A 255,391-nucleotide genomic window follows, 5' to 3' on the forward strand; every position below is an offset into this window, starting at 1 on the left:
TGAAATCTTTTACTCCAATTCTCCAGACACAAATTCTCACAAGCTCTAATGCACGCGATTTCGCGGGTGTGTTTTAGTAAACTATGAAGAGAATAGAATAGAATATTTTAAATTCACCGAGTTATGTGTGTGAACTGGGCCCTGAACTGTTTATTCTTTATTTTAAAGAAACATTGACAGTGGCTGCTTATTATATATATCATTCTTGTTTAATTTATTTTGAAGATACTGAAATAGCATTTTCATAAAATAAACACCCGATTCCATACACCAGAGACATATAATACAAATTGTATTATATGTCTCTGCTACACGCAGTCAATTCATAATGAAAGATGAAACAGCAAGATGTGATGTCACATCTTATATTTTCTTGATATCAAATTAAAATACAGACAGACAGCTCGAAATTAAGGATATATAATTATATAATGACAAAATTGATTCCATCGATTTTCAAATTGCCAATTTCTATCAACTAGTCTATTGCCTTATAAATTGGATACAAAATAGTCTGATAAATATTGTAATGTGAGAACAGTTTGTGCCAAATTGACTTGACGGGACAGTCTGCACCTCTAACAATTTTATAGTTTGTCAAACCTGTTAACATGTTTGGCAGATTCTGATCAAGTTATAAAAGATAAGATGTAATCCTATTCCAGTCTTTTCTTGATGTAAGTTTGATTTTCAAAGAGAAAGTTTTAGCTGGAAAAGAAAGTTTGTAAAAGTCTATAGATTTGTTTCTGTTGTCATAAAAAGTTAAATTATATATAAAAAAAAATGAAAGACCAGTCGCAATTTGTCTAAAACTTTTGTGTTTGTTTTTTATTAATTAAAATTAAGAAAATAAAGCTTTTAAATATAGAGTTTATAAGATAAAATTATTTCCTGTGGAACCCCTCCTTTTGCTCCCTCCATTTTCACCCCTTGTATGAGGCTTTCCAATTTAAGTAAAATGAAAACCTTGCTTCCTAACCGATCAATTCATGAACAGGACCGGTAACTCTCTTTATTTAAAAAGAAAATCTACAGTGTAGTTTTGTACATGCATATTGTCTGCCTGGAATCTCTGCCATGAAAAGAAAGAAATAGCCTCACTCCAAGATAATATATTCCTGCATCCCGTGTTTTTTTTTTTTTTTTTACCCCGTGGGGCTTTCATTAGAATAAATACCAAATATAGAAAGTGAAACTACAATTCAAAACATAAAGTCTGCGGAAAGCACATAGGGAAAAAAAGATGAGTTTGTTTTTGGCCAAAGGGTGTCGGGCTCTTCTCGCTGCGTCGAAGACCAATTGGTGGCATTGGGCTGTTTTCTGCTCTTTGGTTGGGTTGTTGTCTCTCCGTTACCATTTTCAATCTTAACTAATACCTAACGATTTAGTTTAGCATGATAGAGTGGAATTTGACCATAAAATTGTAAAGTTGTCTTCTTTTAAATACACATCTCCTCTGTTCTACCTTTAATGTTTTCTGTAAGAGTACATCATTTTAGTTGCCTTTAAGTTAGCAGTATGTATTAGGATACATCTTGGCAGACTGTTTTTACATTTAATTGTTTCCACTTTTTCAAAATTTGCGTATTAGCGGATGTGATGTAAAAGATACTAGGATGGGCCGTTTATTTCCTTAAGTCGAGTTACTCCATTTGTTCCTGACACAAGACTATTCGTATGTTTTCTTTGTCATCAGGGGCGGATGCAGGAATTTTCGAAAGGGGGGGTGCTAACCCAGGCTAACCCAGGGCAAAGGGGGGGGGGGGTGCAAAACATATGTCCCGATACAAATGCATTGATCGGCAAAAATAAAGGGGGGGTGCGCACCCCCGGAACCCCCCCCCCCCCTGGATCCGCCACTGGTCATTTTAATGAAAAATCATCTTCTCTTGCGTTGAAAAGTGAAGACAATAGATTCCTTTTTCATCAATTCAGATAATTGTAATTATTACATTTATAACTAATTATTAAAACTTCCAACCAATAAAAACGTCGACGTGTTATTTTACGCCCTTATGGTATGTAATATGTATTGTAATCATAATTGTGTATTATGACGGATATATGATTCATTCATTTCAACAATAATGAAACTATTTGCTCATCGTGGATAAACTTTACAGAGGTAAGTTAGCACTTTTTCAAAAGTTTAATTTGTATACTTTTACTATTTTCATACTTTCATGTGGTTGATTGTAATATATATACATTTGATCTAGATCAAAGTTTAAAACATATATACTAACGAGATGATAATAGCTGTTTGTCGATCTTTACCTGTATTTGTATACTTTTATAGGTGTAGTACATTCTTTTGCGTTGTTTTCGTATTAAGGACACGTACTGATGAAAGCATACTATCCTATAGACAATTAAATCCAGTAAAACCATCATACTTATTCCTTCATACTTTTTCATTTGAATTGACATGTCTACTACTAGAAAGGGGTTTCAGTCAGGGCTATCCAATGCATGCTTGTGTGTTTACAATTAAAGTTTCCATCTGACATCTTGTTTTAATGTTGTTTTTTTTTTTTATTGTAGATCTTTAAAATGGCATATGTTGTACCATCAGCGCCACCAGCCCATGATAATCTAGCGTTACAAATAGAAGAAGATCTACTTTTAGATTTCGATGTTTACAATCAAAGCATCTATAATGACACTGATTCAGCAAAAATGGCATTACGCCATCCGGAATATTACAATCCTTTTTACCATGACGATTCGGTTGTTCCAGGATCACCGTTTTCTGAAAAATCTTTTCAAAGGACATTTTCAATACGATCAAAACAATCTGCTGGCTCTCACTATACTCGACAGATAAATATGTCTATCGGCGAAGAATGGGAAAATATTCACCAGACATATGATACCCCCCGCCGATCAATCACGTGTCCTCCTACACCCAATAGACATTTTGTGTTCACTCAGCCGTTAAGTCCTTGGTCAGAGAAACAAGAATGTATGGCACAAGAAGAAGTGGCAGATGAACCTTTAAGATATTTTTTCAATCGTTTATCAGAAGAAGAACGAGTAGCTCCGAAGGACTACGTAATTCAACCAAATCCTCATAATAGGTGTAACCATAAGATACATGCCGTGTTACATTGTCCATGTTTCTTCTTCTTCTGCTTGTTGTGTTGCTTACCGGGCGTTCACTTCATGGAGAGATCTGACGAGGAGTACAAGTCTGGACATGACGAAAGAGCAAAGCATGATGGGAGATGGTCGTCTGCTCTGTATACACTCGGAGTAATTGCTGCTGTGGTTTTTCTATCAGGATTAATATATTTTTCTGTATCTTTTGTACATGGCGATGTGTCTTAATATTGTTTAATGATAATGCCAAGTCTTCAAAAAATGAAACGAATTATTGTTTAGGAGATACAGTAAAACGTCCATGAGACAGCAACCCGAAACGATGCATATACCTATTAAGAATTTTTACTGTATCCTGGGAACAGTATATCTAACTTCAATACATATGTTCCTGATATATCTAACAAAAAGGCAATTTGTAAAATACGGTTTGTATTTTTCTGTACAGTGTACAATGACTACAGTCTTGGCGGTACTCCTTAAGGCAGCAACCATTTGATTTTCTGGGGGGGGGGGGGGGGCTATGGTTTTTTTTTCTGGACAAATTATTTTTTTCGCCTACGGCGAAAAACAATCTATTTTTTTCGCGACAAGTATAAAACAATTTTTTTCTTTCAATTTTAGCATAACATCGAGTGGCAGCTGAGGGTGAAACAAACAATTTTTTTTTCTCAGAATCAAAAACAAATTATTTTTTTCTCCAAAAACTGGAAACAAACTTTTTTTTCCAAAAAAACCATAGCCCCCCCCCCCCCCCCCCCCCCCCCCCCCAGAAAATCAAATGGTTGCTGCCTAACTAGGCGGGACACCAGTCAACCTTTTTCTAGATTTGCTGATATGTTTCACTCATTGTTACAAGTAAGGTGTAGATAATGGCAGAATCAAACATATGCGTGTCTGAATAGTGAGTGTACTTTATATTACATCACAAATAGATCATTTTTTTATTTTACGTAGACATATCATTTGAATGAATTGCAATGGTAGACACTATTTCCTTCTTGTCTCGGTTGTTGTGTTTTGGAGTAGCCATATTTTTGCGATTTATTTTTTTGTAATTATAACATGCTTGTATTGTTAATGTTATGTCATCTTTGTTTGGATCTTAATAAATTAATAAAATATGTTTAGTGCAGCAGTATCGTCTTTTTATCTGTGTAACCATTGACAGCAGAGGTAAGTAGGGTTTGTCAACTTTATGTATATATGGAACTAATAAGTTACGATGTACACAATATAGACAGAAGAAAATGTGTCTAGATTGATTGGTTGCTGTTTTCTTTATGTCCGGTGGCAAATATTTCATGTAAAATTTTTACGAAAAACAAATTAACAATCAAAACAACAGGTAAGTCCTGCAATACAGGTCAAGTGTCAAGATTCCTGATTTGAAGTCAACTGGGACTTTTCTTTCCTGTAAGATTTTATTGAAAAAAATTGTCAGCACTGGTACAACAGTATGTTGAGCATATTTTAGATGTTCTGCACAGATTCCATGTTCGTCCGCTGATTTTCCTGTGTTTAAGTTCTCAATTGCTTGTTTTACTTCCTTTTCTGTGTATGGGTCCTATTTTCTGTCTTATTTGGCAGAGTTCCAGATATGCGTTGTCATATGAGTTCTCTTTTGGAAGGTTAAGATCTTCGTAGTAGTTTGCGAAAGCTCGGCTTGATTGAGATTTTAATATCTAAGGAGATTAGATGACCCACATCAAGTCTCATATCTTTGTTTTAAGCGGTTGAATCCGCAGTCAAAACACAAACACGCTACCTTGATACCGACGATTCTCTTTCTGTGTTATAGGGAATTCTTACAATACATTTTCCTATAACTGAACAGTAAAATAAATTTCAAATACAGAAAAGACGACTCAAAACTCTGTAAAAAAAAATTGTATAGATTTTGAGCAAACTGAGAATAGATAAACGGACATTCTTCTTTTCGTCGTACCAATTGTGTTACAAGATTGGTCATCAGGGCCAGAACAAGTTATTGTACTATGAACATTTACCCTGCTTTGAAGTAGGTGGGATCTGCTGAGCTGGATTTAAACGTGCTCGTTCACAAGGTATCAGTATGCAGGAAGACAAGTAACCTTACCAAGACACACTATACCCGACCACTTTTTGCTCTTACTCCTTAATGCCATGTTCTACGCAGAGAATCAGCAAATACCAATTTTGAAGTCTTTGAATTGACCTGGCCCATGTTTGAGTTCATCAGACCAGAGAAAGAGCATGTTTAAAACTCATGCAGCTCACAAGTCTAGACAATTTCACATGAAAACTCTTTCGACTTAAGTCGATTGTATTTTATTAGTACTCAGTGTAGATGGTTTTTTTTGTCCTTCACTTGATGTTTTTGGATTCCCATCTATACCTGCCCTTTAAAAACAATCATTTCCAAACTGTTCAACTTTCAAAAAACAGATTTAAGCATACGGATAGCGTTTGACATCTCTAGCCGAACAGATTTATCATTTTTACATAACTTAATTCATTGTATGCTGGTTCATATTCTGGACACCAGTCTTTGCTCCTTTCTAATATAATTCACAAACAAATGAAGGATGCCTCTGGGTGCGAGAATTTCTCATTGCATTGAAGACCTGTTGGTGACCTTCTGCTGTTGTCTGCTCTATGGTCGGGTTGTTGTCTCTTTGGCACATTCCCCATTTCCATTCTCAATTTTACAATTTAAAATAGATGCTTCATATAAACATGTACAAATGCTATGGTATTCATCAATGGGGCAGGAACTATCCAACAAAAGTTTACCAAACTTAATCTTAAAGAGGTCTGCAGACTGTTTTCATTCTTAAATGAAGATGGAAGTTTTTAACAACCTTAATTGGCTGTACAGCCCTTTCACAGTCCGCAATTCTTAAATGAACATGAATGTGCCTGTAATTCAATGGTTGTCATTTGTTTATGTGTTACATATTTGTTTTTCTTTCAATTTTTTCGCGTTTAATTGTTTTACATTGTCATTTCAGGGCCATAATTTAATAGCTGACTATGTGGTATGGGATTGGCTCATTGTTGAAGGTCGTACAGTGACCTATTGTTGTTATTTTCTGTCATTTTGGTCTCTTGTGGAGAGTTGTCTCATTGGCAATCATACCAGATCTTTTCTTTATATATATATATATATCTTCTACAACTATCATCTATTCTGTGATCATAATAAAAAGCCAACAAATTATTGATAAATTTTGTAATTTTATTTGAGACATTTCATATAAAACAATCATAGCAGTCACTTCATTCATAACAGTCCATTCAAATGTCTTAATAAACCAAATGATCACAGGATCAAAACAATAAGGTCAAAATGGTTTTACAAAAAATGTTACATAGAAATATATCAAGATGTACAAATCAACTTAAACGAGTCAATCATACCCACAAATATTCCTCTATAAATACAGTTATATCATGTACTCAGTTGTTACTACCACAGTTTTGTTCCTCTATAAATACACACATGTACTCTTGAGTTCCCCCGACAGTTATACACAAATATACCATGATTCCGATTACAGCCTATTGTGATTCAGGTTACAGATATAACACTGTTATATAGGCTTTAAATTCAAGGCTTCATTATTCCACTATTTTTATTAACCCACCGTTCCTGCAGGCATGTCAATGTTTTATATGTTTTCTAAAAGTCATGTGATGGCATTACTGTCATAAAAGATAAAAACATGAAGAAAATAACCCTGAATATATAAAATGTTTTATACTACAAAATCGTCCAAGATAGGTTAATGAATACAAAAACAATCAATGGTCTAACTAGACATTTTCTTTCAATTTTATCAAAATCTTGTTATTCCTAAAACCTATTTTGCTTTTTTCCTCAAAAATACATAAGCACTACTTTAAATATGTTATTAAGTAAATGAAGGGGTGAAAGGATAAAGAATACAGTCATGGACGTTGCTATTTATAAGAAAATTAAAACATCAGGTCATTGTTGTCTGCCAATCAAAATGTTGGAATCATTATGAAAGATCTATGTTATTATATATAAATCAAGTTTATGAGAGAGAGGTATATGGCAATAAAAAATCCCACAGCATATATAACAAAATTCTTTTCTCAAATATAAAAAGCATAGGTTTTGGCTATTCTGCATGTACAAGATAGGTTGTAATACTATAAAATCTGTGTAAATATGAATGAAATAGCTAGCACTATAAACTTTGTAAGTTTTTTGGATACTCATTTAAAAAATACTCTGTCAATAGGAAAAAAGAATAGGTAAACTTTTGTACAATTATCAAAATCCTCATTAACAATACAGACTGAAATTCTTTTCTTTTATTTTGAGACATTCAACCTCTAATTCTTAACATATGTTACCCATATAAACTTCATAGTCCACATAATTAAGTGATCTTTTTATAATGTCAATCAACTTGTCTCCATATAAGATGAAAATATTAAGAGGATGTACAGTAAATGGTAACTGAAATAGGTTAAAATTCAAACACAAAAAGTAGCACTAGAGATGTTCAAACCAAATATTTACTGAAGGTTTTAAATATGGTTTATGTAAAACAACAATTATCTTACAACTTTTAAAAATCCTGTTAATTCTACTAATGTTAATTAAACTATAATAGATTTTCTTTATAACTTTTTTCCTTTAATGTTTAATTTATGTCAATTTAATACAAACTATCAATCTTAATTGACCATAAATAAGAAAAGATATCCTTAATCTACAGCTTTGATATTAGAATTTAGTAAAATAACTATGAAGTTCGCTCATGCCTTACTGTCAAAGCAAGTTACACAATTTATATAACACAAAAACCATGACAACCCTCAATAAAATGCAAAAAGTGTCAACAAATGCCACAAATAAATTTTTCTATGACTACATTGTATTTGAACATTTATACAAATCATTACAATTCATTCATTTTCTATATCACCAAACACAAAAAAAAACAAATGTTTAACCACAATATGAAAACAACCAAAGGAGTTGATGATACCTCGTATGTAAATGTATCCTAAATCACAATGGGAATGATGTTGTCATATGTCTACCGTAAAATATGATAGATGTTTGCTTTGTCCAGTGGCAAATATTTCATGCATGTTTAGGACGACTAGATAATGTTTACATGAACTACTGTAAAGGGTTCTTTTTATTTTTGTGCTGAAATCATTTTCAAAGATTTCTAGGATTTTGGAGCTTATAAAAAATCACATTGAAGTGGGGGGCATATTTTCACAATTTTATCTCGTCACAAAATAAGCACAACACAAAATTCCTTGAGCAAATTTGTAACTTTTACAGTATTATAGATGATAAGATGACTATTCCACTACTTTGAAAGACTGTAGGATTGTTTTATTATTGCTTGTCCAATATTATCTCTTGCTCATTTTATTCTTGGCTTGTTTTAACAAGGCATCAAAATCAAAAGGATCAGATGATGTGGGGTATGGATTGAATTCTTCCTCCATTTCTGCATTCCCATCTACAAAAAAAAATATTCATAACATTATTTGGTATCTTTATTACCCATAGGATTTCAGGCAATGTCAAAAGGTCAAACATTAACGCCTTCAAGGTGTATTTAATACTTACAGGTGATCAAGTCCTTGCAAGTTTCAAAGGTAATTTAGAAAAAAGATCAAAGTGCTGCTCCTAAGCATTGGAGATCAGTGGAGGATAAAGATTGCAATTATTTTGCAGTGGGAACTAAAAATTCAATATAGCTTAATACAAAACTGTTTTAAGCATTGGAAGGCACAACTATGAATAGATTACTACAATTGTGGACAAAGGAAGATAACTCCAATATTTTATATTTTTTTGACATTATCAATATTTTCACAACAGACTCTAGATCCATGTACATATGTTACTTTCTTGACAGGTGTGGTAACTCACATACACATCATTTTCTAATTTAAATAAAATCATATATTTCAATGATTAATTTCTTTAAATGTTCATGAATAGAATCTACAATGCTCTATGTATTGTTCATCTCAAAAACAGTGATATAGTCTGGAAAATTGATAATATCAAGCCAGTTAAATAAGGGCTTTAATTGCATTATTGCAATCTGTACCTCCAAAAAACTTTTTTCTTGAATATTTAAAACATACAAAACAACTTAAATTACTGTAGTTATATTTCTATATCCCTGGATTTTATAGTGAAAATTGGTGCAAAGGTGCCATGTGTAATCCTTATGACATGAATTACATGTATATATTAAGTGTTATTTCTACAATCCAAAGGTGCCAGGTGTAATCCTTATGACATGAATTACATGTATATATTAAGTGTTATTTCTACAATCCAAAGGTGCCATGTGTAATCCTTATGACATGAATTACATGTATATATTAAGTGTTATTTCTACAATCCAAAGGTGCCAGGTGTAATCCTTATGACATGAATTACATGTATATATTAAGTGTTATTTCTACAATCCAAAGGTGCCAGGTGTAATCCTTATGACATGAATTCCATGTATATATTAAGTGTTATTTCTACAATCCAAAGGTGCCAGGTGTAATCCTTATGACATGAATTCCATGTATATATATATTAAGTGTTATTTCTACAATCCAAAGGTGCCAGGTGTAATCCTTATGACATGAATTACATGTATATATTAAGTGTTATTTCTACAATCCAAAGGTGCCAGGTGTAATCCTTATGACATGAATTACATGTATATATTAAGTGTTATTTCTACAATCCAAAGGTGCCAGGTGTAATCCTTATGACATGAATTACATGTATATATTAAGTGTTATTTCTACAATCCAAAGGTGCCAGGTGTAATCCTTATGACATGAATTACATGTATATATTAAGTGTTATTTCTACAATCCATGTTAACCATGTTTTATAAATGTCCAAAATGGATTAGTAAGTTAGTACATACCTAGGTCAGCATATTCTGTTTCACAAAACTGTCTTCTGCCACCAAAACAAAGATCAAACCGTTCTTCACCAGGTATAGTATTGCCCTCTGAAAATATCAGTATTTAATTTATTATTTTTTTAAAATATGCCCAGTCATGACTTTTTTCCAAAATAATTATATATTTGCTACTTCCTAAAATTTATGCAACACTTTTTCATACATGTGTCCAATCTTATAGGTTCATGTGCTCTTTCAAAACCCTATCTACCACTGGACATATTTCTATAAAAGTTTTTAAACACTTTTCATCCTAAATCTTCCCTACGTGTTACTTGATGAAGAGTTGACTTTATTTAAGGAACTCTGAGTAGGAACAAGAGCTTCCTTTCTATTAAACCTACTACATATTTTGTGAACTTACTTTCTATGGCAGCGTAAGCATCACAGGTGTAGAGAAAAGTCACAAATCCATAGTTATCGCTGTAAATAAATAGATACAATCAGATATAGGGAACAGTAAAATAATGATGAACTTTATCACAACAATGTATCTATTTATTGAATTTAAGGGGGTAGACCTTGATTCAGGGAGATACCTCTTTAAATTAGTTATGCGTTTGTAAAAGTCAAGTTTTGTCAGTGAATTTTAAGCATTTACCTGAAACTGATTTGAAATAATCTATGTATCCAAGAAGTTTAGAACATATTTATGAAAATGGCTGACCCAAACGTAATTTCAAGAGTTATTTCCCTTAACCTAGGTCTACCTCCTTAAAGAGTCTTATTTTGATAACCTGATTTGTCAGGAATACCAAATTCTAATTCTTCACGCTTAGTATCTTTAATGTGTAATTCTTTAAATGCTCAAAAAAGAACACTACGTTGTGCTAAGCAAACCCCACTGTAAAATCAATAAATATAAAAACAGCCGCACATGACAACTCATCACCATCAACCTGCTGAAGTCATTTTGTTAAAAAGTATCTGAGAAAAGTGTTGTATAAACACCTGTTAATATTAAAAATGCCCTGCATACAAATTTCATTATTTTTGTCCTTGTGGGTTGCTGTCTGATTAATGGACACACCACATCTCCCTTTAACTGATACAATGTATTCCTATTACCTTTGTGAGTTATATTTAAATGAACTTTGAATACATTAACCATGTTAACATTACTTATAAATTTGTAATTTAATTTTTGAACCCTCCATTTGTTATTTTCTATACCTACCCATGTTCTCTGAAATGTAGACTAACTTCCTCTATTTCTCCAAATCTTTGGAACCGGGTGTGAAGTTTCTTTCTCGTGTAATCATTTGGAACTTTTCCCACATAGATAATTCTTCTCTCTTCCTGTATCAAAAATAATACATAATATGTGAAATAAGTTATAGATTATATGTGAAATAAGTGTGATTGAACATGTTGAATGTTTAGTATCATTAATACAAGGCAAGTGTTAAAATAACCTCAGATTCAGAGGATGTATTATTGTTGTGATAGTTGAGTAATTAGATCTACAAATTGTTGAGTAATTAGATATACAAATTGTTGAGTAATTAGATATACAAATTGGCAAGAAATGGTACTTTTGTCATCATAGAACTGTGATAGTTGAGTAATTAGATATACAAATTTGTAAGAAATGGTACTATTGTCATCATAGAACTGTGATAGTTGAGTAATTAGATATACAAATTTGTAAGAAATGGTACTTTTGTCATCATAGAACTGTGATAGTTGAGTAATAAGATATACAAATTTGCAAGAAATAGTACTATTGTCATCATAGAACTGTGATAGTTGAGTAATAAGATATACAAATTTGTAAGAAATGGTACTTTTGTCATCATAGAACTGTGATAGTTGAGTAATTAGATATACAAATGTGCAAGAAATAGTACTCTTGTCATCATAGAACTGTGATAGTTGAGTAATTAGATATACAAATTTGTAAGAAATGGTACTTTTGTCATCATAGAACTGTGATAGTTGAGTAATAAGATATACAAATTTGTAAGAAATGGTACTTTTGTCATCATAGAACTGTGATAGTTGAGTAATTAGATATACAAATTTCCAAGAAATAGTACTATTGTCATCATAGAACTGTGATAGTTGAGTAATTAGATATACAAATTTGTAAGAAATGGTACTTTTGTCATCATAGAACTGTGATAGTTGAGTAATAAGATATACAAATTTCCAAGAAATAGTACTATTGTCATCATAGAACTGTGATAGTTGAGTAATTAGATATACAAATTTGTAAGAAATGGTACTTTTGTCATCATAGAACTGTGATAGTTGAGTAATTAGATATACAAATTTGTAAGAAATGGTACTCTTGTCATCATAGAACTGTGATAGTTGAGTAATAAGATATACAAATTTGTAAGAAATAGTACTTTTGTCATCATAGAACTGTGATAGTTGAGTAATAAGATATACAAATCTGCAAGAAATGGTACTTTTGTCATCATAGAACTGTGATAGTTGAGTAATTAGATATACACATTTGTGAAATGGTACTATTGTCATCATAGAACTGTGATAGTTGAGTAATTAGATATACAAATTTCCAAGAAATGGTACTCTTGTCATCATAGAACTGTGATAGTTGAGTAATAAGATATACAAATTTCCAAGAAATGGTACTTTTGTCATCATAGAATTGTGATAGTTGAGTAATAAGATATACAAATTTCCAAGAAATGGTACTTTTGTCATCATAGAATTGTGATAGTTGAGTAATTAGATATACAAATTTGTAAGAAATGGTACTATTGTCATCATAGAATTGTGATAGTTGAGTAATTAGATATACAAATTTGTAAGAAATGGTACTTTTGTCATCATAGAACTGTGATAGTTGAGTAATAAGATATACAAATTTCCAAGAAATGGTACTTTTGTCATCATAGAACTGTGATAGTTGAGTAATTAGATATACAAATTTGTAAGAAATGGTACTTTTGTCATCATAGAACTGTGATAGTTGAGTAATTAGATATACAAATTTCCAAGAAATGGTACTCTTGTCATCATAGAATTGTGATAGTTGAGTAATTAGATATACAAATTTGTAAGAAATGGTACTTTTGTCATCATAGAACTGTGATAGTTGAGTAATTAGATATACAAATTTCCAAGAAATGGTACTTTTGTCATCATAGAACTGTGATAGTTGAGTAATTAGATATACAAATTTCCAAGAAATGGTACTTTTGTCATCATAGAACTGTGATAGTTGAGTAATTAGATATACAAATTTCCAAGAAATGGTACTCTTGTCATCATAGAACTGTGATAGTTGAGTAATTAGATATACAAATTTCCAAGAAATGGTACTTTTGTCATCATAGAACTGTGATAGTTGAGTAATTAGATATACAAATTTCCAAGAAATGGTACTTTTGTCATCATAGAACTGTGATAGTTGAGTAATTAGATATACAAATTTCCAAGAAATGGTACTCTTGTCATCATAGAATTGTGATAGTTGAGTAATTAGATATACAAATTTGTAAGAAATGGTACTTTTGTCATCATAGAACTGTGATAGTTGAGTAATTAGATATACAAATTTGTAAGAAATGGTACTTTTGTCATCATAGAACTGTGATAGTTGAGTAATTAGATATACAAATTTGTAAGAAATGGTACTTTTGTCATCATAGAACTGTGATAGTTGAGTAATTAGATATACAAATTTCCAAGAAATGGTACTTTTGTCATCATAGAACTGTGATAGTTGAGTAATTAGATATACAAATTTCCAAGAAATGGTACTCTTGTCATCATAGAACTGTGATAGTTGAGTAATTAGATATACAAATTTGTAAGAAATGGTACTTTTGTCATCATAGAACTGTGATAGTTGAGTAATTAGATATACAAATTTCCAAGAAATGGTACTTTTGTCATCATAGAACTGTGATAGTTGAGAGTAATAAGATATACAAATTTCCAAGAAATGGTACTATTGTCATCATAGAACTGTGATAGTTGAGTAATAAGATATACAAATTTCCAAGAAATGTTACTTTTGTCATCATAGAACTGTGATAGTTGAGTAATTAGATATACAAATTTCCAAGAAATGGTACTTTTGTCATCATAGAACTGTGATAGTTGAGTAATAAGATATACAAATTTGTAAGAAATGGTACTCTTGTCATCATAGAACTGTGATAGTTGAGTAATTAGATATACAAATTTGTAAGAAATAGTACTTTTGTCATCATAGAACTGTGATAGTTGAGTAATTAGATATACAAATTTCCAAGAAATGGTACTCTTGTCATCATAGAACTGTGATAGTTGAGTAATTAGATATACAAATTTCCAAGAAATGGTACTCTTGTCATCATAGAACTGTGATAGTTGAGTAATTAGATATACAAATTTGTAAGAAATGGTACTTTTGTCATCATAGAACTGTGATAGTTGAGTAATTAGATATACAAATTTCCAAGAAATGGTACTCTTGTCATCATAGAACTGTGATAGTTGAGTAATTAGATATACAAATTTCCAAGAAATGGTACTTTTGTCATCATAGAACTGTGATAGTTGAGTAATAAGATATACAAATTTGTAAGAAATGGTACTTTTGTCATCATAGAACTGTGATAGTTGAGTAATTAGATATACAAATTTGTAAGAAATGGTACTTTTGTCATCATAGAACTGTGATAGTTGAGTAATTAGATATACAAATTTGTAAGAAATGGTACTCTTGTCATCATAGAACTATGATAGTTGAGTAATTAGATATACAAATTTGTAAGAAATGGTACTTTTGTCATCATAGAACTGTGATAGTTGAGTAATTAGATATACAAATTTCCAAGAAATGGTACTCTTGTCATCATAGAACTGTGATAGTTGAGTAATTAGATATACAAATTTCCAAGAAATGGTACTTTTGTCATCATAGAACTGTGATAGTTGAGTAATTAGATATACAAATTTGTAAGAAATGGTACTCTTGTCATCATAGAACTATGATAGTTGAGTAATTAGATATACAAATTTGTAAGAAATGGTACTTTTGTCATCATAGAACTGTGATAGTTGAGTAATTAGATATACACATTTGTGAAATGGTACTCTTGTCATCATAGAACTGTGATAGTTGAGTAATTAGATATACAAATTTCCAAGAAATGGTACTTTTGTCATCATAGAACTGTGATAGTTGAGTAATTAGATATACAAATTTGTAAGAAATGGTACTATTGTCATCATAGAACTGTGATAGTTGAGAGTAATAAGATATACAAATTTCCAAGAAATGGTACTTTTGTCATCATAGAACTGTGATAGTTGAGTAATTAGATATACAAATTTCCAAGAAATGGTACTTTTGTCATCATAGAACTGTGATAGTTGAGTAATAAGATATACAAATTTGTAAGAAATGGTACTATTGTCATCATAGAACTGTGATAGTTGAGAGTAATAAGATATACAAATTTCCAAGAAATGGTACTTTTGTCATCATAGAACTGTGATAGTTGAGTAATTAGATATACAAATTTCCAAGAAATGGTACTTTTGTCATCATAGAACTGTGATAGTTGAGTAATAAGATATACAAATTTCCAAGAAATGGTACTTTTGTCATCATAGAACTGTGATAGTTGAGTAATTAGATATACAAATTTCCAAGAAATGGTACTCTTGTCATCATAGAACTGTGATAGTTGAGTAATTAGATATACAAATTTGTAAGAAATGGTACTTTTGTCATCATAGAACTGTGATAGTTGAGTAATTAGATATACAAATCTGCAAGAAATGGTACTTTTGTCATCATAGAACTGTGATAGTTGAGTAATTAGATATACAAATTTCCAAGAAATGGTACTATTGTCATCATAGAACTGTGATAGTTGAGTAATAAGATATACAAATTTCCAAGAAATGGTACTTTTGTCATCATAGAACTGTGATAGTTGAGTAATTAGATATACAAATTTGTAAGAAATGGTACTTTTGTCATCATAGAACTATGATAGTTGAGTAATTAGATATACAAATTTGTAAGAAATGGTACTTTTGTCATCATAGAACTGTGATAGTTGAGTAATTAGATATACAAATTGGCAAGAAATGGTACTTTTGTCATCATAGAACTGTGATAGTTGAGTAATTAGATATACAAATTTGTAAGAAATGGTACTTTTGTCATCATAGAACTGTGATAGTTGAGTAATAAGATATACAAATTTCCAAGAAATGGTACTTTTGTCATCATAGAACTGTGATAGTTGAGTAATTAGATATACAAATTTGTAAGAAATGGTACTTTTGTCATCATAGAACTGTGATAGTTGAGTAATAAGATATACAAATTTCCAAGAAATGGTACTTTTGTCATCATAGAACTATGATAGTTGAGTAATAAGATATACAAATTTGTAAGAAATGGTACTCTTGTCATCATAGAACTATGATAGTTGAGTAATAAGATATACAAATTTGTAAGAAATGGTACTTTTGTCATCATAGAACTGTGATAGTTGAGTAATTAGATATACAAATTTCCAAGAAATGGTACTCTTGTCATCATAGAACTGTGATAGTTGAGTAATTAGATATACAAATTTGTAAGAAATGGTACTTTTGTCATCATAGAACTGTGATAGTTGAGTAATTAGATATACAAATCTGCAAGAAATGGTACTTTTGTCATCATAGAACTGTGATAGTTGAGTAATTAGATATACAAATTTCCAAGAAATGGTACTATTGTCATCATAGAACTGTGATAGTTGAGTAATAAGATATACAAATTTCCAAGAAATGGTACTTTTGTCATCATAGAACTGTGATAGTTGAGTAATTAGATATACAAATTTCCAAGAAATGGTACTATTGTCATCATAGAACTGTGATAGTTGAGTAATAAGATATACAAATTTCCAAGAAATGGTACTTTTGTCATCATAGAACTGTGATAGTTGAGTAATTAGATATACAAATTTGTAAGAAATGGTACTTTTGTCATCATAGAACTGTGATAGTTGAGTAATTAGATATACAAATTTGCAAGAAATGGTACTTTTGTCATCATAGAACTGTGATAGTTGAGTAATTAGATATACAAATTTCCAAGAAATGGTACTATTGTCATCATAGAACTGTGATAGTTGAGTAATAAGATATACAAATTTCCAAGAAATGGTACTTTTGTCATCATAGAACTGTGATAGTTGAGTAATTAGATATACAAATTTCCAAGAAATGGTACTATTGTCATCATAGAACTGTGATAGTTGAGTAATAAGATATACAAATTTCCAAGAAATGGTACTTTTGTCATCATAGAACTGTGATAGTTGAGTAATTAGATATACAAATTTGTAAGAAATGGTACTCTTGTCATCATAGAATTGTGATAGTTGAGTAATAAGATATACAAATTTCCAAGAAATGGTACTTTTGTCATCATAGAACTGTGATAGTTGAGTAATTAGATATACAAATTTGTAAGAAATGGTACTCTTGTCATCATAGAACTGTGATAGTTGAGTAATTAGATATACAAATTTGTAAGAAATGGTACTTTTGTCATCATAGAACTGTGATAGTTGAGTAATTAGATATACAAATCTGCAAGAAATGGTACTTTTGTCATCATAGAACTGTGATAGTTGAGTAATTAGATATACAAATTTCCAAGAAATGGTACTATTGTCATCATAGAACTGTGATAGTTGAGTAATAAGATATACAAATTTCCAAGAAATGGTACTTTTGTCATCATAGAACTGTGATAGTTGAGTAATTAGATATACAAATTTCCAAGAAATGGTACTCTTGTCATCATAGAACTGTGATAGTTGAGTAATTAGATATACAAATTTGTAAGAAATGGTACTTTTGTCATCATAGAACTGTGATAGTTGAGTAATTAGATATACAAATCTGCAAGAAATAGTACTTTTGTCATCATAGAACTGTGATAGTTGAGTAATTAGATATACAAATTTGTAAGAAATGGTACTTTTGTCATCATAGAACTGTGATAGTTGAGTAATTAGATATACAAATCTGCAAGAAATAGTACTCTTGTCATCATAGAACTGTGATAGTTGAGTAATAAGATATACAAATTTGTAAGAAATGGTACTTTTGTCATCATAGAACTGTGATAGTTGAGTAATAAGATATACAAATTTGTAAGAAATGGTACTTTTGTCATCATAGAACTGTGATAGTTGAGTAATTAGATATACAAATTTCCAAGAAATGGTACTCTTGTCATCATAGAACTGTGATAGTTGAGTAATTAGATATACAAATTTGTAAGAAATGGTACTTTTGTCATCATAGAACTGTGATAGTTGAGTAATTAGATATACAAATCTGCAAGAAATAGTACTCTTGTCATCATAGAACTGTGATAGTTGAGTAATAAGATATACAAATTTGTAAGAAATGGTACTATTGTCATCATAGAACTGTGATAGTTGAGTAATTAGATATACAAATTTGTAAGAAATGGTACTTTTGTCATCATAGAACTGTGATAGTTGAGTAATTAGATATACAAATTTGTAAGAAATGGTACTTTTGTCATCATAGAACTGTGATAGTTGAGTAATAAGATATACAAATTTGTAAGAAATGGTACTCTTGTCATCATAGAACTGTGATAGTTGAGTAATTAGATATACAAATTTGTAAGAAATGGTACTTTTGTCATCATAGAACTGTGATAGTTGAGTAATTAGATATACAAATTTGTAAGAAATGGTACTTTTGTCATCATAGAACTGTGATAGTTGAGTAATTAGATATACAAATTTGTAAGAAATGGTACTTTTGTCATCATAGAACTGTGATAGTTGAGTAATAAGATATACAAATTTGTAAGAAATGGTACTCTTGTCATCATAGAACTGTGATAGTTGAGTAATTAGATATACAAATTTGTAAGAAATGGTACTTTTGTCATCATAGAACTGTGATAGTTGAGTAATTAGATATACAAATTTGTAAGAAATGGTACTTTTGTCATCATAGAACTATGATAGTTGAGTAATTAGATATACAAATTTGTAAGATATGTCATCATAGAACTGTGATAGCTGAGTAATTAGATATACAAATTTGTAAGAAATGGTACTTTTGTCATCATAGAACTGTGATAGTTGAGTAATAAGATATACAAATTTGTAAGAAATGGTACTTTTGTCATCATAGAACTGTGATAGCTGAGTAATTAGATATACAAATTTGTAAGAAATGGTACTCTTGTCATCATAGAACTGTGATAGTTGAGTAATTAGATATACAAATTTGTAAGAAATGGTACTTTTGTCATCATAGAACTGTGATAGTTGAGTAATTAGATATACAAATTTCCAAGAAATGGTACTCTTGTCATCATAGAACTGTGATAGTTGAGTAATTAGATATACAAATTTGTAAGAAATGGTACTTTTGTCATCATAGAACTGTGATAGTTGAGTAATTAGATATACAAATCTGCAAGAAATAGTACTCTTGTCATCATAGAACTGTGATAGTTGAGTAATAAGATATACAAATTTGTAAGAAATGGTACTATTGTCATCATAGAACTGTGATAGTTGAGTAATTAGATATACAAATTTGTAAGAAATGGTACTTTTGTCATCATAGAACTGTGATAGTTGAGTAATTAGATATACAAATTTCCAAGAAATGGTACTCTTGTCATCATAGAACTGTGATAGTTGAGTAATTAGATATACAAATTTGTAAGAAATGGTACTTTTGTCATCATAGAACTGTGATAGTTGAGTAATTAGATATACAAATCTGCAAGAAATAGTACTCTTGTCATCATAGAACTGTGATAGTTGAGTAATAAGATATACAAATTTGTAAGAAATGGTACTATTGTCATCATAGAACTGTGATAGTTGAGTAATTAGATATACAAATTTGTAAGAAATGGTACTTTTGTCATCATAGAACTGTGATAGTTGAGTAATAAGATATACAAATTTCCAAGAAATGGTACTTTTGTCATCATAGAACTGTGATAGTTGAGTAATTAGATATACAAATTTGTAAGAAATGGTACTTTTGTCATCATAGAACTGTGATAGTTGAGTAATTAGATATACAAATTTGTGAAATGGTACTATTGTCATCATAGAACTGTGATAGTTGAGTAATTAGATATACAAATTTCCAAGAAATGGTACTCTTGTCATCATAGAACTGTGATAGTTGAGTAATTAGATATACAAATTTGTAAGAAATGGTACTTTTGTCATCATAGAACTGTGATAGTTGAGTAATTAGATATACAAATTTGTAAGAAATGGTACTATTGTCATCATAGAACTGTGATAGTTGAGAGTAATAAGATATACAAATTTCCAAGAAATGGTACTATTGTCATCATAGAACTGTGATAGTTGAGTAATAAGATATACAAATTTCCAAGAAATGGTACTTTTGTCATCATAGAACTGTGATAGTTGAGTAATAAGATATACAAATTTGTAAGAAATGGTACTCTTGTCATCATAGAACTGTGATAGTTGAGTAATTAGATATACAAATTTCCAAGAAATGGTACTTTTGTCATCATAGAACTGTGATAGTTGAGTAATTAGATATACAAATTTGTAAGAAATGGTACTTTTGTCATCATAGAACTGTGATAGTTGAGTAATTAGATATACAAATGTCCAAGAAATGGTACTCTTGTCATCATAGAACTGTGATAGTTGAGTAATAAGATATACAAATCTGCAAGAAATGGTACTTTTGTCATCATAGAACTGTGATAGTTGAGTAATTAGATATACAAATCTGCAAGAAATGGTACTTTTGTCATCATAGAACTGTGATAGTTGAGTAATTAGATATACAAATTTGTAAGAAATGGTACTTTTGTCATCATAGAACTGTGATAGTTGAGTAATTAGATATACAAATTTCCAAGAAATGGTACTTTTGTCATCATAGAACTGTGATAGTTGAGTAATTAGATATACAAATGTCCAAGAAATGGTACTCTTGTCATCATAGAACTGTGATAGTTGAGTAATTAGATATACAAATTTGCAAGAAATGGTACTTTTGTCATCATAGAACTGTGATAGTTGAGTAATTAGATATACAAATCTGCAAGAAATGGTACTTTTGTCATCATAGAACTGTGATAGTTGAGTAATAAGATATACAAATTTCCAAGAAATGGTACCTTTGTCATCATAGAACTGTGATAGGTGAGTAATAAGATATACACATTTGTGAAATGGTACTCTTGTCATCATAGAACTGTGATAGTTGAGTAATTAGATATACAAATTTCCAAGAAATGGTACTCTTGTCATCATAGAACTGTGATAGTTGAGTAATTAGATATACAAATTTGTAAGAAATGGTACTCTTGTCATCATAGAACTGTGATAGTTGAGTAATTAGATATACAAATTTGTAAGAAATGGTACTTTTGTCATCATAGAACTGTGATAGTTGAGTAATAAGATATACAAATTTCCAAGAAATGGTACCTTTGTCATCATAGAACTGTGATAGGTGAGTAATTAGATATACAAATTTCCAAGAAATGGTACTCTTGTCATCATAGAACTGTGATAGTTGAGTAATAAGATATACAAATTTCCAAGAAATGGTACTTTTGTCATCATAGAACTGTGATAGTTGAGTAATTAGATATACAAATTTGTAAGAAATGGTACTTTTGTCATCATAGAACTGTGATAGTTGAGTAATTAGATATACAAATTTGTAAGAAATGGTACTCTTGTCATCATAGAACTGTGATAGTTGAGTAATAAGATATACAAATGTGCAAGAAATAGTACTTTTGTCATCATAGAACTGTGATAGTTGAGTAATTAGATATACAAATTTGTAAGAAATGGTACTTTTGTCATCATAGAACTGTGATAGTTGAGTAATTAGATATACAAATGTGCAAGAAATGGTACTTTTGTCATCATAGAACTGTGATAGTTGAGTAATTAGATATACAAATTGGCAAGAAATGGTACTTTTGTCATCATAGAATTGTGATAGTTGAGTAATTAGATATACAAATTGGCAAGAAATGGTACTTTTGTCATCATAGAATTGTGATAGTTGAGTAATTAGATATACAAATTTGTAAGAAATGGTACTTTTGTCATCATAGAACTGTGATAGTTGAGTAATAAGATATACAAATTTCCAAGAAATGGTACCTTTGTCATCATAGAACTGTGATAGTTGAGTAATTAGATATACAAATTGGCAAGAAATGGTACTTTTGTCATCATAGAATTGTGATAGTTGAGTAATTAGATATACACATTTGTAAGAAATGGTACTTTTGTCATCATAGAACTATGATAGTTGAGTAATTAGATATACAAATTTGTAAGAAATGGTACTATTGTCATCATAGAACTGTGATAGTTGAGTAATTAGATATACAAATTTCCAAGAAATGGTACTATTGTCATCATAGAACTGTGATAGTTGAGTAATTAGATATACAAATTTGTAAGAAATGGTACTTTTGTCATCATAGAACTATGATAGTTGAGTAATAAGATATACAAATTTGTAAGAAATGGTACTTTTGTCATCATAGAACTGTGATAGTTGAGTAATTAGATATACACATTTGTGAAATGGTACTCTTGTCATCATAGAACTGTGATAGTTGAGTAATTAGATATAGAAATTTGTAAGAAATGGTACTTTTGTCATCATAGAACTGTGATAGTTGAGTAATAAGATATACAAATTTGTAAGAAATGGTACTTTTGTCATCATAGAACTGTGATAGTTGAGTAATTAGATATACAAATTTGTAAGAAATGGTACTATTGTCATCATAGAACTGTGATAGTTGAGAGTAATAAGATATACAAATTTCCAAGAAATGGTACTATTGTCATCATAGAACTGTGATAGTTGAGTAATAAGATATACAAATTTCCAAGAAATGGTACTTTTGTCATCATAGAACTGTGATAGTTGAGTAATAAGATATACAAATTTGTAAGAAATGGTACTCTTGTCATCATAGAACTGTGATAGTTGAGTAATTAGATATACAAATTTCCAAGAAATGGTACTTTTGTCATCATAGAACTGTGATAGTTGAGTAATTAGATATACAAATTTGTAAGAAATGGTACTTTTGTCATCATAGAACTGTGATAGTTGAGTAATTAGATATACAAATGTCCAAGAAATGGTACTCTTGTCATCATAGAACTGTGATAGTTGAGTAATAAGATATACAAATCTGCAAGAAATGGTACTTTTGTCATCATAGAACTGTGATAGTTGAGTAATTAGATATACAAATTTGTAAGAAATGGTACTTTTGTCATCATAGAACTATGATAGTTGAGTAATTAGATATACAAATTGGCAAGAAATGGTACTTTTGTCATCATAGAATTGTGATAGTTGAGTAATTAGATATACAAATTGGCAAGAAATGGTACTTTTGTCATCATAGAATTGTGATAGTTGAGTAATTAGATATACACATTTGTAAGAAATGGTACTTTTGTCATCATAGAACTATGATAGTTGAGTAATTAGATATACAAATTTGTAAGAAATGGTACTATTGTCATCATAGAACTGTGATAGTTGAGTAATTAGATATACAAATTTCCAAGAAATGGTACTATTGTCATCATAGAACTGTGATAGTTGAGTAATAAGATATACAAATTTCCAAGAAATGGTACTCTTGTCATCATAGAATTGTGATAGTTGAGTAATTAGATATACAAATTTGTAAGAAATGGTACTTTTGTCATCATAGAACTATGATAGTTGAGTAATAAGATATACAAATTTGTAAGAAATGGTACTTTTGTCATCATAGAACTGTGATAGTTGAGTAATTAGATATACAAATTTGTAAGAAATGGTACTTTTGTCATCATAGAACTGTGATAGTTGAGTAATTAGATATACACATTTGTGAAATGGTACTCTTGTCATCATAGAACTGTGATAGTTGAGTAATTAGATATAGAAATTTGCAAGAAATAGTACTCTTGTCATCATAGAACTGTGATAGTTGAGTAATAAGATATACAAATTTGTAAGAAATGGTACTTTTGTCATCATAGAACTGTGATAGTTGAGTAATTAGATATACACATTTGTGAAATGGTACTATTGTCATCATAGAACTGTGATAGTTGAGTAATTAGATATACACATTTGTGAAATGGTACTATTGTCATCATAGAATTGTGATAGTTGAGTAATTAGATATACAAATTTGTAAGAAATGGTACTTTTGTCATCATAGAACTGTGATAGTTGAGTAATTAGATATACAAATTTGTAAGAAATGGTACTCTTGTCATCATAGAACTGTGATAGTTGAGTAATAAGATATACAAATGTGCAAGAAATAGTACTTTTGTCATCATAGAACTGTGATAGTTGAGTAATTAGATATACAAATTTGTAAGAAATGGTACTTTTGTCATCATAGAACTATGATAGTTGAGTAATTAGATATACAAATTGGCAAGAAATGGTACTTTTGTCATCATAGAATTGTGATAGTTGAGTAATTAGATATACAAATTGGCAAGAAATGGTACTTTTGTCATCATAGAATTGTGATAGTTGAGTAATTAGATATACAAATTGGCAAGAAATGGTACTTTTGTCATCATAGAACTGTGATAGTTGAGTAATTAGATATACAAATTTGTAAGAAATGGTACTCTTGTCATCATAGAACTGTGATAGTTGAGTAATTAGATATACAAATTTGTAAGAAATGGTACTTTTGTCATCATAGAACTATGATAGTTGAGTAATAAGATATACAAATTTGTAAGAAATGGTACTTTTGTCATCATAGAACTGTGATAGTTGAGTAATTAGATATACAAATTTGTAAGAAATGGTACTTTTGTCATCATAGAACTGTGATAGTTGAGTAATTAGATATACAAATTTCCAAGAAATGGTACTCTTGTCATCATAGAACTGTGATAGTTGAGTAATTAGATATACAAATTTCCAAGAAATGGTACTCTTGTCATCATAGAACTGTGATAGTTGAGTAATTAGATATACAAATTGGCAAGAAATGGTACTTTTGTCATCATAGAACTGTGATAGTTGAGTAATTAGATATACAAATTTGTAAGAAATGGTACTCTTGTCATCATAGAACTGTGATAGTTGAGTAATTAGATATACAAATTTCCAAGAAATGGTACTCTTGTCATCATAGAACTGTGATAGTTGAGTAATTAGATATACACATTTGTAAGAAATGGTACTTTTGTCATCATAGAATTGTATATGAGCAAGTTTGAAAAAGGACAATTTATAATTTAAACGCATTGGTGAAAACTATGTACGACATTTCAGTGTTCTCCCCAGGCCGTTTTAGCGTCGCGGTACCGCAGAAGAAACAAACATTTTTTCTCTTTTTAAAAGAGATTGAGTCTTATCTTTTTATGACTTTCAAAATATTAGTATTACTTTCTTTCTCTTCCTATTACTAGTTGTAAGTCGAGAGTGAAAATTTTGATTTTGAACTATATAAGTTTTGTACTTTCTTCAGAAAGTGATCATAATTGGCTTAAGTTTGTGTTTCATCCATTTAATGCATTAAAAACGCCATATTCATTCCCAATCTCTTGTCAAACATTGTTTTATTTTCGTATTTTTCATTGCTTTCGGCAGCCATTTAATATTTTAGTGTAAACTACTGATCGGAATCGGACCAGATATGACAAAAATCCGCATTTTAAGATAACTACATATCCACAAATGGCACAGTAGACAGAAAACAATACCTAAAGAGAAAACTAAGCATTAACAGACTATTAATTAGATAACTTTGTTAAAAATATATATCATTTTGATAAAAGAAAACAACTGGGACCATGAACCAATATATTTGATAGACATGATAGAGAAAGTTTTTTAATTTAAATTTTATTGCTATATGATACTTTTCCTTTTTTTTTTATTATAAAAACCAGTGTTTTTTCCTACACATTTAGTGCAATTGTATCTATACACATATATTTTTATTTGGCCCAAGAGGAAAAAAAAATTTTCTGGAACTATAAATGAATATAGAAAACATAAACTGAAAATACTGTTATCATGGTTTTAGTTTAATTGTATTCTCAGTTATGAATTCAACAATATAGATACAAAGAATAGGGTGGAATAGAATATTTTATTCACCAAAAAAGGGCCTATAGCATACAAACAATATAATACATTTTGTAATAAACAATAACGTATATAACATAAAGGAAATAGAGCATTACCACGACGCGACAAATTACATTGAAAAAAATACAATTTATTTTTTACGCCAAATGTGATGCTATCAAAAATTTCTGGGGAGAACACTGCATTTCTGTTTCAACCAGATTTGGTTGCTGTGAATGTGTAACAGAAAACTAAGTTTTAGAATATTCTTGTATAATTATTGATATCTATTTTATTCTATACTTCAATTTAGGATGTTAATTATCATTGATTTTGTAAAGTAAACATTTATTTTGACGATCTAGTGACACCTTTATCCAACTTACAATTTGTTGTTGTTTTCTTTCTTCTCTTTCCTTTTGTCGTCTTTGTCTTCGCTTTTCACGTGATCTGCTTCTACTGGTCCTATTGATAAAATAGATATCTATGCATATTAATCATAATATAAGAAAGTTTATGAACATGGCAGTTTGAAGATCCTTTGGAGTCTTGTATATTTGAATTGACATTCTGAAACCTCAAGTCTTGCAATCTGTTTGTATTGACATTCTGAAACATCAAGTCTTGCAATCTGTTTGTATTGACATTCTGAAACATCAAGTCTTGCAATCTGTTTGTATTGACATTCTGAAACATCAAGTCTTGCAATCTGTTTGTATTGACATTCTGAAACATCAAGTCTTGCAATCTGTTTGTATTGACATTCTGAAACATCAAGTCTTGCAATCTGTTTGTATTGACATTCTGAAACATCAAGTCTTGCAATCTGTTTGAATTGACATTCTGAAACATCAAGTCTTGCAATCTGTTTGTATTGACATTCTGAAACATCAAGTCTTGCAATCTGTTTGTATTGACATTCTGAAACATCAAGTCTTGCAATCTGTTTGAATTGACATTCTGAAACATCAAGTCTTGCAATCTGTTTGTATTGACATTCTGAAACATCAAGTCTTGCAATCTGTTTGTATTGACATTCTGAAACATCAAGTCTTGCAATCTGTTTGTATTGACATTCTGAAACATCAAGTCTTGCAATCTGTTTGAATTGACATTCTAAACATCAAGTCTTGCAATCTGTTTGAATTGACATTCTGAAACATCAAGTCTTGCAATCTGTTTGTATTACAAAGTACTAAGAATCAACAACATGTACCAAAATTGTACGTATTACAACAGTAGTATCTGTAACAATAGCAATTTTACTTTTATAAAGGGCAAGTAAATGTTTTATTCATTATTATTTCCCAGGATTCTATACTGAATGTTAGGTAAACCGATTTAATGATTTCTCAACATATTGTTTAATATATCTAATTGTAGAAGCGAACTACCAGTCAATAATAATATTTATATGCGTTTCTGATGAAAATTACACGTGATGTCATATTCTTTTTTTTTATTATTCAATAACTTGCACACTTATGTTTTATATCTTACCGTCTGTAATTTGGTGACCTTGATCTTGACCTTGAGTAGGAAGAATCACTTGAGTAAGAATCTCTTGAAATACATCTTGTCCTTGAAACTGATCTCGTCCTGAAGAAAAAAAGTGTTTATATCATCATTCTGTAAAACACACATCCATTAATGCTGTGGTTAACATATACATAAAACTAAGGTAAGAACCAAATCATTATTACTTTTTATGAATACATATATTTTTTTAAAAATAAATGGAGAATGTATCTATTGGCCACAGATGCCCCCATTCATGATCATGCTCTTTTTTTTGTGGTAATAAACATTGCATATTAAGTTTAATAACATCTGGTTGAGATAAACTTAAGAACGAAGAAAAGAAACAGAATTGTTTTTATGTCTATAAAGGGGCATAACTCATGAAACACAATAGTGACCACACCAAATTTTGAACTTGATCTGTGTTTTGTGTTAAAAGCATTGAATACAAGTTTTATGATATTTGGTTCAGGCAAACTCAAGTTAGAGAAGGGAAAACCATCTTTTAGGAATGGACTGTCAGGCATGGGCAACACTCACCTAATGGCAGCGACATAATCAAAGAGCTGAATAGCTCTGAGGGGAAAGACGGCCCTTGTCTCTTTTTTTTTTTTTTTTTTTTGGGGGGGGGGGTATCTTTTGATAGTCTTCATATAAAGAATGAAAAAAAGAACAGCTAGAACATGTAGAAAGGTTGACAATATTGAAGTCAATTGTTGTTGTTTAATCTAATTTTGTTTCCTTAGTTTAGGACTCAATTTGGACCAAGAGATCTGCATCTTCTAAGTCAAACATTCGATTAAAGTTGATAGTTAATTATGTAAAATTCAACTGATTTCTGTCATTTAACAACAACTACAATGTTTTCTGAAATCTTAACTGTGTACCACTGAACTGCAGGCTAGGCCATTTTCCATTTTTTGTGACAGTACTCCAAGATTTTTAATTTTTTTCTCAAGAAAGTTAGGACTGAAAAATCCATTTAATTTTAAATTTCCATTGATAAAGTTCCCAGTTACAACTCTCATCACAGGGATACAGGTACTAATAAAAAATAATATGATTGATGTAAACTGTGTAAAGCTTGTTTCCAGATCCTACATTTTGAAATATTTGTAAATTTCATGAATAAAAGGGTTTAAACTATAAAATGCAACTTTTTATTTATTTATTTTATTTTACCATTAAAATGATTTATTTGTTGTTACACACAATTTAGTTTTAATGGAAGTCTACTAATCATATACAAATGTCACATTTTCAAGTTTTATTTTAGTGGATAATTACTCATCAATTGAGGTGCTCCTGATTTGGAGGAAGATTCACAAAACAGAATTTTGCAGAAAAAATGAAAAAAAAAAAATTTCTCTCCCCAATCTCGTGTAGCTCCATGAACTTTGTTTACTGTGAAAGTTGTTGACCTACAAATTAAACTATTGCATGATGATGTTTGAATCATCTACAGCAAACATAATTATGTTTAAATTTAACAAATAACAATTTATAATTAGTGCATGAACTCTGAGAATGATTTAAATAACCAGTGAAGGATATCCGGCCTGCTTCTGCATAGTGTGGCATTCCAACAATGACGTCATTATGAAATCTATAATGTAGGTTGGTTATATTACGAATATCTTTTCATACTGATTTTTCCGGATTGTAAAAGAAACGTAAATAGTGTAAAAGAGAGCTCAAAATACGATAATTTTGCTAGAAACAGAATGGAAATGTGTAGAAAAGTGTTTAAAGTCTATCTATTCATTTGTGTGTTTCCTTCTCATCAATCTCAGTAAGATTTGTTGGGGGGTTTTCCACACTATAAAAACAAAATGAATGATGTGAGAGAATGTCACTCTGGTCAACCCCATAGCGGATTCCCGAAAATTGACCTGTCTTTAATGTGCAAGTCATTTTTCTTTCAATTAAAATCTTCCAATTTTTTTTTAAAATAAAATTATGTTGTGAAAAACTCAAAAATTATTGCACCACTAAAGACAGCCTTTGAACTTCTTAAAATACTACCAATATTGAAAATGTACTTGATAATATTAACAAAAATAACAATAAATCATTGAAGTGTTAATAAAAACAAACCTTGAACACATTGAACACTTTGATGATGATCTTGAACTTGACCTAGAATCAGCACTGGAGTATGAAGAACGTCTATCTACTCTTGTTCGCCTCCTCCCACGACTAACACTGTTGTAACGAGATCTTGATCTTGATGGTGACCTTTCATAGGATGGAGATGGTGACCTTGACCTATATGATGATGGTATGCTAGAATAACCACTACTTCTACTATCCTGAGAACTGTCAAAGCCTTTAGAGTTATCTACATCATATTTTGTACTGTTTGTAAAACAACTGTAATATGCAGGTAGTTTACTGTAAGCTGAAGAATCCATGTGGGGTGTAGGGTTGTTAGATTGTAAAGTATCCTCAAATGATGAATTACCCAGCGGTTTATCTGAACCTGATGTTTTACTTTTCTTTTGACTGTGTTTTCTTGACAAGGCAGTGTAATAGGATGGAATTTTATCAAAATAATTTCCCGACTCAATCTCCGGACTTTCTTCACGATCTCTTTTCCTGTAGTTTCTCTTGTTATTTTGTTGCTTCTTAGCACTAGAGTTTGAAACGTAAGATTCATTGATACCTGAATCATTCTCATCGTTTTCCTTATCACTCCATGTTTCAGTATCTTGAAGGTCAAGGATATCGTCTTCATTATAATCTATTGACACATTTGTTTCCTTCTCAGATTTCGGTACATTCTGACAGTAATCATGTTCTGGTATAGGTGTATAATAATTAGCACAAACATCAGTAGTTTTTTCAGCATTTGATAATGAAGGTTTTCTTGGAGTGTATGTGTCTAACTTTATAACTGAATTCTCATTTAGATTAGATGCCATTATTTTTTGTAGTTTCTGCGATGCAGAACTTGAATGCATGGCTATAGCACTACCTCTTCCACGTTTTGATGGCATGCCCATGGGTAACATGATTGTTGATTTTTTCTTCTCCTTGAGAGCTCGGATCTTTCTAATGACATCATCAGACAACTTTATACTTGCTGGATCAGCAATCTCTGTAAAAGTATTAGTTAACAATGAAACAAGAACTATACATGCAAGTTATATCAATTTGTGGCATATGACATGTTTGAGAAAATACTTTTGAGGGCAGTTCCATTAGAACATACACCTTACCAAAAGAAAGCCAAAATGTCATAAACACCTATTTAGAATTTCACTTCAATTTTTACTATACCAAAAGAAACTTACACCTTCCATAGTTGACAATTTCAAAGTGTGTGTGTGTCCAACTTTTCTGTAATGGAACAGTCCTTAGCTAGAAATCTCACTATTTTATTATTTTTAAGTCGATTTTATTTTCAGATTTGTTAACCCTATGCAGTGTATGTTAGTAGGATTTATTTCTTGGTGGCTTCTTGTAAATATACTTTCCTCAAGGTGCAAATATGTGTTAAATCATGTATATATGCTTTGATCATGATGAATAAGAATTTGTTGCCAACGATATTTCAAATGTTTTCTGTATAGCAAATGTACAAATACAACTTTTATAAAAGATTACTTGGAGGATAATAGGTCTCCAACAATAGACATGCGTCTATAATACATCCATTTTTTGAACACCCAATCTATAAAGTTATGTATGTACCTGGAGCTGGAGTTTCTGTCTTTACATCAAACATTTTTCTGAAAAGTTAAGAAATCAACTTGCAGTCAGGTCTTGTAAGATTGTTGCACATTTTGTGTGATAATATAAGAAAATGTCTCTATCAAGTCAGGAATATGACAGTTGTTATCGATTCATTTGATGTGTTTGGGTTTCTGATTTTGCCATTTGATAACAGACTTTCGGTTTTGAATTTCCTAGGCATTCTGTATGTTTTTCATTTTACTTTTAGTACAGTTTCCTAAAGGGATTTTTATAACAAATAGGTTTTGTTCATTGTTGAAAGCCGTACAGTAACCTTTAGATTATTGTATCATCATCATTTGGACTTTAATGGGAACTTGTCAAATTGACATTCATGCCACATCTCCTTATCTATATATTACAGATACTCTTACAAAGGATAACACTGAAGACTTTGTATGAAGAATTCAAATGATTCAATGACACATAACTTTTTAATGTTATTACTTTCAAGTTATTTTAGTGTATTTGAAAAGAACTGAGGTCTGTCTTTTCAAATTAAAGAACAAGCATGTAGAAATGCATATAATCATTGCAAAACAATATTTTTTCTCCTTTTGGGTGCTTTTTTTAAAAACAAAACTAAATGATTGGTTCTATTTATTTGTACACCAAGCTGAAGGTCATGAGGATGGTAAAGGTGTTTATAAAACTTACTGTATATCTTTTGCTGAATCAGCTGCCTCTTCAAACTGAGCCAACAAACTGCTTACATCTGTTGCTTCAATACCTATTGAAAATCAATATAACACTCAATAGGTTAATTCTCATGTCTTCTTCATTAGTTCAAGAATCTTCTCATGAATATATATATATTTATTTATTTAGCTAGCTTTTATAAAATAATATGGATTTTATTTATGACAAATGATCATTATAACAGGGATATCTCTAAGATTTGAAGTAGCAGGTTAATTATAAAAAGTAGGAGGGGATGTAATGCGGACGTCAAAGCTGTTCGCGGCAACGAGCTTGCTCGTCGTGCTACGGCTGGGGATATGGGGCCCGCTTAAGGGCCCCAGAAAATTTTGAAAAAATTGTGCAAAATCCTGCACTTTGGGGGTTTCCTGGACCCTCATTCACTCCTCTCAAAACATCATTTTTTACTGATGATAATGTAAATTGTTTATTAAAATTTGTAACATGGGTCAACTTTTCTGTAATTTGATCACATTTATTTGAATATCCAGACTTTCAACTTGGAGCTATATACATGTATTTGAAGATGTTTGAGAATAGCAATATCATGGTTAAATTTTATTTATTATAGTAATACATCGACCCAAGTGTGACAGGATTAAACTATCCCCTTTTTGTGAGAATGAATGTCCAACTTTTTCTAATTTCAACAAGGTTTGGCAGAAATTAAAATCCCTTTATTCTGTAATCTTGATTTACTTGCATATATTCTGCAAATTTTCATACCTCTGGATATAAAGTTGGACAAACTGATCAGACAGGGTCAATTAACGGTGGGCACAAAACTATGGGGTGATTGATCCCCTTTAGCGTTTATCTATAGTCCTATTTATTGAATCGTCATTTCTTTTTTAAGTATTCATGAGGCCAGGCAGGCTTTGGACTTGTTGAGAGAGAGAAAGATAGGATACTTGGGCAAACAACATTTATAGAAGATGTTGTCATTTATCCTATCTTAAAAGATGTTGGCCTTCAGCTATATTTAGTATTTGTTTTGAATACCAATGTTCTGATTGAAGCACTGAAACACCCGACAGGTGACACTGTCACTGGTTGTAGACATCGTCATCGATCTTCTTTTTGTGTGATACATTTGGTTGAAAACTTATGCAGCCTGTCCAACGTATGTTAAAATAATCGTTGACCATCCTCAGTTCTGAATTTAAATACTTAAAACGCCTGATAAACAAATAAATTACTTATTAAATCCAAAGAAATCCAACCGTCACTGCATAGTGAAAAGATCGGTCAAATTTTAGAACGGAATATAACAAAATCATCCGAGCGCTTTAAAAACTCGCAGCGTCGTAGAAAAGCTTTAACCTGTAAAAATGGCCTAAACACTCGGATTTACTTGGATTACTCGATGTATCTCTTGTTCACAATTAAAATCACGTAACAAAAACTTGTAACGGAGAAATATTGATCTCTGTATGTTTTTTTCTCGAAAAGTCAGGTCATACTTGCCGCTACAGTAGCCGGGTCCACAAGCGGAAGTTGCCGGGGGAAATCCCCGGCCCCGGGCCTTAAAGACAACCCTGTTATAAAAGGATAATTGCAACAAGGCCACCCTTAAAAAATTGTTTGTTTGGCATTGCCGACCCACACTATCAGCAGGTGAGTAGGTAGGTAGGGATTTTTTTTTTTTTTACATTTAAAAGCCTTATACATGTAAATCATGAAGTCTCCAGATTAATGCTGTCTAAAGCATTGCAGCATTGTTGTGTGTACATGCTGGTGGTTTCTTTGAAAGGGGTCAACCATCAATGTTACATTCTACATCATATGGATAATTTCACGTAAGACAGTCAGTTTTATTGGCAAAGTTAACCAAAGTACCCAGAAAAAAACACAGAATTGAGGCAGGAAACTGACAAATTTACCATATAAAATGTATGACGTGAAAATTGAACTTTTTTTTGTGGGACTGCCCATTGAACAGAGGCCTGATGTCACATCTTGAAGTTGTGGTCACAGTTTGGTAAAATTCCCACAAGTTAAATGGCTCAACCACTACGGCTACTTGTACAAATGGATAAAGATTTAAAACTTTGCTTTGGTTTTATAAACATCACTTTCTACACCATATGGGTAATTTCATGGCAGTCAGTTTTAGTGCCGTACTAAACCGTAGTACTTGAAGGAAAATGGCAACCTGTGGGAGGAAACTGACTAACCTTATCACATCTGACATGAAAATCAAACCTTAATTTTGCAACTGTCCAACTAGGGCTCAAACCAATACCTGGAGGCTAGTAATCATACATGTAAGGTGTGACGAACTACCATACAAACATGCCTGATAAGTTTTGAGGATAAAGGATCTGTTCAAAATTAGGATAGCAAAATATTAAAAATTCGGAAGGTTGGCACAAATAGACATGGTGTTTATACTAATATTATCCAAGTGCAAGGTTTTTCAGGGATAGGTTTAAAACGTATGATAAATTCAAAATGGAAATATGCAGCAGGACAGACAATTTTTGCAGATAAAAAAATTATTGGTTGTAATGCTTGTTTGATTAACAGAAATCTGGACATGCATTACATGAATACAGATAAATTAATGATCCCTTAGAATTGTGGAAAAGGAGGGGATTTTATTCATCACTAGTACACTGGATTCATTTATAAATATGTTTCTGTCAGTATCTTTTATATTTTAAGAATTATCTTATTCATGTTAAGAAGAAAGGCAAGAAAAGGGGGAAGTACTTCAATTGACACAAGATGCTAGTCTTTAAAATATGTATGTGTTGTTCCAGGCTAGCATCTACTGGTACAAAACTACTATAAACCTGTAAATCATTATGGTCATTAAGCTTTGGTGCTTACAGCCATAATTATCTTGAATGCATCATTGTGGTTCTGACTATAGTAGATACTTTGTTCTCTGGTTCAAGGGAAAATTTGTCAATGATAAATTTCAAATATTTAATAAGTTCATCAAATGTAAGAGCCACGCATATTTGTTCTGTGATGTCCCGGTGAAAAACTTCTATCTCATGAAGCGACAAAGTCAAGCAGAAATCATCTGTTTCTGCTTTACAAAAGATAAAATTGAGTCCTCTACAAGGTCTCTCAGAACGTTTCTTTCAAAGAATAGCTGAAATTTGATTTTTGATAAAATCCATCTCCCTTAACCAATGCATTGCAGCATAGGGAGATGCCTTCCCCTGCCGGCCTCTTTGACATTACTTTTGGCAGACTTTTTCTATTCCATGTAATTTAAATGTTTGCTCCCAATACAGTAAGGCAAGCGCTTTTAAGATCATGATTTGAAATAAGTAAAGCCAGGAACAAACTCGGTGGATACGATCAATTTCCGGCACAATTTCGATATTTTTAAATAAAAAAAAATAAATTTCTGAAACGCAAATAAAATTATTTGGGCGGCAAGTTTTTCAGTGGGTCGGGCGGCAATGCCAAACAAATGAAATTTTATTTTAGGCCCAATGTATAAAATGACAAGTTGAGAGGCAGATGGTCTTACATGTATTGTATATACAGTCGATTCCACTTAATTGCATACCGCTTAATAGCATAATTCGGTTAATTGCATAGTTTTCTCCTGCACAAAACCATTTCCCATTCATCTAATGTTAAATTGTCCGGTTATATGCATAGCTCTACAAGTGGCCTTTCGGTTTATTGCATAGAAAATTATTGCCGTCTAGATATGCTTAGTTAAAACTGACGATATTTTTGACCGGAAACGGTCATTTGGTAAGTATATTTTTCTTGAATGCATCCTTATTTTCGTTATTATTTCATATTTAATTTTGTGTTATTGAAATAAAGTTTTAAAACAGTTTCTTTCGTGTTTATATTATGGAATTTGATTTAAAAATAAACCTCGATGTCTACACAGGTGAAGTTTCCCATGTTCTATTTTAAGCCTCGAGGTCATAAAAATGTCAAACAGATAATTGTTGTTAAAACACTGACCATTCTACTTCAAAGGGTGTTAATAATTGATTGGATTTAAACAATTGTCCATAGATTACATTTGGGGTTAATTTTGGTAAAACAAAAACTCCTGCTAATTATCGATCATAACCAATGTGAACTCTATTGGGCTTGGGGTGATCTGTATTAATGTTAATATTATAGGGCATTTACATATGGTTAAAGAATTTTTTACATCAATCATTTGTTTTTAATATTTTATGAAAATAGCATTTACTTTTAATTATTATATTTTCTCACTTTCAACACTTGTGTCCAGCAATTAACCCGTACAGGGCCCCACCATTACTGCTTTGCATATACGAAACTAACAAGTTGTTACTTCAGTGCCCAACTGCATATCAACAGCAATTCATTACACATATATTGTTAAAATAATTATAAACTGTGAAGTATTGTTTAAAAGTTTATTTTAATCAAATCCTAACAATGTACATTGTACATATGGGTCATAGAAACAAATCTATTTTTAGAACAGTTTATTTTCGTATCCCAGGTAAAGGAAAGACTGAATGCAAATAAACTAAAACTAAATGTGTTTATAATCTTTATTTAAAGAAACAAAATAAAATAACACATATGACACTAGAGTAGACATAAAAATTTTATTAGAATATAGATTTCTTGCTGAAGTGTATAAAGTAGATAGAGGACTTTTCAAAGAGGGGTCAAAATCATGGTATTCATTTATTGATTATAGTTGCAAAAAATTTAAATTGGATGTAAAGAATTTGGAAAATGAAAATCTAGAATTGAAAATACACGATCAAACCATCCAACTAATTAAAGAACAGCTTCAAAATTATTCTAATTACAATTCTGACTCAAAGCTTAAATATTTTTCATTTTGTTACACAAATTTTTCTCTTCAAAAATATCTTGACTTTAATATTCCAAAAGCACTATGTAAAAATTTGACTAAGTTAAGAATTAGTGCACATTCTCTTTTAATAGAAAAAGGTCGTTATCATAGACCAAAAATTCCGCATAACTCAAGACTTTGTCAGACTTGTGATTTATTAGATGATGAAAAACACTTCATTTTATACTGTAAAAGTTTTCAATTTTAAGACAAGATCTCTTCAAAAAATTAAATATCGACCCCTCGGATTTAAATAAAAGGGAAAAGGAATCTACTATTCTACATAACATTATGTATCCTTTAAATAAAATTGATACAAAAGCTATCTGTACTTTTATTGAAAAAGCTTTTGAACTATATTAATGTTTTACAACTTATATTAGCTCTGTCCAGATATTATTTCTAATGTATATGCATTTATTTTGTATTAATTGTTTTAATATCTGTTCATTGTGTGGAAGACATCAATTGTGCACTGTACATATATATTGATTATCCAATAAATATTTGATTTGATGATTTGATTTGAAATCAACATTCAGTATATTGTATGTGGATTACAGACGTTCATCTTTCTTCAGGGATTTCTTTTACTGATCTGTTCTATCGATGTTATTTGACTCTGTCATTTGGCATTTCGGATATAAGCATACTCCGCTTTATTGCATAATTTTGTCTGACAAATAGGCTATGCAAATAACCGGAATCTACTGTATAAACATCTGTATACATGTAAAATATAACAAGAACTCAGGTCTATTTCTGTTAAAAAGAAAATTTAACTGTGACTGCTTCCATCTTTATAAAAAGAATTTACTACATTTTAACATTACCTCCTTCTCCCCCATTATTACTGGCTGTGTCTAATATCTCAAATAATGATTCATTGTGTAGGGTATCACTTTGTAACTTTAGTGTATAGTCTTCATCATCCAAAAACAGAACTGGGTTACTGGAAGGATCCAGCTCATTAAAACAAGCCTCACCACCCAACATGTTCTACAAACACAAAGATGTAAACATATATTTCCTGCTTAATAATATGTTAAATGTTTCAACAAACATTCATTTCATTTAATCTAAAAACATCTTTTCTACAATGTATAATAATAAATCAAGTCAGGATTGTTTAAATTATGAAGTCAACATGCTTTTAGGTCACATTATTTCCTAATGCCTTTTCGAAACAATATCCTTCACACAGCATTTCTTGCTATAAACTCAGATCTTTCTTCCTTTTCAACAATGGCAACTATATCCAATATCAAAGACTGAAATATAAGACTTATACAAGTTTTTCATCCAGATTATGCAATTATTCAACAAGATACCTCAACTGTGATAGGACATTCTGGTACTCAGTCATGTAACAGCAACCAAAAGAAGTGAAATCACACTTACAATACTACTGTACCATGTACAACTTACTATAAATGTACATGTATGTCAAACAGTGGATTATGCTTAAATATAGGTACAGTACAATTTTCGCGAAAGCCATCCCAAACTCCATACACCGAGTTTTTTCCTGGTGTGACACCAGGAAACTCCGACATCACTCCCTAAATTCTCGGAGAAATTTGGGAGTATTCCCTCCGACTTCCGCATAAATCCGTTACCTTTTGTTTATTGAATTAGCGACATCTCTCCCAGTCTGGAGTGACGTGGTGTCACACCAGGTAATTTATTGCCCTAATCCTTCTGATCTATGCCGGCACGCGACAGTCAAGGTATGCGAGATTTCTAATGTAATTAAACAATTGTATTTCCTGTCTATTGATTATCAGTTTATATCTGATTGCTTGAAACAAATGAAAGATTAAAATAAAAATCAAAACGTTGTTGTTAATTCTTTTAATTTCTCTGTACATTTAAATCAATTTTTAAAAACAACTATATTTGATTTTGACTTCCGTTTTTTATCAGTAAATAAATATTTAATTTACTAAAAGAGATATAACTGTGTAACAATAAACGGAGACTAACGCTGAATAAATTAGGGTAGTTTAAAGAAAAGTGACACGTCTCAAAGTTTTTTATACAAGTAAAAAAGAAAATATTATTCACTATCTGTTATGCTAATTATAAGTCTACGCCATTTCCATTTTACGATTACAAAATAAAAGTTTTAAAAAGCAAAAGGTTGTTGTTAATGCTTTCAATTGCATTAAAGTTTTATAAAAAAAAAATCTATACTTGATTATGACCTCGTTTTTTTTTTTTTATCGGTAATTTATATAACTTACGAAAAGAGACATACTTGCGTGAAAATAAACGGAAATTAACGCTGAAGGTATAAAATGTGAGAAAGAAAGAAAATTATGTTTCTTAAAACTTGTATATGCAAGAAAAAAAGAAAATACTTTTCACCATTCCTTATGCTTAATAAGTCTACGGCATTTTCTCTTCACGATTTGTTAGCATTACTTTAGGATAAATAATACATTTCGGCTACAACAGGAATACTTCTATAGCTGCATCAACTCGTCGTTGCATAATATTCATTTACGCACAATGAATGTAAACTTTTGTGTTGTATTTAGAACAGTGATCTTTAAATATTTTTAAAGCAATTAATTGCCGTGGGAAGACGATACGCATCTCAGTGATCAACAGTGCGTAGTTGAACTTGAACTTGACTTTGCTCACAATATTGAATGCTAAAAATAGTGACATCAATTTTGTCCACAAGATTTTTATTTGGCGGGAAATAGTATCATGTAACAGTAAACTCAGGTGACCTTTCTGGATAACCGTGGGAAAATTTTATTTATACGTCCATAGTCAACACTATATATTAATGGTAGATGAAAACAGGATGCATGTCATTCAGTTCCTGATGGGCGTTGGTAGAGATCCTCTGTGAAAATTTGCTGATCGTAAAAATCCGATCCACATTTTGTTTTACATATTTCTTTCTTGTAGAACACGATTTAATTTCATTTAAATATTCTATTTTATAATTGTTGAAATACTTCTTTTTATATTTCGCCGAGGACTTTTAACGAGCAGTAATAAGACATAAGACTCATCAGTGACGCTCATATCGAAATATTTATTAAGACAAAAAAGTAAAATACGGATTGCGCCAATCCAATTTTATTTTAAATAATTAAAGATCAATAACAGATCATAACGGATAAAAAACACATGATTTTTTTTTCTCCATATAATTAAATATTTAAAGGTTGTGATTCTTGTGTTGTGTCTGGGCGGCGAATGTATCTCAGTATTTATGAATATAGGGCTGCCACATTGCATACAAAACTATTTGTCACTTTACAGTTTCTTTTTTAAATTCAAATATTTCAAGTCGGTAATCTACCGAGGTAGTGAAACATAATATTTTACATTTCAAAATAAATTGAAAGTAACAGAGTTCACTTGTTGATCCGATAAATTAACTCTTGGGTTTAATTTAGATTGGACATATTACCGTAAAAACATCATTTTGTTTTAAGCCAGTTGATATTAATTATATAATATTGAACTATTAATGAACCGAATATTGCTCACTGAGTAGGTCATAAAAGGTTCTAATTGTGGTAAAATCGTCTTTGTTGAAAAAACAAAAATTATGACCTGATCGGACTATAATGAAAATACAAAATAAGTGTTTTATTCGTATTTTTATACGTTTGTACGTTGTATGTCATATGACAATGACATGGGCATATACATACAAGAATAATTATCTTATTTTAAATAAAAATGTCACACTTTTATCTGACAATGAAAGGACATTTAAATAACGTATTTTAAAGCACACAGGTGCATCAAGATCGATTAAATGTACAAAGGTAATAAATCTGGCTAATCCGATGATGTTGTCACGCGTCATTAATTTTCAGTACATCCGATGGGCAATAAACCAATAAACAGCCACGCGGTGTTGGGAGAGAATCTTTGGAGGAAATTGGGAGTATAATCCGTGATTCGCGGTGTCACACCGCTACACTCGGAAATCGGTGATTAGAGTTCGCGATTACATACTCTCTGGGCATACTGTATGATCCACCAATTAATTACAATGTACTATTACTGACCCGTTTAAATTAATCAACCCCATCCCTTTCTTGTTTAATTTTGGTCTTTTAGTAAGTGTAGATACAATGATACATTACAAGGTGTTAATAGATAATAGGAAAAAAAATGTGTCCATAATCACCATAGTACACACCATTATTTTCTATGTTTAGTGACATTTGGAGTCGAAACTCTAGGCTGGTATTAAAATTAGAAAAATCATATCATAGGGATGTATATTTCCCCAATTCCTTAATGATACAGAATTCAAAGATTTTACAGAACTGTTTTATTGGTAAGAGTTGACATTGGCACGAGATACATTTGTAAATATAATTCCAATGCTGATATACTCCAGTATTGAATACTTATGATGAAGAAAAAACACGGTTACACCCATCATCAATACTTTCCTTTTATTGGTATTGAGATTACCCGATTGATATAAAAACAGTCTTAGGTATTTTAATTTAAATAGATGGTGCATAAAAAAAGAACAGATGTCAACAATGTGAACAAATTGTAAAAATGCGTTTACATTAATTTATTTAATTCCTCATGGTCTATGGCTTTCTTAAGTGAATAAACATTTCTATTTTAAAACAAATATAGAAAACATATAAACTATTGGTAATACTTCAAAGACAAGTGTATATTTTTACAATTTCGAGAACACGTGGTCGTCGTGCAAGACAATCAACATCTCAATCGTGCAAAACTGTTGTGTTGTATTTTCCTAAACCATGACACTCAATTATATGATTAGAAATATAATCTGACAACCAAGTTAACGTAAATGTAATCACCTATTTTCTCTAAAAGTCTATGTCAAGTTGGCTTCCAAGTATTCTTTAGGGAACTCGCACCTTGCAGCTGAACACTACCGGAAATTGTGATGATGACACATTCTCGCGAGATATCGTGCTAATTCTCATTGAAAAAATAGTACGCTTAGCAACAATCGACGCATTGTGTTTATACACAATTATCTTTTTTTCCAGGCAAATTACAATAACTGTTAACCAAAGTTGTCAGATATCATTTGAATTTTTTCTTTAAATAATTTGAAAAATTATATCGTGCAATTTTTTCATAAGAAAATATATTTTTTATGTACTACATTTTTGTGTACCTATTTCCGTAAAATTGTAGTTGGGTTCAAAGGAAAAGTAAAAAAAAATGCTGTTTTTATAAACTTCAAAAATAACTTAGATCTATGATTAGGGGAAAGAGCGATATGGCTACTGCAGAGCCATCACGATCACTGCTGCCTGCAATAACACCAAGAATTGCAACAGCTCCTCTTGGATCAAGCAGATTACAAACAGTTCCTAAACGGTATGAGGAAACCAAACCAGTTGTCATTCAGGGCCATGCTCATCGCATGATTATAGGTAAATATACAAGACCTACGGTATACAAACGTGTGCAATTAAAAATATAATTATTTAAATGTAATCGTAATAACATGTAACTAATTAAATGTAATTGTAATACCAAGTAATTAATTTAATTGTAATGACATGCAATCGATTGAATTTAATTGTCAGGCGTCAAACGGTCATTTTCAGCTACTGTTAGCGTCAAATTGGTTAAAATTTTATGTAATCATCAAAATATCCTTATTGTGATTCGTCAAAGGTGTCAAATAATTATTATACTATCATTTTCAGAAAAAAATTACCGTGATTGGTCAAAATCAGTCTATTTTTTTTATTGTCTAAAAGAAAGTGTACATTTAAATTCATGCACCAAAAATTACCGTTAACGTTATTCGGCTAGAATTTCTACCATTATTCATCTTGAAGGTACCCCCATTATAAAATGTACCTCCCTTTTGTAATGATGTGCAATTAATTAAAATATTAATTGTAATAATATGTAATTAATTTTAAATGTTATTGTAATACCAAGTAATTGATTAAATTTAATTGTAATAAAATGTAATTAATTAAAATGTTAATTGTAATAACATTCATGACATGTAAATAATTAAATTTAATTGTAAAAACATGTAATTAATTCAAAATTTGATTGTAATGATATGTTATTAATTAACAATTTGAAAGCAATTTTATGAATTTAAAGTGTAAAGTGTAATGAGCATATTTTCAAAAAAAATATTAACAAGAGGCTGCCAGACCGATAGAAAACTGGATTTATTAACATTTATTTGTGTCCTGGCATTTCAATATCATAAGAACCATAACTGATGAACGGTGAAAGTGAAAATCGTCAATATCAGATGTGACTTCCATTTTGTCATCAGTAACAACATATTAAGATTTGAAAAGCTTTGGTTGAATGGTTCATGAGTAAATGCGACAACATGACTGGAAACACAATTTTTTAATCTTTCAAGAACCATAACTCCTGAACAGAAAAAGCGAAAATCGCCATTATTGAACATGACCTCAATATTGTCATCATTAACAACATATTTAAATTTGAAAAGCTGTGGTTGAATAGTTCATTAGTAAATACATGGACATGACTGGAAACACTATTTTTCAATCTTTCAAGAACCATAACTCCTGAACGGTAAAAGTCAAAATCGTCATTATTGAACTTGACTTCCATTTTGTCATCAGTAACAACATATTAAAATTTTATAAGCTTTGTTGAACAGTTCATGAGTAAATGCATAGACATGACTGGAAACACCATTTTTCAATCTTTCAAGAACCATAACTCCTGAACAGTAAAAGTCAAAATCGTCATTATTGAACTTGACTTCCATTTTGTCATCAGTAACAACATATTAAAATTTGAAAAGCTTTGGTTGAAGAGTTCATGAGTAAGTGCACGGACAAGACTGGAAACAACATTTTTCAATCTTTCAAGAACCATAACTCCTGAAAGGTTAAAGTCAAAATCGTCATTATTGAACTTGACTTCCATTTTGTCATCAGTAACAACATATTAAAATATTTAAAGCTTTGGGTGAACAATTCATGAGTAAATGAACAGACAACATTTGGCTGCCGCCCGCCTGGCTATCCGGCTGCCCGACTGCCGTACATCCCCAAATCAATAACCGACATTTTTGTCACAAAAATCTGGTTAAAAATTAATAGACCACTTTCAAGTTATTTTAATCATCAAATTTTTTTTGTCAATTTTGTGGGCCTTTGTAATTTCATTTACAAGATAGATGGGATTTCCTGTATCCCAGCTCGAGTAACCATTAAGGGTCTTTGTGATCATCATAAACTAGAAATAATATTTGTTCTGTAAGTACTTAATCACAATTCCCTAATGACAGTAGTGCTGAATATCAGTATATGTATTTATAAGAATTTGATTTACAGAATGATTCGTGTAATTTTGCATTTTATTTTTTAACCACTTGTTAAACATATGAAAAGAAGTGATAAGAACCCTAAACCCTCTAATAATATTCACTAAAACCATATTGTTTTATGGAAACGCAATAAACTGGAAATTTGTCTGTTGCATACATGTACATTTGTTTTGGATAACTTTACAGAAGAAATTTTTAAAAGTTTTTTAAAATTTAACCGGAGTTAAAAATGTAAACCCCTTTTTAATATATATTATTTACATTACAGGTATTGGTCATGAACTGCAGAGACGTTCAATGGAAATGTCTGAGGTGGAAAGGTTGAGAGGTATCCGTGAAGCAGAACAAGCGGTTTGGGCACAGGCTGAACAGATCAAAGCTGAAGCTGTACAGAGAGCTAAAGAAGAATCTAGGTTAGATCAAGAAAAACTGCTGAAAAAGGTCTCAAAAGCACAGGAAAAAGCATTAAAGGTATGATTACCTTCTATATTTCTTGCATAAAGCAATACACATACAATTAAAATGTCATCACTTTTATAGAACTTCAGATAAATTTCATATCAGTGCAATCAAATTTACAAGAAATATTTTGAAAGATGGATATGCAATTGTACATGAATTCAGAACTCCTTCTAGAAAGAAAATGACAATGATATCACTGCTGAATTTGTGCAGGCATCTGATACATTCTGGTGTTTCACATCTGATCTTTTATGGTAATATTTTATACAAAGCTCAACAATGTTGTCTTTTACCTTAAAAGCTAACCAAACCTTTATACAGACTTATTCAGAAGTAATGTAGTAACCATACTGTTTTCAGGTCATTAAAGATGGTAATTTTTTGAAGTTGATATTGCTTCAATCATAGGGTTTTTGTATTGGAAATATACACATTTAATAGTTAACTCCTAACTGGATGGATTGTGCCTAATATTCATATGATGAAAACATAATCTTTCACTCAGTTTAATTAAGGTCTGGAGCTGGCATGTCAGTAACTGCTAGTAGTCCTTTGTAAATTTAAGTATCAATTTGCTTAGTTTCTTTGTTTTCTTTTCCGAGTTTGGACTCAGCCCGTTTTGGGGATAGACGGCTTCAAGCCGTCAATTCCCTAATGGGGTTGGCCAGAGTATCATTCCCTCACGTCAATCATTTTGTTTTGATAGTTTGGAAACCCCCTCAAAATGTCATACTGAAATTGATGACAAGGAGAACAGATTGACTTTAAATACATTTTTTACACATTTCCCTTCTGGATCTCGTGAAATTATCGTATATTGAGCTTTCCCTTACACTATATACGTTTCTTTTACAGTCCAGAAAAATCAGTATTACGAAATATTCTAAATATATCTAACCTAGTGACGTCATTGTTGGAATGCCGACCTACACAGGGATATCCTTTATTCATTATAAAAATCATTCACAGTATTTGTATACTAATTTAAAATCCGTATTTGTTAAATGTAAACCTAATGATGTTTGCTTTAGTGTAGATGATTCACACACCAACATGCAATACTTTAATCTGAGGCTATAATCAGATAATTTGTAGGTCAACTTTCGCGGTAAACAATGTCAATGGGGATACATGAGATAGGGGAGAGAAACGGCAGTTTTCATTGTTTCTGTACAGTTCTGTTTATAGAATCTTCCTCCAATTCAGGAGCACCTCAATTGATGAGTAATTATACACTAAAATCAAAGTAAATGTTTCTGAACACTTAAAATGTGACATTTAGTATATGATAAGTAGTCTTCTATATCAAAAAAATTTTGTGTACCAACATAATTATTGAAATGGTTAAAAAAAAAATTAAAAAAAATAAAATGTTGCTTTTTGTAGTTTATACCTATTGAGATTTGGGAGAGCAACTGCAGTTTTCATTCTTTCTGTAAAGTTATGTTTTTAGAATCTTTCTCCAATTAAGGGGCACCTCAATTGATGAGTAATTACCCACTAAAATGAAAGTTAATGTATCTGAACACTAAAAATGTCACATTAAGTATATATATGATAAGTAGTCATCAATTAAAAAATAATTTTGCGTACCAACATAATTATTGTAGTGGTCATTTTTTTTTTTTTTTTTCATTTTTTTAAATTATTGCTTTTAAAGCTATTTATTCATGAATTTTACAGATATATCAAAATGTGGGATCTGGAAACAAACACAAGCTTATATCAATCATATTTGATTTTATAAGTACATGTATCCCTGTGATGAGAGTTGTAACTGGGAAATTTATCAATGGAAAATTAAAACTGAATAGATTTTTCAGTCCTCACTTTCTTGAGAATACTGTCACAAAAAAATGAGAATGGTCTTAGCCTGCCGTTCAGTTGTACATAATTAAAATTCTAAAATATATTGTAGTAGTTGTTAAGTTCAATTGAATTTTAGATAATTAACTCCCAACTTTAATTAAATGTTTTGATTTAGAAGGTGCAGATCTCATTGGTCCAAATTGTCTCTATGATGAATTCTTGACTAAGGAAATGAAATAACAATAAACAACAATTAGTTTCATTATTGTCAGCCTTTCTATATGTTCTAGCTGTTCTTTTGCTCATTCTTTGTATGTAGACTATCAAAAGATACCCCCCTAAAAATTGAAACAATGGCCGTCTTTTCCCTCAGAGCTCTTCAGCTCTTTGATTATGTAATGAGTCTTACTGTGTGTTTGTTTATTCTACATTGGCTAGAGGTATAGGTGGAGGGTTGAGATCTTACAAAACATGTTGGGCCTAAATTAATATTTTGTTTGTTTCCCCAATCCCGACCCTTCCAAGCCAGGTGTGGGTCGGAAGGTAGGGAAATAATTTTATTTTTTCCAAAAAGTTTGAACAACATTGGACCATCCTGCAAGCCTGAAAATTGGAAATGAATAAAATGATATTTGACTTAAATTTGACAATAAAATTTTATGAGTAGCACTGTTTTTGCAGGGTCGGTCGGGATTGGGGAAACAAACAATATTTTATTTTAGGCCTTGAACCCAGCCACATTTTTGTCCAAAGTCATGAGCCTCTGGCCTTTGGCATGTTTTTTTTTTAAATTTTAGTTCATTTATATGTTTCAGAGTTAAGTGTGTGGCTCATTTTTACTGAATTTATATATACAAATTTTTGTTGAGGGGCCAGCTGAAGCATACGGTTGCAGGATTTTACTGCTCTTTGGTTGGGTTGTTGTCTCTTTGACACATTCCCCCTGTCCATTTAAGTGGCAGCCCTTTCTGGCTAAATTAAATAACACTTGAAAAATGAATAGGTGTCACCAAGTTTCTATTTTTGAAAAATGAATGTACTAGTCATAAAATGCAATAGAAGGTGTATTTCAAGTGGGAACTGTATTTAAAAAAATAAAATAGACTGGAGTTCTATATACTCATGATCTTTGCCAATTGGTCCGGAGGTTTGTTGGGGGAATATTGTAGGATTATAAATAGGTAATATGTAATCCACTATAGCCTTGTAGAGTGTAGTATATTACTGTAACAATCATCTGAAATATTGCAGATTTTGAAGAACATCTAGATAAAACAAAAATACTGACCTTATTCATTTCCTAGGTTACTTAGTGTCCTTTATAGAAACACTGTAAAATATTTATGTTGACTTGTTTTCTGTCTGCTTTAGACCTGCATAAGAATTTTTGTTCAATTTTAATACCCATGTTAAGCTCTTGATGGAAATATTAAATTGAAAGTAAACAAAGAAGAACAAAATTAAATGTTACAATTTTATATCATTACATTAGAATTTAAATACTAGAAATAACTATACCAGCACTATGATTATTTAATCCTCATTTTACTTTTATAGATCTGGTGAAGCTAATATAAATTAAATGACTGATCATGCACACAGTGACATGTTTTAGGACAGTTTATTTGACCATGTTTTAGGACAGTTTATTTGACCATGTTTCAGGACAGTTAATTTGACCATGTTTCAAGACGGTTTATCTGACCATGTTGACCTTGTTTGGACAGACTAATCTGACCACAGACTGATTTTGATAATCTGTACTGGTACAAGTATCATAATTTATTCTGGTTTTCAAAATACTGTTTTCAAAATATCTATATATGAATATGTAGATGAGCATGTATATTTTAGGACAACTATGTCAGATGAAATTATTTTATTATTATTTTAATATATTTTTCAAAAAGTAGTTCTGTAATGGTCATATAAAGCTTGGAAAAGGAGATATCTTTCTTATTGAAAAACATAGTGAAAAGTTTTACCTTCATTTTAAGAAAAAATAAAAAAATTGAATTGTGCAAATTACTTGCACAATGTTGATATATCAAGAGAGATGTCCAAAATAAATGATTACAGATATGTACTTAATCACATTTATATGAAAGGAGACCTAGTTAGCCTTGACCAAATATGTACTTTTGCATTATCAGCTTTTCTATGTATAACATTAAGCTACTGGTAATTTTCCATTGCAGGTTTATCATGAAACAATAGTATCGTACAGATGTACTTATACCAAATATTTTAGATTATTATCTCGGATGACTTCATTATTTTATTTTTATCACTTCTGTTGCTGATTTTTTTAAATTTATATCACCACAAAAAAAAGTGAAGTGCTTTATAATTTTAACCAACACATGATCAAATATTTTATGGAATGAGTTTGTTATAAGTGTATACTACCCATCACTCCTTCTACTTCATGGTGGTCATACATGTACATGTATCTTGCCAATCTCCATAAGAACATTTGATTTTTTATGATTGAGGTTTGAAAGGTTGAGCTCTATGATATATATTTATTTCACAAAAATGAAAATTAAGAATTCTAGAAATCAAATTGCTTCAGTGTGTAAAACTAAAATATTCAAAATTAATAATCCATATTATAGAAAGATCCTTGACCTATACAAAATTAAATTATATTTTAATGAAATAATCTTATCTTACATTAAAATTAATTTTGCACAAATTCCTTATGAAGTGTGAAATAAAGATAAATTACACACCCAAAATATGAATCCTGAGGAACAATGAACGAAAAATTTGTATAGGTAGGTGAAATCTGGATCTGATTCACACGGAGCGTAATTCCTCTGAAAATTCACACGGAGCATAATTCCTCTTAAAATCTGGTGGTTTTAGGTAAACAAAAATTATTGACACAAAATTACTGAACTTTGTAAATTGTGTAAATATCAGTGTATTAAAGTATCCTCAGTGTCCTATTTGAAAATATTTCATCCTATCAAGTTGTTTATTTGAAGGAGGAGGCATTACGAGTTGAGATGGCGATGCAGAAACTTGCAATAGAACAGGTAAAACAGGAAAGACTGGAGGCTGAACAGAGACTCAAGGATGCTTTAACAGAAAAGGAGAAAGAGTTTACAAAACGTTTATCTGAAGCTGTTTCTGGGGCTAGGAAAGAAGAACAGAATGCTGCAGCAAAGAAAGCATCAGACATTGAAAAGTACGTCAAATATTGAAAAATATAATATGAATTTTTAACACAAATTTTTCAAAGTAATAATATGTCTTTCCTAATCTTTCTTTAATCTCAATATTGATTTCACAAAGGTAGATTTCAGAAGATGTATTTGTTATCTTTGGACTAATTATTTTTGTCCTGTTCCTCTATTTATGCATGTTTTATACAAAAGCAGGTCACAGCAAAATTTTCTACATTTTACATCGGAATGGAAAGTTATATTTTTTATAAATTATTAAAGTCATCTGTAGTTTTTATGTGCAACATCTAGTATTGAGATTAGAACGACATGATATTTATTTGACAAGATTCTATTGAAATTTCTATATTGTTTTCTTCTATATATGTTCGAAAGATTGGTCCATATCTTACATTGAAATGGAAGAAAGTTGACAGAATTACTTTATACCATTGTTATTTTGTAACCAATAATTTGCTGTTTGGTGTATATGTATTTTTAAGATTTCACAAAGCAAATAATTAGATAATTTTTTTAATACAAATAAAGTGTACATGTTCTTTGGAATAGACTGACAGAAATTCTTCATACTATGTATGTATAGTGTTGCTAAATATATATTTGAATTTTTTATCATTTGATTTTTGTTTCCACTAACACATTGACTTTTCATTTCTACACTTCATGTTTACATTTCAATGTAACAAACATTGACACAAAAGTTCAATGACTTATGAGGTTGTCCATTCTGAAGTGCAGATAAATTATTTGATAAATTTTATGATAAAATTTACTGTCCTTTACAAATTGATAAGGGGACAGACATACATTTATCGTGTCCAAAACAAGCTTATATTTTTATTCAACCCCTGTTAGTTATACAAGAAAAAATTAACAGGGGTCATATTGTTAATGTGGTCTGATTTGACATCCTTTTGAGAAGATCTTTTAGAATATCAACTTATATCAACTTTAAAGATCAAAACTTTATTCATACCTTTAATTATAAAAAAAATATATGAATAATACAGAGTACATGAAACATTTATTTCTTATTATTCTTGTAAAAATATAATAAATTCCTCCTACCTTAGTGTTGTTCAAATTTAAACATTCTAATGCATGTGTGTCCATGATGACAAAATATATAATCTGTGGAAAGATTATAGTGAATAGATAATGTAATCCTCTTACAACATAACAATGACATCCTTGTCACCAATTAATACTAAGACATGTAAGATATGGCTTCATTTAATGTAGATCAGAGTACAATTAGATGGAAACTCACAGATGGTAGCTTACCATTCTTTCCTAAATTTGAGCTTTCCTGATGTAATTTACAAATAAACTTGTTTTTTTTCCAAAGAACAAAACTTGGCTTGTACATGTCAAGTTTATGTATTGGTGCCTGTCTGCTGCTGTGACCTAGTGAAAAAAATTAGCCCCAGAAACAGATTTTTAAACTCAAACTTTAATACTGTAATCTAGACTTTATTATTAACTGCAAGTTAATAAGTAAACAAGACGTCAAGAGTGGAAAAGAAATAACTTTGAAACATTTATTAAATCTGCTTGAATTATTAAATATAGATTCCACATCTGCAACAAGTGTATTATGATATTTCTCCACTCGAGACAGTTAGATTTTAATATTTAAAGAGTGAGGCTTGCCGAGCTTTTTAAATAATTAAAATTTAACTGTTGAGAGTGGAGAAATATTGTAATACACGAGTTACAGTGGTGGAATCTGTTTCTCTTATGATTTATCCTTCCTTTTAAAGATTTGAGGAAAGCTGTGTACTTTTGATGTGATGTCATCAGACATGGTCGCCTTTTTTCATGACATCACAATAAGAAAATTCAGAAGAAAACAAGAAAACCTAAGGTCACAATTAAATTTCAACCAATCATTTGCCGAGAACAGATTTTTCTCCCACTGGTCAGAAAATGTGAAAATAGCACAAAAATTAGAGAAATAAGATTTGTACTTCACCAACAAAGTTTGTTTACAAGAAGAAAAAAAACTATCTTACCGGTACTTTGGGAAATTTGACAAATTGAATACAGGGAAAGGACTTTTTAATGTTCTAGTGAACAAACAGCTGTTATATGTCATAATAATATCTGCTGTGTAACATATAAAATATTTATAGAGATAACTATTTTATCTTTCAGAAGTCACAAAGACAAACTAGCTGTAGCACTGAAGAAAGCTGAAACAGAGAAAACTAAAGCAGTGACAGATCTTGAAGCTTCTAAAAATAAAGAAATGACAGAAAAAATCAGTAAAACTGAAGAAAATGAGAGGAAGAAGGCTGATAATACATTACAAGCTACAAAACAAAAATATGAGGCAGAAATTACACAATTAAAAGGAGATATACAGAAACAAAAAGCAGAAATTAACAAATATTTGAAGAATATCCAAGCATTAGAACTGGCTAAATTAAATGTGGAAACGAAATTACATGAAGTATATACTGGATATCAGGACTTTATAAACAGAAGCCAACCATTTGAACCAGGCATGTCAGACTATTTGTTACAACCAGTTTATATTGACGAGGTTGGCAAAGTGCCAGAACTTTAGATATACAGTGGGATTGTAAAAAACTTATAATAAGCTACAAAAAAATGTGTACATAGTATCTGTCTGAAGTCATCTTTCAGGGGGTTGTTTGAAGAGAGTGTAAAGGTTTCTTTAGGCCAAGTAAACAAAACTAAGTTTTACTGGTTTTCTGTAAAAAGACCAATTCTCTAAAGTTATTTAAGCTTTTTATAGCTTACTGTTTCTGAATGTACTAAATATGGTGAATTAGAATTTTATATGTGGACCATGAAATCAGTACAAGCTTGTGTACTGTCTAGAGGAGTTGTGTCTGTCACTATCAGTTAAACAGAGCATGGCACAGGCACACAGAACAAGTTAATATTTTCATTTTTACTGGGGAATCTTTTTATTAACAACACATTTGTTTATTGTATTGAATGTTGAAATTCTATTTCTGGATCTTTTTGCATTATGGTTGTCAAATTTTATTTACATGCTAATTTAAATTTTTATATATATGCTTTATAAGTTGTTAATGAGTCAAAACAGTTAGACTAAAAAAATAGTGTATTGTAAATCAGAAGTACAAGATACAGAGTAGAGTACATATGTATGATGGAAATCTGTTATTTTTTTTATCAAGAAAAAAGGTTAGACATCATGTATAAAAATCTTACTGCTGAATGCTTTAAATATTTTTTGTTTTGTATAGTGCCAATATTTATGCCTTGAAAGTGTTTACTTTTGAAAGCCAAATGACTTGTTAATTGTGCCTTAGATGTATTTCTATAAAATGTTGTTGCCAAATTATTATTTTTCTTATCGATACTGCATCCTTAAAACTTTTCTATTTATAAATGTAGTAGCTTTTGTTTTCTTGAAACATAAAAATCTATGTCACAGTGATATTAGTGTCTGTGCTTGTGAATGTACAAATATTCTATTGATTTAGAAGCTTTAATATTTGATTTTGTCAGGGACTCTTCAGGGATAAACATTTCTGTGTTTTCACGTACAGCTTTCTTCTAAGCACTTTCACATGCATACCATCAAATTATGAGTGGTTACATTAACTATTTGTCAAAAGATTATATTTCTATTCATTGATAACATTGTCAATATCAGTAGTTATGCTGGGTAATTTTCACAAAAGTTACTTAGCATTATATAGTAGTTATGATAATTAGTATTTTAAATGGTGTTTATGTGTTCAGCTGATATTCAAAAAAATTTAATATATAATGTTTCAAGAAATTTCATGCTTTCTGAAATTGTTATCTAGAAAACCATGTTACACGCTTAATCTTTTGCTTTTGGAATAAGTAATTATTATCTTATCTTGTGACACAGATGTTATTTCCACTATTTTATAATATATTTTTTATCTTTTTATCTTATTGTCATAAAAGATTGCTCATTCTACAGGCAATCAAACTAATTGTGATTTTGTAATGTTATTTTTTATATTTTTGTATTAACCTGTTAAAGTTTCCAAATTGCTTAGATTTGATTCAGGTGATTTTTGGATAGAAAGTTTGAGCAATTTTGATTAACCTGAAAAAAGTGAGTTTTATAATGAATAGTTCTTGGTGAAATTCTAATTGGAATAAGAAGTTGCAATGAAATGAGTTTATGTCTGTATATAAAGTTTGGGTTTTTAATGGGAACCAGAGCATAAATCAGATATGTATTGAATGTATAAATGTAAATTTTAGAGTAGCAATAGTTCTACCCAATGATTGTTGAGGATGTTATTAGCTTTGTTATAGGGTTATGGTTTCTTATCAGTTGTTCAAGAGCATAATTCATTTGTAGATTTTTTCAAAAGGCTAAAAAACGTAGTACAAAACCTTGGACCAAAATAGATTTGTTATAAATAGAAATAAATTTGTGTGAGTTACACTGTCACATCCTAACAAAAATTAATGTTGATCCATGCATGTGACCGATGTCAACTACAGCCAAAACTATCAGAAGTTTTCCAAAATTTAGTCAAAACTAAGATTTCCAACATGTGAATGTACAATAGGATGTAATGCAATCTAATTAAAATTAAATCTCCGCACTTGCTCCTCGTTGTTTATATGTCGCAAGTGCAGAAATTGAATTTTAACTAGATTGAGTGTAATGTTTCTCAGATGGTTCTACACATGTTTTCATCAAATGTGTATTAACCTAAAGTTCATCAAATGTTAGGGCTGATGTTGACTCTTTGTTAACCTTCTTTGATGAAGGCATTGGCTGCCAAACAACATGGATTTATTTTTGACATTATGATTAAGAATTCTTCTCTATAAAAATTGAGATTGTAGAATAACTAGACTTCAGTAAGAATTTGATTATAGAGTATTTTTTTTATTTAGCAGGAAAATGTCTGCATCAGAATATTTGTACCAAATTGTTTTATGTAATCTATAGTTCTAAATCTTATATATTTTGTTTTTGTCTTGCCTTTTGTTTTATTCAGCTGCTGCTCTGTATTGTTGAAGATTATATTTGAGATTCTGTGATAAAAAGATATACTTGTTTTGAATTATTTTTTTTATTTCACTTTAAAAGAGAGACGAAAGATACCAAAGGGACAGTCAAACTCATAAATCTAAAACAAACTGACAACGCCATGGCTAAAAATGAAAAAGACAAACAAACAACAACACACACGACACAACATAGAAAACTAAAGAATAAACAACACGAACCCCACCAAAAAACTAGGGGTGATCTCAGGTGCTCCGGAAGGGTAAGCAGATCCTGCTCCACATGTGGCACCCGTCGTGTTGCTTATGTGATAACAAATCTGGTAAATAGTCTAATTCGGTAGGTCTTTAAGTTTTTTGTATACCAATATTTTATATTTCCCCTGACTTTTTTCTTATTCTCCTCCTGGAGTTATCTTCTCCTGACCTGTTGGTTATTTAATAGGTATTTTATATTTCCCCTGACTTTTTTCTTATTCTCCCCCTGGAGTTATCTTCTTCCTGACCTGTTGGTTATTTAATAGGTATTTTATATTTCCCCTGACTTTTTTCTTATTCTCCCCCTGGAGTTATCTTCTCCTGACCTGTTGGTTATTTAATAGGTATTTTATATTTCCCCTGACTTTTTTCTTATTCTCCCCCTGGAGTTATCTTCTCCTGACCTGTTGGTTATTTAATAGGTATTTTATATTTCCCCTGACTTTTTTCTTATTCTCCCCCAGGAGTTATCTTCTCCTGACCTGTTGGTTATTTAATAGGTATTTTATATTTCCCCTGACTTTTTTCTTATTCTCCTCCTGGAGTTATCTTCTCCTGACCTGTTGGTTATTTAATAGGTATTTTATATTTCCCCTGACTTTTTTCTTATTCTCCCCCTGGAGTTATCTTCTCCTGACCTGTTGGTTATTTAATAGGTATTTTATATTTCCCCTGACTTTTTTCTTATTCTCCCCCTGGAGTTATCTTCTCCTGACCTGTTGGTTATTTAATAGGTATTTTATATTTCCCCCGACTTTTTTCTTATTCTCCCCCTGGAGTTATCTTCTCCTGACCTGTTGGTTATTTAATAGGTATTTTATATTTCCCCTGACTTTTGTCTTATTCTCCCCCTGGAGTTATCTTCTCCTGACCTGTTGGTTATTTAATAGGTATTTTATATTTTCCCTGACTTTTTTCTTATTCTCCCCCTGGAGTTATCTTCTCCTGACCTGTTGGTTATTTAATAGGTATTTTATATTTCCCCTGACTTTTTTCTTATTCTCCTCCTGGAGTTATCTTCCTCCTGACCTGTTGGTTATTTAATAGGTATTTTATATTTCCCCTGACTTGTTTCTTATTCTCCTCCTGGAGTTATCTTCTCCTGACCTGTTGGTTATTCTCCTCCTGGAGTTATCTTCTTCCTGACCTGTTGGTTATTTAATCAACGTTTGTTGAGTATGATCTCAGTTTTTCATTGGTCAAATTGATAATGACATCCAATTTTCTTGTTTTCCTCTGGATTTTCTGTTGTGACTTTCAGCAAAAAGTGACCATGTCTGATGATGTCTCATAGAAAGAACACATCTTTCACCGATCATTACAGATTAAAATTGTCTGTAAATCTTCTAAAAATCATATGAGAAACAACAGATTCCACTACTGAATCTCTGTAACTTTTATTGCTGTTCTTCTTTCTGATGTTCACTGGAAAACTTATATTATATCATGGATTAGAGAGTTTAAAGAATATTTTACTTCTCAGAAGGTAATTGAGTATGGCAATTCTAAGATATATCTTTGGCACTATTCATGAGACATCAGCAAAAGATAAAACTTAACTATCACCTGCAAATTATGGTATAGCATTACAAATGTTGTCTAATTACTTTTGTCACTTTATAGAATTGGTTTAACAACATGAGTATCTAATGAAATAGTGTCCTTCAATTTCTGTCAACTTATGCATTTTGTATACTTAGCACTGTGACCATCTATGCAAACCATGCCATACAATTTTGGTCACCTTATAAATTTGGTATTGCAGTCTTGACATCTATGCAAATGGTGTCCAACAACTTCTGTCAATTATAAATTTGGTATTGCAGTCTTAGCATCTCTTCAAATAATGTTATACAACCTCTGAAAATTATAAATTTGGTATAGTAGTCCAAGCATCTAAATGGTGTCATGCAACTTCTGTCACCTGATACATTTCGCATAGCAGTCCAAGCATCTATGCAAAAGGTATTGTGCAACTTCTGTCACCTTATAGAATTTTGTATAGCAGTCCAAGCATCTATGCAAAAGGTATCGTGCAACTTCTGTCACCTGATAAATTTGGTATAGCAGTCTTGGCATATATGCAAATGGTGTCATACATCTTCTGTCACCTCAAGATTTTATATAGCAATATGAGCATCTATGCAAATGATGTCATACAACTTTTATCACCTTATCAATCTAATATAGCAATACGATCACCTATGCAAATGGTGTCATACAACTTCTGTCACCTTATTAATCTAATATAGCAATACAAGCATCTATGCAAATGATGTCGTACAACTTTTGTCACCTTATTAATCTAATATAGCAATACACGAGCATCTATGCAAATGATGTCATACAACTTTTGTCACCTTATTGATCTAATATAGCAATACACGAGCATCTATGCAAATGATGTCGTACAACTTTTGTCACCTTATCAATCTAATATAGTAATTCACAAGAATCTATGCAAATGGTGTCATACAACTTCTGTCACCTTATTGACCTAATATAGCAATACGAGCATCTATGCAAATGATGTCGTACAACTTTTGTCACCTTATCAATCTAATATAGCAATACACGAGAATCTATGCAAGTGATGTCATACAACTTCTGTCACCTTATTGACCTAATATAGCAATACAAGCATCTATGCAAATGATGTCATACAACTTCTGTCTCCTAATCAATCTAATATAGCAATACACGAGCATCTATGCAAATGATGTCATACAACTTTTGTCACCTTATCAATCTAATATAGCAATACGAGCATCTATGCAAATGATGTCATACAACTTCTGTCACCTTATAAATTTAATATAGCAATACACGAGCATCTATGCAAATGGTGTCATACAACTTTTGTCACCTTATTAATCTAATATAGCAATACACAAGCATCTATGCAAATGATGTCATACAACTTTTGTCACCTTATTAATCTAATATAGCAATACACGAGCATCTATGCAAATGATGTCGTACAACTTTTGTCACCTTATCAATCTAATATAGCAATACGAGCATCTATGCAAATGATGTCATACAACTTTTGTCACCTTATCAATCTTATATAGCAATACAAGCATCTATGCAAATGATGTCATACAACTTTTGTCACCTTATCAATCTAATATGGCTATATGAGCATCTATGCAAATGATGTTGTACAACTTCTATTACACTATAAAATTAATATAGCAATACGAGCATCTATGCAACTTCTGTCACCTTATAAATTCAATAGAGCAATAAGAGCATCTATGCAAATGTAGTCATACAACTTTGGTCACTTTATTAATCTAATATAGCAATACACAAGCATCTATGCAAATGATGTCATACAACTTTTGTCACCTTATTAATCTAATATAGCAATACACGAGCATCTATGCAAATGATGTCGTACAACTTTTGTCACCTTATCAATCTAATATGGCTATATGAGCATCTATGCAAATGATGTTGTACAACTTCTATTACACTATAAAATTAATATAGCAATACGAGTATCTATGCAACTTCTGTCACCTTATAAATTCAATAGAGCAATAAGAGCATCTATGCAAATGTAGTCCTACAACTTTGGTCACTTTATTAATCTAATATAGCAATACACGAGCATCTATGCAAATGATGTCATACAACTTTTGTCACCTTATTAATCTAATATAGCAATACACGAGCATCTATGCAAATGATGTCATGCAACTTTTGTTCACCTTATCAATCTAATATATCAATATGAGCATCTATGCAAATGATGTCATACAATGCAAATGATGTCATACAACTTCTGTCACCTTATCAATCTAATATAGCAATATGAGCATCTATGCAAATGATGTCATACAACTTTTGTCACCTTATCAATCTAATATAGCAATACGAGCATCTATGCAAATGATGTCATACAACTTCTATCACTGTCATACAACTTCTATCACCTTATCAATCTAATATAGCAATATGAGCATTTATGCAAATGATGTCAAACAACTTCTGTCACCTTATAAATTCAATAGAGCAATACGAGCATCTATGCAAATGGTGTCATACAACTTCTGTCACCTTATCAATCTAATATAGCAATATGATCATCTATGCAAATGATGTCATACAACTTCTATCACACTATAAAATTAATATAGCAATACAAGCATCTATGCAAATGATGTCATACAACTTCTGTCACCTTATAAATTCAATAGAGCAATACGAGCATCTATGCAAATGGTGTCATACAACTTCTGTCACATTATCAATCTAATATAGCAATATGATCATCTATGCAAATGATGTCATACAACTTCTATCACACTATAAAATTAATATAGCAATACAAGCATCTATGCAAATGATGTCATACAACTTCTGTCACCTTATAAATTCAATATAGCAATAAGAGCATCTATGCAAATGGTGTCATACAACTTCTGTCACCTTATGAATTTAATATAGCAATACACGAGCATCTATGCAAATGATGTCATCCAACTTTGCCACCTTGTTAGTCTAATATAGCAGTACTAGCATCTATGCAAATGATATACAACTTCTGTCACCTTATAAATTCAATATAGCAATACGAGCATCTATGCAAATGATGTCATACAACTTCTATCACACTGTATTTTTTGTAGCAATATGAGCTTCTATGCAAATGATGTCACACATCTTCTGCACCTTATCAATCTAATATAGCAATACAAGCATCTATGCAAATGATGTCATACAACTTCTATCACACTATAATTTTTTTAAGCATTTGCATAGATGCTCATATTGCTACAAAAAAATTATATTGTGATAGAGTTGTATAACATCATTTGCCTAGATGTTCATATTGCTACAAGAATTTAAAAATAGTAAAAGTAAAAGTATAATTATAAATAAGTAAAACAAACATGCAAAAATAACCGTCTCGTCGTGCAGTACCTGTTGTGAGTTCTGGAGCTATCATATTGGACCAATAAATTTTGTTAAACATTTCATTCTTTGTATCGATCGTTATCATGCTGTGGTATATTGTCTAGCATTGGTGGTAATTAGCTACATCGAAAAATCGATTTCCGATAACAATCGAACAGTCACTTCCGGGTAGCTCGTCAATTTCCGGCATAATAATAAAGATGTCTATTGACATTATGCATCTGGAAAGACGTCAGTATTTCTTAATTTGTGTGTGTACGTTTATTTTAATTCTTATAATACCGGACTCATCTTGTACAACACATTGTGATGAAATAAATTGCAGAGAAGGAGAATGTATTAATGATTCCTGTATTTGTGATAAAGGTTGGAAAGGCCCAGCTTGTCAGCACTGCACAGGAAGAGTAAGGTGAGAAAACTAAAATAAAATTAATGAGGTATCAGGCAGGTGTGACCTGTGGAATAGAATGGAGTCAGTTTGAGCAGATTTTCAAAACAGCAGTACTTTTTTCAGAATTAAAAACTTAATTCAGGGTTCTCGCTAAGGCGAGTCCATGAGTCCTGGACTCATCAAAATCTGTCTGGACTCACCATTTTCAAAACTGGTGAGTCCACAGATGCATTAAGATTGAAATATTTTGTATAAACTGAACACAAATAAACATAAATATCATCATTTTATAGCAAAAGTTTAAAAGCAATCTTAATTTAATGTCATTTCATTGATCTGTTAGGCCCTGGAGACTAAAATATTACATTATATTGTAATAAAATATCTTCTACTTGCTATTGGACTCACCATGGCAAAAAATGACGAGTCCCTGGACTCGCCTTCAGAAATCCTTAGCGAGAACCCTGACTTATAATACTTATAAGCAGGTGTGTATAAAATATATGAATTTGAAAGGAGAATAATCTTCAATAATTGAAGGATCGCTAGAAACTTAAAGAAGAAGGAAAGGACCTTACTTGGCTTAGCCTTAGGACGTAAATTAGGGTAAAAATGTGGCTACCTGTAAATTGGACTGCCATTCCATCTCAAGCTTCACGCAGGTCAGAAGTAACATGTTTTAGTCTACGTCACCTTGGCATTGATTGGACGAGCCTTTCAAATTCAACATTTCGCTATTAAATCTACCAATTATATTGACAAGAACTTCAGTTAACTTGACCTCAAGCTTTAATACTGCTGTTTTGAACGTATAGATATTAAACATGTTAAAGGCAAGTAATGGCTATAAATTCAGAGGTGTTTACTTGTACAGATTGTCCGTAGATTACACAGATTATTTTATAAAAACGGATTCATCATGAAAAAGTATGAATTTTCTAACAATCCGGAAAAAAATCATAGTTGCTTCTGTTTATGGTGATTGGTGTCTAAAAGGCGATTTTTTTTTACTAGGAATATCTGCTCTTTAAAGCGCAAAATGATAGCGATTAAGTATAATTCATGGACAGCATGAATCAGGATGCCAGCATTTGGAAATATGAAAATTCCCCACAGTAGCGCACATTGTGAAAAGTCTTTTCTTGCTTTAGAAAAAACCAAACTGAACAAAGATCCTGCGAACTATGAACTGTGAATTGAATACGATCTACATAGTACCTTGTTGAACTCTTAAACTTTTGGCAACTTTGAAAATAACTTGATAATATTTATAGTCATTCAATGGCAATTAAATTTATAGTCATAACTTAGTATTGAAATCTTGTCCCTATTGAGTTTATTATTTTGAGGTTTTGAATTTTTAACATGTTTAATGTGTTGTACAAGATTAAATAAATAATAAAATTTTAAATGTACAAATCATATTTCTTTATAAGTACACAGTGAATACCAGATTTGCATGTATTGATGACTTATTCCTAACTTTAGCTCAACTTTTTGTCAAATCATGCAAATTTTAGGTTATAATCTTTGTTGCAAAGATATCTGAATAAGACTGCAGAGACTGTCAGAATGCAGGAAAATGCATCTAATTTTTCAAAATTTTCTTGGGGGGGGGGGGGGGGCATGGCCCATAACCCCCCTAAATGGTTTGTACTCATCAAGAGTATTGCCTAGGTTGCTTCAATCTACTTTTTAACCGGATTTTTGTGACAAAAATGTCGGTTATTGATTTGGGGATGTACGGCGGGCGGGCGGACGGGCGGGCGGCAATCAAATGTTGTCCGTGCATTAACTCATGAACCGTTCAACCAAAGCTTTTTAAATTTTAATATGTTGTTACTGACAACTAAATGAAGGTCAAGTTCAATAATGGTGATTTTGACTTTTACCGTTCAGGAGTTATGGTTCTTGAAAGATTGAAAAATGGAGTTTCCAGTCGTGTCCGTGCATTTACGCATGAACTGTTCTACCTAAGCTTCCCAAATTTTAATATGTTGTTACTGATGACAAAATGGAGGTCAAGTTTAATAATGGCGATTTTGACTTTTACCGTTCAGGAGTTATGGTTCTTGAAAGATTGAAAAATGGAGTTTCCAGTCATGTCCGTGCATTTACGCATGAACTGTTCTACCTAGGATACCCAAATTTTAATATGTTGTTACTGATGACAAGATGGAGGTCAAGTTCAATAATGACGATTTTGACTTTTACCGTTCAGGAGTTATGGTTCTTGAAAGATTGAAAAATGGTGTTTCCAGTCGTGTCCGTGCATTTACGCATGAACTGTTTTACCAAAGCTTCCCAAATTTTAATATGTTGTTACTGATGACAAAATAGAGGTCAAGTTCAATAATGACGATTTTGACTTTTACCGTTCAGGAGTTATGGTTCTTGAAAGTTTGAAAAATGGTGTTTCCAGTCGTGTCCGTGCATTTTCTCATGAACCATTCAACCAAAGCTTTTGAAATTTTAATATGTCGTTACTGATGGCAAATTAGAGGTCAAGTTCAATAATGACGATTTTCACTTTCACCATTCATCAGTAATGGTTCTTGTGATATTGCCACGACACAAATAAATATTAATAAATCCTGTTTGCTGTCGTTGTGACAGCCTCTTGTCTATGAAATATTTTGATACATACATGTGTTGATTAAATACCAGCATGTCTTCAAAGAACAGAATCTTAATGTTTAATGTTTTTGAACATTTCTTGCAATCTAAGACATGGTCATGTGACAGCATACCCTTGTGTCCATGTTGAAGGTTTTGCAGGGCCATTGTACATGTTGTACACAGACCCAAATCAGTCCTTCTACTAAATATATGGTTTAATTTGGTTTGTGTATAATAGAAAGCAAAGGGTGATTAGAACAAAATTTGTTATGCTTAAAGTTCACTTTATATCTTGATTTTTTTTTAGTTGTATTTAGTTGTATCCCAAGAATTATTATTATTAGCAAAATAGAAGTTAGCAATCAAAATGTTACACAAGCTATGTTTAACCACACTGTACATGTACATTTTATATGCATCTAATGATGAATCTTATGAATGTATAACATGTATAAATTAATTAGGACATGTAGGGTGTCTGTGTACATAAATATTTATTTTGTTTCAAGTGAATACCAATGCAGCATACATTTGTATCTGGACCCAAAAAAGTTGAATCTGCAAGTTTTAGCAATCATTTAGAAATTTAAGATTTCATAACAATGTATCATGCTATATATATATAGAGAGAGATTTCCCAAACTTATGTTTGTATCTTATTTTAAACAAACATTGTATTTGTCAGAGATAGACATTTTTGGTCATTCTTGTGTAAAATCTCATGATCTGGTGAAGATAACATTACCATTGCCAATGAAGCTACATGTACATTGACATTGTACCATGAAATCATAATAAATTAGCAGCACACAAAAAAAGCAGTTGTCGAGTCAGACAAGTTCACTCATATGTGGTTTTTTTTGGTGGAAAAAGACTTCAAGTCTTCTGAAGGCCAATGCTGCGGACTTTAAAATCATTAAATTCTCTGTATGCCGCATTTGTTTCTGTGTATTACAATTTCATAACAACTTTCGATTCCTGACACCGATTTTAACATAATTAAGCATCTGAATCATTTAATTTGTAAATTAGATTGAAAGACAATCACTATCATAAATATGTACCCTTTTATTTATGTAAATTATTAGATTTCATCTCATCTACATGAACGTCATTTGTTTACTTGTAACCGGATGTTTTTACTGTAGATATTTGTAGTACGCATGCGTGAATTGGGTATCGAGACAACTCGCCCTGTTTTTGTATGTTCGCCCTTGGTCTGTTCGTCCTGAGTTCTTTCGCCCGTATAGCCTTGTGTTCATTCTCTTTACTCTTATCAAGGATGTAGTTCGCTGCATTTATTAATAAACATTAATATTAAGGGTATCGTTAAAAAAACTATAAAAAAAACGTGTTCCTTGTAAGACAATCATGTTCAGCCAATCAAATTCTGTGTTTCTCATGATCAATTAATAAGGCAAATTCTGGCAATCAAAAACGTTTTCTCTGAAGATTATTCTCACATGCTAGATTTTGAACTTGTGTTGTTTTCATCTAGTTGTAAAATCGCCAGTGATCATGGCATGTGAATTTTCATCTGCAAGCAGGTTCTTACACAGCTGAAGCTAAAAGCATGGCTGATTGACAAAATTTAATGATGCAGTACTACCATAAAGACGATAAATATTTTTTACACTAATTTTTTGACATAATACTTGTTGTAACATATTTTATTTTTGTATTCAATTAAATCATTTAAAGGACAATGTACTATTCTTTTTTCACGAAGACAAACAAACAGGTTGGGACCCCCCCTCCCCCCATTATGAGTGGTGTTCTTTAAATGAGGGACTTTTTAAGATTTTTACATGTAACTCAAAAGTGGGAAAATTCATTATATTTGGAACAACTTTTCTAAATGAGGGTTCAAATTAATAAAGAAGATATAAGTTTAGAAACATCACAAAATTCTTTTGACATGTTTTGACCATTTAATACTTGATAGATGCATAGTTCTTGGGGAAAAGTTTCATCAAATAATATGAATATAAAGGTGCTCATTTTTTACAGTGGGTTGTAATGTTCTTTCAATGAGGGTAACCCCTCATTTGGAGTGGTGTTCCCAACCTGTTAAAGGTCCATCTTTGTGCATAATTCAAAATTGGAAATTTCAACAAGCATCTGATATTCTTACACAAGAAAATAAACCCTGGTCTGCTAGCTACATGTTCATCTTTTCTACCGATTTAATAACTAGAATCATGCAAACAGACTTAAGAAAATGGCATGTAAGTTCATCATACAAATTTGACACTTTTTCTCGACAATCCAGATCGTGCACTTAGCTAAAAATTGTAACCTTTAAAATTGTTGTCGCGCACTAAAAACCCCATGGGAACCTTCAAAAGTTGGCAGGTATGTAACAAGTCTCACTATTTTTATGTCCCATTTATGGGCATTATGTTTTCTGGTCTGTCCGTCTGTCCTGCTTCAGGTTAAAGTTTATTGCCGAGGTAGTTTTTGATGAAGTTGAAATCCAATCAACTTGAAACTTAGTACACATGTGTTCCTTATGACATGATCTCTCTAATTTTGCTGCCAAATTAAAGATTTTACCTAATTTTCACAGTCCACTGAACATAGAAAATGATTGTACAGATGGGAAATCCATGTTCTTATGACATATTCTTGTTTGAAGATAAAAAAAACATCATAACGATAATGGAACAAAGCATGCTGGGTTAGTGGGCTGCTTTTATGGTAATTCAAGTAACCTTTTATTTACCTTCTTCCACCTCAGAGCTATCAGCTCTTTGATTAGACCCCTGGTTTATCTTTGCTTAACTTGATAAGTTACCGCCAACATGGCCAATGGGATTAAATCTGATATATTAGTATATATTCGGTTTTTTTTTTCAAGACTGACAGATAAAGAAGGAATTATATTTGATGGGTATGGTAATTATTCTGAGGACAATAAATGTACGTGGTTAATAGCTCCAGAAAACAATACACAACCTATACATCTACAACTGAAACAGTTCTCTACAGAGTGTGGATGGGATCATTTGTATATCTATGATGGAGACTCAACGTTCTCACCTTTATTGGTGGCATTCAGGTAACATTTGTATATCTATGATGGAGACTCAACGTTCTCACCTTTATTGGTGGCATTCAGGTAACATTTTTTATATCTATGATGGAGACTCAACGTTCTCACCTTTATTGGTGGCATTCAGGTAACATTTGTATATCTATGATGGAGACTCAACATTCTCACCTTTATTGGTGGCATTCAGGTAAAGTATATCTATGATGGAGACTCAACGTTCTCACCTTTATTGGTGGCATTCAGGTAAAGTATATCTATGATGGAGACTCAACGTTCTCACCTTTATTGGTGGCATTCAGGTAACATTTGTATATCTATGATGGAGACTCAACGTTCTCACCTTTATTGGTGGCATTCAGGTAACATTTGTATATCTATGATGGAGACCCAACGTTCTCACCTTTATTGGTGGCATTCAGGTAACATTTGTATATCTATGATGGAGACTCAACGTTCTCACCTTTATTGGTGGCATTCAGGTAACATTTGTATATCTATGATGGAGACTCAACGTTCTCACCTTTATTGGTGGCATTCAGGTAACATTTGTATATCTATGATGGAGATTCAACGTTCTCACTTTTATTGGTGGCATTCAGGTAAATATTGTTCAATTATAAATATATTTAGTTCTTCTTGGAAGTAGCAATTAGAATCTAGAATGAAAATAACAAGTGATAAATTTCATTAAAAAAAAACAACCTCACAAGTCATGAACATTTAATTATAAGTTACATTTAATTTTACTTGTAAAATTTTTGTGAAAAGAGCCCTAGGTTCTTACTGATTACACAACATGCTTGCCTTGATTTATTTTATGAAAACAGACACAATGAACACTCTTGCATGCTGGGAGGATGTTTACTAAATTAACATTTTTCTTAACATATTCACCGTAATTTCAATGAGACAGCATCCCAATGATCAAAATACATTTAGAGGTCAACATATCTAATGTCCTAGAGTCTTCAATAATAGAAACAATACCATGACTTATAAGATTAAATCAAGAGTAAGAACATTTCTATTTCAGTGGTTTATTGAGACAGAAGAATGAAGATGACACTGTTTTACCAGAAATAACAACCACATCAGGGAATGCTTATATCTATTTCTCTATTTCAGTGGTTTATTGAGACAGAAGAATGAAGATGACACTGTTTTACCAGAAATAACAACCACATCAGGGAATGCTTATATCTATTTCTACAGTGATGCAGCTTATAACATGTCTGGTTTTAATATTACATACAGGTAAGAGAATCTCAGGTGTTTTATTACCTGTTTGTTTTATATCATTTCTTTGTCGTACCAGTAATTTATTGCTTGTAAAATGACAAGAACAAATATAGAATGATTTTATATCATTTGAAAATTTATTTTTCCCAGTGTAACAAGACTTTTTATTTTGAAGTATTATATTTATTACGAGATGTGTATTCAGTTAAATTACACTACAGTTTTATATTGTCAATATATAACAAATCTTATGTTCTACTATATAACATGTGACCAGATTTAGACTTATCAGTAGGCAATTATTTATTAAAAAAATATTGATAAAAAACAACAAATTGAAGCACAGCATTAAAACACTTAACATCATGATTGAAGAACAACATGAAAAAAATGAAAACATAATGATTGAAGAACAACATGAAAAAAATGAAAACATAATGATTGAAGAACAACATGAAAAAAATGAAAACATAATGATTGAAGAACAACATGAAAAAAATGAAAACATAATGATTGAAGAACAACATGAAAAACACAAAAAAAAACAATGATTGAAGAACGACATGAAAAAACACCACACACACAGTGATGAAGAACAGCAATCTTAATAATATTCTTATCTCCTTATTCAATAAGACAGAGGTTCCTAAACTTTGTTATGATAATATTTATAAGCATTTACAAATTTATATCAAAGAATATTTAGCATTTATAATATACATTTTATCCTTCTGTGATAACACCCTGTCTGATTGTGTGAAAACAAATAAGATATGACATAATATATAATGACATGTCAAATTATCAATACCAAAAATAAGATTCTAAAATTATTATTATTTTTGATTTTACATGTTAGGTAAATCAAATCACAATAAGCCAAAAGTAGCTGAAATTTGATTGTGAAGAAAATGGATAATTACATTACTAAGTTTATAAATAATGAGAGGGTTTTATCATAACATATGTTTTGATTCTTCTGTATATGGTTCAATATATTATTGATTTTTCTATCCATTATATATAGTTAGACTAGCAATTTGTAGTTAATACTTATATATCCAATTAGCTTTCCCACACAGAAGTCTTAACACAGAAATCTGATGTTTCATGTAATAGATGCTTATACATAGGTATAACAATAGATATATCAGGTGAAAAAAGCAAGGCTCTCAATATATAATTATCTATTTAAAAGTCCAACAAAAATATTAGACAGTCACATAAATGATCTTTGTTTTAGAATGCCCCGTAATGTAGGGAATTATTTGAGAATTATTAAAAGAACTGTTTTAGAACAATTTAGGGAATTATTTGAGCATTATTACGGGAACTATTTTAGAATTATTTCTGAAGCTATTTTAGAATAATTTAGGCAATTGTTTAAGAATTATTAATTAAGGGAATTTTTTATGGAATTATTTGAAAATTATTAAGGAAACTATATCAATTCAAGAGGATTTCATGGGAACAGGTTAACCACAAATTTAATGAAGTACATATTTTCTTATGGCCTGAATGAAGACTTCTGTATAACTAAGAAATCAATTATCAACAATAAATACAATTATTCATTTATTCATTTAAAGTAGTACACACAAACATTATCATAAATGAATCCACAATATATAACTAACTTGTGACTAAAAAACTATGAACAATCTGCTTTAAACACCTTATTAAATAAAACAATCATTAAGCTACAAATACATGACAGAAGACAACCACTTACAAACTCCTGACTTGGGACAGGCATGAAAATAAGACAGTTCCAAAATATATTGTTTACTGCATCACAATTATTGAAACTATTAAAATAGATCCGTGGACAGATACTAGCATTAAACTTTTTTGAAGTTTTATGGTGTTTCATATCTCATTCACTTACACAGATGATGATATATTTTTACAGGACTGGTGGTTGTGAAAAGGATTGTTTACAGAATGGACAGTGTATAAATAGCAAGTGTAACTGCTCTGCTGGTTTTACTGGAGACTATTGTCAGACAGTCATCTGCCCAAACAACTGTTCAGACAAAGGAGAATGTGTAGGGAACCAGTGTAAATGTTTCTCAGGATATACAGGTAAATAGTTAAATCACAAAAATACTGAACACCCAGAGGAAAATTCAAAACAGAAAGTCCTTAAACAAAAGGCAAAATCAAAAACTCAAACACATGAAACAAATGGATGACAAATTATCTCTCTACAAGTTTTCATGATTAGGCATTTGTGTTTGCACTACAACAGGTTACTAAAAAGAAGTGGTTATTGTTATTATTAATCCAACGTTATTTACAATTATTAAACAGGTCGAGAACTCTAGATTTTCTGACGTCAGAATATATTTGCATAGTAATTTCCAAAACACAAGGCCAATATGGCCTTGAAAAACTGACCAATCGACTCAATGAACTACAATGCATTGTGGGCTACTACGAGTAAACTACTACTTAAAACACGTGGAATTAGTGGGAAAACAGTCAATTAATATATTGTCTGGGACTCTCATTACCAAAGTTTTTATTCTGCAAATATATTTAATGTAAAATATATAACGTAATCTTCAATTTGCATGCTCAGATTAAAAAAATATTGTTTATTGGCTTCACGATTCGACTTTCTTTTTCGCCTTGTTAAAGTAGTTGAACCGGTTTTGTGCATTGTTATGAATTGAACCTGCATTAATTTCACGACATGACACAGTGAAATATCCAATGAAGTGACCACTGTCCGGTAAAAAAATCATTTGAGCTCTTTTAAACCTGTATAATGGCATTGCAAAATCATGTCTGCCTAGAAAAACACGAAACTTTCATTGAAACACTTCTTTCTGTACTGAATGTGTATTTTTTTTTTATCAGGACTTGAACTAATAGTAAGAACATCATAATATTCAGTATGCTAAAAAGAATTGTTATAATAGCGACAGGGGCGGGTCCAGCCATTTTAAAAAGGGGGGTCCTAACCCTAGACAAAAGGGGAGGGGGGTTCCAACTACATGTCCCAATCCAAATGCACTGATCGTCCAAAAAAAGGGGGTTCATCCCCCGGAACCCCCGCCCCCTGGATCCGCCACTGAGCGGGTACGGTATATAGCTCAATACATTTTTTATAGTTTCATCCATCGATAATATCCGTTTGTTGCTAATTTTATCACAAAATATACCTCAGAGTTTTTTTTATCGTTCGGCTGCTGTCCTGTTGACATATGTAAAATATCTCCAATATTAAAAGTCTCTGGATCATAGTGGGTGCCATATTACCTATTTTTTTTCTTTCTAAATCGTGCTTTGTATATAGAAATAAGAAGATGAGGTATGAGTGCCAAATGAGACATCTTTCCAACAAAGACATAATTTAGTAAAGTAAGCAGTCATAGGTCCAATGCTGAAAAGTAAGCTATTAATGACCCAAAAATTACTTGTGTAAAACAATCCAAACAAAAAACACAAAAAAAAACGGCCCAATTAAATATATAAAAGGACAAGAAATCTATCCCATCAAAAAAAAATATATTGTATAGGAGCCTGTATTTCAGTGGTTGTCGTTTGTTTATGTGTTACATATTTGTTTTTCGTTCATTTTTTTATATAATTAAGGCCGTGAGTTTTCTCGTTTGAATTGTTTTACATTGTCATATCGGGGACTTTTATAGCTGACTATGCGGTATGGGCTTTGCTCATTGTTGAAGGCCGTACGGTGATCTATAAATGTTAATTTCTGTGTCATTTTGGTCTCTTGTGGACAGCTGTCTCATTGGCAATAATACCACATCTTCTTTTTTTATTATAGATCCAACGCTGCAATTTTCTCAAAACATATCAAATTTTCCACCTTGTCGCACATACATATGGATAAAATCATTACAGCTTATTTCCTAATGCATGTCATGATGTGGAGCAAGACTTTGGTTAGCTTGTTTGCTTTGTTTGTATATTGTACAAAATATAAAATATACAAGTTAAACTGTGCCTATATATATATATATATATTGTTTAAAGATGTCAATCTTATTTTCCAAGCTTGTATAAACAACTATACAAACAAAGCAAGCAAGCAAACCAAAGTTTTACTTTGCAGGTTTAAGAAATCAGCTGTAATGATTTTATTCAGTTTGGCAAATGTCCGAGCTCGTTAAAAAGCGAACAAACTGAAACTACAGTTGCTGACTTCACTACCTTCAAAAAAAAGGGAACAGTTTGGAAGTCCCATATACTGAAATGTGACCAACAAAAATACTTATAGATTTTGTTAACACTGCCATGTATGTAAATATTTCTTCGCCTTTTTTACGAACACAAAATTCAAGGATCCCACATTTGCCTTTAAATATCTATACGAACATTGCTGTACTCTTGAATATCAGCACCGGCTGTTATCGACGGCTTACTTTACACCAGTAAGTTTGTCTCATTGGTAATTGTGTTTTTTTCGCTGTTGTTTCGTTGCTTCTGGTGGACAAATACATGAAATCTCTGTGCCATCATCAAACATGTTAATGGCTATATATCGGGTAATTCAAACCCTTTTTTCTTCGCACAGAAACAACTCTTCGTTAATCTGAGCATGGAAGTAATACTTTATATCATGAACAATAAATGAGGATACACAAAATGAAAAACTAAGCGAAATTGTGAATCCCGCATTACACGAAAAAATGTGTTGTATTTCAGTAAATAACACGTGTTCTTGGTTGATTGTAAACACGTAGTAGTCCATCATGCATTGTGACTCATTTAGTGGATTGGTCAAAAACCTAGGTAAAAATAAATTGCGTCACATGTAAATAAACAATTACATGTGCGAGAACATAAGTATGCTAATTTATGCATTTCCATATAAGGTAGTGGTCCCGACCTGTTAAAGATTCACCATTATAAGTACAAATTTGGAATGTTAGCTGACAATGGCTATTTTCTAGCAACCATATAATTCTAGCTCAATATGTCATATGGTGCTTTGATCGTGTTACTAATTTGTCTTTATTAACACAACAATTTCGTTACAGGATCAGATTGTTCACAGAAATCGTATCATGGAGTGTGGAGTACACTGGATATTAACACAACCATTGGTGGCCGTGCGTCCGCTGCTGTGGCACAAGTTAAAGATAAGCTATACTTAACTGGAGGATACACATTTAATAATGAACTTCCTTTTCTAACAAGGTACTTTTATCAATATGATCTATATGACCGCAATTGCTCATTGAAAACATGTTTAGTTATTCATATAGTCTTTTCACAGAGATAAACTTGTATGTGACAAATGCAAGAACATTTTGGATTCAGTACTATATAGTGTTTGCCAGTAGAATAAAACAATTATCTAGAAATACAGAACTATACAAAAATACAAATATAAGCTCTAATTAGTAAACTTAAAGACCATCAACAATCTTTCAGTTCGGCCAAAACTATCTTGTGTCTGCAAGTTAGGAATTGTTAAACGAGAAACCAAACATGCAAAGGAAATGACAAATGCTATCTGAAAGAAACTTTTGACCAGCAATGACTGTGTAAAAATAGTTTTCAGAGTTCAGGTCACAGTGCACAAACTAGAGGAGAATTCCCTGTTGATCTTTTATTATAAAATAAAATGACATGGATCACATTGATAATTTATAAAAAAAAACCAAGAGAGTGTCATCTTTTGAAATTGTTTTAGTACTAACAGATACATTTTTTTTCAGGTATGACTTTAATAGTGATAGCTGGAATACAGTAATGCCTCTCTCAACAAACAATCCTGAAAGTAGATATGGACATACGCTATTAGAATATCAGGTAGGACATTCAATAGAGTGGTTATCAGGTAGGACATTCAATAGAGTGGTTATCAGGTAGGACATTAAATAGAGTGGGGATCAGGTAGGACATTCAATAGAGTGGTTATCAGGTAGGACATTCAATAGAGTGGGGATCAGGTAGGACATTCAATAGAGTGGGGATCAGGTAGGACATTCAATAGAGTGGTTATCAGGTAGGACATTCAATAGAGTGGGGATCAGGTAGGACTTTCAATAGAGTGGGGATCAGGTAGGACATTCAATAGAGTGGGGATCAGGTAGGACATTCAATAGAGTGGGGATCAGGTAGGACATTCAATAGAGTGGTTATCAGGTAGGACATTCAATAGAGTGGGGATCAGGTAGGACTTTCAATAGAGTGGGGATCAGGTAGGACATTCAATAGAGTGGGGATCAGGTAGGACATTCAATAGAGTGGTTATCAGGTAGGACATTCAATAGAGTGGTTATCAGGTAGGACATTCAATAGAGTGATTATCAGGTAGGACATTCAATAGAGTGGGGATCAGGTAGGACATTCAATAGAGTGGGGATCAGGTAGGACTTTCAATAGAGTGGTTATCAGGTAGGACATTCAATAGAGTGGTTATCAGGTAGGACATTCAATAGAGTGATTATCAGGTAGGACATTCAATAGAGTGGTTATCAGGTAGGACATTCAATAGAGTGGGGATCAGGTAGGACATTCAATAGAGTGGGGATCAGGTAGGACTTTCAATAGAGTGGGGATCAGGTAGGACATTCAATAGAGTGGGGATCAGGTAGGACATTCAATAGAGTGGTTATCAGGTAGGACTTTCAATAGAGTGGTTGTCAGGTAGGACATTCAATAGAGTGGGGATCAGGTAGGACATTCAATAGAGTGGGGATCAGGTAGGACATTCAATAGAGTGGGGATCAGGTAGAACATTCAATAGAGTGGTTATCAGGTAGGACATTCAATAGAGTGGGGATCAGGTAGGACATTCAATAGAGTGGGGATCAGGTAGGACATTCAATAGAGTGGGGATCAGGTAGGACTTTCAATAGAGTGGGGATCAGGTAGGACATTCAATAGAGTGGGGATCAGGTAGGACATTCAATAGAGTGGTTATCAGGTAGGACTTTCAATAGAGTGGTTGTCAGGTAGGACATTCAATAGAGTGGGGATCAGGTAGGACATTCAATAGAGTGGTTATCAGGTAGGACATTCAATAGAGTGGTTATCAGGTAGGACATTCAATAGAGTGGGGATCAGGTAGGACATTCAATAGAGTGGTTATCAGGTAGGACATTCAATAGAGTGGTTATCAGGTAGGACATTCAATAGAGTGGTTATCAGGTAGGACATTCAATAGAGTGGGGATCAGGTAGGACTTTTAATAGAGTGGGGATCAGGTAGGACATTCAATAGAGTGGGGATCAGGTAGGACATTCAATAGAGTGATTATCAGGTAGGACATTCAATAGAGTGGGGATCAGGTAGGACATTCAATAGAGTGGGGATCAGGTAGGACATTCAATAGAGTGGGGATCAGGTAGGACATTCAATAGAGTGGGGATCAGGTAGGACATTCAATAGAGTGGTTATCAGGTAGGACTTTCAATAGAGTGGGGATCAGGTAGGACACTCAATAGAGTGGTTATCAGGTAGGACTTTCAATAGAGTGGTTGTCAGGTAGGACATTCAATAGAGTGGTTGTCAGGTAGGACATTCAATAGAGTGGTTATCAGGTAGGACATTCAATAGAGTGGGGATCAGGTAGGACTTTCAATAGAGTGGGGATCAGGTAGGACATTCAATAGAGTGGGGATCAGGTAGGACATTCAATAGAGTGGTTATCAGGTAGGACATTCAATAGAGTGGTTATCAGGTAGGACATTCAATAGAGTGATTATCAGGTAGGACATTCAATAGAGTGGGGATCAGGTAGGACATTCAATAGAGTGGGGATCAGGTAGGACTTTCAATAGAGTGGTTATCAGGTAGGACATTCAATAGAGTGATTATCAGGTAGGACATTCAATAGAGTGGTTATCAGGTAGGACATTCAATAGAGTGGGGATCAGGTAGGACATTCAATAGAGTGGGGATCAGGTAGGACATTCAATAGAGTGGGGATCAGGTAGGACATTCAATAGAGTGGTTATCAGGTAGGACTTTCAATAGAGTGGTTGTCAGGTAGGACATTCAATAGAGTGGGGATCAGGTAGGACATTCAATAGAGTGGGGATCAGGTAGGACATTCAATAGAGTGGGGATCAGGTAGAACATTCAATAGAGTGGTTATCAGGTAGGACATTCAATAGAGTGGTTATCAGGTAGGACATTCAATAGAGTGGGGATCAGGTAGGACTTTCAATAGAGTGGGGATCAGGTAGGACATTCAATAGAGTGGGGATCAGGTAGGACATTCAATAGAGTGATTATCAGGTAGGACATTCAATAGAGTGGGGATCAGGTAGGACATTCAATAGAGTGGGGATCAGGTAGGACATTCAATAGAGTGGTTATCAGGTAGGACATTCAATAGAGTGGTTATCAGGTAGGACATTCAATAGAGTGGTTATCAGGTAGGACTTTCAATAGAGTGGGGATCAGGTAGGACACTCAATAGAGTGGGGATCAGGTAGGACATTCAATAGAGTGGGGATCAGGTAGGACATTCAATAGAGTGGGGATCAGGTAGGACATTCAATAGAGTGGTTATCAGGTAGGACTTTCAATAGAGTGGTTGTCAGGTAGGACATTCAATAGAGTGGTTGTCAGGTAGGACATTCAATAGAGTGGGGATCAGGTAGGACATTCAATAGAGTGGGGATCAGGTAGGACATTCAATAGAGTGATTATCAGGTAGGACATTCAATAGAGTGGTTATCAGGTAGGACATTCAATAGAGTGGTTATCAGGTAGGACATTCAATAGAGTGGGGATCAGGTAGGACATTCAATAGAGTGATTATCAGGTAGGACATTCAGTAGAGTGGTTATCAGGTAGGACATTCAATATTGGTTATCAGGTAGGACATTCAATAGAGTGGGGATTTTATTCAAGTATAGAGCATAACATACACTGGCTTGTCTGTCATCTGTCATGTCTATCTGAGCAGGTCTAATGGTTGATTAAGTTTGCTCTGACCCCTCCCTCAATTTAAGTTAAGACAATGACCTTTTTACCTCACAAATTATACTTTTATTATTGCCTTAATGCTAGTGACATCCAATATCTTCTGCTAACTGTCAATATTAAAATTGTTAAGTAGTTCTCCATTAACATCCAAAATTTCTCTTATAATTATATAAGCTACATCATAAAGTTTTTGTGCTTATTATTGGATCATTCATAGTAAGGCTTACCTGAAGATGATGAAGAAATCTAAAGTTTGGTTACCCACAGTGGCGGATCCAGCCATTTAAAAAAAGGGGGTCCCAACACAGAGTAAAGGGGGGGTTTCCAACTATATGCTCCCATTCAAATGCATTGATCGGCCAAAAAAGGGGGGTTCCAACCCCCGGAACCCCCCTGGATCCGCCACTGACCCATGTCATAGTACTAATAGTATATTGCCTTTCCTTAAACTTATTATGAATTTGATAGGAATGTACTATTCCAGAACAAAGAAAAATACATTTACATTTCAGCAAATTTATTTGTGCACACTCAATGAATTTTAGCTTCATATTATATTTCCTCTTTATTTTTTAGCGAAAACTATACATGTTTGGTGGCGTTGTTGACAAGGACACGACAAAAGAATTATGGGTTTATGACCTATCAAGTAACCTATGGACTTTAAAGAATTATAATTCCACCCCTCCAGTGGCCGTGGCTTCACATTCAGCACATGTTATCAATGGTGTCATGTATATATTGTTTGGATACAGTCCTATATATGGATATAAAAACAGGATACAGGAATATTTTATAGGTACAGTAAATTATCAAATTGTATATTTTGAACACAATGGGATAATTGAAAAAAAAGTATCTGTGGAAACCAATGTATCTTGGTCCACTAAGGTGAAATTAAATCATCTGATAATATAACTGCCTCATATTTTAAAGTATCTTTGTAATTATACAAATGGGAGAACAAACACACATATTTTATCCAGGGTGTAGTGCATCTTAATCAAGAGGATCCAAAGATAAATTGTTGTTTGCATAATATCTAGAAATCCAGGAGAAAGGAATTGAAGCTAAGAAGCGTCTTGGAAAGCAGCGTCGTCTCAAGGCAATGATTAATGTTTTCTTTATTATGTATTGTAAAGTCATGTTAGTATGTTGATATTTATTTGACTTGTTAATGAATTGCTATGACTTATGCTTAGATTTGTTTGATGTTCATTAACAGGTAATGATACATGGATTGTTCCAAGGACGTTTGGTTCTGTTGTGGAAGGTGGATTTGGTCATTCAAGTGTATATGATCCACACTCCAAGCTCATTTATGTCTATGGTGGATACCATGCAGGAGATACGTCTAGTGACCAACTCAGTGATAAACTATATAGCTTTGATATCAGTACAAGATTCTGGTAAGCATTGATGACTTAGAAACATAAGGCACCAATGTCATTTATAAACAAAACAAAAAAAAAAACAAGCAGCTCTTTTAATATAAAATGGAGAACACTGCATAAAAATAAATGAATTGGCAGTAGTAAAAGACAATCTCCTTTAGAATTTCAAAAGAATATGTATGCCACATATCAGTACAAATGTAATAGTACATTGGAAGTATCAAAGTGATTTATCCATTTAGCAGAGATGCAAACAGTTTTGTTTTCCTGTCAGACATTGGGGCCTACAGGGTACCAAGTTTTGCCAGATCCATCACATTTCTGCCAGACCTATATTTACACTCAAAATAATCTATTTTTGTAATATTATGAAAAAAAAACCCAGCCCCCCTTTTTTTCTCCATTTTACACACCCCTAGATGTAGAGTATAAAAAGTATTATCAGTTTCACCTTAAGAAACTTTTAATTTTTCATGAACAAATGTAAGCAGTGAATAAAAATGAAATTCTTACTGTTTATAAATTTAAAAATAACAATGTTAAGGGGTTTCCCGAATTTTCCCGCCAAAAAGCACATGGCTTTCAACAATTGTAAACAAAGCATTCAATTTGTGATCATGGATTACAGCTTTAATTAATTGAATTTGGATATAGATATTCAACATAAGGTACAGTCAGGCAATGTTTTTATTTTTTTTATGGATTAAAACTAATTTGAAAGAAAAGTTTAAAAAATAAAACAATTTTTGACATCAAAATAACAGACGATCTGAAATATATTATGAATATTCAGTGACCCATATATTTTTTGAACTCTGCTACGGAGGTCAAAGTTACATCATTTTTCAAACCAATGGAGTGTATTCTCTGTTACAGCTTATCAACTGCGTTTGATATAAATAGTTCAATAAATTGACGATGTCATACATACGATTTCAAAACTGAAATTTATACTGCCAAAGGTTTACTTTTTATTTTTTAAGGAGGGATATTTGGAAGTTGTGTCCGGCTATAATATTTATCATTAAAATAGTTTGAACTCCAGATTTCTATTATGTAATCGAAGCCTTGGACTGTGAATATTGTTCTATCTAATCATGCAACGTGGTTGTAAAATCACAATTTTATCAACAAATACTCTGCTGGAACCGACAGGGAATTAAGTTTTGGCTGACCCAAGCAAACTAAAATATTGCCGGCCATCAGGTCCTGCACAGCAACAAGTTTTGCCGGACCTGCATAAATTCTGCCCCTTAGGTCTGACAGGTCCAATGATTAGTTGCATCTCTGATATAGTAACCTGACTTTGCAATCCTAGTCATAAATCAGTAAAAACAAGTTTATGATTTTGTGGAAATAAATTGACAGAGAAAATGAAATGAATCCAATATTTTTGACACAGTTGAGACAACCTTTATTTTATTCATGTATGAATATTTGTAGGAAAACTTTACCCAGAAATGAACGACCTAGATACTTACATTCTGCAGTATTAATTGGTGGATTGATGTTAGTGTTTGGTGGTAATACACACAACGACACATCAATCAGTCTGGGAGCTAAATGTTACTCCTTAGACTTCCTAGCATATGATACAGGTAGGCAATGCATGATCAACTCCTTAGACTTCTTAGCATATGATACAGGTAGGCAATGCATGATCAACTCCTTAGACTTCTTAGCATATGATACAGGTAGGCAATGCATGATCAACTCCTTAGACTTCTTAGCATATGATACAGGTAGGCAATGCATGATCAACTCCTTAGACTTCCTAGCGTATGATACAGGTAGGCAATGCATGATCAACTCCTTAGACTTCCTAGCATATGATACAGGTAGGCAATGCATGATCAACTCCTTAGACTTCTTAGCATATGATACAGGTAGGCAATGCATGATCAACTCCTTAGACTTCTTAGCATATGATACAGGTAGGCAATGCATGATCAACTCCTTAGACTTCTTAGCATATGATACAGGTAGGCAATGCATGATCAACTCCTTAGACTTCCTAGCATATGATACAGGTAGGCAATGCATGATCAACTCCTTAGACTTCCTAGCGTATGATACAGGTAGGCAATGCATGATCAACTCCTTAGACTTCTTAGCGTATGATACAGGTAGGCAATGCATGATCAACTCCTTAGACTTCTTAGCGTATGATACAGGTAGGCAATGCATGATCAACTCCTTAGACTTCTTAGCGTATGATACAGGTAGGCAATGCATGATCAACTCCTTAGACTTCTTAGCATATGATACAGGTAGGCAATGCATGATCAACTCCTTAGACTTCCTAGCATATGATACAGGTAGGCAATGCATGATCAACTCCTTAGACTTCTTAGCATATGATACAGGTAGGCAATGCATGATCAACTCCTTAGACTTCTTAGCATATGATACAGGTAGGCAATGCATGATCAACTCCTTAGACTTCTTAGCATATGATACAGGTAGGCAATGCATGATCAACTCCTTAGACTTCTTAGCATATGATACAGGTAGGCAATGCATGATCAACTCCTTAGACTTCCTAGCGTATGATACAGGTAGGCAATGCATGATCAACTCCTTAGACTTCTTAGCGTATGATACAGGTAGGCAATGCATGATCAACTCCTTAGACTTCTTAGCGTATGATACAGGTAGGCAATGCATGATCAACTCCTTAGACTTCTTAGCGTATGATACAGGTAGGCAATGCATGATCAACTCCTTAGACTTCTTAGCATATGATACAGGTAGGCAATGCATGATCAACTCCTTAGACTTCCTAGCGTATGATACAGGTAGGCAATGCATGATCAACTCCTTAGACTTCTTAGCGTATGATACAGGTAGGCAATGCATGATCAACTCCTTAGACTTCTTAGCGTATGATACAGGTAGGCAATGCATGATCAACTCCTTAGACTTCTTAGCGTATGATACAGGTAGGCAATGCATGATCAACTCCTTAGACTTCTTAGCGTATGATACAGGTAGGCAATGCATGATCAACTCCTTAGACTTCTTAGCATATGATACAGGTAGGCAATGCATGATCAACTCCTTAGACTTCTTAGCATATGATACAGGTAGGCAATGCATGATCAACTCCTTAGACTTCTTAGCATATGATACAGGTAGGCAATGCATGATCAACTCCTTAGACTTCTTAGCATATGATACAGGTAGGCAATGCATGATCAACTCCTTAGACTTCTTAGCATATGATACAGGTAGGCAATGCATGATCAACTCCTTAGACTTCTTAGCATATGATACAGGTAGGCAATGCATGATCAACTCCTTAGACTTCTTAGCATATGATACAGGTAGGCAATGCATGATCAACTCCTTAGACTTCTTAGCATATGATACAGGTAGGCAATGCATGATCAACTCCTTAGACTTCTTAGCATATGATACAGGTAGGCAATGCATGATCAAATTTTAACATCTGTACCTTTTCATGGAAAGAAATAATTTTTTTGGTCCAGTCTTTCTTTCTTTTCATTACAATTGTAATTCCACATTTTATAATAGGTAATTTAAAACCGAACTTGTTACCATCTCTATGTATACTTAAGTAATTTTGATAATACATGTATAATGCCCTATATATATAAATATAAGTGCCTATAAATAGCAGCACATGACATACAAATCTATGGGAGTGTGGATTAATCAGTACAGAGATTAATTCAATTACACAAATAAAATTATAGATTGCCTAACAATGTAATTTTAACACACTATTTAGTATGTAAATATAAGAATGTTTAAAATATTTACAAAATGATGAAAATAAACGCAATATTTCGCTAGACCAACTAGCTTTATCAAGCGTGCATCTATCCAGGTGAAATCGAATGTAGATGATAAGAAACTTTTGCAGCTCAACGTCTGTGTTGCACTGAACTGCCTTCAAAATAAGAAAATTTTGCAGCTCAATGTATATGACCTCTTTCATTTAGCTGCTTTGAAAATAAGAAAATTTTGCAGCTCAATGTACATGTTGCACTTGGATTTAGCTACCTTAAAAATACATAATTGGTAGTTGAAGTTAGCAACGTCCATTGGCCAATATTACGGGATAAAAAGGACGATGCTTTGTTTTAAATTATTCTTTATCTTTCCTGTATCTTTTTTCGTCTTTTTCGTTAAGACCATCAGGTTCTAAAGTGTGGAGTTGGTGGATCCAAAAGTTTTCTCTTCTCCTTCTCGCCGTGGTGTCCCATTCGGTGTTGACTTCTATAATTTGGAAAGTGACATTTTCAAAAGGATGTTTCGTTGAACGAAGATGTCTTGTGAGAGGACAGTTTTTGTTGGTTTTGTACGATGAACGATGGTTATTGAGCCGAATATTAAATTTGTCCATTGTTTCTCCCACATACTGAATGCCACAAGTGTCACATGTTAATATATAAATTGAGTTCTCCGTTTTACAGTTGGAATTAGAGTAGATGGTATAATTTTGTTTAGTAACGGAGCTGATGAAAGAACTGCTTGTATTGGCAGCTTTACAACACAAACAATTCCTTCGACATCCGATTTCACCTGGATAGATGCACGCTTGATAAAGCTAGTTGGTCTAGCGAAATATTGCGTTTATTTTCATCATTTTGTAAATATTTTAAACATTCTTATATTTACATACTAAATAGTGTGTTAAAATTACATTGTTAGGCAATCTATAATTTATTTGTGTAATTGAATTAATCTCTGTACTGATTAATCCACACTCCCATAGATTTGTATGTCATGTGCTGCTATTTATAGGCACTTATATTATTATCTCCAGTAGCACGCATTACACAAATGTTTGTGTAATCCATTCAAATCTATCGCTATCTTTACAACATGGATAGCTCACAGCATTTCAAGAAATTAAGATCTTTAACTAAAAAGAAACTACAAACTGAACATCATTTATCTAACTTACAAAATTATATTCAAAGTAAAACTGTACCAAAAGGTTTAAACATCAAAGTGAGTCCCCAGGCACCGGGACATAAATCCAAAAGATTCATGAGCCGTTGGAATGAAATTCCGTTTAACTGTTCAATCCAGCTTCTTCAACTGTTACTTTCTTTTACAACCACAAATTACAAACAAATTGTAAATGAAATATCAGATATCATCAACAATAGTAACATTTCTCGTGACGATTTAGCAATAATTAAACGTCGCCTCGCAGATATTGAACAAATTGAACTATCAAAACATAAAGAAAAACAAAGGAATAAATTTCAAAGAGATAAAATTCATACTGTCCATTTAAATCACCATATGAATGATATTAATATAACAAACCATAAGATCCCTAGAAAAAGAAAATTTAAAAGACGGAAACAAAAAACTGAAAGCATTGTTGTAAATTTGTCATCTAAAGAACTTACACGTGCTGAGGAATCTCTTTTAAGTAAAGGTTTAAACTTCTGTCCTATCCCATCAACTGTAAATAACTTTCAGCTAGACGAAGACCTAGACCAATTCGCTAGACGTTTACGCTTGAAAGATTTTTTCTACAATAGGGGCAAGAAAAACCTTGAAGAAGCCGGATTAACAGATTCAGATACTGACACCAATGAAGAAGTCACGCCCATCCCAAAATTTAGGAAAAAAAGTTCATGGAAACCACCAAAGAGCAAAAATGATAACTTGGAGTCATTCATTATCTACGTGAGGTCTGATATAAAGTCCTGTATAACAAATACAAGAAATTATAATTTATCCAAGTCAGAAAGTATAGCTTTGAAAGCGTTAAAAGATCAAGAGGATATTGTAATAAAACCTGCCGACAAAGGGGGCGCTGTGGTTGTCATGGATAAAACAGATTATATAGCAGAGGGGAATCGACAACTTTCTAACTCCATTTTTTATAAACAATTAACCACAGATCCAACGCTTAATACTATTCGAAGGATCAACACCATCCTTCAAGAGATGTTCGACAAAAAGCATATAGACAATGACACCTTTGATTATCTCCGACCTCTTGAGAACGAAGCAAAGGCCGGACGATTCTATATGTTGCCTAAAATACATAAAACGGGCAATCCAGGTCGACCAATTGTGTCAGTGAATAGTCATCCAACTGAAAAGATGTCAGAATTTGTAGACCATCATCTAAGACCTCATGTGAAAGAACTACCATCATTCATTCAAGATACAACTGATTATCTCAAGAAAATGGAAAGCCTCAATCCTTTACCAAGCAATACTATACTTGCATCCATGGACGTGTCTTCTTTATATACCAACATTCCACAAGACGAAGGAATAGCAGCCTGTGAAGAGGCATGGAACACTCGTAGTGAAAAAAATCCTCCTACTGAGTGCCTTGTTACACTTCTGAAACTAGTATTGGAGAATAACAACTTCTCTTTCAATGAAAAACACTATCTCCAGATAGACGGTACTAGTATGGGCACAAAAATGGCCCCGTCATATGCCAACATATATATGGACCAACTTGAAAAACGCCTCTTGGCTAGTGCTCCATATCATGGTTCCGATTCATTGACGATATTGATTTCAAATGGACAAATTCACAAGAACATCTTAATGAATTTCTAGAACACTGCAACTCTTTCCACCATTCAATAAAATTTACATATGAATCATCTATGGAGAAAATAAACTTCCTCGATACTACGAGTTACATCAAGAACGGAACCATTATAACGGACCTTCATACCAAACAAACGGACAAACATCAATTCCTTTCTCCTAAAAGTTGCCATCCTAAACACTGCTCCCGTGGTATCCCATTCAGCCAGGCATTGCGAATCAAGAGAATATGCTCTACTGAAAATACGAAAAATGCTAGACTTGGACAACTTCGTAAACATCTAGTTGTTCGAGGATACAATAACAACATTATTGATAGCGCTTTCGAAAGAGCAAACAAAACTAGTCGCCAAGAACTTCTTGAGTACAAAGATAAGAATAAAGCAGCTAACAGAACACCCCTTGTACTCACTTACCATCCTGATTTTAAAAATGTGTCATCCATTGTTCAGAAGCATTGGAAAATTATAGAAAATGATTTAAATCTAAAAAAAGTATTTTCTTCACCACCAGTCATGGCCTTCAGAAGACCTAAAAACATCCGTGACAAATTAGTGACATCTGTATTAACCAAGCAGCCTAATCCATCGCCCGGTTGCTACAAACAATGTGGTCGAAGGAATTGTTTGTGTTGTAAAGCTGCCAATACAAGCAGTTCTTTCATCAGCTCCGTTACTAAACAAAATTATACCATCTACTCTAATTCCAACTGTAAAACGGAGAACTCAATTTATATATTAACATGTGACACTTGTGGCATTCAGTATGTGGGAGAAACAATGGACAAATTTAATATTCGGCTCAATAACCATCGTTCATCGTACAAAACCAACAAAAACTGTCATCTCACAAGACATCTTCGTTCAACGAAACATCCTTTTGATAATGTCACTTTCCAAATTATAAAAGTCAACACCGAATGGGACACCACGGCGAAAAGGAGAAGAGAAAACTTTTGGATCCACCAACTCCACACTTTAGAACCTGATGGTCTTAACGAAAAAGACGAAAAAAGATACAGGAAAGATAAAGAATAATTTAAAACAAAGCATCGTCCTTTTTATCCCGTAATATTGGCCAATGGACGTTGCTAACTTCAACTACCAATTATGTATTTTTAAGGTAGCTAAATCCAAGTGCAACATGTACATTGAGACGCAAAATTTTCTTATTTTCAAAGCAGCTAAATGCAAGAGGTCATATACATTGAGCTGCAAAATTTTCTTATTTTGAAGGCAGTTCAGTGCAACACAGACGTTGAGCTGCAAAAGTTTCTTATCATCTACATCCGATTTCACCTGGATAGATGCACGCTTGATAAAGCTAGTTGGTCTAGCGAAATATTGCGTTTATTTTCATCATTTTGTAAATATTTTAAACATTCTTATATTTACATACTAAATAGTGTGTTAAAATTACATTGTTACATTGGCAATCTATATATATATAAATAAATATATATCATAGAATGGAAAGTTCATATGCACCCCTTTTTTTTTCAAGGGTCAAAATATGGGGCTGTGCTGCATATTTTCAAGGTTTATATGCCCTGAACTTCTAAGAGTTGAAACTAACACTTAATTTCTTAACTATCCCAACCTTGAGTCCTTGACTAAGATAACCACAGATTTTGATATAACCAATATGCATATGTATATTTACTGGTTACATTCCCAAGTTATGTCTCTATGAGATGAAACATAGAGATCATCTAGGAACCAGTATGTAAACAAAATTAATTATCTATGAACATTATACATAGTGCAACCTTCACAAGTTTGATAAAACACAATCACTGTTACAGGAAATAATTAAAAAACCACCTCAGTATAAATTTAATGTCAACTGTGATGTAATTTTGAGTTGTATGATTTATTTTCCAGAATGTAACAAATGGTTAGAAGTAGATGTTAAAGGACTTCCTGCTAATGGAGCTAGATATGGACATACAGCAGCTGTATACAAAAGGTATCAACATCAGATACGTAATCACAAATTGATCTTGCAAGACATTATACTCAATTTTGTGATGAAATAACAGTTAAAATAGTGAATCTTTTTGTGCCTTATGTTACAAAGCGTCCATGCTCACTAAACCTCAACCTCATTTCATGGTTCATTGATCACGGTTAAAGTTTAATTTTAGCCTTACCAAGCTAAGAAAGAGTTGTGTCCTTTGGTTTGTCAAACTTCTGATGTTTTGTTTGAATATTTCTTTAGAATGGCTGAATTTGAGATAATGAGAGTGGGTATTTAGCTTGCACAACTTCATCCATTTGGAACAAATTTCATGGGTTATTAACATTAAACTGTATGAATCAACTATACAATTTAACTACATTCATTATTATTTCCTATAGTTCTTTAAATTGATGGCTTTTGAGCCAGTTTTTGAGCATTTTATTTCATTCAAATCTTTATTGACTGTAGAAATGGAAAGACTCAGATGTATATCATTGGTGGATTTAATGGAATGATGCAAGATAATGTCATGTTGTTTAGTCCAGGTGAGAGAAAAAAGATCTTTAATGTAAAATACATTTAAACAGAAACAATTGTCCAGTCAAGAATTTAGAATTATTGCGAATCAAAATATACTTTTAAGGAAATTTTTAATGGAATATGCAAGATAGTGTGATATTGTCTAATCCAGTATGATGTAAAGAAACATTGATGTAAAAAATAATTGTAAAACAAAAATTGCCATTGAGTAAAAAAAAAATTAATTTTAAAGCTCTTTCAAAGCTATGGAAGATTTTTAACTACATTTTAGGTTTTAATTACATTTATTACAGTAGGTATTGATAGAAGAGTTTGAAGATAGGCAAGATGAATTATTCCACTGAATAAAAACAATACCCATTTAATTCAACAATGATATCTCACAGGTTAAAACATAATTTTTCTGTTCATTCACACAATTCAATTGCAAATTGTAAAATGTCTTGATTTTTTCCTCAATTGTAGGAGACTGTAACTACACTGATCCAGAGTTCTGTACTAATTCTACTCAGGGATCAATCTGTGTATGGACAGACAGCCAGACTTGTATATCAAAGGATGTTCTGGGCACTGCTCGTACAAACAGATCCTGTTCATCAACACCAGGTACAATAACCAACTAATAGTTTTAATTATACTATAATTGACTTATTTATAATTTAAATTGTACATTAAAAAAATGCTGTGGTTAGTTTTAATGAAGTTCTAACTAAATAAGTTCTGATAATGGTGGTAGCTATTGAAATCAAAATGCCTAATGTGAGGCAGATGGATCCAAACAACTTTCTCCATTAGATTGGTTCTTTGCAAGTTTCCCTCTTATATTGAATCTGGCTACTTTTTGTCGTAGATTGGTTAAAATTTTATCCCTTGAATGTTTATTATATTTGTTATGTTTTTAATTCACCAACTTAATTTATAAAAACATTTACAACAATTGAGATATTTTTAGATCATTCTGTGGTTGATATTTTCAGATCATTCTTTGGTTGACATTTTTAAGCCATACTTTGATATTTTCAGATATCACTTTAATTGATATTTTCTGATTATTCATGATTCTTTGGTTGATATTTTCAGACCATACTTTGGGGTATATTTTCAGATAACACTTTGACTGATATTTTCAGACCATACTTTGGGGTATATTTTCAGATAACACTTTGACTGATATTTTCAGACAATACTTTGGGGTATATTTTCAGACCATACTTTGGGGTATATTTTCAGATAACACTTTGACTGGTATTTTCAGACCATACTTTGGGGTATATTTTCAGATAACACTTTGACTGATATTTTCAGACCATACTTTGGGGTATATTTTCAGATAACACTTTGACTGATATTTTCAGACCATACTTTGGTTGGTATTTTCAGATAACACTTTGACTGATATTTTCATACAATACTTTGGTTGATATTTTCAGACCATACTTTGGGTTATATTTTCAGATAACACTTTGACTGATATTTTCAGACCATACTTTGGGGTATATTTTCAGATAACACTTTGACTGATATTTTCAGACAATACTTTGGTTGATATTTTCAGACCATACTTTGGGGTATATTTTCAGATAACACTTTGACTGATATTTTCAGACCATACTTTGGGGTATATTTTCAGATAACACTTTGACTGATATTTTCAGACCATACTTTGGGGTATATTTTCAGATAACACTTTGACTGGTATTTTCAGACCATACTTTGGGGTATATTTTCAGATAACACTTTGACTGATATTTTCAGACCATACTTTGGGGTATATTTTCAGATAACACTTTGACTGATATTTTCAGACCATACTTTGGGGTATTTTCTGATATCACTTTGACTGATATTTTCAGACAATACTTTGGTTGATATTTTCAGACCATACTTTGGGGTATATTTTCAGATAACACTTTGACTGATATTTTCAGACCATACTTTGGGGTATATTTTCAGATAACACTGTGACTGATATTTTCAGACAATACTTTGATTGATATTTTTCAGATCATAATGAATCATGTAAAGATGTAAAAGATTGTAGAACTTGTACATCCACATGTCTTAGTTCCCATGGGGATTGTACTTGTCAGTGGTGTGATAGTAAATGTACTTATAATTGCACTTTGACCCAGGTAAGTTTCTAATTAAAACTTGCATCTAAACAATAAATCATACAGAAGTTCAAACATACACAAAAAGTAAAATCACAAAAATACTGAACTCAGGAAAATCAATTCGGAAAGTCCATAATCACATGGCAAAATCAAATAACAAAACGCATCAAAAACGAATGGACAATATTCTGATTGGTCAACATGTAATTTACAAGGCCAATGAGAGTACACAACCTAATTAACTTCTGATGTTGATCATGTGATCAGAAGGGATTTTAAAATTTGTAACACAACTGGGCAAACAAAAAAAATGTAAACATACTAAATTGTGTTATAAAAAATTGAGAATGGAAATGGGGAATGTGTCAAAGAGACAACAACCCAATCAAAGAGCAAAAAACAGCTATTCAGCTGATTGCTTCTTATGGGTCTTCAACACAGTGAGAATATCTCATAGCCAGAGTATTGCTTAAGCTGGCCCCTAAACTAAAATATATGTGCCAGTGTTCTCCCCAGGTCGTTTTAGTGTCGCGGTACCGCGACGCTATATTTTTTCACCGTGATGCTATAATAATTCCCGCGACGCTATAATTATTTTGAAGATGCTATTTTACTTGTCCTCAATTTTGAACTTTCATCTATTATCGATTATGATCATAAAAATTATTTCACCTTTAAATGTAATCCCTTTAAGTAGGACACTAAAGGCAATTAAGAGATTAAATAGCTAGGTGTTAATTGCCCTCAGGGTGATAACTGTTTGGATGCGAATATCCCAAGCTGACACTTGAGACACGACTAATACCACGTGTCTGCAATAACCAATTTCGACATGGAAAAATGCAATCACAAAACAATTCGAAATCTACGTTTTGTATTACGAAACTTCAAAGATTGAAACAATTTATTTTTTTTAAAAGGTCGTTTATTTGTGCAACTCTCCAAAAATTACTTTCTTTCTCTTCCGGTAATACGAGAGCGAGAATTTTGGTTTAGAGCTAAAATAAGTTTCATACTACTTTAAAAAGTTATCATAATTGGCTTAAGTTTATGTTTAATCCATTTAATGCGTTAAAAGCGTCTTATTCATTCACAATCTTTTGTCAAACAATGTTTATTCTCGGACTCATTTTCGTAAATTTTTCTACGGCCGCCATTGCACATTTTTGTGTAAACTACGGATCGGAACCGGACCAGATATGACAAAAATCCGCATTTTCACGATAATGACAACAGATGGACAGTAGACAGAAAAAATATACCAAGAGAGAAAACTACGCTTTAACAGACTATTTGTTAGATAACTTTGTTAAAAACACATATCATTTTAATGTAAAAATAAGAAACAACTGGAACTAATTCATTAGGTGCCATGAAACAATGAATTTCATAAACATGATAAAAAAAAGTTTTTAAATTGATTTTTTTGCTACTTTTGCTACTTTATCTTTACTTGATATACTATAAAAAAATATTTAATTTTGTGTAGTAGATATTTAGTTTTGTATATATATACAGTTTGATCTATAATGAACCATTCATTCATTTGACTTATTGTTGGGTAACTGAAACCACATATTTTTTTTTATTTGGCACAAGAGGAAAAAAATAATTCTGTAACTATAAATGAATAAAGAAAACATAAACTGAAACAACTGTTTTTGTGGTTATAGTTTAATTGAATTCTCAGTTATGAATTGAACAATATAAACTAAAACATATTAAAGAAATAGAGCATCAACGCGACGCGACAAACGAAATTAAAAAAAATACAGTTATTTTTATTTACGCAAAATGTGATGCTATCCAAAATTTCTGGGGAGAACACAGTATGCATTAATACTTCACAGCTGTATAGCCTTTTTGTGCTGATGCAGCACAAAGTAATCATAAATCAATCAATGTATTTATAGTTATTACTTTTCCAATTATAAAAAAGTCCAACATTCTTAATATTTTTAATTTAAACATAGTTTTAAAAACAGCAACATTTAGCATTATTTTTTTGGAAAGTAAAAACTGGATGTGTCTACATATTTAACATGAAGTGTTCTAACAAACTCAATTATTACTTTAACCTTATAATACTGCCATTCAATATATGCAAAGTCAATCTATACTGTCAGTGTGATTAATTTTATCTTTTTCAAAAGGTTTACATTACTTGTTTCTAAAAGGAGGAAGCTAAAATGCATTACTTAAAAAACTCTGTAAAATGATTGTTTTATTATTGCAGAAAAAGACACAAAATTCAACATAACACAAACATACATCAGAAAGCACATCCAATGATATAGTTTATCTCATATAATAGTTTTAACAGGAGTAGTTATGCTTTTATTGCTTAGTTGTTGATAACTTACAAGACACTGTAAATTCAGAAACTATTTCAAATAATCACATTCTTATATTTGATGCACAATCTTTATAAATCTTTTCCTATAATTGCAATAATTGATCTTCCATTTTTGTATAGTTTTCAAAAATTGCTTAAGTCAACAATTTCTGAACTTAACAGTATTTGTAAAGCCTATAACTTCACTTCTACAGCAATATGGGCACATACAACATAATAAAATTATATGAGTACATAATGTCGTAAATTAAAAACTGATTTAAAGGTGGAAAAACATCAGACAGTGTTTAATAAAAAAAAAATAATAATTTATTATAAAATATAAATATCAATGTTGTCATCTATATATTTTATGTTTGCATGCTTCTTCTGTCTGTGTCCTTAGTTTGGGTATATAGTATGTAGCAAGTGTTTAAAAAGTAGACAGCAATCTCTCAGACAGTTTTCAAAATCAGTCTGATCAATTATTTTAAGAGTAATGCCCCTAGAAATTATTAATGATTTAGAAAATTGGATTTTTAGCATTTTAATCCTGACATTTCTAATAGGTTTGTTAAGAAATTTATATCATAGGTTTATATCACAAATTGTTGGGAGACTTAGAAAATCAGTGCTAATCAATTTATTTTACAGGAGTATTTTGAACATACTTCGCATTGTAAGCACTATCACACCTACTTTTCTTGTCAGATTTTTATGAAGTTAACATTAAAGGCTTATATCAGTAAGATTTTGGAAGAGTTCAGAACATCTACTTTACAGAAGGTACCCCCCTTGGAAATGAAAATATATTGAAAATCACATTGTTACATTGTTAGTGATAATTAGGGCCCCGCCTTTAGGCAGGTAGCCCTATAGTGATCAGTCTGTCCGTCCGTCCGTCCCCCTATAGTGATCAATCTGTCCGTCCGTCCGTCCCCCTATAGTGATAAATCTGTCCATCCGTCCGTCTGTCCGTCCGTCTGTCCGTCCATAACACTTTGTGTCCGCTCCATATCTAGAGAACCATTATGATTTTATACTTTATACTTTACATGTTTATTAACCACCACCAGAGGGCGTGTCATGATGTATGTACAACTTCCTAGGTCAAAGGTCAAGGTAAAAAAACTTTGGTTTCAGTTGACAACCCTGTGTCCTGTGGTGAAGATCGTGTCCGCTCTATATCATGAGACCCGTTATGATTTCAAAGTTTATACTAGACATGTATATGAATCAACACCAGAGGGTGTGTCATAATTTATGAACGTCTGCCTAGGGCAAAGTTCAAGGTCAAAAACTTTGGTTTCAGTTGACAACCCCATGTCCTATGGTAAAGATCGTGTCTATATCTTGAGAACCGTTATCATTTCAAAGTTTATACTTGACATGTATATAATCCAACACCAAAGGGTGTGTCTTAATTTATGTGCAACTTCCTAGGTCAAAGGTCAAGGTCAAAAACTTTGGTTTCAGTTGACAACCCCATGTCCTATGGTAAAGATCGTGTCCGCTCTATATCTTGAGAACCGTTATCATTTCTAAGTTTATACTTGACATGTTTATAAACCAACACCAAAGGGTGTGTCATAATTTATTTACAACTTCTTAGGTCAAAGGTCAAGGTCAAAAACTTTGATTTCAGTTGACAAACCCATGTCCTATGGTAAAGATACAATTTTTTAATGCACATTATTTACAGCGGGGCCCACAGAGATGGCTCCCATCTCAATGATATCTAGTTTTTTCAGATATTTATTAAAAAGTTCAGAGAGAAAGAATATGTTTAACACGGATGTCATTTGAAAGCTGTTCTTTTATCACAATTTAAACATCAAATATCCCGTCTTAAATCAAGTAAACCTTGGGTATATAACTATCCAGTCATCCCTAAATAAACAACTAAATTTTTCCTACTAAGTGGGGGGGGGGGGTCTTACAAAGGCACCCTGCCAACCCCAAACCCCCTCAATTCACCCCAGATCAAGTGTTTGTTTGAGACAAGTTAGCAGCTTTTTGCAACAGACACAGATAGATAACAGTTGTATGGATACTTTAAAAAAAAATGTTTTTAAAGTGTGTATCCGTATCTTTATTAATTTGGAAACAAAATTCTAATGAAGCTCAATGATTATTTACAGTTCTTCTATAAAAGCATGCAAAACAAAACATTGATCAACTTGCTTGCTATGTTTGCTTGGTGATTGCAAACAATAGGTAGGTGGAGTTTCTGTCTAGGTAGGTGGAGTTTCTGTCTGTTTTTATATTTACTGGGATTTGATTGGACAATAAAAATTGACATGAAATGAATTTCATGTTTATTGTCCAATCATATTCCAGTAAATAGTAAACACACTGAAATAGACTACCTACCTGTTGTTTACAAACACCCAAACAAATATAGCAAGCAAGTTTATCAATTGTTTGTTTTGCATGCTTTAAAAGAAGAACTGTAAGAATATTTTTTATGTATTTTTCATTTATGTTATATTTATTTTTGCATGCTCATTATTGTTTAATTTTGTTTGATTTCGCAGACTAAAAATTGTACCACTCAAACTTCCAACCCGTTAGATAGCTCCGTCTGCTCAGATCATAAACATTGTCCAACCTGCATGAGTTACGGTGAATGTGATTGGTCAGATAAATGTTCTCATATAAAGGAGGTGGACAGTTTAGGTTAGTATTGCTTCATAGATGTGCTTGTGGGGTCAATAATGCTTAACTGTGTGAACTTTGTTTAATATAGCCATCTTTATCAAAAATGAATATTTAAACTAAAGAACTGAAATTTGTTTGATAGGTGGCAAAATTAAACAAGGTTGATCAGTTTAACGCACATGTCTAAATGTTTAAACTGCATATGCAATTTAATAAATGAAATATGTGGTTTAAATGTAAAGACATATTTTAAAAGGGATGGGCTTTTGTTAAACTGATTCTATTCTAAAATTAAGAAAATCTGGAATATTGAAAAAAGGCAGACCGTTATTAAAGTTAAATCAAAGTTTAATTTGATAATACTATTTGAAAAAGACTGGATCAGTTCAACAAAACAACCATTGCTAATATTGTTAGCTTTATATGTTATTGGTAAGAAACTCAATAAATGGCATTTTATTTTAAATGATACAGCCTGTAACCACTATATCACAATGTCCAGCCAAGTACAGTAGTCCATGTTATGCCACACAGAATTGTTTTGCCTGTATCCAGTCTGACTCTTGTGAATGGAATCACAGTCAGAAGAAATGTCAGGCTGTCATTTACACTTCTGGTGAGACGGCACAATTATTTCTTATTTACAAATTACAATGTCATAAAGAAATGTCAGGCTGTCATTTACACTTCTGGTGAGACGGGACAATTATTTCTTACTTACAAAACACAATGTCACAAAAAGATGGGAAATTATTTCTTACTTAACAAAATACAATGTCACAAAACATAACATTAATTCTATAGAGGGAATTTTTGTCTTCTACTTTGTTAAGTAAAAATGATTCATCAATTTTCATGGATATTAGATTTTGTGGTTTTACTGTGGTCTGCATACAAGCCTAAAGAACATTCGTACTTCATTGGACATTTTAATTTGTGGATCAAATTGTAGGTCAGTGATATTTGGTATGCAGTTTTATCAGTATTGGCACATCTGATTTGGTTGTGAGATATTTTTTGGGCCTGCACCATCAATCATGATCTATTGAATTAACTTTTGCTTAGTTTTAAAATGAAGAGATGTTTCATGATTGCCAATGAGACAAATATCCACCAGATTAAAAAATAAAGTGGATGGCACTTACAAGTGGTAATATGCAATTAAAGGACACCATACAGCCCTTCAATAATGAGAAAACAACCTGTACTGTATATTCAGCTATAAAATGCTCAGAATTGAAAAATGATAACAGTTGAAAGGTGAAAATGACAATTCTAATTCATAACAAAAATTTTATGAAAAAAAATAACAGACTGAACCAGCGACAACCCTCCCTGATCACAGCACACACATTGAACAAAAATCAGTTGCTATTGACTTTACCAATTTTCGTGGATTTCGTGGGAACAGGAGAATCACAAATTCAAATGTACAACGAATTGTAAGTTTTCCAAAGGAATAGGTGTAGACTTTGCCAAAACCACAAAATTGGATATCCACGAATATGTAAGTTTTCCTCAAACCACGATAATTGGTATCCACGAAAATAAAAAAAGTAGGTCAGATTATGGAGAACTACCAGTGGTCAATGGTTTTAAGTATGCAGATGTATTAGCATGGGCACATCTGATTTCCATGGAGAAAATTTCATCAGACTTGGTCTATTTTTTAAAAACTTTTGCATAGTTAATGTCTGATTAGATCAGTTGAAGATAAAACCCTAATGTGAAGACAATGATATTTGGTATGCAGTTGTATGAGCATTTACATTTCTCATTTCCGTGAAGAATATATGGCCCTACCCCCTCAGACTTGGTTCATTGACTTTTAAACTTTTGCACAGTTTTCAAGGTAAAGTTTAGAATAAGTTTTGCTCTCCATCTTCAGTCAAGATTCATTGACTTTGTATGTTTTGGATAGTTACATATGATTAAGTATTGACATGTTATAAAGCAGAGACATTATTGTCACATATGATTAAGTTTTGCCATGTTATAAAGCAGAGACATTATCGTGAAATGAAATCTGAAAGAATTCGTAAAAGGAGTAGGTCTGGTAAGGGCTGATTTCGGCCTCAACTTTCAAGTCCATCTAACGAAAGATTTTAGACACTTTCTAAACACTTAAGAGTCTATTTCAATTGATTCAATTAGTTTATGTGAAAGATTTTAACTTATTAAGTCATTAAAAATGCTCCAATTCAAGCTTAAATATGAAAAATCTTATCAAATATGCCAAAAATCGTCACTTTTCAGATGGTTTTGGTCAAAAATGAAAGTGGCCGCATCCGTGTTCATCCTCAACCTTTATATATATTATGTATTATCATCAAATACAACTTACATTTCAATATTATGAATGAACACGAATGCGGCCACTTTCATTTAAGACGGAAACCGTCTAAAATTTAACTAAAATGCTACAATTGTAAAGATTTCAGTAATTTAGCATGACTTAATAATGCTAGTACCCGATACATGTGCATTGTATTGTCAAAAACAGCCCATATTTATGTAGCAGAAACATTCTACTTTTCAATAAATATCTAAACGATTACATTTTCACAATTTTCTAAAACTGCTATATTTTGGGGCCAAAAAGGGGTCTTACTGAACCTACTCCTTTGATTGTTTTGAATGAAATGTACAAGATGTTCCTCAATTGAATTTCTAATTCATTTTAAATATATTATTGAAATACACATGCAGGGCATAAAGCTCCAAATAGGCACTTGTTAACAAGAAAAAATAAAGTTAAAATATATATTGAAAGATAAATCACTTTTACTACTTATAAAGTAATCAAGAATATATGATTATGGTTAAGGCTGTGTAAATAATTATCTACTCCTGATTAAAGGTGATAAAAAAATATATTATAAACTAGTGAATAAGTAAATAATACTGGTGTACAAAAGTTTGTCCATGTTTTGTAGATTATAATACTACAAGACAAGTAAAGAAATGTGATCAGCCTTGTATAGCACATAAAAGTTGTGAGAACTGTACCGCCAAAGGATGTATGTGGTGTGGAAATAAGCAGTTGTGTGTACAAACTAATTCATATGTGGCGTCATTTATATACGGTCAATGTATGGAGTGGACAACACAACAGGCTAAATGTCCAGGTTTGTATAACATTATTAATACTGTAAATTAACATGTGTGTGCAATTGTAATGCAACTGTTAAACAATGGACAACAATGCAGGATTAACAAATGCAGTTTCAGGAAATTGCATATAAATAATTCTGTCAGAAATCAAACTGAAAGTTATTATATTTTTTAGATTAATTGTGTCTCAATTTTTGCAATGATAGAAGTGCATGTACACCATATGGAAAAAACAATGTCTGTTTCTGAAACAATCACCTTGTTATTTCACTGTGTATATATTTGTTTCGATTCATTTTTGCAGCCACCAGGTGTTCAGATCTTCACACTTGTGACCAGTGCCAAGCTAATCCTAAGTGTGGATGGTGTAATGATAAAACTAATACTGGTCTAGGGAAATGTATGGAAGGAGGTCTTCAAGGTCCTGTCAATAACCAATCACTGATAGATTTGGGGTCATGTGACAAAAATAGATGGTTCTTTATTGGCTGTCCTGGTAAGTTATTTTAAGTTTATTCTTTTGTCCTTGAGGAAATGACATCTTAAGTAATATTGATAGACGGATGCCCAGTGATGACTTGAGATCTACATGACATGTTAGCACATATAGGGAACGACGAATGCCAAGTGACGCCCCTAACACATTCTATGTGATCCTGGATACTACTGTGCCTCATGATTACCTTCAGACCTCTAACTTAAGTTTGAGGATCCTCTATAACATAGTTTCTTTATGTGTTGCCCTTTAACCCTGGAACAGCTGGTGGCAAATCATACTCATCATAAACATGTACATGTATATACCACACGGGACCAATGCTAGTCTCTCGGCTAGTCTTTAGATGAAGAACCACAATTACTGACCATATAAAAACCAGAACCAGACAAATGGCTAAACCTAACGCAAGTACTTCAACAAATTGATAAGGCTATTGATAACAAAGGCTTGATAAAGTTTCACTTTTATTATAATATAAGTTTGCCCTTTGGGAGTCAGTATCTCAGCTGGGAAAATTTTGCTCCAGGCCCTGTCGACGACACTTGGTATAGTGGGTAGCCAAGCCCCATGGACATGGACACTCCGCCAATCAACTGGAACGCAGAGGGTTCCAAAAAGGGGATGAAGCGATGCTTCATCTCGTAGCAGGGTGCTACGAAAAGGGGTTGAATTGACGGTGGAGAGATGAAAAGTAGTTAATTACTTGGGGATAAGAAGAGAAATTAACCAGTGGTGAATTTCGTAATGGTCATTTATTAATGAAACACCACTGGGTTGCTGAGAACTGTTCCCACATTCAGTGAAATATTGAAGGTGGTAGATTGGGGTGGATGGTGGGTGAAATTGAAAACTTATTCCTATAGAGTAAACGTCCTTTGTATTCAACAGCCAAATCAAAAGTGAGAAGCTGGCAGCCTGCAATTGTAACCTGAGAACCTAATCCCTGATATCAGACAGACCAAATTAGGCATGACCTTTGACCTTACAATGGAATCAACTGCCCCATTTCATGGAAGAAACCATTCCATCTGAATAAACAACACTTATACTCTCTGCATAAGTTTCAACTTTGGTTTCAGTTTAATTAGTGTAAAAAGAGATAATTACAATAGAATACTGCCAAAGTACTTTTATATGTGGGTATTAATTTTCATGGTTTGATCAACAGTTGTTGGTGGTTTCATAAATTCATAGATTTTAGTTTTCATATACATTACATATAATAAATTTTAATAAATACTCATATAACAATAAGTAAAACAGTTTCTGTGATGTTTTTTAAAGATGTCAATGTTTAACTTTACAGATTGTCAGTGTAATGGTCACAGTGTCTGTTCAAATTCAACGGGGAAAACAGAAGTTTGTGTAGAATGTAAAAACATGACTGAAGGTAAGACTTTGCAAGGAAAATTATGTGGATATAGTCATTTGATCTCAATTAATTTTGATTTTGGTATTGTTTGCTTTTGTTTGTAAAATACACTATATAGTCTTTCTGTAATTTAATTGAGGACAGAAATGTTGCAAAGAAGAGACTTTTTTTTTTATCGAACATCACTATGTTTATTTTACATATTATTATATTAATGTATTAGTTTGTATAGTTTTAAATAAGGAAAATGTAGAAACCATAACATAAGAGAAGTATCATTCTAGTGGCTGACTGTATATGATTTTGTTTGTAGGTGACAATTGTGAACACTGTAAAGAAGGCTTTTACGGCAATCCTGTCAATGGAGGCATTTGTAAACGTATGTATTTTATGTTTTGTGGTTATGATTTAAAGATATGACAGAATATATGGACTCTGAGTGTATCACCAGTAATGGGTGATTTGAGAGTTTTTATCTAGCGACATAAGCATTAAGTTTTACTCTTGTCCTTGTAAATGTATGTCAAGAAATTGGTTTCAATTCTCTAACTTTAGTTAACCTCGACAAAATGTGTATAACCAGCAAACACAGATCAGTTTAGAGTTTGGGTGGTGACAATTTCACCATTTATGAGTTATGTTTCTTTTTAATTGAATGTATATTGGTGAAGCTACCTTCACTTTTATCAAATTCTGTCCCTTCCTAAATAGAAAAATTGCTGACCTTGACATATTTTAACAAGCCATCCCATGAACACATTCGCCAAGTCAATTAAAAAAGGAATGCTTGTGACACATGTCTTCCATTAAAGATTTACTTCTAGATTATTGTTTTCATGTTCAACATAATAATTAGCCTGATATACTTGTAGGATGTGATTGTAATGAGCAGGCAGATTCGTGTGACAGAAGAACAGGAGTATGTAATTGTAGAACACGAGGTGTCATAGGTGACAAATGTGACAAGTAAGTATGTTACTAGAACTTGAGGTGGTATGAAACACATGTGAAAAATATTCAACTGTCAAATTTGTGATGAAATTGCAGACGAGTACTGTGAAAGTACTTTTATTCGTGGGGAACCAATTTTCATGATTTTCGTGGATGACTTATCCATGAATTTAAGTGTCCAACGAAATATAATAAGTGTTGTTCAAATGAAGACATGTAAAAATCCCCATGTTTGACTACTGATAATATCTAGGGAATACATTGAATGTCAGCAAATCTACCAAATGCACTATGAATTATAACTACAGGCAGGATTATACCCATTTAATCTTTTAAACACTAAATTGTATAACTTTTGACCTTTTAATTCTCACACAAAATATTGTTGATCTATGATAGTTGGATTTCTGTTGATAATATGCTATGATGAAGTGTTTATTCAATATTCTCATAATTCTAGTACAGAAAATAATAATTTCATGTTGGGCTTGTTTATTATAAGAAAATAAAATTTACAATTCAAAGTCCATTTATAGCATTTGTTTATGTAACTATTTACCTCAATATTGACATGTTTATGACCTAATTAGCACCTTTGATGGTCTTTAATCTGCTGATCACTTGATCTCAGGTTAATTAGTGACATTGCTACGATTAACACAAGTGCAACAATTTGAATGTTTACTGTGCCATTTCCTTCAATCGAGATGATTTGTAATCTTCGTTTCCAATGGCTACAATTCCCTTTTTTTCTAGAAAACTAAAATCCACAAATTTAAAATCCCAAGAACATGTAACTTTTGCTCAAACCACGAAAATTGATACCCACAAATTTAAGTACTTTCAAAGTATGTCAAATTAGTGAATTATGATTTAAGTTGTAAGACCTTCTTACCTGCAGTACCTTTTGTTTTTTTTTCATATAAAAAATAAGAAGGTATGATTTCGAATGAGACAACTGACCACCAGCGAGCAAATGAGGTAGAAGTAGGCACCTATAGTCACTGAACAGCCTTCAGTGTAAGCATAAACCATTCATCTAATTAATGAATGACAGATTTCTATTTGTGTAGCTTCATTTTCATTTATACATTTGCACACAGAACTTTATCACAGAGTTTACATTAAACACTGTGAAAAGGCTGATTTGAATCTTAATTGACTCAAAACATAGAATGCATTATAATCAAACTTTCAACGACTTTAGCTTTGACTTATGGAATTTATTTTTGTTTTGTAGGTGTGACGAATCTCATAAATATTTTGGAGATCCCAAGAAAGGAGGCACTTGTTTCTGTAAGTCTTTCCTTATGTTTGACCAGTTGAAAATTTGAAAGATGTATCAATACAGCATAAATTTTTTTTTGTTCAATTACATTTATCACTGAATCAGTAAAGCATGGAAAATTAATAGTACAATTACATTTATCAATGAATCAATGCAGCCCAGAAAAGTTATTGCACTGTTACATTTATCAATGAATATATCTTTGGAGATATGTTTGGGTAAATTATGACACTGAAAAATATATATGTAAAGCCACATAATTTATTTATTTCTTATTTGTATTTTCTTATAGATCACCTGGTTACAGACTATCAGTTTACCTTTAATTTATCCAAGAAAGATGACAGATTTTATACACAGATCAATTTTATGAACATACCACAAGCCGTAAGTATTGATATTTATATAATTGTTTGAAATCTATAAATGAAGTCATAATGTAATCTTGAAAATTTGGCCAAAACAAATAATTATTTTAATATTTTGATCTAAGCTTAAGTCAGTAGAATCTTTAGTAAGAAGCAATTCAGAAACCCAAATAAATCTGAAATATACTTTACTTTTAATCTTTGACCTGAGATCGATGTATGAAATACTCTGGATTTGTTTGTCGTCATTGGTAACAAATTTTATGGCTGAAGAAAAGTTTGATGTATTGTGTGTACTTAATTTTGCAAAATATCATAATATGCTTAATCAAAGTACAGTAAAACCTGTATAAACCGGCCGGCTACAGGACTATGAAAAAGGGCCGGTTTATTCAGTTTTCCGTTTTGACCGGAAGTTAATTCCTTGTGACGTCCGACATTTTGAATGTAAAAGTTCTCTCTGATTGTAAATTATATCTGATAAATTAAAATACTTTCACTTCGTTTTTCATTGTTTGCATTTGCATCATAATGGTGGCGTTGTTTGGATTGTAAGACGAGAGTTTCGATTTACTCCCATCATCAATAATTTGAAATGTTGGAATGGCGGATTAAAAAGCCAGAATATTATCAAACGTAATTTCATCACTTTTGAAACGTTGTCGTATAGTGTACAATATCCATTGATTGTTGTCATCCAGGTGTTTTTCATTATCAAGGTCATTTGTTATGGGGTTCAGAACAGGGAACCCAGGATTTCAAAATCAAGATGTGAATTTCTTACTCCGCGATTTTAATTTGTTTATCCAAGTTAAAACGTAAGTTCAATCCGAGATATATTCGGTGTGTCTTTTCGTTTAATTGACACGTTTATAATGTTTTAATAAATAATACAGCTCACTACTGTACGATTGTAGGTTCACAGTTTGACACCTGACTAATTGATTATCACGAAAAGCCATACTGTATAAACAAATATGTTTTGATTGCATATCGATCATTGAAATTAATTAGGCAAACCGGTTTTGACAGGTAATAATTAATGTAATTAAGAGTATTGGGACTTCATAATTAGACTGGAATTCGGAATACACAGGGTCCGGTTTACAAAGGGTATTTTAACAAAGAACTTGAATGGAAAAATATGGGACTTTCATTTTCAGCCGGAATGGACAGGAAACTGGTTTATTCAGGGTCCGGTTTAATCAGGTTTGACTGTATCTAAAAAAAATAATTTTGTTAGTAAATTTGTAATTCTTGAATGTGTATTACTAAATCCACAGGATCAAATTCCTGTTAGAATATACTGACTAATGAAAGCTATTTTATTTTATTACAGTCTGACAGAGATGTAGATTTTAAAGTGAACTGTTCTGGAGAATCATACCTAAATATCTCAGTCAGAACAAGTAAGTTGGACTTACTGATCTTAATATGTTTGAAAATAAAAATTCATTTGATATCTTCTATTGTTTTGTTGGTAAGAAATTTTGACGTTTTGTTTTAAAGATCAGTTGCAAAATACTTAATGAAAAAAGGAATCAAAATATTTATTGAAACTCTTGTATTATTTTTTAATTTTTTTAATGATCAAAATGTACCAGCATTATGAGTTACACATTTACTTCTACAACGATACATATTTATTGAATCGTGTTAATGTCAGTTGATGCAGTTATACAGTTTTATATTAAACTACAATTTGTTTAATTTTTTTTTAGGAAATAATAGAGTAGAGAAGATATATGAAGCTTATCCTTGTACATATTTCCGTACAAAATTTGAACATGGTGACTTTTCTTTTGGAGAAAAAGAAAATACAACATTCCTTGTTTATGTATATGGATTTCATACTCCTTTTTGGCTTCAGGTAGGTCTCAAATAGAAATTTGATTCTAATATGGAGTGTCCTTAGCTTCAGATTCATGTATTTTCTTAAATGCATGCATAATTCTAATATGAAGTGCCCTTGTTTGTATTATATGCCAACAAAGGCACTTCATAGGAAAATTATATTTATATGAAATAAGCAAAATTCTTTTCAAAATAGCATATTTATTATTGACACATTTATAGGGTATGTAGCTGTACTGTGCGTAGTTATTATTGACACATTTATAGGGTATGTAGCTGTACTGTGTGTAAGTCATTCTGTCCTTTCCATTTGTGTGTTCAGTACTACTCCTGAACATGTAAAAATGACAACTTATCAAAACGATCAGCCATTTGATATATCAAGGTTTAAATTAACACTCACCAATGAAAACAAATTGGTAGCAAATAAAAAAAGACCTGGGCCGCGTTCAATATTGTAGCTGCTATGTAGTGCTACGTAGATTTTGACTATTGAACGTGTAGCTATAGACTAGCTGCTACGATATTGAACTCAACCCTGCTATATTAAAAACTTTGAAGCCCTCTAATGAAATTGCATTTAAAATAATGAAATTGAAAGATGCCTACAATAATAACTCGCTCTACATGTTCATATTTTCAGATTTCCTTCTCACAGTTTCCAAAGATTGATTTAGTTCATTTCTTTGTAACATTCTTTAGGTGAGTTTATTATTAGTTGTTGATAATTATACATATTGGGAAGAGTTTTAAAAGTAAACATACTCAGAGTTTTAAAAGAGGGTGAGTTGCAAATAGGATGAACAACTCAATTGTTACACAAGAAAAAATAGAATAAAATATGATGACAGTATCTTTTCATGTAGGAATTCCTTTGCTTTTGCAGATACGCTCAATATAAAAGTAAAGAAAAACAGCATATATGCTTGATACATATAATGGGCGTTACTGAATTAGCCTTTATCTGGAATGCTTTAAACAAAAAATTGAAAGGCCAGGATATATTAAAACTTTAGGAGCTGTGTAACAAAATTGATCTTGAAGAATAATCAACCATTTATAGTCATCTTTTCCTGAAGCAGTTAGAACCTTTATTTCTTTATACTTTCACATTTTATCAACAATTAAAACCAAATTAAAAGATTATTAGGTGTATAGATTTTTAAGTGTTGATATCTTTGTTTTTCAGCTGTTTCTTGTCATTACTCATCATAGCAGCAGTATTATATAAAATCAAACATAAATATGATTTATACAGACGGAGACAGGTAAGTTGTTTAAATTATGAGAAAAGATATGAATAAATTGTGACTTTGCATCATGGTTTACATGTGAAAGATTCTAAGTGCTGAATACTAGGAGGGACAGAGCACTAAAACATCATCTATTACAAGTCATATTTCTTTATTATTTTCCTTAGTTGATTTGTATACAATATTGAAATACTTTCACAGGCAACTTCAATGATGTAGGCTAACTTTTCATCATGGTCTCATTTATTTTTCTGATCACTATTCAACAGCCATGCCTCTCAAAATAGTATGGTTAAGTATACTAGTGTCCTTCATTGTGACCTTAGAGCATTTTTTTTATCCAGGAACTTTTCATAATAGAATAATATATAACTATCTATAATAAAATGGTGGTCAAATTTGATATTTCCTTCAAATGGGATCATCTGTTGGCTTTGTCTAATTTTTACATTTTAAAAAATAATTGTAGTTATTTATATTATAAATATATTTAGATATAATTGAAAAATATCTAAAATAACTCTAAGAAAAATTAACTCTAAGAAAAAGGTAATAAGATAAAATGTCTTTATAAATTTTAAAAGATAAAAAAAAATGTTTTTATAGAGAATGATGGTTGAGATGGAAGAAATGGCAAGTCGTCCTTTTGCCTCTGTTACCGTGGAGATAGATAGAAAATTAGATCTGGCAGAGAAGAAAGAAACAAATTCTGTTGATTTACGAAAGCGGAAAAAGGTAAATAAAAGTGTATTTACTTTGATGTATATTGGGCCAGGATTTTTTAATTTGTTGGTTTACAGATCCGCCGACCCGATTTTGCTGATTTCCAGAATAAAAATAAAATTGACTTTTTATGCTTTTTAGCTCACCTGGCCCGAAGGGCCAAGTGAGCTTTTCTCATCACTTGGCGTCCGGCGTCCGTCGTCGTCGTCCGTCGTCGTCGTCCGTCGTCGTCGTCCTGCGTCCGGCGTTAACTTTTACAAAAATCTTCTCCTCTGAAACTACTAGGCCAAATTAAACCAAACTTGGCCACAATCATCATTGGGGTATCTAGTTTAAAAATTGTGTCCGGTGACCCCGCCAACTATCCAAGATGGCCGCCATGGCTATAAATAGAACATAGTGGTAAAATGCAGTTTTTGGCTTATAACTCAAAAACCAAAGCATTTAGGGAAAATCTGACATGGGGTAATATTGTTAATCAGGTTAAGATCTATCTGCCCTGAAATTTTCAGATGAATCTGACATTCTGTTGTTAGGTTGCTGCCCCTGAATTGGTAATTTTAAGGAAATTTTGTTGTTTTTGGTTATTATCTTGAATATTATTTTAGATAGAGATAAACTGTAAAAAGCAATAATGTTCAGCAAAGTAAGATCTACAAATAAGTCAACATGACCAAAATGATCAGTTGACCACTTTAGGAGTTATTGCCCTTTATAGTCAATTTTTAACCATTTTTCGTAAATCTTAGTAATCTTTTAGAAAAATCTTCTCCTCTGAAACTGCTGGGCCAAATTATTTGAAACTTGGTCACAATCATCATTGGGGTATCTAGTTTAAAAATTGTGTCCGGTGACCCCGCCAACTAACCAAGATGACCGCCATGGCTATAAATAGAACATAGGGGTAAAATGCAGTTTTTGGCTTATAACTCAAAAACCAAAGCATTTAGAGCAAATCTGACGTGGGTTAAATTGTTAATCAGGTGAAGATCTATCTGCCCTGAAATTTTCAGATGAATTGGACAACCTGTTTTTGGGTTGCGGCCCCTGAATTGGTAATTTTAAGGAAATTTTGCTGTTTTTGGTTATTATATTGAATATTATTATAGATATAGGTAAACTGTAAACAGCAATAATGTTCAGCAAGGTCAGATTTACAAATAAGTCAACATGACCAAAATGGTCAGTTGACCTCTTTAGGAGTTATTGCCCTTTAAAGTTAATTTTTAACCATTTTTCGTAAATTTTATATATCTTTTACTAAAATCTTCTTCTCTGAAACTGCTGTGCCAAATTGATCCAAACTTGGCCACAATCATCTTTGGGGTTTCTTGTTTAAAAAATGTGTCTGGTGACCTGGCCATCAAACCAAGATGGCCGCCACGGCTAAAAATAGAACATAGGGGTAAAATGCAGTTTTTGGCTTATAACTCAAAAACCAAATAATTTAGAGAAAATCTGACATGAAGTAAAATTGTTAATCAGGTCAAGATCTATCTGCCCTGAAATTTTCAGATGAATTGGACAACCTGTTTTTGGGTTGCGGCCCCTGAATTGGTAATTTTAAGGAAATTTTGCTGTTTTTGGTTATTATATTGAATATTATTATAGATATAGGTAAACTGTAAACAGCAATAATGTTCAGCAAAGTAAGATCTACAAATAAGTCAACATGACCAAAATGATCAGTTGACCACTTTAGGAGTTATTGCCCTTTATAGTCAATTTTTAACCATTTTTCGTAAATCTTAGTAATCTTTTAGAAAAATCTTCTCCTCTGAAACTGCTGGGCCAAATTATTTGAAACTTGGTCACAATCATCATTGGGGTATCTAGTTTAAAAATTGTGTCCGGTGACCCCGCCAACTAACCAAGATGACCGCCATGGCTATAAATAGAACATAGGGGTAAAATGCAGTTTTTGGCTTATAACTCAAAAACCAAAGCATTTAGAGCAAATCTGACGTGGGTTAAATTGTTAATCAGGTGAAGATCTATCTGCCCTGAAATTTTCAGATGAATTGGACAACCTGTTTTTGGGTTGCGGCCCCTGAATTGGTAATTTTAAGGAAATTTTGCTGTTTTTGGTTATTATATTGAATATTATTATAGATATAGGTAAACTGTAAACAGCAATAATGTTCAGCAAGGTCAGATTTACAAATAAGTCAACATGACCAAAATGGTCAGTTGACCTCTTTAGGAGTTATTGCCCTTTAAAGTTAATTTTTAACCATTTTTCGTAAATTTTATATATCTTTTACTAAAATCTTCTTCTCTGAAACTGCTGTGCCAAATTGATCCAAACTTGGCCACAATCATCTTTGGGGTTTCTTGTTTAAAAAATGTGTCTGGTGACCTGGCCATCAAACCAAGATGGCCGCCACGGCTAAAAATAGAACATAGGGGTAAAATGCAGTTTTTGGCTTATAACTCAAAAACCAAATAATTTAGAGAAAATCTGACATGAAGTAAAATTGTTAATCAGGTCAAGATCTATCTGCCCTGAAATTTTCAGATGAATTGGACAACCTGTTTTTGGGTTGCGGCCCCTGAATTGGTAATTTTAAGGAAATTTTGCTGTTTTTGGTTATTATATTGAATATTATTATAGATATAGGTAAACTGTAAACAGCAATAATGTTCAGCAAAGTAAGATCTACAAATAAGTCAACATGACCAAAATGATCAGTTGACCACTTTAGGAGTTATTGCCCTTTATAGTCAATTTTTAACCATTTTTCGTAAATCTTAGTAATCTTTTAGAAAAATCTTCTCCTCTGAAACTGCTGGGCCAAATTATTTGAAACTTGGTCACAATCATCATTGGGGTATCTAGTTTAAAAATTGTGTCCGGTGACCCCGCCAACTAACCAAGATGACCGCCATGGCTATAAATAGAACATAGGGGTAAAATGCAGTTTTTGGCTTATAACTCAAAAACCAAAGCATTTAGAGCAAATCTGACGTGGGTTAAATTGTTAATCAGGTGAAGATCTATCTGCCCTGAAATTTTCAGATGAATTGGACAACCTGTTTTTGGGTTGCGGCCCCTGAATTGGTAATTTTAAGGAAATTTTGCTGTTTTTGGTTATTATATTGAATATTATTATAGATATAGGTAAACTGTAAACAGCAATAATGTTCAGCAAGGTCAGATTTACAAATAAGTCAACATGACCAAAATGGTCAGTTGACCTCTTTAGGAGTTATTGCCCTTTAAAGTTAATTTTTAACCATTTTTCGTAAATTTTATATATCTTTTACTAAAATCTTCTTCTCTGAAACTGCTGTGCCAAATTGATCCAAACTTGGCCACAATCATCTTTGGGGTTTCTTGTTTAAAAAATGTGTCTGGTGACCTGGCCATCAAACCAAGATGGCCGCCACGGCTAAAAATAGAACATAGGGGTAAAATGCAGTTTTTGGCTTATAACTCAAAAACCAAATAATTTAGAGAAAATCTGACATGAAGTAAAATTGTTAATCAGGTCAAGATCTATCTGCCCTGAAATTTTCAGATGAATTGGACAACCTGTTTTTGGGTTGCGGCCCCTGAATTGGTAATTTTAAGGAAATTTTGCTGTTTTTGGTTATTATATTGAATATTATTATAGATATAGGTAAACTGTAAACAGCAATAATGTTCAGCAAAGTAAGATCTACAAATAAGTCAACATGAACAAAATGGTCAATTGACCCCTGTAGGAGTAATTGACCTTTGTAGTCAATTTCAATCTGCTTCCTTTGTTTAATATTCACATAGACCAAGGTGAGCGACACAGGCTCTTTAGAGCCTCTAGTTTATTCCCGCCAACCCTTACAAATGCATTATCCCTGAAAAATAATTAAAATATCCTTTTTTTATGAAAGGAAATGCATTAATCACTAACAGAATTGATAACACTTTCTGTTGTGAAAAAATGAAACTTCCAATTTACGCTTCTAAAAATAGACAAATCAATTATTAATGACCTTGAAATATCGTTTGCGCAAATAATTTTGCGGAACAAAACCTGTGTTTAAAACCAATTACACAATAAGTTTGTTTCCCTTATTTGTCACCAGTCTGTAAGATGCATCTTCTAATAGAAATAGACTTGTCCAAATGTGGACAGGTGGAAGTAAGACATCAAGTTTAAGTACTGAATATTAACAAATCATTTCAAATTTTCTTGTTTCATAGATTATAAAAAAATATTGTCCATTTGGATAAAACACGGGAATGCATGACAACAGATTAACCCGATATTCTCGTTTTTCCAGTGGACGAGTCTATTAATTTCGTACACTTTTTTACATTTTTTTCTTTATCAGTTTTCGTGCTTGAAGATCATTATTCACCAAGTTTTCTGAAATTGATTAAGAGCTACATGGATCTGTTTTCTCTAATGTGAAATGACGATTTAATTTCGTCTTTGTCCGTGCACCCCCCTTTTTTATGGGAAATTATTAGACAATGTAATGCGATGTTTATTACAGCTTAGCAATAATATTTTATCGAACTAAAATTTAAGGAATGATGACAAAATAGCATAACAAACATATTATTAGAAAGGTGAAATATATATATTTATTTTGCATATCATGCAGTTTTCTGTATTGAAAGATATTATTTTTTATTTTTTTTCACCGACCGACCTACCCGACTTTTTCGTGGAGAAAATCCGTAAACCAACAAATTAAAAAAACGTGGCCTTGGACATGTTTATAATTTGTATGCCTCAACTATTGTTACTGAGAGGGGAGCATTATGTTTTCAGCATTCAATGACTTTTTAAAGAAATTTTTCAATGTTCCATGACCTCTTAAAAAAATTAAATAGTAATAAGTCAATAATTTTTGGATCAGGAAAACATTGAGAATAATTGTAAGGTGTACATGTCTGTCTAACAGGGTCCCCCTGAAATTGACTTTTTTTCATGGATCATTAATTATGTTAATTTTCTCTTATACCTATATTAGTTGAAATCATCCCTTCGTAAATTTTACGGACGCCATCACGAGTTGGTTGACCGTTATGGAATAACCGTTTCACAAATGATATCAGATATGTTCCTTACATCGTAACTACAATCCCCTTCCCTTTCATGAATGTGACCTACCGAATTAGACTATTTACCGGATTTGTAATCACATAAGCAACACGACGGGTGCCACATGTGGAGCAGGATCTGCTTACCCTTCCGGAGCACCTGAGATCACCCCTAGTTTTTGGTGGGGTTTGTGTTGTTTATTCTTTAGTTTTCTATGTTGTGTCGTGTGTGCTATTGTTTGTCTTTTTCATTTTTAGCCATGGCGTTGTCAGTTTGTTTTAGATTTATGGGTTTGACTGTCCCTTTGGTATCTTTCGTCCCTCTTTTAGGACCATGATCTTAAAGAATTTCAAAATAAAATTCAATTTTAATCAGTTACAGAGTGTATGCGCTTTAGGTTCATCAGAAAAATACTTCTGACAAGTGCTGATGTACATAAATCATAAAAATTGAAGTATATAAAGATATTGCATTAAATATATTCTTTAGTGTAAAGTGTATTTTAAGAGTTGTTATTATATTCTTCTTTATTTATAGACAATGATAGAAGTCCCCATAGTGTATAGTTTAAAACAGTAACTTGTATATCTTTTGTAGGGAGGAACAAAACCAGTTGCTATACAACCTTTGAGTGGACATAAAGCAGCAATTTTATCATTAATAGTATTATTACCAACTGGTGGTGAAGAAGATCTTGCACCTAGTGGTAGTTCTGGTGTGGCAATAGCCAGTGCTTTAATAACAATGGGTAAGACTTAATTAAAACAAGCCGATAGCCAGTGCTTTAATAACAATGGGTAAGGCTTTATTGAAACAGGGCAATAGCCAGTGCTTTAATAACAATGGGTAAGACTTTATTGAAACAGGGCTACAATAGCCAGTGCTTTAATAACAATGGGTAAGACTTTATTGAAACAGGGCAATAGCCAGTGCTTTAATAACAATGGGTAAGACTTTATTGAAACAGGGCAATAGCCAGTGCTTTAATAACTATGGGTAAGATTTTATTGAACCAGGGCAATAGCCAGTGCTTTAATTACTGTGGGTAAGACTTTATTGAAACAGGGCAATAGCCAGTGCTTTAATAACTATGGTAAGACTTTATTGAATCAGGGCAATAGCCAGTGATTTAATAACTATGGGTAAGATTTTATTGAACCAGGGCAATAGCCAGTGCTTTAATTACTGTGGGTAAGACTTTATTGAAACAGGGCAATAGCCAGTGCTTTAATAACAATGGGTAAGACGTTATTGAAACAGGGCAATAGCCAGTGCTTTAATTACTGTGGGTAAGACTTTATTGAAACAGGGCAATAGCCAGTTCTTTAATAAAAATGGGTAAGACTTTATTGAAACAGGGCAATAGCCAGTGCTTTACTAACTATGGGTAAGACTTTATTGAAACAGGGCAATAGCCAGTGCTTTAATAACTATGGGTAAGACTTTATTGAAACAGGGCAATAGCCAGTGCTTTAATAACAATGGGTAAGACTTTATTGAAACAGGGCAATAGCCAGTGCTTTAATAACTATGGGTAAGACTTTATTGAAACAGGGCAATAGCCAGTGCTTTAATAACTATGGGTAAGACTTTATTGAAACAGGGCAATAGCCAGTGCTTTAATTACTGTGGGTAAGACTTTATTGAAACAGGGCAATAGCCAGTGCTTTAATAACTATGGGGAAGACTTCATTGAAACAGGGAAATAGCAGCAATTTTATCATTAATAGTATTATTACCAACTGGTGGTGAAGAAGATCTTGCACCTAGTGGTAGTTCTGGTGTGGCAATAGCCAGTGCTTTAATAACAATGGGTAAGACTTAATTAAAACAAGCCTATAGCCAGTGCTTTAATAACAATGGGTAAGACTTTATTGAAACAGGGCAATATCCAGTGCTTTAATAACTATGGGTAAGACTTTAGTGAAACAGGGCAACAATAGCCAGTGCTTTAATAACAATGGGTAAGACTTTATTGAAACAGGGCAATAGCCAGTGCTTTAATAACAATGGGTAAGACTTTATTGAAACAGGGCAATAGCCAGTGCTTTAATAACTATGGGTAAGATTTTATTGAACCAGGGCAATAGCCAGTGCTTTAATTACTGTGGGTAAGACTTTATTGAAACAGGGCAATAGCCAGTGCTTTAATAACTATGGTAAGACTTTATTGAATCAGGGCAATAGCCAGTGATTTAATAACTATGGGTAAGATTTTATTGAACCAGGGCAATAGCCAGTGCTTTAATTACTGTGGGTAAGACTTTATTGAAACAGGGCAATAGCCAGTGCTTTAATAACAATGGGTAAGACTTTATTGAAACAGGGCAATAGCCAGTGCTTTAATTACTGTGGGTAAGACTTTATTGAAACAGGGCAATAGCCAGTGCTTTAATAAAAATGGGTAAGACTTTATTGAAACAGGGCAATAGCCAGTGCTTTACTAGCCAGTGCTTTAATAACTATGGGTAAGACTTTATTGAAACAGGGCAATAGCCAGTGCTTTAATTACTGTGGGTAAGACTTTATTGAAACAGGGCAATAGCCAGTGCTTTAATAACTATGGGGAAGACTTCATTGAAACAGGGAAATAGCCAATGCTTTAATAACTATGGGTAAGACTTTATTGAAACAGGGCAATAGCCCGTGCTTTAATAACTATGGGGAAGACTTTATTGAAACAGGGCAATAGCCAGTGCTTTAATAACTATGGGGAAGACTTCATTGAAACAGGGCAATAGCCAGTGCTTTAAAAACTATGGGTAAGACTTTATTGAAACAGGGCAATAGCCAGTGCTTTAATAACAAGGGGTAAGACTTTATTGAAACAGGGCAATAGCCAGTGCTTTAATAACTATGGGTAAGACTTTAGTGTTAAACTGAGTAAGGATTGTTTCAGGTTCATATTTCAAATAGAATTTTTATGTTCAGTATCCTTTTCCAAGACTTTGCATTATTTCTAGTCATAATTGATTTTCAATGATAAATATGTGTTTACTTCTGACATTACAGTATTGTTATTCCTATTTTGCAAGACATATTAGTATTCTTCACAGTTGACTTAAATTTTTCCCTTTTTCTTTTTCTGTACAGGTCACCACAGAAAACAGAGTTTGGAACATACGAAAGGAGAGAAAACCAAATATAAAAAGCCTTTTAGTTCTTCACATACAGACCCTGTATAGTACTGTACACATCATTGTTTATCATACCTGGTGCATTTCCATGTATTGTTTTTGTTATGTCTCCACTCCATTTATTGTCATGTATTATAATGTATTTAGATAAGTTTGTAGTATTGTAGAGTTCACTTATATTTTTGTTAAAAAAAGAACTATTATGGTCATGGAAAGTTTAAATTAATGGTGCTAATTTGCATATCATATTTAAAATATTTATGCTGTATTAAAGGCTGTATAGATAAAATGTCAGCATTCACATCACAATGGTCTCAATAAATCAGTTGGCTTTTTTATATAGTTGATCTGTCTCAGGGAAAATAAACCTTTGGCATAAAGACTATGTCTATAGATCAATAGTGCAGTAGATTGTTTATTGAAATATTTCCAATTGCTTTAAGAATAACAAAGTTATAATAATTTTTTTTTTAGATATATGACATATCTACCAGAGATCAACCTGATTCTAAAATTCTGTGTCCATGCTTTGCTCAGAAAAATCTGACAATTCTCCTTACTTATTTCTATCTTACAGACCTATCAAGGATTGTCGGTTTTGTTTTAATGATAAACACCTTTTCAAAAATTTGATGACTGAAATTTCATTGGCTGAAAAAATAATTATTAGAATGGAAAAAAGAACAGAGTGCTTTCCAATCGTGTAATAATAAAAGTCAACTCCAAATAAAAGTAGACATTTTAATTGCAAATTAAATCCACAGATGAAAACAAAATTTTGACATTTTATACTTTAAAACAAAACAATGTAGATAATAAGTTCAGATAGTATAAATACCAAAATGTCCAAAATGGCAGAATTGTACTTATTTTTATACATGAACTCCTGTTGTGCTTACAATATCTGTGATATAAGAATATCTTGCTAGGCCAAGATAATTTGTAAATAAATTTGTATATATACTTTGTGTATATGTTTAATAATATTTGTATCTATACTTTCTGTATGTGTTTAATAATATTTGTATCCTCTTTTTGTGTATTGTTTTTTTCTGCATTTATATGATCTCTGACAAAAAAATTCAAAATTGTGCATGCTTTGCATATTTGTTTATGGTGAATGAACGATTAACAAAAATTGATGTAATCTTTAATCCATTAGATTGAAAATCATGAACAGAGATTTTGGAGTAGAAACTATCTTTTTGATTAGATTTGAATATGAGAAAGTTTTGTAAAGACCATTTACATCTATTTCATATACAAGTTTTGATATTTTAATTATAATATGCTGAAGATCAACTAAAAATGCAATTAAAAAAATCAAAAAGAGCTTTCCTACAATTTGAAATTCATGACATCTAAGATCATTCAATTAATGATTAAATAATAGTTTCCATAATTTGGAGCAGCTTACCATCTCTGGTATAAGGAGATAAGAATCATAACTAAACCATTATTCATAAAAAAAATCAAATATAAAGAAATAGCACTGGAATTTATTAGCAGCAAACCATCAATCAAATATTTAATTGATATAGTTTAATAATATGAATATTATAGCATATATAATTTGTATAATCATATAATGTGACGTACTGAACATTAATTTATTAATTTATTTTATTTATGTTAACATGTTGAACCTTGTTATGTTTAACTGGGTTTCAATTGTTGAATGGTCACTAAGAAACAAGGCTAAAGTACAATGATATAAACTTACCAATAAAACTTTAAAATGTACTGTACTTAGTCAATAGTAAAAATTAATCTGTGTTACCTTGCCACGGTTATTGTTGTGTGAAATAAATAGGAATTAGACCTATATACAGATCCAAGTTGAACAAAACAAGATTCTGTGGGTCAGAACAAACAATGTTGTTTATTGTTATAATTTAATGTTAATTTTGTATATATATGTAATATTAAGTATCCATTGTCTTTCAAATATAATATCATTGTCAAAGGAAGTGGTATGATAAGGCCTCTCTTTGACATTTCTGCACTAAAGTGTCAAGATTATGTTATCTTATTCATTTATCAATTAAATTAACATAATGTTTAAAGGCTTAGAGGAATTTTAATATTGTTTGCAAATTAAAGTGCAAAATATAGCTCTTATCATACCTCTTCTTTTTATCATATACATGTTTTTATTCACATTTAGTTTGCTTAAACATTCTAGGGGACTATTTGAGCACATTCTTTGTCGACATCCATGTTTGCCTCATGTTTGATGACTCACTTGCCATTAAAATCAGAGGATTGTCTTAATTTTCATTAATAAGTATTTTGTAATAAAGTTTCACCCCTGGTCAATATTAGGTCAACATGACTGAATTTGAATTCTAGGTCAATTGCACTGTCAATTTTGGCATATAAAGATTAGTCAAAAAAGGGTTATTGCTTCCAGTAGTATCTTAAATAAATAATCAATAGAAATTTCGTACAATTTGTGTTTAGATGTTAGATGTCTAAGATTATTGGTACTTTTGCACAAACATATTATGTTGACTAGATTGTGCAAACATTGCAAATTATGTGATCATTCATTACTTTTGGTACTATAATTAAAATAAAGGGAATAAAATCTCGTAGATTGTGCATCCAAGGCAAACTTTGTGTTTGTAACTATAATCAGAATAAAGGAAAGAGTTATAACCAGTCAAACAACCATAATCTTGCCTTTAATTTCATGGGGTAACAACTTAATTGCATGTTCTAGTTTCTAATTATATTGAAATTAGACCCTGTTTACACTTGTACGAAAGTGAATCGATCTTTATTTGAATCGATCTTAAAAAGACCAGTTCGCATTTACATTGCACAAGCAAGATCGATCGAGATTGATCTTATTTAATCCAGTGCGTTTACACTACAACATAAAAAGAACTGGTTTGACATTATTAAAAAATATTTCGTAAACAAATAATCCTAAAAATAGAATATTAAAGAAAATTCTACATCTCGCACACACTGAAAATGATGTAGAAAATAGTTTGGTCATTGGGATTTCGTATGGATTTAATAATTATTATTTTGGTTCTTACATCACAAGTCATTAAACAAAGACGTGTGTAGACTATCGTTAAAAAACGAACGGTCAATGCGTTTGAAGATGAAGATTTGCAGCAAAGAAATATAACTTATCGATTTAGAAGATAATCCCAAAACATCAGGATCTATGTTTACTTTTCTTATTCCTTTTATTGTTTTCAAACACATGTTTTTTTGCTGCTGAACATGCTCAGATTTAGTTTCATATCTAAAAATAACATTCACCTGCGATTGATCTAAGCGTTTACACCTGAAGAAAGATTGATTCAAATAAGATCAATCTTTTTAAAACCACCTCTGGAGGTAGACTTTTTAAGTCCAATTGATGATGGATCTTTCCCTTTTATATTAGACCAAAGATCCATCTTAAAAGGATTGATCTCAGTAAAGATCGATCTTTTTTGCTAGTGTAAACAGGGTCTTAGTCTTTATTTAATGAAACAACACTGAAAAAAAATAAATCATTTGAATTGAAGACAAGGAATTTTTGAAAATTTTAAGATTTAACTGTGTTTATAGGCATAAAAATGAACAGTTAATACAGAAAAAAATCATTAAATCCTTTTTTGGTTATTTAGTATAACACTGATCATGTATGATATCTGTGTCTGCTACATTTGACAAGTATTAATCAGTTGTCTCCCTTTTTAATGATAATTTTAAAGCAAGAAATCAAAATGTACATAACCTTTTAGTAGTTAGATGCAGTTGTAGACAGTTAACGAAGTCAACCATGTTTAATTTAATAAAATCACAGAATATATGAAGTGTTGTTGTTTTCATATATTGGTATTTTAAGTTAACAAAGTTTGTTTCTCAACACATTTTTTTTAGTAACATTTCTATTGTGATTTTTGTCAAATTAATATTCAGCAGTTCAATTAGTTTTTAGGAACACTTAATGAACATGAATATGAATATGTTTGAGGTATAACTGACAGCAATATAAATTATATGGAGAAACACAAATTTATAAAAGTTAAAGATAAAGTTAGCAAGTTTAAATGTGATTACAAAAAACGACTTTCTCTGTGATCTTTCTATTCTTATTTTTTATTTGAATATTCAGCCGTTGACTTGGCAATATATTATTATTTACATTTATTTATTTATTCCAAGAATGGTTTTATTACTGTAATGTTAAAGCATAGCATTTGATACACTGAATCAGAAATGCTAGCTAGTCCCATAGGTCAGCAATTTGTCCATCATATTTTGATTGAAAAGATCTGATGTTTACTATGTTTTGATATATAATAATGTATATAATTGTATAAAAATGTGAATTTAATACATGTATTATTTTTTTTTGAAAAAAAAAACTGTAATTATGTGAACAATGAATAAACATGTGATAAAAGTATTAGATGCTATTTGTATTGATTTTTGGGTAAAGATTGCATGAAATGCAATCAAAACCCTATGTTGCTGACTTGATATCAAAATCTTCCAAGGCTTTTCACTACCTTTTTGATACACAAAATATAGTGCATTGATCATAACATTCTATCAAGGATCCGGAAATTTTTTCACCTAATTTCGGTCATTTTGATACAACTTAAAAAGATTGTCAAAATCACATTACTGCATGAATATGCCAGGGACAGTATAGAAAGTCCCCGAGTATGCTCATACTCGTCGCATCAACAAACTTGTTTAACTGTTGCATCGCATTAACTTCATGATTTTACCTACCATTTTCCTAAAAATTGATCAAGAGCAATTAAGGGAAGGCAACAGTTTAAAAATAAAATGATTTTAATGACTTAAAACGATAATCTTCTCAGTCATCGCTCACGTTTCTTTCAATTTTGAAGTCAAATTTCATACCGGATATTTTACGACAATACTTAAACGAACAGTTCCGGACTCATTTCCGGGATTAGTTTTGTTTATCAAATTCACAGGACATCATCGGCTTTTTAATTTTTTACCTTTGATAGTATTTGACTATTGATGATAATAGTTGCACTTGCTTTATTAAGCATGCAATCATTTTAAATTTATCTTATAAGTCTTATCTGCAGAAGAGAATTTCAAGCATGCGTAATACGTAGTAAACAAAGCATGTGTGTTAGTAGTGAAAAAATACTTTTTCTACGTAAATTAAATCAAGTTTTAATTTAATTTTAAATCATAATTGACAATTGTTTTTGTTGAAAAGTAATTAAATAATGAAGATCGATAGCTGTTATGGAATTTTGATTTCTTTATAATATTAGTTCTGAGCTTATGATTAATAGCCAGGTGTTAATTAAAAACACAGGTAAAGAGATTAGCGATCATTAGCCAATAGCTCCCTGAGGCATTAATATAGTTATTAGCAGGGCCCTCAGGATTATAACACTTTACTGGAGTGGCAGTTTAATGACAGGAAATCGATAAAAAAAAACAAAAAGATGTTCAAAATGGCGATTTTGAAACTCGATCTTAACGAAATGACCGAAATTATTTCTGTTGAAAAATAAAATTTGTCCTAAATCCCAATTACTCGTTTAGGACAAAATACTTTCAGTTTAGGACAAGACTGGCAAATATGACCATTTCCGGACCCTTGCATTCTATACATCCTATCCAAGGACAATTCCAGAAATTTATCAATGTAACATATGCTCAGATATTCAAGTCACAAAACAATGTTACACCTGTCATGAAAAATTACATTATTTTTGCAAGGTGCAGGAATCTTATATCTGTTCTAAAAATATAAATGGTGTCATTGTTAAAGTCATCTTTAAAAATTGGAGTTATAACGGTGTGTAGGAAAAACACAAAAAAGGTTCCTTAATATTTCAAATTTACAACAAATAATACAATCGAACAAAAAATCAATTTCAGTTTGTTATGGTTGAAGTTTAAAAAATACACTCTTAAAATACTGCACACAAAATCTAGGATCAGGTTAAGTACAGAAAGATTCGTTCTTTAATATACACATGCTGCTAAGTACTTGGTTTGTTTCTTTGGAAGTTAGTGTTTGTGATTGGTGTGATCTGTTGGTACTGACCAATATATTTACAATATCCATTATTCTTCTCGGTTACTTTCACAGTGCATAAAAAAGTAATAATGGTTTCTATATGTTTTAGAAGATGAGAATGTCAAAGAGGTAATATAAAACATGAGTCAAACAAAAAATCGACAGCACCAATAGATAAACAAACATGCAACAGTCCACTAAACACTACACAGAAAACTAAAGATTGAGAAAAACCAACCTTACCAAATTAAATAACCACAGTGACTGTAGTAATGTTCACTAGCAGAAAAAAACTACGTTTATTTATAAGTAAAAACAGATATATATACAGATAAACAGGATTTTTCTTTTACAAAATTTACTTCTGGATACTATCTTATGATCACAAACTAGCTTCTGTCCAAGTTTGGTAGAAATCCAGGATAGTTTAACTTTAAGAACTTTTTTTCCGGATTTCTCTTCATCAGGAATGATCAAAGCCAAATATTTGAAAAACAAGGATTTATAAGAATTGAAACAGCTCATGAGCTATATGACTGCAACAGGACATAAATATAGCCAAAACCCTCTATAAACTGAGGAAGCTTACAACCTTTTTAAGGGCATCTACCAGAAAACTGTAATACAAATTCATGAAATTTTGGGATGAAAATGAAAAGTAAAATCACAAAAATACTGAACTCAGAGGAAAATCAATTCGGAAAGTCCATAATCACATGGCAAAATTAAATAACAAAACGCATCAAAAACGAATGGACAAGAACTGTCATATTCCTGACTTGGTACAGTCAAGGATTTGTATAGTAAGACCTTCTTACTATACAAATCCTTGGTACAGTCATTTTCAAATGTAGAAAATGGTGGATTGAATTTATTTGAAAAATAACTTTTAAAATATTGTTTGTTGAAACATAATTTATAGAACCAAGGATGTGAAAGTATATTATTCAAATTCTTTACAGAAATGATTAATCAATGATCAATCGTTTCATTTGGTATAAATTCACGTCAGGGATTGATTATATTCTTTTAGCAAATTCTTCAAAAACGCGGGAAACAAAAATGGCGTCCAAAAGAGTTATGTACAGACCTGCACCACAAGAAAATGTTGGTCAGCGTAGAAACAGGCATGCAATCTTTAAAAGAAGATTTCATCATTTATTTAGTTCCTCATAGAGAACAATACTTTCATTTATTGATAGCGGCAAAAGACATAGTCGTTCATAAATCCTTAGTTGAACACAAAATACTTGTAAACAAAGGGGAGATAATAACTTTAAATTGTACCATTTTAATGGAATTTAATGCCCATTTCTACGATTTAGAATTGTTGTATTTTTGTCAACAATGGCCATGTGTTGACAGCTTGGGTGTCCATTGAACCTTGTTGTTTTGATTAAAATTAGTATGGTGTTGATATTACTTGTTTATTGTTTGAATTGGAATCAAGGATTTTAATTAGTCTTGAAAATGTATTCATTAAAGGTCACCCAAGCCATAAAACTGCCATTGTTTACCTTTATTATGACCTACTTACCTGTACCCACTGTGAAAACTGTTCACCCATAAGTCAATAAAAAATTTATTAAATCAAATCTGAAGAATTTTATTGTTGTCTATAAAATAAAAGTTTAAGTTTTAAAAGTAACAAACATTTTTCAATTTTAATTTTGATGAATACCACAAACAAAACCATTCAGTTTCTGCAAGTCATTGTCTATTTTTAAATGAAAGTGATATGGGCCCTGGAAAGGGGAATTCAAATAAGACGGCAATAAATAAATATCTTAGCATATCAAATTATAAAAATATATATTCTTTTTTTATTCAAACATCCGATAATATGTGGCTACAATATTTCATAAAGATATTTTATTTTGAAACACAATAAAACAACAAACAATTACTCCTCAATAGTATATCCTGTATGGTACCTCTTTTCAAACACGCTTGTCTTTCTTTGTTTATGAAACACTTTAAAGTGTATATTTAAGCACATGCATCACCATCGTCATTAAAAGAAACTTGGAATATTGGCAAGACACACAATCACTTTCTTTATTATTCCATTAGATAATTTTATTTTAAAACACATTAAATCAACAAACAACTATATCATGTATATATTTATGATAAACACATAATTAATATCCTGTATGGTACCTCTTTCAAAACACGGTTATCTTTCTTTGTTTATAAAATGAACACGAACACATGGTTATCAACTTCCTAATCCAACAATGATTGAATGAAATAAAGAACAAACGATAAAGTAAATATTTTTATTCATAACAAAATATGCCACATTAACAATTTATTAAGTCACTACAAGCACTTGACAATCTGACTGTTTCCAGAAAAAAAATCCAGATATTTTTTTTTCACGCTCGTCCTGAAAACAGAAAAAATACATACATAAAGCGCACCTGAGTATAACACGCAGGGACAAAGACAGAGAAAAAACCTGCGGCTTATTTAACAATTTTAACGGTAGTTCACATAAATTCAGGTCACTGATTGGTTGTCTATTTAAAGTCAGAATGCATCGTTTCTTTTCAAAGATAACAAGAGAGACATTCCGGGGTCATTGAACTATAACAGTAGAGACGTTCTGATGGTCATTAACTCGTTGGTTTTGGCTTTTAGAATGTGAAGACGATCAGATAGGGTACCAATTTTATGTGATGGAATAGTATCAGTCAAATAAAAGAAATTGTAGTAGATCATGTTGTTCAGAATCTGGAAAACAGTATCTTTTGAAGTTCATTTTTCAAAGCCCACGTGGTGTTCAGAGAATCAATGTCAAAAACGAAATGAATATTGTCGACTCGACCACAAATAAATAACATTTCCAAATGATTTATGTATCCGACTTATTGAACAGTTTACAAAAAAAGAGAAAATCAGAGGATACATGTATATCAATTTTCTGTCAATGCTTGAGAAATAATTGTATGATTTAAATACGCATAACAGTCTTTGACGAAAAAAGGGGGTCATTTGTTTACAAATGCACGTAGTTATGCAAAATAAATCGATCAAGATTTCTAACAAATCGGATTATTATATAAATAAAACTCCTTTAAAAGCAAATGAATTTCAAGCATAAGGTAAAAAAAAAAAATTACATAAAAAAAATGAAATTTCTACGAGATTTTTTTTTTATTCTTTAATTTTATACATAAAAAATTGTCATTTGGAAGATGAAATTAGGTGCCAGGAGATTGGGAGAATGCAGGATTTTGCTTTATTTATGCCAGATCCTCTGGGGGCCTTCAGTGGCCCCCAGATCCCCTGCCGTAAAGCACCAAGCTTAGAGCTTGGTGGGCGTGCGGCTTCGCAGAGTGCATGTTAGAGCGACCTACATTTGTAATTTAACCTACTACTTCAATTTCAAGGGAAAGAACTGCTCATCGCAGACATCTACCCTGGATAACTTGAAAAAGCCTCAAGGTTCATGGACAAAATTTACTGTAATTATACCTCAAAAAAAAGTTTTAAGGCATGGCATCTACTAGATATTTAAAAGTTAAATGCATGTTGTGTTTCTGAAGGGTATTTTGTTTTTGTATTTTGATTGGCATTTTTTTTAAGGAGTAAACATCACCTAAATTGCTTTTGATACTGTCCACTCAGTTTGATACACCCTTTAACTCGCTGATAGTTGTGTAAATACCTATTGTTTGTCTATATATTGTCCATGTCTATCAATACAATACCATTGTTATTACCTGAGAGCGAGCATCTCAAAGTTGTAACCTAACTTTAAAATGCTGGGTGACCGATAAGTTAAACCCCTGATTTAAAGTATAACTTGTCAGTGTTAAATTTTTCTCAATCTAAATAAATATTGCCCAAATGTGGCAGAGTTTGGACATCAAGCCTCTAACACATGATTGTAGGGAATACTCACGTCAACACCTAGATATGATAATTATGAGGAATTTTCAATACAAAGTTTTTATCATAGAAAAAGGAATCATTGCTTTACTGAATGCAGATTTTTATTGAGAAAATAAAATGCAATACAAAGTTTTTATCATAGAAAAAGGAATCATTGTTTTACTGAATTCAGATTTTTATTGATAAAATAAAATGCAATACAAAGTTTTTATCATAGAAAAAGGAATCATTGTTTTACTGAATTCAGATTTTTATTGATAAAATAAAATGCAATACAAAGTTTTTATCATAGAAAAAGGAATGATTGTTTTACTGAATTCAGATTTTTATTGATAAAATAACATGCACTACAAAGTTTTTTATCATAGAAAAAGGAATGATTGTTTTACTGAATTCAGATTTTTATTGATAAAATAACATGCAATACAAAGTTTTTTATCATAGAAAAAGGAATGATTGTTTTACTAAATTCAGATTTTATTGATAAAATAACATATTTATCTTTACACAGAAAACCATTATCACAAGGGCGTCTGTTATCTGGAGATGCTGCTAAAACAAAGCCTGCACATCTTGTGAGTGGAGTTGAAGGTAAGTGTGGTTTGTTTGGATATATTTAGTTTACCGTTATTTTAATAATAGGATTCTGTTAGATCACATGGATTTTTCTAGCATTCCACAGGGTCCGGTTTTCGGACCCATTCCCAACGACAAAAACCCTACATTTTTCCCAATTTTGGGAGCAAAATTCCCAAATGATCACAAAATTCATTTCCATCTTTATTATTAATGACAGAGATGTTTATTTTATTCAACCGCTTGCTTTATGTCAAAAATCGCCAACAAGTAATGTGTAAATCCAAGTTGAAACATATTGAACATTTTTAGACAAACAACATTGACAAACAATGGCTGCCATAAATAAACAGGAAGTGTGGGAAAATACTAATAATAATAATAGTCTTTTATTCAGAAGCAATACAGCTTATAGAATTTACATATACAAGTATAATAGCATCAGTGAATAATTACATACATGTTTTATTATTACAAACAGTTTGTATCAATGGCGGAGAATGACAGCAAATAATATAAATAATGAAATATAAGTATAATATTATGAATAACGAATCTTATCAGCTAAATAAAGGTATTTACCTAGATTGTTAAGCTCTTTGATGTTATGAACAGACAATAATTGTACAAGTTTGTAACTAGATGGTTTTTTCCAATAAAATGGTTTTATATATGTTTTCCTTATATCAGAATATTTCTCACATACTAAAATATAATGGTATTCATCTTCAATCATGTTTTTATCACACATATTACATAATCTGTTTTCTCTTTCAATATTACAAAATCTACCAGTTTCAATGTTAAGGCAGTGTGCAGACAATCTATATCTACTAATATATGGCTTAAAAACATAGTTTACAGGTTTTTGTAGGTAAAATTGTAGAGTATCTGGATTGTGTATATATCTATAAAAAATACACTTTGATGACTCATTGAAAAAAGTATTCATTTCACTGACAAAACTACCTTTCATTCTATTAACAATTTCTAGCAAAAAATGATCAACATTAATAACATTTTAGTGTAACCATACATCTTGACAACCATAACGGAATAATATGTTTCTTATTTCACATGCCCAATTTTGTTTGTCACGAGGTTTTAATATCGATCTTTCTAACATTTCTTGGTAGCAAGATTGTAAAATACAGTTATCTGTTTTCAATAATTTAAACCAATATCTAAGCATTCTGCAATATCTCTCTATGTACAATGGATATCTACCTAATTCACTATATACCATATAATTAACAGTAGTTGTTTTGACTTTCAATATACGTTTTAAAAAACTTAAGTGAACTTTCTCAATATTTTCGGCTTTGTGATGTCCCCAGACTTCACAACTATAATTTAATATACTAGATACATATGTGTCAAAAAGAGATAACATAGTTTCATGGTTAAAACAATCATCATATATTTTACTATATAAACTAAATAATGCTTTTCTACCCTGATTTGCTAACATTTTCTGTGTATGTACAAAGTTACCATTGTATTTAAAAAGGAGACCAAGATATGTAAATTCATCACATAATTCAATATCAACACCATTTAAGTACCATTTTTCAGTCGCTTTAACGAGGCCTCTATTTCTAAACACAACAATTTTGGTTTTAGACAAGTTAATATCCAAATCATACTCTCTAGAATATATGTCTACACTGTCTATCATTTTTTGTAAACCATCAATAGTTTCACTAAAAAGAACTGTATCATCTGCATACATTAGCAAATATAAATTGAGCATCTTTAACTCATATGACTGACAACCTTGACTTAAAAGTTCATTTTCAATGTCATTAATATACAAAGAATATAAAAAAGGAGATAATGATTCTCCTTGCATCAAACCAACATTACTTTGGAAGAAATTTGAAAAATTTCCTTCCAGTTTAATACAACATTTAATTTTGGCATACATAGATTTAATAACAGTTAATAAGTTTCCACTTATACCACATCTGATTAATCTTAACCACAATTTGAAATGAGACACACTATCAAACGCTTTTTTATAGTCTATGAAACAACAATAAAATCGTTTTCCACTACGCAAAGACTTAGAAATTAGAGAATGGAGTGCGAAGATGGCGTCAGTTGTTCCATAACCCGGTCTAAATCCAAACTGTGCATCGGTTATTATATTGTGTTTTTCGCTCCATTTGGTAAGCCTGGTGTTAATAATTGATGTGAACAGTTTACCCACATGTGATACGAGAGAAATACCACGATAGTTGCCAGGGTCGTCTACTGGTCCTTTTTTGAAAACTGGTATTATAATGTTGTTTACCCATATTTCTGGAAAATCGCCAGCACTCAATATACGGTTAAACAGTTTACACAATACTGGTTTGATAAAGTTTCTGCTCGTTAATAAATATTCGTTCATAATATTGTCATATCCAGTGGATTTATCACGTTTTAAATATTTAATAGAAGTGTCAAGTTCCAAGTCTGTGAAAGGAGAGTCTAATTCTTCATAAACGACCTCTGGGATTGAATCACTATGCTGATCCTCTGTGGTGACATCTTTTGAAATCAGGTTTTTAAAATGTTTTTCAAATTCTTCTACAGTAAGCGTATGGGTAATAGTTTTTTTGCACTTTTTAAATTTCCTTTTTTAAAACCAGATCAAATCCGGAAACGGACAAGTATATAATTCCGGGTTTGTCAATCAAAAACAGTAAATAAAAAAATTAAAAGAACCAAACATGTGACAGCTGACTTAGCAACACTAAAATTGAAAACTAAAAGATATATAAAAAAAGAAAATAGAAACAGGATATATTTTATACAGAACTCAAAATATTTGAGTTCACAAATTTTCATGTCAAAATCAAAAAAATGTAGCAATCCTCAAGAAGTTAGAACTCATTATTTTGATACTCAAATGTCATGTTGTTATATTTAAAAACAAAGAAGGTGTAGTCCTTACTTTATTTTCACCAACAAAAAAATGTTCAATGAATTAAACACACTAAAACTAACATCTGGTATATTGGTTGTTTTTCCCAATCTCATTGAAAACCGCGTTAAAAAATTCCCAAAACTGGCCAGGGTCCTTTTTCCCAAAATACCCAGATAAACCCCTGAGATCCTGCATTTGGCTAAGTATTCAGTATAGTGTTGTTAGTGTGTGACACCATGTATGATTTTAAAAGTAGCTGTTTCAATCTTAATAACATTATTTTCTGAAAGGAGAATGATTCTAGTTTAGGGTTTTACATGTAAAAAGATAGTTATTTAGTCAGAAAACATAAAATTAGACCTAAATAGCATGTTGGACAGAGGTTATGTTAGACGTAACAGGACATTGAAAAATTGAATATTTTCCTTTTATATAAAGGCCTAGTTAATAAATATATCAATTTTTCTCTGACAGTTCATAAGATCTTCAATTAAAGTATATCATTTTGTTAAATTTTTCAAAAACTAACTTATAAGTTGGAAAAATCTTAAAATATGTCAGACAAACGGGGACATTTTTGGATGAGAATTTGTTCCATTTGCATCATTGAAAGTCAAAAACAAAATCAAAACTATGCTGTTTATACTAATATCTACAGCTGGTGTTCCTCAGGAAGAGGTAAAATGGTTCATTATTAAATAAATGGATAAAACAAAACCATAAAAAACTGTAGGACAAACATAGGACAGATTATATTCCCTGTCGGACAAACATAGGACAGAATTCATTAATTTACTGATCCTAATGGGAATTTAAAAATGGGCACCTCTTAAGAAGAGACTAGGAAGGGTCTGAGAACTATTTTTTAGTTTATGTGGACTTGTTAGTTGTTAACAAGGTTCTTTTTACTTTTAAAAAGCCGTTACGTCCGACATTAGAAGATTTTGTCCTACGGTTCGTCCAACAGAAAATTAATGGACTCTTGTTACGTCCTAATTTTCAAAATTATGTCTAATTTAGACTGTCAACAGTTTAAAACCTCTTTATTTTTCATTTATATGGTAGTATTTAAGGTTAAGTAATTGTCAAAGTAGAAGCGAAATTGATTCTGTGACTTGTGGTAGCCATTTTAGAGAATATCTTGGATGTTGGACGTAACATTTTTTTGGACAAATGTTGGATGTAACTTCCATCTCTTGGTTGGACAGAAAGAGTGTTCACCCCTTCAATGTCGTTGACCTCAAGTAAAAAGGAACAGTTGACAGCAATACCGTATGCACATCGTGATTGTAGTAAAATTTGTTGTCATAAACATTAAAAAAAACTTAAACTGAGTTGGCAACTTGAAAATGAAAATTGAAATGTTCGCCCGTAACGGTTGGACAGATTGTTCAAGAGTAAACTTTAATGACAATTCCTGAAAAAAATAAAACTTTCTGCTGTAACTTCATGATGAATTATCACATTTTAGTTAATAAGCTCAAGCCTCAAGATATTTTGTGCATTTAATTGCCCTCTATTGTTACATAACTTATATTTCATTTTCACATAGGAAGAAGACAGAAAATGTTAGTCCAACAACATGACCATTTAAAATTGTTTTTAATCCTTATTTTCGATGATTTTTCATGTTTTAGTGTCCTTAACCTTGCCAACCCTATTGTTTTACCTGAAAATCCTTTTTACCTAGTTGCCATTCATACAAAAAGGTTAATAAAACAATTTTGATTTTTGGTCATTCGACCATGTCACAAAATAAGCATGCAAAAAATAGGGAATTCAACACTTCATTTATAAAATACTTTATTCAACAATAAACTTTTCATATGAGACTGTTTATATTATCTCTTCATCATGCAGTGAATTGATTAGCTACCTGCATTAAAACTCAAAATAATTTAAAATATGAAAAAAATGCATTTTTCTGGGACACCCATTGAAACAGCACTTTACTGAATACTTAGCCATATATATAAGAGATGCTTTAACCAAATCTCAGTAGAAAGGCTTCAAAAAGTGTTAGGAAGAAAACATTTACAAAGAAATGATTAAATGTAATGGTAATTACAAATGGATATGCATTATTTATGATACTATCTAGTTCGATGGATGATGGCATTGGTGATGGTTCAATTTTTTGTTGGAATCAATACTTTAACAATGTGTACAGATACTGATGCACATTTATAAACCAGGCATACACATGGAAAAGTAAATGGTTTATATTTCAGAGAAAAGTTCCATCATTAAGAAACCACAGAGTCCATACACAAGCTTTGTATCGGAGAAGAATAGTACAGCAGTGAATCCAAGAAAGTAAGAAATATAGATTCTTACATTGATACCAGTGGATTATCGGATTTATCCAATCGAGATAGTTAAATTATCAATTTTAAAGTCCGAGCCGTCTCGGCGAGGACTTTAAAATTTATAATTTAACTATCGAGATTGGATAAATCCGATAATCCATGAGTAACTATGTAAGAATCTGTTTCTCTAATGATTAAAAATACATTTTCTTTTTTTGTTAACCGAAAATCCCCTTCGAGTGCCTTTCACATTGCACAAAGTTGTCAATTTCAATAACACCTGTTAGCATATTTTGATTTATCCAGTTAGCTAAAAAGGTCATGAACCTTAAAATCATCCAATGATCTTTTGAGATCACCAGCAACCACACGTTGATTAAATTTTTTTTATACAATGGGTTCGGAAAGGGATAAATTTCCATAGAATTAGAGAAATCTTGTTATATAACTTAGTCACACAGATAAAATTCTCTTGTTATATAACTTAGTCATACAGATAAAATTATCTTGTTTGATAACTAAGTCATACAGATAAAAATATTTTGTTAGATAACTAAGTCATGCAGATAAAATTCTCTTGTTAGATAACTTAGTCATGCAGATAAAATTCTCTTGTTAGGTAACTTTATGGTCATACAGATAAAATTCTCTTGTTAGATAACTTAGTGATATAGATAAAATTATGCTTTGATATGACTTAAATATGTACTAGATAATATTGATGTCCATCGTTATTTGATATAGGTTAGCATCAGGGCTTATAGAAAAACATTCACCACACAAAAAGGAAAAAGCTGATTCCCTAGATTTATCTGACTGTGATGAGGATTTACCTGATCATTACAAGGTATGAGTATATTTAGATTTATCTGACAGTGATGAGGATTTACCTGATCATTACAAGGTAGGAGTATATTTAGATTTATCTGACAGTGATGAGGATTTACCTGATCATTACATGATTACAAGGTATGAGTATATTTAGATCTATCTGACAGTGATGAGGATTTACCTGATCATTACCATGATTACAAGGTATGAGTATATTTAGATTTATCTGACAGTGATGATGATTTACCTGATGATTACAAGGTATGAGTATATTTAGATTTATCTGACAGTGATGAGGATTTACTTGATCATTACAAGGTATGAGTATATTTAGATCTATCTGACAGTGATGAGGATTTACCTGATCATTACAAGGTATAAGTATATTTAGATTTATCTGACAGTGATGAGGATTTACCTGATCATTACAAGGTAGGAGTATATTTAGATTTATCTGACTGTGATGAGGATTTACCTGATGATTACAAGGTATGAGAATATTTAGATTTATCTGACAGTGATGAGGATTTACCTGATCATTACAAGGTATGAGTATATTTAGATTTATCTGACAGTGATGAGGATTTACTTGATCATTACAAGGTATGAGGATATTTAGATTTATCTGACAGTGATGAGGATTTACCTGATCATTACAAGGTAGGAGTATATTTAGATTTATCTGACAGTGATGAGGATTTACCTGATCATTACAAGGTATGAGTATATTTAGATTTATCTGACAGTGATGATGATTTACCTGATCATTACAAGGTAGGAGTATATTTAGATTTATCTGACAGTGATGAGGATTTACCTGATGATTACAAGGTATGAGTATATTTAGATCTATCTGACAGTGATGAGGATTTACCTGATAATTACAAGGTATGAGTATATTTAGATTTATCTGACAGTGATGATGATTTACCTGATGATTACAAGGTATGAGTATATTTAGATTTATCTGACAGTGATGATGATTTACCTGATCATTACAAGGTAGGAGTATATTTAGATTTATCTGACAGTGATGATGATTTACCTGATGATTACAAGGTATGAGTATATTTAGATTTATCTGACAGTGATGAGGATTTACCTGATCATTACAAGGTATGAGTATATTTAGATTTATCTGACAGTGATGAGGATTTACCTTATCATTACAAGGTACAAAGGAATATACTTTTATATCATTGTCAATTGTATGTAGTAAAACAAAAGTTTTTTTCTCTAGATTGTCACTCCTCAAAGGCACATCACTTCTTTGTTTGTAGTAAAATAAAAGTTTTCGTTCTACAGACATACATGTGTATATGCGATTCTCACCTAATGCATGTCAATTCTCTTTTGTATTAAAATACTTGTAGAAATGTTTCAGAACATTGATTGCTGTAAATTTGAAAACCTCCATCTGATTGTATATACAATTTGAATATTTAAAACAATAACTTGATTTACCCTATAAAGCCATTAACTTTGAATATAGCAGATATCATACACATTTGGTATTATCTGTTTAGTCAAAAGACACAAGAGTTCACAAACAGCTACCATCAGAAGTTTTATTGGTTGATGCCTCACGACAGACAAAAGATCCTAACCAATCAGAGGTAGACATTATGGTGGGCTTTGAAAGATCTCCTGTCAGGGTGGTGTGTCATTCATTAGATAAAGTCAATTCTGATCTCAGGTAAGAAATGGTTTCAAGGTCAAGATTAAGCTTTCACATGATTCCTGTGATTTTGTTGAAATTATGAATAAGTTCTGTTAAATTGTTTCTTTAAAAATTGTTACACGATGATGACTGCTGTACCCATATTGTGACAAAAATGTCGGTTATTGATTTGGGGATGTACGGCGGGCGGGCGGGCGGGCGGCAATCAAATGTTGTCCGTGCATTAACTCATGAACCGTTCAACCAAAGCTTTTAAAATTTTAATATGTTGTTACTGATAACTAAATGAAGGTCAAGTTCAATAATGGCGATTTTGACTTTTACCGTTCAGGAGTTACGGTTCTTGAAAGATTGAAAAATGAAGTTTCCAGTCGTGTCCGTGCATTTACGCATGAACTGTTCTACCAAAGCTTCCCAAATTTTAATATGTTGTTACTGATGACAAAATAGAGGTCAACTTCAATAAAGACGATTTTGACTTTTACCGTTCAGGAGTTATGGTTCTTGAAAGATTGAAAAATGGTGTTTCCAGTCGTGTCCGTGCATTTTCTCATGAACCATTCAACCAAAGCTTTTGAAATTTTTATATGTTGTTATTGATGGCAAAATAGAGGTCAAGTTCAATAATGACGATTTTGACTTTTACCGTTCAGGAGTTATGGTTCTTGAAAGATTGTAAAATGGTGTTTCCATTCAAGTTGTTGCATTTACTCATGAACCATTCAATCTAAGCTTTTCAAATTTTAATATATGTTGATACTGATGACAAAATGGAGGTCAAATTTGATATTGACGATTTTCACTTTCACCATTCATCAGTAATGGTTCTTGTGATATTGCCAGGACACAAATAAATATTAATAAATCCGGTTTGCTGTCGTTGTGACAGCCTCTTGTTTATTTATTATGTCTGTTTAGTTCATGCATCATTGTAAATATAACAGAATTTGATGAGACTGTCATCAAAGTGAGAGGTTTAGTGCTATAAAACCAGGTTTAATCCACCATTTTCTACATTTGACAATGCCTGTACCAAGTCAGGAATATGACAGTTCTTGTCCATTCGTTTTTGATGTGTTTTGTCATTTGATTTTTGCCATGTGATTATGGACTTTCCGATTAGATTTTCCTCTGAGTTCAGTATTTTTGTGATTTTACTTTTTATTCTTTCTTCAATTGTAAGATAGACAAAGGATTTTTTTGAATTTATATTGAAATTAATTTAATTGGATTGAACAATTCATAATTGTATTTAAAAATGGATTGAAAAATTAACTCAGAGAATGCAGTTATTTGTTTTTGTTTAAATGGAGATGTCAGTCATCATGTTTCATACTTGAAGTGCAATAAAGTTTAAAATATTTTTCAATGTCATGAAAACATTTCTATGATTGATTTCAGTATTTAATTTATAATTCAAACCTAAAATTATGTCACTGAATCCCAAAAATAAAAATAGGATATGAACAACTTATATAAAAAATATGTAGATTTTATTATAATCATGTAATATAAAAACAGGAAATGTACAAATGACAATACAACAACTATTAACCATGTACTAAGGGACAAGAATGCACCACATCTTCCTACATCTATTGTTTGTCTAAAAGCATGATAAGTACAAACGTTTATGACTGAGAATGAAGATTAATGACTGCTGTAAGTGAAAACATATATTATTTCAGATCATCTAAGAGTAAATCAGTTAAAGTAGACAATATGAACACCATTAAAATAACAAAAGAACTTCCTCAGATCAACGTGGATAACTGTAAGTAACATTAAGTCATAGGCATGCTATTTCTGGTATTGTAACATGGATAACTGTAAGTAACATTAAGTCATAGGCATGCTATTTCTGGTATTGTAACATGGATAACTGTAAGTAACATTAAGTCATAGGCATGCTATTTCTGGTATTGTAACATGGATAACTGTAAGTAACATTAAGCCATAGGCATGCTATTTCTGGTATTGTAACATGGATAACTGTAAGTAACATTAAGTCATAGGCATGCTATTTCTGGTATTGTAACATGGATAACTGTAAGTAACATTAAGCCGTAGGCATGCTATTTCTGGTATTGTAACATGGATAACTGTAAGTAACATTAAGTCATAGGCATGCTATTCCTGGTATTGTAACGTGGATAACTGTAAGTAACATTAAGTCATAGGCATGCTATTTCTGGTATTGTAACATGGATAACTGTAAGTAACATTAAGTCATAGGCATGCTATTTCTGGTATTGTAATGTGGATAACTGTAAGTAACATTAAGTCATAGGCATGCTATTCCTGGTATTGTAACGTGGATAACTGTAAGTAACATTAAGCCATAGGCATGCTATTTCTGGTATTGTAACATGGATAACTGTAAGTAACATTAAGTCATAGGCATGCTATTTCTGGTATTGTAACATGGATAACTGTAAGTAACATTAAGTCATAGGCATGCTATTTCTGGTATTGTAACATGGATAACTGTAAGTAACATTAAGTCATAGGCATGCTATTTCTGGTATTGTAACATGGATAACTGTAAGTAACATTAAGCCATAGGCATGCTATTTCTGGTATTGTAACATGGATAACTGTAAGTAACATTAAGTCATAGGCATGCTATTTCTGGTATTGTAACATGGATAACTGTAAGTAACATTAAGCCGTAGGCATGCTATTTCTGGTATTGTAACATGGATAACTGTAAGTAACATTAAGTCATAGGCATGCTATTCCTGGTATTGTAACGTGGATAACTGTAAGTAACATTAAGTCATAGGCATGCTATTTCTGGTATTGTAACATGGATAACTGTAAGTAACATTAAGTCATAGGCATGCTATTTCTGGTATTGTAATGTGGATAACTGTAAGTAACATTAAGTCATAGGCATGCTATTCCTGGTATTGTAACGTGGATAACTGTAAGTAACATTAAGCCATAGGCATGCTATTTCTGGTATTGTAACATGGATAACTGTAAGTAACATTAAGTCATAGGCATGCTATTTCTGGTATTGTAACATGGATAACTGTAAGTAACATTAAGTCATAGGCATGCTATTTCTGGTATTGTAACATGGATAACTGTAAGTAACATTAAGTCATAGGCATGTTATTTCTGGTATTGTAACATGGATAACTGTAAGTAACATTAAGCCATAGGCATGCTATTTCTGGTATTGTAACATGGATAACTGTAAGTAACATTAAGTCATAGGCATGCTATTTCTGGTATTGTAACATGGATAACTGTAAGTAACATTAAGCCGTAGGCATGCTATTTCTGGTATTGTAACATGGATAACTGTAAGTAACATTAAGTCATAGGCATGCTATTTCTGGTATTGTAACATGGATAACTGTAAGTAACATTAAGCCATAGGCATGCTATTTCTGGTATTGTCAACAATTTGTTCAAGTTTGTGGTGAGGTCAGTTTAGTGGTAAATTATTGATATTTGGTAAGTTGTATTAGCTTTGTATTTAATTTTAGGGAGATTATTTATTGTCACAAATGTCCAGAAATACACCAATTATTACAAGTAAATTTCAGATGAGCAAATTTGAACATTTATAGAATATAAAGTTTCTACAAAGAAGTCAGTGAAAAATTTATATTGTTTTGTCACTTAATTTGATACAATCAAATTATTTATTTTTTTGGTTTAAGATGTTAATTTCTTGTCTTCTCAGTTTTTTGGCTTGTTGTCTCCGAAAATAATATTTCAATTTAAAATGATTTAGCATGTTACTCGTACTATCAAGTATATATCGGTTACATTCACACTGGTTTGCATATCACAATTTTTGAGTTAGAATTTCGTTTAAAGTAAGACCAGGAGATTGCACATTCAGATGTAGGTCTACACAATATTAGATCAAAAACGAAATAATGAAGTAAATCATAAAATTTACTGATTTAAAGTTTCTGTTAAAAAAACATTTATACTAATTATGTTTCCTTAAGATCTTGCCCCGAGCTGAGAGACAAGTTCTAATTAATTGTATATTTTTGGATGAGCAATAGCAATCAATATACTGGACAATTGATCTGTCAAATAAATTACCAAGACGACAATTTTTAAAGAAAACATAATTAATTAATGATTTCAATACAAATTATTTAAAATCTATCAAAAGTGAAAAAATATCTGGTTAACCGGTTAGTGTATTTGATATTCGGTATTCAGTAATTCAAACGGTTAACCGGTTAACCGTTGACAACACTACTCCTAACACTTCTGTTTCAGTAAGCCCTGGTGAACCATGACGATCTGTAGATAATTTTAATCTCCTAACACTTCTGTTTCGGTAAGCCCTGGTAAACCATGCCGATTGGTAGATAATTTTAATCTCCTAACATTTCTGTTTCAGTAAGCCCTGGTGAACCATGCCGATCTGTAGATAATTTTAATCTCCTAACACAGATAGAAAAGGATATGAGAATGAACAGATTACCTCAGCCAAACTTTGATGATTCTCAAGATTCTGACATGTCTGAAAAACCTGCAGCAGATGACAATCAATCTGTCCATAGTGAAAGTGATGCATGTTCTGTTCAAGATTTAGTCACATCTAAAACAAAGGGCAATATCAGAAAGAAAAGGTAAAAATCTCAATGTCTACAGTTACCCTGTTACGAGTTAAAGAATTAATAACATCTAAAACAAAGGGGAATATCAGAAAGAAAAGGTAAAAATCTCAATGTCTACAGTTACCCTGTTACCTGTTAAAGAATTAATAACATCTAAAACCAAGGGGAATATCAGAAAGAAAAGGTAAAAATCTCAATGTCCACAGTTACCCTGTTACCTGTTAAAGAATTAATAACATCTAAAACCAAGGGGAATATCAGAAAGAAAAGGTAAAAATCTCAATGTCCACAGTTACCTGTTACCTGTTAAAGAATTAATAACATCTAAAACAAAGGAGAATATCAGAAAGAAAAGGTTAAAATCTCAATGTCTACAGTTACCCTGTTACCTGTTAAAGAATTAATAACATCTAAAACCAAGGGGAATATCAGAAAGAAAAGGTAAAAATCTCAATGTCCACAGTTACCCTGTTACCTGTTAAAGAATTAATAACATCTAAAACCAAGGGGAATATCAGAAAGAAAACGTAAAAATCTCAATGTCCACAGTTACCTGTTACCTGTTAAAGAATTAATAACATCTAAAACAAAGGAGAATATCAGAAAGAAAAGGTAAAAATCTCAATGTCCACAGTTACCTGTTACCTGTTAAAGAATTAATAACATCTAAAACAAAGGAGAATATCAGAAAGAAAAGGTAAAAATCTCAATGTCCACAGTTACCCTGTTACCTGTTAAAGATTTAGTCACATCTAAAACAAAGGGGAATATCAGAAAGAAAAGGTAAAAATCTCAATGTCCCCAGTTACCCTGTTACCTGTTAAAGATTTAGTCACATCTAAAACAAAGGGGAATATCAGAAAGAAAAGGTAAAAATCTCAATGTCCACAGTTACCCTGTTACCTGTTAAAGAATTAATAACATCTAAAACAAAGGGGAATATCAGAAAGAAAAGGTAAAAATCTCAATGTCCACAGTTACCCTGTTACCTGTTAAAGAATTAATAACATCTAAAACAAAGAGCAATATCAGAAAGAAAAGGTAAAACTCTCAATGTCCACAGTTACCTTGTTACCTGTTAAAGAATTAATAACATCTAAAACAAAGGAGAATATCAGAAAGAAAAGGTAAAAATCTCAATGTCTACAGTTACCTGTTACCTGTTAAAGAATTAATAACATCTAAAACAAAGGAGAATATCAGAAAGAAAAGGTTAAAATCTCAATGTCTACAGTTACCCTGTTACCTGTTAAAGATTTAGTCACATCTAAAACAAAGGGGAATATCAGAAAGAAAAGGTAAAAATCTCAATGTCCACAGTTACCCTGTTACCTGTTAAAGAATTAATAACAAATTAAACAAAGGAGAATATCAGAAAGAAAAGGTAAAAATCTCAATGTCCACAGTTACCTGTTACCTGTTAAAGAATTAATAACATCTAAAACAAAGGGCAATATCAGAAAGAAAAGGTAAAAATCTCAATGTCCACAGTTACCCTGTTACCTGTTAAAGAATTAATAACAAATTAAACAAAGGAGAATATCAGAAAGAAAAGGTAAAAATCTCAATGTCCACAGTTACCTTGTTACCTGTTAAAGAATTAATAACATCTAAAACCAAGGGGAATATCAGAAAGAAAAGGTAAAAATCTCAATGTCCACAGTTACCTGTTACCTGTTAAAGAATTAATAACATCTAAAACAAAGGAGAATATCAGAAAGAAAAGGTTAAAATCTCAATGTCTACAGTTACCCTGTTACCTGTTAAAGAATTAATAACATCTAAAACCAAGGGGAATATCAGAAAGAAAAGGTAAAAATCTCAATGTCCACAGTTACCCTGTTACCTGTTAAAGAATTAATAACATCTAAAACCAAGGGGAATATCAGAAAGAAAACGTAAAAATCTCAATGTCCACAGTTACCTGTTACCTGTTAAAGAATTAATAACATCTAAAACAAAGGAGAATATCAGAAAGAAAAGGTAAAAATCTCAATGTCCACAGTTACCTGTTACCTGTTAAAGAATTAATAACATCTAAAACCAAGGGGAATATCAGAAAGAAAAGGTTAAAATCTCAATGTCTACAGTTACCCTGTTACCTGTTAAAGAATTAATAACATCTAAAACCAAGGGGAATATCAGAAAGAAAAGGTAAAAATCTCAATGTCCACAGTTACCCTGTTACCTGTTAAAGAATTAATAACATCTAAAACCAAGGGGAATATCAGAAAGAAAAGGTAAAAATCTCAATGTCCACAGTTACCCTGTTACCTGTTAAAGATTTAGTCACATCTAAAACAAAGGAGAATATCAGAAAGAAAAGGTAAAAATCTCAATGTCCACAGTTACCCTGTTACCTGTTAAAGATTTAGTCACATCTAAAACAAAGGGGAATATCAGAAAGAAAAGGTAAAAATCTCAATGTCCACAGTTACCCTGTTACCTGTTAAAGAATTAATAACATCTAAAACAAAGGGGAATATCAGAAAGAAAAGGTAAAAATCTCAATGTCCACAGTTACCCTGTTACCTGTTAAAGAATTAATAACATCTAAAACAAAGAGCAATATCAGAAAGAAAAGGTAAAACTCTCAATGTCCACAGTTACCTTGTTACCTGTTAAAGAATTAATAACATCTAAAACAAAGGAGAATATCAGAAAGAAAAGGTAAAAATCTCAATGTCCACAGTTACCTGTTACCTGTTAAAGAATTAATAACATCTAAAACAAAGGAGAATATCAGAAAGAAAAGGTAAAAATCTCAATGTCTACAGTTACCCTGTTACCTGTTAAAGATTTAGTCACATCTAAAACAAAGGGCAATATCAGAAAGAAAAGGTAAAAATCTCAATGTCTACAGTTACCCTGTTACGAGTTAAAGAATTAATAACATCTAAAACAAAGGGGAATATCAGAAAGAAAAGGTAAAAATATCAATGTCTACAGTTACCCTGTTACCTGTTAAAGAATTAATAACATCTAAAACCAAGGGGAATATCAGAAAGAAAAGGTAAAAATCTCAATGTCCACAGTTACCCTGTTACCTGTTAAAGAATTAATAACATCTAAAACCAAGGGGAATATCAGAAAGAAAAGGTAAAAATCTCAATGTCCACAGTTACCTGTTACCTGTTAAAGAATTAATAACATCTAAAACAAAGGAGAATATCAGAAAGAAAAGGTTAAAATCTCAATGTCTACAGTTACCCTGTTACCTGTTAAAGAATTAATAACATCTAAAACCGAGGGGAATATCAGAAAGAAAAGGTAAAAATCTCAATGTCCACAGTTACCCTGTTACCTGTTAAAGAATTAATAACATCTAAAACCAAGGGGAATATCAGAAAGAAAACGTAAAAATCTCAATGTCCACAGTTACCTGTTACCTGTTAAAGAATTAATAACATCTAAAACAAAGGAGAATATCAGAAAGAAAAGGTAAAAATCTCAATGTCCACAGTTACCTGTTACCTGTTAAAGAATTAATAACATCTAAAACAAAGGAGAATATCAGAAAGAAAAGGTAAAAATCTCAATGTCCACAGTTACCCTGTTACCTGTTAAAGATTTAGTCACATCTAAAACAAAGGGGAATATCAGAAAGAAAAGGTAAAAATCTCAATGTCCACAGTTACCCTGTTACCTGTTAAAGATTTAGTCACATCTAAAACAAAGGGGAATATCAGAAAGAAAAGGTAAAAATCTCAATGTCCACAGTTACCCTGTTACCTGTTAAAGAATTAATAACATCTAAAACAAAGGGGAATATCAGAAAGAAAAGGTAAAAATCTCAATGTCCACAGTTACCCTGTTACCTGTTAAAGAATTAATAACATCTAAAACAAAGAGCAATATCAGAAAGAAAAGGTAAAACTCTCAATGTCCACAGTTACCTTGTTACCTGTTAAAGAATTAATAACATCTAAAACAAAGGAGAATATCAGAAAGAAAAGGTAAAAATCTCAATGTCCACAGTTACCTGTTACCTGTTAAAGAATTAATAACATCTAAAACAAAGGAGAATATCAGAAAGAAAAGGTTAAAATCTCAATGTCTACAGTTACCCTGTTACCTGTTAAAGAATTATTAACATCTAAAACAAGTGGGAATACCAGAAAGAATAAGGTAAAAATCTCAATGTCCACAGTTACCCTGTTACGAGTTAAAGAATTAATAACATCTAAAACAAAGGGGAATATCAGAAAGAAAAGGTAAAAATATCAATGTCTACAGTTACCCTGTTACCTGTTAAAGAATTAATAACATCTAAAACCAAGGGGAATATCAGAAAGAAAAGGTAAAAATCTCAATGTCCACAGTTACCCTGTTACCTGTTAAAGAATTAATAACATCTAAAACCAAGGGGAATATCAGAAAGAAAAGGTAAAAATCTCAATGTCCACAGTTACCTGTTACCTGTTAAAGAATTAATAACATCTAAAACAAAGGAGAATATCAGAAAGAAAAGGTTAAAATCTCAATGTCTACAGTTACCCTGTTACCTGTTAAAGAATTAATAACATCTAAAACCAAGGGGAATATCAGAAAGAAAAGGTAAAAATCTCAATGTCCACAGTTACCCTGTTACCTGTTAAAGAATTAATAACATCTAAAACCAAGGGGAATATCAGAAAGAAAACGTAAAAATCTCAATGTCCACAGTTACCTGTTACCTGTTAAAGAATTAATAACATCTAAAACAAAGGAGAATATCAGAAAGAAAAGGTAAAAATCTCAATGTCCACAGTTACCTGTTACCTGTTAAAGAATTAATAACATCTAAAACAAAGGAGAATATCAGAAAGAAAAGGTTAAAATCTCAATGTCTACAGTTACCCTGTTACCTGTTAAAGAATTATTAACATCTAAAACAAGTGGGAATACCAGAAAGAATAAGGTAAAAATCTCAATGTCTACAGTTACCCTGTTACGAGTTAAAGAATTAATAACATCTAAAACAAAGGGGAATATCAGAAAGAAAAGGTAAAAATATCAATGTCTACAGTTACCCTGTTACCTGTTAAAGAATTAATAACATCTAAAACCAAGGGGAATATCAGAAAGAAAAGGTAAAAATCTCAATGTCCACAGTTACCCTGTTACCTGTTAAAGAATTAATAACATCTAAAACCAAGGGGAATATCAGAAAGAAAAGGTAAAAATCTCAATGTCCACAGTTACCTGTTACCTGTTAAAGAATTAATAACATCTAAAACAAAGGAGAATATCAGAAAGAAAAGGTTAAAATCTCAATGTCTACAGTTACCCTGTTACCTGTTAAAGAATTAATAACATCTAAAACCAAGGGGAATATCAGAAAGAAAAGGTAAAAATCTCAATGTCCACAGTTACCCTGTTACCTGTTAAAGAATTAATAACATCTAAAACCAAGGGGAATATCAGAAAGAAAACGTAAAAATCTCAATGTCCACAGTTACCTGTTACCTGTTAAAGAATTAATAACATCTAAAACAAAGGAGAATATCAGAAAGAAAAGGTAAAAATCTCAATGTCCACAGTTACCTGTTACCTGTTAAAGAATTAATAACATCTAAAACAAAGGAGAATATCAGAAAGAAAAGGTAAAAATCTCAATGTCCACAGTTACGCTGTTACCTGTTAAAGATTTAGTCACATCTAAAACAAAGGGGAATATCAGAAAGAAAAGGTAAAAATCTCAATGTCCACAGTTACCCTGTTACCTGTTAAAGATTTAGTCACATCTAAAACAAAGGGGAATATCAGAAAGAAAAGGTAAAAATCTCAATGTCCACAGTTACCCTGTTACCTGTTAAAGAATTAATAACATCTAAAACAAAGGGGAATATCAGAAAGAAAAGGTAAAAATCTCAATGTCCACAGTTACCCTGTTACCTGTTAAAGAATTAATAACATCTAAAACAAAGAGCAATATCAGAAAGAAAAGGTAAAACTCTCAATGTCCACAGTTAGCTTGTTACCTGTTAAAGAATTAATAACATCTAAAACAAAGGAGAATATCAGAAAGAAAAGGTAAAAATCTCAATGTCCACAGTTACCTGTTACCTGTTAAAGAATTAATAACATCTAAAACAAAGGAGAATATCAGAAAGAAAAGGTTAAAATCTCAATGTCTACAGTTACCCTGTTACCTGTTAAAGATTTAGTCACATCTAAAACAAAGGGGAATATCAGAAAGAAAAGGTAAAAATCTCAATGTCCACAGTTACCCTGTTACCTGTTAAAGAATTAATAACAAATTAAACAAAGGAGAATATCAGAAAGAAAAGGTAAAAATCTCAATGTCCACAGTTACCTGTTACCTGTTAAAGAATTAATAACATCTAAAACAAAGGGCAATATCAGAAAGAAAAGGTAAAAATCTCAATGTCCACAGTTACCTGTTACCTGTTAAAGAATTATTAACATATAAAACAAGTGGGAATACCAGAAAGAAAAAGGTAAAAATCTCAATGTCCACAGTTACCTTGTTACCTGTTAAAGAATTATTAACATCTAAAACAAAGGGGAATATCAGAAAGAAAAAGGTAAAAATCTCAATGTCCACAGTTACCCTGTTACCTGTTAAAGAATTAATAACATATAAAACAAAGGGGAATATCAGAAAGAAAAAGGTAAAAATCTCAATGTCCACAGTTACCCTGTTACCTGGAATATCAGAAAGAAAAAGGCAAAAATCTCAATGTCCACAGTTACCCTGTTACCTGTTAAAGTATTAATAACATCTAAAACAAAGGGGAATATCAGAAAGAAAAAGGTAAAAATCTCAATGTCCACAGTTACCCTGTTACCTGTTAAAGAATTAATAACATCTAAAACCAAGGGGAATATCAGAAAGAAAAGGTAAAAATCTCAATGTCCACAGTTACCTGTTACCTGTTAAAGAATTAATAACATCTAAAACAAAGGAGAATATCAGTAAGAAAAGGTAAAAATCTCAATGTCCACAGTTACCTGTTACCTGTTAAAGAATTAATAACATCTAAAACAAAGGAGAATATCAGAAAGAAAAGGTAAAAATCTCAATGTCCACAGTTACCCTGTTACCTGTTAAAGATTTAGTCACATCTAAAACAAAGGGGAATATCAGAAAGAAAAGGTAAAAATCTCAATGTCCACAGTTACCCTGTTACCTGTTAAAGATTTAGTCACATCTAAAACAAAGGGGAATATCAGAAAGAAAAGGTAAAAATCTCAATGTCCACAGTTACCCTGTTACCTGTTAAAGAATTAATAACATCTAAAACAAAGGGGAATATCAGAAAAAAAAAGGTAAAAATCTCAATGTCCACAGTTACCCTGTTACCTGTTAAAGAATTAATAACATCTAAAACAAAGGAGAATATCAGAAAGAAAAGGTAAAAATCTCAATGTCCACAGTTACCCTGTTACCTGTTAAAGAATTATTAACATCTAAAACAAGTGGGAATACCAGAAAGAATAAGGTAAAAATCTCAATGTCCACAGTTACCCTGTTACCTGTTAAAGAATTATTAACATCTAAAACAAAGGGGAATATCAGAAAGAAAAAGGTAAAAATCTCAATGTCCACAGTTACTCTGTTACCTGTTAAAGAATTAATAACATATAAAACAAAGGGGAATATCAGAAAGAAAAAGGTAAAAATCTCAATGTCCACAGTTACCCTGTTACCTGGAATATCAGAAAGAAAAAGGTAAAAATCTCAATGTCCACAGTTACCCTGTTACCTGTTAAAGAATTAATAACATCTAAAACAAAGGGGAATATCAGACAGAAAAAGGTAAAAATCTCAATGTCCACAGTTACCTGTTACCTGTTAAAGAATTATTAACATCTAAAACAAAGGAGAATATCAGAAAGAAAAAGGTAAAAATCTCAATGTCCACAGTTACCCTGTTACCTGTTAAAGAATTAATAACATCTAAAACAAAGGGGAATATCAGAAAGAAAAGGTAAAAATCTCAATGTCCACAGTTACACTGTTACCTGTTAAAGAATTAATAACATCTAAAACAACCAACAATCAATCAATCTAATAGGGAGGGCTACATTGCGTTTAAGTCACACTTTTCACATATACCTCTTATTTTCTGATACTTTAAATAATTTGTTGGTGTGTATTTTGATAAGATTATTGTTGCTCTAAAAAAAATAATTCCTATATTCAACAGTGCACCAGTGAAGAAAAAGTCACCATTACCAATTAAAACGCCACAGACAGCAAAGAAAAAATCTAGTAAGATCTCTTAACTCTTAGTTATTTAACCAGTAAGTTACATTGTTAAAATTGATATTAGAGTTAGGTCTAAGGATCTGGAATTTTTTCACACAATTTTAGACATCTAGATGAATTGAAAGTTTCTGTCAGATGTGAGGAACTACAATAAAAAGGTATCTCTTTTGGGCAATAATATGGTTATTATACGGGCCCTCAGGATTAACACACCATACTGGAGTGGCAGTTTTATTACCACACAAATGTTTCAAAATAAAATTAAGTGAAAATTTGCAATTAAGAAACCTGATCTCAATGAAATGGCAGGAATTATTTCTGTAAAAAAAGTAAATTTGACTTAAATTCCAACCAGCCATTTTGGTCAATGACATTTCAGTTTAGGTCATGACTGGCAAAAATTACCATTTCTAAACCCTTGGTAAGGTCAGATAAAAGGGGAGACAATTTGTGCACCTAAGAGATTGATGAATGTTAAGGCAAGTTTGTTTATTGAAAAAAGTAATGAATGCAAAATTATACTGTATTTAATAATTTTCTGTTGATAGGTCGAGTAGTTGCTTCCAGGTATTTACAAGCTGCAGATGCTAAAGTTAAAACCTCACTATCAGTATTACACCCTAAGGTAAATAAAACTGGTAAAACATTTTTTTCATGAAGTCTGAATATAAATCTGTGAAATAACTGAGAAGCCTCAGAAATCACAGACAACCAAGGTTGAGAATTGTTTATCTTAACTGAAGGGATGTTGATAAGTCTGTTGTTCTAATTTGTTTGTCTGTTCTTCTATATAACCTATCCTTTCTCAGTTTTGGGCAATAATAAAAACATCACATTTCTAAAGTTACATTACTTATTACTGTAATAATACTATACACATTTAATATTATCAGCCAACTAGGCCAGACAGGAGCATTTCAAAGGCTAGTAGAAGTATGGATTTTGCTCCAAAATCTGCAAGGAAAATATCACGCAAAACCAAAGATACATCTATTGATTTTTCCCCAAGAACAATCCAAAAACCAAAGCTGTCAAGTCGCGATTCGGGAACCAGTCAGAGTAAAGGCAAAGTAACAGAGATGGGAACCAGTATGAATAATAATGGAGTATCTCCCCTCACACCAGACAACTCCCACATGACAACTGGAGGACAGACGTCAACACCTACACATGATGGGTCAGACTTCCCTAATGAGATTGATGCTTCAGCAATACACCCAGAAATATCAGTTTTATCTACTGGTATGTAAAATATTTTATTGAATCTTTACTGAGTAGGATATTAGCAATTCATCATTGAGAGGTATATAAACTCATTATAGAATCAGGCTTAAAATTATTTATGCCAGGCATGTGTTTCATCTACAATTAAAAAACTCATGAGCATCAAAAATGTTTAAAAGGCCAAATAAAATGAAATGTTTAATAGCACTAAGGAGTGAGGACACAAAACTTTTGAAGTAATCTTTGTTAAACAAAGTGTAGCCATAATTAGGGCATTATGTTAAAACTAACGTACATTGTTTTAGATTGTTGACCTAGTGATCTGTAGCTTTGGAATTTTGTAGTATTTTCAACTTGCTAACAACTGAGTTGTGTACCTGGTGAGTTTAGGTTCACGATGTATACTTAAAATGTTTAAACACATACATTCTACAAAATATTGATACAAGAAAATACATATATATATTGGAACTTTAAGATTCTTACAAGATCAAAAGCATTAGTTGGTTATATATTTTTCCTTAAGGTTTAAGGAAATCAGTATGGCGTAAGATATTTAATTTATTGCATGATTGTTGTGATTATAATTGTTTGTGTTTGATAAGCTACATTTACCAAAGCATGTTATGTACCATATTGCAATGAAATGATTTGAGAGACAAAGATATTCTGCTTAAATAAATTAGTTAAATATATGAAGTTCATGCATGATAAAAAAAAATTAAATAAAAAAACATTTTCTTCCATGACTGTTATGAATGATTTGTAAATAAACTAAATTTGTTTTTATCCCTGACTGCAACATCGTTAACTATTTGTATAAAGCTTTATATTTCTAATGTGTGTCTGTTGAATGCCATTATTGACTGCTTGAAAACAAAATTTAGTTGTTTTGTCATGAGAAATACTCGCTATATAATAATATTCGGTATATGGGATTCTTGCAACGTCAACATATCCATATGGCAGGGTTAAGTTTTCAGGGTCGAGTCCATATCACGGACACATTAAGCAATAGAACTATATTTAGTGTACAGAAATGATTGCAAAGTATTCATGTCTGTTAGGTAGAATTCATCTGACCCTGACCTCATTCATGGGTCAGTATTAAGTTTTCATGCTGATGTTGGTGTCTAAGATACTATAACCAATAGATTAACTATATTTGCTTGAGATAATTTACATAACAATTTTTAAATGAATTCATTTCAAATATGGTACATAGAAATATCAATTCCCTCTGTTGTAGCTATGTGTTTTTTCTAATTCAAAAATAGTTTTTAGTGAGCTTAGAATGTTGATATTATTAGATAAAGCTTAAGTAATAATAAATTCGAAATATAATCTATGTAAAGGCTTTTATCATAAAAAGATTTCAGATTAGAGCTAACATTTAATAAAAAGACATGAATGATTATACAATGTGTTTTTAGTTGTTTTAGGAGACTCGCAAGTACAAAAATTTCAGAAAAAAATAAAACATTTGTTTTTTCATTACAAATTTTATTTATTACACTATCAGTTATTACTTTAGGATAATGTACAAAAATTAACCCCAAAAATGGATTCGTCTTGGCCCCAGATGACTTTTAAAATGTTGATATCATTGAAAAAGCTCCAAATTATCTCCCTTTGGTGCAAAAATGCCATTTTTTTAAATATCTTTTTAAACACATTGGTGACCTATATTTTTTTATTATTGTTTTCAAACAAGCTGTACATGAACTAAATTATTGTAAAAATTAAGCGATTTCTGTGATTAGGTTATTTTTTTATTTTGATATTACCTCTATTTCTCTTATCAGTTCAACAGAAAAAAAGGACATTAACAAAAATGTATGCTATTTCCGGGGCAGATTGTGAGCTTAAATGAACAGTGACCCCATTTTTTTATTTCGTTTTTGTCGAGCCTGCAACTTTTGTTGCAGAAAGCTCGACATAGGGATAGTGATCTGGCGGCGGCGGCGGTGTTAGCTCACTTCTTAAAAGCTTTATATTTCAGAAGGTGGAAGACCTGGATGCTTCATACTTTGTATATAGATGTTTCATGTTACGAAGTTTCCGTCAGTCACATGTCCAATGTCCTTGACCTCATTTTCATGGTTCAGTGACCACTTGAAAAAAAAGTTCAATTTTTTTGTAATGTTGAATTCTCTCTTATTATAAGTAAAAGGATAACTATATTTGGTAAGTGCGTACCTTGCAAGGTCCTCATGTCTGTCAGACAGTTTTCACTTGACCTCGACCTCATTTCATGGATCAGTGATCAAGGTTAAGTTTTGGTGGTCAAGTCCATATCTCAGATACTATAAGCAATAGGGCTAGTATATTCGGTGTATGGAAGGACTGTAAGGTGTACATGTCCAACTGGCAGGTGTCATCTGACCCTGACCTCATTTTCATGGTTCAGTGGTTATAGTTAAATTTTTGTGTTTTGGTCTGTTTTTCTCATACCTTTATGCAATAGGTCTACTATATTTGTTGTATGGAATGATGGTAAGGTGTACATGTCTAGCGGGCAGATGTCATGTGACATTGACCTCATTTATATGGTTCAGTGGTCAAAGTTAAGTTTTTGAGTTTTGGTCTTTTTAATCTAATACTGTATGCCATAGGTCAACTATATTTGGTGTATGGAAATATTTTATGATCTTTATGTCAGTCGCGGAGGTTTTATTTGACGGTGACCTCATTTTCACAGTTCATTGCAGTGTTAAGTTTTTGTGTTTTGGTCTATTTTTCTTAAACTTTAAGTAATGGGTCAACTATATATGTTGTATAGAAGCATTGTTAGCTGTACATGTCTGCCTGGCATGGTTCATCTAACCTTGACCTCATTTTCAAGGTTCTTTGGTCTTTGTTTAGTTATCTTGGTTAATGTTAAGTTTATGAGACAGTTGTAATAAAACTAAGCTTTATACTTAGGACTATCAGCATAATATCAATGATTAGTATAGAAGGCGAGACATTTCAGCGTGTGCACTCTTGTTCTTTTAGGTATAGGATAAGGTTTATTTATAAAAAAATATAGCGAAATCCTGTATTAGAAAAAAAAATGATTTATACCCGCGAGCCCCCTTAATGTATGTAATTAAACAAAGAACAGTATCATTGAAGTTAATTGTCAACTTTTAGTATTTCGCATGTGTAAAAATCATATCAAAATAAAATCCTAAATATTAATCTATATTTCACAGGTGAAGGCTCTAGAATCAATCACTCTGTGTTGTCTAATGTATCTACACATCTGCCACCTAAGAAAAAGGCAAGTACTATTTATTGTAAGATATGCATGCATGTACATAGATATAAGAAGATGTGGTATAGGTGCCAATGAGACATCTCTCCATCAAAGTCACAAAATGTAAGAAAAAAAAGATCATACTGTGAATTCATTATTATTTGTTGGATGCCAATTTTTGTAGGTTTCGAGGGTCCAGGTGAACCACAAATTCAAATGTTCAACCAATACACATTTTCAATAGGCTTTGTATACAAAGATTGTCAAAACCAGGAAATCAAATATCCACAAATATACAAATTTTGATAGTAGGTAAAGAAATGAAAAATAGCATACAGATGTTGTTACTATCAACAGAGAACCTGTCACATTCTGTCAATATTGTTTTTATGGTTACTTGGAGAGATACATGCCTTGTTTTAAAGTTACAAATATTAAATTAGTATTATTATAGATCCAATAGTGAAAGCAGTTTGTATCAATTAACACCAAAATTGTGAAGTCCATACTTAGCAGAAATATGAAAGATGACAAAGTTAGGAAGGATTTTGTTCATGTCTACGATAATTGTATGTTCTCTTTTTCACAGAAACAAGCCAAACTAACACAACACCAGTTAGACATGTTGTATGCTAGATATATTCAATCATTGTACTTGTCAACCAAAGCACAAAAAGTCAGGGAAGAACAAGAAAAACAAGCTATGGTCAGTTTAATAGATAGCATATGGCTGAACAGTAAACAAGCCATGTTAAGTGTTCTGTGAATAAAAGAGATGTTGAGTATATGTCAATGAGAGTACCCCAATATCCAACATTACGACATCTACAGGGCAACATATAATCTTTAACAAAGAGACCAGTGTATATACAATTTGTCAGTGTAATTCATCCTGAATCTTTATAAAGTTGTTTGTAGATTTTTGAGGATAAGATAGTAAAAGTCACATCAATTTGAAACTTAGTGCACATGTTTCTAATTATGTGAACTTTAAAAAATGCAAAATTGATAAACAAGTATAAATATATACTTTTAATAGCATTGAATTTATTTATATTTATCATATACTTAGCATTGATATGATAGCTTTTGCATATGTGTAATGAGCGGAAGTACACAAGCCATAATTTCCCACCCGGGCTGATAACCCATATCAGGTGCATCTCGTGCACAAAACCCATAATAGTGCCTCTCGTGCAAGTTACTTTCGGTGTTTCTGGTATTGGTTGTTTACTTTTCCATTGTGATGTCAGATGTTTTTTATGATGACGTCAAAATTTACGGGAACTTTTGTGGGGATAGTTTAATACTTGCTAACAAATGCTATTGACAATTATGAATCATTTTATAGTACAACAAACATGGAGTAGTAATGATCGTAAAACTCTTCCAAATTTTCAATGTTTCAAAATGCCTCTATAGGAAATGTTACCATAAATATATAAGGAGTTAATGATGCTGTTGTTGGACAACTATAGTATATTTGATTCATAATTTTAATTTTCTTTATAAAATGTTTGACTGTTTTAGTTATTGCATTAGTTTATTTGCCTTACATAAAACTATTGTTGGAAGTATATGATAAAGCGATTAATACATGGCCTTTTCCATATCAGCCTGGGTATCATCCCGAGACCCATATCAGCACTTCGACTCCGTCTCGGGCTGATATGGGGTCTCGGGATGATACCCAGGCTGATATGGAAAAGGCCATGTATTAATCTCTATTTACTATATTTCTAGGCTCAGATCTTAGGTATTTACACAGAGGTAGAGAAACTGCAGAAGAAGAATCATGAAATGGACAAAGAATTAATGAGATTAAAACATCTAAATGAAGTTGATGTACAGATTGATTTGCAGGTTTGTTGACTAATGTAAAAAGTAAAATAACAAAATGACTGAACTCCAAGGAAAATTCAAAACAGAAAGTCCTTCATCAAATGGTAAATTCAAAACAGAAAGTCCTTCATCAAATGGTAAATTCAAAACAGAAAGTCCTTCATCAAATGGTAAATTCAAAACAGAAAGTCCTTCATCAAATGGTAAATTCAAAAGCTTAAACTTATCAAATGAATGGAAACCTACTGTCATATTCCTGACTTTATACAGGCATTTCCTTGTATAGAAAATTGTGGATTAAACCTTGTTTAATAGCTAGCTAAACCTCTCACTTCTATTCCATTATATTGACAGCATAGTTTATTAAACTATATTGTTGAATGAAAAATTGTACTGTATTTTTCTAGGTGAGAATTATTTTGATCCTTAGATATGGCCAATTTTCTAGAAAAACCTATAAATAGAAGCCAAAAAAAATGTTTTCATACATATTGTACACAATTATTACATCATATTGACTTCATATATTGAATGATTTAAGAAATACATAAATATTGTGTTGATTCTTAAATATATGATTTCGTTCTTCTCTTCATATAAATAAAAAAAGAATAACCATTCCTTTGGTATTAAACGTTTTTGTTGAAATAAACAATTAAATGTGAACTTTACTGTTAAGATTTTGATTAAAAATAAACAATTAACATGACAAGAAATTGTACTACATCTAAATGAAATTTGGCTGCAAGTTAGCTGGTATTGAACTTGTTGGTTTGACATTTAATTTACTTTCCTTAATATAATGGGGGAAACAATATGCCCCAATATGTTAAAATCTTCATTTTTTCTGATTCCACCCAAATAAGATAAGCAGTGCATTAAAAAAATTTCTTCCATGTTTTACTTATACTATTTTGTAGAGACAGTCATTAGGTCCTATTGTATCCAGTCTGCCACAGCTAACAAAGGAGTATGATACCTTAGCTCACGCACTGGATACCACACGACATCAGATACCAACTAAAGGAGTGTATATCCCTGACGATGAAGACCAGTACCAAAGTATGTTGATATACTCAGTTTAAGTTTACTACATCTGATTCCTATAATGCATTAGAAGTTAAACAAACAAACAACCAATCATCTTTTGCTGTACAAAAGAAGCCTCCTATATCTCTTTTTTGTAAATTATTGGATCAATAAATGTACTGTAAATTTTGATTTTATATGCATATTTATAAATGCAGATCTTTGACAACTTACAAAAGTGCATGTAAGCTACAAAAATAGTTTTGGGAAACAGCTTTTTAACAAATCATAAAATAATTCATGTTGTTTTCAAAGATTTTAGCAATTATAAATTTTCTTTAAAGTTTTAACTTTTTAAACGACTGCAAAAAAAAATTATGATTACATTGGTATCACATTGTCATTGTCCGAGACAGTTGGTTTCCGGACAATAGCTTTAGTATGAATTATTAGAAATCCATGAAATTTATACACCAGGTTTATAACCTCAAAAGGAAGCTATGGATTGAATTTGGGGGTTATGGTCCAAACAGTTTAGGAATTAGGGGCCCAAAAAGGTGCCGAAATAAGTATTTTAGTAGTTTCCAGACTATAACTTGTGTTTAAGTGTATGAATCTCTGAAATTACACCACAAGTTTCCATACCACAAAGGGATGGTAAGGATTGACTGGGGAGTTATGCCTCAAACCATTTAGGAATTGGGGACAAATAAGAAATTGTAGGAGGGGACAATTTTTTCTCCTTTCAGATTTCAGAAATTATAAAAAAAAAAAGGGGGGGAGGGTGTCAATTTGCAACAGCATAGTGTATTACACAAAAGCTAAAAATTGAATATAAATTCAAATCATATAACCATAAGTTCTTTAGACTACAGTTATTCTGTGTCAGAAACCTATTATGTGTCAAATCTTTAATTACAAACCAAGTTCAGACTTGTGTCCATTTTTGCCTCAACTGTTCAGGGTTGGACCTCTGCGGTCGTATCCAGCTGTGCTCAGCGAAGCAATTTGTCAAAAAATAGTGAAGAAATTTCAATTCTGGTATGAAAATATTTTGTAGATGTATTGACCATATTTTATTAACTCTTTTTAGGAGATTTAGAACATTCTTTACTGGAGAGTGAACAGTTGTTGGGCGAGTTGTCTGTGATGATACGTAAAGATCTACCCAGTGTCAGTGCAATGGCTCATGCTTTGTCAACAATGGAGAAAGCTACGGAGAGCCAGGTGGAAGAACTAGTCAGGTAGATATCATAGTCTGTAAACTATATAGCTTTTATGTACAAAACACCTACAGTATTTGTGGCTTAGTATGCACATTTCTACAGATTGGAAAACTATAAAACAACATGAATTTATTGGAGAAAAAAAATCCAGATTGGAATTTGAACTTTTTGTATGGAGTTTGATAATTGGTTTAAATGATATTTTATCATTGGGACAAAGGTATCAAAGAAAAATATTTACCGGTGTAAATAATTCCTCAACATTTCCCAGAAACTTTTTTTTTCTCTAATTTAATATGATGATTGGGAAATTGGGAAAAAAAATTCTTAACAAAGATTCAGGCCAATTGCAGTTTTTGTCTACGATAGAACTCATCTGGAAATCTCAAGTAAACCAGATATGGACTTTTCTGCTATTTAAAGCAATATGCAAGTATAGTTCCACATATTTTAGATTTGTCAAACAGTAATGTTGGCATACAACTTAAAATTGTAATGTGTCTGGGTTAGGATAATAAAGTAGATGTTGATGAGCATTGAGGACCAAATGTTATGTTTATAAAAACATGAGAATTAAATTTGACCATAAAGAAGGGAAGAAATAAAGTACAACTGAAATGTTGTTTGTTATTTCAGGTGTAATGAGATGATTGCAGCCACACAAAGTTTAACAATTCAGGAAACATCGATGAAAATACAGGCAATACAGTCAAAGGAGATTGGGGCTTCATGATGTCCTGATGGAGGAATACAAACTTAGCAATGACAAGTCTGTTAATGCAATCTGATTTAAATGATCCAGTAGACAGTAGACTGCCAGAACTGAGAAAGTAGACATTGGCACTCATGTTAGCAAAGTGACAAAGGAATCTAGATTTTAAACTATTTATTAATGAAGAGTCTGTGATATTATGAACAATCATATAATAGAATTAGATAACCTGTAACTTAGGAATTGTGTTTTCATTATGCCCCATTTATGGGCATTATATTTTCTGGTCTGTGCATCTGTCCGTCCATTCAGGTTAAAGTTTTGGTTCAAGTTTTTGGTTGAGGTAATTTTTTATGAAGTTGAAGTCCGATCCGATCAACTTGACACTTAGTAAACATGTCCCCTATGATATGATCTTTCTAATTTAGATTTTCTCCAATTTTCACGGTCCACTGAACATAGAAAATGATAGTGCAGATGGGGCATTCATGTACTTGGGACACATTCTTGTTTGTGATAAAATTTAGAATGGAAATGGTCAAATGGGGAATATGTCAAAGAGACAACAACCTGACCAGAGCAGATAACAGTTGAAAGCCACCAATGGATCTTTAACACAGCAAGAATATCCCACACTCATGAAAATGGACATCATACTTAACTTGAATACATTTAAATGTACTAGAATTATAATAATAAAGCATGCTTTATTGTCACATTATGTCAACTTCTATAAATTGCTTGGTACAGACAACACATAGGCAAAATGTATATTACAAAATAATGGTCTATTGACATTTGGCAATCATACCACATCCACCAGGCAAAACATATGGTGTCAGAAAAAAAATCATTTGTTATAAGAAAGATTAGAGATCTTCATGAAAATCCTTTTGCTCTCCTGGCCATAAGAGTCAATATGAGCTTTTGTCATATTGGGCATCTTTTATTTGTCCTTTATTTTTTTCTGATGAAAGTGGCAGTATGCGAGACATAGATATTACTATCCAGCATGTAAGTCTGGCAGGTTTCGTCTGATCTTGATTTCATTTCCATGGTTCATTAGTCAATTTTTTTTAATTAGCATACGCAATAGGACAACTATATTTGGTGTATAATGAATTGTGTGTATATGTTGGTCTGACATAATTTATCTGACCATAACCTCATAGTCATACTTGGTGTACACTTGTTTTATTTTGGCTATTAAAAACGAAAAAGATTTGTGTTTTTAAAATGTTGTATTTTATCAGAATATGAACACATGACAAAGTTAAATAATAATTATATGGACTTTCTTTCTAACAATGATCATTCACAATACATCAATCATTTCTCATAAACACTTTCGCTTTCTCTATTTCATCATTCAGATATCGGATTTATACCACTGATATCATTACACAACTATTAGACTCATTCTACTATACATTATTGCAAATGAAACATTTAAATATATTTAAGGTGAAATTACAATGTTTTGTAACCCTAGAAATCTTTTATCAGATATTTGCTTCTTGAATTTTATTTTCAAATGTTGAAATTTTCTGAATTTGATGATATAAAATGAATTTTGAAAGAGGATAGAGGTGTTTTCATATAAAGAAATAGCTGCAAATAATAATTATAGCAGTAATGCCGCAGACTTAGCTCAAAGTAAATAGTTACTCATAAAACCTAAGAAAAATTTGTGAAAATTAAAATACCAATGTAACCTGTCGAAGAAAATACTGCTTAAAATCAGCATTTTCCCTCTACGTTCATAAAATAGGTGCATCCTTTGATGTTATATTGATGCCATAACATTGAAAAGTTGACTAATTCATACATTTTTTTCTTTTTATACATTTACACATTTTAAAACTTCATTTTCTTGGGGCTAATATAAGCCTTATGTTGGCAAAATCATCCCTATTTTACCATAAAATGTTTATTTTCATTTAAAATATCACAACTATAAACTTATTCATCCACAAAGCCTTTAGATTCTACATATTCAAATGCTTTCTTTTTAACATAATCTGCATGCTTATTGTCTCCATGAGATTTTTCAAAGTCTAAATATTTCTTGAAGAAGAATTTCATTTTCTTGGCCGACAGCTTCATGTGTATAACTCTGTCCAGTAAATGTCTGTAAAAGAATGAAAACATAAGTCAATTTATGAAGAAGGGGGGCGGGGGGGGAGTCCTGAGCTGGTAATTAATGGTTGTCGTGTGTTGCTGTATATCATTATTATTTTCTTGTTTATTGTCTTGTACATAAATCAGGACTATAGTCTTCTTATTTGAGTTGTTTTACATTTGCTTTTTTGTGGCCTTTTATAGCATGCTTCGGATACTGATTTTGTTCATTGTTGAAGGATGTACAGTAACCTATAGTTGCTAATGTTCATTGTCATTTGGTAGCTTGTTGCTACTGCTCACCGATGATACCCCCGCCGCAAGTGGATAATGTTAATAGTGTAAAAATATGCAAGTGTTCAGTAAACAGGAAGTTGCCGAGTGATGAATCTGAAAACGCATCACACAGTATAGCTGACTTATATAAACCCTGAAACCAAATTTCAGAAATCCTGGAATTATAGTTCCTGAGAAAAATGCGACGAAATAAAATGGTAAGTGTTCGGTAAACAGGAAGTTGTCGAGTGATGAATCTGAAAACGCATCACACAGTATAGCTGACTTATATCAAGCCTGAAACCAAATTTCAGAAATCCTGGTAGTGTAGTTCCTGAGAAAAATGTGACGAAAAATATTCATGGGACGGACGGACTGACTGACAGACTGACGGACTGACAAAAGGACAGATAGAGGTAAAACAGTAAACCCCCTTTTTTTTCAAAGCGGGGGTATAATAAGTAAAATAACAATTAGATACATACCTTACAGCCTCTATATCAGCAGTTTTAATGACCATATCTACATACACTGACCACAGATCTGTACGTTTGGGATAATTACTTAGAATGTTCTCAAACATTGTTTTCCCTCTTTCAGGTTCTCCATGCTTAAACTCCATCTGTGCAAACTTGGCTATTATTTCTACATCTGTAATCACAATCATAGCTTTATTGTTCTGCTAAGATTCTACATGCAATAAGTTTAATCAATGTCATGCAAAGTGCAACCAACTAGCTACATAGTCAACCAGATGCTCCGCAGGGCGTAGCTTTATACGACCGCAGAGGTTGAACCCTGAACGGTTGGGGCAAGTATGGACACAACATTCAAGCTGGATTCAGCTCTAAATTTGGATTGTGATTAAATAGTTGACACAGCATAGGTTTCTGACACAAAATGAATGTGTTCTAATGAACTTAAAATTTTTGTTTTCTCTTAGAGCAATTCACTATGCTGTTGAATATTAATCCTCTCAAAAAAATGTTTGAAGAAATTTTCTTTTTTATTTATGAAATTTCAAATGAGAAAAATTGAACCCAATTTTTTTAATCACATCCCCCTTTCCCTTATTCCAAAACTAATCTCAATTAAAATTTCTAATGGAGTTTGCAACAATAACTACTCATTTAAATACATCCTAAAATATTAAGATGTAAAAAAACTGCTTGTTATCACTGAATGGTAGACCAATTTGAAAACAGGACCAAAAATGAAGAATCTACATACACAGTTAGATTTGGTATATCAAAGAACCCCATTTATTCAATTTTTGATGAAATCAAACAAAGTTTAATTTTGGACCCCGATTTGGACCAACTTGAAAACTGGGCCAATAATCAAGAATCTAAGTACATTTTTAGATTCAGTATATCAAAGAACCTAACTGATTCATTTTTTGTCAAAATCAAACTAAGTTTAATTTTGGACCCTTTGGACCTTATTGTAGACCAATTTGAAAACGGGACCAAAAGTTAAGAATCTACATACACAGTCATGACAGTTAGATTCGGCATATCAAAGAACCCCAATTATTCAATTTTGATGAAATCAAACAAAGTTTAATTTTGGACCCTTTGGGCCCCTTATTATGTTGGGACCAAAACTCCCAAAATCAATACCAACCTTTCTTTTATGGTCATAAACCTTGTGTTTAAATTTCATAGATTTCTATTTACTTATACTAACGTTATGGTGCGAAAACCAAGAAAAATGCTTATTTGGGTCCCTTTTTGGCCCCTAATTCCTAAACTGTTGGGACCTAAACTCCCAAAATCAATACCAACCTTCCTTTTGTAGTCATTAACATTGTGTTTAAATTTCATTGATTTCTATTTACTTAAACTAAAGTTATTGTGCGAAAACCAAGAATAATGCTTATTTGGGCCCTTTTTTGGCCCCTAATTCCTAAACTGTTGAAACCAAAACTCCCAAAATCAATCCCAACCGTTCTTTTGTGGTCATTAACCTTGTGTCAAAATTTCATAGATTTCTATTAACTTAAACTAAAGTTATAGTGCGAAAACCAAGAAAATGCTTATTTGGGCCCTTTTTGGCCCCTAATTCCTAAAATGTTGGGACCAAAACTCCCAAAATCAATACCAACCTTCCTTTTGTGGTCATAAACCTTGTGTTAAAATTTCATAGATTTCCATTCACTTTTACTAAAGTTAGAGTGCGAAAACTAAAAGTATTCGGACGACGACGACGACGACGCCAACGTGATAGCAATATACGACGAAAATTTTTTCAAATTTTGCGGTCGTATAAAAAGTGCCATACTTTATTGTTGGTAAAACAAAATTCAAAAGTACAGTCAAATAAGAAGTGACTGGCAGAATGTGATGAAAATTACTTACACAGAATAGTTAATAAGACCATTGCTTACACAGAATAGTTGATAAGACCATTGCTTACACAGAATAGTTGATAAGACCATTGCTTACACAGAATAGTTAATAAGACCATTGCTTACACAGAATAGTTCTTACACAGAACAGTTGATAAGACCATTGCTTACACAGACTAGTTGATAAGACCATTGCTTACACAGACTAGTTGATAAGACCATTGCTTACACAGACTAGTTGATAAGACCATTGCTTACACAGACTAGTTGATAAGACCATTGCTTACACAGACTAGTTGATAAGACCATTGCTTACACAGACTAGTTGATAAGACCATTGCTTACACAGAATAGTTGATAAGACCATTGCTTACACAGAATAGTTAATAAGACCCTTGCTTACACAGAATAGTTAATAAGACCATTGCTTACACAGAATAGTTAATAAGACCATTGCTTACTTAGTAACTTTGATTATTGGTATTGATTTCCCCAATCTTTAATTTCCTTTCTTTTTGTCTGAAACAAAACGTGACCGATTGATAGCATGTCTCAAAAAAATTTCATGAACTTTATTTTCTTATTTAACATAAAGTAAACTTACGATTGTCCTTGCTGAGACTTTTCAGACTTCTTGGCAGGATTTTTCTGGCAGATTCAAATTTGCCATTTTTAAAGTGGAACAATCCAAACCCAATCCAAGGTTCTTTTTTGTATGAGAATTTCCTACACATTATATTGTAAGTGCTTTCTGCATCCTACAAAGCAATTAAACAGAAATATTGAAATTATTATTAAATAATTTGAGATATAATTGATACTAGTTATAGTTTAAAGTTTAATTTCTATTTATCATACAATGGTTTTATTTAATTTTGTTTGTACCAATTTTCGTGGATTGAGAAAAACTTGTATTTTCGTAGAATTTTGATTTCATGGTTTTTCCAATCTCTGCATACAAAACCTATAGAAAATTTGTAAGTTGAACATTTGAATTTTAGCTTGACCTGTACCCAGTAAACCCACGGAAATTGGTTTCCAACAAATAATAATCAATCCCAAGTACTAAGATTTCTCCTTTCAAACCAGCCAAAAAGCTTTCATTATAGCTGAATACTCCTTTCAAACCTGCCAAAAAGCTTTCATTATAGCTGAATACTCCTTTCAAACCACCCAAAAAGCTTTCATTATAGCTGGATACTCCTTTCAAACCAACCAAAAAGCTTTCATTATAGCTGAATACTCCTTTCAAACCTGCCAAAAAGCTTTCATTATAGCTGAATACTCCTTTCAAACCAGCCAAAAAGCTTTCAATATAGCTGGATACTCCTTTCAAAACAACCAAAAAGCTTTCATTATAGCTGAATACTCCTTTCAAACCTGCCAAAAAGCTTTCATTATAGCTGAATACTTCTTTCAAACCAGCCAAAAAGCTTTCAATATAGCTGGATACTCCATTCAAACCAACCAAAAAGCTTTCATTATAGCTGAATACTCCTTTCAAACCTGCCAAAAAGCTTTCAATATAGCTGAATACTCCTTTCAAACCTGCCAAAAAGCTTTCATTATAGCTGAATACTCCTTTCAAACCTGCCAAAAAGCTTTCATTATGCTGAATACTCCTTTCAAACCAGCCAAAAAGCTTTCATTATAGCTAAATACTCCTTTCAAACCAGCCAAAAAGTTTTCATTATAGCTAAATACTCCTTTCAAACCAGCCAAAAAGCTTTCATTATAGCTGAATACTCCTTTCAAACCAGCCAAAAAGCTATTATTATAGCTGAACCTCAGCTGCATTAAACCAGCCAAAAACCTTTCATTATAGCTGAATACTCAGCTGCATTAATTTGTAGCAAATCATTTAATAATAAGGTCAAACAGCAAAATTACTGAATACTGAACATGACAGTATGACTTTTTTTATGCCCCATCTATGGGCATTATGTTTTCTGGTCTGTGCGTCCATTTGTATTTCCGTTCAGTTGTCTGTCACTTCGTCTGTCCTGCTTCAGGTAAAAGTTTTTGGGTGAGGTAATTTTTTATGAAGTTGAAGTCCAAACAACTTGAAACTTAGTACAAATGTTCCCTATGATATGATCTTTCTAATTTTAATGCCAAATTGGAGTTTTTACCTCAATTTCACGGTCCACTGAACATAGAAAATGATAGTGCGAATTGTACTATGGACACATTCTTGTTAATATTTATTTACCTGGAACTTCCCTGCCTTGAAGTATATATTGATGAGATGTTGATAGACAGTTAAAGGTTCATTCTGTTGTAATGCTCTCTCTAGAACATTAGCCAGTTCTTCTGGTGTACCATACATGTTCTCTAAATTCAGGAATGCTACCCAAACATTCAATTTTTCCTGTTCTTCTCTACAAAAAAAAAGAGGAAATATAATGGTTTTCATGTTAGAACAAGATGTGTCAAAGCGACACAAATGGCCCTGTCCTAAAAAATTGAAAAATCTGCAATTTCAATAACACATGTGGACACAAACATGATGGTAGTCTCACATTGACATGTTCATAATTATAAATTAACTGTTAACAAAACTCAGCTCAAAATGTGGAGGCCTATAGAAAAAAAGTGTATAACTGTGATTTTCTACAATTTTCAAAGTTGTAAACCCTTAATTTTGGCAAAAAATTAATGGAGAGGAACAAAACTTAAACTTGATCTGTAACTCATCATGAGTAACTCACATACCAAAAATCAGCCCCATATCTGAAAGCGTTTAGAAAAAAAGTCTGTATAACTGTAATTTTCAACAATTTATCAAAGTCCAAAGCCTGTAATTTCGGCAAAAATTAGCGAAGCGGAACAAAACTTTAACTTGATCTGTATCTCATCATGGTTACCTCACATACCAATAATCGGCCCAATATCTGAAAGCGTTTAGAAACAAAGTCCGTATAACTGTGATTTTCAACAATTTTCAAAGTTGTAAACCCTTTAATTTTTGCAAAAATTAATGGAGAGGAACAAAACTTATCATGATTAACTCACAAACAAAAAAATAGCCCAATATTTGAAGGCGTTTAGAAAAAAACTCCATATAACTGATTTTCAACAATTTATCAAAGCCCAAAGCCTCTAGTTTTAACCTACCTAAAAGAGATGGTTTTGAGAGCTCTTTCTGCCACAGCTCTTGCTTTCTCTATCTCAGCTGTTTCTAAGTGGAATGCCATATACCTCAGCCAGACCATAGAACTATTAGGAGATTGAAGAGCAAGTCGGTCAAAGTCATCTGCTGCACCTGGAGTTATGTCCCCTACTAACTGATGCTGCTCAAACTAAAATCAGATCAAATACTATTTATTTTCAGCCTTTGATTGTTGCAACAGAAAATTTTTAATACAGGTACATCAAACACCATATTTACAAAAACATGCAAAACTTGACATTTTGCAATGTTGAGACAAACAAATCAACTTGTATATTGATGTCTTCAAATTCTGGGATGACATAATTTGTTAACAAAAGACCTAAAAATAATATATGTTGAGAATGAAAAAAAAACATGTAAGTTTTCCACAACTGTTAATCATGTTTATTGTGACCTCTAAATGTTACTGAAACTTTCTAATGGTGATTTCATAACACATTAATGTTTGATTATTTTTTTAAATACAGTACAATTGTTTTACTCTTGTTTGTTGTTAGCAGAGAAATGTTCACTATCTAATGTTCCACTGAGAGGTCAAAGATTTTAAAGACTTATGAAAACAATAACATAATAAGCTATCAGTGTGAAATGTAATAATCTGGTGGATTTAATTATCTTTATTTGATAATAGTAAACCAAAGTTCTCACAACTTTGGTGAATTTCCCTTGACCACAGTATGGAAATGACATCATGACATTTAAGATTGTTTTACCTGAAACAAATTCTTTTCTTCTTCTTTCTGGTCTTTCTGTGTGGGATTTTTCTGTTTGTCTGATTCAACCTTAAGTACAAAAAAAAATATGAGATTTCACTTGATTTAATACTTTTTGTTTGAAGTCATTAAATAGCCATTTGATGGTGCTTAAAAAAGTATTTAGTTGCTTTAGTTAAAACATATTTTAATTATTTTAATTTTTTTAGTTGCTTTGAGTAGGACCAATAATGCAAATGTTGTTCTTAGGTCCATTTAATAAAAAAACCACACAATCACTTATACAGCTATTAGTTACTATTTTAAGGTCATGTTACAAAGAATAAATATACTCAGCAAGAACAACACAAATAACCAAAAAGATAAAAAATATTAAAACAACATCAGATACAATACATATATTCTATTGATAAATACAATGTATATAATATATACCTGAGAGTTTTCATCCTCCTCCTCTTCATCTTCACTATCAGATTGTGTAGATCTGGTAATCACTGGAGATGTGTATTCCTTATCCCAGCACCATCCACTCTTTACTTGAACACATGGTCGATGATTCTGCTAATTTTAAACGAGAGATAAAAGAACTGTAGGAATTATGGTAAAAATAAGTTTATCAGTACTCTTCCAAACCCTTGCTGATCTAAGCCGATGATATAATCCTCATAAAAATTAACAAGTAATTTATTTGTTTGAGTGCTTACAATGTAATTGTTCATATAAATTACAATTAGAGAACAACCAGTGTAAATAATAGATCAGCAATGAACTCAACCAAGACATTGATGATATAAATTTAATAAGGGCTATTCCAGAAAAAAAGTATGGGGAGGGTTGGAAGGCACATTATATTAATAATACATGGGTGAGGGGTATCAGAGCAACTTTTCACACTATAATGCACTATAATTCTCGATTACAATTGTCTGGGTGGCGGGTGCTGACAAAAACTACCTTCCAACCCCCCTTACATTTTTTTCTGGAATAGCCCTAACAAAAAATAACAATCCTAGAAAAATGAAAAGTAGCTGTGAGAGTACTAACAACACAATTTTCTTTTGATAAATGTTCATCAGTACTGATTTTAAAAACTTGTTCAATACATTGCCGATATAATCCTCTGTCATAAATTTTATATTGCCGCCGAATGGTACACTTGACAGCTCTTTATACAAAGAAATTTATGTAGAATTTACAGCCAGTATTTCTATGTCTATGCAACTAGTAGCTCAGGGGATCATAAAAGGAATTACCAACAGATTAATACAGACAAAATATATACTACTCTTTAAGAGAATTTTAATTATGATACTTGTAGTTCTTATGTGAAGAATGAGCCCTGCAGAATGGTTTATTTGGCACTGTCAGTAGCCATCAGTCTGAACTCTTCTATACTACTGTGTAAGTTGTTTATCCCTTTTAGTTTCTTACCTGTGAAGAATAATTATCTTCAATTCCACTGTCAGAGTCACCTGTTCCTTTAAATTTCTTAGAATTAGCTTTTTCTGAGTCTGAAAGTTTTCTTTTACGGTCTAATTTTTTCACTTTAGTCTTTAGCATCTTATTATTTTGAGCCGTGTTTTCTTCTAAAGAATCTCTTCTTTTCCTTTTGAATTTGCCTGGTTTTGGTTCTTCAACACCAGTGTCACTTTTCTTAAGTGAAAGTTCTACTTTTGGAGATTTACTGTAATGAAATCATAAGTATAAGTTAATGTAGGAGTTATACCGGTTAAAACTTTGAAATGGAACTGAAAATAAAATCCAAACATTGACAAACTTTCTGGAAAATTTAGTTACAATATCAGACCTTCCATTTGTTAAATCATAAGTTACAATTTCAGATCTTCCATTTGTTAAATCTTAAGTTACATTTTCAGACCTTCCATTTGTTAAATCATAAGTTACAATTTCAGATCTTCCATTTGTTAAATCTTAAGTTACATTTTCAGATCTTCCATTTGTTAAATCATAAGTTACATTTTCAGATCTTCCATTTGTTAAATCTTAAGTTACAATTTCAGATCTTCCATTTGTTAAATCTTAAGTTACAATTTCAGATCTTCCATTTGTTAAATCTTAAGTTACAATTTCAGATCTTCCATTTGTTAAATCTTAAGTTACAATTTCAGACCTTCCATTTGTTAAATCTTAAGTTACAATTTCAGACCTTCCTCCATTTGTTAAATCTTAAGTTACAATTACAGATCTTCCATTTGTTAAATCCTAAGTTACAATTTCAGATCTTCCATTTGTTAAATCATAAGTTACATTTTCAGATCTTCCATTTGTTAAATCATAAGTTACAATTTCAGATCTTCCATTTGTTAAATCTTAAGTTACAATTTCAGACCTTCCATTTGTTAAATCTTAAGTTACAATTTCAGACCTTCCATTTGTTAAATCTTAAGTTACAATTTCAGACCTTCCATTTGTTAAATCTTAAGTTACAATTTCACCTTCCATTTGTTCAATCATAAGTTACAATTTCAGACCTTCCATTTGTTAAATCATAAGTTACAATTTCAGATCTTCCATTTGTTAAATCATAAGTTACAATTTCAGACCTTCCATTTGTTAAATCATAAGTTACAATTTCAGACCTTCCATTTGTTAAATCTTAAGTTACATTTTCAGACCTTCCATTTGTTAAATCATAAGTTACATTTTCAGACCTTCCATTTGTTAAATCTTAAGTTACAATTTCAGACCCTCCATTTGTTAAATCATAAATTTCAATTTCAGACCTTCCATTTGTTAAATCATAAGTTTCAATTTCAGACCTTCCATTTGTTAAATCATAAGTTACAATTTCAGACCTTCCATTTGTTAAATCTTAAGTTACAATTTCAGATCTTCCATTTGTTAAATCTTAAGTTACAATTTCAGATCTTCCATTTGTTAAATCATAAGTTACAATTTCAGACCTTCCATTTGTTAAATCATAAGTTACAATTTCAGACCTTCCATTTGTTAAATCTTAAGTTACATTTTCAGACCTTCCATTTGTTAAATCTTAAGTTACATTTTCAGACCTTCCATTTGTTAAATCTTAAGTTACAATTTCAGATCTTCCATTTGTTAAATCTTAAGTTACAATGTCAGACCTTCCATTTGTTAAATCTTAAGTTACAATTTCAGATCTTCCATTTGTTAAATCTTAAGTTACAATTTCAGACCTTCCTCCATTTGTTAAATCTTAAGTTACAATTACAGATCTTCCATTTGTTAAATCCTAAGTTACAATTTCAGATCTTCCATTTGTTAAATCATAAGTTACATTTTCAGATCTTCCATTTGTTAAATCATAAGTTACAATTTCAGATCTTCCATTTGTTAAATCTTAAGTTACAATTTCAGACCTTCCATTTGTTAAATCTTAAGTTACAATTTCAGACCTTCCATTTGTTAAATCTTAAGTTACAATTTCATTCAGACCTTCCATTTGTTAAATCTTAAGTTACAATTTCACCTTCCATTTGTTAAATCATAAGTTACAATTTCAGACCTTCCATTTGTTAAATCATAAGTTACAATTTCAGATCTTCCATTTGTTAAATCATAAGTTACAATTTCAGATCTTCCATTTGTTAAATCATAAGTTACATTTTCAGACCTTCCATTTGTTAAATCTTAAGTTACAATTTCAGACCCTCCATTTGTTAAATCATTAATTTCAATTTCAGACCTTCCATTTGTTAAATCTTAAGTTACAATTTCAGATCTTCCATTTGTTAAATCTTAAGTTACAATTTCAGATCTTCCGTTTGTTAAATCTTAAGTTACAATTTCAGACCTTCCTCCATTTGTTAAATCTTAAGTTACAATTACAGATCTTCCATTTGTTAAATCCTAAGTTACAATTTCAGATCTTCCATTTGTTAAATCATAAGTTACATTTTCAGATCTTCCATTTGTTAAATCTTAAGTTACAATTTCAGATCTTCCATTTGTTAAATCTTAAGTTACAATTTCAGACCTTCCATTTGTTAAATATTAAGTTACAATTTCAGACCTTCCATTTGTTAAATCTTAAGTTACAATTTCAGACCTTCCATTTGTTAAATCTTAAGTTACAATTTCACCTTCCATTTGTTAAATCTTGAGTTACAATTTCAGATCTTCCATTTGTTAAATCTTAAGTTACAATTTCAGATCTTCCATTTGTTAAATCATAAGTTACAATTTCAGACCTTCCATTTGTTAAATCATAAGTTACAATTTCAGACCTTCCATTTGTTAAATCTTAAGTTACATTTTCAGACCTTCCATTTGTTAAATCTTAAGTTACAATTTCAGACCTTCCATTTGTTAAATCTTAAGTTACATTTTCAGACCTTCCATTTGTTAAATCTTAAGTTACAATTTCAGACCTTCAATTTGTTAAATCATAAGTTACATTTTCAGATCTTCCATTTGTTAAATCTTAAGTTACAATGTCAGACCTTCCATTTGTTAAATCTTAAGTTACAATTTCAGATCTTCCATTTCTAAATCTTAAGTTACAATTTCAGACCTTCCTCCATTTGTTAAATCTTAAGTTACAATTACAGATCTTCCATTTGTTAAATCCTAAGTTACAATTTCAGATCTTCCATTTGTTAAATCATAAGTTACATTTTCAGATCTTCCATTTGTTAAATCATAAGTTACAATTTCAGATCTTCCATTTGTTAAATCTTAAGTTACAATTTCAGACCTTCCATTTGTTAAATCTTAAGTTACAATTTCAGACCTTCCATTTGTTAAATCTTAAGTTACAATTTCAGACCTTCCATTTGTTAAATCTTAAGTTACAATTTCACCTTCCATTTGTTAAATCATAAGTTACAATTTCAGACCTTCCATTTGTTAAATCATAAGTTACAATTTCAGATCTTCCATTTGTTAAATCATAAGTTACAATTTCAGATCTTCCATTTGTTAAATCATAAGTAACAATTTCATATCTTCCATTTGTTAAATCATAAGTTACATTTTCAGACCTTCCATTTGTTAAATCTTAAGTTACAATTTCAGACCCTCCATTTGTTAAATCATTAATTTCAATTTCAGACCTTCCATTTGTTAAATCATAAGTTTCAATTTCAGACCTTCCATTTGTTAAATCATAAATTACAATTTCAGACCTTCCAATTGTTAAATCTTAAGTTACAATTTCAGATCTTCCATTTGTTAAATCTTAAGTTACAATTTCAGATCTTCCATTTGTTAAATCATAAGTTACAATTTCAGACCTTCCATTTGTTAAATCATAAGTTACAATTTCAGACCTTCCATTTGTTAAATCTTAAGTTACATTTTCAGACCTTCCATTTGTTAAATCTTAAGTTACAATTTCAGACCTTCCATTTGTTAAATCTTAAGTAACATTTTCAGACCTTCCATTTGTTAAATCTTAAGTTACAATTTCAGACCTTCCATTTGTTAAATCATAAGTTACATTTTCAGATCTTCCATTTGTTAAATCTTAAGTTACAATGTCAGACCTTCCATTTGTTAAATCATAAGTTACAATGTCAGACCTTCCATTTGTTAAATCTTAAGTTACAATGTCAGACCTTCCATTTGTTAAATCTTAAGTTACATTTTCAGACCTTCCATTTGTTAAATATTAAGTTACAATTTCAGACCTTCCATTTGTTAAATCTTAAGTTACAATTTCTGATTTGTTAAATCATAAGTTACAATTTCAGACCTTCCATTTGTTAAATCTTAAGTTACAATTTCAGATCTTCCATTTGTTAAATCTTAAATTACAATTTCAGACCTTCCATTTGTTAAATCTTAAGTTACAATTTCAGACCTTCTATTTGTTACCTTTTAAGTTACAATTTCAAACCTAGTATTTATTCAATCTTAATTTAGAATTTCAGACCTACCATTTGTTAAATCTATGATTGTGATTACATAATATATTTTGGAAATCAAGAGAAGTTACATGTAACAATTTTCAACTTAAATATTAAAAGTTGAGCACATAACATATCATAGAACTCCAGATATAAATGTATTTGAGACCACATCTATATAATAAGTAAGTGAATACTTTTAATGTAAATTTCTATAAAATGTATTATTTACCTTAAAACTTTGACTGTAACAGCCTTTCCGACTGGTATTGTTGTAAGATCTTGTACACTATGATCTGATACATGTGACTTAGAGATTGTTCCTGATACTCTTCCCTGATTGGCTAAACTAATATACAGAAAATATACATCAAGTATCAAGATAAGCTACTTGAATTGAGTAAATTAAAGTTATTTGGTCCACACAAATTTACATTTGCATAAAGTTAAAGTTACAAAAACCACCTCAATTGACCACCTTTTGAGAAATTTAAGTTATACGGATCATAAAATTTCTGTTCTGTGTAAAATTAAGTCACTAATATCACATAACTTTTTGAGTAAATCTAAGTAACTTATTATTGGCTTGTGTTTGTATCTCCCCCCTCCCCCTAAATACACATGATAAACATACCTGACCAGCAGCTGTGTTTTTGTACTCTGTACTACATAACCTCGTAATATTTGTCCTTTCTTTACAGAACTTCGTACTGGGTCTACTATCTTTTTAGTTTTGACTTTCCTGAAAAAACGTAAATGTCAACAATAATAGTTGTCTAACATTACATACTGGTAAAACCTAAGTGGGGCATAATGAAAATAAAAGGTTTCAGCATAGTAATTACCAGAATACTAATTAGTATAACTATGTTATGGGCTATACATCAATGAGATGGCGATCAATCCAAACAGCAAATAAAACCCGTACAAATGTCAATTTGCTGTGGATTTATTTTTATTTGGTTGGTACCAGTTTTGGTAGATTGAGGAAAAGTGGTATTAGTGTTCATGGTTTTGCCAAAGTCTGCATACAAGAAAAAAATTTGTACTTTGTCCAACATTTAGATTCAAGGTTGCCCTATACCTATGTAATCCAAGAAATAAGTAGCACCTATTATATCAGAAACATTGATATCCCTTACCTGGACTTCCTATAGGACAAGTTGTATTGATCATCTTTCCCAGTATCTATAACAGTACATTATATCAGAAACATTGATATCCCTTACCTGGACTTCCTATAGGACAAGTTGTATTGATCATCTTTCCCAGTATCTATAACAGTACATTATATCAGAAACATTTTATTCCTTACCTGGACTTCCTATAGGACAAGTTGTATTGATGATCTTTCCCAGTATCTATAACAGTACATTATATCAGAAACATTTTATTCCTTACCTGGACTTCCTATAGGACAAGTTGTATTGATGATCTTTCCCAGTATCTATAACAGTACATTATATCAGAAACATTTTATTCCTTACCTGGACTTCCTATAGGACAAGTTGTATTGATGATCTTTCCCAGTATCTATAACAGTACATTATATCAGAAACATTGAATGATGTTATTCCTTACCTGGACTTCCTATAGGACAAGTTGTATTGATGATCTTTCCCAGTATCTATAACAGTACATTATATCAGAAACATTTTATTCCTTACCTGGACTTCCTATAGGACAAGTTGTATTGATGATCTTTCCCAGTATCTATAACAGTACATTATATCAGAAACATTTTATTCCTTACCTGGACTTCCTATAGGACAAGTTGTATTGATGATCTTTCCCAGTATCTATAACAGTACATTATATCAGAAACATTTTATTCCTTACCTGGACTTCCTATAGGACAAGTTGTATTGATGATCTTTCCCAGTATCTATAACAGTACATTATATCAGAAACATTTTATTCCTTACCTGGACTTCCTATAGGACAAGTTGTATTGATGATCTTTCCCAGTATCTATAACAGTACATTATATCAGAAACATTTTATTCCTTACCTGGACTTCCTATAGGACAAGTTGTATTGATGATCTTTCCCAGTATCTATAACAGTACATTATATCAGAAACATTGAATGATTTTATTCCTTACCTGGACTTCCTATAGGACAAGTTGTATTGATGATCTTTCCCAGTATCTATAACAGTACATTATATCAGAAACATTTTATTCCTTACCTGGACTTCCTATAGGACAAGTTGTATTGATGATCTTTCCCAGTATCTATAACAGTACATTATATCAGAAACATTTTATTCCTTACCTGGACTTCCTATAGGACAAGTTGTATTGATCATCTTTCCCAGTATCTATAACAGTACAGTCTATGTATTGTCCCACATAGAAGTCTGAGGTCGGATCATCTTTGTACTCATCATATATCTCTGTTAGTTCTACAACACCTTTAATACCACCAGGAAGATGTACAAGTAATCCTGTCTCATCCTTATTGGAGGTTATCACACATTTATGTACACTTCCACTTGTCAAACTTTTTGAGGCATTCTCTGTAAACAGAAATTATTTGTTATATTTCTTTGTCATGCTGCAGAGTAGTCTAGAAATAAAAGAGGGACGAAAGATACCAGAGGGACAGTCAAACTCATAAATTGAAAATAAACTGACAATGCCATGGCTAAAAATGAAAAGACAAACAGACAAACAATATTACACGACACAACATAGAAAACTAAAGAATGAGCAACCTGAACCCCACCAAAACTAGGGGCGATCTAAGGTGCTCCGAAAGGGTAAGCAGATCCTGCTCCACATATGGCACCCGTCGTGTTGCTCATGTTATAACAAATCCGGTGAAATAATTCATGTTTAAGCGGTGATGGAAGTCACGAGACAGATATAACTAACTACCATATCTTGGACCTGGCATAATAGTAGAGTAGATAAACTCATCATAGATACCAGGATAAAAAAAAATATATTTATGCCAGATGCGCGTTTCCTCTACTAAAGACTCATCAGTGACGCTTGAATCAAAAAATGTTTAAAAGGCCAAATAAAGTATGAAGTTGAAGAGCATTGAGGACTAAAAATTCCTAAAAGTTTTGCCAAATACAGCTAAGGTAATCTATTCCTGAGGTAGAAAAGCCTTAGTATTTCAGAAATTCAAAGTTTTGTTAACAGTTAATTTATATTTATAAACATATCAATGATAACTCTAGTCAACACAGAAGTGCTGACTACTGGGCTTGTGATACCCTCGGGAAACAAATCTCCACCATCAGTGGCATCGACCCAGTGGGTGTAAATAAACTCATCGTAGACCAGAGTGTCTAAAGAAAACAATGACCATTGGTAAGAAAACTGGCAATCCTAGTTAATTGAGATTGGAGTTGAATGCACTTGCAATATAGACAATTTAAAAAAATCAAAACCTCTGTGTTGACAGGAGAGAGATACAGAAGACTTACTAGTTAGACCTGTAGACAACCCCATGATCCAAGGACCTCTTTTCTCAAATAATTCTTTTTACTAATTTCAGTAATTGAATACTCTTCATAAAAAGTGCATTTTCTAAAAAGTACAATACATGTACAGTCATATCCATACTTAATACCATTTTATCTCAATTGCCAGATGTAACAAGTTATCTTTCCAACTTTCGTAAAAAAAAATACCAATATTTGAATAAATGGTAGTCTATTAAAAAATTCTATGTTTATTGTAGATGAATACCTACCTATTAAAGTCAGAACTTGAGCACCATCCTTCATTACACCAATTACTGTAGCATTGTAACCTTGACCTTTTATAAAGTGTTTTAAATGAATACCTACCTATTAAAGTCAGAACTAGAGCACCATTCTTCATTACACCAATTACTGTAGCATTGTAACCTTGACCTTTTATAAAGTGTTTTAAATGAATACCTACCTATTAAAGTCAGAACTAGAGCACCATCCTTCATTACACCAATTACTGTAGAATTGTAACCTTGACCTTTTATAAAGTGTTTTAAATGAATACCTACCTATTAAAGTCAGAACTAGAGCACCATCCTTCATTACACCAATTACTGTAGCATTGTAACCTTGACCTTTTATAAAGTGTTTTAAATGAATACCTACCTATCAATGTCAGTACTAAAGCACCATCCTTCATTACACCAATTACTGTAGCATTGTAACCTTGACCTTTTATAAAGTGTTTTGTTGGATTTTGAAGCACCTGTTATATAGAAATACAAAACATTTATTACTGCTATTAAGCTTTGATTTTGAAAAACTTTGTACCATTAATTGTCCCTCAAAAGTTCAGAAATAAAATATGTGTACAGTAACTCCAAAAAGAGATATTTTAGGTATAGGTAGGTGAAAAGGTGACATACAACTATGAAATAATATTCATCATATTCTATCTTATAGAACAAATTCATGAACAGTGACTACAAATCAGCATCAAGTCATTTCTTCAAGACTCATAATGTTTACAGCCGATTGCATTGAGTGTGTAACAAAGGTAATATCTCTGGTTAGCTTGCCAGCTAGCTGAACCGTGAAGTCATTATTAGGTTAGGTAAACTACCCTCCTTTTAGAAAAGATTATTCCGAAAGATAATCAATCTATCTGTCTGTAGGACTATGCTACTTCAAAAGGAGGGTAGCATATCATACCTAACAATGACTTCACGGTTCAGCAAGCTAACCAAAGATATTACCTGTACCTACACACCAATGCAATCAGCTGTAACAACAACCTCATTGTAAATGAAACAATGTCATCAAAATCAACATAAAACCCCATCACACTTAAATCATTTCTGATTCAAAATAACATAATACTGTAAATTCCAACCTTTGGATCTCTTGACAAATCATTTAACCCTATCCTTCCTCTTATCTTTGGTGTAATTTGAAACCATACATGATCTTTCTCACACTGAAATAGATAGACAATTATGCATATACTTTTAAAGATATAAATAAAATGTTTCTAAATTAATTTTTCACATCCTAAATCTCATCTTTTTACAAATACAATGATGTTGTTTAGTTTGTTGCTGACATTATTTTGTTCAATGTGAGTGCTATTGTTTGGTTCTTAAGACATTCAATTATTGGTATACAATCCTTTTAAAATGTAAGATCAAATGCTACTTCAATGTACACGACTGTAAATTCAGAACTTATTGCAAGATTTTATCAGAGCTGAACATGTAACGGTTTCAAGTTTGAAGTTAATAAAAAAAATCATACTTTCAGATGTGATTTTCTGAGATTTAGATTTCTCATTTTTAACTGAATTACTTAAATACATAAATCTATTTCTAAATGTACTGTAATTGAAGCAATAATACAAAGTCTTACTTTGGTAACAAATCCTATCACTTTATCTTTTTCCTGGAACTTGCGATCTAAATCTGAATCTAAGGTTGCCTTTTCCAGTTTGCTGTAAATAAAAAAGAACAGAACATCCTCAAAATAAAAGTGTCTAAGTTATCAATACTTTCATCAATTATCTTAAATGAATTATAGTACTGAATGGTGACGGATATTACAGTTCTTTAATACATTTACATGGATGTTTCAGATCATCCCATCATTTTGTCATGTGGTGTTTTAAAAACTGATGCTTTATTACTTTATAAATCTCAACATCCATTGTTGCATGTACTCAACATGACAATGTTACAACAATGTGCAGGAGCTGTTGGAGTAATCAAAACAAACGACTTGTAATTTCTTGGTTTTAGCATTGAAATGTAGATTTCAGACTTGAATGCTTCTCGAACAATATCACATTTAAGTCTGAAGGGCTTTCAATAAAACTACAAACTGAACTGTACAATTATCAATAATACTGATTTATAGACTTAGGTATTTGCGATTGAGAAAAACTATTGATGGATTTAAATTTAGTAGTTTAAAAAAACATAAAACCTTCAGTGCTGATTTTTTTGTGAATATTATAAGGGCACTGAGTGTGTGTGTATGTAGTATACAACATTATATCTTTATTTACCTGGGTTTTATCGTAAATTCTGGCAAGGAAAGAGTCTTTGGAGACGACTGGTCTCTGTAAATGTAAATTTCATAGATTGTACTGATGTTTAAACTTTGGGCAAAATCATTCTTTGGTTAAAAACTCTCAACATGATATCTAAATGAAAGATCAAAACTGTTGTCAACACTAACTAAACATTTGGCAGATGTATGAAATAATTTTCACAGTTATGTTAATGTTGCTGAATAGCATTTTTAAAACTATTAAAGATTACACACGATTGAAGTCTTGAAATGTAATACATATACAGCTTTATGATACACATTTCTGATAACAGCAATTAAACACAAAATCTAACCTACATCACCAAATATTGGTATGTACTAGAATTGCAGTACACAAAAAGAATAAAGAAATAATGTGTTCCTCTTACAATCAACCATTAAAAAGTGTTATAAGATACTGACATCCTTAAACTATCATTAAATGTTAAACAATACTTTTATAAAATGCATCACCTCATAACTAACTTGTTGAAAGTTAACTTACTTCTTTTGTATCCATTCTCTAAATCCCACCACTCTGGCTTTAACCTCTTGTTGAAGTTTATATTTACCAGGTGATAGAACCATTGTTCCCTAGAAAATACATAATTTTCATTAATTTGTTAACTTGTTATTAAAAGATGTGGTATGAGTGCAAATGAGACAACTCTCCATCCAGGTCACAATTTGTAAAAGTAAACCATTATAGGTCAAAGTACAGCATTCTATACAGAGCCATAGCTCATACTTATCAGTAAGCCTTTTAAAGCTTACAAAACAATTTAAGTTTGGCTTATTGTTGAAAGTCAACATTTGGTCTCTGGTTGAGAATCTCCTTAATGGCAATCATACCTTTTTTTCATAATTAGGTTTTAAAAAATTGTTAATTAACATATCAATTCTTTCCTATTCACATTTTCAGTTACTTTGATAAAAACAAATTGTCAAATTCTGAAATGAAGTATCCTCAAAATTAATAAACAGCTGCACCATGAGCACATGATACGCCCAATGCCTTGTGTGGAAGTTTTATGCAATAATCATAAATAGTTTCTGAGAAAGTTTTAAGCAATAAATATATATTGTTTTTGAGATACAGCAGGTCATGTGAACCCCCCCCCCCCCTTCTTTTTTTTTCACAAAAATTAAATATCACTAAAATAAAATCTTGAAACAAAACCAAAAAGTATACAGATCTTTAGATTTATATAACAAAGAAGTGTGTAAAGTTTAAAGCAATAATCATAAATTGGTTTTGAGATACGGCACGACATGTAAAAAAAAACTCCCCCTTTTTAACAAAATTCTCAATAACTCAAAAAATAAATTTTTGAATCATCACCAAAAAGTATACAGATCTTAAGATTAATATAACAAAGAAGTGTGTAAAGTTTTAAGCAATAATCATAAATCGTTTTTGAGATATGGCGCAACATGTAAAAAAACTCCCCCTTATTTAAAAAATACTCAAGAACTCAAAAATGAAGTTTTGAATCATCACCAAAAAGTATACATATCTTAAGATTAATATAACTAAGAAGTGTGTAAAGTTTTAAATAATAATAAAAAATCATTTTTGAGATACAGTGTGATGTGAAAAAAACACCCCTGTTTTAGTTACAAAGTGCCCTAACTCAAAAAGTTTTAATCTTATTTAACTAAAAAGTATACAGATCATTTGACCATCATAAGAAACAACTATATTAAGTTTCATGAAATTTGGATAAGTCGTTCTCAAGTTATGGGGCGACATGTTTACGCCGGACAGACAGACGGATGCAGGACATTTGTACGGACGCAGGACATTTGTATACCATAATATGTCCCGTCAACGGGCATATAAAAATGAATTCACAGAGGTAAAACAAAACCTGAATCTCTGAGTCATATTTTTTCTTCACTCAATATGATGTATAGGTTACATGTTTTCTTTGGGGTATTTTTTAGTTTCTTTTGCTGTCATTTTTAATTTATCTACCTTTTTGTTTTTTACATGACATTTTTCTATCTTAAGGTCTTTTAATATTTTAACTTACATTTTCAATATTATCAACCATTTCTGTGAGATGAATTCTACCATGTATGGAGTTATATACCACATTTAACTGGAAATCAAGTATATCCTTCACACTGCAACAGATAATAAATGGTATTTATCATTGACAATAAAAAAAAAAGTATTTATAGACCATTAAAGCATAATCTTTCTATGAAACAATATGGAAGAAAATTAAAATTTGTAGCTGTCACGATTTTACAATTTAAGGTACTGTAATTGCACATGCACAAGTTTGTCTTGTCATCAAATGTTTAAGTAATTCAGAAATCAAAACTTGCAGCTAACAATATTTAAACGTAAGATTGAGTGATAAGTACCTCACTTAAAATCAGGGTAAAATAGAGATGATCTTTTTTAAAATTCTATAAAAATAAAAATAAACTGTGTTCCTACCTAACATTAGCAACGTCTCCAACCTGTAATTCCTCACATTCACTTTGACTTTTATGTCTCTCATGAGATTCAAAACAACACAGTATATGCTCATCCATTATTCTACAAATATGTCAAAATCTGACTTGTTATTATATCGTCGCTGGGCTTCTAAAATGTCGTATATGACTTTTTTGGCTAAAAATACTTTTTGACACCAATGGTCTGGGTGGGAGGAAATCTTTGGTCTTACAAAATAGAATACAGTTAGACCAATCAAAATGTGTGAAATGAGACATATTACAAAATTGCCAAAGTCAGTTGTTTGTAAAGTTTGTTTCCAAAATGTTGTATGAAAACTTGAAAATCGTTGTAGAATGGCTTTGGGAAAAAAATAATTGTACATTTCTTTATTTCTGTGAAAATAATTTAAGTTCTTGGATAATCCAGAAATGTCAACGTATTTATTTCACTGCTATTTACAAAAATGTTCAAGTTCTCATACAACATTTTGGAAGCATGCATTTTGCCAAAATTTTGAAAGCCTGTTTGAGAGAAATTTTTTTCTTGAAAAATTTGTAATTTACAACATTTTAGAAGCCCAGCGACGATATGTATCTGTTTGGAGTAAGGTATATAAGCTTAAATATTTACTTTATAGTGGTAGCATCATTATTTCAAATTCATAAATATGCTTTCAATATTATTACTATCTTCCTATTATCATATAAGTCATAAGGATTAACCAGTTCAGATCCTATAACCAGTGCATTTTTCAAATTTCAATCATAAAATTGAGAAATTACATCTGAAAGTTAAACAAATGTATGTATGTGAACCAAAAACAAGTGATTCTCTCTAAATCGAATTAAAACAAGTTCCATCAATCAAACCCAGTGACTTGAGGCCATTTCAAATGTACCAGATTCTGAAGGTAAAAATAAAGGGCTGCGCTTTAGCACATGATACGCCCGTTGCTCTTTTAACTTGTCTTTTATGCTTTAAATGAATTTATATGATCAACTAGAAATATATATACAAATCAAAAGGGATGTTACATTAATATATTCACCAAAGTTTCATAAAATCCCCCTTTTTTAAGTATAAAAATTCATTACTTAAGAAAACGTAAAATCTAAAATTTATAAAAATGGAAAGGGAGCTTATGTCAATAGATATAAACAATTTATCAAAGTTGCATAAAACTTTGTGAAAGTGTTAGTTATTGTCCCTAAAATTGGAAAATCCCCCCTTTTTTAAGCATAAAAATTCATAACATGGAAATGTAAAATCTGAAATTTATAAAAATTGAAAGGGAGCTTATGTCAATAGATATAAACAATTCACCAAAGTTTCATGGACATTGGTGAAAGCCTTTTTGAGTTATTGTCCGAAGTGTTGAAAATCCCCCTTTTTTTTATGAATAAAGCCCCATAAATCCAAAACTTAAAATCTGAAATTTATAAAAATTGAAAGGGAGCTTACATCAATAGACATAAACAATTCACCAAAGTTTCATGGACATTGGTGAAAGCCTTTTTGAGTTATTGTTCGAAGTGTTGAAAATCCCCCTTTTTTTATGAATAAAGCCCAATAAATCCAAAACTTAAAATCTGAAATTTATAAAAATTGAAAGGGAGCTTACATCAATAGATATAAACAATTCACCAAAGTTTCATGGACATTGGTGAAAGCCTTTTTGAGTTATTGTCCGAAGTGTTGAAAATCCCCCCTTTTTTATGAATAAAGCCCCATAAATCCAAAACTTAAAATCTGAAATTAAAAAAAAACGAAAGGGAGCTTACGTCAATAGATATAAACAATTCACTTGAGTTTCATGGAAATTGGTGAAAGTGTTTTTGAGTTATTGTCCGAAGTGTGGACGACGGACAGACGGACGGACGGACAAAGGTATACCATAATACGTCCCGTCTAAAAGACGACGGGCGTATAAAAAAAAGAGATAGTTAACTTCATATAGTCATATTAAATACAACATAAACACATGATATAAAACTAACTACTCTGGACAATTATATTTTACAGAAAAAAAATATATGAAGTGGATGAAAAATACAATAATCTCTCTACAATTCACAATTCAGTAACAAAAATGCCTACCTTTTGACAATCATGGGGAAAACTTGGCCTACATTGTACTTAAAGACTTGTAAAACATCATTCATATGCTGTAAATAGAGAAATCATATATTAATCTTCCAAAAACACACTTCATCTCCTACTTGTCTTGTGTATTTCTCCTACTTGTCTTGTGTATTTCCATGTATTATGGTTATTCTATTTTCAGTATTCAAATCATTTAGAAGTTTATAGAACTTCTTTAACTATTCCTGCTTTATTTAAGATTGGGAGTTGTATACTGTAAACTCAGAAATTATTGCAAACAATTAGGTGATAATCACGAAAATATGAATTCACATTCTCATATCTGATAAACACAATAATAAATGATCACATAATTTCTGATTTTACAGTGTGCAGATTTTTTTGGAATAAATATCAAAGTCATTTCCTTGTATAAAATGAATGAAGAACATGCCCATAGGGACACTGATGATGCCCTCCCCCCTTTTCCCCCCTAAAGCATATTACATTATAAAGTGACATAATTCAAGAACTGTAAAAGTGACGCACCAAATTTGAACTCAAACTGAGCTTTGGGTAATACGCATATACACATTTCATAACATTTAGTTGTGACAAACTTAAGTCAGAGAACAGAAACTAAAAATTCAGCAATTTTACATTTGTAAAGGGGCATAACTCTAGATTGGTATAAGTGAAGCCACCAAAAAATCAAACTTGACCTGTGTTTTGTGGTAATAAGCATTGGGTATTATTTTCATAACATTTGATTGAGGCAACCTAAACAATTTAGGGATGTACGTACGGACAAACGGACAGACATATGTACATACAGACAGACAAGGATAAAACTTAATACCCCCTCTGCTATGGCAGGGGCATAAAAATAATTTCTTCGAATGAAAAATTAGTATAAATTTCTTCTCTTACCCTTCTAGATGGAAGATATACTACAGTACCAGCTTCTTTCCCCTGTAATACTGCCATCATACAATCTTTCTTGATCAGAGTAATCTCCCCTTTAACATGCTGACCAGCATCAATCTACAAGTAAATAAATATTGACTATAAATAAATCAAAATATAACTTGAAATTAACAGAACCTTTTAAGAATATAAAGCATTCCATAGACATTACTTTTTTTTATTCAACTATCACTTCCATAAGGCAGAATAAACATGCAGCAAAAGCATTATATTCAGTAATGACTAACGAATGTGAAAGTCCCTATGATATCTTTCTCTCTCTTTTTGTACCAAATCAGCCCCTACTGAAAGTTATTAAATCTGTCTTGTATTAAGAAGTGAGGCATAATTCCCAAGGTCTAATTGATAAATTAGACAACTTACCTTGTTTATTGATTTCTGTTTACTGTTGACAGTTTTTATTACATGTTTATTAACGGCCACTTCCACACATTTGTTTTCAGGATCAATAAACAGAACAACACATTTTAATTTACTTCCTTCTTCATAACTCCCATCTATAAAAAAAATATGACAAATATGAAAAAACAAGAGTGCACACGCTGAAATGTCTCGCCTTCTATACTAATCATTGATATTATGTTGATAGTCCTAAGTATAAAGCTAAGCTTTATTACAACTGTCACATAAACTTAACATTAACCAAGATAACTAAACAAAGACCAATGAACCTTGAAAAGGAGGTCCAGGTCAGAAGAACCATGCCAGGCAGACAGGTACAGCTAACAATGCTTCTATACAACATATATAGTTGACACATTACTTATAGTTTAAGAAAAATAGACCAAAACACAAAAACTTATCACTGTGCAATGAACCGTGAAAATGAGGTCACGGTTAAATAAAACCTGCTCAACTGACATAAAGATCATAAAATATTTCCATACACCAAATATAGTTGACCTATGGCATATAGCATTAGATAAAAAGACCAAAACTCAAAAACTTAACTTTGACCACTGAACCATGAAAATGAGGTCAAGGTCACATGACATCTGCCCGCTAGACATGTACACTTAACAATCATTCCATACAACAAATATAGTAGACCTATTGCATATGGTATGAGAAAAACAGACCAAAACACAACCAGATGCTCCGCAGGGCGTAGCTTTATACGACCGCAGAGGTTGAACCCTGAACGGTTGGGGCAAGTATGGACACAACATTCAAGCTGGATTCAGCTCTAAATTTGGATTGTGATTAAATAGTTGACACAGCATAGGTTTCTGACACAGAATGAATGTGTTCTAATGAACTTAAAATTTTTGTTTTCTCTTAGAGCAATTCACTATGCTGTTGAATATTAATCCTCTCAAAACAAGAATGTGTCCTCAGTACACGAATGCCCCACTCGCACTATCATTTTCCATGTTCAGTGGACCGTGAAATTGGGGTAAAAACTCTAATTTGGCATTAAAATTAGAAAGATCATATCATAGGGGACATGTGTACTAAGTTTGAAGTCGATTGGACTTAAACTTCATCAAAAACTACCTTGACCAAAAACTTTAACCTGAAGCGGGACAGACGGACGGACGAACGGACGGACGAACGAACGGACAGACGGACAGACGCACAGACCAGAAAACATAATGCCCCTCTACTATCGTAGGTGGGGCATAAAAATGATTGAAGAAATTTTCTTTTTTATTTATGAAATTTCAAATGAGAAAAATTGAACCCAATTTTTTTAATCACATCCCCCTTTCCCTTATTCCAAAACTAATCTCAATTAAAATTTCTAATGGAGTTTGCAACAATAACTACTCATTTAAATACATCATAAAATATTAAGATGTAAAAAAAACTGCTTGTTATCACTGAATGTTATTTATTATAATTTATCAGTTGGTAGTAAAAAGTGAATATACATTGTATATTGTATATAACAAAGATTTAAGTTGATTCTGGACAAAGAAAGATAACTCCAATTAAAAAAAAATCTTGCTATTGCACAATATTTTGCAATTAGATATTTCTTGCTTACTATTCTGGACAAAGAAAGATAACTCTAATTAAAAAAAAATTTGCTATTTCACAATATTGTGCAATTAGATATTTCTTGCCATTGCGCAATACTGTGCAATTGAAAAGACTTGCTATTGCACAATACTTAATATAATAATTTTAGATCCTGATTTGGACCAACTTGAAAACAGGGCCCATAATAAAAAATCTAAGTACATTTTTGGATTCAGCATATCAAAGAACCCCAAGATTTCAATTTTTGTTGAAATCAGACTAAGTTTAATTTTGGACCCTTTGGACTTTAGTGTAGACCAATTTGAAAACAGAACCAAAAATGAAGAATCTACATACACAGTTAGATTTGGTATATCAAAGAACCCCATTTATTCAATTTTTGATGAAATCAAACAAAGTTTAATTTTGGACCCCGATTTGGACCAACTTGAAAACTGGGCCAATAATCAAGAATCTAAGTACATTTTTAGATTCAGCATATCAAAGAACCTAACTGATTCATTTTTTGTCAAAATCAAACTAAGTTTAATTTTGGACCCTTTGGACCTTAATGTAGACCAATTTGAAAACCGGACCAAAAGTTAAGAATCTACATACACAGTCATGACAGTTAGATTTGGCATATCAAAGAACCCCAATTATTCAATTTTGATGAAATCAAACAAAGTTTAATTTTGGACCCTTTGGGCCCCTTATTCTGTTGGGACCAAAACTCCCAAAATCAATACCAACCTTCCTTTTATGGTCTTAAACCTTGTGTTAAAATTTCATAGATTTCTATTTACTTATACTAACGTTATGGTGCGAAAACCAAGAAAAATGCTTATTTGGGTCCCTTTTTGGCCCCTAATTCCTAAACTGTTGGGACCTAAACTCCCAAAATCAATACCAACCTTCCTTTTGTAGTCATTAACATTGTGTTTAAATTTCATTGATTTCTATTTACTTAAACTAAAGTTATTGTGCGAAAACCAAGAATAATGCTTATTTGGGCCCTTTTTTGGCCCCTAATTCCTAAACTGTTGAAACCTAAACTCCCAAAATCAATCCCAACCGTTCTTTTGTGGTCATAAACCTTGTGTCAAAATTTCATAGATTTCTATTAACTTAAACTAAAGTTATAGTGCAAAAACCAAGAAAATGCTTATTTGGGCCCTTTTTGGCCCCTAATTCCTAAAATGTTGGAACCAAAACTCCCAAAATCAATACCAACCTTCCTTTTGTGGTCATAAACCTTGTGTTAAAATTTCATAGATTTTCATTCACTTTTACTAAAGTTAGAGTGCGAAAACTAAAAGTATTCGGATGCCGGACGAAGACGACGACGACGACGCCGACGCCAACGTGATAGCGATATACGACGAAAAAATTTTCAAATTTTGCGGTCGTATAAAAATTTAACTATAACCACTGAACCATGAAAATGAGGTCAAGGTCAGATGACACCTGCCATTTGGACATGTACACCTTACAGTCCTTCCATACACCGAATATACTAGCCCTATTGCTTATAGTATCTGAGATATGGACTTGACCACCAAAACTTAACCTTGTTCACTGATCCATGAAATGAGGTCGAGGTCAAGTGAAAACTGTCTGACAGACACGAGGACCTTGCAAGGTACGCACATATCAAATATAGTTATCCTATTACTTATAATAAGAGAGAATTCAACATTACAAAAAATTGGAACTTTTTTTTCAAGTGGTCACTGAACCATGAAAATGAGGTCAAGGACATTGGACATGTGACTGACGGAAACTTCGTAACATGAAGCATCTATATACAAAGTATGAAGCATCCAGGTCTTCCACCTCCTAAATTTTAAAGCTTTTAAGAAGTGAGCTAACGCCGCCGCCGTAGCCGCCGCATCACTATCCCTATGTCGAGCTTTCTGCAACAAAAGTTGCAGGCTCGACAAAAACTATGACAGACAGATACATTGTATTATACAGGGATAACACCACAAATAAAACATGCTTAGTCTGAAATGTAACACAATATTGTTTGATCAACAAATTTTAAGTTAAAAGTTTTTGTTTTCCATTTTAACCTAATCTTATGTGACCTCATGGCTACACTGTCTGCACTATCTCTAGTGCCCTTGAACACTTGGCCAACTATTACAATTATCAAGTTGATTTTCTAAGGGAGATAATTGGATGTCTTTTTCATAAACACTTACCATCCATGTGTTCTTTTGTACAGATGCATTTGACCCCATTGGTCACATGACCTAGTAAACCATCTTCAGAACAATCTTCTACAATGAAATCTGTCACCTGTCCTACTTTCACACCTCTCAGCTTGTTTTTCTTTCCTATATTTAACAAAAACAATGTTTTTTTAGAAGCATAAATATAAACAGCAGATATAATATGTTTGAAGAAGAAATCATTGTAAAGACAACCATAAATTATAGCAAACTATCACAAAGTTGCCACAAGATAGGTGTTTAAATAAACAGCTGCACCATGAGCGCATGATACCCCCGTCGTCTTGTGTGGAAGTTTTATGCAGTAATCATAAATAGTTTCTGAGAAAGTTTTAAGCTATAACCATATATTGTTTTTGAGATATGGCGGGACATGTGAAAAACTCCCCCACCCCCCTCTTTTTTTTTTTACACAAACTAAATATCGCTAAAATCAAATTTTAAATCAAAACCCAAAAGTATACAGATCTTTAGATTAATATAACAAAGAAGTGTGTAAAGTTTTAAGCAATAATCATAAATCGTTTTTGAGATACAGTGCGATATGTAAAAAAGACCTCTCCCTTTTTTACAAAATATTCAATAACTCAAAAATGAAATTTTGAATCATCACCAAAAAGTATACAGGTCTTAAGATCAATATAACTAAGAAGAGTGTAAAGTTTTAAGCAATAATCAAAAATTGTTTTTGAGCGACATGTGAAAAAAAATACACCCCTGTTTTAGTTACAAAGTGCCGTAACTCAAAAAGTGTTAATCTTATTTTCACGAAAAAGTATACAGATCATTTGACCATCATAAGAAACAACTATATTAAGTTTCATGAAAGTTACCGTGCGACATGTTTACGCAAGACAGACTGACGGACGCCAGACATTTGTATATCATAATACGTCCCGACAAAATTTTGACAGGCGTATAAAAACATAATTTGCATTTCAGATTTTAATAGAATTATTCTTATGCAGCCTATTTAAAAAACGCTATAATTAAACTTGCATTCATGTTGATTGTCCAACCATCATAATAGTAAGTGCATACAATTATTTCTGAATTTACAGTAAATGATCCTCTAACTCATACATGACAAGATATCAACTCAAATGCAAAACTCAGTAAAGCAATTGAAAAATATTAATAACCTTTGTTTTCTACAACTCTATTCCAAGCACTATCTATTTCCTGTAGATATGAACTTAGCAGGTCTATTCCAATATCTATGTTACCATGGTAACAATCTTGTATTCTCAAACTGACAATAAAGCGATTTTTCTCATTGTCCACTTCTGTTACCATGGCAATGACAGGTTGCCCTTGGTGATATATTGTATTAAGATCTTCCACTTTGGATCCTGAAGCAAACTTAAATAAAGAATTAAAAACTTGAAAACTAACTCATCATTTCACATATAATGATCACTGCAGAAGATATTTGTCAATTTATTAGATAAGTTAAAGTAAGCTATAATTAAGTGGCACAATAATTGTTGTTTTGCTGAGTTTCTTCTGTTGCCCATTCTGATATCATACTTCTTTTAGGCAGAGTTTTTGAGTTTCTTCTGTTACCCATTCTGATATCATACTTCTTTTAGGCAGAGTTTTGATGTGCGTTTTGCTGAGTTTTATTTATTCCACATTGTCTAGAAGTATTGGGAGGGTTGGGATCTAACAACACATATTTGGTCTTACTGCATTTTTACATCTGTCCCAGGTCAGGAACCTCTGGCCTTTGTTGCAATTGGTCTTGTGTGTGTGTTTTTTCTAAAATTTGGTTAATTTGTATGTTACTGAGTTTGGTGTGGTTACCATATCACTGAACTAGTATAAGTTATTGTTACGGGGTCAGCTGAAGTCTGTCTCTGCGTGCACAATTTTCTCACTGTGTTTGCCATGGGCTGTTTTCTGCTCTTTGGACAGGTTGTATCTTTGAAACATGTTTCCATTTTAAATTTCTTGTATGTAGTTATTGAAGTCAGTATAATATGTTGCATTGGTGTTATGAGTAATCAGTCACTAAACTGATTGAAGATTCAGAGTATACTCACTTTATTAGGAGATAGTCCTACTAATTGACCTGCAAACTGCACAAACACTCCATAGGACATTATATTACGGATGGTACCCGGTATCATCATGCCTATCTGTTAAACACAAAATACACAAATTTAAATATTGAACGTATAACAAATTTTCTAAAAGAATATATGCAGACTTTGCCAAAACCACGAAATCAAATTTCCATTAAAATGCAAGTTTTCCTCAATCCACGAAAACTGGTTCCAACGAAAATGAATGCATCCACACAGTATGATTATTTGAGGTATTCTAATTTATGTTGAACATTTTAAAAATAATATTGTTACTTGAAAAATGAACAGTGCATGAAACTATATGTAATATTGACCAATTAAAAAAACAAATGTTGTGTAATAACTATACCTTTATCTGATCGATTGATGTAACAGCCACGTGTTCTTTACCATACTCTATCATAGACTTCCTGGCTGTCATTATCTGTTTATCAGTTAAGATTTTATTTTGTTTAACACATGGTGACCATACTTGACTGTTATCTTAAAATTTATATGGTCTTTGTTTGCTATCTGTTTATTGACTTAAACAGGTACCACAGAAATGACTTTCCTGTGTGGTAAACTTTGTTTTTAACTGTGAGATATTCCTCACCAATGCCATCCCTGTTTTAAACATTTGATAAACAGGAGATTGAATGAGTTATAAATGTGAAAACCCATCACAAAGTTTAGCATGTAGCATGAAGTCATGTTTCATGGAAGCTGAATTTTGTAATTTCCTTAATTCATACACTTAAACATAAGTTATTGTTTGAAAACTACAAAAAAATGATATTTTGGACCCCCTTTTATGCCCCTAATTCCTAAACTATTGAGACCATAACACCCACAATCAATCCCAACCTTCCTTTATTGGTATTGAACCTCTTGTAAAAATTTAAAGAGATCCATACACTTAAACACAAGTTATTGTCTGTAAACTAGAAAAATGCTTCTTTTTGGCCCTTTTTGACCCCTTATTCCTACATATTGGGGAAAGTAAAACCCCAAACTGAATCCCAGCCTTCCCTGTGTTATATGGAAACTTGTGGTACAATGTCACAGAGATCCATACAGTTACACACAAGTTATTGTCTTGAAAGTAGAAAAATACTTGTTTTGGCCCCTTTTTGGCCCTTAATTCCTAGACTGTTTGCCCAATAACCCCTTAAATTAAATCCAAACCTTCTACTTATGGTATTAAATAGTGTAGTACAATTTCAGAACAGTTGAAATACTAATACACAACTTTTTGTCCTGAAACTAGATAAATGATGTTTTTGGCCCCTTTGGGCCCCTAATTCATAAACCTTTTGGACCATAACCCCCAAAATCAATCCCAAGCTTCCTTTAGTGGTTATAAACATGGTGTTAAAATTTTATTGATTTCTTTTTTGTTATTCAAAAGTCATTATCCAGAAACAATCCGTTTTTGGACGACGACGACGTGATACCAATATACGACCAAAATTTTTTAAAATTTTTACTGTCTTATAAAAACTGCATTTGACACTTATGTTCTATATTTAGCCATGGCCACCAAGTTTGTCAATGGAACAAAACTTCAGATACAATTTATAAACACGATACCCTAAGGAACATTTAGTTAAAGTTTGAAGGTAATTGGCCCTGTAGTTTCAGAGGATTTTTAAATGTTAGCAAACTTGATCAACAAATTGTGTAAAATTGTCTTTAAAAGGCATTTTAAAACTTCTTAAGGGGTCAATTTACAATTATGGTCTTATTAAATTTTTTGTAGATCTTACTTTGCTGAACATTTTTGCTGCTTACAGTTTATATCTATCTATAATAATATTCAAGATAATAACAAAAAACTGCAAAATTTCTTTCAAACTACAAATTAAGTGGCAGCAACCCAACAATGGGTTGTTCAATTCGTCTGAAAAATTCAGGTCTGATAGATCTTGACCAATTGAACAATTTAACCTTGTCAGATTTGCTGTAAAAATTCGGATACAATTTATAGTCTAGATACCCTAAGGAACATTTAGTTTTAAGTTTGAAGTTATTTGGTCCAGTAGTTTCAGAGGAGAAGATATTCTAAATAGTTTAAGACGACAGATGACGATGACAGACGAAGGACGCCAAGTGATGGCATAAGCTCATCTGGTGAGCTAAAAATGAAATTTCATAAAACTAAAAGATTGTCAGACAGGGGTAAAACAGTGAAATTCCCTCCTTGGTTAGTTTACTAATGATTGTTTGTTGTTTTTTATTGCTTTTCTGTTATCTCTGTAATGTTAGTTGCTGTTTTGTTAAATTGATGACAGATATCTTATCTGGAAGGTAAGAACATGAATGTAAATGAACATGTATTGCTATTGCCCCTGTTACCATAAATAACACACAACTTTTAATAAAGGATACAGGCATATTATTTCTACTCAGGTACATGACATTTTCTATGACATCTCCAGGATTATACATATCCAGCAGTAAATGGCTGGTTTCCATGGAATCTGTCAGGTGCTTTATGGGTAGGAAAGCTTGTTTTGATGACGGTAGTTTGACATCCAGACCTGTCTCTGTTTTCCCAGTCACCTCACACTTCATAATCTATAGAATAAAAAAACATTTAATATCCGAAAGACCAGATGTCAGCAAATATAGGAATAACTCAAATTGATTGAAATTTCAATATTCCTCCTTCTTTTCTTTCATTTAAGAGGAAACAAAAATTATATTTATGTCTTACAAAAAGTACCGTAGCACTTCATTTCAATTTCTTTAGAAATATCTGGGAAAATACTCAGATCACAATTTTTTGTTATATAATAATCATTTAACAGATCTATGTAAGGATCAAAACCAGATTAGATATGTCTATTTTTTAGGTTATGTTAATCTGGTTCAAAGCAGAAAGCATACCTGGGTATCTATTACCTTAAATAATTCTGAATAAGTCCTCATTCTGATAATCACAATTGTAACAGTTAAATCTTACCTGTCCGATCTTCATACCATCTTCACTCTCATCCTCTTTGGTTCCAAATGAAGATTTAGCACCAACCTAAACATTGCAAATATTTTATTATCTAATCATAAGCTAGAAATCAGTAAAACTTCATTTATGTTTTAAAATGTGGAGAAAAACAAAGAGACAGAATTATAAAACATCAGTTTTCATTGACATCAAGTTATTGTGGCTGTTGATTTGCAAATAAATTCTTCTTCTAATAAAAATATAAATAAACTTAATGGAGAATATTGAGCTTAAATATTTAAGGTACTAAAAGGTCACAGGTGTCAAGACTCGATGTAACTTAAAACTTGCAATATTCTTTGGTGTGCTTTTTATTGAACATAGAATCAATCTGTAGAAAAATTTCATCCTTTGCTGCTGCTTCATATACCTTTATCGTACATATCCTTTCATTCTAAACATATACAAACATTTACTCACATTAAAAGACAGAATAATTTTCTTCTTTTCTTCATTCCAAGATAAAACCTTTGCTTTGACAACCTGACCTTTAAAGAAAACTTTCTCTGGGAATTCTATGTTTTCAGTGCTTAGCTGTTTCCTTGGAACCCAACCCTACAAATAAATAATACAATCAATATGTCAATCAGTTTTTCTTCTTCTTATAAATCAGAAATAATAAATGTATTTCTAAATCTTACAAATTTTAATACCGTTAATTTAGAAATTATTATGTGCATCTATTATTGTAATTTTTAATGCATTTACAGAATTCTTTACAATGGAAAATTCAACAGCTTATAAACTTCATTAAATCTAAATACTCTTTAAAATGTTCTCTCCTTATTGTTTCAAAACATATGAACTGATCAACTGACTATTTCAATGATTGCCTTTTTTGTTATACCTTAATTTCATTAAAGAAAGCAACAAGAACGCCTTTATTGGTAATCTTTGCTATGTATCCTTCCACATCCATCCCTGATTTGAGCTGATCAAAATCTGTCAGAATCGGTAACTTGGTATTCAGTAACATTTTCTTGTTGGTTAGAATTACATTTCTCTTCTTTTCGTCTACTTTTAAGACCTGAAAAAAAACACCATATAAATGATGAAACAATGTATAACCATGAAGACCAATCAATAAGAGATTATGTAATCACACTTTATGACACATTTTCACAGTGTTATCTTATTTTACAAATTTGCTATTTAATAAAAACATTAAGATGATGAATGTTTTTTTTCTTTAACCCAGGAACCATGAAACTCTTCATTTATTTCATAATTTATTTGTAGATGCTTTTAATGCCTATGAGTTAAAATAAAGCATCTTTTCATACCTGGGTATATTTTAGTTAAATAGGTTTAGCACCTAATTTAATATAAACGAGGTGTCTTTAGTCTGCAATTTTGTCACGGATTCCTCAAATACAACAAAAATTAACCACTTACTCTACACTTGAGTTGTTTCCCTTCATGGAACTCTTTAACATCTCTGGTTTTGAAGGTTGAATTAGCCAGATGAAGATTTGGTATATAACCGTGTATGTTCTGAGATAGCTTTACACCAATTCCTTTCTCGACACAGGTCTCTACTGTACACTAAAACATATAATAATCGTTGTATGTACACATGTAATCCTTAAGTCAATATAGATTGTTCACTATACAAATATAGCCTTAGTATGAGGTCGATACAAGGATATATTGACCTGAAAGAAGTATATTGACTGAGGACGAAGTCCGAGGTCGATATACTTCTTTGGGTCGATATATCCTGTATTGACCTCATACAAAGGCTATATTTGTTATATTATTAATTTCTGACCATATTTGTATCAAAATCGTCATTTGATTTTGTTCGAATTTTATAGATATTATATTGTCTCCTTGACAATAACAACATATTAGTTGTTATTTCATTTACTCTTTTTTGTTTGTTTAACATCTTACGTATTTGAAGATTTTTTTTCGTCAAATAATTGATCACAGATATCATTTGTTCCAAAACGTTTAACAAAATCCTGAAATTCATTACATGACGTCACAAAGTAAATCGGTTTTTAGATATTCTAAAAATAACCGTGCAAATAAAGCATATTGCTGCAATATGCTTTTTGCTGTGCAATATGCATTTTGCTATCCAACGTTTTCTCTCTACCTTCAAAAATATAGTTTAACATGTGACTATCCCTAAACGAATCAAATTTGTTAAAATATAGGAATTAATAATATTAAAACATATAATAATTAGGTCTTTCCACTTTTCCGTGGAAAGACCTATTGGTTTTCTTCTGATTATTATTATTATTTTTTTTCTTCCGCCAACTTTTTGTTCCTTTGCAATTTTTTGTTTCGCAAGATGTCGCTTAGACATATGGTATATGATATCGAACAGTTATTACGCTTTTGTAACTGACACCGCATAACCAAAATCTTTTCAATGTAAGAGTTATCTCCCCGAACACTGTTTTTCTTGTGATCGCTTAATATTCGCAACCGTATAAGAAACCGACAAATTTATTTTACCAAATTGCTCGTTACATCCTCAGGATGATTTGATTTATTTCGACCGAAGCTATCCGGAGACTCCATATGAGAGTTATTTCCCCTTTTATATTTGATATAAGTGATATGCATTTTTAACTGGAAAACCATAAGTGTTAGAGGCCTAGGGTCTTTTGATGTGAGGTCCTTGGTCCAAAAAAATGAAAATGAGGTCAAGGTCAAAGGTCAAGGTCATGATTAAATTTTTGATTTTGGCTTGTTATCTCTTATTTTCAGAAATCTTATAAGATATCGACAAAATATTTTCACATAATTGATAGTCGTGACATGTAGTTACACATAAATTTTAGTCGAAAGGGTACATAAACATTTGCTGCAAGTTTTTCCCCCTTTTATATCTAATATCAGTCGTATGGTAATATAACTCATTAACAATATAAAGTAAAGACCTAGTGTCTTTTGATTTGAGGTCCTTGGTTCATGACCTTGAAATTGAGCTCAAGGTCATATGTTAATTTAACGTTCTAGATTTTGACCTTTGCTTTTACCTCATATGTATTCATGTTAAAGCTATTAGACTTTTTGCATTAGGTTGCAAGCAGTATGACGTTGAAAAAGCTAACCGGAAGTGACTTTTTGTAAACCGGAAGTAGCTAATTTTTGTAATAAATTATTGTAAAAGTATGTAAAACCATATATTTTTGGAATCAGCGTCAAGTAAACTATTAGACAGTACCGGAAGTAACATATTTTGAACCGGAAGTAAAAAATTATCTCCCTTATTTATATCTTTTTGTATAGAAACCTTATATTTTTGGAATCAGCTTACAATAAGTTGTCATTTGACGCTGAAATTGACATTTAAAACCAAATTTTAATATTTTCATATAAAAAAAATCATTACTGGTGGAAAGACCATCAATGGTTCTCTGAACAATTGGTTTTTAATTGTTGTATGTTTTCCTTAAGTCAATATTGATTGAACAAACAGTGCAATTATTGTCATACTGTACACTTAAACTTAATGCATTTGTAGTTAATAAATATTGTACTGGATACTATATAAATAACACGTAGCTGAGAGGGTGGTACCCCGAGAAAACATTGTCAACCGTGGCAAAGCCAAGGTTGACAATACTATTTGAGGGGTACCAATCTGCTCTATCACACTCTCAGCTATGTGTTATTTAATTTATTATACTGAATGTCCTATCAATATTGTCTTTTACAGATGAATTAAAAAGTATTTTCTATGACATCACGTACATAACAACGTTACGGGTTTTTGAAAAAACAACAAAAGTTAAGCAAGATGTTTGATTTTTTACTTTGACAGTCTAATAATAGAGTCTGAGCAAAAACCTACTTAAGCATTGTCTTTAATAACTTGAATCTTATCGGGGCCTATTATAGTTGACTATGCGGTATGGGCTTTTCTCATTGTAGAAGGCCGTATGGTGACCTATAGTTGTTAATGTCTGTGTCATTTTGGTCTTTTGTGGATAGTTGTCTCATTGGCAATCATACCACATCTTCTTTTTTATATGATGTAAATTCAATTCATTGTCCTTTAAAACTTTTTGATTGGTCTGAACAAGAGGGCATCATTAAAAAAATTGTCACCCCCTCAGCCATGTGATAGAGTAAATTAACACCTTCATATTAGCCAATCAAAATATGGCATTTTAAAGTGAAGTATAATAATATAAAATAACAGTTGTTAAATGAAATAATCTCTTAAAGTTGTTATAAAACAGAAAAGGAACATAAAAGATATTTCAGTATTTGCAACAAATAACATGTATCTATAAACTATATGAAGAACTAACCTCAACAATATCTCCTGGTTTGATATCATGTAGGGACATATACTTCTGATCTAATATACTTCTACAATATAAAGTAACACAAGTTTACAATCAGTATATAAACAGGCAACAAACTTTGTTTAAATTTGATGAAAGTCAACATGGATTTATTTATGTTTTCTTTATTTTTTCTATTTCATTAAAGCAAGTCTAATATTTTAGGTAAGCAATCAAACTGATTGAAATTAAAAGTATCTATAGTTGGTTACCAAATCCCTATCAAAGAATTACTCATTCTTTGTAGGGAAAACTGCCCTGGATCTAAAATTTGTATTTAAATACCTAAATGGAATATAGGTAAAAACAATCAAAAATTGTATGTCTGGCTTAAAACGTTATCTCTGACTTACACCAGTTCACTACTTTCACCAACTACTTTCTATAAAGGTTAATATTATATATGCACTCTACTTGTGTCATGTCATACTTACTGTTTCAAGGTTATAGTTACTAATTGGTCTATGTAGTGAAAGTCCATTACTCTACACCTAAAAGTTATAAAAATATGTTTCATACAATGATTAACAAAAATCACAGACAGATCTAAAATATATTTATCTGTTTTTTTAGACTGCACATTAACACACCATACAAAAGCATTAATGTATTTAGGTGTGTATAGTACACATTTCCCCCCTGCAATGATGATATACAGTACAGTTCAAGAGTACCAACTCTCCCACACCCTACACCGAGGAAAATGTCGGAGCCACTCCGACAAACTCCGATATTCCTCCCAAAATGTTGGGAGGAATTTGGGAGTAATCTCTCCCAAAATCAGGTACAAATGTTTATTGTGATAACGAGCTCACTCTCTACACCGAGGAATTAATTGCCCTTATCCTACTTTGATCTATACCGGCACAAGACTGAATGGGTAATTGGATTACCTGACAGGTAAAGGTTGAAGTAATAAAGAGTTATATTTCCGGTCTACTGTACCAGTTTAAGTGTCAAACAGGTGTATAATTTTAAATGTATTTTATACTAATTAAATTTCATTTGTGTTCATAAAAACTAAAGTCAAAATATTTTCGTATTTTTTGTTAGCCCATCTAAAAATATCTTAACCTTAATGTACTTGCTTAAAAAAAAAAACGATTATAAAATATAGCGGAATATGTGAAAAACAAAATATTCTACTTCAAAGTTAAAGTCTTTATTTAAAAATTATAAGTCTAAAAGTTTTATATATGCAAGTAAAAAGGAAAATTTATTCACCATTCATTAGACAAAATGATTGCCCCGTATTAATTGTGTAAATCTACGGCATTTTCTTTTTACGATTATCTAATTGCTGGAATGAATAAAAGATTTAAAAGCAAAATGTTGTTGTTAATTCTTTCAATTGTATTTAAGTTTAATAAAAAATGAAAACTACTTAATTTTGACCTCGATGTCTTCACCAGTAAATTAATATTTTATTTACAAAATGAGCATACTTGTGTAAAAATAACCGGAAACTTTCGCTAAATTAATCTGAGCAGTTAAATAAAATTACGTGTTTGAAAGTTTTGTATATTCAAGTAAAAAGGAAAATATTATTCACCATTCGTTATGCTTAACAATTACGGCATTTTCGTTTTACGATTTGTTGGCAGTACAGCAGAATAATAATACATTTCCGTTACAACAGGAATACTTCCAGCTGCATTAATTCGTCTTTGTTTAATATTAACTTTCGCACAATGAATATAAATTTGTGTATTTTCAACAAAAGATTTTAAAAACAATTATTTGCCGTGCGAAGACAATTCCACGATACACATCTCAGTTATCAACAGTTTGGGTTGAACTTGAACTTGACTTACTTAACAATGTTAAATGCTAAAAATAGTTAACATCAATGTTATCCACAGCACGAGTTTTTTAAAGGGCGGGAAAAAATATCGCGTACTAGTAAACTCAGGTGACCTTTCTGGCCGACCATGGGAAAGTCCATTCAAGGTTTCTAAAGTTGCAGAACGACATTTTTGTGCAATCGTATTGAGGCTCCAGAAGGTCCTTTTACAATTGATTTATCGGGAAAATATAATTCTTATCCGAATAAACGTGAACACATTTTTAACTATTTGAATTTTAATGTTTTATCTTTCAAAAAAGAAAGTACATTAGTTATATGTCCATGGTCAATAATATAGATTTACAGTTGGTGATGTATTAATTGAAATTATGATGGAAATTGTCCGGGGTGACTGATTGTATTCAAATGACAATAATCATGATATAAATACGATAAAGAAATGCCAATTGTAGGCGGTTGGAAAATTTTGAAAATAAAATGATGACTGATTTAACTGGAATAGAATATTTTGATGGGCAATTATGAGGTTTGATAAATTTTATTAATAATTAAAGGATTAGTGACCTATCGGATAGCGATAAGCGGATTACTTATCATCACAACTTTTAACATCTTTTGTAAACGTAAAATGATTGAGCGTCATAAACTTGTCAAACACCGGTAGAATTATAGTACATTTATAATATAATTAATGTGAAAATATTTTTCACTTTCCAAATTCAAATGACGAAATTGATATAAATACTTTCGTCAATTTGAAAACCGTTCCGTAAAATGCGAAAATGACGAGCACTATCAATATCACTTGAAATTATTTCCTTTGTCAACAGAGTTGTCATTTAACAGTTTCTGTTCGTAATTTGAATTATTCAAGTCTGTATAAATGTACCGAGGTGGTGAAACATCATATTTTACATTGCTCAATAAATTAAGTTTACTTGATGATCCGATGAATCGGGTTACCGAAAAAAAACATGATTTTATTAGCCAGTTGATTTTTTAATAATGAACAATTAATGCGCTGATATTGCTTATTGAATAAGTTATAAAAGAAACTAATTGTGGCAAAATCGTCCTTGCTGAAAGAACACAATGTATGACCTGACCGGACTGTAATAGAAACACAAAATAACAATTTTCTTCATACTTTTTCGTATGTACGTTCTATTTTAAAGATAACGGCATAAGACACAAATATAAAAGATAATAATTATCTTATTCTAAATGATATTGTCACATCTTTATCTGTCAAAGAAAGGAAAACATTTGTTCAATTTATAATACCGTGATTTTAAAGCACACCTGTGCAACCAAGATCGATTAAATGTTCAAAGGTAAATTATCTGGGTAATCCAATTATGTTGTCACGCGTCGTTAATTTGAAGTACATCCGATGGGCAATAAACCAATTAACAGCCACGCGGTGTTGGGAGAGAATCTTTGGAGGATTTTAGGAGTGAAATCCGCGGTACTCGGTGTGATTCCGAGAAACACGGAAATCGGAGAAAAAAGTTATCGAATCGATATTTTTGAACAGTACTGTAGAGATCTTAAACATATCTTCCTCCTTACAGAGTTTAACCTGATTGGCTGTTAGCTTGATATATCAACTCTTTATATAAGATAAAATCCAGGTGATAAACTGAATCATATTTACATTGTTAATTTTCAGTACATTTTAATTTTTAAAAATAATGACAAGGAAGATTTTCCTACAATTCAGTATGGATACAATATAATGGAGAAGGTTCTTGGTTTTCTTATATTAGGACACTTGTCCTTGAACCCAATATCACTATGGTATGACAATATTTATATATCAAAACCCTCAATGAAACATTTGAAACAAAGAACTCCCAACTATTTAGTTTTAAAATGTTAACAACCATGATGTATTCATATAATACCTGTGTTCAGATCCTTGTTTGAACATACTGCGGACATCAGCTATTTTACCATCACTCAAATTCTTTAACTAAAATTAGATAAATATTATAAACTATTAACATATCTATCTTTTGAAAGCCCATTCATCATTGTATAAAGTGAAAGGTTGATTATCCATATGTATAGAGATAGATTACAAAACTTTTAATATTCAGATTTCATGTTTGTTTGTACCGGTAACCGATTTTTCTTGACAATTACCCCGGTATGTGCTAAAAAAAATTCCTTGAACATTTCCCTTATATCCTAAATCGCGTAAATAAACAATATTTTAGTTTTCTTTAATTACCCGTATATTACTTTTTGAACCATCTTAAACGTTACATACCCCACAGGTTGCTTTGATGTCTCCTGGTAGTTTAAACAGAACATTATAGCTTCCTGGATGTGTGACCTCTGCATTCTCTACTATCTGACATACAGTCAGCTGACCAAACTGACCAATCACAGGCACACCTTTATATTCCACTAGGTGGGGTAGATTTGACAGCACAGCAGCTTTTGTTGTTGGGTGGATATACAGAACACATGCTTTAATCTACAGCAGAAAAAGGAACTCATTTATTTCATTGGTTGCAACAAAATACTCATACTTCAAATGTACAATAAACATTGTATTTTTTTAGTTTTTAGTTTCCCATGTTGGGATTTTATTCTGTTGTATTTTGTTTTAATGTCATTTTTTTTTTTGCCAAGGTGTTAATTTGTGTCGTCAAATTATGAGTTTGAATATCCTTTTAAATCGACATGTTCAATTCAACACTGGGCAAATAAAAATTGTTTCAATCTTTGTCCTAGATTTACCCTATTTGGAGAAATTTTTGTTTCAATGCCTGAATTTTTTTAAAAAGCTCTTGATAAAATTACACAATACACTGTTTGCAAGAAAACTGGTTGATAAATAAGTGGTTCATTATATTACCTGCTTATTTTTGAGAGCTTTGTCTGGATTTTCTGTCAGATGTGATCTGTGAATAGTACCACCATACTGTAGAAACTTCACAGTAACACCATCACCGGTCAACTGTAAGCATAAAAAATCAATAATAAACCTTACACATCTTACTAAAGGAAGAAGAAGAGGGGGTCAGGAAAATGTAAGAACTATGAAAGTAATGAAAGAAACACACAAACACCCGATTTAAAGCAAAGTTTGTACGACATCTATATAACTCTGCTTAACATGCATATTCATCATCATTATTTTCCTTTTTCCGTGTCAGTTATTATCTTTATAGAATATACCCTTGTTTTTCTAAAATAAGTTTTTTGTTCAGTAGATGTATCCATTATATATAAAGTTATAAATGTAAGATATAATACCGACTGTGTAACAACTTTAAGTTAAAATTACAAACATACAACATAATACCAATAATTTAAACACTTTTGACTTCAAGTAAAAAATATATGATTTAATACCAATAGTGAAACCACTTTGATTTAAAGTTATAATTATACTGATTACCTGGTCTACTGTAGCGTTAACTTTCATTCCTGGAATAAAACTTCTAAATGGAATATCCTTTGCAACAACCTACAATAGTAAAAATAAAAAGGAAATATAAATACAGTGATAGCTTGGTATGTTATACATTGTTATATGCAGTTACGAAGTATTAAATATCTATATAGTTAACTCTCGTTGTCTTGAACTCGGTTGACTCGAAATTTTGGATGAGTGAAGTTTTCATGTGGTCCCAAACTTTGTTCCATATAAATGTATGTAATTCGACTCCTGCTTAGTCGACATTGGATGAGTCGAAATTTCGGTTGAGTCAAAACTAAATTTATGATCCCAAGGTTAACAAAAGCATTCAAAATTCATTATTTATCTCGAACTAATACACATATGTCAAAACATGACCTCCGGCATTTAAATGGATTGAAGAGTTAAAAGTATTTAAAAATGTTTACAAAACAATTGTGATTTACACTAAAACATAATGAGCTTGGGTGTGTATAAAGTAAGGATTATGACTTCCGTTGATGATCACCTAAAAACTACTCAATCGGCGTCTTTAATCTTGTTGTATTTTCTTTTGAAAAGAAATAGTGAGATAAAACAAAATGAAGAGGAATCTAAATTTTCTAAAATCTCTTGTACCCGAGAATAAACAATTTTGTCAACTATAAACGACATGAATAACGAAACTATCGATTGGAAGTTACTCTCTCAGATAAAAGCCATAGGAAAAAATTGTAACTGAAACAATTGAATAAGTAAAAACAATGTTATTATAATAATGAAAGACCATGACATACAAGTACATTGATCTGATACCAGAATATCGATCCCCTTCCCATATTCACCCAGATCTATTTTAGCTTTACCAAGCTAAGCAAGAGTTGTGTCCCTTGTTCTGTCAAACTTTCGGTTTTCATTCGGTCGAACTATGTGTATCTCATAATATTTCTCTGGTCCGGCTGACTTCAAAATAACGAGAGTCTACTGTATATTCAAATAATTCCAAAGTTTTCAACTTTTAATGAATTTGAATATGAGGTTAGTAACGTTAAACTAAGTTTACAATCTTGACCTTGTAGACAACATCCTTTATTTGCAACTAACTATCTAGATAACAGATATCCCTTAAAGTGTTCAATAGTTCTGCATCAGAAATATTGACAGAGTTTTCCTTATGTACTTCAAAAGGGTATAGTTTTAAATCCTTTCAAAGTTTAAATATGAAAAAGTTTTCCTAAAATTGTATGTGACAAGAGAAATGTGTACTTCTATAAAAACACATCTTTATAAAACAAGCTTGCCACATAACGACGATTTTTGAAAGCCTACTATACAGTATGAGTATGGGATTTGCTCATTGCTGAAGGTCCCTTAATTGTTCACTTCTTTGGTCTTAATGTACAGCTGTCTCACTGGCAATATAACCACTTCTACTAAAAAAAAATCAAGGTCTATAATTTAATACTTGTCACATATGCATTTTTATTTGATTTGTTGTAAGGCCAAATAAAAATATATGTGTGGTTCCAGTAACCCAACCGACCCTAGTTTAAAACCCCCCGACCCTAGAACTTTTTTTTTCATTTCTGAAAAATAAATTTTCAAACGATCAAATTTTGAGGAATGTGAATTAAAATAATTAAATTCATAGATTTCTGTCATCTGAATTTCCATCACAAGTATCTGTTATGGCTAAAATGCAACAATTCATAACAGAATGCAACAAAATTAACTAAAAACGTATCATGACTGTTTATTTTACAACCAAACACATGTAAAAATGGCACACTTCCGGTTGGGGCGTGTATAATACCGGAAAAAATTTCGGTAAACACACGATTTTTTTCCGGATTTTGACATTCAAAAAAAAAAAAAAAAAAAAAAAAAAAGGCGGCCTACCGACCCTATTTTTTAAAAGTATGTAACTGGAACCACACATATATTTTTATTTGGCCTAAGAAAAGAAATAAATCCTATAAAATACATGTCATTTTTAACCAGATGAACACTCCTGTGGATTTTACAGGTTTATGCCACTACCACTACATTTAATGTTCACTTCTTCAGAATTTTAAAGACAAAATAATTTCCTTTAACTAACTAACCTCATTGGATGACTGTTTGTTAGGGTCTATGGTGACTGTGACAGATCTAGATTCTCCATTCTACACTTAACATGTGCAGTTTATCCCATCCAACCCCCCCCCCCAAACCCTTTGGGTCTACTAACCTCATTTGATGACAGTTTGTTAGGGTCTATGGTGACTGTGACAGTTCTAGATTCTCCACTTAACATGTCCAGTTTATCCTTCCCTGTTTCTACTTTACATATTATAGATTGTCCAACCATCAATGGATATCCTGCAAAACAAATCATTCACTTTTATATCTACTATTTTCTTTTGAAACAGAATCTTGTTGTAGGCTTGATCAAACGATTTAGCAACATCAGCTTGAAAATTAGTGTTTGCAGCTTATTCGCAACATTTAGGAATAAGAGCTATGACTGGTCAACTCAGAGTCAGGATAATGTCTTTTTGTAGGGTGCTTGACATGTCTTCTTGTAGACCTAATTTGTCACTGGACATGAGGGCTATTCCATTAAAATCTATGTTGGAGGGTAGGGTATTAAAGTCACTTTCAAAATATCCCTACAACCAAGAACCATTTTTTAGACAATTTTGCATAATGGTAAGATGCATACTAAAAAAAGATGAATGACCCCCATTCAATAATTTAACTTCCCTTCCTACCCTCCCACATACATTTTAAATATGTTTAAAGGAGTAGGCCCTTAATAAGCCATTCATACATTCATTCTTTATTTGTATGACAACACTTACCATCATTATGCAGCTGTATGAATCGTTCAGCATCCTTATTTTTTAGAAAAGCTTTGTTGTTCTTTACTCCCAGGTCCACTACATATCCATGATCTTCCTGACTGGCAATACTACCATACAAAACCTGGCAATCAGAAAATTGTGGTATAAAAGCAAAATGGCCATGTATTTATACATGCTATATACTATGGATTTATAAATATTCATGGGGAACAAGTTTTTTTGTGGATTTAGTGGACACAGGTTAACTCTAAATTAAATTTATATTCAATAAAGTTCATGTATCAATTTTCTATATGATTGTAGACAGAATATGACAAAACCTCCAAATCAAATATCCTTACAAATACATTTTTTTCTCAATCCACAATCATATCCTTAATTTGTTTTACTTAATCATCATCACATATATCACATTCATTTCATTGTCAAGTTAACGTCAACATGGATCCTCTTCACTAAAACTAATACTGATATAACATGGTGTCAATTAACAAGACTCATTGTCCAATTGAAATCACACGGTTCTCTTGTCAAAATCAAATACTATGTCTAACAGTGAACATTTTCTGTATGAGTAGTATCTTCTTTGCCTTACTATGCAATTAGCAATCATTAGCAGATTATAACAAAGTACTTACGAGTCCATCTCTGATATGTGAAGGTTCAAACTCCTGATTAACAGCTTTAGGATTGATGGTCAGTTTAATTGCAGTTTTTCCTTTCGTATTCTTCCCTATAGATACCACTTTACTTGGCATTATAGTTCCAATCTTGAATATTTCATGTAAGCTGTGAACATCCTGATAAGAGAAAATAATCACTTTTATAATTCAATCATGCACCTCCATTATAAAATTTCAATAAGTCACATTTATAACATCGTTTCTCTTCAGCTTGCTTCAAATGAAAAAACTCAATGAAACATTCATAAATTTCAAAATATCAAAAAATGCAAATATAGAATCTTCTCTTATGTCCTTTGTCAATAATATTCCATTGCACGTATGAGAGAGTATTGCCACATGTTACAATATTGAAGTAAGTAAGGTCAGTCATCTTATAGTTTTACATGTAGAATTAGGAGATAACTGTATTGTATTTTAAGCTTGGCCTTCGTAAAACGTAGATTTTACTGTCGCAAATTGAGTTTACCTAGCGACGCGGAGCGGAGATAGGTAAACGGATATTTGCGACAGTAAAATCAAGTTTTACGAAGTCCAAGCTTAAAATACAATACAGTTATCTCTATTCTAATGCCACATATTAAAATAAATGTCATTTAATAAATATTTTGGCTTAAAAATGACATATATGAAAAAGTCCGCGAAACCGTTGCATGGTCTTTAGCATCTAAACAATGTGACGTCATGTGTTTACTCTGAATGTCAAACATGAATACTAAACGTCTTTTTACTTTTCGTACGCTTCAGAATGGTTTCAATATAGACTAAAAGAAGATTTTGAGGCTCAAAATGTGAATATCTTGTTTATTTTTTGAGAAATTACATATCCAAAAAAAAAAACCAGAATTCAAAATGGTGGCTTTCTTAGTTACGGACTGGTAGAACGTGGAATCTAACCCCTCAAAATATTTATCAACGTCCAATGAAAATTATCGTTACAAACTAATTGCATTAGAATTAGTATTATAAACATATATGCACATTCTGATGTGCATTGTTGTGTTCTACAACTGAGTAAGGTTAATCAATGCCCTTTCATCTAGATAGATGTCATTCATACCACTATTCAAATAAGTTAATTCTGTTTCCTTGACTTCAAACATGTCAAAATGGTGGAAAGGGACAGCAATTCTTTAAGTACATTCTCAAATAGTATTCTACATTAGTTTTGAGTCAATATCCATCTATCCTTTAAGTAGGAGTTGTACAAGAGAAACACATATTGTAATACTGTTACTGAAGAAAGCTAATTCAATTACCTCCCCTTTTCCATTTTAGACCATGATTTATATTTCTTTAAGCATTTCCTTGAATAGTGTTCTATAAATGTGTAAATTTTTATCAATATAAGTTTTGACATGTTGGAAGAGTTGTGGTTACCAGAGACAATTACCAAATACAGCTATAAATAGCAAACAATTAATTTGATTATCTACCCTTAAACATTTTAGACTTTGATTATATTTTTGGTTGCACATACTCAGATAGTGTTTTCTGTGTTAAAATTTTCGTTGATATTTGTCAAGACATTGTAGAAGTACCAGTTACAAGTTTTCAATTAGGAAGAGGTGTGCTTACCAGAGACAATTACCAAATACAGCTATATTGAACAAGGTTAATTTTATTATCTCCCCTTAAACATTTTTTAGACTAGGATTATATTTTTGTCTGCACACCCTCAGGTAGTATATGAATTGCAATGCATGTCATATTCGCTTTACTGTCCAAACAATGTTAACTTTAAATTTGTATTAACAAATGCGTATTTCTAATGCAAATTGGATAATTCAAATTAGCCAATTCAAATCAATAAGAATTAAAAAAGAAGAGTGTGTGAACGTGATTACAAAATTCGATTCGCATTCGATTTGAATACAATTCGAATTAAATGTATGTGTGAACGAGACATCATTTCTCATGTTCTCTACCTAGATTGTGAAAATTTTATTTCAAACAATATAAAAAGACCTGAGAAAAACATCAAATTACTGGTAAAAACAAGAATGTGTCCCAAGTACACGGATGCCCCACTTGCACTATCATTTAACATGTTCAGTGGACCATGAAATTGGGGTCAAAACTTTAATTTGGCAATAAAATTAGAAAGATCATATCATGGGGAACATGTGTACTAAGTTTTAAGTTGATTGGACTTCAACTTCATCAAAAACTACCTTGACCAAAAACTTTAACCAAAACTTTAACCTGAGATTTGCACTATCTTTTTCTTTGTTCAGTGGACCATGAAATTGGGGTCAAAACTTTAATTTGGCATTTAAATTAGAAAGATCATATCATGGGGAACATGTGTACTAAGTTTCAAGTTGATTGGACTTCAACGTCATCAAAAACTACCTTGATCAAAAACTTTCACCTGATGCGGGACGAACAGACGATGGCACAGACCAGAAAACATAATGCCCCATACTATCGTAGGTGGTATCGTAGGTGGGGCATAAAAAGTATTTATAATAGTTACTAACTGAATCTTCCATGTCGTCCTCTGTACCACTCTGACTAGCTAGTTGTTTAAGTTGGTCATGGTAGGCATCTGATATGTTGGTAATAGGTACTACACCAGACAGGCCACCAGGCAAGCTTAGTATAACTTCATAATCATGTACTTCCTTCACACAACCCAGTACTAACATGTCGGTAGATAATATCTGAAAGGGCAAATAGTAATAACGTCTACTAAATAAACATAAAAAAATATTGTCTTTAATTCATGCAATGCATTAATATCAATTCTTCTCCAATAAAATTGAGTAACAGTTGTTTTCTATTAAATGTAAATGACTTGGTTACTGTAAAATATGCTGAATGGGAATTTGAAATAAAATGTAACACAATATTCCCATAAAACTGTTAAGAGTGAAAAATAATAGGTCCAAAACTTCCCAGTTACATACAAATTCATTGCATTTATTTTTATTTCTCCAGTATATAAAAGTCCTACACTTTAAATCTATAATACCTTGGTAGAAAGCTGCTGAATCTGGCCTGTGTTATACTGGTTAGACTTTGGATTCAACACTTTCTGCTTTTTGGTTTTCTTTTCTGTTCCCTTCTTTTCATTTCTCTTCTTTCTTTTCTGTCCTTTCTCAATTTTTGTATCATCTTCTCCAGTCTTCATTGTAAAAGAGACATTAACATGATTATAGTTGTTTTGAAAAATAAAATGTTCAACTCTCTCATAACAAAAACAAACTATATCAGACTCGGACTTCTCTTGAACTGAATTTTAATGTACGTATTGTTATGCGTTTACTTTTCTACATTGGCTAGAGGTATAGGGGGAGGGTTGAGATCTCACAAACATGTTTAACCCCGCCGCATTTTTGCGCCTGTCCCAAGTCAGGAGCCTCTGGCCTTTGTTAGTCTTGTATTATTTTAATTTTAGTTTCGTGTGTACAATTTGGAAATTAGTATGGCGTTCATTATCACTGAACTAGTATATATTTGTTTAGGGGCCAGTTGAAGGACGCCTCCGGGTGCGGGAATTTCTCGCTACATTGAAGACCTGTTGGTGACCTTCTGCTGTTGTTTTTTTCTATGGTCGGGTTGTTGTCTCTTTGGCACATTCCCCATTTCCATTCTCAATTTTATATAAAAGGTAGAAAAATGTGTATGTGCTTCAGAGAAAATGCATTTAACTTCATGTTAATTTCCAAAAAGCTTTGCACAAAATCTTATAACTAAATTTAACACATTTTGTATTGAGTCTGAGTTTCTTGTTAACACATTTAAACTTAGATTACAAGTTGATCCAAGGAGGTTGTTTAAGTGTACTGTTATAATTTGAGTAGCAGGTTTTGTACCATAGGAAACCAGTAAAGTGATCCCTCTTTTCTTAAACACACCTGATTCAAGTCAAGAATATAATTAATCTCCTTCTTCAAAATGTCCAATACACCAGGTTTAGAAGTATCTTTTTATATAAAGTCAGTTAAATGCTAGCGCTCTTACAACCAAATAGACTTGTAAACGTTCAAATGATGTGTAAAATCTGGATATTTATATAATAAATAACAGTGACAATTGAGAGCTCAATTTCAAAATATGCTAATCATAAATTCTGAGAAAAATTATATATTGCATTTGCCATTTTTATGTCCTAACATTAAACAACCTCTTCTATATACATGATATATGAGGATACAAAAAAAACACTGATATATTTCTATTTTCATACATGAAATAAATCTTTATCATCTTTTCTATTCTTTGTTTCATGACTTTGTTTCTTTGCCACTCCACCTCTAGGAAAATTCACTTCCATTTTTCTTTAAAGCAAAATCCAGTTAAAGATTTTAGTTTTCTGAAATAAAAAATGCATTTGAATTATATTTATGTAGGTCCTACCATGCCTGTTAACTTTTCTATATGTACAAGTCTGTTTGTACTCTTGCGTACATTTTTTATTCAAACATAGCAACTTTTTCATATATAGGTAAAGAAGAACCCTTTTCTGTTAGGAAGCTCGTCATTTCGAACCTAAATCTATCAATTCTTACCCTACACTTTCTACATGTATTTTGTACCCAAAAACTACCAATGATTAATACCTATATGTGCCAAACACCATTTCCTATCATATAGACAAAATACATGTTTCCTTTATGCATAATATATTTGCAAATCATTCAGTATTTTACCAATTGAAAAAGGAAAAACTTCTTTAAACTGCTTCATATAACTTTATAAGTTTTCATAATGGTTCATATAAAATGTATTATTGGTCCAGTCAACAATGTATTTATATGCTATTAAACTTTTAAAAATTATATCTTTTTTTTTTAAATATTGTAACATAAGCTTAGCAGTGAACATGGTCAAATACTACCCTTTATTGAATGAACCTTGATGCTTAGTATATATCTGTTAATACTTTGTCATGTTTGTTGTGCTTCCAGCAAATAAAATGATCTAACGACCTATGATTGTTTTATTGATTAAGAAGTACATGGAAACTTTAATTGTTTTTAATTCAACAGTTGTTTTTGCCAGAAAACATAATGCAAAGAGTCAAAAACTGATAAAATCTTAAAATGTAAAAAGCGTGAATTTTTATGTTTTCAGAAGAATTTGCTCATTAATGATAAATCAAACATTATGCCAAAGCTATGGAATTTTCATTTTGAGAAATAACTGACAACCAATTGATCTCATTCCTGACTCCATATTTCTTATGATTTCATTTTGAATTGGCATCACTGGATTATTAATAAAGCAAAAATCAACCAAATTAACATGGTAATTTATTATGAATGTGAATAACCAGACAACAATAATACAGTTTTTGCCACAAAGTGACACATTCAAATCTTCCCTATATTACATGGTGGTACATGTATACATTTTTTTGTACATATTTTATTTATTTTACATATAAATCTCTCATATGCCGTAAGAATTGATAACCAAATAAATCTTCCATCAGAAACGAAATGGTTATGGTATGAAAAGACTGTAATTCATTTTCTATATAAACCTTATCGATATTAGTTTAAACATGTTTATTTAAAATGGATTTGGAAACCAGTTATCGCAACTTAATTCAATCCCTTTCTACTCAACGGGTGCCTTGTAGCCACATTAGCCTGTTTTTTTTCGAAATCTACAATCTACAAGGGTGTCTTTTACGTGCTAGATATATGGCTTTCTCTTAACACAGGTCAGCCGTTTTTCATCCCCTTACAACGAATTATCCTTGTTTCTCAAGACCATACTGACAAATGGTGTCAAGGGAGAGTCAAAATTCAGTCCCTGAAATTTTCTCCCTGAATTGGGAATGGAACTAGGAACCATTGTGTATTTAGTCTGATGCGCTAACCACTACACCACATCTCTCTTTATCGCTATTAGTCAGCCATTTGCATTACTAGACATCACAAAGGATTCCATAAAATATGGACGTCCTAATTCAAAATATCTGACGCCGTGATACAAAATATCTGACGCCACATTGGAAAAACAATTTTTGCATGGCGTCAATAGTTCAAGTGGGGGAGATTTCTAAAATACTGAAAAAATTTTCAAGCGTTTAGGAATGGGGGCAGGACCTTTTAATGGACGTCTGGATTGACCCTTTCGAGATCTGGATTTCTTTTTTCTAATTTCAGGATGTTGGGATTTATTCTTTTAAATTAACGACCGCAGAATTTCATGTTTTTACGCCCGGGATTTCGGGATCAGGACCCCTCCTACCCCCCCCCCCCCCCCCCCGCTAATGAGCTGTATTTTTATCTAGTGGATGCTTGCAGAACTTATCATACTTCTTCTTCTTTATACTGCATGTACTCAAAGAGTAGTTTGGGAAATATAAACAAAATCAATTACAGCTATTTCCATATATGTTATAAGCATAAAAGATTTATTTGAAGTCGGTTATACATATTACAACCTAAGCTCTGTTAATCAGTGTTATGATAAAACATGATATTTATTGAACTCGATATACATTTTTCCAGTTGTCTACATTCTCAAACCCATTTCGTACAAGGGAGGCTGTCATAATGAACGACTAAGAGTTGTATACAACTATAGATAAGGAAATAAAGGTACATTATCCTCATTATTACTTTTAAAATCTCTAATTTAGCTGAAACATATTTCCACACGAGTTCTCTGTGGGCAGCGCCATTTTGGAAAAAATCTCAATCATTTCTGAGTTTAAATACCATTTACACAAAGTCGACCCTGACAGATTTTTGGGAGACGCCACCTTTATTTTTGCTAAGTTATTGGGCAAATAGCAAAATTTGAAAAAAAAACTCCATCAGAAAATAATATATCATTTATCAATAGTTTTCCTTATCTAATTTCACCCTTTTTTTTGTGACGATAGTTTGAATTATTTTCGCTCTATTGTGGCGAAGGTGTAATAAAGTGGCGAAATAAGCAATAAATTTCCGGGAAATCCCTACTTTCACTTCTACTATTTATAGACTCCGAAGAATTTGTTGGGACTGTTAATTCCTCTTTACGATTCCACATTTCATCAACATTACGTGCATTCATTCCGAGATTGAACACCGTTTCTATGTATAGTTAGTAAGTTACCATTATAAGCATAGAGCCATTTGATTGTGATGTTTTTTCTAAATGTTCATACTTTTTTTAACATCATAAATGATTATATTTCAGAATACTTAAGAGAGGTATAATGATTATGATGCCCTTTTACGTTAGGTGTTAAACGATAATTTTCGGTTACAATTAGCGTGTTATTGGTTAAATTTTTACTGATAATCGCACAGGCACTTGTTTCTGTCAATATGGGGTTTACTCACGAAAAATAATCTCACGAAAAATGATTTTTGGTAAGGGTATGGATAGTAAACCCCATATTGACAGAAACGAGTGCCTGTTGATAATCGTCAAATAATCCTTGTGCTTTATGAGAGGTCTTTATCGTTTTTTAATAATAATGGAATAAATTTAACATGATTTGTCAAAATAAGTTAAAAAAAATATTGTTTAAAAAAAACTGTACATTATATATTGTCATCCAACAAAAATTACGGTTAACATCATTTGGCAAGATTTTTTACTGTTATTGATCGTCAAAAGAAAGAAAGAAGATAATTGTACATTCTAATCAACAGATATATAAAGTTTTCATCCTATCAAAAGACACATGGGCTTGTTTAATTGAAAAAAAGTACACTTTCTCTTTAGGAGGCTCATTATACAAGTTGATTTCAATCCCTCAGGCCAAAACCCAGTTGCAATTAAACAAAAGAAATGAAAATCTTTGTTGGAGAAGGTAAAATAGGCTAAATTAGTAAACTTAATTGTTTACATCTGTTTCTATGGCCTTTTAAAGTTTAATGAATGTGCCTAATTTTGCGGTCTCACTAATTAGCGACAAGAAGTGACAAGAAGCGACAAAAAGAATAATTTTAGCGACAAGAAGTATGTGACAAGAAATTATTTAGCGACAAGAAAACTTTTTTTTTAATTAAAATTACTTATTCCAAATAAATATTACAAGAATTTGCAAGTTAATATTGAGTTTTCAACAGGTGTTCACTATTAACAATGATTGTATATTCTGGCGCGTGTAATTGTATAGTCTGACGCATGTACAAAGTTTAAGGTGTTAATTGGATGTTCTTGCAGCAATAAAACAAGGGGCACCCGCCTCGTTAATCTCATTTGATGTTCCACTAATTACCTTACGGTGAAGCCACATCTAATGTTGTTCCTATCAAGAACACTGAATTGTACTGTTATTTCATGTTTTTGTTTCAATAAATCCTTTAAAGGAAAGTTGAAATTTTATTTTTTAATTTCCATTTCATAGCGTGTGCATTCCCTACACAATCCCTTTCTTCCTCACAAATGTTTGATTTCTTCATCTATCGATATAAGGCATATATAATAAAAAAAATATCAATTTATTTCTGCCCATATATTAAAAAAAAAAATGCATATTTCTTAATATTTTATTTAAAAAATGTTTTCTTGTTGTAAATAGTCTTCTTGTCGCTTCTTGTCGTAAAATAATTAATACTTCTTGTGGCTTCTTGCTGCTTATTAGTGAGACCCTAATTTAGGGTTTTATGCATCTTATAATGTGTTTTTACTTAAATTGTTGAAATAAGCTTTGCAATATTTGTAAACTTTTGAATTATGGTCAAATTTTCACAAAACAGTCGATTGTTGAATATACTTTTCTCATAGATCTAATCCTAAATTCATTTCAAAGAATAATAGGTTTATCTTCTTAAAACATCTATTTGCATCACTGCCCCTGGAAAAAAATTAAGGATTAGGTATTTTTATCTGTAAATATCTATTACCCTGTGCTGTATTTTGAAAAGCATACAAAATCTGTTGGTTTTTCCTTAGTTCTTCCATGTTTGTAACACAGCCAGTTGTTCAGTCTGTATAGTTATTTTGGACAAATCTTGCTGCTCTTTTTTGAACTGGTTCTAATGATTTGATCTTATCTTGGCTTAATGGATCCAAAATATAAGTTAATTAATCAGTATAAATTATATTTTTATCAAGGTGCAGTATATCATTATCTAGACCCTGTCATTATTAAAAGCAATACTCATAATTCTATTAAAGATAAGATATACCAGAAAGGCTTAGGAAAAAGATTTTTTAAATCATCAGAATTGTTTGCTAAATATCAGAGCTAAATGGGGAAAAATGTTATTGTATTTTGGTTTGTTTAAGTTATTAAACAGAAGAAAGTTATGAAATTTATACATAAAAAAAGATATAGTATGATTGCAAATGAGACAACACTCCACAAGAGACCAAAGGACATAGAAATTAATAGATATAGGTCATCTTGCAATGAAAGGAGTAGGTTCAGTAAGACCCCTTTTTGGCCTCAAAATATAGCAGTTTTAGAAAATTGTGAAAATGTAATCGTTTAGATATTTATTGCAAAGTAGAATGCTTCTGCTACATAAATATGGGCTGTTTTTGACAAAACAATGTACATATATCGGGTACTAGCATCATTAAGTCATGCTAAATTACTGAAATCTTTACAATTGTAGCATTTTAGTTAAATTTTAGACGGTTTCCGTCTGAAATGAAAGTGGCCGCATTCGTGTTCATTCATAATATTGAAATGTAAGTTGTATTTGATGATAATACATAATATATATAAAGGTTGAGGATGAACACGGATGCGGCCACTTTCATTTTTGACAAAAACCATCTGAAAAGTGACGATTTTTGGCATATTTGATAGATTTTTCATATTTAAGCTTGAATCGGGGCGTTTTAAATGACTTATTAAGTTAAAATCTTCCCCATTAACTAATTGAATCAATTGAAATAGACACTTAAGTGTTTAGAAATTGTCTAAAATCTTTTGTTAGATGAACTTGAAAATTGAGGCCGAAATCGGCCCTTACAGGACCTACTCCTTTGTGAAATTTAGTTTTATTGTAAGACTGCCATAAAAATGTTGTGCTTTGTTAAAATGTTCATAGATACCAACGACAATTGGATGATACAGTGTTGTCCTTGACTTGGTTATGCCATTGATGATGTATAGTTCTTTGAACCCAAATTTGGCAACCAGATGTTAGTAGATCCTTTCTGGGCAGTGGATCCTTTCAGGCAGACAATGATGGAAAGTTGTTGAAGAATGTGTCAGCTGTTGTCTTCACTGTTTTGTTTTTGTTGATATCACTCATCATGTGAAGTAGTCAAGTTTTTATATCCACCCTGTAAATTAAAGGCAACAGTGGTTTACCTATGTTCACATCTCATAAACCATTCAGAAGATGCATAACAAGGCTCAGAGGCCAATTACTTGTAATGACTGGTAGGGAATAGGGATGAGCTGCATGAATAGGGGCTGCTATTTCAAGATTATCACATTTCCATTTTTGTCATTGATTTGATTAAAACCACAGTTGTAAATGGTTCAGATATTTGTTAAATGAAATTATCTCTTCATTAAATACCTTTAGTTGTCCATAAGTCTCTTTATCTCATGTTTATTGTCCCCTACACAATGCATTGCAGGAGACATAGTATAGGCGGGCATCCATTTGTCTTTACACCCTTCCCTCCTGTCTTGTTAGTGCTCTCACATGTACAATTCTTGCCACATTTTTATGACTATTATATCATATGTTTATACAGCAATATCTTTGTCAGATCAAAAATCAGTGTTGACCATTTAGTATAAAAAGAGTGATGCCCATTGCAAACATTAAATAAATGAAAAATGGCATTGTAAGCGAACTCATATGTACAATTCTAGCCAGAATTTTATAAAACTTAAATTATAGGTTTATATAAGCAATGACTTTGACAAGTTTGATAATCTGTCATGATCAATAATCTCTTAAAGAGTTATGCCCCATGGAATTGTTAATTAAACAGAAAATTGCCTATCAATGTGTACAATTCTTACCTGATTTTTATGAAATTTATATTATAGGTTTATATCATCAATGTCTTTGATGAGTTCTAAAATCTGTGCTGATCAATTATTTTTACCAGAGTCCCTTGTAATTTACATTGTCAACGTTCTCATGTGTACACTTTTTGCCAAAATTTTATAAAACTTAAAGGTTTATATCAGCAATGTCTTTGACAAATTAGTGGTGATCAAATATTTTTATAGGGTATGCCCCTTGGAAATATTAATTATAATTGAAAGCACATTGCATTTGCTATCAAGCCTCCATTTATTTAAGATCTTAATAAAATGTGCTTTTTATATGACCACAAACAAATTTGCGTTCTTATAATGCTATGATGTAATTGTCTGTGTTGGCGTCTGCATACCACAAACAAATTTTTGCGTTTACACAATGCTATGATGTAATTGTCTGTGTTGGTGTTGGCATTGTTCGAAGAAACATTTAGTTTCCATTATTTATAGGGGTTATGGTACCTACAGTTTAGGAATCAGGGACCGAAAACAATATTTATATCCTGCCATAGCGGAGAGGGCATTCAGTTTTACCCTTGTCTCTCTGTACGTACGTACGTCCAAAAAGTCCAGAAATTGGATTTCCGTTCTCTAACTTGAGTTTGACTCAACCAAATGTTATTAAACTTATACACAATGCCTATTACCCCCAAACACAGATCAAGTTTGTATTTTGGTGGCATAACTTTTACTGTTCTAGAGTTATGCCCTTAATAAATGGAAAATATCAAATTTTTTAGTTTCCTTTCTCTAACTTAAGTTTCCCTCAACCAAATTTTATGAAACTGATACACAATGCTAATTATCACAAAATACAGATCAAGTTTGAATTTTGGTAGTGTCTCTAGAACCTTTCTACAGTTATGCCCCTTTATAAATAGAAAAATTACAAGTTTTTTAGTTTCCGTTCTCTAATTTAATTTTGCCTCAACCAAATGTTATGAAACTTATACTCAATGCGAATTACCATTAAACAAAGATCAAGTTTGAAGTTTGGTGTCATCACTTTGGTGTCATCACATTTACTGTTGTTGAGTTATACCCCTTTACAAATAAAAAAATGCTGATTTTTTTTTCTCAGTTCTTTAACTTTAGTTTGCCTGAACCAAATGTTATTTAACTTATACACAATGCTTATTACCTCAAAATACAGATCAAGTTTGAATTTTAGTGGTGTCACTTCAACCATTCTAGAGTTATGCTCCTTTAAAAATGGAAAAATAAAGGAAACTAATATCTGTTAAAAAAATTTCAATCTCATAATTGTTAAAAAAAAAATTAAAAAGAATGGAGGTATCTTCCTTTGTCCATAATTGTAGTTGAATCAATTTTAAAAATTAGTTTTAACCAACTACAGTTATGGACAAAGGAAGATAACTTCAATTTTAAAAATTAATTTTAACAATTACAACAACTACAACCAATGCTTTATACAATGCAATGTTCACTTAAAAAATTAAAACAATCTTTACCCATTGGTGCTTTGCTTATTGTTCTTCAGTTTTGTCCTTTAATAACTTTTTTATATGATATTTTGTTTCCTTTTTCTAACTTAAGTTTGTCTTATGAAATGTATATATATATATATATCATGCTTATTACCACTTAACTCAGTTTAAAGTTCAAATTTTGGAAGTGTCACTTTTATAGTTCTTGAGTTATGTCCCTTTATTATGTTTTATGCTAGTGGGCCTATCATCTATGGACACATTCCACATTTGATTTTTTCTTATTTCGGGACAAAAACTTGTGTGAGTGTATGGATCTCTGTGAAATTGTACACCAAGGTTCCATACCACAATGGGAAGGCTGGGATTGAGTTTGGGGGTAATTAATCCAAATTTTCAAATTTTTTGATAAGTTTTAAGAAGAAATTGTTAATTACACAGTATTGGACAAAAGCAATCAATCTTTAATTGAAAAAAAATACAAATCTTTTAACCAATTTCAATGGGATTAATTTAAAGTCTTTAATTTTTGTAGGTTTTAACTAAAGTATTACTACATGTATTTTGGATATTTGGCCGCATTTTTGAATAGGTCTACATTGAGGTCATAAGGGTCTGAAATTAAAGTTTGTTTGATTTCAACAAAAACTTAATCATTGCGGCTGTATGATATGCTGAATCTTATTGTGCATTTAGATTTTTTTTGTTGACCCTGTTATCAAATTAGTCCACATTAAGGCTTGTAGTGTCTCAAATTAAACTTTGTTTGATTTCAACTAAAATTAAATTCTTGGTGTTTTTTTATATGCTGAATTTAACCATGTTGTTAGATTTTAGATATCAGACCATTCTAGGTAAATTCAATGTCCCATTTCAAATTTTCAAGATCCTTGACCACATTTATTTTGTGTCAGAAATCTAAATTATGTCAAAATTTATCAAGTATCAAGCTTGAATATTGTGTGCAAGCTTGCCTCAACTTTAAATTTCAGGGTTCGACCTATGCGGTTGTATTAGGCTGCACTTAGCGAAGCATTTTATCTAAGTTTTGGAATGATAAAAGATTTGTGAAATGTTGGAGACATCGGAAGAGACTGCTCTTATATTTAACATTTTTATTTTTCAGATTGAGTTTTTGCTGCTTTTGGGAAAAACCAAATAACTTGACATCATGGGCAAGTGTTAAAATGCTTGGCAGTTTTCCATACTACCAAATTACAAAAGAACATAATCAAATTAAAATATTTTGATTTTGTATTTGATATTGGATTCAGATTTCATTAGAATGAAATAATGGCTGATGTATTAATGGAAAGAGGATATAGTTACCATGCTATGTTTATCTACAATAAACCAAAGCTAAAAAACAATCGTCATAGAAACCAGGACTTTCAAGTTTCATTTGATGTTGTTAAGTTTGCAGTAGATAAACTTGCATCATGGGGATTTAGGCAGACTTATTACCATGATCGTGATGCTTTGCCAGGGAGTAATATATTTAGTGAATTTTTTGATACTGTGAAAGCATCAAGATTCACTGTTGTTGTACTAACAAGAGGGTTTTTAAATGACTGTTGGGGAAAGTACAAATCCCAGGCAGCATTTTCCAAATTGTTAGAAGAGGATAAAACAAGAAGATTTATTGTTATGTATATTGATTTACAAGATCAACAAATACCAAATGAGTTTAATACTATGGAAAGTCTTTGCTTCAAAGCTAACTGGCAAAGTGAAGATGAGGAGTGGGAAAAGTTTAAAAGGATTTTGAAAAAAGTCACACAACCTGTACAGGACACTGGACCAGATCGCTATCCAGGGACACAAACTAATTCTGGTTCTCAAAATGCGATCCTCACTAGCAGAGGAACTTTACAACACCCTCAAGCAGCTCTTGCTGGAGAGAATCTCCTTGCTGGATTGCAAGGTAAATTTTAAATCAAAAGTTCTGTAAATTCAGAAATTATTGCATGCATTTGCGATTGTTAAAAATGCAAGAAAATTCAAGATTAATATTTGATTTCAGGAAATGCTACTAACAAATAATGGTAACAAAATTCAAAAAGAAAGTTTTTATTATTGAGGAACCCATCCCGTCACAATTTGGCAATTAAAAAAAACAATCATTTCTGTTGACAGTATATGAATTATGAAAATGATAATGATTTAATTACATTAAGGGGGTTTGTAAACAGCTCCAACCAGCCAGTCAGAAATAAAAGGTACAGATGTCAGAGCAATTTTGGATAACTCTCCTTAGTTATGCATCAATAACTTTGTTTGGAATTTTTACTTTATTTAAAATATTTGGAAATTTTCTGATTAAATGAAAGAACTAGATCATTAATTTTGGCTACAATGCTGTTACAAAAGGATTGGTACATATTAATTTTAAGCAGAATATTATAGGATATACGTGGTGCTTCAGTGAATTGGAAATCTTTACATTGTTCAAATGTAAAGTTTTTCTAATCTAATGAGTTTTTAAACAGATACTTACATTAGATATTTAGTTTGCTTTTTCATACTCAAACATCCATTCATGTCAGTTTCTTTTCAAATTTAACTCAGTTATAATTTACCTTGTTTCAGGTTCTTTGTAAAGAAGAATTTTAGGTTTCAGTTGAAAAGACATACGTACTCTTTTCAAATTTAAGTAAAATGTTAAGCTCAGTATGAATGATACTTTTTATTTACAATGTTTTTAAGGGCCCATGATTAGACCATTGTTGTTCTTTAGTCTGAATACTGGCATCTTATTTGCTGCAAGACTATAGTGTGATGCCTTATTTATTAATCAAGCTTTAGCAACATTGATGAAATAGCTATTTTTGTGATTTAATCTATTTTTCAATACTTATTGATAAAATAATTACTAATGATTTAGTAATTTTAAAGTGCTTTACCGAAGTCAAGTAACAAGACCTCATTTTTCTACTGCTTGATAAAAATATTCTCAGTAAATATTGTTTGGCATATCAATAAGGATTTAGTATCTACATGTAGCTTAACTTGGTTTATCTTTTACAGAAACAAATCCACCAAATTATCCAAGAGGTATGTATGGCTCTTTTCATTATACTATTGATATATATATCATAACTCTAGATTGCCTTCAGAAATGAAATATTTTGTACTTAATAATTAGCCTCTCTTTAACTAGTCACAATTGGCCATTGTATTTGTTGTTTTATGTCCAGCCTTCGACTTTTGTTAAAAAAGCGGGACATAGCAATCCTACATTCTTATTTTTGTTGGGCCTGTGATAAACAGCAAAAGTAGGCGAGACACTGGGTTCCGCGCCTTATGATTTTTTTTAACTCACTCACAGTTTCACATTTTGTCATCACATTGCCTTTAATAAACTATTATATGGTATGTGTTTTGTTCATTGTTGAAGTCATTCCAGTGATCTGTTGTTGTTTATAATCCCTGTCACTTGATATTTGGTTGATTCAATGGCTGATAGTTGTTTCAATGGCAATTAAAAAATTCACCTTATTTTTATATCTTAATTCTTTTGTTTACAAAATTGAATTAAACCATTTTTATTTGACAGCAAACAGTATTCTTGAAACGGATGCAGGACCGCATGATCAAACAGAAACAATTGACAACTTACAACCAGTAAACCAGAATACAACAAATAACTCTGATAATAGAAATCCTTCAAATCAACAATCAGATGGAGGCAACCAACATAGTTTGGGATTTTCTGTGACACAATCAAATGATGAATCAGTTATTTACCAGAAGAACAGTACAAACGGAATGAATTCTAACAATTCTGCTTCTGTTGCCATAGCAACAAATCTAGCATCAACAACTTCATCAAGTCTACATGTTGTAAGCAGCCAAAGCACAACACAAACAGGTGTTGGTCAGACATCAACACTGGCCACTCCCCCAACCACAGAAATGTCTACTACAGGGAATAATATGGAGGAACAAGCAGCTCAAGCAGTCGTCTCAACAAGTACTACAATGCAGACTTCTGGTACTAGCGCTCAAATAGTAGCATCTAAAACTACTGCGATGAAGAATGTTGGTACTAGAATGCCTCCTGATGGTGCAACAACTAATTCACCAACTTTAGACGCACATTCAGATACAAATATAAAGGTATATTTTACCTTAGAAGTTGTCTTAATTAAAATAAAATGTCAAAGAAGTAAAACAAAATAAAAGATGTAACAATAAAATTGAGAATGGAAATGGGGAATGTGTCAAAGAGACAACAACCCGCCCAAATAAAAAACAACAGCAGAGGGTCACCAACAGGTCTTCAATGTAGCGAGAAATTCCCGCACCCGGAGGCGTCCTTCAGCTGGCCCCTAAACAAATATATACTAGTCCAGTGATAATGAACGCCATACTAATTTCCAAATTGTACACAAGAAACTAAAATTAAAATAATACAAGACTAACAAAGATGTAACAAGCGTTCTGAGAGTATTGCATGGCAATACATAGTCGCTACCGGTAAAAAATGAATCGTACCCGAACACATGCTAATTTGATCTATAACTGGTCATGGTGTAAACTGTATAACAAATATCAAGTCAACATCTTCAAGCTTGACGAAAAAGGTGTGGAAAACTGATTAAATATCAATGAATTTTAAAATCCAAGGACCATAACTCTACATAAAATCATCAGATCAAAACAAAATTGGAACTTGGTCTGTAACTTGTCATGATGAAACAATGTACCAATTATTAAATCAATATCTTCAAGCAAGAACATGATTTGCCCGACTGATGGATGGACAGACAGACAAACAGACAGAAAAAATGACTCTCATGTATTTGACTTTGAACAAACATTATTTACAGCCTTATTCCATAAACTTTTTTGTATTATCTGAGTGAGAAACATTTATTGATGAACTTGCTTGAATATTTATTTTACAGAATAAAGTTGACAGAGACAATGGCAATGAAGATTATCTTTTCAGTAGTTTAAGCGCAGGTGATATAGAAATTGATAACAGTGGTCGAAGTATCACCGACAATCAGGTATCCGTATATTGTTGTTCATTTTGTGTAAAAAAATAATTGTCTCTTCTCATTTAGTAAAGAGTGAGTGGTTGACTAAGCTATAATACTAGGTTTAGCTTGCTCATTGTTGAAGGCTGTACTGTGACCTGTAGTTGTTAATTTCTGTGTCATTTGGTCTCTTGTGGAGAGTTGTCTCAATAGCAATCATACCACATCTTCTTTTTTATATTAACCAACCATTTTTATAGAATATTTAATTCCTGTACCAAATCAGGAATAGGACATTTGTTTTCATTTGTTTCATTGGTTGATATAGTGGAGCGTTTGCATTTGTAAAGTTATATAGAATTCTGCCTTCTTTAATATACCTTGGAGTTCAGTATTTTTGTTAATACTTTTTTAATACAGAATTACCAAATGCATTGGTGGATGTGTTGTTTTTGAGGATACAAAATTAAAGTAGAGAAGTAATTTTTTACCTACATACTGTTGCAGTAATTTTATTTTAAGATTTCTTTGAAAGTTTTGTCCTAAATTCCTGAAACTGTGGTCGACGTAAATCTGAACTCTATGATTTCATCAGTTGTGGTTCATTTATTAATGTTGTAGTATTTCTGAGCTAAAAATAATTACAAAAGTTTGCTCTGATTATGGTAAACAGAAGTGTTTGTCCCATTTCAAAGTTGAAGAGCATAAAAAAACAGGATTAAATTAACCCTGCAAGATTGTTTTTAATTAAACTGTGCCAAATACTTTTAAAAATGTTCAAGTATCAGACATATGTGTTTTTATGTAAAAACACAATTATGTCAACGATCAGTATCTTTACCAGTTATTTATTTTTACCCCTCAATAGTTTGAAAAAGTTTTTGATAAAGTTATAGAAAGCAAAGAAAGAGAGGCTCAGAAGTTCATCAGCAGTGAATGCCAAAAGACAACAGAAGATATTTGATTTTTGACACAAATTTTAAGAGAATCGCAGTCCCTTTAAAATTTCTTTCCTTTCACAATTCTGGTCAACACATCATGGATAGTGTCTTGCTGTTAGTACCAAACAAGTAGATTTTCATAACTTAAAAGATCATTTTACCTAAACATTTTGGTACATGGTAGAATTTATACTCTTGACCAAATACTTTATCATCATTCAAACTTCTGCAGTTTTTGAAGATTTCTAGGACTGTTGGCCATATGATATGACCCCTAAAAGCAAAGAAAAGAAAAACATATTGACTGTTATTTTTGTCTTGTACAAATGAATATTTGACACTGAGTATACGATATTGATAATAACAGTCAAAAGAATTGTTTTTAGAATGATTGTGTCTGGCTTTCCAAGAATGAGGCAAAATAATACAGTGCAAATATTTAAAAAAAAAAACAAACAAACAAAATAATGACTACCAGTTACTATAATATGAGTCATTGGTTTAAAAAAGGAAGGTATAAATTTTACATGAAAACTAAATTAATTTTCAAATAATTAGTTTAAAAATTGATTAGAAGGTCACTAATTTATAGCTTTTTCTTTTTTTATGTATTATTTTAACTTTAAAAAGTGGGATTGAGTGATTCGGACAGTTGCAAAAGGTACCATTTATAGTTTTTGAAGCATCTCTTGACTTGTCCATACCAGTGTGGATTCAATGCGTTTTAGCTAAGTTAATAACCTGCACAGCTGGGATTTTCATAAATGTTGGATATGAGCGGGACTTGTGCTGTACAATACACAAACCAAAACTTAAGCAAATTTGCACGAATTTTTTTTATGTGACAAAACATTATAAAGAAATGATGGGGGAAATTATTTGTTGTCTATGTCATAACATATTTAAACTTGTTTTTTTACATTGATTGATTGAAAAGTTATCAAGATATAACGTGGAAGCATCAAAACACATGTCCATCCATTCGTCTCCAGTTTTACAACTGTCATGTAAAAGAAGTTCCTTTAAAATATTAGTTACACATCTTGAATTTTAATCCACTAGAATAAATATTACAGTAATTGTTCATGAAAGAATAAAGGGTACAGAATATTTGTTCCAACATATTATATTATATCATAATGAAGTTTGCCAAATAACTTCTGTTGGGATTAATTAATAAATGTTGTTATTCAAAAAAAGCAAATTAATTTTCCATAAAAAAATCCTGGTTAATACAACAAAAGCGATTCACAGGTGAGCATAAGTCTTGAGACATATAATCTACAGGATTTCAGATAAATTTATTTCTGTTACAGTTAAACATTGATTCACTTATCAAGAAAAGCCATACCTGTTTATTGCCAACTGAACAGTTAGTTCGCCAAAAAGATGAACCTTTGAATTCTCAGCCTGATAGTGGAATTGATCAGGGTCTGAACATGGATTCCTTTGTAAGTGAACATCAAGATACAAACTGCTTCAATACCTCTTCCATAGGAATGAATAGACCAAATATAAATAGTGCTCTACCAAGCAACAATAGTGATGGGTATAAATCAAAGGACGAATCTTCAGCAAACAGTCAAGGTAACTTAAAAACTAAGAATAATTAACTAGCAAGTATGATGGGACAAGCATTAAGTCTAAATCTCCAATTGACAATACTAAACACTTTCTGTTGTAAATATATTCCATATACATTCATTTATTCATTTAATAAAAAAAATGAACTTGAAATAGAACTGCAAGTATTTCCTCAAAGTGAAAAATTCTCTGCAACCAAAGAAAGGTATATTTCGCTGTGTTGCAGACCCATGGTGGTCTTTGACTGTTATCTGCTTTTTGGTCGGGTTGTTGTCTATTTGACATATTTCCCATTTCCGTTCTTAATTTTGTGTTCATTATTTATATTATGGTCTTTTGGTAAATTATTATAAAATAGATGTTTCTTCTAAGCAACTAAAATAAATTTTGCACATGTGCTTCCAAAAAAGTATAAATTCAAAGCATTTTGATGTTTAGCATTTGATATCGAATATGTCTGTTTTGATATATAAAGGCAACAGTAGTATACCGCTGTTCAAAAGTCATAAATCGACTGAGAGAAAACAAATCCGGGTTACAAACTAAAACCAAGAAAAACACATCAGCTTTAACAAGAATAAACAATGAAACAACAGAAATACTAAAGTGCAAAAAAAAAACAAAAAAAAAGCAATGTAACACACACAGAAACAAACTATATAAGAAAACAACTGCCATTTTCCTGACTTGGTAAAGGACATTTTAAGAAAAAATGGTGGGTTGAACAAGTTTTGGGGTTAGCCACACCTCCTGCTTGAATTGCAATGATAAATATAACGCTATAGGACAACATTACATGACAGGACTTCAGCACAAATGAACGCAAAAACATTCAGGACAGAGAAAAACACAAATAAACAATACAATAATACATTTAGACATGCTAATAGTTATCAAAGTTACCAGGCTTATAATTGAATACACCAGACGTAAGATACTGCACATTCATGCTTCTATTTGACAAATTGTATTTTATAACACACTTCTCAAATGAGAAGACATAAGAACTGTATCATCTCTATAAATCTAGGGATTCACAATATCAAATTACCTTGAAAGATGATTATTCTTTATTCATATCATATAACCTCACAAATTTCACAAATCTTAAGTGATAGTACTTGTATGCTATTTTGTCACCCTGGTTTACATAATATCTTTTAAAACACAGATTTACTGCTTGCAAGAAAACACAAAGTTTAAACTGGTATGATTTCAGCTGTAAGAAGTAATCTGCAATATCATATTATCAGTTCCTTAGTATTATTTGATATAGCAATATATCTTTGAGGTCTTGATAGAGTTTAATTTTGTTAATGCACTCAAAGTACTCTCCATCAATAAACAATACAACCGATTTAATAACTCTTAAAATAAGTCTTGAAGCTAATGTTTTTATAATTGATATGATATTCTTGACAAAGTATTATTAATTTCCTGATAACAATTTACTAAATATTGGAAATTATTTTAATAGATCAAAGTATTTATTTGTGGTTTTATTTACAGGTGCTTCTCTTTTATTGTCTACAATGAGAAGAATGTTACCTGATACCAGACCTACAATGAGAAATACTGTGGGAACCATGATTAAACCCATAGCCAAATTTGTACAGAAATGTGACCAAAGTTTTTTTTAAATTATATATTTATTGCTTTATGTTTAATACAACTGTTTTGTTTTTCCATATAGTTTATAAATTATGAAAATATTTACTATAAGAGAAATTGGATTGTGCACACACTGAACCAACTTTGTTTGAAGTCTTCTCCATTTCAAAATATAACAATTATGATAATTATTAAGAGCACACCAAGTTGTATAGATATATTTTCATACTTTGTTTGGCCTTTTTAGCTCACCTGGCCCATAGGGCCAATTGAGCGTTTCTCATCACTTGGCGTCCGTTATTGTCGTCCAGCGTCGTTAACTTTTACAAAAATCTTCTCCTCTGAAACTACTGGGCCAAATTTAACCAAACTTTGCCACAATCATCATTTGGGTATCTTGTTTAAAAAATGTGTCTGGTGACCCAGCCAACCCACCAAGATGGCCTCCATGGCTAAAAATAGAACATAGGGGGAAAATGTAGATTTAGGCTTATAACTCTGAAACCAAAGCATTTAGAGCAAATCTGACATGGGGTAAAATTGTCTATCAAGTCAAAATCTATCTGCTTTTTTTGAAATTTTCAGATTGAATCGGACAACTGGTTGTTTGGTTGCTGCCCCTGAATTTGTGATATTAAGGAAATTTTGCCGTTTTTGGTTATTATCTTGAATATTATTATAGATAGAGATAAACCGTAAACAACAATAATGTACAGCAAAGTAAGACCTAAAAATAAGCCAACATGACCGAAATGGTCAATTGACCCTCTAAGGAGATGTAGCCCTTTATAGTCAATTTTTTACAATTTTCATAAAATTTGTAAATTTTTACAAATATTTTCCACTGAAACTACTGGGCCAAGTTCATTATAGATAGAGATAATTGTAAGCAGCAAGAATGTTTTGTGAAGTAAGATCTACAAACACATCAACATCACCAAAACACAATTTTGTCATGAATCCATCTGTGTCCTTTGTTTAATATGCACATAGACCAAGGTGAGCGACATAGGCTCTTTAGAGCCTCTAGTTTAACTCTCCAGTGTCACTGATGAGTCTTTTGTAGACGAAACGTGCGTCTGGCATATAATTACAAAATGTAATCCTGGTATCTATGATGAGTTTATTTAAGGTATAAGTAGATAGAGGAATTTCACACAATGTAGTAGAAAAAATGACACAATTTGAGAATGAAAATTATTGAATAAATGATAAAAAAAAATATGGAATTCAATGTACAATGTGATGTTCTTTGTTTATATCTTATTTGATTGCACTTAGAGGAATCTTTTTGATTTGGTTGATGAATTTTAAATTAAAGACTTCATTCTGATTTATCTGCTTTTCTTGTATGTTACGTTTAGGCTGACCTCTAGAGCAACTCCAGTACAGCTAATGAAGGTCAATTAATTAGTAGATCATTCTTAATAGTGGTGTGGCTGAATCTCTAAAAGGATATAGGGATAAATTACAAATGTAATACATAAAAGATATTTGTCATGTTATAACGCTTTTATTAAATAATTATAAGAAAATAAAAAAAATGGAAGTGAATGTCCCATATTAGCCCATGGGCCAATACGGCTTTTTTCTGTATTGGCCCTGTTTTTTCAGTTTCAAAACTTTAAGATGTTACAAAACATTGCACATCATTTAACCTGTTTATTTTATGAATAAAATTTAAAAAATATTATACAAATGTTTTTATGTATAACAATACTTTCAAAGTTAAGTAATAGCATAAGAAAATTGAAAACCTGAAGTGAATGCCCTGTATTAGCCCTAGGGCCAATACAGCTTTTTTCCCGCTTTTTTCTGTATTGGCCTTGTTTGATTCTGTATTGGCTCTATTCGAAGAGCAATATTAAATCTTGATTTATATCGATAGTGGAATGTTTTCAGTATTGCATATGCTGATTTATCCGTATTAGGGCTTATTTGCTCATATCATTTAATAATTTTTTTTATTTATAAGTTCACTTGTATGAGACTTATTATATCGTGTCAACACTTAAGAAAGTGTTGGTTCTGTCTAATTTGGTAAAAGAGACAAAAGTAAGGCAAATAATTTTCAACATTTACAACTAATTATAAGAGTAGTTGAATTATTATGTGTAAGGAAATTGGTTATACAACAATTTTACTTGATAGGAAAGGGTTTACATTACTTCAGCTGCTTTTTGTCGAGCCTGTGACTTTTTTGGCAAAAGCGGTACAAAGTAATTCTACATTATGCTGTGGGCGTCATATTCGTCGTTGTTTGCAGTGTCCACAAATATTCACTCTGTGGTTAAAGTTTCTTAAAGCGTCACTAGCTACGAGATATATAAAACATCTGAAGTACGATTTTCAGCTCACCTGCCCTGAAAGTCAAGTGAGCCTTTTTCATCACTTGGCGTCCATTGTCTGTCGTCCATAAACTTTTACAAAAATCTTCTCCTCTGAAACTACTGGGCCAAATTTAACCAAACTTGGCCACAATTATAATAGGGGAATCTAGTTTTAAACAATGTGTCCAATGACCTGGTCAACCAACCAAGATGGCTGCCATGGCTAAAAATAGAAATAGGGGTAAAATCTAGATTTTTGGCCTATATCTCTGAAACCAAAGCATTTAAGGAAAATCTTTTGTTGATAAAATTGTTCATTAGGTCAAGATCTATCTGCCCTGAAATTTAAGACAAATCGGACAACTCATTGTTGGGTTGCTGCCCCCGAATTAGTAATTTTAAGGACATTTTTCAGTTTTTGGTTATTATCTTGAATATTATTATAGATAAAGATAAACTGTAAACAGCAATAATGTTCAGCAAAGTAAGATCTACAACTAAGTCAACATGACCAAAATTGTCAGTTGACCCCTTAAGGAGTTATTGCCCTTTATAGTCAATTTTTACCTTAATTTTTTACCTTAGCATTATTTGGCACAACTTTTTGGAATTTTGGATCCTAATGCTCTTCAACTTTGTAAGTCACTGATGAGTCTTATGTAGACGAAACGCGCGTACTAAATTATAATCCTGGCACCTTTGATAACAATTTAACCAATTTTCTAAACTTTTTGTAATCTTTTTAAAAAATCTTCTTCTCTGAAACTAGTGGGCCAAATTTAACCAAACTTGGCCACAATCATCATTGGAGTATCTAGTTATAAAAATGTGTCTGATGACCCGGTAAACCAACCATGATGGCCTCCATGGCTAAAAATAGTTCATATGGGTAACATGCAGTTTTTGGCTCATATCTCTGAAACCAAAGCATTTAGAGCAAATCTGCTATGGATAAAATTGTTTATCAGGTCAAGATCTATCTGCCCAGACAAATCAGACAATGCTTTGTTGTGTTGCTACCCCCGAATTAGTAATTTTAAGGAAGTTTTGCACATTTTGTTTATATCTTGAATATTATTATAGATAGAGATAAACTGTAAACAGCAGTAATGTTCGGCAAAGAAAGATCTACAAATAAGTCCACTTGACCACACCATTATTTTATTTATTATTTTTACTGTAAGTCTGTTTTTTGTTATATCTACTTTACGTGAGTCTGCATTTATGTATGCCGTCATACGACAAAATTATTTTTATGTCTACCTGTGCGAATTTCAAACGCGCAATTTTACACCAGTAATGAAAACCTTCTTTCATTTATGGGTAGACTTTACATAGATAAATTCAGCCGTATAATAAAAGCAAAATGAGAATGTTAAATTTGATGTATGCCTTTTTGTGCTACTTTGTTACATTTGTTGTTTATGTAGTGATATTAAGATGATAACACAATATTGACTGTTGTACCCCTATTTTTGACATTTTTACTCTTTGAATATGTTTGTTTTGTTCATGCATCGTTGACAATGTAATGGAATTTGATGCGACTGTCATACAAGTGAGAGGTTTAGCTAGCTATAAAACCAGGTTCAATCCACCATTTTCTACATTAGAAAATGCCTGTACCAAGTCAGGAATATGACAGTTGTTATCCATTCGTTTGATGTGTTTGGACTTTTGATTTTGCCTTTTGATTTTTGATTTTCCTTTTTGAATTTTCCTCGGAGTTCAGTATTTTTGTGTTTTTACTTTTGACCGTTTAAGGGGTTATTGCCCTTTATAGTAAATTTTTAACATTTTTCATAAATTTTTGTAAATTTTAACAAAATATTTTCCACTAATTACTAGGCCAAGTTCATTATAGATAAAGCTAATTGTAGCACAAGAATGTTCAGAAAAGAAAGATCTACAAACACATCACCATCACCAAAACACAATTTTGTCATGAATTTATCTGTGTCCATTGTTTAATATGCACATAGACCAAGGTGGGCGACATAGGCCCTTGAGAGCCTCTAGTTTTTTGTTCTATCATTAATGAAAGTGAAATAGTGTTATAATTTTTCGATTTTAGCAGCCAGTATGGTTAAATTTTGTCAAAAAAAGCGAAGAAACATTGATGCTGAATTATTTCTTGCAAGTCAATAATTCGACCCCATTGAATCCGTATTCATGTAAACTTTAATGTAACCCCTTAGCTAAAGATGGATAACGCACGAATCGTACGTGATCATTATTCTATGTGTGTATTATATCTCTGTCCTAAATTTCCTTCCATTTATTTGTATTGTAGTCCTGTCATGTTATGTTGTCCTTTTAGTGTTATATTTAACATTGACATAAAAGCGGGAAGTTTAGCTAGCCACATAACCAGGTTCAACCCCCATTTCACCTTAAAATGTCCGGTACCCAGTCTGGTAAATGGCAATTGTTATCTTATAGATCGTTTCTGTGTGTGTTGCATTGTCGTTTTGTTTTTTGGAGGACTTTAGAGGTTCTGTTGTTTTGTTGTTTTCCTCTTAAAGCTGATGTGTTTCTCTCGCTTTGAGTGTGTAAACCGGACATGTTTCTTTCAATCAATTTATGACTTTCGAACAACGGTATACTACTGATGCCTTTAATTAAAGGAAAAAAAACGTTAACATTGAAAGTGACCATTTGATTGATTGATTCGATCCACCAATAATCATTCTTATAAGGTAAAAACGATGATTAATTAAACAGACTATGAAAATCTAATTGCACGAGTTGCTTTGTCTATTTATTTGTCTATTTATGTTTATATCGCTTATATGGTCATCGCAGGTGTTCGGGGGTCAAATCGACATTTAATTAGATGGCGTCTAGACTAAGATACACACGAAACGAAGCTACATATTATGGTGTCAGACCACTACTTACTCCCTCCAAGTTAGAACGTGGGCCTACTCGAACAAAAAATGGTGCATTTAATGTCGTTGTTTACTTAAACTAACCAACAAATTGGCAGAAATGAAACTTTAGGTGAAAGAGAAATATATTCAGAATGTTGAGGATTAATGCACTCCATAGTATACTAATTTAAGATTACTAGAAAACCAGGGGTTATTTTTAGTGGTATCTATATTCAGGACACCTCTTCTTTCTTATATGATTTTAAAGGTATGTTGAAAATTGGCATGTAGAAAGCTGATACATGTACAATTCAAAATTTGGTTGAACAGATAGGGACTTTTAATTGGTCGTTTGACATCTTATCGAGCTCACGACCTGTAAACTGTTTATTTAAGACTTTCAATAGTTTGGATGAATGTTTAAAATTGTTATAAAGCAAATATAATTTGGGTAAAATCGGTGAACCTGAATTTGACAGCTAGTTGCCTTTTAAATTTATTTAACTTTCTTAAAATATCCTGGTTATCTAACAAACTTTTATAGTAAATTTTTAACATTTTAACAGCTTTTTATATGATCATAAGATTGTATCCAGAAGTAAATTTGTAAAAAAAATCCTGTATATCTTGTTTACTTATAAACGGACTTAGTTTTTCTGACAGTTAACATTACATTCACTCTGTGGTTAAAGTTATATTTTTTTTCCTTCAACTTCTTAAACTATCCTTGATTTGTACCAAACATAGACAGAAGCTTGCTTATGATCAAAAGCTAGTATCAAAAAGGAAATTTTGTAAAAATCATTTCCGGTTTTTCCGTATATTACTTATAAAAGGACTTTGTTTTTCTTCCAGTTAACATTACATACAGTCTGAGGTTAAAGTTTTAAAAACATTTATTAGATTCATAAAATATCCTGGATTTTTACTAAACTTGCATAGAAGCTAGCTTCTGATAGTCGAAAGATAATATCTGGAGGAATTCTTTTTATTGATATTTCCCTATTTTTGTAAAATAAATATATTATGTGCATTACCCTATCACACTGAAAAGATAGATAACAGCAATAAAAGGCGAGACACTGGGTTCCGCGGATTCCTTACGAATTTTTATACGTCCACAAACAAATTTTGTTTCAAACAAGAACTATCTTTAAAAAAGATATCCGACGTATTTAAATTTGAGTATATGTTTAAAACTATCATTTCGATAACCTTCAGAAGCACAAAGATACTATTTAAATAACGTTTTCTCTGTTTGTGTCCAGTATTCTCGGTCCTCGTATCTATCTGTTTACATTCACCAAAACCCCGCGGAAATCTCACGTTCGTACAACAATGTTTACATTAAAAGTTATATAATTGTCCCGAATAAACAGCTTTCGCAGATGCAAAGAGCTATTGGAGAAACAATTATTTTAATAAAAATATAAATCTTTGTAAGATCTAGTTCAAATATTTATAGTTTTTCACTTGCTTTCCATCACGATATAAGAAACGAGACGTTTTTTCAAACACAACCAAATCACCCACCATGACAGCATTTTGTCCAATCACAGAAAGGATTTTCGAGCATGTGTATTCTGTTGCGTATTAGTTAAGCGTCCTTAAGTTCAAAGGGCACAAACCGAAACTATACCGACTACGTCGGAAAAAGGTTCAATACCACAAAAGGAAGGTTGGGATTGTTTTTAACCGTTTAGGAATTGGGTCCGCAAGGGGTCCAAAACAATCATTTTTCTAGTTTTCAGACAATAGTTTGTGTTAAAGTGTATTGATGTCTCTTAAATTGTACTACATTCTACATGTAGAAAGTTTTTTGAAATGTGTATTTCTGGGAAGGTGAAAGTGGATAGATAAAAAATCTTGGGGGTTATTTTTTTTTTGGGGGGGGGGGGAATATTCCCGCGACATTTAAGAAATTAAAAAGAAAATTTCTTCAATTTTTTTTAGAAAGAAGGGGGGGGGTTAAAAATAATTTTCAAAGAAAAATTGATCATTCCTTTGTATATAGTCTGAATCCAGATTTTCGAAGTAAGTTTTTTGGCTTCATTATTCTGTGTCAGAAACCATTAATGTGTCAAATATTTACCACCTTTATCAAGCTTGAATATTGTGTCAATTCTTGCCTCAATTGTTCAGGGTTTGTATCCAGTATCCAGCTGCGCTCGGCGAAGCAATTTATTATGTCTCTGTTTAAATGGTTTGTATACTAGTTATTTTTTTGGGGTCCTTTATCATGTTTATAGCTTGCTGTTTTACACCTACCAAACTATGACTATTTGTATTATTCTTAAGACCAAACACATAACAATAATACCAAATAACAATTACCTTTAAGGGCACTAGCTGTCAAAAACATGTTTACTGATTTGACTCAAATTCTCATATTTGATATACAGCAATGAAAAACATAAATCCAAATTATTAAAAGTCTAAACTAAACAATTTATAGAGCATATGCTCGATAATATTTTGCTTCGTTTCGTGTGTATTTTTAGTCTAGTCATCTAATTGAACACCGAGTTGACCTCGTAAAATCCAATGACCATATATGGTATATAAACACAAATATAGATATAAATAGATTAAGCGAGATCGTGAAATTAGATTTTTCAAAGTCTATTTTATATCATATTATAGATTAAACATATATTCTAATCATCGTTTTTACCTGTATAAGAATGCTTTTTGGTGATCGAATCAGGCAATCAAATGATTTACCTTTGTTTCACACTTTCAATGTTGACATTCTGTTCCTTTAAAAGACTGATCACGCACGATTTCTGCTTTATCGATTACATTTAACTGCACATGAATACGGATTCAATGAGGTAGAATTATTCACTTGCAAGTGAATAATTAATCTTCAATGTTTCTGAGTTTACTTTGTCAACATTGAACCATTCTTTCTGCTAAAAGCAAATTATTATTATTTCACTTTCATTAATGATTAATTAAAAAATCCTATTTTAGATTTGTTTATATCTCGCTGCTAATAAATAAATGTTGTACCAGTATATTGATTATTAAACACAAAGACCTTTTAGATGATAAATGTAAACTAAAAAAAATCGCGCCTATAAAAAATAATTTTTCTTTGTAGCGTATTACTATTACAATGTCCATCAACAGTTATGAGATCGCAAAGTTCAATTGATCCAACTTCTTCTGGGTTCATCAACTGATTAATGCAGCCTTATACTACATACACTTCTAACATAAGTTATTGGTAGCACACTTTCCTTCCTGTTATAGGTGTCAGAACACCAATTACTCCCTCTAATTAAGAAAGTAGTCCTACTCGGAAAAACAATAGAACAGTTGATGTCATTATTTGCTTAAACTAACCAACACACTTGCAGAAATGAAACTTTTGGGGAAAAAGAAATGTGAAAAAGAAATATATCAAAACCATTTTTTTTTGGTCTATGAGTTTGCATTCAACATTGAGGATTAATGCGCTCCATAGTATAATTTAAGATTACCAGAAAACCAGGAGTTATTTATAGTGGTAGCTCTATTCGGCAGACCTCTTCTTTTTTATAAGATTTTAAAGAAAGGTATGTTGACAATTGGCATGTAGAAAGGTGGTACCTGTAAGATTCAGGATATACGATTACCTGGATGCTATGAAGTTATACTTAAGGTAAAAGATTAGAAAACTGTGAAAATTGCAAAATTTGGTTGAAGAGATAGGGGTTTATAATTGGTGGTCTGACACTTATATGGTGATAAACGGAAGTGGACAATGGCAAGATTTTCAAGGATTTAAAAATAGAACCGGGCTGTCGTCACCTATACAGATATGTATCCATTTTGACAGAATTAATTCAATCAAATTTCAGATATAGCAGATACGTGCATTATGTTTTTGATTTTCAGTTATAGTTTAACAAGATTTAGTTGTACGCAAAATTTTAACAAAATATTGATTGTACTTTCAAGTGTCAAGTCAAAATTCATAACTATTAATACTGATATCGGCAAGAATAATGACTTATTAACACCTGAAGGATGTACATTGTAACCGGTATATTATGATGAATAATATTTTTTGATTTTCGATTTAAAGAGGCCAACAATAAATGACCTTTTCATATCTACTTTCTTTTCGCTCAAATAGGGAAATACCCGACTGTGACAACTGTCAACACTCATTTTAAATCCATTTTCGATATAAGTTTTAAACAAATGATTTTCTCACATTAGTTTTTAACAGAAAACATTATAGTTGTACAGACCAATTCTTTCAACTGCGAATATAAAAGGTAAAGACGCGCATTTATGATATCTTCAAAATTGTTTGTATTTATTAATCACGGTTGATTTATTATGACGGGAGGTAATTTATATTATCGTACTCATTACTGTTTACTCAAGTCTTAATGTACTAGTTTGCGGTGAACCACAAATTGTAGGTCAATCATATTTGGTATGCAGTTGTATTAACTAGCATTGACACATCTCATTTCCACGGAGATTGTTTGGCTCCGCCCCTTAGTCATTGTCTATAATTACTTTGAAAATGTTGCCTAGTTTACATGTATTAGTTTGTGATTAGGCCAGTTCAAGGGGAATCGTTAGTGGTAGCCAATGTATTCAGTTGTACAAGCATAGCACATTTCATTTCAAAGGAGAAAATTTGGCCACGTCCCCTCAGTCATGGTATATCGACTTTGAAGCTTTTGCTTAGTTTACATGTACAAATGTATTCGTTTGTGATTAGATCAGTTTAAGGTGAACTACTGATGTTAAGTCAATGATATTAGGTATGCAAATTTATAGGCATTTGTAAGCATCGTTTCCATGGAGATTATATAGCTCCAACCCCTCTTCATGATTCATTGACTTTGAAACTTTTACATAGTTTACAAGTTAATGTTTGTGTTTATGTTTGTTTAAAGGGACTAAATTATAATAAGTTAATGATATTTGGTGTGCAGTTGAATTTGCATTGACACATCTCATTTACATGGAGATTGTTTAGACATGTACCTCAGTCAAGGTTCATTGACTTTGAATATTTCCCTGTCTTATGTAACTTGTTAAGTATTGCTATTTTAATTTCAACATTTGCATTATCGAAATTACAAAAAAAGTGAGACATATCTCTGTGATAACAGTTTATATTATTTATCAACTTTGTGATGGAAACTTGCAACCTTGGAACGAATATGGGACAGCCATATTACTCAATATTTTAAATCATTGTTAAACTTTGTTTTGCAAAACAAGAAAGCAAATGACCATTACATGTTATGACTTGGTTCAACTCATACATGAACATTTAAAATTTTAAGGTCATGCTAACTTTTATGAAACAATTTTATTTTACAGGTTGAGTTCTTACTGCATGTTCTTCGGCGATTAAAAAAAATGTACATCATCATTATGTGAAAAAGTTTTTCTAAGCTTTCAACTGCAAACTCTGAAACCACAAAAATATATTCATATCAAAAGAATTAACTTGTAAATTTGATGTTTGAACAAGAAACCATAAGTAAAAAAAATAATGGCAATGGAAAGAGGGTATAGATACCATGCAATGTTTATTTATAATAAACCAAAGCTAAAAAACAATCGTCATGTAAATCCAGACTATGAATTATCATTTAACGTTGTTAAGTTTGCAGTAGCTCAACTGGCAATATGGGGATTTGAAAAGACGTATTACCATGACCGTGATGCTGTACCAGGGAGTAATAAATTGGATGATTTTTTTTATTCTGTGAAAGCATCAAGATTTACTGTTGTTGTATTTACAAGAGAGTTTTTAAAAGACTGTTGGGGAAAGTACAAATCCCAGGCAGCATTTACCAACTTAATAGATAAGAATGAATCAAATAGATTTATTGCCTTGTTTATTGGTGTAGATGATCAACAGATACCAGATGCATTTAGAACTATGAACAGTCTATCATTTAGTAATGACTGGCCAAATGAGCATGGGGAGTGGAAAAGGTTTAAAAGACTTTTGAAAAATGTCACACATGCTGTACAAGATACAGAATCAGAAGTAGTTCCTGTGATACAAGGTAATTCTGGATCTTGAAATGCAATCTCGAAAAGGGCAATATAAAGTTACCAATCGTATTCCTTTTAGGTTATGCTATTTTGGATTATCCATAGAAAGTTGTTTAATCAATAGAGATAAATAAAGATAAACGCAAGAGTGTTTTGAAATGTGTGCCCTGCCTAAGTATGACTAGAACATAGATCTATGACATTTAATAGGACAAAAGGGGAATACCACATAAAACATACACCAATATAAATTATAACACATTACCATCACTTTTATTTCTATTCTTCATCCTAGAGTTACAGTCATGTTTTCAATTGCAAATGAACCCCCATGCAAGCACGGCACAGTTTACAGCTTGTATTATCATTTAAGTGTATCAAACACATGTTCCGCATTGAAATATGTTGCAAAGGTACTTATATTAAACAGTTTATAATTGTGACCATAGCAATGATAATTCGGGTCAACACAGAAGTGCTGACTACTCGGTGGGTAATCCCACACCCCATCTTTTGTTTTACGCCCTATATCCCACATCCTAAAGTGTAACGAAAAGCGCGTCTGGCGTAATTACAAATTTAATCATGTTATCTATGATTAGTTTTTTTTTATCCCCCTTATATTTCTGTCAGATTCAAGTAGAATTTAAGGCTCTGTCGAAAAGACTCCTGGATTTATGTTAAAATTTCACATTTTTAAGCATAACCAATAACATTTATTTTCCATTCGTTTGATGGTTATGAGCTTTTGATAAAGGAACTTTCCTATTTTCCATAGAGATCGATATTTTTGTTATCTTACTTAATACTATTATAATAATTGTTCTTTAGTTTGCATACTGTCATCTACATTATAATGTGAGACCTTATTTATTAATTTGGCCATAGTTATTAGTCAGATAATTTGAAAAAGTTTAACTTACTTGGCTGCCGAAAGAGAATAATTATTTTATGATATCACTATCAACAATGATTGAACAAATAATCATATTGTAATTTTTTGTATGTCTCGTAGCTAATGTCCGTTTAAGAAAGACTAAAACATTCAATAGAAAGGTTTCACAATAAAACAATCATATGAAAGGCTTTGTACCAGCTCAGTAGCAATATGAAATGCAATGATAAAAACGAAATCTTCCCTATATAAATGTTTTACAATCAAGTGTATGTTGGTAATTTGGTGATTGATATTGTCAGTTTGACAGGTATGACCTTACTTTAACCAAATTCCAGCAGTGAATCCTTCATATTTATAATAATTTTGAAGGTTTTGAGATAAAGTTTATAAATAAAGACAACAGTAGTATACCGCTGTTCAAAAATCATTAATCGATTGAGAAAAAACAAAATTATCCGGGTTACAAACTAAAACCGAGGAGAACATATAAGAGGAAAAACAAAAGAAGAACAGAAACACTGAAGTGCAACAAAAACAAACGCAAATGCAGCATACATAGAAACCAACTGTTTGAAAATAAGTTTCCTATCCCTGACCTGGTACAGGACATTTTAAGAAAAAAAATGGTGGGTTGACCGGATTTTATGGCTAGCCAAACCTCCTGCTTATATGACAATTTAAAAAATACCGTTAGGACAGAGTAATAAAGAAATAAATAATATAATATAGTTCATTTCGACATGTAAACCATAGAATAACAACGAACACTTAAAATAAATTTACGATAGAATACAAATAGAGCAAAATCGAATTATGAACGTATAATAAGAATGTATCAACGCCACAAAAAGTGACGTCATATTTAGATTTATAAAATGTAAAAATATAAAAGTTTTAGTGATGTTATGTGATGTATTTTCTAACAATTACGAAAATATTAATATATAATTGTGTTAGTAATGTTGTTATTAATTGTATGTTCTAACAAAGTCGGATTTTCTTCTAAATCAAACTGTGTAAAACCAAATAAATCCTGTGCATACGGTTGATTTAAACCAAAGATCACACAATGAACTAGATGATTATTTATCTTTGCTTTTACATACATAGAAAATAAAAATAGAATTAAAACCACAAGTGATAAGACATGAATAATCATAACTTAATACATGAATGTTAAGGATGTACAAACACCGAGACACGTCTAATAGCAATGCGACTTCGCATTCAGCAAAACAGTCATATTCGGAAAATACCTTATTTTAACAAGTAATATATAGCAATCAATTTTACATTTTTAGATGTTCAAGCCATTTTAGTAATAACAGGGAGCACTTGACTTTTACGTCATTTTCCTGCATATATCAATCTCATGTATCAGTCATATTCTTCTCAGCAAGCTGGATGATAACTTCTTGATATTTGGATCAATTCAAACTTTATCAAGCTATAGTTAGGGTCAGCCTCACTATTTAGTTTTAGATCTCTTATGCATCTTCTTCCATTTTGAGAAATACAATGGTGTTTTCCTGGTAACATACATGTTTTGTTTTTTATCGAAGCATGAATCAGGTCATCAGTTTCCTTTTTTTTAACTCGTTCAAAGTTTCACATTTTGTCAATATGTGTTCTTTAATAATCTTTTACTGTAAATTCAAAAATTAATGTGAGGTTGTTATTAATGCGAATAATGCAATTCCTTAAGTATTTAAATAATAATAACTCGCATTCTGATATATGTTACAGATATATTTATGAAGCTTTTCCTTAAATCACAATTATTTAACTAGCATTTTGCAAATTCTTTCATTTATTTTTATAGTGAATGCATTCAATATCTTTTAATCTAAGAAAACATGATATGCCATTTTGACATTGATGAAGTCAATAAACTCATCAAAGATACCAGGATTAAATTTTATATATACGCCAGACGCGCGTTTCGTCTACAAAAGACTCATCAGTGACGCTCGAATCCAAAAAAGTTAAAAATGCCAAATAAAGTACGAAGTTGAAGAGCATTGAGATCCAAAATTCCTAAAAGTGTTGCCAAATACAGCTAAGGTAATCTATGCCTGAGGTATTCTGTAGTTGTTTACAATCTCTGTCATTTGATATTTGGTGGATAGTTGTTTCAATCGAACCAAATCTCTTGATTTTTATATATTAAGTTATTTGTTTTCACAATTGGATTAATTCCTTTTTTTTTGTTACTGACAGGAAACAATAATCTTGAAACAGACGCAGGACCCGAAGATCTTGATGATGCAAATGACAACTTACAACCAGGGAATCAAAATACAACCAATAGCCCTTATTATAGAAATCAGTCAAATCAACAATCAAGTGGAGGCAACCAACATATTCTTGGATTTTCTGTGGCACAATCAAATGAAGCTTCATACCAGAGGAACAGAACAAATGGATTAAATTCTAACAATTCAGCTCCTGTTGCCATAACAACAGATACCATATCATCATCAACAACTACAGCAAGTCAGCATGTTGAAAACGGTCAAAGCACAACAAAAACAGGTGTTGGTCAGACATCATCACTGGCCACTTCTCCAAGCACAGTAATGTCTACTACAGGGAATACTATTGAGGAACCAGGAGCTCAAGCAGTCGTCTCAACAAGTCCTACAATGCAGACTTCTGGTACCAGAATGCCTCCTGGTAATTTACCCGCTGTAGACATACACAATTCTGCGGATACAAATCTAAAGGTATATTGTATATCTTAGACGTATTTTTAAATTAAAAGTAATATGTCATTGAATTAAACTCCTGGGGACTACTCATTATCTTCTTGCTTTTTATTGTTGTATTTTTATTATATTCATTATTTTTAAATAGTATTTTGCTCCTTTCTTTATTTTGTAATTAGATAACTATTCTTCGTCATATATATATTATAAAAAAAGATTAATAGGTTAGCATACTGTCTTATATACTGCATATACATCTACAGGATGTCTGATAATTTTGATTCTGTTACAGTTGAGCACTGATCAACTTATCAAGAAAAGTCTTGTCTCTCCACTGCCACCTGAACAGTTAGTTTGTCAAAAAGATGAAATTTTGAATTATCAGCCTGATAGTGGCCTTGAGCAGAGTTTGGACTTTGATTACCTTGCAAGTGGCCACCAAGATGCTAATGGTTACAACACTGAGTCCATAGGAATGAATAGACCAAATATAAATAGTGCTCCACTGAACAACAATAGTGGTGGGTATAGATCAATGAAGGAATCTTCAGAAAACAGTCAAGGTAACTTAAAAACTCAAAATAATGAACAGAGCAAAACACAAATAAACACAAAATACAATTGACAGCAAAGTTTGAAATTCTTTGTAACCAAAAAATGTTATATGAAATAAATACATTCATTATGCATATAAAGGTCTTTTGGTAAAATTTCAATATAGATATTTCTGCAACTGTGAACCATTTTTGCACAGTGAACTGTCAAATATTTTTATTCAAAACATTTTGATCTTTAAAATTTATGTAGAAAACTTCTATTTTGATAATTTTTTGTACATGCAAGCTTCTATATGACGAATTTTATTTAAACAGGAGCCTACTTAAGTGAAAAGACAATAAAATAAGTAGTGTATCATTAAAATGTCCTTTTTATGAAAAATTATTTATTTTATTTTATTGTATTCAATTGATTACACATGTCAAACTGTTTATGCTTATTTCTTATGTTTGTTACAATTTTCACACCTTTATTGTAAGAAAAGAAATTAAACATAGCTATTTGAAATGTTTATTCATGGTGTTTAATGCATTAGTTTCATAAATTTCGGGACTAAAAATACTCTCCATCAATTTAAGATTACTAACGATCAGGCATGGGGTAATGCAAATTTGTAATTGTAATGCATGGTAATGTATTACATTTTCCCAAGTAATTGCATGTAATGTGTAATGCAGCAATTTTTGTATTACATGTAATTGTTATATAATGCATTACTTTTGCAACAAGTTGTGTAATTTCATTCAATGCATGGCATTACATGGCATTTCTTTTTTCATATTCTATATATCTTTAACTGATTGTTCGAGAGTAAACGAAAGTAGAAATTAAGTTTTCTTGACTACGAAGATTATATTCATTCAATTTTTTTTCTATTTTCTATTCATTTTTCACCCTTTCATAAATCACTAGAGGAAATTTGAATATTAAGGTTTGCCCCGGGTAGAGCTTAATGATATATATATATATACCAAAAATTTGCGAAAGCAAATTTACGGATCTAACATTGTTGGGTTGATGTTTAGACGAGTTGTATATACATTATGTACACAGCCATGTATCACCATCATTGATGGCGATCCGATGGATACATCTGTTGTAGGGTTGTCACTGACTCAGACGTACTTATAAATATAATTATTTTCTGTGACTGTATCTTACATTAATTTGTAGGATCCTTTACTATAGATAATTTAGCTGATCTGTAACAATAACATCTTCATGCCTTATATATCATGTACTGCAGTACGCCGCTAGATTAAAACTGACGTGGAAAGGTAACACACGGCCAGCGAAAGCTCTTTTATTGAGAGCCCAGGTGGTCGTGTGGTCTAGCGGGACGGCTGCAGTGCAGGCGATTTGGTGTCACGATATCACAGTAGCATGGGTTCGAATCCCGGCGAGGGAAGAACCAAAAATTTGCGAAAGCAAATTTACAGATCTAACATTGTTGGGTTGATGTTTAGACGAGTTGTATATATATATATATATATATATATATATATACTATAATGACCATAATGAAATTCTAAATGAATAACAAAACCCTGCATATCAGAATTTTTATTTTTTATTGTTTCATTTTTTTTCATACATTTTCATTCATTCTTCTGTTTAAAAAGATTAATAAGTGAAAAGCGTTACCGTATTTAATTGTTGTTGTCAAAATACTTTGTTATCATTAGATAAAAGATAATTGAACATTTTCATAAAGTACTAATTAATTGTTTTACAATCAATCCTTTCACCATTTTGACATTTAGTCATTAAGCCCTTTGTTTTATTATATAATTAAGACATAGATTCTCAGTTAATATTTTGATTGAAATTTTAAAATACAAATGTATATTTATAAAAGTCAAATTATTCTTAAATTGAAAGGAACATACACTTCATCTCGATAATTTCTATTGGAGAAAACACAGAGATGTATACTTTCAAATGTAGAATTTGTATGAAGGATAAATCCTTTGAAACCCTTATGATATTTGAAAAAAAATGAAATATTTGTATCACAGATTGAATGAACCTGTTACATATATATGTTAACTTAAATTCAATGCATGGAACATTTACTACATATGCGAGATTCTTTAGTGAATTCATGCTGTTTTTCAAAATGTTTGATTTTTCTTTCCTTTGATAACAAAAAACAATGTAATGCGTAATTCAATGCATTACTTTGCAAAAGTAATTGTAATATATGCATTATTTTGACAAATGCATTTAATTGTAATTGTAATTTAATGCATGGTTTTGTCAATGTTATTGTGATATAATGCATTACATTTCAATATAATTTGCCCCATGCCTGCTAACGATACAACCAATTACTCAACAAACAAATGATTTTATACTTAATATGAAATCTGTTTCAAAGTCTTATTAAATACCTCATAACATTTGTAAATTATTTTATAATAATTTTATGATATAACATGAGTCATTTGATTTACAGGCGCTTCCTATGTATGGTCTACAATGAGAAGGATGCTAGTTGGTGCCAAATCTACAATGACAAATAATGTGAGGAAAATGATTAAACACTCAATGAACTTTGTACAGAAGTGTGACCAAAGTTATTTCTAAAATAAATCTTATATTTATTGTTTTATATTTTAACCTAACTGTTTGGTTTTACCTGAGATCACCCCCAGTTTTTGGTGGGGTTCGTGTTGCTTAGTCTTTAGTTGTCTATGTTGTGTGTTCTGTACTGTTATTTGTCAGTATGTCTTTTTTTTTTTTAGCCATGGCCTTGCCAGTTTATTTTGAATCTTTATATATGTAATATATTTGATTTGACTTGGTTGTGATAAGAATACTATTACAATGTAGTAACAAATATATCCTGATTTTGTTATCGCATCACTTATTTATTTATTTATTGTTTTCTTTTAGTAATAGTATTTAAAACATTCATAAATAAGACACTATCAACCAAACATATTAGGACTTTTTCTTTATTTAGTCAATGGTACAATGCGAACTGACTTATAGAACGAAATGCACTGAAATTTATTTGGACAATTTCAGCCAATCAAAGGCAAGAAATTACTCTAAATCAGGATAATTTCAGTTCTGGGCATTTTGTAAAGATGGTGGGAATTAAATTAATTTCTACATTTGAAAATGCCTGTACCAAGTCAGGAATATGACAGTTCTTGTCCATTCATTTTTTATGTCTTTTGTCATTTGATTTTGCAATGTGATTATGGAATTCCCGATTAGATTTTCCTCTGAGTGCAGTATTTTTGTGATTTTACTTTTCACCCAAGTATTGTTGGGCAAGACCATTCTATATCTTGTTAAAAAAAAAGGTTTCTTCTAAGTACATTTTTCTTGGTAATGTCTGTTTTCCGAAGATCTGTAATCTCTATACAAATATTTTCTACGTGTTCTTTCCCCTGTGAGTCCTTGAAAAGAGTTCCATCTAAGTGTTTATTTTTTTACGTTTTAGATATTGAACTTTCTTTTAAGAATTGAATGCTTCTTTTTGTAACTTCATTGGGGTGTAAAAGCGTTGCCCGAAGTACATTTTTTATGAAGCGCGGACGCTTCGAAGGTTGAGCAGATCCTGTTGCGCATGTGGTGTTTTGTCTGGGTCTCGGATTTTGTAGCAAGAAGTAAGTATCTTACTATATAGATCCTTGTTAGGGTATAATATGCTAATTAGACATCATTTTTTGATGTTTCAAATATTTGTAAAAGTTGAATATAGATATACTATTTACGACAGTCAAAAAAGTGAGAGCGGTTAAGCTAGCTATAAAACCAGGTTTCATCAACCATTTTCTACATACGAAAATGCCTGTACCAAGTCAGGAATATGAAAGTATGTATCTTTTCGTTTGATATGTTTGAACTTTTGATATTGCCATTTGATTAGTGACTTTCCGTTATGAATTTTCCTCGGAGTTCAGTATTTTTGTGATTTTACATTTTGCTATATGCAGTCAGTTTTGTTCAATTTTGTCAAAATAAACTAAAATAAATCTATCTTTATTGACTTGCAAGACAATAATTGAATTATTATGAATCAACATTCGTGCGACCTTTACTTTTGGCCTTGAGACTTGAGACGGATGGTTTCATATGTGTTCAACATTTGTTGAAATGATATAAATAAAAATAAATGACAAATACTAAATGTGAAACACAAGCAAAACGCATTCTTTTGAATGATCATGCCAACAAAAGCATTCCTATATAGGTTAAACAAAAACAATGATATACATATATAATTGAACAGCTAGAACTACTGTTGCTTTTATTGTGTATGTGATATTGTGCTATTGTTATTTTTTATGCATTCTTGTTTTTCAGTTTTGGTAATGTGCTATGTCTATATATATATATATATATATATATATATATATATATATATATATATAAAGAAGATATGCATTTTCGTGTTTCTTTGTTGACATATTTGTTTATGTTTATAGTGATAAAGATTATTACACAAATATGACTACCGTACCTTTATTTTTTTACATTTTTAAGTCTGTTTGTTTTGTTTACATATTGTTGTCAATATAATGTAACTTTATGCCACTTTCATACAAAGAAGAGTTTAGCTACCTATAATACAAGGTTTATTACACCATTTTTAAAATAAAAAAATGCATTTAACAAGTCAGGAATATGACAGTTGTTATTCATTCGTATGATTTGTTTGAGCTTTTCATTTTGCCCATTGGAATTGGGACTTTCCGTTTTGAATTTTCCTCAGAGTTCGGTATTTTAGTTATTTTACTTTTAAATTAATCAAAATAGTACACAGCATGAATATGGTGGTCTTTAAAAAAAAACTCTCACTGTTGCAAATGCAGGAAACCATTACTGATAGATTTGACAAGAAAATCAACAAGGAAGCATAGTGAAACTTCGAGCAATATACAAATCAGAACATGTAAACAAGAAATGCAACAGTGGTATACCTATTATTATTATTATTATTATTATTATTATTATTATTATTATTATTATTATTATTATTATTATTATTATTATTATCAGTTAAGATATCAGCAACTTGGTTAAAAGTTACTTAAAATAACTGTTAATGAATAAGTAAAAATTTGAAAATTTGTTATCTTAACTAAATATTTCTAAAATTGCTGAATTTTGTATTTAAAAATAAGTTACTAAAATACTTCAACTTGTAAAAAATCAAAATAAAAATGTTATATCAAAATATACAGAAACACATAAAATCAGACTAAAATGTACAAAATGTCAAAAACCAACATCAGTCTATTACAACCAATTGCAATTCCAGGTCTTAACTATAAGCAATCCACAAATGCAACTTTGAATAGATGCGTCTTTAGTGCTTTCTTAAATAGTTCTAGCGATTGTTCATTTCGAAGATTTGTTGGAAGGCTATTCCACAGAGTCCCAGCCGCCACATCGAACCTCCGTTCACCATACATTTTGGTCCGTGCATTTTTTGGCATCTCAATTAAAGAAGCATTTTCAGATCGCAACGATCGTGCTGGTTTGTAAAAATGTATATTGAATATAGAAGCTACTTAGAAAACAAGAAAGCATAATATTAGATAGTTCATACACAATAAATCCCTTGTTCACATTCAATGCGTGACACTTTATAGCACGCTCACATGAATCTTGATTATGAATTTTATGAAGCTAGCTGTAGTTTCAAAGAAAATGAGACAACATTTGTTTGTGATATACGGAAACACTGCCACAGGAGCATTCCAACCAGTATTTTAAAAACTAATGCACAAGTCTTCTACACAAGTAAGAATTATTTCAAAATCTTTTTGTCTTCAAATTTCAAATCAATTAGAGTATTTCTATGGATTATAACCTTAGCAACACATAAAGCATAGGTAAAAAACTACTATCATTTAAATTATTTATGATCTTTATATAATGTTTTACCTTGTTTCCCAACATGAGGTGTTTGAAGGTGTTGGTAACTGTCTCTGTTAAATGTAGAAGGGTAATCCCGTATCAAAGGAACGACATCTGTTCCTGTAGCATATACATGTTGCTTGTACTTGACCAAAATATTTCTGAACTTTTCCCACTCCTCATGTTCATTTTGCCAGTTAACACTGAAGGATTGACCATTCATTGTATTGAATGCCTCTGAAATTTGTTGATCTGTTAAATCTATATGTATTGCAATAAATCTCTTCGAATCATTCTGGTCTAACAATTTAGCAAATGTGGCATGAGACGTGTACTTTCCCCAAACATCTGTTATAAACCCTTTTGTACATAAAACAACAATGAATCTTGATGCATCCACTGTGTTAAACAATTCATCAAATATATTTTACTCCCTGGTTTGGCATTGCGGTCGTGATAATAGGTTGAGTCTAAACCCCATGTTTTCATTTTTCTACTGCAAACTCAACAAATTCATAGGATAATACATAGTCAAGTTTTGTATTGCGATTGATTCTCAGCTTAGGTCTGTTATATATAAACATTTCACTATATCTTTTTTTCAGTTCATCTGCCATTACTTAATACAAATACAAAATTAAAAATTAAAAAAATTGGAAGGAGTTCATCAGCATTTTCACATAATGAACACTTTTCGAATCTCCAAAAGCCTTAAGAATTCTATCAGAAAAATTAAAGTATTCGATTATAGCTATCAAGTCTCCACTGTTTTATTTATTTGACAGTGGCAGTTATTGTGCCTTCACTAAATAGTAAAATGTTATTTAATATTGATCAAAGTGTGACTGTTTTGACCTTCAATTCATATGTGGACTCTTAGGCTTATTGGTGAACACCCCTTGTATACCTAATGAAGATATGAGAATTATAAACCACCATTTCATATGTGAAATTGAACAAGAGGTAGTCAGAGTGACAGCTAACCGGATTCTCCTGCAGATGTCGAACCCTGAACAGATGAGCAAGTATGGACACGACATTTAAGCCTGGGGTTCGTGTTGCTTATTCTTTAGTTTTCTATGTTTTGGCATGTGTTCTATTGTTTGTCTGTTTGTCTTCTTTCATTTTTAGCCAGGCGTTGTCATTTTATTTTCGATTTATGAGTTTAACTGTCCCTCTGATATCTTTCGTCCCTCTTTTAAGCTGGGGTCACACATTCACGATTTTTACTGCCGTCCTTGACAGGACCATTCACGATTAAAATTTATCAAAAGTCTGATCAAGATCCTATGAATCGTGGATGTAAATTCAAACTTTAAAAATTTAATCACGACAACAATCAGATATTGTCCAGGAAGCCTCGATATTCAACTGTTTCCAAGCGAATCTATCCCGATAATCCCGTTCTAAATCCGCTTCTAATTCGATTTTTATTTTTCGCCAGGTAAAATTCGACCGAGTCTGTCACGACTGCGTCCCGATTCTACCGAATGTAATCCGACAGAGATCAGATAGTGACAAGACAGTGAACCGACGCTGACGGAAGTTATCCGTTCGAACAAATTTCTCCAGATCATTCCCGTTCCACAGGACACCGTCCCGAATACACAGAACATTGTTAGGAATTCGATCCGATACAGCAGAATCTGTCACGACATAGGCACGATTGTAATACGACTAGACAAAATCGGCTGAGTTTCCCCAAATGTTACCGGACGCACCTAACTGTCGGGGTGCTTTGCCGAACTATTCGGACCCTTCCCGACCAGTAGGAATCTGTTACGAACTAAAACCACTGCGTTCAGACAATAATAGGACATTCCAGATAATTGAGGATACTAATCCGACTTTTTCACTTTTCGTGTCGTATCGCTGTCTGATCTCAAACGGGAGTAATAATCGGCAATGTGTGAACCCCGCATTAAGCTTCAAACAGCTCAAAATTTGGATTGTGATTGAATATTTGACACAGCATAGGTTTGTAACCGAAAATGAAGGTTGTCAAAGAACTAAACAAATTTGAAATTGGACATTTACCTATCATTGTCTATTATCCAAAATCTAAGTACATTGTTGATTTGCATATCAAAGAATCCCAAGAACTGATTTTTTTTTAATAAAATACTCATTTCTGCATGTATGTATTATAACTCAGAACTCATATAACTCAGGTTAATTAGCTAATGCCAGTTGGAAGACCAAGGTGTGACAATTTGTTTCATATATACCCAGTCAACCTTTTCAGTTTCTTGTAATCATCAAATATAAATGAAATTGTGTTATCAATTTTGTAAATATATTCATCATATATACCACATAAACCATCAGCTTTATTACTTCCTACATTACCTTAATAGTTAATATTAAAATGAAACGTTTTGGAAGTGCACATTGATGACAACCCAATTAACAATTACTTGTACAAAAGTGAAAGTTGAAGGGATTTCCCATTAATTTACCTGTAAACCTATACTAAAACTCCCTCCTATGACAGGAGACTGAACCACCAATATTATCAATCTGCATATTATCACTGATTCTTTAAAAAATCCACCGTTTGGTTAAACATAGTTTTTTTAAACTTAAAAAATAAATACTAAGTATCTCATATTCTTTAGATATTAACTCAAATCGCCACTTTCAAATTCGTGCTGCAGAAAAGAAGGAGAATTTATGATAAGGTCTTTTTGTTCATGAATTCGAAAAATAAACTGATGAACATAGGTGCTTGAGGACAGGATCCTGTTATGAGCACCCAGTAGTCCCTCCCCCTTATTATCATAATCTCAATTTTTTTAATATATATCACTTATTTGTACCATATATATACTAATATACCATAGTTTTACTTTAAATATGCATGTTTACTATCAACGTGAATCTCAAGTATAGAGCGAAGCGAAAGGTTGCCAACTTCGTTTCATGATATTGGGGCAACGGTCATGAAAGTTGTTTTAAAATGTAATAAAATTTCACTTACCGGTTAATTCAACGAGTCCAGGCTCTTCCCAGATGATTTTCCTTATTGAATTTGGATATCCCGATATAATATAATACCGTTTTAATACTTTTATTTCATTTTTTCCGCAAGTGGTGCTGCTTTTTTTTCTCCATTCAACTTCGATCAACGGAAGTATCAATACAACGACATCTGTGTGGTCTTCAGCTCAAGAAGGATAACTCCACATGTAACCGCGGGAAATTAGATGAGTTCCGGGGTAGAAAAGGTAGAAAAGGTAAGAGATTTTCGAAATGTATACATTCTCGTATGTGTACTTTCCCTGCATATACCATGGAACTCATCTAATTTCCCACGGTTACATGTGGAGTTATCCATCTTGAGCTGAAGACCACCTTTTCTTGGAAATAGTCAACAATGCCAATAACGAGCAAAACTTTGATATGAGTACACTTACAAATGTGAACTTATGAATTAATACTTCGTTCAAAAAGAAAATATTTAGCTTCCTAAATTTGAGAACAGAATGAAATGTGTGACTAGGCATATTCAAATAACAGTGATTGGAAAAGTCGGTATAAGCTACGTATTCTTTATCATAACACAGAAAACACCCGGACTAGACAATATCAGTCAAATGATGCTAAAAATCCCCGCCCCCCCCCCTCAAATAAATAAATAAATAGATAAATTGAAATCAGTACAAATACTCTTCAATTATATTTGATGAATCTTTGTCCAAGGTAAATACCCTTTTTTTATGTCCTGTACCAAGTCAGGTATATGGCCATTGTTATATTATAGTTCGTTTCTGTGTGTGTTACATTTTAACGTTGTGTTTCCGTTGTGTCGTTTGTTTTCTCTTATATTTGAGTGTGAATTCACATTACTATAAGACGTGTCACGGTACTTTTCTATCCCAAATTCATGTATTTGGTTTTGATGATATATTTGTAATTATCATCGGATTTTGTCTAATGCTTAGTCCGTTTCTGTGTGTGTTATATTTTAATGTTGTGTCGTTGTTCTCCACTTATATCTAATGCGTTTTCCTCAGTTTTAGTTTGTTACCCCGATTTTGTTTTTTTGTCCATGGATTTACGAGTTTTGAACAGCGGTATACTACTGTTGCCTTTATTTATATAGAGTACAGTAAATCATAAGGTAAACAACAAATCTTATTAAGCATACTCGTTCCTGATTTTTACCCACCGTAACTTTGTGATTTTGTAACATTACTTTTTTTCATTGATATGTAAATAAGTTAAGAGATATTGAAACTACTACTTTCAGATTAATTGTAGCGTAAGACACATTATAATTGAAAAGAAAATAGAAAGGGAAAGTGTGTAAAAATATGTATCCGAACAAATGAAAACGTGTTATTTAATCAATAAGTTCGCATTTCCATTTTTTATTATCATGATAATGAATGCATATTTAATCTAATAGGAGGGCTGACTAAATTAACTGTTTTCCTAGTAGGGTTCATTATATCCACCCATTGTTTTTGGAAAATAAATAAAAAAGGACCTACACGTTGTCATATATGTCAAATTGTAGAGCATGTTGTATATAGACGTACCAGTCTTTCTGCACACAATAATAACGCGGTCGAGAAAATGTAATTAAAATACAAAATAAGAATATCACGAACTACGAGTTCTATATTTAATTAGATTGTGTTAAAACATGATTGCAAAAGCATGAGATTTCGGATATGAAATGCACGTTGGGCATCGTAAATGATCTTCAACTTTTTCAGATAAAGTTACTCATACAATTGAATGTGTAAGAAATTTACCTTTTTTATAAAGTAGCAAGAAAACGGATCCAGTCACCCCATTTTTTTTTTTATTTTTCTTATCTGAAAGCATAATATTAGAGCTTTCTACTCATATGTTATCTCAAAATTTAATGGTGTAGTTTTTGATTTATGGCGGCAAATTTGGTTCTACATGCATAATCTATACAAAATCTGTCAATTTTGCACAACCTGTAGCATGAAAATAAGCCCCGTGACCTATTCTTTTATTATTATTTTTTAAAAAGCATGATAAAAAGTAAAATCACAAAAATACTGAACTCAGAGGAAAATCAATTCGGAAAGTCCATAATCACACGGCAAAATCAAATAACAAAACGCATCAAAAACGAATAGACAAGAACTGTCATATTCCTGACTTGGTACAGGCATTTTCAAATGCAGAAAATGGTGGATTGAATCTGGTTTTATAGCTAGCTAAACCTCTCACTTGTATGACAGTCGCATCAAATTCCATTATATTGTCACCGATGCGTGAACAAAACAAACAGACACAATAGGTAAAAATGTAAAAAAATTACATGTAAACTACATTTTGGCAAATTATCAAACAATTCTATGGATTATAATTTAGACACGCCATCTATCCGAGGGTATCACAGCCCAGTAGTCAGCAATTTAGTGACACAATTTTATGTTGGCATGAAAAATCAGTCTCTGATGAGTTATTATAGTCACGGTCGCGGTTACAGTTATTTTGTAGGACGACTTCCAAACTGGTTATTACACCTGGTAACTCGAGCCTGGTAATTGCACACGATAACACATATTTTGTAAAATCCTATACAATAGGTTTTCAAAATAAAATAAGTAGATCTCGGATATTTTTAGATAAGTTTAAATTACAGCAAAAACTGATTTTGTTTCATGGATGGATACCCCATATCCTTTGTTTTTCTATTAGTAAATCAAGAAACAAATGTTATCTAAAACAAAAATATGGTAACAGTTAAACGTTTTGATGCTGGTTATAAGAGTGTTAATAATAATTCTTTATTGTCAAATAAGGAAATGATACTTGTGACATAAAACCAAAAAATAAGTGATTTGAACACACACATATATATATTTATACATTCAAAAATAACTGATAACAATAAAGTAAAATATGTTGTCGGTTGCATTTTCTTTCCATTTTAATGCACCATAGGAAATTGTTGGACCGGGCAAGGATAAGCTATTGGCTTTGCAAATATTATTTAGTTTGCAATTATGCCATTCAATTATTTTAATTAGAATAAATTATAGATATTTCATATCTTTTGGGTAGTTTTGTGGTGTTTCGTAAATTATACCATAGCTTTTGTTGAAAGCCTAGGCAATAATCTCACGAGACGGAGTAGAGTAAGGTTGCCGAGGAGTTTCAACAATAAGCTATGGTATAATTTACGAAACACCGCAAAATTATCCAAAAAATATAAAACATCTATTTTAACCTATCGCATCTTTTGCAGTTTAAAATTGTATATGTCAAATATTTTTGTGTGTTTATTTCTAAGCCAAGTTCACTGTCAAGTGTGTTTTCTGCCTTCATATCTAAGATCTGGATGGTGCTTTCGTTGCTTAGAATATGTAATCAATTTGTCCAGAAGAATTCCGTTATAATGGAAAAAGTTTTCTTTCTCTGTGTAATCTTGGTTTAGTTCCAATAAGCCATTGCCAAAGATATCTTTAATAATGGATCATTAGATGTTTCTGATCGATGTACATTCCCGATCAAGTCTCCACATTGTAGTATATCAAGAGTGTTCCCGTAAGTTGTTTTTACTCAATTCTGGTTGAAAAGCAAATGCTCTTACAGGCAACACAAATATGTGATGAGTTGTTTTAGATATGCCATGTTCCTTTTAAAACTATGCACATCGAAAGTTCCTGGTGATTTGCAACGTTTCCTCTGAAAATGTTTGTTTGTTTTTCTTTGATGGTCTCGAGTTGAGTATATTGTTGGGTTTATTTTGGCAATCTAAACTCTTAATGTTGGCCAAGGCTTTCCTTTTCAGCTGATCTTTGAGTTCGCAAGGTATCATTAATCAACTTTTGACTTGGTTATTTTTTTTAATAATTTTCTTGTACATCCTTGCCATGTATGTTGTTAACGTGGATTTGTCCAATTTTAATAAAAGGTAATACATGGTATATTGATGGTGCATTCATGTACATTTGAGGTCCGTGTGCTTTTTCCAAACCATCAGAGTCCTGAATGTTCTGGCATTTATTTGCACTGTAGTCCTATCATGTAATGTTGTCATTTTTAGTGTTTTATTTAACATTGCCAATAAAGTACAAGTTTCGGCTAGCCGCCAAAACCAGGTTCAACCCACTTTTTTTTTCCTAAAATGTCCTGTACAAAGTCAGGAAAATGGCAATTCTTATTTTATACTTCTTTTCTGTGTGTGTTGTATTGTCGTTTTGTTTTTTTGTTGCACTTCAGTGTGTCTGTTGTTTCGTTGTTTTCTTCTTGTGTTTGATGTGTTTACCTCAGTTTTCGTTTGTTACCCGGAATTGTTTTCTCTCAATCGATTTATGACTTTCGAACAGTGGTTAGTGAAATATGTAAGAAGCATGGCATGACATACCACTGTTATGCGGATGATACGCAAATTTACCAAGTCATCAAACCATTAGATAATTGGGATGACATTACCGAGCGCCTAGAAGCTTGTTTGGAAGATATCAAAACTTGGATGTGTACAAATATGTTGAAGTTAAATTAGGACAAGACCGAATTAATTGTTTTTGCTCCAAAACACAAAGTCAAAAGTCTTAGTAAGTTACAACTGAATATTGATGGAACTATACTAAGTGAATCTACCTGTGTTCCAAATCTTTGAGTTTTTCTCGATCAAACCCTCAGCATGCAGCAACAGACAAATGCTATTACCAAATCCTGTTTCCATCAGATTCGTAACATAGGACGGATTCGATCATATATAACGGAGGACGCTTGCAAAACTCTTGTATGATCTCTTGTTAAGTCGCGGCTTGATTACGGTAATGCTTTCATGTATGGTGTGAATGCCTCGAGTCTATCCAAACTTCAACGTGTTCAGAACACAGCTGCCAGACTAGTGACCCACAAAAAGAAGTTTGAACATATAACTCCAACACTTATGACTCTTTATTGGCTACCATTTAAATTCCGATGCCAGTACAAACTGTTGCTTTACGCATTCAAAGCCTTGCACGGACTTGCACCTTCGTATCTTAGTGAGTAATATGATTTTTTACAGGTTTTAAAAAATATCATGTATGGACATTCAAACTCATAAATCGAAGGTAAACTGATAACGCTATGGCTACAAAGACAAACAGACAAACAGTAGTACACAAAACACAGCATAGAAAATTGAAGACTGAGCAACAGGAACCCCACAAAAAAAAACTACGGGTGATCTCAGGTGATCGGAATGGTAAATAGGTCCTTCGTGCTGCTCGTGTTAGTACAAACCCAGTGATAAGTCAAATTCGGTAGGTCACATTCGGTAAAAGGGGACTGTGGTTAAGACATTAGGAATATACCCATAATCATCTATGAAACGCATATTGGCCATAACGAGTTGGTTTACCGTTCTGGAATAATTCGTGATGGCGTCTTTTAAACTTACGAATGAATTATTTTAACGTCTCCAATTGAAACTCTTGGTTTAATAACCCTTGTTACGAAAACCCATAATCAATGAAATCGTTATAGGAAATACAAGCCCTGGAAAATCGTATAAAGTGGTAGATAAATACTCACTATTCAAGAACTACTGGATTGAGGGTACATGGAAATGTAAAGATAACAATAATCTCTTTTGACGTAAAGTGTTGTTTTCAACCGACCCATATTGTCAATTTCTAGATGTCAGTCAAGATACGAGGCAAATATTACTGACTATCAAATGAGAGATTATCATCTACTAGTATATAGCGGAAAGTAAAATTAAGTAATACTGCTAACGTGTTCTCTTTCTTCCTAAAAAGTAACTGTATAAAGTCAGCTACACATAAATAAAAATTCCACGACAAAATAATCAGAACATGTTAGTTTTAAGGAGAATATTAGGATTTGCCTACTTAGGCAACAGCAGTACATCGCTTTTCCAAAAGTGGACTGTAGAACAAGCTCACAGGCTTTCATATAATTTTTTTGCGTTTGAAATGATATGCATTTTATACAAAATACTGCTTCTATATGATAAAATTCTATAACATTGTTTACGTGTTATTATAGTATATCAGATGTCAGGTAGTAACAATATTCCACTCAATCACGAGTATTGAAATGTTCGCGATGTTAAGTCTGTAAATTATTACAATTAAATAAGGATTGAATCTTTTTTTTTTTACCTCATTAATTTGTTATCGACCTGAATATATTCTGTAATAATTACAGCTGAATTAAATGAGGCGTGTTTCAGTAACAGTTGTATGTTGGACAATACACATTGACTGCATTTCATCACATACTGGTTTTTGTTTTTGTAAATTACACTCGCCAACATGGTTTTTTTTTTATAAATACTGTGTAAATAATGTTTGTTTTCACCTTTACCTTATCAAACATGTGAATTTGATAGTGTATTAAACAAGAATAAGATTTTCTTCAAATAATTTATTTGATGAAACAGATCGATATGCTGTGGAGTAACAGATCAAAACGAAAAAGTATTCTTTGCACTTCGAAAACAATCGTTCCTTTATTTTTATGAGGCAGACTTTATAAAAGAACTTCTTAAAAAGAAAGATAAGAAGTTAGCAATATCCTTTAAATTTACTTTCCGCTATGAAGATGATGTTCTCTCACTAAATAATTCAAAATTTAGTGGCTATGTTGACCGCATCATTCCCACCGAACTAAAGATTAAGGATACAACAGAAACAGTTAAGTTTGCCTCATATCTTGACTTACACCTAGAAATTAACAACGAGTGTCGGTTAAAAACAAAACTTTACGATAAAAGTAAATTTCAGCTTCTCAATTGTTAACTTTCTATTTTTATGTAGCAACATTTCAGTAAAGCCTGAATATGGAGTAAATATCTCCCAATTGATACGATATTCCCAAGCTTGTATTTTCTATCATGATTTCCTTGGTATAGGTTTGCTGCTGACAAGGACGCTATTAAACCAAGAGTTTTAAATGGTGAATTTGAAATCATCTCTTCGTCAATTTTACGGACGCCATCACGAGTTGGTTGACCGTTATGGAATAACCGTTTCACATTTGATATCGGATGTAGTGACTACACAATTCCATTCCCTTTTCATTAATGTGACCTACCGAATAAGGCTATTTATCGGATTTGTTATAACATGAGCAACACGACGGGTGCCACGTGCAAAACAGGATCTTCTTACCCTTCCGGAGCACCTGTGATCACCCCAAGTTTTGGTGGGATTCGTGTTGCTAAGTCTTTAGTTTTCTATGTTGTTTCTTGTGTATTATTATTTGTCTTTTTTTCTTTTTTAGCCATGGAGTTGTCAGTTTATTTTCGATCATGAGTTTGACTGTCCATCTGGTGCCTTTCGACCCTCTTTTGAAGACAACATAGCCACAAAATGCTCTTTAACTGTGTACTTGTTTAGCTTCATAACTATTTTAATCTGAGCGTCACTGATAAGTCCTATGTAGACGAAACGCGCATATGGCGTATTAAATTATAATCCTGGTACCTTTGATAACTAATTATCCAGTGTGATTTTTATAATGCAATAAGCAGATAAGGAGACTGTAAATTA

The 255,391-nt window shown here is 31.6% G+C and overlaps 8 protein-coding genes across 13 annotated transcripts; 6 read left to right on the top strand and 2 right to left on the bottom strand.

Moving 5' to 3' along the window:
- The first annotated feature begins 2,002 nt into the window (after positions 1-2,002).
- LOC143070454 (uncharacterized) lies at positions 2,003-3,579 on the top strand. Its single transcript, XM_076244737.1, has 2 exons — positions 2,003-2,125; positions 2,545-3,579. Exon 2 carries the CDS (start codon positions 2,554-2,556, stop codon positions 3,328-3,330), a length of 777 nt encoding a protein of 258 aa, XP_076100852.1. The 5' UTR covers positions 2,003-2,125; positions 2,545-2,553; the 3' UTR covers positions 3,331-3,579.
- Positions 3,580-8,287: 4,708 nt separating this feature from the next.
- On the bottom strand, positions 8,288-50,957 carry LOC143071098 (uncharacterized). Of its 3 annotated transcripts, XM_076245191.1 has the most exons (12): positions 50,869-50,957; positions 47,895-47,979; positions 37,839-38,004; positions 32,133-32,205; positions 31,434-31,471; positions 29,835-30,837; positions 27,717-27,815; positions 26,603-26,681; positions 11,248-11,369; positions 10,435-10,493; positions 10,032-10,118; positions 8,288-8,603 (listed from the first exon to the last, which is right to left on the bottom strand). In XM_076245191.1, exons 2-12 carry the CDS (start codon positions 47,901-47,903, stop codon positions 8,494-8,496), a joined length of 1,845 nt encoding a protein of 614 aa, XP_076101306.1. In that variant the 5' UTR covers positions 47,904-47,979; positions 50,869-50,957; the 3' UTR covers positions 8,288-8,493. The 3 variants fall into 3 exon arrangements, with proteins under 3 accessions (XP_076101306.1, XP_076101305.1, XP_076101307.1); XM_076245190.1 differs by lacking the exon at positions 47,895-47,979 and having other exon boundaries at positions 50,869-50,928; XM_076245192.1 differs by lacking the exons at positions 47,895-47,979; positions 50,869-50,957 and adding an exon at positions 41,838-41,942.
- LOC143071099 (uncharacterized protein C6orf163 homolog) lies at positions 42,164-52,745 on the top strand. The gene is made up of 4 exons (XM_076245193.1): positions 42,164-42,425; positions 44,604-44,806; positions 49,600-49,802; positions 51,958-52,745. The coding sequence occupies exons 1-4, from the start codon at positions 42,248-42,250 to the stop codon at positions 52,370-52,372; spliced, it is 999 nt and encodes a 332-aa protein (XP_076101308.1). The 5' UTR covers positions 42,164-42,247; the 3' UTR covers positions 52,373-52,745.
- A 7,419-nt stretch (positions 52,746-60,164) lies between these two features.
- Positions 60,165-117,811, top strand: LOC143071101 (attractin-like protein 1). The gene is made up of 28 exons (XM_076245194.1): positions 60,165-60,406; positions 65,868-66,068; positions 67,188-67,316; positions 69,214-69,386; positions 72,314-72,473; positions 72,998-73,091; positions 76,800-77,022; positions 77,449-77,632; positions 79,061-79,215; positions 86,068-86,152; positions 86,615-86,691; positions 87,152-87,292; positions 88,691-88,818; positions 94,271-94,412; positions 96,733-96,924; positions 97,215-97,406; positions 98,716-98,799; positions 99,095-99,160; positions 99,654-99,747; positions 100,973-101,028; positions 101,313-101,407; positions 102,728-102,797; positions 103,110-103,258; positions 103,886-103,944; positions 104,432-104,510; positions 105,102-105,230; positions 110,852-111,002; positions 113,348-117,811. The coding sequence occupies exons 1-28, from the start codon at positions 60,198-60,200 to the stop codon at positions 113,437-113,439; spliced, it is 3,609 nt and encodes a 1,202-aa protein (XP_076101309.1). The 5' UTR covers positions 60,165-60,197; the 3' UTR covers positions 113,440-117,811.
- Positions 117,812-120,452: 2,641 nt separating this feature from the next.
- LOC143071102 (uncharacterized) lies at positions 120,453-153,974 on the top strand. 2 transcript variants are annotated; one of them, XM_076245195.1, is made up of 17 exons: positions 120,453-120,555; positions 123,843-123,922; positions 129,053-129,137; positions 129,875-129,977; positions 131,488-131,657; positions 133,331-133,416; positions 136,024-136,255; positions 144,400-144,464; positions 145,010-145,086; positions 145,355-145,703; positions 146,212-146,232; positions 148,883-148,950; positions 149,516-149,632; positions 150,670-150,789; positions 151,689-151,830; positions 152,891-153,041; positions 153,660-153,974. In XM_076245195.1, exons 1-17 carry the CDS (start codon positions 120,491-120,493, stop codon positions 153,754-153,756), a joined length of 2,028 nt encoding a protein of 675 aa, XP_076101310.1. In that variant the 5' UTR covers positions 120,453-120,490; the 3' UTR covers positions 153,757-153,974. The 2 variants fall into 2 exon arrangements, with proteins under 2 accessions (XP_076101310.1, XP_076101311.1); XM_076245196.1 differs by lacking the exon at positions 146,212-146,232.
- Positions 153,975-154,966: 992 nt separating this feature from the next.
- Positions 154,967-208,765, bottom strand: LOC143070946 (protein RRP5 homolog). Its single transcript, XM_076245048.1, has 43 exons — positions 208,695-208,765; positions 206,306-206,431; positions 205,088-205,240; positions 204,594-204,776; positions 202,066-202,227; positions 201,425-201,548; positions 200,812-200,942; positions 198,582-198,650; positions 198,036-198,137; positions 197,442-197,651; positions 197,074-197,141; positions 193,794-193,850; positions 193,324-193,384; positions 190,439-190,588; positions 189,891-190,070; positions 189,464-189,598; positions 189,005-189,070; positions 188,428-188,616; positions 186,407-186,481; positions 186,013-186,108; positions 185,110-185,329; positions 183,938-184,072; positions 180,129-180,262; positions 179,709-179,822; positions 178,794-178,861; positions 176,694-176,795; positions 176,278-176,371; positions 174,747-174,835; positions 174,216-174,269; positions 173,561-173,642; positions 173,049-173,132; positions 172,322-172,421; positions 170,500-170,743; positions 168,857-168,964; positions 168,455-168,571; positions 163,805-164,057; positions 162,806-162,934; positions 162,371-162,439; positions 161,600-161,784; positions 160,695-160,863; positions 159,087-159,240; positions 156,618-156,783; positions 154,967-155,866 (listed from the first exon to the last, which is right to left on the bottom strand). The coding sequence occupies exons 2-43, from the start codon at positions 206,390-206,392 to the stop codon at positions 155,698-155,700; spliced, it is 5,337 nt and encodes a 1,778-aa protein (XP_076101163.1). The 5' UTR covers positions 206,393-206,431; positions 208,695-208,765; the 3' UTR covers positions 154,967-155,697.
- Positions 208,766-208,992: 227 nt separating this feature from the next.
- On the top strand, positions 208,993-224,939 carry LOC143071103 (uncharacterized). Of its 2 annotated transcripts, none has more exons than XM_076245199.1 (7): positions 208,993-209,162; positions 215,612-216,409; positions 217,513-217,539; positions 218,042-218,604; positions 219,396-219,500; positions 221,728-221,998; positions 223,505-224,939. In XM_076245199.1, exons 2-7 carry the CDS (start codon positions 215,779-215,781, stop codon positions 223,633-223,635), a joined length of 1,728 nt encoding a protein of 575 aa, XP_076101314.1. In that variant the 5' UTR covers positions 208,993-209,162; positions 215,612-215,778; the 3' UTR covers positions 223,636-224,939. The 2 variants fall into 2 exon arrangements, with proteins under 2 accessions (XP_076101314.1, XP_076101313.1); XM_076245198.1 differs by having other exon boundaries at positions 208,995-209,166.
- Positions 224,940-232,327: 7,388 nt separating this feature from the next.
- LOC143071104 (uncharacterized) lies at positions 232,328-241,611 on the top strand. Of its 2 annotated transcripts, none has more exons than XM_076245200.1 (5): positions 232,328-232,458; positions 234,150-234,847; positions 237,955-238,460; positions 238,735-239,005; positions 241,459-241,611. In XM_076245200.1, the coding sequence occupies exons 2-5, from the start codon at positions 234,325-234,327 to the stop codon at positions 241,587-241,589; spliced, it is 1,431 nt and encodes a 476-aa protein (XP_076101315.1). In that variant the 5' UTR covers positions 232,328-232,458; positions 234,150-234,324; the 3' UTR covers positions 241,590-241,611. The 2 variants fall into 2 exon arrangements, with proteins under 2 accessions (XP_076101315.1, XP_076101316.1); XM_076245201.1 differs by having other exon boundaries at positions 232,358-232,458; positions 234,686-234,847.
- The last annotated feature ends 13,780 nt before the right edge of the window (positions 241,612-255,391 follow it).

Source organism: Mytilus galloprovincialis, chromosome 4 (assembly GCF_965363235.1).
Source record: "Mytilus galloprovincialis chromosome 4, xbMytGall1.hap1.1, whole genome shotgun sequence".
Lineage (NCBI taxonomy): Eukaryota > Metazoa > Mollusca > Bivalvia > Mytilida > Mytilidae > Mytilus > Mytilus galloprovincialis.

What these genes read in the sequence shown, in the direction of transcription:
- LOC143071102 (XM_076245195.1), top strand. Translation starts at nt 120,491, where the DNA reads ATGGCGTCCAAAAGAGTTATGTACAGACCTGCACCACAAGAAAATGTT. An exon ending in ATCTGCCACCTAAGAAAAAG is followed by an intron (nt 148,951 to 149,515) that starts GCAAGTACTATT and finishes TCTTTTTCACAG; the next exon opens with AAACAAGCCAAACTAACACA. An exon ending in ATGTACAGATTGATTTGCAG is followed by an intron (nt 150,790 to 151,688) that starts GTTTGTTGACTA and finishes ACTATTTTGTAG; the next exon opens with AGACAGTCATTAGGTCCTAT.
- LOC143071103 (XM_076245199.1), top strand. Translation starts at nt 215,779, where the DNA reads ATGGCTGATGTATTAATGGAAAGAGGATATAGTTACCATGCTATGTTT. An exon ending in TCCACCAAATTATCCAAGAG is followed by an intron (nt 217,540 to 218,041) that starts GTATGTATGGCT and finishes TTTATTTGACAG; the next exon opens with CAAACAGTATTCTTGAAACG. An exon ending in ATTCAGATACAAATATAAAG is followed by an intron (nt 218,605 to 219,395) that starts GTATATTTTACC and finishes TTTATTTTACAG; the next exon opens with AATAAAGTTGACAGAGACAA.
- LOC143071099 (XM_076245193.1), top strand. Translation starts at nt 42,248, where the DNA reads ATGATTAGGGGAAAGAGCGATATGGCTACTGCAGAGCCATCACGATCA. An exon ending in CACAGGAAAAAGCATTAAAG is followed by an intron (nt 44,807 to 49,599) that starts GTATGATTACCT and finishes GTTTATTTGAAG; the next exon opens with GAGGAGGCATTACGAGTTGA. An exon ending in AAAGCATCAGACATTGAAAA is followed by an intron (nt 49,803 to 51,957) that starts GTACGTCAAATA and finishes TTTATCTTTCAG; the next exon opens with AAGTCACAAAGACAAACTAG.
- LOC143070454 (XM_076244737.1), top strand. Translation starts at nt 2,554, where the DNA reads ATGGCATATGTTGTACCATCAGCGCCACCAGCCCATGATAATCTAGCG.
- LOC143070946 (XM_076245048.1), bottom strand. Translation starts at nt 206,392, where the DNA reads ATGGAAGTGAATTTTCCTAGAGGTGGAGTGGCAAAGAAACAAAGTCAT. An exon ending in AGAGAATGGATACAAAAGAA is followed by an intron (nt 174,270 to 174,746) that starts GTAAGTTAACTT and finishes TTACATTTACAG; the next exon opens with AGACCAGTCGTCTCCAAAGA. An exon ending in TTTAGTACTGACATTGATAG is followed by an intron (nt 170,744 to 172,321) that starts GTAGGTATTCAT and finishes TTCTGTTTACAG; the next exon opens with AGAATGCCTCAAAAAGTTTG.
- LOC143071104 (XM_076245200.1), top strand. Translation starts at nt 234,325, where the DNA reads ATGGCAATGGAAAGAGGGTATAGATACCATGCAATGTTTATTTATAAT. An exon ending in AGTAGTTCCTGTGATACAAG is followed by an intron (nt 234,848 to 237,954) that starts GTAATTCTGGAT and finishes TGTTACTGACAG; the next exon opens with GAAACAATAATCTTGAAACA. An exon ending in CTGCGGATACAAATCTAAAG is followed by an intron (nt 238,461 to 238,734) that starts GTATATTGTATA and finishes ATTCTGTTACAG; the next exon opens with TTGAGCACTGATCAACTTAT.
- LOC143071101 (XM_076245194.1), top strand. Translation starts at nt 60,198, where the DNA reads ATGTCTATTGACATTATGCATCTGGAAAGACGTCAGTATTTCTTAATT. An exon ending in TGTCATGTTGTTTAGTCCAG is followed by an intron (nt 86,692 to 87,151) that starts GTGAGAGAAAAA and finishes CCTCAATTGTAG; the next exon opens with GAGACTGTAACTACACTGAT. An exon ending in CAGTGCTTTAATAACAATGG is followed by an intron (nt 111,003 to 113,347) that starts GTAAGACTTAAT and finishes TTTTCTGTACAG; the next exon opens with GTCACCACAGAAAACAGAGT.
- LOC143071098 (XM_076245190.1), bottom strand. Translation starts at nt 50,913, where the DNA reads ATGGACACACATGCATTAGAATGTTTAAATTTGAACAACACTAAG. An exon ending in GATTCAGCAAAAGATATACA is followed by an intron (nt 31,472 to 32,132) that starts GTAAGTTTTATA and finishes TTAACTTTTCAG; the next exon opens with AAAAATGTTTGATGTAAAGA. An exon ending in AACAGAATATGCTGACCTAG is followed by an intron (nt 8,604 to 10,031) that starts GTATGTACTAAC and finishes TTTTTTTTGTAG; the next exon opens with ATGGGAATGCAGAAATGGAG.